At 48.6% G+C, this 284,015-nt stretch overlaps 3 protein-coding genes across 4 annotated transcripts; all 3 read right to left on the bottom strand.

The window, feature by feature from the left end:
* Nucleotides 1-12,087: 12,087 nt before the first annotated feature.
* On the bottom strand, nt 12,088-13,776 carry LOC125944446 (uncharacterized). The gene has a single exon (XM_049664947.1). It carries the CDS (start codon nt 13,774-13,776, stop codon nt 12,166-12,168), a length of 1,611 nt encoding a protein of 536 aa, XP_049520904.1. The 3' UTR covers nt 12,088-12,165.
* A 6,641-nt stretch (nt 13,777-20,417) lies between these two features.
* Nucleotides 20,418-21,562, bottom strand: LOC125944445 (uncharacterized). Its single transcript, XM_049664946.1, has one exon. The coding sequence runs from the start codon at nt 21,132-21,134 to the stop codon at nt 20,418-20,420; it is 717 nt and encodes a 238-aa protein (XP_049520903.1). The 5' UTR covers nt 21,135-21,562.
* Nucleotides 21,563-95,911: 74,349 nt separating this feature from the next.
* On the bottom strand, nt 95,912-232,267 carry LOC119446865 (uncharacterized). 2 transcript variants are annotated; one of them, XM_049664950.1, is made up of 2 exons: nt 232,246-232,267; nt 95,912-99,790 (listed from the first exon to the last, which is right to left on the bottom strand). In XM_049664950.1, the coding sequence occupies exon 2, from the start codon at nt 99,765-99,767 to the stop codon at nt 97,836-97,838; it is 1,932 nt and encodes a 643-aa protein (XP_049520907.1). In that variant the 5' UTR covers nt 99,768-99,790; nt 232,246-232,267; the 3' UTR covers nt 95,912-97,835. The 2 variants fall into 2 exon arrangements, with proteins under 2 accessions (XP_049520907.1, XP_037567369.1); XM_037711441.2 differs by lacking the exon at nt 232,246-232,267 and adding an exon at nt 156,595-156,693.
* Between the last annotated feature and the right edge of the window lie 51,748 nt (nt 232,268-284,015).

The raw sequence follows: 284,015 nt of genomic DNA, 5'->3' as shown, positions 1-284,015 counted from the left end.
GACCAACCGCAGGCCAGTCGGACCATATTTCGGCGTTTCACGGCCGATTTTTCACCTTAATTCCTGACGTGGAGGGCTTCGAGTAGGGAGCTGCCAACGTTACTGGACTTGCTTCAGTCGTAAAACTCTCCGCCCGTGCGCTTATACCGCCGCCACTCCTTGGGCAGCCGCCAGATGGCGGCGCCGTTCCATCGTGCGCCATGCATGCAGGCGCCTCGCCGCAGCTCGTGCGGAGCTTGCGCGTGTTTCACGCTCGCTGGCACACTTCTCCCTATAGTCCGAATTAGTGATACCATGCGAAATCGGTATCCACCTACAGCGATAACACATATCGGGCTAGTTGGTTCATACTGAAAGAACGGGAAACTGCACGATAGGAAGAACCGCATACGACGAAGCGCAGAAGCTGCGTTTTGAAGTGGCATGTGTTTCTTCCTGCCGCCTAAACCTTTCACGCAGTTTACTTTTCCCATACAGCAGCTTGGCACGTTTTCTCGCTATTTTTACTTGCTTAACACTTTGGTCTGGGGCAGTTATACGCCAGCTAGCGAGACCAAATTTGTTATCCACAAAAATAACAGCACAACTTTCTTGTAAACCATTGAAAGCTTTATTAAAGAACACCAAGGAAAAAACAACTGTATGCCCCTATATATAGCTAAGACTGTCACAAGGGACATAATCTAGACAAATGATTTGGGCCTACGTGGAAACAAACTCCACCTACAGCAGCTTGGCTCGTTTCCTCGCTGCCTTCACTTCAAGACTGGATCCCCGTCGCTGCTCCAGGAACCTTGCCTAAGAATGCATTTTTATGCAAGGTCTATGCATGCGCATGACTAAACAGAAATTAGCGTAGCTTGCACAAGTGGCGCAAAGAAACAGCGGAGCTGATCGGCACCTAGCTGGTCCTGACCTTATAGGGGTTATGCTTTTCCGGAATTTATTGATTATTGATCGATTACCTATTTATTGGCTATCGCAAGATATTGGCCATATATTTGGGCTAGGGTAAGCACTATCAAGTCATCTCCAGCATTTCCCTGAATTTATTGATTATTGATCGATTATAGATTAGCTATAGATTGGCTATCGCAAGGTATTGGCCACGTATTTGGGCTAGACTAAGCACTACCAAGTCATCCTAGCATTTTCCGGAATTTATTGTTTATTGATCAATTATCGATTAGCAATTGATTGGCTATCGCAAGGTGATGCGAGGCGCAGCTGTGCGCGGTGACGTCATCGCTAGGCGAGTTTTTGCAAACACTACGCGGGGAAGCAAAAAGCTTAAACAGCTCCGGTGTTAAAATTTAATGATGCGTGCACTCGGTTCCCGAAAGCGCAAGGGGCACCCAACACGGCTCAACGTATTCTCTGACAGCTCTTCTAAGATAGCCCAGAACAGGTCACCAAACATCTCTCTTCGTTTGCGCCCCCCCCTGGTTGGTTCGACAGATACGAGGGAAGGTTCGGGAACACTTTCGGCACCCTCGGCAAGTGTCCATTCGTCTCGTGGCACCATTGATAATATGCACAAACACTTTACGATGTCCTGCTCATGAAAGTGTAAATCACTCACCATGGATTTCGCAGAGAGTTCCCGGTCGGCACGAGGAATCGCTCTGTTCAACGCCGAGCGAAGTTTCGCACACAAGAAGTGGCGCGCCGAACTGTCGACATCGTTCGATAGCTGCTTGTTGCAGTCAGGATCGCAGCACGTTGGCATCATCTGCTAATATCGTTAACAAACGCGGCGAAGGCTACAGTTTCGCGGATGACATGCTTCCCGAAATCCGCCGTCAACAACCAACCACAGAATACACCAACGCTGCACCATGTGTTTCGTCAGGCCAGTTCGCGGCTAGTGGGGAAGTGACGCTGAGTGCGACGGCAGCGCCATGAAGGCGCGGGCGGGCGGCGGTTCCGCGCAACGCCGCCGGGTTTTTCAACTGAAGCTAGTCTAGTAACGTTGGGAGCAGCGGCGGTGCCGGCGGGCCTGCACTTCAAGATGGAGGAGGTAAGGACTCCGGTTGCGACACCGATGGCCGGAATTATATTCCGGAAAGATTCTACATCGAACCCACGATCAATTACGACGTCGCGACTGGAAGAAGAGATGGACTTCACTGCATCTCAGGTGGGTGATGCAACACCGCACCGTGTTTGCAGTAAGTCAGCGACGATAAACACCGATAAGGAAACCGCTGCCGTGGTCGGCGAAACGAAAGCAGAAGCCGGATGGGAGCGGATTCTATCCCTGAAGGAAAAGTCTCGCTCAAGAGCGACACTCCGTGCAAGGAAACGCACCGCCAACAAACCCAAGGCGCACCGCGGACGACCACGACGCAAACGTCTACCGCCGCTACGTGTAGGTGGTCATCAGGCCACACCAAGGCCTGCCAATCAAAAATGTCAACTGTGAAGTCAGACTCTGGCAAGAGCCGTCATGGAGGCTTGCCAGGATAGAACCACCAACAATTTCATTCTAAGAATCAAGCGGGGTGCCAACACCGCAGTGGTGTCCATCCCGAATCGGGATACTGCCAAGGTCATGCAGGCCATAAAATCCTTGAATATCTACGGACCACCGCAACCGGTCAATGCGTACGCTATGGCAGGAGAATACACGACGCGGGGAGTAATCCGCGGAATTGAACCCCACACCCCTTCTGATGTGCTGCGATCGAATCTACGTATTCGAACCTAGGCGCTAGAGTTGATCGATTCAAGAATGCTGGGTGACTCATAAAGTGCTTTGCTAAACTTCTACGGCAGCAGAGTGCACGCGTGCGCCCCCATATGCGAAATTGGGGGGTGATCACCCAACGCGTGATCGCACATGTCTAAGAATACACAATTATCAAATCTAAGAATACACAATTACCAATCACACAAAACCCGGAGTACAAGAGAATAGTCGAGTAAAACACAGTACTTCGAAACAATTTAGCCGAGCTACGAGCCGAGTTTGAAGCTTTAAAGCGCATGGTAAATAACGGAAAATCACAGCAACCCATAAAAATTGCGTACCACAGTTCCAAAGCACCGCAGGCACCACTGCAACATAGTACCGCCTCCAGCGCTCTATGGGTAACGTTGGAACAGTTAGCACAAAACGTACAGCTAATGTTCGCAGAGACACACAAACTCAAGCGAACGGTAGAGGATGCACAATTACCCGGATTACCCTCAAGTAGCCACCTATGGCGGGGCCCACCTATCCAGCATCAGATAATCACGCTTTGGCTGCAGAAAAGAGGCAAACCGAGAACAATTATTGCCAACATTTATAGTCCTGCCAGAGACAGAGAGAACAACTTTATTTAAAAATAGACCCCAGTCCGGGTTCTGCCAGAGAGAAACAGGCGGATTTCGAAAATGTGGTGGCCACCATGGTGCGGCTCGCTCACGGTACGTCGGGACAAATTAATATTGTTAGGAGCCCAACATTCAAACTGGGGCTGCAGCAGAGACAATCCCAAGGGCATCTTGTTAGCGGACGTCGTAGAGCGCTACGGACTTTTTCCAACTAACCCAACCGGATCTCCCCACGCGAATCGGGAACAGCGTGTCCAAGGACACCTCCCGCATCTCACGTTCATCAAAAACGAAAGTGCGACGCGATGGACGAACCTAGGTGAGAACCTCGGGAGTGATCACTATATTATAAGCATATCGGTTAATGCAGCCAAGATTCGAAGAGCTATTGGCAAGTCAAGGCTATCCGACTGGGCCAAATTCCATGAAAAAAAAAAAAAAAAAAACGATCGGAAGCATAATATACATGGGAGACTGGGCTGAGCGGATCAAAGTTATCCACGCTGGGGTCATGAAAACGATTGAAACGACAACGGAGGCTCTAGCCTTGGGCGGTCAGCACTTGCATCTCTGGGAAGCCCGTAGAGGCTTCACAAAAATGGAAAAGGCAGAAACTTAATCGCAAACTTAGGATTCGCATAGCCCAGCTGGCACAGGAAGCTAGCAAATACGCACGAAAGTTAAGCGACAGCAATTGGCGTCAGTTTAGCGATTTGCTTCGGGGCACGTTGACAACAAAGAAAACATGGCACATTCTTCGAAGTATCATCGAACCGGGAGGAACAAAAACACTCACGAACCGCACACTCAAGCTATTGGAAAATGAGTTTGAAGGCATAGAAGCCGACAAGATAGGAAAAAAAAATTAAACAGATATATGTAGGGTCGCTGTCAACCGGACAAATCCGTTTACGAAAGACAGGACCAACCGGAACTGGACGCCCCCATAACCTTTGAGGAGGTTTACGCAGCGGCACATTTCTTGAGGAAAAACACCTCCCCAGGGGTAGATCAGGTCACGAACGCAATGATTCGCAATCTAAGGGAAAACACGCTAAGGAGCTTGACCGAATCTTTAGCAACACGGTCTAGACAGAGGACGGCTCCCAAAGAATGGAAGGAAGCCAAAGTTATCCTCATTCCGAAACCGGGCAAGCCCTGTAAGATCAACAACCTTTGACCCATCTCCCTAAACTCATGCGCAGGGAAACTCTTTGAAAAGGTTGTACAGGTTCGGCTCTCGGACCACATAGAAGTAAGCAACATGTTCCCCTCCAAGATGTTGGGTCTCCTACCCCACATGTCGGCGCAGGACGTTTTTCTACTACTAAACTTCGAGGTGCTGCACCCCAGCAGGAGTCTCGGACGATAAATTTGTATTGACATTGGGTATCAGAAAGACCTTCGACACCATCTCCCACCACACTATTTTGGAGGGAGTGGAAGCGGTAAACTGCGGAGCACGAATTTATAACTACGTGCGCTCGTACCTCAGGGATCGCATGGCTACAATCGGACTAGCCTCCACGAAATCCGACACCTTAAGCTGTCCCGACAGAGGCACTCCTCAGGGAGCTATACTCTCTCTCTTGCTATTTAGTGTGGGGATGAGAAAGCTAACCCCGGAGCTAGATAAAGACCCGAATCTCGGCTGTGCGATATATGCCGATGACATCACGCTTTAGGCTCACCAGGGGTCCTACGGGGACAACCAATATACTCTTCAGAAGGCTATATTTCTTGACAGCGCTTTGAAAAATCCACTGGCTCCGGTGTTGTTCCGTTCTTCTGATGCTAGGCCATGAAGAAACAAGATCAGGTGGCTATAGTTCTGAACAATCGACTTCAGAGAAGTGGCCCTTAGCGTCCACCTCGTGGGACAAAACTTCTGCAAGTTTACGCTCTCATCATCATTTTATTGCGATAGCAATTCTATGGACACTTCAACCGGATTTCTGCCGTCGCCGTCAGGTTCCGTATAATGTCCAAGGGTGATAAAATCGTCGCCGCGCGCCGTATGCGCGAGTGAAAGCGCCCGTGGGACGCGCACTATCACGGAGAGCGAACGCACGGCGGAAAGCAAACGCGACCGTCGCGCGAAAGGCCGTGGGGGTATGGGAGGGAGGGAGGCGGGGCGACGCTGTGCTGCTTCACCAAATGCTTATCTTGCAACCGGGCGCAAGGGGAACTGGCCACTCAATCTCCCACGTGAAAGCAAGAAAGCGGGAAGGCAGCGCGGGAGGGAGGGGGGGGGGGCAGCTTATCCTCTGCCAACAAATTCTCCTCTGCACTTTGCGCGGCGGTGGCGGTCGCCCGCACCGTCTCTTATCTCCACAAGGCTCTGACCTTTGTATGCGATGTGCATTCGCCGCTCAGTTTCCGTTGAAGCGATAGACCGCGCGAACCTTCGCCCGCTGCGGCGGCTGCGCTTGCTGCCAGCGTTTTGACAGTCGTTGTCTGTTTTATGAAATGACCGGAACATATCTAGGCGCTTTGGGGAGCACATAACAAAGTTTATCATTTTTGATACCATGCCCCAGAAATCGCGACACATTTCCACTTTCTGATTCATGCCCTACAGCACCAGGATGTGCGCAAGACAGTGTACGTACAGTGCTCGCGGCTCCTCCTGTTTTATGAGAGCTTGCAGCTCAACTCGCTGTCCTCTCATATTTGCAGCGCCATCATAGCATTGCCCACGGCAATTGTCAATGCTAAGATTTAAACGGCAGAGGACGTCCTTTAGAAGGGCAAAAAAGACTGGCCGCTCTAGTGTCCGCAGTGTTATAAAATCCACAGCACAGCTCATGTGTTTTGAAGTTATTTTGGACAATACGAAAGCAGATCAACACTTGCTCCTTGGCAGATATGTCCCCTGTCTCATCCATGATTATGGCATCGTGTCCCGCTTCACGAACCTCATTTGTGAGTGATGGGAGAACACCATGAGCCAACATTTCCAACATTTCGTTTAAAATTTCGTAGAAGAGCTACCTGTACGTGGTTCGAGAAAGCCTTGATTGCAATTTGCTACGACGTACAACGCCTCTCTCTCAGGACAACTTTAAACCGACTGGACTCGAGACTGCTCTCTGAGTCAAAGATACTCGGACCGTGGCTACACCCGTCACTGGCACAAAAAGCGATGCGTGCATTAGTACAGTATTTGAAGTGCACTGGTTTAAGAGACCGCCTATAGTGTCCCTGTACATCGTCTCACGTGTACTCAGTACTCATTCTCTTTCTATTTTACTCTTTCTATTCCCCCTTTCCCTCACCCCTAGTGCAGGGTAGCAAACCGGACGCTCTTCTGGTTGACCTCCCTGCCTTTCTTCTCCTTGCTCTCTCTCTTGATTGCAATTCTGGAATGTCATTGGTGCGAAGTTCCAGAAGCTGCCTTAGATTACTCTCTGCGTCGTCATGACTACGTACTGCCTGGCATGCTAAGTACATGCAATGTCGCTATCAGCGTTTTCATTGCGTCTTTTTGCTTCCCAGTTACACAAGCAGTTGCTACATTCACAGCCGCGGTTCCGCTCATGGCCACACGGTGCGGATTCGAGGCCTCGATCATGACGCCTTATAAGAGCTTTTTTCCAATGAGAAAACCCATTTTGCAGAAACATCAAGCCAGAGTCCTTATCGCTGGATGTACTTGGTATAAAAATGTTCATCTCACAAGCAGCGCGACAAGTCTCACAAAATACTTTGTCCACTGACGCGTCACTCAGAAGCCATTTGTGCGCATGTGTCCACAAGCTGGTTGGTAATGCCGTCCCTGCTGTGCTTTAACGTTAAGGACTGGACCCTCACCAACAATTCGCACGCTTCCGGAGGCAGTGGTCACAGTGGCAGATGTATATGCCGATGCAGATGTATATGCATATGCAGATGTAGATGTATATGTAAGGCAAACCTCGGTAGGTTCAGAAGCGGACGTTGAAGGTCCCATACCAGGTGGATTGCGTGTCCTTTCGTCAGCCTCTGTGGGAGGTCTGTTCTTCTTGATGAGATATCTGGCCATCGTTTTAACGCGATAGCGTTTAGAGCCCCGTGTCGCAGAAAATCCTGCGTCAGCGTCGGCATTGCCGCCCGCGGCCGAGAAAGTCATCCCCAACCACGCAGGTCCTCCAAATATATTTTACCACTAAAGTTGCTCACACTTTATCTTGCATTCTTTACAATGTTATTCCTCGGAATTTTGAGAATGACAGCCCACAAACAATTGTCATGAAACAAAACACCGACAGCGCATGCGTTTTATGCTAAATCTTCTCAGGCTGAAATATTAAAGGTGCAAACAGTAAAAGAAGGCTGGCGCACGAAAGAGGCCGCGTTTCTACCAGAAAGTAATAGTAGTGATTTTATTGAAGAAGAAAGTGACCCTTATTTCTGCTGCCCAATAGGGAGCACGGCGCAGCGTCAATTTTCTACCAGAAAGCGCGCCTTCGTGCATAATGTTCACCGCCAGTGTTTCCCGGTAAACATTACGGTTACATAAGCTGCAGTTGCCGAGAAGTGCGAGAAACAGTCAAGGATCTTTGAATGCTATCGCGTTCCACTCTTGAAGACGAAGCTTAAGCGTCCTCCAAAAAAGACAGGGGTAATTGGAGATCGCAGGGAGAGGCCTTCGTCCTGCAGTGGACATAAAATATAGGCTGATGATGATGAAATTTTTTTCACGGTTTCTTAAAATACAATACCAGGAAGGTAGGGGGCGTAGCCAAAGGGGGGAGGGGGGTCGAGGGGTGCTGACCGGGCATCGCCGCCCCCCCCCCCCCCCCCCCTCCGAAATTTTTCCGGCCGGCGCCCTGCTCCCTTTTATGCCTGGCACGTCACCTATAGTCAAAGGCTCAAATCCTTCGAACGTGTGGCTTTTATTACCATGCGCGAGATATTGCTTGTATGATACAGCTGCTTGTGTGCATAATTCCGCGTCCGCATTTTTAAAGGAGAAACCTGTGCTACACGTCATGTACCTGCAGCGTTTTGATGTTGAGTGTGCAGAACAAGCTCGATTGACCTTACATTCGATGCTCATGTACGGACTTAGAATGCTTGTATGTACTAACTATTTGTTATTTTATTCATTGCGTTTTGGATAAAAACAACGAATTAAAACATATCAGTTTTGCAGTCTACGCTATTTTATTGAGGATATTATACGCTCTCATCATAATGCACACGTTGCTATGAAGCAAACAATCACGTGGGCCGCATAATCTGATGCCTGCACAAGGATTTATTCTTATTCTTCTTCTTTATGGGGTTGTACGTACAACCAGTTTATGATTATGAGGCACGCCGTAGTGGAGGGCTGTGGATTAATTTTTACCACCTGGGGTTCTTTAACGTGCACTACAACGCAAGCACACTGGCGTTTTTGCATTTCGCCTCCATCGAAATGCGGCAGCCGCGGTCGGGATTCGATCCCGTGATCTCGTGCTCAGCAGCGCAACGCCTTAGCTAAGTGAACCACCGCGGCGCGTAGCGCAAGGATTTGCATTACGCGGAAATGTGCATTTGTCTAGTTTACTACTACACCTGGCATTACACAATCATAATAAAGCCAAAATCATGAGAGACTCCTGAAATGTTTTTGGGGACCAACGAGCGTATGCAACCTTAGCCCCCTCCGAAAAAAATTCCTGGCTACGCGCCTGGTGACAGGAAGGTAAGACCACCAAGGAATGGAGTGCCAAAGCGTGTTCCGGGTTTAAGAGAAAAAAATTGGGGGCCAATCTACTTTATGAAGGTGGAAGCTGTCGTTGCGCTCCCGAATTCGCCCCCAATCCATGGTGCGAACGTGGTTTGACAGCAAAGCCACACGAGTGCACGAAACAAAACGCATTTGTTTGTAATTAGCAATTGATCATACTTCTTAGTTGTGTAGCTTAATAAAATTTGGAAGGGTTAGAGTTCTATCCTAGTAAATATACATGGGGCTGTCCATTTCCCTCCCGTAGAAGCCCATGTATTGACAGCAGATGAGAATTCCACAACTTTTACAACTTTATTGTGAACTATCTAATTAGGAAAAGTAAATGAAACTCGGCCTAATGATAGAGTTGTCTTAGCGGCCAATTGTCATATAATTTTCGGGGTATAGTTTCGATAAAACAAGAGCTACAGCCGTTTTCTGCAGAGCATTCGCGAAAAAGTTGGCTTTGCCGCAAGGCGTTTTATTGCGATAGCAATTATATGGACATTCCATGCGGATTTCTGCCGTCGGCGTCGTCGTTGCCGTCGCCGTGAGGTTCCGTGTAAAGTCCAACGGCGATCAAATCGTCGCCGCGCGCCGTATGTTGTATGTACGCGAGGGACGCGCGCTTTCACGGGAAGCAAGCGCACGGCGGAGAGCAAACGCGACTTCTTCCGTCGCGCGAAAGGCCGTGGGGGGACGGGAGGGAGGGAGGAGGGAGGGAGGGAGGGGAGGCGACGTTTAGATGCGGCACCAAATGCGTATTTATACAAAAACGTTGCGAGGCGATAAGGTAGTAAAGACTTCCGATGCTGCTCAACGAGTGTCCCGTTCTGATCTCGTCGAAAATCTCCGAGCCGCCCCCAGAGGCACCGGCAACAGTCACCAACGCCGCGCGCGTTCAGTGCAAAGGAGGGCAAAACGCCGACGGCGTCGACAACAGTTCTGAGCGTTGCTGGTGCTCCTGCATGTCCAAGTAGTGGCATTCCCACTACAGTGGGAATGCCACTGATCTTTGCATGGACAGCCCACTGTATGACCTAATTCTAGGAAACATCGAGGGAGTTCGCGCCCCAGACGATCCGAAACCTTTGGAAGAAGAGTCGAAGATTGAACCATCGACGACTGAAGAGCCACGCGGAAAAACATCAACTGCTGACGAGAACAACGCGGCACCTGTCTTCCAAACTCGAGCGAAGGCCCAGGCAAGACCTTTCCAGCTCCTTTCCACGCCCGATTCCGAAAATAAACCAACCGAGACTCATAACCACAATCCGAAACCCTATCATCGAAAAACCAAGGAGAGGAAATTCAAATTTAAAAACCGATGACGATTATGTGTGGTGCAAAGCGTTTTGATTGAGTGCACAGAATGTTTATTCATACATCATGAGCAAAGTGTTGATTTTTTTTGAAAACTACTCTATCACAGTTTTGTATACTTGCATTTTTGGTTAGCAGCGCGACGATCTACATGGAAACGAGAGAGAAGGGAAAGAGCGCTGAAATCCCTTCTCTCTCGTTTCCATGTAGATCGTCGCGCTGCTAACCAAAAATGCAACTTTACCAACACGCCCGTTCAGCCACCCTTGCGAACTTCATTTGTATACTTGTTGCACATGTTCTATTTTCATATGTCTGCCGTGTTACGCGAAATATTTGTTTTGTGTAGTACAAGGTAATTGTTACGCGAGGGATGTGTAAATTGTATAATTTGTGTTTGCTTGAATATTATTGCATAATATTCTTAAAGTGGGGGGCAGTGTCACAAAAGAGCGCGTAATCAAAGCGCGCGCCGCGTGTCACGCAAGCCAGTGAAAGAACACGCCAGCCCCACGGCAGCTTCAACAGAGGGGGAGAGCGCATACGGAAGGACGTTTTACATGGTGCGATCTTGCAGTGAGATTTTCGCACCGGAAGTGCGACCGTCGCATGCGACGAAAATCGCAGTCGCAGGGCCGATTCTGCGATTTTCGGCTGCGACCAACCGGTTGGTCGCAGCGTCGCAACGTCGAAGCAATCGCTGCGATTTTCCGTCGAAATTGCGCCGAGAGGTATTTCGCGGTCTGTTTTGGAAAATGGCGGCGGTCGCTCAACGCAACGTTTGTAGATACTTTTTTGTCTATAAATATTGGCTCAACAAGCCTCGAACAGTGCAACTAATTGAGTGGAGCCTTGGATTGCGCAATCGGTACGTAACATCAGCACCTACACGCGAACAGTGCAGATAAAAACTCGTAGGTCAGATTCGGTTCTGTGATTTCTATGCGTTTGTTGACACGCTACGTTGCTAATCTGGCGACGCTGTTTTTTAGGTTGGCTTCGGGTGCTGATAGTACGTACTTTTACGTGATTTTCCGTTATTCACACGCACTGCGAGTTGGTAAATACTACAGGTGTCCCTCACGGGAAGGCATGGCCTTCGGATGTCGTTCCAATTTTCTCGTTCTGGAGACAACTCGCGATATACGAAAACGCCACAGTTTTATCGCAGTATGCTTTTACGGACGGAACAATTTAAAGAATATGCAACTACGGGTTGCAACTACTAGTATGCAACTACTAGTATGTAGAGTTTAAGTTCACCAAAGTTATGTATGACTCTACATACTACAGTCAAATTTTCGTTGTGCGCGAGACAGAAAATATAGAGGATCGTACCTCATTCATAAGTTCAAGACATTGCAACCAATATGCATGAACGTTTCAAAGGGAGCTTTAGAATCTATTCGCTATGCTAAAGTGAAAAGCATAGGCAACAACACTTAGTTATTGTTCATTGAGTTGCTTAGTTTTTCTTTTTCTTTTTTTCGTTATTCGATTGTCAAGAATATTCCAACCTCCCATTGCTTTCACTCAATCCTTTCGTACTTGTATCGATATAAATACGCCCCCGCTTGCCTTTTTTTTTGTTTTTGTGCGCGCCAGAACACCATTCTTAAAGGCGAAGATTGACGTCACCGCTTTCGTCACGCCAGCCTTGGCAATGGAAATCATGCAGGTAGCACGACGTCGTCGAGTGCGTTGCTATATCTAGGTGGTGTTGGCGGAGCGCGCCGGCGGTGGTGGTGGTGAAAAACTTTTATTTCTCTAATAGAGAGAGTTTGGGGGCCACAGAGTGCCCCGCTACATGGTCGGCGACCCTAGTCCGGGACACCGCATGACGAGGCCCCGTCTTGCGCCCGTTTCACCAGAGCCCGTTGGGACTCCAGCGAGGAGCAGTTGAGGAGGGCAGTCTCCCATGCCTCTCGGGAAGGGGTAGGGGAAGGGGGGAGGTGGGGATTTTTAGTGCATGCCCACACCATGTGGAAGATATCACAGGTCTCCCCACAGTGCGGGCATCGCCCATCCGTGTTGGGATCGAAATGTTTGATGATTGCAGGACAGAGTAGAGTACCTGTCTGCAGGTGCCTTAAAGTTCGCTCCTCCGCCTTACTCAGCCCCTTTGCAGGAGTCGGGAAAAGGCGGTGGTTATCGCTATAATGTCTTATAATTTCCCTGAACCGCAGCAGCGGTAGGTTTGCCTCCGAGCTAGAAGAGCTAGGGTGAGGAGCCCGGTGGGTAAGCGCTCGGGCAGCCGCGTCAGCGGCCTCATTACCTCGTAAGCCCTGGTGGCCAGGAGCCCAAATAATACGTTTCGGTGTTGGGTCAATGGCAGCCCGTCTTAGAATTTGACTGGCTAGGGGGGAGATCTCCCCTGTCAAGTAATGATCACATGCTTTACGGGAGTCCGTGATGATGATTCTCGAATTGGGGTCCGCGGCAGCAAGTGCTATCGCTACTTCCTCAGCTCGCGCTGAATTTTGGGCTCGGAAGGAGAGCCCATCAACGTGCTTTTCCCGGTGAACGACGGCGGCCGTGTAAAATCCCGCGGGCGACGGCCCTGCTACGTCTACATAGTATACACCAGGTCGAGAACCGTGTTGTCTCTCAAGCGCCCGAGCCCGCGCTTGTCGTCTGCTTTCGTGCGTGTCGGTGTCCATGTTACGAGGGAGCGGAGAGACCCAGAGCATATGGCGCCACAGTTCTAGAATACGCTCCGCCTCCTTTGGAGTGCAAGCGTGTTGAATGTGTAAGCGGTTGAGCAGGCGGCGCCCGGGGGCTGTCTGCATGAGCCGCGTGTATTGGTTCACGAGGTGGGCCTCCCGCAACTCCTGGTAGGAGTTGAGCACCCCCGGCGCCTTGAGTTTTGCGTTAGAGGTAGTCACCGGGAGATCCAGGGCTCGCTTAGTTGCTTTGCGGATGATGGCATCTATTCGCTCGTCTTCTTGCTTAGTAGTGCGAAGGTATGGCACGGCGTAGAGGATCTGGCTAGTCACGAAGGCGTGGGCTAGCCGAAGTGCGTCGCTGCCTCGCAGACCACCCCGCTTGTTGGAAACACGGTGGATCATGCGCCCTACCTGTTCGCCTACTCTATTGAGTTTCGCAATAGTGGAGTCCGGTCGGAGTCTGTGGTGAATGAACAGACCTAGAATCCGGAGCTCATTCACCTCTCTGATAGGACCTCCCGACAGAGTGATGTGTATTGCTGACTTATCCTTTGGGTTCGCTCTGACATGCAGAAGCTCTGATTTGGCTGGAGCACATTGGAGCCCACAGTCGATGGCATACGCCTCGGCTGTGGAAGCGGCCCGCTGAAGGCGGTCCTCTATTTCCCCAAGGCTCCCCTCGGTGGTCCAGATTGTAATATCATCCGCATATACCGCGTGTTGAATGCATTCCACCCGGGCCCATTGGCTTGGGAGGCGCATCATAGCTATGTTGAACGGGTAAAGACAGGCAATATCTGCGCAAGCGCAGTCTCCCTAGCGAGCAAGTTTCGCTCCCATGGACGTCTGTAGCACAGTATGGCATCGTAATCTATAAATAAAGGCTTGTGGAGATAGCAGTGCTTTGCGTGATTACGTGCTAGTGAGGCGGCTTGGCTACAACAGCATCGCTGCCTTATTTTCAACCCTGCTAGCCTGTCCGGCGAAGTATTAGTTCTTGTTAAATTATATTCCGATCCGTGTTACTACTAGATTCGTAACACGAGGACAATTTCGACTATTACATGACCGCTCCTTTAACAGATGTGTCTGCGATAGTGACAATAAAACAGTTTACAAAATGAAATAAGGCGGCACATTCATCAAGGTCAATTTCACCCACAGGAAGTGACTTAATTCACGCAAAGGGCACTCTAATAAACTCTTCACTACTCCAGTCATTTATTTGCGCACCACGTTAAGTGGCTCACTTATATTGTGCGCCAATCAATCACGGAATCTGGACCATTGGTAGCGAGTATCTTTATATTTTGATCGCGTGTCAGCATTTGTTGGCGTAGATACTCTTTTCTTTTGCTCAGAGGGAATATACAATGATAATCAAGGGTAGGCTGTGTGAGCTGATTGCAAAAAAATAGTATGGAGAACATAGTAAATCTAAATAACAGGAAGAACACTTGGTTTATTTTTTTCCACAGAAAACAAAAGGAATCGAAATGTAGCTGTGTTTCGTCTTAAGCGGTTGGCATGTTCCGCTATCAATATCTCGCGAATGCGCCGTCCACGCGAAGCGCAGCTTGTAGCCGGCGTGATCAACGAAGTCCCTCCTCTCACCAAGGCGCCTCCACTCACGCGTTATGGCCCTGGCACCTCCCAGCTTGGACAAACTTTCCTTCATCGTGCCCCGCACGTTCTCCACATAACATTGAAGTGTGCACATTTCGGAGGCTAGTCAAGAACGAGTTCTTGAAGATCACAGCTCTGGCGGTGTGCACCGGGTTCAGCCCTTATTTTATTGCGATAGCAATTATATGGACACTTTAACTGGATTTCTGCCGTCGGCGTCGCCGTCGCCGTCGCCGTGAGGTTCCGTATAGATAAAAGCTTTGCCGCGCGCCGTATGCCCGAGCGGAAGCTTGCGGGGACGCGCACTATCACGGAGAGCGAACGCACTCAATCTCCCACGCGCAAGCAAGGAAGCGGGAAGCCAGCGCCAGAGGGAGCGGGGCGGGGCGGGGGGAGGCGCACTTCTACTCTGCCAACAACCGCGCTCGTCGCTCGCCCGCACCGTCTCTTATCTCCACACGGCTCTGACCTTTGTATGCGCTGTGCATTCGCCGCTCAGTTTCCGTTGAAGCGATAGACCGCACGTACCTTCGCCCGCTGCGGCGTATGCGCTTGCTGCCAGCGTTTTGACAGTCGTTGTCTGCAGTCATTCAGTGTGATTTATTCATGTTTGTTTGTGCGCGCTCACACCTTGATTGTTCATTCAGTTAGTAATAGTCGGGCCACATTTTCCAACGCACGCTACACATGCAATGCTGCCCGGATCGGCAGTGCAGGGCTACAGGTGTGTCCCTTCGCACACGCTGCCCACGGGAAGCGCTTCTCATCAACACCACCGTTTCACATGCGCCTTCTCGTGGTCATCGAGTCTCTCTTCATGTCGGTCTACTTACGCCGCAGCACACCTGCTTACTTAATCAGCTCATCTTTACTACAATTCATATTGCTACCAAAGCCGCTCACCTTACTTCGTATGACATTGCTGTGTTGCTATCGCATTCATTGCTTCGCCCTTAGGGCGAAACTGGGACATTTATTTATTTATTTATTTATTTATTTATTTATTTATTTATTTATTTATTTATTTACAGAGACCTTACAGGCCCCCGTAGGAGCATGACGTAAGGAGGGCATAAACAGGAACAGTACTATCATCATCATCATCATCATCAGCCTATATCTACGTCCACTGCAGGACGAAGGCCTCTCCCTGCGATCTCCAATGACCCCTGTCTTGCGCTAGCTGATTCCAAGTTGCGCCTGCGAATTTCCTAACTTCGTCACTCCACCTATATAGTTTTCTGCCGTCCTCGACTGCGCTTCCCTTCTCTTGGTATCCATTATGCAACCCTAAGGGTCCACCGGTTATCTATCCTACGCATTACATGGCCTGCCCAGCTGCACTTTTTCCGGTTAATATCAACTAGAATATCGGCTATCTCCGTGTTTTCTCTCATCCACACCTCTATTTTCCTGTCTCTTAACGTTACTCCTAAGATTTTTCGTTCCATCGCTCTTTGTGCGGTCCTTAACTTGTTCTTGAGCTGCTTTGTTAACCTCCAAGTTTCTGCCCCATATGTTAGCACCGGTAGAATGCAATGATTGTACACTTTTCCTTTCAACGACAGTGGTAAATTCGCAGTCAGGATTTGGTAATGCCTGCCGTATGCACTCCAGACCAATTTTATTTTTCTATAAATTTATTTCTAATGATCAGGGTCTCCTATGAGTAATTGACCTAGATAAACGTACTCTTTTACAGACTCTAGAGGCTGACTGGTGACCCTGAATTCTTGTTCACTTGCCAGGCTATTGAATATTATCTTTGTCTTGTGCATATTAATCCTCAACCCCACTCTTAAACTTTCTCGGTCAAGGTACTCAATCATATGCGTAATTCGTCCCCATTGTTGCTGAATAGGACAATTTCATCAGCAAACCCAAGGTTGCTGAGATATTCGCCGTTGATTTTCACTCCTAAGCCTTCCCAGTCTAAGAGCTTGAATACTTTTTCTAAGCATGCAGTGAATACAGTGACAATGCAGTGACACGTATACATGTTTATCTTTCACCGGTGGCCGCTTTCCATCGGCAAAATGTTAAACGTTATCGCTCGGCGCAGGACGCGCCTGTATCGGAAGTTTCTAGAACGTTATCGATGCTTCTTTCCGTTGCCTGTTTTCACCGACGCCTATGTTATCTGATTGTATGACCGACGCGAATTGTCTAGAACTTTCTGGAAGACACTCGGGCATCAGGGAATAATCTGGAACATTCGATGACTCATGTATAAAAGCCGACGCGTTTCGCCGCTGAGCAGATTTCGACGATCGCCGAATGTCTCCGCCGCTTTCGTTGTGCATCGAGCGTAGCTTGCTTTTGTGGGCACAGGTTCGCCCAATAAAGAATAAGTTTCGTCATACACAGTTTTACGACTGTTTACTTCAGTCACTACTACGTGACAATAGCATTGGAGAGATTGTGTCTCCTTGCCTGACCCCTTTCTTGATAGGTAACTTTCTACTTTTCTTGTGGAGAAACAAGGTTGCTGTGCAATCCTTGTAGATATTTGGCAATATATTCACGTATGCATCCTGTACTCCTTGGTTGCGTAATGCCTCTATGACTGCTGGTATCTCTACTGAATCAAATGCTTTTTTATAACTTAAGAAAGCGATATAGAGAGGTTGATTCTACTCCGCAGATTTCTCGATTACCTCATTTATGACATGGATATGATCCATCGTAGAATATCCTTTCCTGAAGCCAGCCTGTTATCTTAGTTGGCTAAAGTCAAGTGTTGCCCTGATTCTATTTGAAATTACATTGGTGAATATTTTATACAATAGTGAAAGCAAGCTAATGGGTCTATAATTCTTCAATTCTTTAACGTCTCCCTTCTTATGGATTACTATAATGTTGGCGTTCTTCCAGCTCTCTGGTACACTTGAAGTGTTGAGGCATTGCGTATAAAGGGCCGCAAGCTTTTCAAGTATGATATCTCCTCCATCTTTGATTAAATGGACTGTTATTCCATCTTCTCCAGCAGCTCTTCCCCTTGTCATGTCTTTCAAGGCCATCCTAACTTCATCGCTAGTTATAGAAGGAGCCTCTGTATCCTGTTCATCACTACTTCGAATGAAAGTAGCTTGGCTGCTCTGGGGATACAGCTCAGTATAGAATTCTTCCGCTGCTTTTACTATGTCATCTATATTGCTGATGATATTACCCTGCTTATCTTTCAGTGCATACATCTTGCCTTGTCCTATGCCAAGTTTCCTTCTCACTGATTTCATGCTGCGTCCATATTTTACTGCTTCCTCAATCTTTTACACGTTATAATTTCGGATATCCCTTACTTTCTTCTTGTTGATAAGTTTCGACAGTTCAGCGAATTCTATCTGATCTCTCGAGTTTGACACTTTCATGTTGTGTCATTTCTTTATTAGGTCCTTTGTTACTTGGGAGAGCTTACCTACTGGTTGCCTTGGTGCATTACCTCCCACTTCAATTGCTGCTTCTGAGGTCAGCCTAGTTACGGTTTCATTTATTGCCTCTATGTTGTCTTCATCTTCCTGTTCTAAAGCTGCATATTTGTTTGCGAGCACCAGCCTGAATTGGTCTGCTTTTACCCTTACTGCGTCTAGTTTGGCCTGTTTCTTTATGACTAACTTTATTCTTTCTCTCTTCAAATTGAGAGAAATCCTAGACCTCATTAGCTTATGGTCACTGCACTTTACCCTACCTAACGCTTCTACATCCTGCGCTATGCTGGGATCGGCAGAGGCTATGAAATGTATTTCATTCCTTGTTTTTCCAGTAGGGCTTTTCCAGGTCCACTTCCTGTTGCTGCGCTTCCTGAAGAAAATATTCAATATTGGGAGCCTATTCCTTTCCGCGAATTCTACCAACATCTCTCCTCTAGTGGCCAGATGCACGTTATAAGTCCACGAGATTCTTACCAGAAGCTGCTGCTGCCATAGTAGCGTCTTGTATTGCACATGTCTCCATACCCTTGTGCTTAAGGGCTCCGTTGGCGTACTTACAGCGATGTATTTTAGTCTGTAACCTTACAGTAATATATATTTTCTTAACAGAACATGTCATTTCTGATAGTTGTAATACATATAAACTTTACGCACTTTCCAGCGCATGTTTTAGGCCTCTATGCAGCCGTGTTTCATCCACCCCTCGTAATTCACAGTGCAAGTACCATTGACAAGCCAATATTATCGCCATGGCGCTCTTTGGCCACATCTGGCCCTTGCGCTAATAGGCACCACTAATTATCATCAATAAAGAACTACATAAATGAATATCAGGAACTTTAGTGTTTCGCAGAGCGACGACATATCCCATACGGGTCTTCTTTTTTTCTTTTATTGAGGTATCAATTATGTGGACACTCCAGGCGCCGTCGCCGTGAGGTTCCGTATAAAATCGAAGGACAGCGTCGCCGCATGCCGAATGTGCGAGTGAAAGCGTGCGAGTGGACGATGGTGGCTCAGTATGCAAGGCGGCGCGCCACACGCAGCAGCGAGCTTTGTATGCATATGAAATAGCGCCCCCCCCCCCCCCCCCCCCCCAGGAAACTTTTCGCTCTATTATAAGCGCCTGTGTCGTGCGCTTTTCTGTATCCCGCTATTGCGCTGTTTGCTCAAGTTCGTACCCGTAAGCCCAGCTAGGCATCATTTTGAATATGCAGTAATTATGCAGACGCGTGTACGAAACAAAACATTGATGCCTTAGCAAGCATTTAGCCAAAGCTGTTCATTTTTCATTATTTAAGTCTCGTTCACCAGACTCCCCGACTTTCTTAATAATTAAACAATGTATTTAAACACTGAAAATTCAAAAGCTAAAGTTTCTCTTTCTGCTTAAAAATAACCAGCTGCTCCTCAATCTTTGGTAATATTGTGAGCAAAATATTCATCCTTCATCTTCTTCACCTGTACATAATCATCATCACTGTGCGCGTCGTCTTCGTTCAGCGCGTGGCTCAGCCGAATAAAGGCGACGAGACAACAGCTGTGCTGCTGCCTTACAAAGTGGTGGAGATGGCAACATATCCAACCCCTGACACGATGACTGAGAAGTCATCAACACGCCACGTCATTAAACCTGTACTTCGCTAGGACAACCAATTTTAAATATTCCTTGTCTCCGCGCACAATAACCAAGCGGAATGAGTTACCCTTATCACTCTTTACTAGCGCAGAATGTATTGAGCGTACTGACGCCCGAGCATGCTGCACCGGACAATTCTATTTCTTCTGCTGTTTTAATTTTTCTTCCTCGGCGCTGTGTATTTGCTGTTGTTTTTTTTACAGTTTCTGTTGTTCTATTCGCGACTTGCATTTACCGCATAGCTATTGTTTCTTCTTGGCTATGTACCTATGTATAAGTTATTGTTCCATTTGTAGCCTTCAGTAGATCAGAATCGGCCCGTCTTTTTGTACCAATGGCCTTCCTGCACGGGCCCCTACAAGGCATGTAGTATTATCTAAATAACGAAATAAAAATAAATAAAATAAAATTATTCATTTTGATTTCGAGAGTACGAAATGTCAGCCTCTTCGATTAATGCAAATCAATACGTATATTTGCGTTACACACCCCAGGTGATCTTTAAAAAAAGTGTGTTTATAAAACACCCTATATCGACACCGTTGCTCCTGCAGATTGCGGCTCCTGCTACTGAGCTGTCTGTCCATCACAGGGAGTTCTCGAACTTTCGCACAAAGAGCCGTTCATGAAAGAAAGCGTCGAAACTATCAGACTACCACGCAAAATACATTCAGAAAGGCCACGATAAATTTGGTGCTGACGGGACAGGTATATCACCACGCCCGTCTTTTGCGATGCATGAGTAAAGTTAATGCCATCCATTGTTCAGCCTCCGAATGCGATTCAGTTGAACGCACGTTCCCGACACAGCTCCTTGCTACGCATCCGTGCAAGCTGTACGCGACCGACATGCCCAGAAGCGGATCCCTCAAGCTGAAGAAAAGCGCGCGAAACGAGTCCGTCATGCGACAAGCGGAGGCAGCATCGACCGACGAGCTACACGGGAAGGCGGTGGGCAAGGTGGCCATCATCTCTCCCAGCGACGGCGTGACGCAGGTCAAGACACTGGACGCGCTCAAGGTGTCCAGGGAGCTGCAGGCGGTCACGCCCGAAGGCATCACCAAAGTGCGCCTCAACCTTCGCCTCAACCTGCTGGCCGTGGACACCAGCGCCATCGAGGCGACCGCCAAGCTGCTCGCCCTGAAGACGCTGTGCGGGGTGCCCGTGCAGGTGCGCGAGCCCCACGGCTCGCACGGCACCGTGGGCGTCGTGTACGGCATCCCGCCGGGCGTCACCGAGAGGCAGCTGGCGGCGGCCATCCGCTCCCGGGCGCCCGTCGTGGCGGTGCGTATTCCTCGGCCTCCCCGCGGGCCCGCGGTGCTCACGTTCGCGACCTCCCAGCTGCCGCACTGCGTGCTCGTGGGGCTCGTCGAGCACCGAGTGCACCCGCACGTGGACCGGCCGCCGCGCTGCCGCCGCTGCGGCCGCATCGGCCACGTCCAAGTGGTCTGCTGCAGCCCGGCCACGTGCAGGCGATGCGGCGGTGCGCACGGCCGCGCACTCTGCCCGGCACCTCGGCCGGCCTGCGTCAACTGCGGCCAGGAGCACGACCCGTGCTCGAACACGTGTCCCAAGTGGAGGGAGGCCCTCCGAATCTCCAGGTACCGCAGCTTGAACAAGGTCGACTACGCGACGGCTAAGGCAGCTGTCGCGCGGCCGGCCCACATATTCCCCCCATTTGTGGCATTCGCGCGCCCGCCACCAAGTCACCGAGACGTGTACGTTCCCGACGACCCGCCACGAAAGGCCAGCGCTGAGCCAAGGGTCGCCCACACCGTCGACAAGCTCGTTCACGCACTGCTCTGGTTCTGCCAAAAGCTCCTCTAGATACTCCTTAATCGCGCAACACCACAACCAAGTCAGTAAAGTGTCCCGTATCTCATATTGTGCAGTGTGCCTTTCTCCGGTGACACAAACGTTGTCGCGCGGCGCAAGACGTGCCTGCATGATTTGGAATCTATTCGTATGTGATTACATCTGTTATGTATGGTCCCGCCAGGCCTTGTATAATCAGATAAGCAGTTTCTGGACGGCACCATTCGACGAATGATGCATAAAAGCGCTTGACCCGCAGATCAGATATGATCGCCGGCTGTGATTTGGGTGCCAGTTGATTTTGTGGGCTCAAGTTCGTGCAATGAAAAGTTGGTTTCATCATTCACAGTTGTTCTGCCGTGTTCTTCGCCGACGCTACTACATGACAACATTTAATTTCGTTGGTATGCATGTTCCCAAGTATAGCACTCTTTGTATTCTTACAGCGAATGGTACACTTGCGTTGTTGCTTGAATAACATTTTCTGATTATCTTCAAGCAAACTGTGTGCTACTCTTGTGCCTGCGTCATTCATGAGCTGTGATAAGTATTAAGCTGCGCTCTCAGCTTCGTACCTTGTTGCATTAAGTGAATGTGTTAGCTACTTCCGAAAATCGCAACACAACTTGAAGAAAACAAATGCAATATATATATATATATATATATATATATATATATATATATATATATATATATATATATATGGGGTTTATTGGTGTTTAATCCCAGTCACGTTAGGTCCAGCGCGAGGAAACCAGCGACACCGATCCTTTTGTCTTCCTCACTTCAGGAGCCATACGACCACAGCGATGCTTGTGCTATTTTCGTCATTACAATGGCCCCATGAGAGAAGACTAGCCATCCTGGCGACTCACGGTGGCGACACGATAGAAGGATCATAAAATTTGGAGGACGCTTAAGCTTCGCCTTTAAGAGTAGAACGCGATAGCGTTAACCGTTCCCGTTCGCATCGCAACGCGCGTCTGTAGGTCTGGTAGAAAGGCTGGAAAAGGGGTTTGTGTTTGAGTTTCCTCGTAGCAGAATTAGGTTTTCTCGTACATTCAAATTACAATCCGACGCCGATTGGCAAACAATCCGACGGCGAATCCGACGCCGAATGGTAAAGCCGTACTTTACCATTTTCCTGATGGATTTCACCACGTGGAGGGCCTGCGCGGTCGGGGTGGTTGAGAATGATTTTCTCCGTCACCCGCATCGCAGCTGACGCCGGTTGCCGACGCCGGATTTTCTGCGACAAGGGGCCCTTAACGCTATCGCGTTATTACGGTTTAAGCCGGCTGACGTGCACGGTCTCGCGATCACGACGCCGCAGATCGCCAGACATCGTCAGAGGTCCGACCACATAGTTCACAGCAGATCTACAGGCGACGATCCGGTAGGGTCCGTGGAGCCAGCAGCTTAAACCGGGAACGTGAGGCGAAATCCACAACCAAACGAGGGAGCCGACCCGGAAAGTGGTAGTGCTCAGGTCGGTGTCATGTCGATTCCGCTGGTGAGCTTGACCTTCCGTCGTAGAGGTACTGGTAAGTTGGCGGCATTCTTCAGCGTACCTGGCTACTTCTGATATGGTGCGATATTCAGAGGCGTCAGGTTGCTATGGCAATACTGTATCGAGCGTGCACGAGGGTTCTCGTCCATACAATAAAAAGAATGGTGAGAGAGAAGAAGACGAAGTGATAGGAGAACGCCGCTTTGCCTTCTGTGCTCCTGCAAATCAGTATTAGCCAGCCGTGTAAACTTCTTACGGCTTCGAGAACAACATCAGCTGCGATCACTGATACCGGTGAGCGGCGCGACGACACCAAGCGCTGACGTTCGACTGCCACCGTGGCGGAGGGCAGCAACGGAGATGTGCAAGCGTGGCAAGGGCCGCCATTACCGCAGCATGGCTTCGGAGCCGACGATCCTGTGAGCCAGCCTGGAGCCGCCAGGGTCTCCTACATTCGACCCCCGACACTCGTCTTGGATGCGACGAGGAAAGCTGAGAGCATGTCGGACGAAGCAAGCAGTGCGAAAAAGGTGAGAGTCGAAGATCAGAACGAGTACATGAATGAGAAAACATCGACGTACTCCCTTCGCGACGAAGAAGAAGAAGATATTGAGATTGAATGTGATGAGGAGGCAGATCCCTTCACTCTTGTGACATATAAGAAGAGAAGGTTCGAGGGTATTCCTGTGGTATTTCAACCAATTGAAGAACGAAAACGTTCTGGAGAGTAAACCCAAATGTTGTCGCCTCAGAAATCGTTACGCTAGCAAAGGAGAAAGTAAGCTCTTTCCGAGTGAACCAAGACGGAAGCTTCTCAGTGACTGTGAGTTCTCTCGCCTCAGCCAAGAGTTTGTTATCATGTGTGCAAGTAGCCGGCTTACTAGTGAAGCCATTTATTCCGGAGTCATACATACGAGATGTTGGCAAAATCAGACATGTCCCGCTACAATACACAGAAGAACAATTAACAGAATATTTAAGAGAGGCAGGAGTGACATCAGCTAGACGCCAGACCCGTTACATACGCCAAGAAGATGGCACTGTGGAATCGCGCCCAGTTAGAAGTGTGATTTTGCAATTCCGCAATGACCGACCAATTCCAGAGCGAGTGTATCTTGGCTTCACTAGTCATCCAGTCGAGGAATATCTGGGGCCAGCCAGGCGCTGCTATAACTGCCACAGATTTGGTCACTTAGCGAAAAACTGCAGAGGAACAAGGCGCTGCAAAATATGTGCAGAAGACCACGATCACAAAGACTGCAAATCTATAAGACAGCCTAAGTGTGCGAACTGCAACGGACCCCACACTGCATCAGTTTCGGGATGCCCGCAGAATAAAGCAGCAGCTCTTCAACATCAACACGACATCATCTATGGTCGCACCCAACAGCGTGGTGCACCGGAACCAAACAAGAATACGATGAAGCCAGCGCAACCACCTCGGCCACAAGTGCCTAAGCATCAGGACGCCTCTATGACATACGCGAAAGTCGCAAGGGGACCACAAAACCGAGGACAAAGTTTTGGGACATCACCAAGCCAACAGCAAGCTCGACACGAACCTCAGGAAGGACCTCGTCAAAAGAACAACCACGTGACTAACATACGACAGAATACCAGCACACCGCAACCAGTAAGTGTAACGAAACAGGCGACCCCCTCAGCGTCTATTGCTGAACTTGTCACTCCAATGTTGTTTTCTGCTTTAAAAGCCATACTTGTTGCGATTCCACAGGCAAATAACCTACCGGAGGTTAATGCCGTATTGTCGATGGAACAAGTGATATTACAAAACGCTACGTCAGCCACTGCGCAGACGGGGCATGAATAATTGTTATCAAAATGTCGCCATATTCCAATGGAATGCGAATAGTCTTCGCTCTAAGTGTGCGGATTTTAGAAAAGTGGTGGCTCAGTTCTCCTTTCCAGTGTTATGTATTACAGAGGCCGGTGTAGACAACGCTTTTCGGCTAGCTAACTACGTTGTTTATACATCCTCTCGATCTTCAGGATTGAGCAGAGCGATGATCTGTGTTCGAAGAGACCTGCCGTCAGCGCTATTAAGTGCTACAGCGTCAGACATCCCAGAATACGTAGCATGCGAAGTTCGGTTTGGCCGAGTAAATATCCCTATTGTCAGCGTTTATCAACAGCCTTCTACAAATATTTCATTTTCCACATTGACGGGCCTCTTTCAGAGATACACAAAAGATCTTGCGGAGATTTCAATGCATACCATGTCATGTGGGGAAGCGCCTACTGCGACCGTCGTGGAAATGAGCTAGAAAAGGCATTTCAGAAGAGTGGTCTGTACGTGTTTGTTGAATGACGGCTCAGTGACCTTCCTACGGGGTTTTAATTACTCCAGCTGCCTCGATCTCACGCTCTGCTCAAACGATATTGCATGTGGAGCAACATGGAGAACAGACATTGAAACAAGGGGTAGTGATCACTTTCCTATCCTAATACAGCATCCTAGACTACGATTTTTGACTTATCGGCGCTCTGCAAAAATAACAAATTGGCATGCATTTCGATATCACATTACAAGTCAAGCTGATGCTGTCAGTGATACAGACAGTCTATTATCGCTTATAAAAGACAAATTAAATCTTTGTTCAAAATTTGTTAAGATTTCTGATGGTTACGCTGGTGTAGACTCTGAATACGAGAGGCTCAGAGCTATACGCCGCAGAGCTGAGAGAAAATATCGACGCACAGGCCTTCTTGAAGATTACCGAGAATGCCAAAAGGTGTATGATCGTATGGATCGGCAGCTGGAGCGACTAGGTACAAAGCGCTGGCAGGAATTCTGCACTTCACTCACTCCCTTTACACCTGAATCAAAATTATGGAATGTTCTGCGCTCTTTAAGTGGACCAGTAACGCACCAACAGCCATTCAGAGCACTAGCTTTAGTCCAGAAAGTACCGGAAACAACTATAGCAAATGAGTTTTGTCAGCTTATTACTCGCCCAAGTGCAGCAGTAAACACATCTGAATACAGTAATTCTGTCGAAGAAGTCAAAGCATCGTTCAATTTTTCTATTAGAAGCGATCATCATGACCTAGATCAACCGTTTTCACTAGAAGAATTAAAGAACGCACTTGTATCGTGCCGCCAGAGGACAGCAGCTGGACCTGACGGGGTCACATATGCTGCCATGAAAAACCTGGGTCCTGTAGCCACAAATACTTTATTAAAATTACTGAATGATGCATGGATATCGGAATGTCTTCCTCCTTCTTGGAAAATTGCGCGAGTAGTTCCGATACTAAAACCGGGTAAAACTCCTTTATCGTTAGATTCTTTCCGCCCTGTAAGCCTGACAAGTTGCGTTTGTAAACTTATGGAAACGATTATTGATGCTAGGCTTCAATGGTGGACAGAATGCACCAACGCACTGCCCGAAATATGGCGGGCTTCCGCAGGCGCCGGTGTACGATGTATGCAATTTTAGATCTTGTTACATACGTAGATCACGAGAGGAGCTGTGGAAGAATCACCATTGCAGTGTTTCTAGACATAAAGCGTGCATTTGACACAGCCAGCCAGACTCACGTACTGCATGGGTTAATTCAGTTGGGCATAGTTGGCCGAACACTGAGATGGATTGCGGAGTTCTTAAGAGACAGGAAAATCTATATTGAAACTGTTGATGGCAAAAGCACAGAGCATAAAGTGAATCAAGGCGTTCCACAAGGTAGTGTACTCAGTCCATTTTTATTTAACTGTGCTATGGCTGAATTACCCCATATCTTGCCTACTACCTTGAATTATTCTCTATATGCAGACGACTTGTGCATATGGGCTTCTGACACGAGTACTCAAGCCGTTCAGCAAACGTTACAAGCTGGCCTAACAGTGATTAATGATTTCTTTAAAAGTAGAGGTATGATTATTTCACTTGAGAAAACTGCTGTACTTCCTTTTACAAGGAAATGCCTCAAGAGATTCCAACTTGTGCTAGACTCTCAGCGTTTGCAACTTGTGCGACAACACAAGTTCTTAGGTATTATTATAGACAGACGGCTATCATGGGCTCCCCAAATAAAAGCATTAGAGGAGAAAGTCAACTCCCTAATCAACATTGTTCGTCGATTTGTTGGAGTGAGATGGGGTAGTTCAACCTCTTCTTTATTACGCATTCACTCTGCGATCATTAGACAAAGAATAGCATACTCTGCTCCTGTACTACATGGAATATCCCGTAATCTAGAGGAAACCATTCAAAGATTAATGGCCAGAAGCCTTCGCATATGTCTTGGTGTTCCCCGTGCATCTGCCAGTGCTTTGGTAATTGCTGAGTCCCGCCAACCAACTTTTCATGCACTAAGATTTACGGAAACTTGTCGTCACTTTTTTCGTTTGGCAACACAACACGCTAATCATCCATTATGCCAAAACCTTCAAGGTAGAACCGATAAATTAACTTTATCACATCTTTACACTAACTACGTAGATCGCATTCACGTATATACCGATGGATCATGCTGGAAACAAAGCTCTACATCAGCGTTTTATATACGTACATACCAAGAGAAAAGATCTTATAAGCTTTGCCAATTTACAACGTCCACAACGGCAGAACTTTACGCAATACTTTCTGCTTTACGTTACATATGTCAGCATTCAGGACCTCTTCGCTGGGTAATTCTGAGTGATTCGCAAGCCTCATTGCTGAGCCTAAATGAAATCAGCTTAAGAAAAAGAAACAGCACATTGGCATATGAAATACAGAAGACATACGCCATAGCGAAAGATCTGCAACATGACATAACTTTCCAGTGGATTCCAAGTCACTGTGAAATCATAGGAAATGTAACGGCTGATCAAATAGCACGTGAGGCTCATCAAAAGAATGAATTATCACTAGTTCCTCTAGCAATGAGTGATGCGCGTTGTTTATTGAACAAACTATGCGGTAAATTGTCCAAGAAAACTTGGTTCATAAATGATGCGCAGAACTCTCGATTATATAATATTGATCCTGGAATAGAATTCAATATTCCGTTTAAAATTAACCGATCGGTTGAAACAACAGTACATAGGTTTCGGCTAGGCACTGCCTATACTAAAAGCTTCCTGTATAGGATAAGAAAAACTAATAGTGCTACATGCTCATGTGGAGAGGCTGAAGAAGACATAGAACACCTTCTTCTACGCTGTAAAAAACATGACGCTCCCCGTAAGCAGCTTTCAGAAAAACTACGTGGCTTGGATAGACGACCACTATCCATAGGAAAAATTTTGGGTCCATGGCCTACAGAAAAACTACAAAACATCGCTGCGCGCGCCTTGGTACAATTTTTGCAGGAATCAAAAATATCACAAGAATACTAAGTCAGATATTAGTTATTGCTGGCATTGTTATTATTAGCAGGCACTCTTGATTACACGTTAATTAATTTAATTATGGGGTTTTACGTGCCAAAACCAGTTCTGATTATGAAGCACGCCGTAGTGGGCGACTCCGGAAATTTGGACCACCTGGGGTTCTTTAACGTGCACCTAAATCTAAGTACACGGGTGTTTTCGCATTTCGCCCCCATCGAAATGCAGCCGTTTACTGTGTCTTCGTGTTCATGTGGCATCTGTGTCTGCGCACAAGACTGTTGTATTTAGAGCACGGCATTCAAGAGGGACCTAATTCGCAAGTGCCCAACATCATCTTTGTGAACTTCGTTTTGAGAACATTTATGCTTTGTGAACTCTTGTGTGTGAACACTTCAGTTTTGTGAGTATTTATGTTATGTGAACTCTTCTGTAGTGCGAACATTTATTTATATTTCAGTTAGGATTTTCTACGTGAACGTTCGTACATGTGGTTATTAGTCCAGTTTTGTGAGTTTTGACAACATTCCGAGGACAACTATCATGCAAGAGAAGAGGAGTAGCCGGCGCAACATATAGGCACCAACCTCTCCTTAAATACATTTAATTAAAAAAAAAGAATGGTGAGAAACCTGTGGTCGCTTGAGTCGCGGTATTGTAAGCGTAGGTGACAAAGGGGAGAACCATGTCCCACTTGGAGTGGTCCGTCGCGACGTATGCAGTGAGCATGTCGCCAAGAGTGCGATTGAAGCGCTCAGTTAATCGTTTGGTTTGAGGATGGTACGCGGTTGATGTACGGTGGACGACGTGGCACTCGGCAAGCAGGGCTTCAACCACTTAGGAAAGAAAGACACGTCCTCTGTCACTGAGGAGTTCTCGAGAAGCGCCATGTCGAAGCACGAAATTGCGCACCATGAAGAAAGCAACCTCGCGTATACTGTAGTGGCGGGGAGGGTGGCAGCATATCGGGTGTGATGGTCAACACCAACGATTGTCCACCGGCTTCCAGACGTAGTGCACGGGAGTGGGCCGTTAAGGTTAATGCCGACCCGATCGAAAGGCCGCGCAGGGCGATGTAGAGGCTGAAGAGCGCCGGTCGAGCGTTGCGCAGGAATCTTGCGTTGTTGGCATGCTTCGCAAGCACGGATATACTTTAGGACAAAGCTGTACATACCGCGCCAGTAGAAGCGTTGGCTCAACCTTGCGCAAGTTTTCAGCACGCCTGCGTGAGCACTCTGTGGGTCAGCATGAAAAGCAGCGCAGATGTCGGAGCGCATGTGACGAGGTATTACGAGACGCCACTTGCGACCATCCGGTATATAGTTGCGGCGGTAGAGCAGGCTGTCTCGCACGGTAAAATGAGAGGCTTGACGGCGGAGCGCGCGGGAGGGCGGATTGGCGGTGGAATCCGAGAGGAGGTCATAAATACCCATAAGGAACATAAATACCCCAGAAAGTGGATGGGAAAATGCCGCCGCGGTAGCTCAATGGTAAAAGCATCGCACGCGTAATGCGAAGACGTGCGATTGTTCCCTAAGTGCGGCAAGTTGTTTTTTCATCCACTTTAATTTCCAATAATTGATCATTTTTTATTTTTTATTTTATTCTGTTCAAAATACCTTACAGGCCCATTGAAAGGCATTGAGTAAGGGGGGCATTTCACTTAGTGAGTACAAGTAATTTCCCCTGCGTTGTCCTTGGTGTCTCTGTTTGTTGGCTTCCTATGATACGATTGTATATCTCACTCACGCACGCGTGAGTGAGAAGAACGATGACCGGTGAACGTGCTTGCGGTCCCGGGTGGAAAGAGAAGAGGACGACGTTGAGTTGATCAACCAGCTGACCGCTCTTGCGCTCACCTTCGCGACCTACAATAAACGGCCCCCTTCATCCGTAAGGGTGATAAACGGTCTCCTTCGCGCGTAACAGAGTGGTGGAGGTGCTGGGTACACGTCCTTTTTGGTTACAGCATTCAATCGGCGATAGTCGACGCAAAATCTCCAAGATCCATCTTTCTTTTTAACAAGAATCACTGGAGCTGCCCACGGACTCGCTGACTCTTGTATGACTCCTTTTTTCATCATTTCATGCACTTGATCGTTGATAATCTGGCGCTCTGATGGTGAAACGCGATATGGCTTTTGTCTAATCGGATTTGCTGAACCCGTGTTGATGGTATGGCGGGTTCGTGACGAGGGGATTGCAGGTATTTTGTCCTTCTGAGCAAAGTCGAGTACCGAGACGTGCTTCGAAAGCACACCCACTAACGTTCGGCGTTTACTCGTGCTGAGAGATTTATTTATCATGGACAAAAGGGCCGTTTCCGAACTGTGGCCATCAGGATTTTGCGGTACTTCTGTAAGTTCAGCCACAGATAAATACGCGTGTTCCCGGACGAAGGCTAATTTCAAGCCATCTGGTAGTATCACGGGCTCTGCAGAACAGTTTACGATCCACAAGCCAGCGCGTCCGCCTTCGATCGACACCACACAATGTGGAACCAACACATTCTTCTTCAGACAGTTCATGTGCATCGGTTCTACGGTAGCATCGAAGCTGTTAGAATCGGCGCCGCAACAGACAACGGGAACACAAACGGTAGATGATGCAGGTACGACCGTATCGCCACAAACACACAGTGTTGTTTCGTGATCTACAGGGTTTTCCAGGAGGGCTGACGTCATCCTACCACTTATGAATACCTTCCCTGTGCGGCAGTCAACAGTGGCACCACACTCCCGCAAGAAGTCCATGCCAAGAATAACATCATGGGTCGACCGAGGAATAATCACAAACTCTGTCGTAATAACATGGCCTCCCAAAAACACGTCAGCACTACACACACCAATAGGTCGCAACGGCTCGCCACTCACTCCACAGAACCTTGAAGCTTCGTCCCATCTGAACATGACCTTTCGCCCTAACACGTCTTTAAAAGAGACACTCATAACAGAAATTGTTGCGCCTGTGTCCACCAGAGCCATCACAGGCACATTATCCACAAAAACGCGCACTTTGTTTTTCAGCATCAACACAGGAGGTATTTCTGTCAGTAGCACATCTCCAGCGACCTCACCTCCATCGACCGCGCTAGCTAGTTTTCCGGTGACGAAGGGGACGTGGTGCGACGCAGTGGTGAGGGAGAACGGGAAGCACGAGGACGCGGTGGGGGCGTCAAACTCCTGTCAGATGCCGGGGAGCGATTCCGGGAGCTGCGCGGCCAATACTCGTCGCCAGACGATGTGTGTGATGGCCACGGGACACCATGGGGCCGTTCGGAGGGCCGTGAAAACTCTGAGGGCTGGCCATACCACGTGGTCATACGCTGGTTGCAAAACCGAGAGATATGACCCGGGACACCGCAAGAGTAACATACCGGGGGAGGTCGAAACCTTGGTTGTTCGTCGATGAACCGAACATTGTCATTTTCCCTTGTGTAGTGGGCTGGTTCATGGCGTGTGTCATGACGATACATCGGGCGTCGAGAAGGCGTGTGCTGAGCGCGTCGGTCATAGCGCGGAGTCGGAGAGCGTGTTGTCATCTGAGACTGTGGGGCCGCGCTGTACTCTACGGCCGCTGCGCTAACCATTGGTTGCCAAGGGGCCGAATGTGGCGCAGTCATAGCCTCACGCGACGTGTACATGTCATGGTGGTTAGCTGTTGGACGCGACATCTCTTCGCGGCGGGAAAGTTCCTCGCGGACAATCTGTCGGATGGTCGAAGGAAGGTCGAGGCAAGGGCTCGTGTCCACACTAGCAACCGTCGTAACGTTTGCCAACCGACCAAACTTTGGCGTAATCCGACGCATCTTCAGCGTTTCAAAGGTTCTGCAATGCCGAATGATGTCGGACACGGAACTTAGGCTTTCTTTACCGATGAGAAAATTGTACACGTCCTCAGCCACTCCCTTCAGCAAATGTCCTACTTTATCTTCTTCGGACATGCGGGCACTGACCACCTTGCACAGCTTTAAATCTTCCTCAATGTACGTGGTGCATGTCTCACCTGGTAGTTGTGCCCGTTGCGACAGTGTCTGTGCAGCACGCTTCTTTTTTGGCGACTGAGTCACCAAAACACGCCTTGAGCTCTTCAACAAAAAGTTCCCACGTCGTAAGCGTGTCCTCGTGGTTCTCGTACCACACGAGTGCGGTGTCGGTCAGGGAGAACACCACATTGGTGAGCTGAGCGGTTGAATTCCACCCGTTGGACTTGCTCAACCGTTTGTAATGGACGAGCCACTCGTCGGCATCTTCTCCCGCTTTTCCTCCGAATGTGGGTGGAACTCGGTAGTATTGCAGTGGACTGCTAGGCGCTGCCCTCGGAGCGGCTCCTTCTTCAGGCATGTCGAAGACGGTCACGGGAGATGGCGGAAGACCTGCAAGTCGACGGCTTCGACGAATCTGCAGCAGTGACGGTTCCGTTGTTGTGAGCGCGTACCCAGCACTTCCACCACTCTGTTACGCGCGAAGGAGACCGTTTATCACCCTTACGGATGAAGGGGGCCGTTTATTGTAGGTCGCGAAGGTGAGCGCAAGAGCGGTCAGCTGGTTGATCAACTCAACGTCGTCCTCTTCTCTTTCCACCCGGGACCGCAAGCACGTTCACCGGTCATCGTTCTTCTCACTCACGCGTGCGTGCAACAATATATATATATATATATATATATATATATATATATATATATATATATTGTGGGCGTTTATTACGCACGTCTTCTTCATCTGTATATTATTATCATCATCGGGTTTGCTGGTTCGCTCCTGAGTACTCGGGCCGAATAAACGTCGTGTCAACAGAGCCGTCATAAGTGGTGGAGGTAGCTCCTTCGATCCTCAGTCCTCTGCCCGCTCAGTCTACCCCCCTGGAGCTACGTTCTGGCCGCCGCTTGCGCCCACTGTCCGCTAGCATGTCTCAGGACGCACCACCCTCCACTTCTACCGTTCTGGCACCACCAGCGGCCACCAGCGTGACCCCCATCTCTTCGCTGGTCTTCGTGGGGAAGATGTGGAGGATTGGCTGGATGACTACGAGCGAGTAAGTTCCACTAATCGTTGGGACGACCCCCACAAGCTCCGCCACGTCTCCTTCTACCTGACGGGTGTGGCGAAGACATGGTTCTTCAACCACGAGATAGACTTTACTGACTGGGCTGCCTTCAAGCAGAAGCTCCGCCAAGTATTTGGTACATCGGCCGTTCGTTCTACCATCGCGAAGAAAACCCTCGATACTCGCCAACAGCAGCCAGGCGAGTCTTACACATCGTATATCGAGGATGTTATTGCGCTTTGCCGCCTTGTGAGTTCATCTATATCAGAGTCAGACAAAGTGCGCCACGTTCTGAAAGGCATTAGATCAGTCGCCTTCAACGCCCTTGCCATCAAGAACCCCGCTACAATTACTGACATCGTCACAACGTGTCAGCGCCTGGACGAACTTGAGTCTGTTCGCCTTCAGCCGGACGTTGGCGACTATTCTTCTACGGCGGACCCACATCTGCGTGTCATGATACGAGCTATAATACGCGAAGAATTACAATCTATGGGCTTGTCGTCACCGTCGGTGTGCCCCAGTGCGTCTTCTAGCACGGCCTTGCGTGACATCATCAGGGATGAACTGGCGTCCTTGACCTGCTCCACGCGCGTGCAACCCTCCGTCTCTCGTCCCCTACCAACGTACGCGGAAGTTGTTGCCACGCCTCCAGGCAACGCCAACTCCACGGTGCCGCTACACACGTACGCGTCGGTTGCTGCCGCGTCTCCAGTAAACATCTCGTCGATGCCGCCCGAGCTTTCATCGGCCCATTTGACTGCACTGACTTCCGGACCACCTGGCCCCCTGTACTATCCGCCATGACGTCCGTCACGTCCCACATGCTATTACTGCGGCTATCGCGGCCATATTTCACGTTTCTGCCGCAAGCGCCAGCAGGACGAGCGTCGGGGATACGACATCTCCGAAAGCAACTTTTCCCGTGGAGCCTCTGCCCAAAGCCGGCGTTTCTCTTCTCCGCCCGCATCGACTGAAGACCGCGGCACTTAGTGTTCAGCCAGACGCCGCTCCCCTTCGCCGTTCCGCCGCTCCAGGTCACCACTACGGCCCGTCTCTCTCAACCCTAACATTCGTCTGGAAAACTAAGCGATGCAGTTTTTGGAGGACAAACTGCATACGACACCAGGACTGAAATTCCTCCATCGCGCCCGTCCAATATGTTCTCAGTGTTTGTCCAAGGAGTGCCCGTCCATGCTTTGATGGACACAGGCGCGACGATTTCCGTTATTCACGCAGATTTATGCTCGTGTCTCAGGAAAGTCACAACGCCATACGATGAACCGACGCTAGTTGCAGCCCAAGGGGACGCTGTTCGACCTTCCGCTCTTTGTACTGCCCGTGTCGTGATTGATGACATTCGGCACCATATACAATTAGCTGTGCTGTCCCCGTGCGCTCATCAACTTATTTTAGGGTGGGATTTTCTGTCTTCTGCTTCCGCGGCTATTTGTTGTGGTCAACGCGTCGTGCATCTTACGGACACCGACTACTTACTTGGGGAAGACACGTACACGCCATTGCGCCTGATCGCTGCGGAAGATACTGAACTGCCTTACGGCCGAAAGCGAATTATTACCATTATGTTGACCGATATCGACCATGGTGACGTCTTGGTCTTGCCTCTTCCCGTTGTCTTCATAAAGGCATCGCTTTTGCACCAGGTGTAGTTCGATTTTACAATGTCTCGGCGCTTGTCACCGCCACGAACGTGACATCGGAGAAAATTCTCCTTCCGCAAAACACCACAGTGGCTTGCGCCAGGGCCTGTATGCGTCGTGCCCCTTGCAACTATGTCTTCCAAAGACCCTTCTACTTCTGCTACTTCTTCTCCCTCCGCACTTACTGCAGCCATCAGCAGTGACTTCGAAATGCGGCCGCCGTGCCCCGGCGACATCGTGCCCCGGTGTAAGAAGAGTTTGTTAACTGACTCCCATATCAGACATCCAGGAGCTACTGAACACGACGGTCACGCTACGAGAAGCTACATCGTCTCTAAAAAAAAAAATCGTCAAAGTGTGTTCCCCAGCGCAGGCATCCAAAACTTTTCAGCCACAGCGATCGTTCACGCGAAGGATGGTTCCTTGGCGTGAACGATCGATGCATGTAACACTTGCGTAGCCCTGTTTTCAATCATGCCCTGTTTCAATCCAACATGCCCTGTTTTCAATCAGAGGCATTCGAATAAGTAGCCTTATCTCGTCAGCACGATTGCGGCGCCGGTGGCGAGTGGTTCTAAGACCATATCGCGATGGCGGCGTCATCTCCCAACGCAACAACCCAACATGTAGATTTGACAGATGCCAAAATGCACAAAATGCAAATAGAAGATGCAGAGGGTGTGAGCCCCGCCCTTATCCGACGCGGATAAAAGCCGCGAGGGATTTAACGCGCTCACTCGATCGAGAAGGAACTCCCGCTGCGCTCAAACGATATGCCGACCGCAAAGAATGAAAGAATGAAGAGAACTGTAAGAATTTGTAATCTTGCTACGCCCACAGTAAAAACGGTCTGCTTCCTGGTGACAGTTACCAAACACCGGTGATAGTTACCAAACACAGCCACACCTGATGAAACATTTCAGCCTGACGAAGTAATGTTGAAATGTCAGGCGCGGCATAATAGCCATAACATCTCGAGTTGTGATGTTATATTAATTTTGGAGTGCGCTGACAGCTTGTTAACTGCGAGAGGGACACTGTGCATCCTTATTTATTACTTATTTATGACATACCCACGTACAGTGCCACAATACATTACAGGGGGGAGGATTAATACAAAAACAGTGATAAAACTTTGCAGGTATACCGACTAGCGAGAAATAAACACCGCTACAAACGTAGACACCACAAGAAATACCTCAGAAGAAGTCGCACTATACAAAATAAAAGACTTTGCAATTTCGAAAAACAAGGCAAACAATTTCGCAGAACTCATACGACGACCGTCGACGACAATACGATTAGCATTGAAACCATGTAGCGACCATATTGCTACAGTCACGTTTATTCAACCTCTGTAGAGGTCATTGTGAGACTGACGTCCCGGTATCGTCCCACTTCGCTGTGCCAACGAGCACGGCGCGGATTGACGACGACGAGACGACGATTCTTAAACGATCAACATGGTATAAGGAACACAGCGTGGCGACGACCAGTGTGTGATGACCAACGGATTGCGAAGCTGGACTGACGACGGTGGCATTGAGTGACGACAGCTTGATTACGATAGAATGGCGAAGGCAGTGAAACGGTGAAGGCGTTAACTACGACAGCCAATGCATCGACCGCATCACAACAATGGTATGACAATGATATGAGTGAGGATGACAATACGAGTACAATGGCGTGAGGAAAATGCATCGCGTGACAACGAAGCCATGACGAGAGTCCAATGACGAAGCTGCAGTGAGGACGGCGGTGTGAGAACGAATGAGGGACGACTGTATGACGACGATGGCGTCACGGCGAACACACGACGGAGTCGTGACGATGCCTCACTAGTCAAGTTTATTTCCAACACTGAGTCGGAGCTCCTCAGGCGAAAAGATGCCGCAGGCATCTTGAGAGTGCCCAAGGACCCAGCAGCGGGCATTTTACAATCATCCGAAACACTGTACATGCGTGTGTCAAATTTTAAACATGACGATATCACGTAATGCAAACCTGTTAGTGTACAAAAATAAGACGTACATAAAACACGTAACACACAGTCCTTGTAAACGCTTGCGCGAGGACAACAAAAATTATTTTATACATAAAATATCGTATGCATCGAGATGACAAAGTAAGTATGTTGGGGCTCGAGCGGTTAATATATGTTTAAAAGCATAGTTCGCACATGTTACTTGAATTTACATTCAGGCAGTTCGAAGTTAATACAAGTTAAAAATTTGTCCAGTATTGCTGGTATCTGGTATTGAAGAAGACATTCTCCGTAGACTGTCCGGAAAAAATGAACTGGTGCGGGTTGATTCCGGAGAGTGTATTTAAAGGGAGCTATCAAATGCATGCTGATAAAGCTTGTTTTTTTGTATAAACTAGTAGTTTATATGTATAAAGATCACGTGCACTAGTTATATCGTGATTTATGAACAGCTGATGAGTACGTAGTTCGCTAGGGTGCCCATAGATATTTTCAAATATTCTTTGAACCTTTTTCTGCAATACCTCGAGTCTGTTTATGTTTTGAACGGACGTTTTTGCCCATACTAGCGCGCAGTAAGGCAAGCGAGAGTAGAAGTGGGCGTAATATATATATATAGCCTTTTTGAGCCATAATGGCTCTAGGTTTGATAACCTGTACAGGCAGCCTACAGTTCTGCCTCATTCAGAGGCAAGTTTCACACATGGGTATTCCACGACATGTTGCCCTCGAACGAAACGCCTAGACATTACTGCGTGCGAACGCGCTCTAACGTGGTGCCCTGAAAGGAGAGTTTCAGGTTAATGTGCGGTTTGTTCGCAGAACTAAAAATAGCGTATTTTGTTTTATTTGTGTTTAATGCAAGTTTGTTTTCATGGAGGCACAGTTTCAGATGCCTTAAATAATTAGTTACAGCAATTTGGAGATGTTCATTGATTCAGCACTAAAAAAGGCAATCGTGTCATCTGCATACTTAACAAATTTTTCTGTGTAAGGGTTATTGCATATATAATTAATATAAAGTATACATAATAAAAGTCCTAAGATCGAACCTTGTGGAATGCCTTGCTTAAGTTCTGTTTCTGCTGATGTTTAGCTTCCGACTTTAACATATTATTACAGTCAATGTAGACACACCATCAACGAGGACTTTCACTTTGTTCTTCAACATAAACACAGGCGGAGGCATATCTTTCAGCAGAGAATCTCCAGCGACCTCACCTCCATTGGCCGCGCTCTCTAGTTTTCCGGCGGTGGTGATCTTGAACGACGCCGTGGTGAAGGAGACCGGTGCAATCGAGGAACAGGAGGTGGCGTCACGCTACGATCGGAGGCAGGTGAGCGGTTCCGTAAGCTTCCTTGCCAAAAGTTGCTGCTAGAAGGCGATTGCGACATAGGAGGCCATTGGGCGTTGGGGGCTGGGGCAGCAAGTTGATCGTACGGATACCTTTGGCGTTGAGGACAAAAACGGGATATATGGCCAAGGACGCCGCAGACGTAGCATGTCGGAAGCGGACGGCTTCTGCGGTAGTCTTCAGAGCTGTCAGACACGTCTGCACGCCTAGGACGCATGACTGGGTCGTAACGCGGAGCATTGCCAGTGGTGGGGCGTCCAGAGGAACGTGCGTAACGAGGGTGAGGTTCAAATCGGGTATCCGAAGAGTAGTGGCCTCTCGATGCCGGTGCGTGTCGGTACTCTGACACATTCGCGACGCTGACCGACGGTTGCCATCCATTCAAAGGTGGTGAAGTCGCCGGGGCTTGCGAAAAGGAGGCATCTGAGACATCAGGCAGGCGACGTGTCGTCTCGGTGTGTCTGTCTAGCTCTTCGCGGACGATCTGTCGTATGGTCGACGCCAAGTCAAATGAAGAGCTCATATCGATGCTGGCCACAGTGGTAACATTGGCCAATCGGCCAAACTTTGGCGTTATTCGGCGCATCTTCAGCGCCTCGAACGTACGGCAGTGCTTCATGACATCAGACACTGAAGCGAGACTGTCCTTGCCGATCAGAAAATTGTAGACATCCTCTGCTATGCCCTTGAGCAGGTGCCCGACCTTGTCTTCCTGTGACATTCTTGCGTTGGCTTGCTTGCACAATTTCAAGATCTCTTCAATGTAGGCAGTGCAAGTCTCCCCTGGTAGCTGTGCTCTCTGTGCCAAGGTATGCTCTGCGCGTTTCTTTTTTGCGTCCGAGTCGCCAAAGCATTCCTTTAGGTCATGAACGAAACGTTCCCACGTTGTTAATAATTCTTCGTGGTTCTCAAACCACATCAGGGCAGTGTCAGTGAGAGCGAAGATAACGTTGGTTAGTTGGTCGGTGGTGTTCCAGCCGTTCGACTTGCTTACCCGTTGGTAATGTCTGAGCCATTCTTCGACATCTTCACCTGCTCTCCCGGTGAAAACCCGAGGTTCTCGGTAGTAGCGCCACGTACCAGCAGGCATTGATCCCGGAGCGGCAGGTATCGGTCCCCGAGCGTCTCCTTCGTTGGTCATGTTAACAGGCGCAGGGGGTAGTCCGGCGAGGCGACGACTCCGGCGAAGAATAAATGGCTCCGGGTCCGTCGTTACTTCAAGTACCCAGCACCTTCCACCAAAAACTGTTACGACGCGCGACAAACGGTGTTTATTGAACAGGCCTCAGGGCGAGCCTCCGACGAGCCAGAAGAGTTCTCTTCTTCGTCTTCTCCGCTAACACAATGCAAATGTGCGGTGCAAATGTGCGGTGCCACCGTTGATTGCCGAACAGGGGAGATGTTTGTGAGTGGTGAAATTTCTTACGAGCTCATGCAGGATGCTCCAAACGAGGATGGCGCATTTCATGCCTGTGAGGACACTCTCGTGCCTGCTTTGTCAGCTGTGTGTGTGCCGGTGGGCTGCGCTACTACCACTCATCGGGCTTTCGACGCCACAGTAGAGCCGGCGTATTTACCGTGCATGAAGAAGAACATTTTTCTGCCACATTGTCTTGTGTCTGTTGCTCAGCGGCGCACCAAATTATGGATTGTCAACCCTTCAGGCGAAAACGCAGTGGTACCTGCTGGCATGAAGATTGCTTCCTTCAAAGAGCACAGATCGACGCCAGTCGCCGTGCTCACAGATGCTCCACATACACGAGTTGACATCTGCTCGGAAGACTCGAAGATTCTGCCAATGATCAGCAAGTCGATCAGCATGGACGAGCGCCGTACATTAGTGAACGGCCTGACTAAACACTTAAGCATCTTCGACTTCGCCCAGGGCGATAACGCGCCGTCCATTCCTGCGTCTCGAACCAAGCACAGAATTAACACGGGGTCGGCGCAGCCTGTTCGACAGAAACCCTATAGAGTGTCACCGTCAGAGCGCCAGGTTATCGACGAACAGGTTCACGAAATGCTACAGAAAGGAGTAATTCAGGAGTCATCTAGTCCGTGGGCTGCTCCAGTTATACTGGTGAAAGAGAAAGACGATACTTGGAGATTTTGTGTGGACTACCGCCGTCTCAATTCCATTACCAAGAAAGACGTTTACCCTCTCCCAAGGATTGATGACGCATTGGATTGCCTTCATTCAGCATCCTACTTTTCTTCTGTAGATTTGCGATCGGGTTACTCGCAAATCCCAATGCACCCGGCGGATAAAGAAAAAACGGCCTTTATAACCCCGGATGGCCTTTTTGAGTTCAACGTCATGCCGTTTGGGCTTTGCAATGCACCCGCGACTTTCGAAAGATTTATGGACACCATTCTTCGAGGCCTCAAATGGCATATTTGCATGTGTTACCTAGACGACGTTGTCATCTTTGGAAGCACTTTTGAAGAGCACAACAGGCGCCTGGAAGTCGTCTTAGACTGCATCGAAAACGCCGGCCTAGTGCTCAATTCTAAGAAATGTCACTTCGGTGAGCGGCAGACATTGGTGCTTGGCCATCTTGTAGACAAGGATGGTATCAGGCCTGATCCACAAAAGACAGCAGCTGTTGAAGCGTTTAAGCCTCCTCGGTCTGTTAAAGAGCTTCGTAGTTTCCTAGGCCTCTGCTCTTATTTCCGCCGATTTATACCTGCTTTTGCCGATGTCGCCTATCCCCTGACTTGTCTTCTGCATAAGGACGCCGTTTTTGAGTGGACTCACGAGTGCGACGCATCTTTTCGTCAACTGAAGTTCTTACTGACGACGGGTCCCATCCTTCGGCATTTCGACCCAGCTGCACCAACAGAGATCCACACCGATGCGAGTGGCGTGGGGGTCGGTGGAGTCCTCGTTCAGCGATTCGGCCGGAACGAGCATGTCATTGCTTATGCGAGTCGTACGTTAAGTAAGCCTGAACGCAATTACACCGTTACGGAGCAGGAATGCCTAGCGGTCATTTTTGCTGTGCAACGTTTTCGCTCGTACGTGTATGGACGCCCATTCACAATCGTCACAGATCATCATTCGTTGTGTTGGCTTGTCAATCTTCGTGATCCCTCTGGTCGACTCGCGCGCTGGGCTCTACGTCTTCAGGAGTACAACTTCACAGTTTCATATAAGAGTGGTCGCCGACACGCTGATGCTGACTGCTTTTCGCGAATGCCGCTAAACACCACTCTTTGTGATGCCGATAACTTTGATCACTTGATTGCTTCTTTGGCACCTGCATTCCCTGATAAAGAGACCTTCGAGAAGGAGCAGCGAGAAGACTTCAGCTTAGAGCCCCTTTTCAACGCGCATGACTCCACAACAAGCCGAGGATTTTGTGTTCGTGATGGCCTCCTCTACAAGAGGAATTTCGCAACCACTGGTGCCCGCTTCCTTCTTGTAGTTCCGGAGAAGCTACGCTCCTCTATTCTGCAGGTTATGCACGACGATCCTACCTCCGGACATCTCGGAGCAGCGCGTACATTTCATCGTGCCCAAGAACGGTTTTACTGGCCCCGAATGCGTCGGTCAACTGAAATGTATGTGGCCAGTTGCGCTCAGTGTCAGGCCCACAAACACCGAACTACGACGCCGGCCGGCCTCCTACAACCACTGACGCCTCCGAGCTCTCCTTTCGAGCAAGTCGGAATTGATCTCATGGGTCCCTTTCCCCGCTCATCGAAAGGGAACCGTTGGATCATCGTATGTGCCGACCATCTGACCCGGTACTGCGAGACGGCTGCTTTGCCATCTGCCACCGCCAGCCAAGTTTCCTTTTTCCTCCTGCATTCGATCATTCTCCGTCATGGCCCTCCTCGAGTAATCATCAGTGACCGCGGCCGCCAGTTTACTGCAGATGTCGTGGAAGAGCTTCTTCGATTATGCGCTTCCAGCTTTCGCCACTCGACACCGTATCACCCGCAAACAAATGGGCTGACCGAGCGTACCAACCGCACACTGGTGAACATGTTGTCCATGTACGTCGCATCGGACCATAAAAACTGGGACGACATTTTTCCATTCATTACATACGCTTTTAAAACAGCAAAGCACGAGACTACTGGCTACAGCCCGTTTTTCCTACTCTACGCTCGTCCGCCGCGTCACACACTGGACACCATATTTTCTTTCTCCACCCACGACGATCTCACCATCGCCGAGACTCTGTGTCTCGCTGAAGACGCTCGATGCTTGGCCCGCATACGTACTCTGGCTTCGCAAGAGCGGTCAAATGCACGGTACGATCGACAGGCACCATCGGGATGTCACCTATTCTCCAGGGGATCTAGTCTGGCTATGGTGTCCGGTGCGCAAACGTGGCCTGTGTCAGAAACTTCTTGCCAACTATACTGGCCCGTACGTTATTGTTGACCAAGTCAGTGAAGTGAATTATCGACTGGCGCGTCTCACCGCAACTGGACGGCGCTCCGCCAAGACTGAGGTTGTGCATGTCGCTCGTCTCAAGCCCTTCACACCGAGAACTTAGCTGACTTGCCCGGCGGGCTTCGTCTAGGAGGGGAGGAATATTACAGTCAATGTAGCCGCATTAGTAGAAGAGGAGGAGTGTTAGCGGAGAAGACGAAGAAGAGAACTCTTCTGGCTCGTCGGAGGCTCGCCCTGAGGCCTGTTCAATAAACACCGTTTGTCGCGCGTCGTAACAATATTGTTTCCTAGCGGATAAGTAATATTTAATAAGTTCAAGAGCAGCACCGCGTATTCCGTAGTCGATTAATTTTTGTTCTACAATATCATGTTTATGCTTTCAAAAGCCTTTCTCAAGAAACAATCCAGCTGTATATAGTCCTTTTTCGACATTGTTTAGTATCTCTTCTTTTACGTTTAATAGGGCTAATTCAGTGGACTTGCCTTTCTGGAATCCGTATTGAGCTCTGTTTATTATTTGATACGTTGTCAAACGAACAACTTCAATTGTTGTCACCAACAACAATTCAACAACAACAATTGTTGTCAACGAACAACAAATGTGAACAACTTGAGGCCGTATTCTGAAACGTTCGCCTAGGCGAAATTTCGCCTAGGCGAAATCAGCATGCGCGCTGATTGGCTGGTTGAGCAAAATTGAATGACGTCGGGCTCAACCACCCAATCAGCTCATCCAATTTTGCTAAAACAGCCAATCGGCGCACGCCGGAAAGCGAAAAAATAAATTTCGCCTAGGCGAACGTTTCAGAATACGGCCTCAAGTTGTTCACATTTGTTTTGCTACCGCCGCGGCTGCCGCTGCCGTTTTCGTCCAGATCCATCTCGTCTGCGTACGTTTGTCGGCGTGGTGGCGCTCATTATCGCATTATGTCGAGCGGTATGTTCATTCTTTGACCCACGTACCGTCATCAAAAGTGATCATTTTACGCAACTTCGAGTGTCATCTGCGACCTTCGGTAAATTCCTCGTTGGCGTTTCGTAATTCTCCGCACACGCGCGCGGTAGCGCTGAGTCACAGGTTGGTGCCTAGGCGTGAGAATATTTCTTTAACAGCTTTTATTTACAAGTTGTAATAACATTTCATCATTTCGTATTGTCGGCGCCTCCAGGACACCAAAGGAGCAACGGGAACACCACAGCTAAAACCCGGGCTGGCCCTTGTGTTGGGGCTCGCCAAAGCCTGCGCGTCCTACGTGAGACCTACGCTCCCAATCTATCGTCGCGACGAGAAAAGCACCCCGCGACTTCTGCAACATACCGTACACGTGCGAGGAGAATTATGGAGCGCCAACGAGGAATCTGCCTAAGTATTGTCTGCCGTGGAAGTGGAAGAAGAAATGGCTTTTATACTTCTACCTACTTGTTTTCTAGAAATGGACAATGACTAAACGGAAGACGCGGACACCTCGGAAACGGCGGTGGTGGGTTCGCCTGGCTTTGCAAAAGCGCGAGAAGTTGGGTCACGCCAAGGCTTCGTTGCCGCACCTCCGGTCGCGCGACGTTGAATACTATCGCGCGTATTGCTCACAGTACGTTTTAGTGCCACTCTTGTCGTAGAGCAAGGGCTGGTTCTTGATCGCGTCGATCAGCATTACAGCCTACACTTCTGGTGCCATGTTCAATTTTACGACCGCTTGTTTACATGCTAGTGTAGCTTGCAGTGAAGCAGAACGACTTTCCGCCGCGTTTCCGCTTCGCCATGGCGAAAAAATCGGCCCGAGACTAATTTGGCTCGCAGCCTGTTTTTCTGCCTGTTTTGCCGCCTAGGTGGGCGGATTTTTGCAAGATTTTGCCGCTTCCTACAGCTTCGAGACCAAGTGTGAACGTAGCCTAAGATCCTGCGCGAGCGCGGCCTAACCGGCATCTGAAGGGAAGCGGCGGAAATGTATACCGGAGATTTCGACCACCTGGGGTCTTTAACGTGCACCTAAATCTAAGTAAACGGGCCTCGAGCGTTTTCGCCATCATCTAAAATGCGGCTGCCGCATTTGTTGCTTCATTTGTTGCACATTTGTTGCTTCAGAATACGGCCGCCACATTCTCGCCCAAAACTTCACAGAGTGTCAAAGCCTTGACAAACACCGTGACAGTTTTTTCCATATGCAGACATGAGTCGCTGTAAATGACCAACCAAACGGAAGCGCCCAGGAATGAAATTGTGATAGTAGCACCGGTTTCATGAATTATGTCAGCGCGAAGCGACGAAAACAAAGGACGGGTAAGTGGGGGAGGGGGGGGGGTGCGGAAAAAATTTCGGGGGTGGGGGGGGGGGGTTTGAACCCCCCCAACCCTGGCTACGCCACTGGGGAACAGGCCCTCTCTCTCTATGTACCGCGATACTCGGTTATGTATGGCATGTTCCGCTGTCTTGCCCACGTACGAGGTTAGCGATATCGGCCGCATGTTCTCCGGCGCAACTGGTTTACCGGGTTTCGGTATTAGTATGATCGAGGCCTCTTTCCAGACCTCGGGTACTCGTCCCGTTTCCCACGCTCTGTTGATTTCTTCAGTGAGCTTCTCGACCGACTTCCGTCTAGGTTTCTCAACAGTTTGTTCGAGACCCCGTTCGGGCCCGTCGCTGAGCGTCCGTTGAGGCCTTGTAAGGCATCCCAAATTTCTGATTCCGTGAAGGGCGCGTCGAGTTCTTCAACCTCTGCGCCAGCGTATTGTGGATAGTCGCCGTCGCCCGACGGGCCCAGTGGCAAATACGTCTCCGCCAGCTCCTTTAGGAGCTCGCTCTCCGTTTTGCCCTGCTCCTTTTCCTTGTGTGAAATCCTATCGATTGCCAATCTCTGATTACCTTTGAATTGCCTGTCGTCTAACAGTTTCTTTAGGAGGTTCCATTTGCCTCCGGCTCTCATTTGTCCGTCTACCGACGCGCACACCTCGTTCCACTGTTGCTTGGAAAGCTCGATCGAGTGCGCTTCAATTTCCCTGTTTAGTGCAGCTATTTTCTTTCGCAGTCTGCGATTAAGTCTTTGCGTTTTCCACCTGGCCGTGATGGAATTCTTTGCCTCTAATAGATGTACCAATCTCGCGTCCATCCTTTCCACGTTCAGTTCGGTTTGGACGACCCTCGTCGCGGTGCTAACGTCCTCTTTCGAAAGAGGCTGTCTAGGTCCGCGTATTCGCTTGTGTCTTCCTTCCTTATTTTGCGGAAGGCGTCCCAGTCGGTGACCTTAAATTCTCTCGGTGGTGCCGCCCTGATGGGGATCGTCACCGCCAGTATGTAGTGGTCGCTGCCGAGGTGCTCGTGCAGGTTGCGCCACTCAGCCCCTCGCACGTTTTTGACGAAGGTCAGGTCGGGCGTCGTGTCCCGCGCCACCGACGTGCCTACTCGAGTCGGATAGCGGGGGTCCGTCACCAGCTCTAGCGAGCACTTAGTGACTGCCTCCAATAGCCGCTCTCCCTTGGGCATTGGCCTTGCGTAACCCCAGGCTTCGTGGGGCGCGTTAAAATCTCCAGCCACTATTAGTGGGGCCCCCGTGGCCATTGAGGTCGCCTTCGTTATTATCGATGCGAACGACTGTCTGTGGTGAGAGGGCGAGCTGTAGACGTTCAGTCGTGGCCTAGTGGTAGAACGCCCGCCTCGGCTGCGGGAGGCTGTGGGTTCGATTCTCACCGCCGCCGGGCACCCACTGGTTCAAAAGGGTACAAGCGTACCCCGGCCTGGCGTTCGGCTTCCTTCAGGGGTGATACGCATGGGAAAGGAGCCTGCGCCCTGAATTCCCGTCGAAACCAACGTGAGCACGGAAATCAAGTGGTGTCTGGGCCGCTCCCATGGTGGTCATTTCCCATGTGGCGCCCCAAGCACCTATTGAGGTGGGGGCACCTTCGGGTTGAGGTCAAACACCCCCTTCCAAGCGTGGTATGATTTCGGTTCGGTATGAGTTCAGTAAGCCTCCGCTTTCACGTTGCCTAATTTCAAATCTCCTTTCTGGAAAGAGCATTTGTTCGCGATCGCCACTCCGCGTTTACCCTGTTCGAATTTCGACGAGGCGACCCGGGCAGGGTCGCCTCGCTACCCAAAGTTTCTTGTAAGATTATGACGTGCGGTTTGTCCGCCTGTGAGGCAAGGAACTGCGGCAGCGGAGCCTTGCGCTTTTTGAAGCTAGCGCAATTCCACTGCCACACGACCAGCTCTCTAGTTGAGTTGTTCGCCATGATTGACACCTTGGATTTGTTTAGCACCTGCAGGTGCCATGTGTGCTTCGATACGTGTCACTCTTGCCGCGAGCGCTACCATGCTTTCCGCTAGTTGCTGGACCATTAGCTGCAAAGAGCTAATCGACGGTTGAATTCCCAATAGGATGCCACTGGACTCGGGTTCCGCCAGGTTTCCCTTCTCCGTCAGAGGAGGGGCCCTGCGTTTGGCCGAGCGAACCGACTGCTCCCCTTGCGGGGTCGGTGTATTTTGCGACACCTGCTGCTGCTGTTGTTCGACTAGCTGGGGAGTGGAACCTTGTTTCCGAAACGATTCGAAATCTACCCTCATTTGCTGAATCTCCGCCTTGAGGCGCGTGTTTTCTTCCGCAAGTTGAACTATTCTAGGGTCTTCCCTGTTATGCTTTGGCAATGCTACCTGCGTTACTTTTGGTTGTGGTTTCGGCTTTGGCTTTGGCTTGACCCGGTCCGCCCAGGTCGGCCCCTCTTGAATGCGTACTTGGAAGCGGGAGCGCCCCCTGGAGCGGGAGCGACCTCTCGATCGGCTGCGCTGTCGTCGTGTCGGCGTTGTCGAACGTCCCCGTCTGGGGGCGCTTGCCACGCTGGAATCTAGGGTGCCTAGGGTGCCTCGATGCCCAGCGCCGCCGTCCAGGGTGGAGACAACCCCGCTGGCGCCGCCATATTGAGTCACACGAGCTGAGACTCAGCTACGCTTGCGTTCATAAATAGTGTTACTCGCGGCGCACTTCCAAGTGCTTTGCCTTGATGAGGATTTTTTTATCGGTATCGCATCTGCACATCTTTATAACCAGTAGCCGTTAACTCGTCGAAGATCCAAGACGTAAATGTATGGCGCCGGGAACATGCCCCAAGTTGCCTAATTCAATTTACATTTAACATGCCGTGTGTCTGTTTGAAATACGCACTATGCTTTTTTTTTGCGCTTCGATGCTTGGTATATAAGGTTTGTGACCCCCTGTGTGTGGAAGTTTTTCTTTTTCGCTGTTGTATTTTGGTTTACACGTCACGCCTCCTTTACCGTAGCCAGCCACTCGCGCACGGCGGTTAGTTTCCCTTGCATTGCGCGTGCTCTTCGCGTTCGTTGCAATTATTTGACGATATCTACGGGCAATTTTCCTTTTTCCTTGCCCACAAAACTGTGTGCTGACAGGATTAAGCTGGTGTAAAAATAACTGCGATGTGAAAATAAGGTTTAGTTAGTGCTGTAGAGAAACATGTAACGTAACTTGTCTGTGTCAATCTTGCGTAGTACACACAAGAAACCAAACGATGCACAAAATACATTTACTTATAATGTCTAGTACAATCAATCATGAAAGAGATATGTACATGAAAAATTATATGTACTGTGTGGCGCCTGAAGGTTATGTTGAAAGACGAGATAAAAAAAAGAAATTCGCAAGGTAGGCTCGACACACAATTCGGGATAGTGAGAGTTTTTTAAAATTTATTCATTACATGGGGGGGGGGGGGGGGTTCAAGAGAGTACATCAACCTTATTACACACAATATAAATCGAAAACCAGAATGCAAACAAGAAAACGCAACCGCGGGTAATATTAATCAATATATCCAGCCAGAATACATCAGCTACCCTCGCATACGTCGCATCAGCCAAACACATCGATGGCGAGTACAGAACATTTTATAAATAACCATTAGAACACTGATAACTACATTGAAAAAATAAACAACACCGCATACATATCGCGTACAAAAACCTTAAATGAAACTAAGACAGTCAAATACAGATTAGCAATGTTTTTCACTTCGAAAATATAGTCCATGATGATGTAGGGCTGTTGACTTTAACAGACGGCGCCCATCCTGTCGATTTCCCTCGTACTGGTCCTCTTCAAAGCGTTTCTAAGTACAAGTAAAACAACAAAAGTGATTATTGATATGAAAAGTTGCCTTGTAAATACAGAGAACCCATTACAGTGCTTAAAAATAAATTTTCGCAGAAGTAATGCTGTATTACCTCGCTTCACACGTTTCGAAGAAATGCACAGGCTACAACAGACACCATGGCAGAAAGCGCCGAAACATTTTGGTCCCATGATGCCCCTTAACTCTACTACACCTGGGCATACCGTGCAGAGTTATTTAAAGACCGTCACAGCACCCACTACGATCGGGAATGAGCACGAATGGCCATCGGCTTACGAGCACCACGCTACAAAAATATTCGTATAAAAGAGCTATATATAACGTAACCTGAGATCGGCAAGATATCTGCTGAGAAATCAGAGAAAATCACAATGCTTCGCTTGCCACGTACACAACATCCGCTCTCCCCAGAAGATGCACTGCGTTCTTTAGTCCCAAATAATCAGTAGCGAAAAAAGAAACTGAGGAAAAAAAATAAACAAGAGACACACGATGTGTGCGTCCCGTGAAAAAGTAAAATAGATGGTTTACATGACGATTTGTAGCTAATGTAAGACTATTTCGCGTCGAAGCGTTTTCGTCAGTCCTTAAAATAAGGGTACTACTCGCATAGACTGCGCCGATCAAAACGGCAAAAGCCTATGCGACGCGCGCTCGCAAACCATAGGCTACTCAGACAGCATCGGTGCAGTGCTTAGTTCGTGAGCGAACGTAGGTACGTGAGCGAGGATCAGAGAATACTTTCTTATTTAAATGAAAAACACGATGCGATAGTCTAAACTTTCTTGAGACTTACCTCGCAAATGTAGGAGCTATCCGTTGCCTTCCAGTGATATCGCTTTACTTGGGCTTCCCATCTCTACCTTCGCTCTGGGTCCCGGGGGAAGCGTAAACAACGAAGCCCTTTACGCGTCGATCCGGTGCACTTGGGAATACAACAGCCCGTCATGTCGACTCGATGCACTTGACAAGCTTGTCATTCATGCGGCTGAACACTGTCCAGCAAGTAGAAGCGTCAGCGAAGCATCCGCGCGCACTGTGTCTCGAACTAAGCACCGGCACCAAGCAATCGCAACCGCTCGCTGTGATTCAAGATGGCGTCGTAGCGAGAAAGCGGCGGCGCGGGGGTGGTCAAAGGATGGCACCACCCTGAACGGCGGCGCTGGCATCGAGGCACCCTATGGAATCGCGTGATCTGCTCTCCAGCCGTTGCGGCTGACTTTGCAGCTGCGCTTTCTTCGCGTTTCTGCGTCGGCGCCTCCTGCGCCGCACGACGTAAGGGACTTGGTATCGTTGCTTGCACTTGTCGTCCGCCGTGGGGTGTGGCCCCCCGCAGAGGGCGCACTTGGGCGAGCACTGGTGGTCTTCGGCCGGGTCGCGTATTTCCAATTGCTAGTAGATACAGCGCTCGACCGCTGGCGCCACGCTGCGCCGCTCGCGCGTACCATGTTGGGCTGGTGGTGACTGGGCTGATGGTGACTAGCCTGCTATGGTGGTATTATAAACGCATCACTGTTTTGATGATCCAAATATAATCTCACTATCAGGGAGGGAGCAGTCTATCTGACTGGAGCAGTATTTTTTATTTGGGGTGTTGTTACGCTGCGCTCCGCAACGCCCCAACGACCGTCGCTTCGCGTCGGCGCCCGGCACCACGGCTGCCGCCGTGGCACCGGGGTTCAAGCGACCGCGCTCACAAACAGAGAGAAAAAAAAAAAGGAAAAGCGTGATACTAAGAAAAAAATTCTAGCCTGGGCGAAATTTGAACCCGCGTAACCACTCAGCCATACAGCCACGCTTCCAAGGGTTGCATTCATGCGAACCATATGATTGCGTTCGAGCGCCCTCGGCGAAAGAAACCACCTAGAAACGCGGTACGCGCGAGCGGCGCAGCGTGGCGCCAGCGGTCGAACGCTGTATCTATTAGCAACTGGAGTGTTGCGGCCGGGTCGTTGCCTCCACAGCAGTTTTTGAGTGTTAATATATTTTTAGCTCAGAGAACAGTGGATCAGAGAACAAACGGGGATAGCCGATATTCTAGTTGACATTAAGCGGAGCTGGGCAGGCCATGTAATGCGTAGGATGGATAACCGGTGGACCATTAGGGTTACAGAATGGATACCAAGAGAAGGGAAGTGCAGTCGAGGACGGCAGAAAGTCAGGTGGGATGATGAGGTTAGGAAATTTGCAGGCGCAAGTTGGAATACGCTAGCGCAAGACAGGGGTAATTGGAGATCGCAGGGAGAGGCCTTCGTCCTGCAGTGGACATAAAATATAGGCTGATGATGATGATGATATTTTTAGCTGAATCATTGTCATTTTTTCTTAGTCATGCCCATGATTATGACTTCTACCATCATCCTTTAGTATTTCCTTCACTTATTACCCACGCCAGAGCCCATTTCAGTGGCTTTTGAGTGTTAATCTTCTTTTGCTGAGTCATTGTCATTTTCGTTAAGTCATGGTCATGACTATAATTTTTACCATCATTTAGTGTTTCCTTCACTTAGTTCCCACGTCCGAACCCATTACAGTGGTTTTTGAGTGTTAATCTTTTTTCGCTGAATCATTGTCATTTTTGCTGAGTCATGGTCATGAGTATGACTTCTACCATTATTCTTTAGTGTTTCCTTCACTTAGTACCCATGTTCGAACCCATTCTAGTTGCCTACCAAGTTAACGTAACGACCATGAGAACACCGAGACGTAGGCGGCTGTTTCATGACGTACATGCCAGACATGTCATGACATTTATGTTATGGCCTATCATTTATGATCGTCATACACTCTTGTCATACTATGCCAATTTTGGTACCTACCAAGCCAACGAAACGACCATCAGAGCACCAAGACGTAGGCGGTTGTTTCATGACCTACATGACGCACATGTCATGATATTCATGTTATGACCTATCATTTATGTTCATCATATGCTCTTGCCATACCATGCCAGTTTTTGTACCTATCAAGTTAACCAACCGTCCATGAGAGTACCAAGACGTAGGCGGCTAGATAAATAGATAGATAGATAGATGTTTTGTTTTGCCTGCTTTATTGATTGGTTCTTTGTTTCCTTCTCCCCCCCGCTGTAATGCCTACGGGCGCTGTGGGTATTGTGATAAATAAATAAATAGATAGATAGATAGATAGATAGATAGATAGATAGATAGATAGATAGATAGATAGATAGATAGATAGATAGATAGATAGATAGATAGATACTGTCAAAGTGGCAAATTTTCGCCTAGAAATGCTTCGCATTCAAAAAATGCCGGGAGATCCCATGCCCTGTGGGAACCGATGTTATGCGAAGCAGTGTGCGGGGAGCCTGCCAAGTTAACGAAACGACCACGAGAGCACCAAGACGTAGGCGGCTCTTTCGTGACCTACATGACACGCATGTCATGACATTCATGTCATGAGTCCTCAGGAGTCAGTTTAGCTACACCTAAGAGGCCTTAGGGTGAAAGCCTTAGTTGTATACTCGTGACTATGACTTCTACCACCATCCTTTAGTGTTTCCTTCACTTAGTAGCGACGTCCGAACTCATTTCAGTGGTTTTTGAGTGTTAATCTTTTTTCGCTGAGTCATTGAAGTTTTTTCTGTGTCATGCTCATGACTATGGCTTCTACCACCATCCTTTAGTGTTTCCTTCGCTTTGTACCGACATCGGAACCCATTTCAGCGGTTTTTGAGTGTTAATCTTTTTTCGCTGAGTCATTGTCATTTTTGCTGAGTCATGCTCATGACTATAATTTCTACCATCATCCTGTAGTGTTTCCTTCAATTAGTACCCTCGTCCGAACCGATTTGAGTGGTTTTTGAGCGTTAATTTTTTTCGCAGGGTCATTGTCATCACCTAAGACTTGGAGATTGGCTCCAACCAAATAAGGAAATTTACTAGCCCGACGTCTCGGAACCAATTCGGCTCCCTCTTCAGCGGGTATTCTTCGGAGGTGGCGGTGTGCCGCTTTTAAAAGGTCTATCGTAAGAAAGGTGAGGAAGGTGGAGAGAGCGTAAGGTCACCGCCACCTCCGAAGAATACTCGCTGAAGAAGTAGCCGAATTGGTTCGGAAACGTCGGGCTAGTAAATTTCCTTATTTTGTTGGAGTCAATCTCTAAGTCTTAATCAATTTTCCCAACCAGACAGGTAATTCTGTCGAAATGTTTAGCTTCACTGTCATCACCTACATGACACGCATGTCATGACATTTATGCCATGTCTTATCACTTATGTTCGTCATACACTTCTGTCATACTATACCAATTTTGGTACCTACCAAGTTAACGAAACGATCATGAGAGCACCAAGACGTAGGCGGCTGTTTCATGACCTACATGACACACAGGTCATGATATTCATGTCATGACATATAATTTATGTTCGTCATATACTCTTGTCATAGTATGCCAATTTTGGTACATACCAAGTTAACGTACCTTGGTTCTCCACAAGAAAAGTAGAAAGTTACATCAAGAAAGGGGTCAGGCAAGGAGACACAATCTCTCCAATGCCACGGCCGCTCGATGAAAAACACACGGTGCGGCCTGCCGCGTGGAGCGGATACTGCGTGGCGCGCCTAGTGCTCCGGGCTGCCGCCGCGGCGCCACCATTAGGGGAGCCTCTGGGGAGACCGAAAGCGAGAGCGCCGGAATTATTGCGGCGTATTCGCGGCTTGACAGCGCAGCTGCTATGCGCTTGTTAGTTTTATTGCGATAGCAATTATATGGACACTTCAACCGGATTTCTGCCGTCGGCGTCGTCGTCGCCGTCGCCGTCGCCGTCGCCGTGACGTTCCGTATAGATAAAATCTTCGCCGCGCGCCGTATGCCCCAGCGGAAGCATGGGGGGACGCGCGCTATCACGGAGAGCGAACACACTCAATCTCCCACGCGCAAGCAAGGAAGCGGAAAGCCAGCGCCGGAGGGAGCAGGGGGGGGGGGGGGGGGGGCACTTCTCTGCCAACAACCGCGCTCGTCGCTCCGCACAGTCTCTTATCTCTCCCACGCGCAAGCCAGGAAGCGGGAAGCCAGCGCCGGAGGGAGCATGGGGGGGGGGGGGGGGGGGGCACTTCTACGCTTCCAACAACCGCGCTCGTCGTTCGTTCGACCGCACCGTCTCTTATCTCCACACGGCTCCGACCTTTATGCCGCTCAGTTTCCGTTGATAGAGCGCACGTACCTTCGCCCGCTGCGCGGGCGAAGGTACGTTGCGCTGCCAGCGTTTTGACAGTCGTTGGCTGCAGTCATTCAGTGTGATCTATTCATGTTTGTTTGTGCGCGCTCACACCACGCTTGTTCATTCAGTTAGTAATAGTCGGGCCACATTTTCCAACGCACGCTACACATGCAATGCTGCCCAGATCGGCAGTGCAGCACTACAGGTGTGTCCCTTCGCACGCGCTGCCCACGGGAAGCGCTTCTCATCAACACCACCGTTTCACACGCGCCTTCTCGTGGTCATCGAGTCTCTCTTCATGTCGGTCTACTTACGCCGCAGCACACCTGCTTACTTAATCAGCTCATGTTTACTACAATTCATATTGCTACCAAGGCCGCTCACCTTACTTCGTATGACATTGCTGTGTTGCTATCGCATTCATTGCTTCGCCCTTAGGGCGAAACTGTGACATTTTTTTAAAGGGTTACAATAAACTTGCTATAGCGTTAACTATATTGGTAATCGTCCTACCGAATGTGCGTCGGCGATGCTTCAACCTAAATATAGCAAGTGTTAGTTTTATCTGAAGTGGTTGCTCGTGCGAGTTGCGATTTTTCGCGTCATGTTTTCTCTCTTTTGTTGCCGTTGCGGTGTTCACCCTCGATAATGTATGTTTGTGCTACAGTTATTTTTACAACAGGAGAGTCGCTCATTGACAGGTGCGGTTGTATTTCCGGAATGATTGTTGCTCACACCTTAGAAACAAAAGCATTGTGAACATCAGGGGAGTCATAATTGCTTTATTGCACGTGCGTGAAAAAAGGATCACTGTGTTATTGGAATCACAGGCGCAGCACTTTCCTGGCCAGAGGTTTTTGAGCCAAGCGTACGAGACGCTCAACAGACATATTACCATTTCCTGCCCAGTTGGCAACAAGCGCTAGTAAGAGCTTTCTGATGAAAACTTTGCAGACTTCCATGGCGTGGTCGTCCGCCCAGCAAGTCAGCTCCCGGCACAGCAGCAGGTGTGGCAAAAGTGCAGACGATAGGAGGTCGCAAATCTTGCCACTTCGTCTCACGTCCGCTATCTTGATGACCTTGTCGATAAATATGCACATTAGCTTGCAAATTCCAATAATTTCCATCTTCGGGTATCTGAGGTTGCCGCGGTCAATATACTCTACTAGACCGTACAGTGCGTCGTTTGCCTGCTGAAGCTGCAGCTGAGCTTTGCAAGCCTTGCACTGAACCTCAGCCTCATTCACTTTTTCTTGAAGGGCCTGCAGTGCTCCTTTCCTACGAGCGATCTTCGCTTGGAAGCAGCGCGTTTTTTTTTTTTTTTTTTTTTGAGCTTCTTCTGTCAGTTTAACAAGGTCGAATGTAGTTTGACATAATGCATCTGAAAACGATGCAATTTCCACACACGTTTCATTCCCTAGTTCGGAGTTGTTGGGCGTCGTGGCTTCAGTGCTGTCACTTGACGAGCCGTTTTGGCAGGCCTGTCTTTTGAAGCAGCGTTGCCCGAGCACTCGGCACGCGACTGCGCATTATCGTATTCTATTTCCAAGCATGGCCGCTTCTTCCTCGGAGCAGGCGTGCTCCTCGTGCTCATGTAGCTTGGATAACCGGGGAACACTGTCGGCACAGCCGTTGGCAAAAGTATGCTCAACTTCTCGGTCTTCTTGTAGTCCTGCTCCGTAAAATGCAAGGCGCACACCAGGGACCTGTCATTCGGCTGCCATACTGTTCCCTTCCCGCCGGGTCCTTCACGGGAAATGTTTCGCAGCCATGCTGCCCTGCGTTACTGGGAAACTTGTGGTAGCGTATTTGCGGGTCCTTCGATGCATTCGTGGAACACAACGGCACACAACAGTTGCGCGGCATTTTGCCTAACGCATAAAATATCACACATGCGCAAACTGTCTTGAGTGACACTCGGTGCGAGCGATTCATGTGGAGAAAAACAACCACTATCTTGACCTACCCGCTGAACGCGCGCTCCTTCCCGCCCCCGCGTCGCGTGGAGCCCTCCCCTACTACTGGCGCCCTCCTAGCGAAATGCGGCGACAACTGTCAACTCCGCTTCCACGCTCTCGCCCATTGCCTGCGCAGCGACGCGGCAGGCCGCACCGTGTGTTTTTCATCGAGTGGCCGTGCCAATGCTATTCACTGCATGCTTAGAAGAAGTATTCAAGCTCTTAGACTGGGAAGGCTTAGGAGTGACGATCAACGGCGAATATCTCAGCAACCTTCGGTTTGCAGATGACATTGTCCTATTCAGCAACAATGGAGACGAATTACAGCAAATTATTGAGGACCTAATCGAGAAAGTGTAAGAATTGGGTTGAAGATGAATATGTAGAAGACAAAGATAATGTTCAATAGCCTGGCAAGGGAACAACAATTCAGGACAGCCAGTCAACCTCTAGAGTCTGTAAAGGAGTACGTTTATCTAGGTCAATTACTCACAGGGGACCCTGATCACGAGCAAGAAATTTACAGAAGAATAAAATTGGGTTGGAGTGCATACGGCAGGCATTGCCAAATCCTGACTGGGAGCTTACCACCGTCGTTGAAAGGAAAAGTGTACAATGATTGCATTCTACCGGTGCTAACATATGGGGCAGAAACTTGGAGGTTAACAAAGAAGCTCGAGAACAAGTTAAGGACCGCACAAAGAGCGATGGAACGAAAAATCTTAGGAGTAACGTTAAGAGACAGGAAGAGAGCGGTGTGGATCAGAGAACAAACGGGGGTAGACGATATTCTAGTTGACATTAAGCGGAAGAAATGGAGCTGGGCAGGCCATGTAATGCGTCGGATGGATAACCGGTGGACCATTAGGGTTACAGAATGGATACCAGGAGAAGGGAAGCGCAGTCGAGGACGGCAGAAAGTCAGGTGGGATGATGAGGTTAGGAAATTCGCAGGCGCAAGTTGGAATACGCTAGCGCAAGACAGGGGTAATTGGAGATCGCAGGGAGAGGCCTTCGTCCTGCAGTAGACGTAAGATATAGGCTGATGATGATGAAGTTAACGTAACGAACATGAGATCACAACCTCGTAGGTGGCTAGACAGACAGCCTGCCGGAACGCTGAGTGAGAGGCCAAATTTAGCTCCGACTGTGCCTTGCGTGGTGCATGTATGGCCGAGTAATGGCTTCTAACAGCGAAGCTGTTTAAGCCAGCCGTAATTTGTGGTTTGTGGTTCGTATCAAGAAACTATGAAGAAATAAAAGAAAATAAACTTTCTTGCCGAGGCGGGATTCGAGCCCGCGCACCCCCGGTCCCAAAGCGAGCTTCGTAACCACTAGGCTATACAGCCACTTTTTTGAAAATGGTATTTATTTCAATGAATGAAATGTTTGTACAGGAACTATTTACAATACTATGAGCACCAGGTGGATATAAGTAATCAAACGTCAACGAGCAGTCCATATGAAGGAAACGTCACACACAGCAACACCGTCCTTCATAGCAAAAACTTGTAAGGGGAAGTTAAACACCTAATCAAAAGTATGAAGTCGAGAGTATGACGGAAGCCTGTCTGGTCGGGATAATGCACACTTAAAAGGAAGGGATCGAGACACCGACCAAAAAAAGGTTGAAATATATTTAAAAATACTATAAGACCGAGACCGACCGAGCTGTCAAGCGCTTTTTTATTCCAAAAAGGAAACGCTCCAGCTCATGCGCGAAGAAGTAGAAGAACAGGGAAGGTGATGATGGCTATGTACAAATGAAAAGGACGAAGTACATTAATAGTGCTTACACTAACTCCCCCCCCTCATGGAAGCGGCCAGCCTGGCCGCAGATTAGAGATTATCTAAACGGGGAGTGAAGGGCTTCATCCGCGAGACGTGAACAATTTCGGCATTCCGGCGGCGCCGGTCAGTGACGGAGTGTACTGGGCGCACGAGATAGTTCACTGCAGATGTTTGCTGCACAACGGTGTATGGGCCAATATAGCATTGAAGGAACTTCTCACAGAGGCCTGGAGTTCGAGCTGGAGTCCAAAGCAGGACTTGGTCTCCAGGGTGAAAACGGAGGTCACGGCGTTTGTTGTCGCAGTGACGTTTGCGCTCAGCTTGGGTAGCTTCCGTGCTTTGCCGGGCGATTTGACGGCAATGTGCAACTCGGGCAGCAAAATCTTCTGGAAAGGACGCGTTAGGTGAAGAAGGTGCTAAAAAGAATTCTCTGTCAAATATGGTGGAAGGAGATCTTCCATATACAAGGAAGAAAGAGGCCGTAACCGGTAGTCCGTTGAATAGCAGTATTATAGGCGAATGTCACAAAAGGAAGAATTTTATCCCAGTTAGTGTGGTCAGGCCGGATGTACATGGAAATCATATCAGACAGCGTACGGTGGAAGCGCTCAGTGAGGCCATTGGTTTGCGGATGATAGGTAGAAGTAGATTTGTGCGCGGTATCAGTGGCCCGAAGAACTTCCTCGAGAACTTGGGAAATAAACGCCTTGCCACGGTCACTCAGAAGAACGCGAGCAGCCCCGTGGCGCAAGACGATGGAGCGCAAGAAAAAGTCAGCAACCTCAGACGCGGTACCGGCTCGCAGAGGGGCAGTCTCGGCATATCTGGTTAAATGGTCGACCGAAGTGACAATCCAACGGTGACCGGAGGGTGTCAAAGGCAAGGGACCATATAAACCAATGCCAACAAATTCAAAAGGTGCGTCCGGGCAAGGGAGAGGTTGTAGTAAACCGGCAGGAGGGGAAGTCGAGCGTTTTTGGTGCTGACTCGACACACAGGAGGCAATGTATTTGGCCACCGTTGTGGATAGGCCAGGCCAGAAGCAGCGGGTATTGATGCGGTCGTAAGTCTTGTGGAAGCCTAAGTGGCCAGCCGATGCTTCGTCGTGAAGTGCCTCTAATGCGCGCCGGCGAAGGCAGCGAGGTAGAACTGGGACCCACCGGTGACCTGTTGGGTGATAAACGTAGCGGTGTAGCATGCCACTTTGCAGGCGGAATTGTCGAAGTTGGCGTCGCAAGCGGCTGTTGGGTGGTTCGGCGAATACACTAAGGCGATCCATGAGAGTTCGACAGTAGGAGTCGGCCCGCTGAAGCAAGACGAGATCAGAGCGTGATGAAAGCGTAGCTAGGTCCAGGGGCGTTATCGAGAGCTGGTGTGGGGCAGGCGTAGCATCGGAACGACGTGGTGGGGAAGGCGCGTTACCGGGAGAGAGCGAGACAATGCGTCTGCATCATGATGACTTTTTCCAGACTTGTACGTTATTGTAAAGTCATATTCCTGCAAGCGGAGTATCCAGCGTCCTAAGCGTCCTGACATGTTTTTCATTGATGACAGCCAACACAGAGCATGATGGTCGGTGACGATGGTGAAGTGGCGGCCGTAAAGGTATGGGCGAAATTTCTGAATCGACCAGACGATAGCCAGGCACTCCTGCTCTGTAATGGTGTAGTTCCGCTCAGATGGAGAAAGTGTTCGGCTGGCATATGCGATGACTTGCTCTTTAGAGGCTGCATTACGTTGCAGAAGTACTGCGCCAATACCTTGTGCGCTTGCGTCAGTATGGAGTATGGTGGGGGCTCGATCATCGAAGTGGCGAAGCACTGGTCCGGAAGTAAGATGTTGCTTAAGAGCTTGAAAAGGCGACTCGCATTCGTTAGTCCATGTGAAAGAGGCACCGGTAACCACTAGCTTGTGTAGAGGAGCTGCTATGGCAGCAAAGAAACTTCCGCTCTACATGAAATGACGGCTGAAGCAGAATGTAGGAAGTCCCAACCCAAGATAAGTTCATGGATACACGTTGGAAGCATGATAAACTCAATGTGGTGGCGAATGCCGTCGATGAGAACACGAGCAGTACACTGTCCGTCAGGGTGAATGAATGCATTATTTTGCTTTGCAAAGCAATGAATGCAGCAAACAATACATTAACGTTTCGGCTCCCCCACGGGAGCCTTGTTCACAATGAAACATTGCCCAGAAGAGCTTGCACGCTGCTAATTTTCAAGCCAATCTACGCGCTCGGAAAAATGAGCAATGCCAGGAAAAAAAATTGGAAAGGCTGAAGCAGCGCCGCACAGCATGTTCGCCAGGCGCCCCCAAGAACGCGGTGTACAACCTGTCCTCATACAAGCCTGACGACTACGAGATGGCAGTTCTAAATCTCAACTTCAACATGGGACCTGCAACAGACACGAAAAAAAAATAATTTGCGCCGCTGAGCGTGCTGTCAATTTGGTCGATCAATCCCGCCGCGGGACGAGGCTCGCACACGCGTTGTAAACGTCTTGTCGAAGTTGCACGCCCAACCCGCGATGGACACCTTGTCGAAACAGGCCGTCAAGAGGCTGCAGGAGAACCCGGATATTGTCGTACTACCCGCCGATAAGGGGAACGCCACCGTCCTTCTAGACAGGAGCAAATACATCGAAAAAATGCGCTTGCTATTGAGTGATGTTCACACGTACGCCGACGTTGCAAGAGACCCGACACCCAGACTTCAGAGGGACCTGCAAAAACTGCCGGCCGACATATTCCGCATGGTTCCGCCGCAACACAAGCAGCTGTACGACAGATTACTCTGCCACAGCGGATAAGCTCCAGCTATATATGGCCTGCCGATGTTGTTCCCCTACGCCCCATAGTGGACTTCACACGTTCGCCGCTCCACAAGCTGTCAAATTTTCTTCATAGAATTATATCGCCACTGGTTGGCAAAAGTGCTACCCATATACGCAACACGTACGACTTCATTGAAAAGGTTAACGGGACAAGAGTCAACCTCGAAAAAGTTTTAGTTTCTTTTGACGTGGTATCACTGTTTACGAGCGTACCGATAGACATGGCCATGGATGTTTGCGTCGCCGCCCTCGACAAGGACCCGACGTTGCCTGACAGATCCTCCATCGAGGTGCATGATCTCGCTAGGCTACTAAAGTTTTGCCTTTCAAACACATACTGCACGTTCCGAAAATTAAAAAAAAAAACTTTTATCGGCAAGTCCACCAGGCGCGTAGCCAAGGGGGGGGGGGGGGGGGGAGCTGATCGGGCTTCAGCCCCCCCCCCCCCTCCCCCGAAATTTTTTTCGTGCTGGCATGCACACCGCCGACCAAAACTACCACCGACGCCGGCAATCACTCTGGATTTTGTCTACAATGTCTTTTTCACGCTCGAAAAGACATTTCGGCACGAACATTGCGAACTCGGGCTAGATTTCGTGACAATGCCCTTGCACCTGGAGTCACATAACGCAAGGAGTTCCATCCAAGCCCAAACTTTCAACGGCTTTTTGATAGCGAGCGGGCGCGTTGCGGCATCTCGCAGCGGCCGCGGAATATACGGAGCGCATGGATTTCAATTACGAAACTTTATGGGTATAAAGTTCTCAAACTTTTGACGCGAAAGGTGCGCTGACATTTCCAAAGGCATGCTTTAAAAGATTTTGAATTCTAGAACTTTATGGGGTTAATGTTCTTATAAACTTGGGCCAACATGCGGGCACTGGAGCCCTCCTGTCCAAGCCGTTCCAGAAATGGAGGCACGCGCTCGAAATCTTCCACACACACGAAAATACTAAATATCACCGGGACTGTCAGCTAGCAGCTGATACTTTTCTCCAAACATTTTCAGGAAGCGTGCCCAATGTGATTGATCAGCAGGACCAGGGCAGGCAAAGTAAAAAATGAGAAAACAGAAGAAAGTAAACGGTTTATTATTGAGAATTTTTTTTTTTTTTGCGGGCGACAAAATCTGGCTCTCCGTGGCCACAGGGACAGGGGCCCTATGAATTTAAGCAATGCCCCTGCTGAAAATACAGGCATTTTCAGAGTGCTTCTTCGCATGCGAGCTGATTGTGGAGATACATATCTGAAGAACCATTTGGAAAGTTGCCCCAGTAATGCCTCGTATTTAAGCCCAGACGCACAAAACCAAAATATAGAAATTTGTGGTGACATTATCAAAGAAAGCCTAGATTCAAAAGCAGGCTGCTTCTCCATACTTCCTGACGAAACGACGGACATCGCTGGAATTGAACAGCCTACTGTTTCTGCAAGGTACCTAAACAAGTATGTCAACGACATCAAGGGAGTGTTTTAGGTTTTAGCACCGGAATAGATGCCCATCTCTCATTGCGACAGCAGGTTCTATGTAAATGTGTAACTTCTAGTCACCCTTCCAGTGACCACTGCCAGCGCAGAGAGAATATTTTTTAGCAAGAGCTTACTAAAAGCTACTTCCGCTCTACAATGCCTATGGAACGCGTGGTTAGGCTGGCGCTTCTATACACCCACAGAGACGTCGGCATCAACGTGTCCGAAGTCATTGACCGCTTCGCTCAACTTTCCCGCCGAGAGAAGTTTGTCCTTTAGATAGCGAAGCAGCAAAAATCAATGCAAGTAAAAAGCACTGTTCTTTCAGGTTCGTAAGTTCTTAATTATGAAAACGTATGACCGTTCATTAGTTTTAAAAACCGCAGAAATTTTCGCCTTTTATTCTAGCAGTTGGCATCATGATCACAATTATCACGCGAATACAAAAATTACGAGAATACCAATAACCAATTTTGACCGACCTTGCTCATTGAAAGCCCGGCCCACACGGCGTTCGCCAAAAAAACACTCGGATATTGGGTAGTTCAACTTACCGCATCATCTGTAACCTTCGTTTGTCCTTTTCTTTCATTTTCAGCTACCTGCTTTTATTTCTTTTTTGAAACGAAGGAATACCCTCCTTTAATTTTGGGTGCAGAATAATTGTTGGCGTTGTGCAGGCAGTTAAATTACACATTTTCGTACTGATTTATGCATTATTCCTCTATTATTCTACCCACATGGCGCTGTCGCGACCGCTGCATGGCCCAAGTACATAACACAATTTCTGCGATCATAGTTATGTTCTTGCCTAGATCATCGGTATTTCTGTGCGCAAAGTTACTATCTGTGAATGAGCAACATGTTTATTTGTCTTATTTGACGCATTATATACACTGACGTTTGCTTAAATACGTAGATTTATTGAAGACTCATACGTATTTTTAAATATCTTATTGCGAGGTTTTGTGTATACAAGCAGTGAACTTTGTTTCCAGCGCCTCTTTTTTTTTTTGCCTTTAGCGAGTTGTATCTTCACGAGTTGTATATTCCATTCTATCTTCGCATTTCGAATATATATTTTGCAGAACTCCCACTTTTTATTTGTACGCACTGCTGCGAGTATTATCTCGGTGTAATTACAATACACGGCGAATTACAGCTGCTCCTGCGCAATCGATTGCAACGAGGGATAGCGTCATTGAGGTTTCTTCCTGGCCGTAGCATATGTAGAAAAATATAAACAAGGTTATTGAATGACAAAGATTCATCAAAATATTTGTCCTCAACTTATTCATTTCATGGCCTTTGCGTTTTTCATATAAGCTGCATGCACTGCTTTGCTGGTTTCGAACTGATATTGACCCTTTTCGCGGTGATCCCGTGGGCGCTGCCATATTTGATCACGTGGTGACGCGTCCATTGCTTGCCTCAACTGCCTCCATTGCCTCCTTGTTTACAATGGAAGTGCATGACGCCGGCGCGGCTTAGAAAACCTCTGTTTTCGGAGATATCGTAGACGGTGACTAGGTGGACGACACGAAGCTTTGAGCACAGCTTCAGAGAACATGCAAAAGCGCTTTCGGAGCTGATTAAGCTATGTCCAAACGGCGCAAGCAGTTTATATGGTGCTTCTTCTAAAAGCGGGGCTAAATATGCATTCCAAGCTTTCCGATTATAAATTCAGTCAGGATTAGTGTGTTTTGCTCTTTGTTCTTTATTCGGCAAATATTTTGAAGCAGTCTTGTCAGCTTCTGACTCAGTGAAGTTCCTCGGTGCGGCCACTATCTGATTATTTTCTGCCTAATCACTCGTGGGTGTGCTCAGTTCCGAATCCGATAGATTTGTTCTTGCTGCGCACAAGGCGTGAAACGTAGCTGTTTTCTACATTGTAATACCTTGTAGCAAACATATATTACAGCTAGTAACTTGCTTACTCTTGTAGACCGTCACGAAACATTCAGATTCGACCATTGGTGCGCCATAGGTGTAGTCCGTCATTTATTGTGTGTATACAGTGTGCATATATTCAACTGTGCGTCCATTCGCTTATTCTTGATACGTCGGCGATAGAGTGAGCGTAAGTTTTCCTGCCATTTGGACAGATGTGTATAGATAACGTGCGTGAAACTTACTATGACAGGAAGCGGCGCTACTCCCTTTGTCATTGTTTAACGAGTGGTACTCACTCTTGCCGACGTTCTGTTGATCAAGCCCTTTCTTTGAAGGTTAGCGATACAATGCTGGCGGATGAGCAAATTTATGTATCCTCGAGGAAATCCGTACATCACGAAGTGCCGCTAACACGTTCGGACAGTTGCAGAAGCGGTCCGTGAACTTCGCCACACAGATTCATTCTATTCCTTAACATGCCAGTCACTATTTTTGCAGCCAACTACTGCACACGTCTTCAATCCACACTATTCAATCTAGCATGATTGGAGCACAGTGTGTTAGCGAAAACTCAGTTGCATTTCCGACAGCTGATAGCACAGAAGCAAGGTAGAAGCGGTAATGGTTTCGTATTCGTGCGCGGTCGCTGAGGAGAGGTATGGCGCGCCGCCGCGAGCGCCGTCTCGTTTCTCTAAAACAAACTGCTCCGCGAAAAGGGTCAATAGTTGTAAAGTTCATGTGATGTTTTCTTTACTTATTAATTGGACAAAAAAAAAAACGCGGAAGCATTGATATCAGTTATTTCTGCCACAATTTTTGGAGCATACGAATATATTCTTTTATAAAAACATACATATTTTAATGGACAGTGCATATATATCGTTCAATAATTCGCTTGCAGCATCTAATATACAATGGAATTGGTAATGCAGTTATTATTCATCCACTTGATCCCTCGACAAATTCTATAAGGAGGAGGCCACGCTGCAACCTGAGCCTCCCCCGAACAAAATTTCTGGCTACGCCACTGAAGTCCACGGAGCGGCAATGGGGGCGTCGATTTCGGTCACAGTCGCTGACCTAACAATGGAGGCTATCGAAGCTAGGGCGCTGTCCTCGTTTACACCGACACCGAAGGTCTTCTTCAGGTACGTCGATGACTGTTTCAGTGTTTTGCAACGATAGAAACTTGACCTTTTCACGGCTCACCTGAACAGCATGAACACAGCAATTAAGTTCACCGTAGAAGAGGAATCTGAAGGCCAGCTGCCATTCTTGGACACCCTTGTGCAACGCGAAGGACAAAATTTATTGTTTAAAGTGTTAAGGAAGCAGACTCACACTGGTCGCTACCTCAACTACACATCGGTGCATCCTGCTTCGCAAAAGAGGTCTGTTGTCGGCTCTCTTCTTCGTCGGGCGAAAAATGTGTGCACTGCAGCGGAAAATTGCGTGGAGGAGAATGCATACTTGTGCGGCGTGAATTCACGGCTTGGGGTTACCCTGAGCACTTCATTGACTCCGTAGGGCGCCAGCAGGCTCGCGCAGTACCCACCCACCCTGGACGCCCCCCCGAAAAAAAAAAGAAAAAAAAAGGGACACCTTACGTCCCAGGCATAACTTGCACGAGTTGTGCACTCATATGACGTGCAGGCTGCGCACGTTCCCTCCCGGAAACTCGAGCACGAGCTCGTGCGTGACCCTTTCGAAAAGGACAAGTGCCCTGGCGTGGTGTACGTCATTCCGTGTGCGGACTGTCACTATGTCTACGTCGGAGAAACCGGCAACTTCCAGAAAAGACTTCAACAGCACAGGAATGACGTCCAAAAACGACACGTTGCGTCGAATGCCCTGGCCGAACACTGCGCAACTACGTCACACACGATTAACTGGGACAAATCTCGCGTGGTTGCCAGGGAACGAAATCATTCGGCGCGTCTGTATCTTTAATCCTTATAACCCCCCATAAACAAGGTCTAGAAATTAAATTTGAGGACACCATCAATTCTGGCAGGACATGAACCAAGTTAACCTGCATGAAAGCTCGTAATACCGGATGAGAGCTATCTCGAAAAAAGAAAAAGCGCGAGACTAACTGTCGCACATATAAATGCACCAACCCTAACCCGCCAGCACTCACTGGCCGAAAAATGTTGTCGCGTCTCATAGGTTCGAAACTGGAAGACCATATGAACGTTGAAAAAATCCTATGAAAACGTTGAATGTAAAGCCTTGCGCAGTGAAGAACCTGAAAGACATAGAAAACTTTGGTTGTCAAAAACATGTTGCTGGCTTCTGCTCTTACAAATATTGATAGACGGTGCGAGACTAATGTATTTGTGTAGCGCTGGAGGGCTGGAACGCCCTCTCTCCAGTAGTGTGCACTGAACTTGTAGGCATGCAGTGGAACTCCTAGATATTTCGGTGGCACGCAGGACCACTCAATGCCAGCATAATGGGATGGTGTAATGGCCCAATATCCAAACCATAGCCCTGACCTCTTAGTGCTGTTCATCCGCGCACCGGAAACAGAACCAAACTCTTCTATGATAGAAAGAGTTTTATCGATGCTGGGCTTGTCTTTGCAGAAGAATGCAATATCATCAGCGTATGCTAACACTTTTATCTCATTAGCAAAAACATTAAAACCACGAACACTGCTGCAGTTCAAAATGCTCAGTGTGGTTCTGAGTAAAGGGCAAAGAGGAGCGGGGACATAGGGCATCCTTGTTTCACGGAAGAACGGATGTGGACGGGATTTGAGAGGCTATCATTGACAACAAAGCTGGCTGTACAATGACTATAACAAAGTCGAACGCCATTAAGCACTGTGGATCCTACATTGGCGTGTTCTAGAAGAGAAAATAAAAATCGAATGCCGGACCCGATCAAATGCCTTTGCGAGATCGATCTGGAGCATTGCAAGTTGATCATAAGAAGTCGAACAGTACTCAAGAACTGTGCGAGCGACGTGTATGTTAGTCTGTATGGAACGGCCTTTGATACCACATGTTTGATGAGGACCAATAAAAATTGAAATCGCTACCTGCAACCGATTGGACAAAATTTTAGCAAAAATTTTGCAGTCAACGCTTGACAATGTAATCGGTCTATAACCATCAACAGAACGTAATTTTTCTCTGTCAGTACTTTTAGGTATTAACACTGTGTGGCTTTTCGTGAAAGACTGTGGTAATTCCTCTAGTTCAAGACTTGTTAGAAATATCTTCAGTAGAACAGGCGTAATAATTTACTTAAAGATTTTATAAAAGTCACCCGAAATGCCATCGGGACCGGGAGTTTTTGACATGGGTAACTGATCAATGGCAACCTCTACCTCCTGTTTAGTAAAGGGACCGCTAAAGACTGAACATTATTCATCAGTTAGAGAGGTTATTAAAGACGCAAAGTATTGTAGAAGCTCAATATTCTGATCTCCAGAAGCATCACTGAAGACCACCGAATAGAAGTCTTTGAATTGAGACACAATATCACTCGTGACAGTAACTAATGCGTCTCTCGAATACATGTCGATAATAACTTTCGCAGAAGCGTGGCGGCGTTCATCAATCAAAGCCTGACGGGTCGGCTTCTCAGAAAGCAAGGCGCGGCCAGACGTCACCGAACACGGGCGCCTCTATAGCGCACTGCCTCAAGCTTTTGCAAGTCACATTTGCAATGTCATCAGCGTACGTTCCAGGAGATTCACATTCAAGCTCATAAAGGCTATCAACAATTTCTTCTCTTCATACTTTTTGTAAAACGACTTAATAGAACCAAGTTCAATGGCGACTGATCTGATTTCTTGCTTAAACAGCTCCCATGCAGCGAATGGTGGCAAATCAAGAGAGAAGCAATTTTTCAGTGCTAAGCATACCTGATTAGTAAACATTTTATCACCAATTATAGATGAATTTAACTTCCAGAGTGCCCACTGAGGCCGGAAACTAGCACGAGTGTCTCCGCCTAGTCGCCTAATTACCCTACATTGGTCGGGGAAGGAAATAGGGTAAATTTTGCATAGAAGACTTCTAGAAATCAACGATGTCGAAACATATATACGATCTAGTCTAGAATATGAACTTCCTTGAGTGTACGTATATGAACAAGATATTTGCCCCGATGCTCCTATATCTAAGGCCCGCATTTTCAGCGGTGTTAAATAGCACTTCACTACTTTTATCCTTCTAGGTGTTACGTAATGAACGGTCATTCACGTCGCACACGCAATTGAAGTCTCCTAAGAGAATTACAGTACGGTCACAATCCAATAATGGAGCTAGATTTTCAAAAAAGGCAGTTCGTTTTGCGGAATCATTGAACGCATAAACGTTAACGATGCGTCATGGTACGCTACGTGACAAAATATCACAACATATCCACCCGCCTTCAGAGTCTACATTATAAGTGAATGCGGTATACGGAAGGGTCTTCCTCAAAAACAAAAAGCAACCTGCCGATAACCCAACTGCATGAGACACACAAACATTGTACTCGGACAAAAAGGGCTCTAATGCCCATGCAGTGTCTTCATCACTTTCTCGACTTTGTCTCCTGAAGGGCGACAAAGTCGAGTCGTTTGCTAGAGAACAGTCGGCGTAGGTGCAACTGCTTCTGGCGAGACCGAAGACACACACACACACACACACACACACACACACACACACACACACACACACACACACACACACACACACACACACACACACACACACACACACACACACACACACACACACACACACACACACACACACACACACACACACACACACACACACACACACACCACACACACACACACACACACACACACACACACACACACACACACACACACACACACACACACACACACACGCACGCACACACGCACGCACACACGCACGCACGCACGCACGCACGCACGCACGCACGCACGCACGCACACACACACGCGCGCGCGCGCGTTCGAGCGTCGTCGTCTTCGTCCAGAGCTGGCGCGTTCGCACGCTCGTGCTCTGCGAGGTGAAGCTGGCTATGCTCCGGAGAGAGAAAAAATGTCACAGTTTCGCCCTGAGGGCGAAGCAATGAATGCGATAGCAACACAGCAATGTCATACGAAGTAGGGTGAGCGGCTTTGGTAGCAATATGAATTGTAGTAAACATGAGCTGATTAAGTAAGCAGGTGTGCTGCGGCGTAAGTAGACCGACATGAAGAGAGACTCGATGATCACGAGAAGGCGCGTGTGAAACGGTGGTGTTGATGAGAAGCGCTTCCCGTAGGCAGCGCGTGCGAAGGGACACACCTGTAGCGCTGCACTGCCGACCCGGGCAGCATTGCATGAGTAGCGTGCGTTGGAAAATGTGGCCCGACTATTACTAACTGATTGAACAAGCGTGGTGTGAGCGCGCACAAACAAACATGAATAGATCACACTGAATGACTGCAGACAACGACTGTCAAAACGCTGGCAGCAAGCGCATACGCCGCAGCAACGGGCGAAGGTACGCGCGGTCTATCGCTTCAACGGAAACTGAGCGGCGAATGCACGGCGCATAAAGGTCAGAGGCGTGTGGAGATAAGCGACGGTGCGAGCTAGCGACGAGCACGGTTGTTGGCAGAGTAGAAGTGCGCCCACTCCCCCCCCCCCCCCCCCCCCCGCTCCCTCCGGCGCTGGCTTCCCGCTTCCTTGCTTGCGCGTGGGAGATTGAGTGCGTTCGCTCTCCGTGATAGCGCGCGTCCCCGCACGCTTCCGCTCGGACATACGGCGCGCGGCGAAGATTTTATCTATAGGGAACCTCACGGCGACGGCGACGCCGACGGCAGAAATCCGGTTGAAGTGTCCATATAATTGCTATCGCAATAAAAGAAAATGAGAGAGTGCTCTGGAGAGGATGCTCGGGAGAGAGACGCCGTCCGTACTTCTACGTGCTTCCCCGCGCGCCGAATGCTCGCGGTGTCCGTGATTTAGTCCGTGACTGCAGCAGAGGCCTCTGTCGGCGGCTCGGCCAAGCTCCCACCAGCTCAGGAGAGAGAAAATGAGAGTGCGCGCGTCGCGTGGTATGCTCGAGTGAGAGAAAATGAGAGAGAAACAAATTGTAGGACGCCATCCGCGCTTCCCCGCATTATTTCCTCTACACAGCGGTACGAAAGCAAGGCAAGTAGGTAGTGTGGTTGCAAATGTATAAGCGATAATAGTATTAGATGTTTTCGTTATATGTGGTGTTACCAAAGCGACCCCCCATGCCGACCGATCCGAAAGGCGTGTCACGTCAAAACGGGACGGCTCAACGTACAGACGTTTTGCATAATGCGAACAAGCCTGTGCGCACATTAGGCATCCGCCGCCACCACTAAGATCACCAGAGGGAACTCAGCCGCGATGGGAATGATTGTCAGTTGATGGATAATTTGTGTGGTCTGTGGCTTGATACGTTCTTGCGGCTTTGTCCATTACGCTTTATCTGCTTTCAGTGGTCTAAATTACAAAGCACTCAACTTTTTTTAATGAAGAAGGCTGCAGTGCATGGTTCCGCTTGTCTATGCGTCCGTGACGTAATGGTTTCATTATCGGGCTTCTGTACTGGAGGTTGCGAATCCTGCCATCGGAATATTTTAATAATGTTTAGTTAATTATTTATAACGCACTATTTTGTTGAAAATGATCAGTTTGCAAAGTGACGAAGGACGGAACTTTGTCAAATGCATGTACAAATCATTCTTCCCATGCTGGCTAACCCACGCTGCTTGCAGTTGGTTCGCTCCAGTGACTGCGTGAAACCCGCCGCCATCATTGACACGAGCGCACGACCCTCGTGGAACGGCCGGGCGCGCTCGGCTGCCGGTTTCATTAGGTTTGCTGCGGTATTCAGAGATGCACATTGCGTGTTCACCGCATAACGTAGCCCTGCGAACACAGGTCCCGCAACGTTGCTTGCTCCACGGAGGCAACGTTGACTGCTAGAAAGCGAAAGAGGCGACGGAGAGAGCCCTGGACTGCAGGTTTTGGCGAGCCTTACGTCATTCCGGATGCCGTTAGAGCAAACTACGCGAACAATAGGGAAGCGAATTAGCACGCGCGGCACGCTGTGCTGTGCTTCACGAAGCAATACCGCGCCGTCATGATCTTATATCACGGCCCAATTATGGCCACGCCAGCGCTCGACTGTTCGGCTGCATGCTTGTCGCGGCCACCGTTCTCGGCTCAACACACACAACTGCTGTTGCCAACCCGGCTCTAGGCGAGTAACACAGCTTATTAAGACAGCGTAGTGTAGCTCATTAGTGTGAACAACGTTGTACACATTCATTCAAATATACTGTGCGAATTTTGAATCGCTGTTCCACCGAATTGTTAGAATTAGTGTAATGTTCAGACGAACAAATCACACGGCCGCGAAACAGCTGAGTTCACAGGTGAAGCCGATGCATTGAACACGGTACTGGATTTTGTGCACTTATTTTATTTTTATTTTGTTCATAGCTCAAAGGCCCGATGGAATTACATGAGGTGTGGGTATTACGATGACAGTAAACATGATGCATCAATCGGTATCGTAATTAATTACCTCACGGGTGGGAACTGTACCCGTAGAAAAACTACTTGCATAGCGGCATGCAAAGGTGTCGGATTTATTTATTTATTTATTTATTTATTTATTTATTTATTTATTTATTTATTTATTTATTTATTTATTTATTTATTTATTTATTTATTTATTTATTTATTTATTTATTTATTTATTTATTTCATACATACTGCTAGCATCCATTTGGAGGCTCTTGCAGGACATGCGAAAATACATTGCATCGATATATGAATGACAAACTTATACATTTGTTAATATTGTAGTTTACAAGAAGACGTAGTTGAGCAATGCAATAAGAGGGTGTGACCTTCCTGATCCAGCCCTTAAAGGTTCATGAACAGAAATACAGAAGCATATGAACAACAAAAAGTACATGAAAACCAATCTGAAAGAAAATGCGGTGTCTGTAAGGGATAATTATAAATCAAGACGCATACACATAGACATATTTTTCCCGTATAGGAAGGGAATTGTCAGATGAGCAAATTATAATATCCCTAGGCAGTGAATTCCAATTTCTGATTTTCTGAGGAAAGAAAGAATACCTGAATGTGGTCAGTGTGGAACCTGTATTCAATTAAATGTTTAGGGTGTTTAGTTCTAGTGTTTCTCTGTTGAGAGAAAGATACGTATGTAACACTGTTTAATTGGCCCCCCATTAAGGAAGTGGAATAGAAACTTGAGGCGTATGAATTTGGCACGCTTGCAAATAGTAGGAAGGCAAGCTTTATCAAGGAGTTCTGTCAGCGAATCATTACGGTTGTACCTATTTTAAGTGAATCTGATGGCTTTTCTCTGTATTGCTTCTAGGCGTTTTATGCACTGTTTGGTATGGGGGAACCAACAGGTAATGCCATATTTTAGTATACAGAACGAACGAATGAGGTGCATCTTAGTGTCTGGTGAGGCAGATTTTAAAGAGCGTTTAAATGAACAAAGTGTTGAAAATGCCTTAGGAGATATGTGTGACACATGTTTGTCCCATTTCATATCAGATCATAGGACAATGACCAAGTATTTATAATCATCACTTATTTTTAATTTTTGCTGTTAGATCGTGTAGGTGAATTCTAGTGGGTCTTTTTTTTTCCGGCTTACTCTCATAAAAACAGTATTGTCTAAATTAATCTTCATTTGCCATGCCTGACACCAAGTTGCTATTTGCGCAAGCTAGTAATTTAGTGTTACTTGATCATTATGGTTCCTAATCTCCCTATATATTAATGCAATCATCTGCAAACATGCGCATCGTTGATTTCATGCGATCTGCCATGCCATTGATGTGTAGTAAAAAGAGAATTGGTGCTAAGACTGTTCCTTGTGGTACTCCGGATGAGACCTCTACCCAATCAGATTGCTGACTTTCGATTTCTACGTATAGTTGTCGACCTGCAAGATAAGCTTTTATCCAGTTTGTTATCCTGCCAGATTCAAGAATGTGTTGTAGTTTGCCCAGGAGTTTAGGATGGGATACCCGGTCGAAGGCCTTCGGTAGATCTAAAAATCACCCGCCGCGGTGGCTCAGTTAGCTAAGGCTGCTGAGCATGAGGTCGTGGAATCCAATCCCGGCCGCGGCGGCCGCATTTCGATGGAGGCGAAATGCAAAATCGCCCGTGTGCTTGCGTTGTATACTGCACGTTGAAGAACCCCAGGTGGTCATACGGAGCCCTCCACTACGGCGTGCCTCATAATCAGAACTGCTTTTGGCACGTAAAGCCCCAGAAGGAAGAAGTAGATCTAAAAATATATCAGTCTGCCCGCGGTTATCAGTTGTTAGAGCGAGATCATGCACAATTTGTATCAGTTGCGTAACTGTTGACAGGCCTTTTCTGAAACCATGTTGGTTTTCGCTAAGCAAGTTATTATCTTCCGCAAAGGGACGATGTGTTTTAGTGTGATGTGTTCGAGAATTTTGCATGATGTGCAAGTTAGCGAGATCGGTCTATAATTTGATGGGATTGTTGCGTTACCTGATTTGAGAATGGGGACAATATTTGCTATTTTCCAGTCTTTAGGCACTTCAGACGATTCTAGAGATTTTTTAAAGATAAGTGAGAGGTGTTTCGAGACCCATTCTGCGGGTCTCTTGAGGAAGGTATTTGGAATCCCATCTGGGCTGCAAGATTTTTTAATGTCGATGTTAAGCAGCAGTGAAAGTGTACCCGAATCCATTAGCTCTAGATCACCAAGTATATCGCCGGTTCACCTCGGCTGATGGCTTACTAATGGTGAAGTTCCGTTGTCTTGTGTAAACACAGATTTACAATACTTATTGAACTGATTTGCTCTTTGGAAAGCATCCTTAGGCGGCAAATTGCTTTGCTTATGCGTGTTCGCTCTAAAATATCTCCAAAATTTTTGAGGAGCCGTCTGGATGAAGTTGCTAAGTGTGGCGTTCATGTACGTATGTTTTGCTTGTTTGATCGCTGATCTCAACACATGTTTCAATTTCAATTTGCACATTTTCTCAAAGCAGCAGGGAATTGATGTCTTATTGTTAAGTTTCTTCAGCCTTGACATTTTACGTTTCATGTGTATTATATTCCTTGTAGTCCAAGGGTTTCTTTTGCGCACTTTCTTTTTTTTTTCATGGATACAAAAGTTTGATAAACAGTGCTGTACATATGTCTTAAATTTCGCTCATAATTCATCTAATGTCGCAGAACTATCAAGGAAAAGGCAAGAAAAATTGGGGCAGTGATATTCAAAAAGGTCAAGAATACTGACATCATCTGCGTTTTTCCAATCATATATTCGTGTGATCAATTTTTCTGAGCGAGCTGACGACGGCAGTGATAGACAACATTTGGTTGCCTTGTGGTCCGTCAATAATTTCTCATGATATGCTCTCTACAGGAATGTTTTCGCTGACAAACGTTATATCAATAATTGTGCTGCTCGACGATGTGACACGTGTTGGGTGCTGAATGATTTGCTTTTGAACCACTATTGAAGGCCTCGGTGCTGTCTATATCGACAACACAAGCATCGTACGATTCTCATTTTATACCTGGTGGATTGTAAGGACAACATTTTTCTCCCCTTGAAGGTGACGCTGCATGTAATCAGATAATATATGTAATGGCTCTGGGCCAGAATTAGCTGCTCTGTACATAAAGGGAATATACGCCGATCGTGATCCTACAAAACAACGCTTCTGCGCCGGTAATGTTAGGTAGGGGTGTGGTCTGCTGAATGTCGTCTTTTGCTAAAATCGCGACGCCACCGCCACGTGTACATCTATCCTAACGAACTATATAGCCTGGAGGGAATATATTGTGGGTCAAGAGACGTGATGACAGCTAAGTTTCACTAAAGGTTATGATATCAGGCTCATGTTCAAGAAAAAAGGCCTCAATTTCTACTGTCCTATTAACGATTCTCCTGGCGTTGATATTCAGAATAGTTATTTTTTTATTAACTTAGCAGGTTGCCGTTCGGTTATTCGAGGACACACTTTTTTTACTGGTATTTTCTCGCCTAATTCTTCATCCCAAGCAAGGAGTTCATTTACTTTCATCTTATCGCAAACGAGTCTGACCTTTTCATGCGTTTATTTATCAGATTTGCAACTATCCCAAAGTTTTTTTCTTATATTGCGTACCGCCAGATAAAAATCTTCGCTGACAGAGATTCTGGAACCCCTCAGTCTAAAACAGTTCTTAATTACCTTGACTTTGTCTCTGCAATCGAACAACTTGAAGATCACGGGGCGCGTTTTGTTAGCCTTCTTCCCTCCCACGCGTTGAATTCGCTCGACACCGGAAAACGTTACACCAAGCACATCTTTAATTAGTTTAGTGCTAACCTCGTGTTCTAGGCTTTCTGATGTTTCATCGTCCAGTTCGTTTAGCCCGTAAATAATTAGGTTAGACCGTCTGCTTCGGTTTTCCAGGTCATCAATTTGACGCGAAAAGAATTTCATGGTCTATTCCAGCTGCATGCACTTTTTCTGGATGGTTGACATACGACTTTTGAGCGCTCCTAAAAGACATAGTTTGCAGTGAATAACTGCTAACGACTCACTTGAACCCTTATTTTTGTTTCTGATAGCGGTGATGTCGCCAGCCATTTTTCTTATTTCAGCAGCAAGTCCTTGCATGCTGGGACCAAGGTTGCTCTCTACATCCCCTACCAGCAACAGCAGTTATCTTAAAGACACTATGCAGCTTCGAACACATTTGGGGATTTCAGTGCGAGAGACAGCACGAAGCCCGCATTGTGGCCAGAGACTGCAGCCCGCTCGAGCCTGTCCGTCACAATGTCGGCCGAAAACGGGCATCACCTGACAGCACAGTGTTGTCAGCATTATGCAAGTCTCCTGTACGAAAAGACGATGGGCACATATGCAGGCGGCAAGAATAGCTTACTCGGCGACTTATTCCACTGGAAGAACAAGCCAGCAAAAAAAGAACAAAGAGCAGGCTAGAAAAAGCAGAAGAAACGCGTGCAGTCACCATAATTTAAAAGAGTTGAATGTTGGGCTAGTTGGTATTTTGACATAAGAACCATCTTGAAATGCAGCGCAACGGGACGGCACAACAGAAAGGAAGACGAACACAGGCGCTAACTGATTTATTGAAGCCAGACCCACAGGTGTCCACAAGCTGCGCAGGCGCATCGTTACAATGGAAACCATCAAAAAAAGAGGAAAACCAGGCGCGAAAGGAATTCTGCATTGTATAGTGTAATCGATGTATCGCTTACACACTCTTGACCTGCTTTCCCGATAAAGAAAGCCTCTAACGTTTCACGAGCGGCTTTCTTCTTGCTTTTACCTAGGATTTTTACGCTATGGAAAAGTGGTTCACAAGTGGGACAGCTACTACAATGGTCAGCAAGATGCGTTTTCTCCTTATTAGATAGATTTCTTGCATGCTCCCTGAGTCGGTCATTGATGCATCGCCCCGTCTGGCCGATGTATACTTTACCGCAGGATAGTGGGATCTCGTACACGACATTGTTTCAGCCCCCAAGAAACTTGCTCAGCTAAGCCGTCGCACCACTTGTGCAGACAAAAATGTGGGCTGCAAAAAGAACCATGAAAAACGTCCTGTTAAGTGTGCCAACAATGTCGTGTACGAGATCCCCCTGTGTGTACGAGAAAAATATATTTGTTTCTAAATGTTTTATCATATTACCCCCTGTTCTCTTTGTATAGGTTGGTAAGTTCGTTGTAGGAAGTCACTACCTCTCCCATCGGGGGGTCCGGTTCCAAGGAGAGCGCGACCCGGTTTGTTAACCCTCGGGCCACTTTATGCGCTTCCTCGTTGCCGGGATTTCCCGAGTGAGTGGGGACCCAGACAAGATTGATTTTTGTTCTGTCTTCCTGATTGAAGTTTTTCAAGATCTTGGCTGTATTTAGTCCCACACTGCCCCTCATAAAGCTGAGAATAGCGCTCTTAGAGTCGCTCAGGACAGTACGGGCAGTTGGGTTCATGATGGCCAGCGCTATGACCACTTCTTCGGCCTCTTTGATTGATGCGGCTCTACTTGAGGCCACATTTACGATTCTCGATTTTCCGTCCACGGCACTCGGGGTGTTGTGTCCCTGGTTGGCGGCATCTACAAAGACCGCGGTTTTCGCGTAGTTTGTCTGCCCTGGCTTTTCTCCTGCCGTCGTGCCTGCCCGGCAGGGTGTTTTTGGGTATTGGCTTGATTAATAGGTAATGTCTGATTGCGGGAGATAGTGGTGCTCTGCCTCCCGTGGTGTATATGGGTTTAATGTTCAGTCTACTCAGGATGTGTAGTCCCGTCATCGTGTCTGATAGCCGTGTTATTTGTGCTGTTTTGTGTGCTTCGATCAGCTCCTCTAGGGTGTTGTGCATTCCGAGTTGGAGGAGCTTCTCGGTGCTGGTATAAACAGGCAGACCTAGTGCTGATATGTATGTTTGTCGAATTATAACTTCTATTTTAGCTTTGTCTGATTTCCTGAGATGATAATAGGGGAAGAAGTAGACTATGCGGCTGATTAGGAATGCCTGAATCAACCTACACAAGTCCATCTCCTTCATTCCTCTGTGTCTGTTGGCCACTCGCATGAGCAGTCCACAAATTTGTTTGGCGGTGTTCTGCAGTTTTGTGAGGGCCGCGGTATTCTGCGTGTTGTGTTGAATAAGCATGCCCAGCACTCTAATGGTCAGAACCGGTAGAACCGGGCCGCTTTCCAAGACAATTTTGATCGGTGCCTGCTGTTGGGTATCAGTGTCTGGCGTCTTTTTGGCTTTTTTTTTTTCTAATGATTAGGAGTTCGGATTTCGTGGGGGAGCATGTTAGCCCGTTGTGTCTGAAATTCCTCTTGTCCCTAAGTGCCTCTTGTCCCTAGAGTAAGCTTTTGATTACGTACTTCACTCAGTTGGATGGTTGCCGTTCTTTCTTTGAGAAAGTCGGAAATGTGGCGAAAGTTCTTTCGCCTACATTCAGCTGGGATAGGCCATTTAAGGTGGCCTGATGTGCTACATTATCAAATGCTTTACAGACTTCCAGGCCCAGTATGGTACGAGTGGCTCTTATTGGGCGTGGATCAAGAATGTCTTATTGCAGTTGAAGCATAATGTCTTGTGTTGATAGACACGCTCTGAAACGTATTAGCGTGTCAGGTAGTAGGTGTTCTGTCTCAATGTAATGGTTTATTCTGTTTAATATTACATGCTCCATGACCTTGCCTAAGCAGGAGGCGAGAGAAAATGGTCTAAGGTTTCCCGGTTCTAACCTCTTGCCTGGTTTCGGTATGAAGATGACCTTGGCATGTTTCCAGCTAGGTGGAACTTCTCCTTCGGTCCAGTGGGTGTTAAACAGTTTAGTGATTTCGCTGATCGAGCGATCATCTAAATTTCGGAGCATTTTATTTGTTATGCTGTCTTCCCCGGCAGCGGTAGTGGTTTTAATCTGGCTGAGGACGGCTCTAACTTCTGCTACGTCTATATCCCTATCTAAAGCTGGATTGCTTTCTCCTTCATATTTAGCTGGAGTGGGTATGTCCTTGTTGGTGTTGAAGTATTTGCTCTGCAGTTACTGTATTAGGTCATTCTCCTCCCCAGGATAAGACTGAATGAGTTTCTGCATGTTCTTACTTGTGATTTAATTGGTTTGTTCGGGGTCTACTAGATGTCTGAGTAGAAACCAAGAGTTCTTGTTAGCTAATTGACCATTGAGCCGGTCACACATTTGGTGCCAGTGTTCTCTGCTCAATTTCTGCGTGTATTTCTTTGTCGATTTGAGCTATCTTCCTACGTAAGCTCTTGTTGTTCTTTTGTGACATCCATCTCTTCTGGATACTTTCCCTAGCCTCCCACAAGTGTATAAGCCGTGAGTGAGGGGATGGGTGATCCTCCTTGATCTCGGCTTCGGTGGTGGCCTTTTTCGCGTCCTAAATTAGGTTTGATGTCCACTCTTCCAAGTTTGTGATTGCGATGTGTTCCCTCTCGTTTCTAATGTCACTAAAGGTGTCCCATTTAGTATGTTTCACTTTGAATTTTCCTTTCTTGATTTTACTCAGCGGAATTGTAGTGGCTATCGTGTAATGATCGCTGCCTGCATTAGTTTCTGTGTTTTCCCATTTGGCGAATTCTATGTTTTTGATGAATGTTAGGTCGGGCGATGTGTTTCGACAGACGCTGTTACCTACTCGGGTGGGGCGTTTTGGGTTTGTGAGGAGAGTTAAGCCAAGCTCTAGAGAGGTTGTCCATAGGCTGATCCCTTTCTTGTCACAAGACTGATAGCCCCATGCCGAGTGGTGAGCATTGAAGTCGCCTACTATAATTAGTGGCGAGCTTCTGGCATGTTTCTTTACAATAAGTCTGGAGGCAACTATGCCCCTGTTCTTTGGGGGGTGATGAGGCGTTTAGAATGTATAAGGTTGGATAAGCTTTCTTTCTGGGGAGGATTTCTACGAAGTTGTAGGATATATCCTCGATCCCGAGTTCTATCGTGTTTGCGGTGAGGTTTCTATGTATCATGAGTGCCGTGGAGGGATTACCGCCCTCCGTCACTTTCGCATTGAAGGTTGTGTAGCCAACAAGTTTGGCGTTTACGCCAGTTTCTTGAAGACCGATACGAAGACCAATTTGTTTATTGAAATCGAAATTTTGTTATGTAGTTTGCTGGGCCTTTCCCGAAACATTTCTTTGGGATTTTGCATTACGTGGATAAAATTGCAATGATGCGATAATTGCAAATCAAAGTCCTTGCTCTTTGTTTAAATATGGGAACAGTTTCTGCTTTCTTTTACTCTAATGCAAATATGCCACTCCTAAATAGGAGGTTAAGACTTGTAATTGTGACATATACTCGACGATGGCTCAAAACCATGGGGGAAACAAGCACCTGACTGCAGCTGCGTAGGTGAGGTATGATATGTGCACAGTGAGCTGCACGGAATGTCGTGCGAGGCCTTTCTGCCAGAAGAATGTCGAGATATGATGGGAAGGGGCATGATTCCGCACATGTGAGCGTATTGTCTGAAAAGCGTCGTGATTGTGTAGTCTTGGCCGATGGCGACAGTTTCCACCTTTGTCGGCGCTTTGCGGTAAGCTGATCTTAAGACCTTGGATACTCTATTATAAGCACTTGTGTTTTGTAATGTCGGAAACGGCGGTTCTTGATAGTGACGAATCGCGCACGGTTAGTCAAGACTGTTCCCGGCAGTTCTAATAGATCTGGGTGCAAGTTATGAAGAAAAAAAAGAAAAAAAAAGGTTTCGTAACCAGTGCCATGTTTGTTTACAGTTGAGGATTGCATACGGGCCTTAAAATGCTTCTTGGATTTCGGGAGAGGGTGCATTCGCAAATGTGCCGAATGGGAAAGAAAGCCTCAGTTTCACCCTAAGAGCGAAGCATCGATTGCGATAGCAAATTAGAGGACATCTATACAAAGTAAGGATAGTAGTTTTATCGGCTGCATAAACTTGGACACATTCGCTTACTAACTGAATTAACAGGCATGGTGTCAGCGCGCACAAGCAAATATGAACGCATCTCACTCGATGACCGCGGAAACTCGCTGTCAAAACGCTGGAGTGAGTCAGCGCAGCAGCGAGCGAATTGAGCTTCGTTCGCACCAACGCGATCTTAGCCGCGAAAACATCGGGAGAGCGGTCTCGCCGCAGACGGCTTTCAAGATACAGCAACTTGATTCGGGCGAGTTGGTTCATCTTGAACTTGAAGCAGCGCGAAGACAACGAGGACAAGAATCGAAAATCGTCCTGTTGTGTTTGTTTTCGATTGTTGTCCTCGTCTTCTTCGCGCTGCTTCAAGTTCAAGACCGCCCTCCCTATGTTTTACTCAAGGTACAGCTGCGCAGGCGGGCGCTCGCGGCTCACGCGCGCTGACAGCTTCGTGTGCTCCGTGTTCGCGCGGCTCATTTCGCGTTGAAGCGAGCGGCAGCACGCAAGTGAATTAGCTTGCTGCTGCGGGCGCTATCTCGAAAGCGATGGACGGACGGTTTCCCCCGTTGGATAAGCATAGAAATACCTACACATTTAAAGGAAATCGTTAAAGCTTGTCACGATCGCTGGAGGGACGGTCGACGGCGAAAAAAAGTCGCAGTTTCCCCCGAAAGGCGAAGCATCGATTGCGATAGCAAATTAGCAGAGAGATATATACGAAGCAAGCATAGTTGTTGATAGGGCCGTATAAAGTTGTAAACATTCGCTTACTAACTAAATAGACAAGCACGGTGTCACGCGCGCACAGGTAAACTCATCTCGCTCGATGACCGCGGAAACTCGCTGTGAAAACGCCGGAGTGAGAATGCGCGCCAGCAGCCGCGGGCAAATTGACCTTCGCGCTGTCTCTCGTCACGCTTCAACGCGTCCAAAGCACAGCGCATACGAAGCTACCGGTGCATGCACTTTGTCCCCATCGCAGATCGCTTTGAAGGTGCGGCGCCCGCGCGGTCACGCTGTGAGCTGCAGCCGACGGAGCAGAATGCACCCTCCCTCACTCTCCGTTGCCTCGCCACCGTGCCTCGTGCGCGAAATACCGCGCGCTTCCGGCCTGCCTTCCTCCGTCGCGTGCGCTACATTGAGCCGCGATTGCTGGCTCACCCTCGTACGCTTTCAGTCGCGTGTGTTTTCACTCGCGTGTGTTTGGCGTGTCGTGACGTCACACGCCAAGCACAGGCAGGCGACAAGAGCACACACACAGCGTACGATGCGCGGCGACGATTGCAGTTGGACTTTATACGGAACCTCACAGCGGCGGCGACCACGACGGCAGGCATGCGCTTGAAGTCTCCATATAATTGCTATCGCGATAAACGGAAAGTTGGCACATGATGAGAAGTGTTGCCCAATGAGAAATCGCCGCGGCAATGCGCCAGAAAAGAGGAAGCCAAAGAGCAAGAAGCTCATCAGTTCGAACGGGGACCAGCCCGAGAGAGCAGAGCTTCAAGGGCTCTGTGATTGGTGCCGAAGTTCGATACTGGGCTTCTTTCCATCTTCCACTTCTGGCTACCCGCGGGCTGCCAGAGCCAGCCTTCGTTTTTCCCTGGTTGCTCCGCCCACCGCATGACGCACTTCCGCGTTCGTTTTCCGCGATCGCGTTCGCTTGACTCAGGCTGCAGACGGTTCTGGCTACCCGCGGGCTGCCAGAACCAACCAGAATGATTTTGTTCTGGCTGTTCGCTACAAGTTCTCTGGCTAGCAGACGACAAAAGGAGGCGATGAGCGCTCGCCGCCATGTTTGTGGGGACTTCACGGATTGCAACGCGGGCGCTTGAGGACTTTTACCTCGCTCAGCCAACTGACTTGCGTCGAACGCTAGCGCGTGCTGCCCCGGCTGACGCGTTTTTGGACTTCGTCTCAGTGAGCGCTCGCGTACTCGTCGGCGCGGTGCGTGGACCGCTGATTGCATTACTTCTAGCAGTATTTTACTAGGGTTAAAAACCATCGTTCCGCCTTGTGAGGCGGTGCCATACGAGCGGCGGCGAACCATTTCAAGCTTTCTTGTGTGTGTGTGTGTCCCGTGAATGCTTCTTCCCGGTCTTGAACAGCGCGGTGCGCTCTCGATCATGCTTGCATGATATCTTCATTGTGTTCCGCGCAAGTTATCCGCGAAATTGTAGATGCTCATTCTCACACACTGCGGTGCCTTTTCGGTTCATCTTTCTCTGGTGGTATTCCTTTTCACATTGCTCGCGTATGTGCGGTGATATTCTCAAGGGCTGCAGAAGATAGCGCCAACCTTTCCCTTTTAAACAAACGACTTAGTAGCGGTGATATCTCTTTTTTCTGCAGTTAGCGAAGGCGTCGCAGCTAGCCCGTGTTCGCTCCGTCTCTCCGTCGTATCAGGGTCCTTCAATACTTTTAACACGAAAGTGTTTTATGCCGGGGTCCACCAAGACTTCACTGACGTATTTCCGTCACGGAAATACGTCATAGAACATAATACAAAGAAAGAAACCAGAAGAAAAAGTTCCACAAACATGCAAAATTTGGAAATCGAACCCACGACCTCTCGGTCCGCGACGATAGATCGCCGAGCGTTTAACCCATTGCGCCACAAACGCATTTGCAGAGAGCTACACAGACGCGCCTTATATATCTAACACTCCTCCGTGTACCCGCGCTCTTGCTCGGGGCGGTGCCGCCGCCTACGAGCAGAAAAGAGAAGTACTGCATTATGACACTAACGCGCACCGACAGTGAACGCCTCGGTGGTCTCAGCACTATGACGCCTCGATGCCAGCATTCGAAGGGACGCTGGCATCAAGAAGCACTACCAACGCCACTTAGGTGGCGTTCACCGTACTCAGCACAGCGGAGCGTGGCCTCCGCAATTAGCTCTGAAAATGTTTCTGAAGTTGATCGCGGAGGCTGCAATTACGACGCGCTGTACGCGCTGATTTGACTCGGTGACGATTCAGTTACGTGCTTTGTCTTGCGCGTTGTATTAGTGTGTCAGTTACGTGCTTCGTCTTTCGCGTTGTGCTAGCGTGTGCAGCGTAGTGCAGCTTCCATATGCACGACGGTTGCTCATGGTCATCGACGTTGGTAGTCGTGATGGAGGAGACGTGCCACCAGGCGTCAGCGTGGGTGCATCAACGCCTAAGGGCGCTTTAGCCACAAAACACCAATAGACATTATATATCAATGTGCAATAAACATTACACTACTTCTGTGAAGACACGTTTCACTTTCGTGTTCTATACCGATTCCTATATAAGAGGGATCAACCACATTTTTTTTTAGTATTGAAGGACCCTGGTCGTATGCTTGGGTAGCCGCTCGAAACCGATGCGTTCTAACTATATATATATATAGGCCACTGATGTTAAAGGAATGCACTGGTTGAAATGAGCAATGACCACACGTACATTAGCTTAATTATTGCTCTCATGATCGACCAATACTACTTTTTCGTGTGAAGCTTTTGGCTGGTCACAGGTGGCGTGCATTTTCATGCGCCAGCCGCAGCCCCAGCTCCTTCGGCAAAAGAGGTAAATTAGAAGGACCACCATCAGCCGGAACAAACTTTCTGAAATCGAATTCAAACATGTCGGCACGAAATTTCATGCGTATAAGACGTACTCGATATCCTGCTTTATTGTGTCTTGTCAAATGTTGCCCGTGGCCGACGTCCTCGAGCCATTACGTGCGATTTCGCGTCTTGGCGTAGGATGCGTCGCAGGCCGTTTGTTGCGCTGTGCAAAGTGAGGTGCCCTGCGCGCGTCCCACTCGCGCGATATCTCGCTGAAGTGATCCTGTTCCCGAATGCAACTATATATTTTCGAGCAGGCAACGCATAAATGGACCGCCTACGCCGAGCGTGCGCGCCGTCCACGCCGGTCACTGCCACGCTGGTAGCATCCCGCGACCAGCTGTCCGGGGTGGCGTGTCCAGGTGTTCGATTTTGCCAACTTCGGGCAGCTTTGGGCTGTCTCGTGATCCCAGCGCACATGACTTCCTATCAGGACCGGAATTAGCTGGCTGCCGTCTAGCTGCCAGCGGGCTGCCAGAACTCCGAAAATCGAAGAGGCCCGCTGTCGGGCTCTGGGCGCGAGCTCTCTGACCCGACCGCTGCTGATCTCGGAGTCACCTGGTCTTGGCACGGAGGGCTGGCCCGCGGCGCTCACTAGGGGCCGGAGACTTCACCTGAATCGGCCGCCTTTGGTTTTACCCGGAGGCTAAAGCGAGACGCCCGACCAGAAGTCTCTACCTGTGCTGGATCTAAAGAACACGTGCAACTGATCGTCGAGCCTTTCTCTTTCTTGCGAAATTCCCACCTTTGCCATCCTGCACTACTCGTGAAGGACTTCACTTTCTTTTGCATTCTTTTTGATGTGTGTAGGCTAGACGTCAAGTTCGTGTTATTGCTAGTTTGTTCTTCTCGTATGTATGCTTTTATATATGCCGCTTCCACATGCAGAACTGAACGTGTCCTTTCAGCCAACGGCTTCGTTTGTCTTTGCATCGAGGCTAGTCCTCAATGCACAATGCAACAATATTGTTGGGTCCCGGAAGATGTTTATCTGAATGAATATAAACTGAATTGAAATAAATTGAAATTGAAATGCCACATAAAAAACATCAAAGGGTCCTGCATAAAAATTTGAGTCTGCGACAAGTCTCTAAGCTACAATATTCTTATTGCGGGTGCTATTAGGTCATACCTATAAGCTCCAGAGTTCTATTTACACGCGTCAAAACGTCTCCTCTCAGTTAAAGAACACAAGGATAGGAGTGCCGCAGGGGAGTTTACTTGACCTCTTCAATATCTATGTTAATGACATTGTTAAAGGGTACCTGAAACGGTTCGGACAAATTTTGTAGGCGCGTAGGGTACTGCTACAGTAAAACAATCGCGTCACAATTTCGGTGAAGCGTCTCATATCAACAGAGCTACGGACAATTACAAGTTACCCTCCTCCCTATATAGCCATGCATTTCCTCCTCAACTCGTTCACCGAGTGATCGGGGCTAAGCTCCGCCTTCGCTGGCTCTACGTCATGTTGTGACGTTTTGTCGTCTACTTCCGGTTGTCTTGGAGCCAGCGCGCGAAGGCTCTTCAACCTCTCCGCTAGCAGCCCGGCCGTCGCTCCCCAGCGAGAGCGGTCAAGCAGCGTGCGTTGCGAGCGTTCTGTCGCAGCGCCGAGCGTGTCACCTTGTCTGGCGTTCTCCCCTGCTTTCCCGCCTTTAGCTTGGAGAGGAGACCCGAGAGAGGGTCTGCCCCGCTGCCATGTAGGTAGAGTGTGCTAGAATATGGTCGAGTGGGACGAGCGGCTGGGGCGGCGCATGCTTTGCAGTGAGGCGCCCGACCTGGAAAAATACTGGGGCGGCGCTGCGGTCGAAGTGGATTGGGCCGCATCAAGGTCGCGCCGTTGGAAACTGCTGGCGATACTGCTCGGCAGGGTCATTCGTACTACTTCGCGCGCTGGTATTTGCGTTCAGAGCGATCAAATGGGGTTCATAATTGCATATGACATGTATTTATGCCTTAAGAATAAATTGCTTTTCTTTCTTTTATTTATTTTCTATTATTTAGTACACTCTACATGTAGGACTCTTGTCTTGAGTCGCGCTCTCGCGCGCTAGCCCTTGTATTGTTCCATATGCCTTACCAACTGTAATAAATACGTCGACCTGCGTCGACGTTACTGCCTTCGTGTCAAGCCTTAAGCATCTCGCCCCAGCCTCGCCCTCACATTTGGCGCAGTCGACAAAGAATCTCGCCTCGCCGTTCGCTCCCGCCGTGCCGCCGCTCCCGCCAAGCCCGCCTAGTCGCCGCTATTGTCTACCTCGTTGCTCCCGCCAAGTAAGCGCCATGCCAGGATTGAATTGGGCCGAAGTCGACGCTGCCACCGTCGCATGCTTCAGCACGGAATTTCTGCAAACCGAGCTCATTCGCCGCGGAATCGACGCTGCCGGGTCAAGAGACGACCTGATTCAACGTTTGACAGCGTGCCTGGAGGAAGCTCGTGCAGCGATTCCGAAAGCACCGAGACCGGCCTCAGCGCCAGTTTCCTCGACCAGAGTGCAATTCCCTGCCTCGCCCCTTACTCCGACAGTTTGTCAAGCAATTCCAGGGGCAACCTCGCAAGTGTATGCGTCCGCCTCGTACGTCCCACCGCCACCGTGGTACTACCCAACGCCGCCGCTCGTTTGTAACGCCGCAGCCATGCCAGCGCATGAAGTTTTTTCGCCGCCGCAGGAACCGCAGCCTTTTGTAACAACACCCAGCTTTGTAACGGCTCCACGGTACCCCCAGCCACCATTTGGAGTGCCATTTTCGCCAATGTCGTCACCGCAGTAAACCGTGGCGTAAAGCTTTCCTGGACGCATTCGCCGACGAGCTGACTCTACTGCAATGGCAGCAGCAAATTATGTCCCATGTACAGTCCAGCTCTCAGTCACTTCGCGACTATGCCTATGCAAAGCTTCGAGTAATCGAGAAATGTCCAGCGCCCCTACGGAGCGTCAGAAGGTGGAATATCTCCTGCACGGCATTCAGTGCGCGGGAACCGCAACAAGCATAGCAGCGCAACGCCCATCGTCAGTAACCAGCTTCATAGATATATGCACCCACCTTGACAGGACAATGCAACATATGCAGACCGCAAGCAACCTGGCTGATCGTCCTGAGCAGACTCTTCGCAGTCAAAATAACGGGACTACGCCTTCCAGACAAGTCTCTTGTGCGTCATTAATGCCTTCAGTGGCACCTCCAACAGTCGGCAGTTTCAAGCACAGCCGTGTGCCCCCGTCCCGCCCTGCCAGTCTTCCACATAGCCGTCGCATAGCATATCTACCGCCTGCTAAGCAGGAAGCTCGGTACTAGGCTCTGTCACAGCGTTATGGTGTCCCTGCGTTTCGCCCAGGACAGTCATTAAGCGAAGCTGTTTGCTTCAAGTGTCACGAAAAAGGCCACCGAGCACCTAAGTGCCCAACAAAGCAAGAGACTGTCACACAGCAGCCAGCCACAGCTTTAACATCACTTCATGCAGCAGCACCTGCGCTGCACAAAAGCCCATTGGAAGACGTCCATGGCTCCCATATGGAGTGTTCATTCTTTACAGCTGACATTGCACTCTTGGGCTCCTACGACGCGTTCCCGGACACAGGGTCCAAGATAACTATAGTGACCAAGTCTGCAATCAAGAATCTTCCACTGATGCCCTGGACACGCGAGCCCCTAACCGTTGTTGGTGGATCAAGTGTGCATCCCAAAGGCACGGTCTGCCTGAAGATTACAGTGGGCTCCATAACAGCTCTAGTGGAATCCGCTGTGATCAGCAATAATGTCTTGCCAGTGATACTAGGTGAAGATTGGTTTCGTGCCAGCAATACAAGACTTGTGTTCGAGCCTCCAAATCCAACCGAAATCCACCATCTGGCCTCTGGTACAGTCATACAGGCGCACCAGAAGCTGTATCCACGTGCCTCATGCGCAGTAATTCTTCGGCAGTCTTTCCTAGCTCAATGTACTGAAGTGCCATGTTCAGGTGGTCTCCAAGAAGCACCTCTTCCAGGAATGGAGCCCCTTTGGAAGCCTTTGTGCAAAAGCCTGCCAGAACAAGCCACTGTTGCTCCAGAAGGTACAGTAGCCATAACAATTCATCCTGATCGTCCTCCCGCTTTTGTGGCAAAGGACTTATCAGAGATGCAGCAAGTAGCTCTGGCTATGGCCCTTTCAGATCATCATCTCACATTTGCTCGTGATGAGGATGACATCGGCCATTTCAAAGGTGTGGAACATTGCGTAGACTTAGTGCCCGATGCCGTGCCATACAGCAGAAGTCCATATGGATACTGTGCAGGTGACCGCAAGTTCCTCGATAAACAAACAGCGAAGCTCTTGCATCAAGGCATCATCCTGCCTGCCATTGGGGCATGGGCCGTTCCAGTGATTTTTGTGTCCAGAGGACTGAAAAAGCATCTGTGTGTCAACTACGTTCCACTTAACAAACTCACCGTCAATGTTGTACACCCTTTGCCCCATGATATGCAAGACGCCGCCGAAGCATCATGTTTTGCATGTCTGGACCTGAAATCTGCCTACTGGCAAGTCAGCCTGCGTCCTGCAAATTATGTCAACACAGCCTTCATCACACACAGTGGGACATACATGTGGACACGTATGCCCTTTGAACTCAAGCATGCTCCTTCACCATTTCAACGTGCCATGCAGCTCGTCCTGCAAGACCTTCAACCTCATATAAGGTCGAGTCTACTTGGATGACATCCTCGTGTTTGCGTCCACCTTTGAAGACTTCTCGCCCGGCGTCACGTAGCTCAGAAACTGCATCTGCTTTGTCGCGGAACGATCAGTGCCCAGTCAGACAGCGCAGACTGCCAACCCATCTTCATGACTATGAAGTAGACTTTTGCAAGTGCTGTGCTTGTGTCCCTTGCAATATCTTTAGAGTTTGTCATTGCCTGATTTTGGCTTTAATGCATGTAGAACATTTATTGCCTTGCCTCGTCTATTGCTATTTGCCTGTCATATGCCTCTGTTTTCCTGCCTCGCCATTCATGCCTAGTATTGCCATGCATTGCCTTTTGTCCATGTCTAGCGTTTTCTCCCATTTGCCTAGCCTTAGTTGACACTTGTAATCAAAGAGGACTTTGATCATAAAAGTGGGGCCGGATGTGAGGTGCCTCCGAGACTCCCACGTCCACTTCGTCAGCCGCCCGACAGATGGCAGCACCTGTCTGGCGTTCTCCCCTGCTTTCCCGCCTTTAGCTTGGAGAGGAGACCTGAGAGAGTCTGCCCCGCTGCCATGTAGGACTGTTGTCTTGAGTCGCGCTCTCGCGCGCTAGCCCTTGTACTGTTTCATATGCCTTACCAACTTTAATAAAGACGTCGACCTGCGTCGACGTTACTGCCTTCGTGTAGAGCCTCAAGCATCTCGCCCCAGCCTCGCCCTCACATTAGTGTAGTGATACATGTCCTTGTGCATTCTCTTTCTGTTACTTTCTTTTTATATAAACAAATTAACTGACATCTACACTATCACGAACAACATTTGTTCATCATAATATTGCAAAAATTATCAGTGACGCGCTCTGGGCAGCCAATCGGATAGCTGGCCCTGTGACGTGTTATGGTCAAATTGCGTCAATTGGTCACAAAACTCAGCCGATTGGCGTGCTGCGATCGGTAGCGATGTACCTTTTTAAAGCCTTATAATAAATTACACGCTTTACGTGGAGTGCTTAGATGCGTCAATTATTGATCAGAAGGACCTACTCTTAACGACTCAGTGCGTTTGTACAAAATCGTCAAAATCGTTTCAGGGTCCCTTTAATATTGGCCATGACACCAAATACATCATCTATGCTGATGAAACTAGACTACTGTCTTCCTCTCGTCTTGATTTATTAAGGGCTGCTAATGCAGTACTAGATAAACTTCATATGCTGCCCGTTAAAACGGTCTCATTATTAACACTGCTAAAGCTAAAGCCATAGTATTCCAAGCCAAGAACAAGAACGCCAAGCTGCCTGCCGACATCACACGTAATACGGATAAAATTGAACTAGTGAGCTCAGTAAAAAGCCTATAGGGATCATTTTTGACCACGATATGTCATGGAATAGCCACATGCTATCACTGGTCACCAAACTATCACAGATAGTTCAACTGGAATTTCTTCCCTTTGGCGCCTTCCACGCAATGTAAAACTGCTTATATATAACTCCCTCTTCATTAGTCATTTGAATTATTGCTGCCGTGTCTATGGTCACAAATATAGGCCGGTTATTTCATCCTTCAGAGAAAATTTATCCGTGTGATGTGTGATGTGCCATGGGTCTCCCCAAGCGAACCTCTATTCCAAGAACTCAAACATGCACAGTTTATATAATTACAGGTTTTTCCATGCATACATTAGGGAGTATAAAGTGAATAACTTTTATATCCGTTCGATAGCTAACCTTAAACAGAATATACACAATTATCAAACACGATCTGCAGAATATTGGCATGTACCTCACCCGCGCACTAATTCCGGAAAGCTGCTTATACGCTGCCTGTCCTACTCAACACACTGATCGCAGATGATATACTGATGTTTTACATTCTTCGTTAACTTTATTTCTGCTGCTAGCGCAGGCGTTATGCTGAATACTTTGTACTGGTTGTTCACAATATTAGCTTTGCTGTTTCATCTTTGTTATCAGCACATACCTTATGATTGATCTGAGTAACGTATTCTTTCCATACTGCTGATTTTGTGATATTATGTAACCTAAGTAACTTACTATGATATATTAGCTTTTTGCGTGTGTTTGTTTCTTCTTTTTTCCTTCTTTTTGTTTCGGCTTTATTGATCAATTATGGTGTTTTACGTGCCAAAACCAGTTCTGATTATGAGGCACGCCGTAGTGGGGGACTCCGGAAATTTGGACCACCTGGGGTTCTTTAACGTGCACCTAAATCTAAGTACACGGGTGTATATTTCGGCTTTATTGTTACTCATGTACTGTTGTTCCCCCTGCTGCGGCCTTAAAACGGGTTTTAGGAATTTGTCAAGCTGCTGTATATTCAAAGGTACGTTGTTTATGGTAAATAAAGCAATTACTTACTTTACTTTTACTCACTCACTCACTCACTCACTCACTCACTCACTCACTCACTCACTCACTCACTCACTCACTCACTCACTCACTCACTCACTCACTCACTCACTCACTCACTCACTCACTCACTCACTCACTCACTCACTCACTCACTCACTCACTCACTCACTCACTCACTCACTCACTCACTCACTCACTCACTCACTCACTCACTCACTCACTCACTCACTCACTCACTCACTCACTCAACTCACTCACTCACTCACTCAACTCACTCAACTCACTCACTCACTCTTTCAGGTTGAAGTTCTCGTGCGAAGCCGACTCGAAATGTTTCGGGTTTATGTCGTCGTTTATGCCAGCTGAAGACATACGCGAACAGCGACATGTTGGGGCAAGAAGCACATGGCAAGCTCTCGGCGCAGTGTTCATGGTTGTCACGTCATCAATGGCACGTTAGAGTTTCTTTCGGAGCCGGAGTTAAGCTGGCTGTGTCCTCAAACATTGGGTTTGTGGCGTAGGAATCGAGTTGTTGGCGTCAAGGTTGCCACCGTTGTGCCGGACACGGCAGCTGCGCCGAAACTCATTTTCTCGACTTAACTAAGCGCACGTCTTCTTGCCGTGGAAATTAACGCGCAGCGTGAAGAAGCTGACAGGCGTAAGTCGACTTCGTGCTAACTTACGTGACGCCGCGTCAACTGTGTGCCCAGCCAAGCTTAAAATTTAAACCATTTTCCGCAGCGTCAAAATGTGGCTGCAAGAAAATTTGTGGCTGCCAGAAAGAAGGCAGACACATTTGCAGTAAAATAAATGAACCACACTTGGGCCCTCAAAAATACTTACAACGCACGGCCGTCCTGTCCTCTTCCTTGTGTCTTATTGTTGCGTTTATATCTATCAACTATACACACGGCCGTATGCGCAACCTATCGGTGTCACTAACGTTTTTTCCCTTACCAAATTCGGCAAATTTATGAGAATATGCCAGCTCTTCGTAAGAACGTTTGCAAAATGACCACGAATGTCAGCCTATGGTAAACATTAAGGAATGTCTACTTATGATTACCTTTTCGTTCAGGAGCGGTATACGGTTGCTCGCTTTTCTACCGCTATATCGAATCGCCACGCGCTGCTCATTCAACTATACGTTGAATAAACGAGATTCGTTGTCGGAAACTAGTGCACCTGAAACACAACGATACTAAAAAACACATCACGAACACGCGTGTCTTTTCAGACTTGACAAGTTCTGCGCAAGAGCATCATTCACACATTTCACTCAAGAAGGCAGTACGGAAAATATATTCCCCCAAGAACATGTGCTTAATTGGAGCCGTAAACTTACGCAATTGTTGTTAATAAATTTTAAAATAAGTTTCTCGCGTTAAATTGTCTGCCAGTCGCTCTTAAATGGTCTTATTGAGAGTGCATTGTGGACTATTTGCGTCCGAGATTTAGTGACTGCAGGAACTTGCTTTCTGACCCCTACGGGAGCATAGACGAGCGCTAGACCGCTAGTGGCGACGCACGCCGACAGCTACCGTGGTGTAGCAGGCCTGGTGCAAACTCAACTTGTAACCACCATTGAGCCGGCACACTCTCAAGCTGAACAAATCGTTACAGATGGCGAAACACATTGACTGCGGCGCAGCTAACACAACATAATACCTAAATTGCAGAGCACTGTCCTCCAATGCTATTGAACCCGCATATTATTCCGATAGGAATTATAAGGACACTCCAGACGCATATCTGCCGTCGCTGTCGTCGTCGCCATCGCCGTGAGGTTTCATACAATGTCCAAGGGCGATAAAATCGTCTCCGCGCGCCGCATGCTGTATGTGCAAGTGAAAGCGTGCGAGGGTGAGCCGGTGATTGCGGCTCAATCTTGCGCTCGCAAGGGAGGGAAGCGGGAAGGAAGTGCGCCGTCTTCCAGTCGCGTGCAACGCTCTGGAGTTCTAGGCGCGCTCGCCCGCCTTGAACGCCACCTGCGGCGGGGACAGAGTCCGCCCTTCGCGACTTTGTTCGCGTTGATGGCAGCACGAAATTCGCCTGCGGCGGCTGACGCGCTTGCTCACTCGAGCGTTTTGACAGCAAATTTCCTCGGCAATCGAGTGAGATGTTTGCTTGTGCGCGCTTGACACCATGCTTGTTAATTTAGTTAGTATGCCTACGTTTACAAGTTTATACGGCCAATAAAACTACTATCCTTACTTCCTATTGGGTGCGACGACTTATGGAGTCGCCATCTGTCGGAAGCGCCTCGCTTGCGTAGAATGAGGGATAACGCGGCGCGCTCCTACTAGGTTTGGCTGTCTGCGCTCAATAAAAACACCACGCGGGAGCCTTACTGGCCATTTCTGGAAGTACTCTCCAAATGAGGGAAGTTCCTTACTTTCAAAGTAATAATATTGGGCAAACAGAAAAAAAATATTTATTAAATTATGGGGTTTTACGTGCCAAAACCACGATCTGATTATGAGGCACGCCGTAGTGGGGGACTCCGGAAATTTGGGCCACCAGAGGTTCTTTAACGTGCACCTAAAATCTAAGTACACGGGTGTTATCGCATTTCGGCCCTATCGAAATGCGGCCGCCGTGGCCGGGATTCGATCCCGCGACCTCGTGCTCAGCAGCCCAACACCATAGCCACTGAGCAACCACGGCGGGTGGTAAACAGAAAGCGCAGAATAGTTTACAGGCGCTATCTGTTTACCGAATACGTAGAGTGAACGCCCACTGCACGCGGTCGCCGTGATGGAGTCCCCCGAACCAGCTTCTTGCGTGAAAGGTAGGCAATCGCTGAGAGCAGACTATGTGAAATGTGTTCTTATAGTGTGCTGTCTGTATAAGCAAATGAATCATAACAGAATGAAGCCTCAATGCAGCGATCGCACGGGTTCTCGGTGACCGACTGCGCGTCTGCATGCATGTGCGCGCACAGCGTCGCGCTTTCGCTGCGAGCGCGTGAGGCCGCAGCATATGAACATTTGACAACAAGCAACCATTGTTGCGTCGACACTATCAGAACTGCCCAAAAACAATTTCGTTATAACTAGGGACTTCGGACGCTATATACGGCGACTCGTGAAGTGCCATCGTGACGATTCAATAATTTTTTCGTTCCTTTCAAACTCTTGGACGTTTCACTATTGTTATTTCTCAAGTTGCATCGCACTGTATGTTCATCGGACTTCTCAGCGAGAAATTTACCGCTGCTTCTTTTTTTAATCCAGTAAATCCATTGTTTGGTGCTAACACAAACATGAGCATATGCCATGCCTTTTTTTATGTGTTTCTTACCGCTTAATCAAACATCGCCACTTAATCAGAACCGTAGCGCAGGTGGGACTATCGTTTTCAGGTCGCTTCGCGCTTCCGAAGTAGACGACGCGGCAGCTGTGTCCATGAGATCCCTCATACCACGTCACGCCGACGCTGGCGCCAGCTTTTCCAGTGGTGGAGCTCGCCCCCAATTGCTGCCCACTATAATGTGCTGCAGACGAAACGGCTACTTTTTTTCCGCTAGAGGAGCCGTGAAGAGCACAATAAGCAACAGACTTTCTACGACATTTAACATAGAGTTTTCTCTTAGATTAACAAGAGCACACAGTTATTATTCCTAATTATATTGCCACTTAGTGCGTAGCCGAATTTTCTCGACTGGTGTTTCTAAATGTTGAACGACGAAGAACAGGACATAGTCAACACGCCAGCTGGAGACTTCGTGCCCATCAAGTAAAGCTGTTGTTTTGCCCCCGTGCGCGACAAACTGGTGGAGGTGCGGGTTAGGCCTATGCACCAAACCAAACCGCTCGGAGCCCCACGGTAATACCACAAATGAGGCAATGCAATGTGATATGGGTTGGGCCTCTTTTCAAGTCAGAGAAGCACAGAGCAAAATTAGTTTTGAAGAAATGCCGAGAAACATGGATGAAAATAAATGGGCGGCTAAAGAGCACAAGTATCTGTACCTGAAAAGCGTGGACACAGAATGGAGAAAGAGGTCAAGATAGTTGGCGACCAAATGAATTAAAAAAAGTGAATTGGATGCAAAGAATGGAAACAAAAAAGATCATGGAGATTTACAAGATTCAGAAGAAAGAAATTCGAAGGGAAAATGTGTACGATAAGACAAAGGGCAGTCCCTTGCTATTTGAGGCTCGAGCCAGTTGCATAAGAACCAAAACACACCGGAGCAAATATTCGGAACTAGATGAGGCATGTGTATGCTGCAGTAAAGACTCATTACATCCTAATGGAATGCGAAGGGATTCACCCAGGGAGAACCGTAGGTAACGTACAACTTCGAGAAGCGCTTGGGTTTTGAAGTGGAGGGAAACATCAACAGATCAGCCGCAGAGATAAGCAACAGACGATTAGAGTACTGGTGGAAAAAAAGCAGGGAAGTGATTGATACGACCTGATCTTTTAAAATCATAGGTAGCGGTACATGGTAGATAAAAAAAAAAACATAAGTGAGAGGTATAAAAAAATGCTAGATAACGAACATGCATAGTATATCTGATTAAATAAGTAGGCTAGGTAACGATTTGTCACCGCCCCGTTTCAAAGGGGATGCCATTAAATCATCATCATCAATGTCAGAATTTTGCAGGAGGACTTGTTGCTGGGCTGGTTGGTGTTTACTTAATTGTAGCAATTACAAAAAGACGCACGTGGTCACAGGTGCCAGCTATATAGTATTCGAAAGACAAGGAGATACAGCGCATAGGTTGTTCCCAACGCGCAGGCGCACCAGCCACCTCGGGCAGACTACAGAGGGCGATTAACAGAACTAGCAAGATCATTTCAAAGATCTGAGGACAGTATGGTTCACGTTGCAAAACAACAACAACAACAACAACAACAACAACAACAACAACAACAACAACAACAACAACAACAACAACAACAACAACAACAACAACAACAACAACAAGTCTGACTTCCACACGCGCTACTTTATTTAATGTAAAACTTTTCCCAATAGCTCACGTGCCGTTTTGCATTTGCTTCTGCGCAGGATTGTCACATCATCGAATGAGGCACACCAGCGAATGACGCAAGAGCCGGTGACCGCAGTGGCCAAAAAAGGCCGGAAGTCGTGCCTTAGAACGGCACGTGAGCAAAACGCGCTATAGTGCCGAGGGGCAGGTGATGTGCGCAGTATTGGATAGACTTCGCTATCGTCCACTATCAGAGCAGAAAGTCGTAGGCCAGTTTTCTTCAAATAACCGCGTGCAAAAGGTTCTACCTGCGCTGCTCAAGTTCCCGAGGGCCTCCATAACAGACATGTCGGCCATCGCTGGATTGTGTACAAGCGGTTCACTTCACTTGTGCTTCTCCCTATTAAAGCGAACATGTTTTAGTGGACGCTCCGGTTCTTCCCTGGTCGCTATTGCCGAATAGGCGCATGCCTCGCATCGCGTAGCATGCGAGACCACGTTCGTGCTACAACTTCTATAGCTTTCTATTAGGTCACGAACGCAGAAAAAAAAAAGAATGATAGTCAGCCCTGGCTTTCGCGTCGTATTGGCATAAACCTGACCCCATCCTTCGACAATCACCTTCGTCCTCGTCACGACACTGCGTCATCTCAGTGTGCATTCGCATGCGGTTTCGGCTTAGTTTGTGAACGATGTAGCGCGTAAACACAATTATGGCATAGCATTAAAGTTGTGGTCGCAACGGTGCGTAAACATTGCATGAGATGACAATATAGACAATTGTACGCATAGCATTTAGTTTTAAGGCACTTAATTGTAACCGCTTCAGGAAGGCTTCGATTCCAACAAGCGCGTTGAACCTGCAATATTTTTTTTCTCTTTCTAACTCCCTCACTCTTCGTTTCTTTCTTTTTTTGTCCCCTCCCCCCCGTCTATAGAGTAGCCAACCAGAACTGTTTCTCGTTAATCTTCCTGTCTTTCTACACATCCTTTCGTTCTCTCTTTTGGATTGCAGTTTTCTGCTATCGTGAAAAGAAATTATGATACTGTAGAGTTGAAATGTATACACCACACAAAATGAGTGGACAATGCCTTCTTCTATGTCGTTGGCGCAGTTGTAAAGCTGTAATAGCGTTTATAGCAACCTATTAAACATTATTGCGCATTGAACGCCACGAATGTGCTGTGCGCTATTTGCTACAATTTATTCGGAGATTCTCGTCGCTGTGAAATGTGAAGCCAGATTCGGCATCACGCAAGCGTGCTAATTATATCTGGGACAAATTTTCTTTCTCTCCCGGGGAAACAATTTAGCCATGGGACAAATACAGTGAGCGACTCACAGCTGGGTTACCTGCTGCAGGCCTCACACCATGGCTCTCGTAGAAACGCCGCTTCTGAAGTACTAAATACGATTGATGAGAGCTGACATGCACAGGAAACGACGCAACGATTGCCACTTTTAGAGCACCATTCACCACTCCAACTGTCGCGAATGGTTGAATAATTCCTGACTCTGTGCATGCGCCGAGAAATGCACATGAGTGTCGTATGTCATAACGCAGGCCTGTATCATCAAGCGGCGACAGCGCCTATCAGAGGTTGTTCTCGCCGAACGAATCAAGGGCGTGCACAGAAAGGGCCGCGGTCTCCACTGCATCCTCCATGGGTCACCTTTCTGTATCGAACCATTCTCGAGCGGCGGTGGTGCGCCTACTTGCAGTAGCAGTACTTCTCCCAGCGGCTACCGCGCGCGCAATGTGAGTGCGAGCTGTACCAGTCGAGCCGGTCGGCCTGCTGCACCAGGGAGAAGGTGGATGCCTTCCAGTCGACGGAGTGGCGCACAGTGGCCTCGAATAGCGCGCCGCCAGGCTCCGCGGAGAGCTTGACCCAGTAGTTGCTGTCCGTGGTGTTCCCGGCCGCGGCCGCGCCACGCGGGTAGAAGTGGATGGCGAGCACCGACTTGAGCGCCCACGGGGCACATTTGCCCTTCAGCTGTTGGCCGACGAGCATGTTGACGCTGGCGACCACGAAGCGCGCCACCTTCAGGGACAGCGGGTGGTTCACTGGAAACGCCTCGGTCTCCACGCACGCGCAGAACTGAGCCGGCACCGAAGCATCGGCGCAGGTCCTCGTCACGGGCAGCTCGTGCAAGAGGCTCTGGCCGTGCTTGGTCACCGTCCTTGGCATCCCGGATTCGAGAAGCTGCAGCAGCGTGGCGTGCATGTCGAAATGCGTCGCGAGCCGCCTCTGGTTCAACTCGAGTGCGGCAGCGAAGCGCGGGTTCTGCTGCAGGAACCAGGCCGGAAATACGAGGAACGCGTACGGCAAGCTGTCTTCGAACCGCCCGATGTACGTCTGCCGCAGCGATCCGAACCTGAGGCCGTGATCGCTCATGAAGGCGAGCACCGTGTTGTTGAGGATGCCGCTGTCGTGGAGCTTGCCCAGGGCGGCCCTCAGCGGGGCGTCGCAGTGGCCGGCCATGTTCAGGTGGTCGTGGGCCAGCTCGCTCATCCAGAAGTACGCGAAGAAGGGTCGCTTGTCGAGCGCCGTGAGCAGGCCCAGCATGTAGTCCAGGTAGAGCTCGAGTGGCGGCCTCGGTCCGAGGCAGTACGAGTTCTTCTTGAGTTTCGACTTGTCGATCGCCATTACTGCGTGGCGTGTGTAGTAGTCGGTGGGCGCGTGCTTCAATCCGTCGCCCACGTAACTGTAAAGGCCGTACTTGGGCTGTTCTTCGTGGAACACTGTGCGGTAGCCCTTTTTCGCGTACCGCTTCCACAAAAAGTCGAGCGCATCGAAGAACTTTCCTCCCGTCGCGTTCCTTGCTTCGTTCCCGCTCAGCCCGGTCAGGAGGGGCGTCTGGTTCGGATAAGAATTGAGGCCCACCTTGTTGTAGCCCGTCAGCTCGTAGCCCTTGAGCACAAAGCGCACGTAGTTGCCGGTCTCGTTCAAGTGCCGGTTGAAATTGAGCCGAGACACAGAGTCGAGCCCCAGGACGAGGATGTTGAGTCCACTCCCTTTGTCTCCGGCCTCGTGCCGTGCCTGTTCGCAGCGCTCTTCGACGTCCTTCTTGAGCAGCGGCAACAGCAGGTACTCCTCGTGGAACAGGCTGCCCCTGTAGCACTGGATGTGCACGAACTCGGCTCTCAGCGGTTCCCCAAAGACGAGGTCCACTTCGGGCTTGAAGAAGAACGCGTCGTCTGGCACGCGAACGGACTCGTTTCGGTATATCTCGATGTAAGTGCATCGTACGTCCTTCGGTTTGCACTTGAAGGTGGTCAGGAGCGATGGCTCGTCGATCACGGGCGTGGTCCCGTTGACGAGCCGAATGAACGATGGCTTGCCCTTGCAACTGTATCGACCCACTTTCTTGTAATATTTGCGTACGCTCTCGTCGAAAGGGTCAAAGTTTGGTATCTTGCAGCCGGGAGTGTCCACGATGTATCGCTCCCTCTTCGGCCCAGCCAGTGTAGGTACCGTGGTTGTACCGTCATCCGTGGGTCGTGGGACTGTCGGGCTCACCGAGCTGGCTCGAGTGGAATATGTGACATCGATCACGACTCGCTTATGGATGCAGTAGTAGCCGCCAAGGACAAGGAATCCCAGGAGCAAAGCTCGGACGGTAGGTCTTTCCGGTCTGATCATTTAACTGCGGCCACGCATGGGACCTGCACCAAAACACGCCTGTTCATTAGAAAAGAATGTACACCCGGGTCATCACTTATAACTAAAATCTACAAGCGCACAGTCGGTGCGCCATTCAGTGATAGCGTCACCTGCTCTACTGGCGAGGTTATGCGCATGCACCTGTTGTGCTGGTTATTAAGCATGGCCAGCGTGGAGAAGCAAACTGCGAGTTCACGGGTTGTTATAGCAGCCACATATACTGTACAGCCTTCCAGTGTTTCATCAAAGGTTGATGTCTGTACCAATGTCTGAAGAAAAATAAATTTGTCCGGCCTTAATATTGAAGATATAAACACATTCTTCGTAAACAGTTAATTTGCATTTAGTGTACTGACAAAAACAGAAACATAAGCATTCTAAAAAAATAGTATCACAGCCTAGATGCTTTAGTCACAATAAGAAAGACTGGACAGAAGAAGAAAGGCAGCCTTCGCCTCGGAACTCGTTCGCTGCGGCAGCAGCATTCTCCCGCATTATTTTCTCTTTCTTTCACTGCAGACTGGGCTCACCCACTGCGGCGGAATGCACAAGAAGCCAGCGGTTACAAGGGTTATTGCGATTATTGATGGGTGCGGTCGTAGAGTACATTGTGTTAAGTCTGGCAGACAGGCAAAGAACTTTATTCACTATAGTTCCTGAGAAGCCCTGCCCTAGGGCAGAGCTGCGGGCCGCTCCCACGTGGGGACGGGTAGGCCGAGCCTAGCCGCCGCATCGTGGGCTCTCTATAAGCCTGAAAAAAAATTATTTTAATATCTAATTATTAATCATACAATATTCGATACTAGAGAATGAAATGTGTTCAAAAATACGTTGCAACTTTTACCATCGTTCTTATGCAGACAACTTCCATTTTCTGTAGCATGGTAATCGCTTTTTGGGGAAGTAGAAATTAATGGACACACTTCCGCGCCCTCAAGCTCCCGGTGTCTAAGTTAGATTTATTTCGTCCAAATTTATAGCCTTCCGGAAGCTTATGTTACGCAGCTAATTTGCCAAATGCCTATGTATTTTAGTCGGACAAAATTGGTGCATCATGTTCCTTTTCTTTTCCCGCAGCAACTATTTCTTTTATTTTACATTCTCTAGTAGCTTGACCTGCAGGGACGGGCCCCACTGTATGTTGTACTTTATTCTTTGAGATTTGTCATCTCGCTCTTGCTTTCCTCCTTCCTCCCCTCCTTCCTATCTTTCCTTCTATGTTTCTCTCGTCCTTTCCGAAGAGTAGGCAGGCGTTGTGCCCCTTCTGGTGGCAGTTGCCAGCCTTGCTTCTCGCTTTCTCTTTCCTATGTATATGTTTTCAAATCAAATAATAATAATAATTCTTGTGTGTGTTCTTATGGTGAGGTTACTTTGTGGTCAGAGTCACCTGCTGCGTTGCGAGAAGTTTTGTAAAACAGTCATCTTTTCTGTTTCCATCATTCGTCGGGCAATCTCCGCATTACCTACCTGGCCGACGTATGGACAGCTCGGCATTTGAGATGGCTTTTAAATTTGAAGTTTCCTTACAGCATTGTCGAAATTTGGTGTTTTTGTAAATCAAGGTTTAAGCCGCTCGTTATGATGTAGTTGCTGTGCTAAAATCTTCTTGCTTTTAAGGCCCGATAAGTCATTTTGATGGCACCGGCTAGAGGTTAATCTACTTTGAAGCCAGAAGTTCTTCTCAGCTAATGCCACGAGCGAAATGAGGCAGTGCCAGATTTCAGTGAAAATCTCTTTTCTTCCCATGCAGCGCCGCTGTATCCGACACTTGGTGGCTGTAATTCATGTGAGCAATTATAAAAAAAAAAAAAAACCGGCAGATACCACGCCCTGTGGGAATCGATGTTATGCAAAGCCGAGGGCGGATAGCCTACCAAGTTAACGAAACGACCATGAGGGCACGAAGACGTAGGTGGCTCTATCATGACCTACGTGACACGCATGTCAAGACATTCATGTCATGAGTCCTCAGGAGTCCATTTAGCTACACCTAAGAGTCCTTAGGGCGAAAGCCTTAGTCATGCTCATGACTATGACTTCGACCATCAACCTTTAGTGTTTTCTTCGCTTAGTGCCCAAGTCCGAACCGATTCCAATGGTTTTTGAGTGTTAATCTTTTTTCGCTGAGTCATTGTCATTTTTGCTGAGTCATGCTCATGATTATTACTTCTACCAGCATCCTGTAGTGTTTCCTTCACTTAGTACCCACGTCCGAAACCATTTCAGTGGTTTTTGAGTGTTAACCTTTTTCGCTGAGTCATTGTCATTTTGCTGAGTCATGCTCATGACTATGACTTCTACCAGCCTCCTGTAGTGTTTCCTTTACTTAGTACCCACGTCCGAACCCATTTCAGCGGTTTTTGAGTGTTAATCTTTTTTTCGCTGAGTCATTGTCATTTTTGCTGAGTCAGGCTCATGACTATGATTTCTACCATCGTCCTTTAGTGTTTCCTTCACTTAGTGCCCACGTCCGAACCCATTCCAGTGGTTGTTGAATGTTAATCTTTTTTCGATGAGTCATTGTCATGACCTACATGACACGCATGCCATGATATTCATGTCATGACATATCATTTGTGTTCGTCATATACTCTTGTCATAGTACGTCAACTTTGGTACATACCAAGTTAACGAAACAACCATGAGAGCACAAAGTCGTAGGCCGCTAGATAGATAGATACGGTCAAAGTAGCAAATGTTCGCCAAGAAATGCTTCGCATTTAAAAAATCTGGCGTAAACGTTGCGACATCATTGTTGGTAGGGACGCAATCGATGCTTTCTTCGTGGTTTTCAACCAATCGCCTGATTCTGCACAATCATTTATTATTGCGATAGCAATTATATGGACACTTCAACCGGATATCTGCCGGCGGCGTCGCCGTCGCCGTCGCCGTGAGGTTCCGTAAAGATTCCAAGGGCGATAAAATCGTCTCCGCGCGCCGTATGCACGAGCGAAAGCGCGCGGGGGACGCGCGCGCTATCACGGAGGGCGAACTCCCCCCGCGCGCTATCACGGAGAGCGAACGCACGGCGGAAAGCAAACGTGACCGTCGCGCGAAAGGCCGTGGGGGTATGGGAGGGAGGGAGGCGGGGCGGCGCTGTGCTCCGGCACCAAAGGCGTATCTTGCCACTCAATTTCCCACGCGAAAGCAAGAAAGCGGGAAGGCAGCGCGGGAAGGAGGGGGGCAGCTTCTCCTCTGCCAACAACTTCTCTGCACAACTCCTCTGCACTTTGCCCTGCGTTGGCGGTCGCCCGCACCGTCTCTTATCTCCACACGGCTCTGACCTTTGTATGCGCTGTGCATTCGCCGCTCAGTTTCCGTTGAAGCGATAGACCGCGCGAGCCTTCGCCCGCTGTGGCGGCTGCGCTTGCTGCCAGCGTTCTGACAGTCGTTGTCTGCGGTTATTCAGTGTGATCTATTCATGTTTGCGTGTGCACGCTGACACCACGATTGTTAATTCAGTTAGTAAGCGAATGTGTCCAAGTTTATGCAGCCGATAAAACCACTATCCCTACTCCGAATAGCTCTCTACTAATTTGTTATCGCAATCGATGCTTCGACTTTCGGTCGAAACTGCGACATTTTTATTAAGGCGAAAGCCTTATATGTCTCATGGTGAGGTCTCTGTTTCAAAGCCGTTTCAAAACCGCGTCGTCGAAACGAAATGGTCCATTTAGAATAAGGGGCTATAATGTGCACAAAACCGCGATTAAGGGTGTAATAATGATTAAATAAGTAAACTGAATTGATAATGGATATACAGAGAGGTGAATGAGGTGAATTAAGAGTGAATTCATGGTTAATTAAAGGGGTTTAGTTGGGTGATAGGAGTCAAACGAAAGGTAATGATGAGATAGACTGAACTAAGACAATGAATAGTAAATGAGAGTGAACTAAGAGTGAATTAAGGTGTATTAAGTGGTGATAGGATGAATCCAGAGTGATGAAGACTAGCAATTTGGAGTAATAGAGCAAACCAAGTGTGATGGAAGCAAAACCGAGATGATAGAGTGAATGAAGGTGAAACAGGCACTGATAGGGTGAATCAAGAGTGAATCAAGTGTGAATGAGTGAATGAAGGGGTTATCGAGTGGGGGAGTGACTAGCAAAACCTGTATGTGAGATTTGAGGGTCCATGTCAGAGTGACTCAGTAAAGAAAAGTACTGAGTCACGGCTCGAGTTTGGTGAATCATAGGAAGGGTGACTTGCAAAAAAAACATGATTTTTTGTCAAAAATGACTAAATTTTGGTTTCATGGTGATGATGACTCAGCAAAAAAAGTGGTCATGATGTTATTGAGTTAGCGGCGCTCGGACTTTCGCCTTCAAGTTGTCTTAGTTGTAGCAAAGGGACCCCTCGTAATTATGGCGATATATCGTTAATATGGGCACTTGAAGCGAAGTTTCGTCGTCGCCGTGAGGTTCCGTATCAAGTCCAAGTGCGATAAGATCGCGGCCATAAACTGTAGGTGCAGGGCAAAGCCGAGAGCGGTGATTGCTTTTTCGCCCGCGCAAGGGAGAAATGCGGGGAGGATGCGCGCCAACCTTTCGCGCGCGCAGTCGGGGAGAGGTGTGCGTCCACACTCAGGCCGCGGCTGCGCATGGCGCGGCTGAGTGCGGCCGCACATCTTGGAGGCAATTCGTGGTGGGTTCGGAGGCTAGCCTACCATAGCTAGCTATCAGATGGCTTCGTGTCTAGTTTGGGTGGAAGCAGCACGCAGGGGCTCATCGCTGCTGCCGCTCTTCATCACGCCATGGAGCGTTCTGACAACGAGTGTCCGCGGTCATCGAGTGAGATGTGTTAATATTTGCCTGTGCGCGCGTGACACCATAATTGTTAATTTAGCTAGTAAGCGAGTATTTACAGCACTTCCTACAGCTGATAGAACTACTATCCTTACTTTGCATAACTGTCTAATAATTTGGTATCGCAATCGATGCTTCGCCGTCGGGCGCCACTGCGACATTTTCTTTAGTGAACTTTAATTTCTCTTTTATAGTTTGTCATTTCTACAATTTTTAGAATGAAAATATGCATATAATTTCTCCTATTCCCGAGTTGCCATTTGTTGGCTTCACATGGTTGTAGCTAACAAATTAACATGGCCCCTCATTCCCCTTATTCTCGTTCATTGCATAGCGAGGGTCTCTACTTCGATGCCTTCAGGTTGAGCATACCAGGGCTTATTGGTCAGCTGCTCGCTCCTAAAGTTCACGTACTTCGCGACGCCATCGGCCAAATGATGTTTTACACCTGCCAACAGGGCCTTGAGTTGAGTGGCACTGACTAACCCTGCTCAGGCAATATCTTCTACACGCCCGTAAATAACCAAGTAAGTGGGCGTGTGAATAGCCAGCGCAGTAGCGCAATTGGTAGTGTCATGCGGAGGCTGCGTGTTCGGTTTCCCACCGGCAGCAAGTTCTTGTTTCATATCCATCCATTTCCCTTTATCTTATAATCAACATACTGCAATTAAAATCTGCAAATATACAGGGTGTTTCAGCGAACACTTTCAAAATTTATTTAAGGTTGCCTGTGGCAGATAGCCCAATTCTAGTTAATGAGCTGGTCTACTCGAAGAGGCGGACATCACTTGCACAAAAAATTGAAATGCATAATCGACTGATTAACAAAATTTTGCTAATTAAGTTTTTACCTAATTACCTGATGGCCCATATTGCAATATACAAATTGTAACCGTGGAGTTCGCAAGGCGGATTCACTTAGAATTAATTGTCAGGATGACACCAGTTTCGAGATATTAATTCCCGAACTTTACGGAGAAATACATTGACGTTCGAGTTAATTTTGTGCTTCAATGCAAAAACCGATGTTTTGTTAAGAAACTAACTGGAACGCCAATGCACTTCTCCGCAAAGTTCGGGAATTAATATATCGAAACTGGTGTCATCCCGAGAATTCGTTCCAAGTGGATCCGCCTTGCGAACTCCACGGCTACAATTTGTAAATTGCAATATGGGCCATCAGGTAATTAGTTAAAAACTTAATTAGTGAATTTCTGTTAATTATTCGATTATGCATTTAAATTTCTTGTGCAAGTAATGTCCGCCTCATCGAGTAGACCAGCTCATGAACTAGAATTGTGCTATCTGCCACAGGCAACTATTAAATATTTTTGAAAGTGTTCGCTGAAACACCCTGTATTATTCTATGCTAGGCTTCAATATCTGGTGGCTCATATGGTTGTAAGCATATATATATATTGTAGCGAAGAGAGACGCTAGTGGGTCCAGCGCTTTGGCTCGCAACGGCGCTCGTGCTTGAAAGCTGTGGCTCGTTTGACTGTCGACGATGCGCTGCTCCGATCTCTAATAAACCCTGTACAATTGGTGGAGCGTGCTGCGCCCTCAAAACCTGCAACCTGGGACTTCGATCCCGCACCGTACCTTCGACCATGCCTGAAGAAGCCTCCCAACAAGTGCCTCCCCCTGCACCGGCACCGTGCTCTGGTGTGCCTCGCCACAGGGACCCTGCCATCTTCACAGGCGCTGATGACACCGACGTTGAGGATTGGCTAACGACCTACGAGCGGGTAAGCGCCCACAATAAATGGGACGAGACAGCTAAGCTCAGCAACGTGCTCTTCTACCTCGCCGGTGTGGCCAGCTTATGGTACAACAACCATATGAAACCGATTTTCGGACGTGGTCAGACTTCAACACATCTTTTGTGGATGTTTTTGGTCGCCCTGCTGTTTGTATGCTGCGCGCCGAACAGCGTTTGCGGGAACGAGCTCAGCAAGTCGGTGAATCATTCACAAGCTACATCGAAGACATCCTGGACTTATGCAGGAAAGTGAACGCGACCATGTCGGAGTCTGATAAGATCAGGAATGTTATGAAAGGCATAGAAGACGATGCCTTCAACATGCTGCTTGTCAAAAATCCTCGGACTGTGGCAGAGATCATTACACTGTGGCAAAGTTACGAGGAGCTACGCAGGCAGCAGTCATCGTCCCGTCGCCCTACATCGCGCGATGAACACCTCGCTGGCTTGACGGCCATTTCTGATCCGTCAGCGTAGATGGAAGAAATGAAGGCTTTCGTGCGCGAGGAAATTGCACGCCAGCTCTCCTTGATGGCCTTTGCACAACCGCCACCGATACAAGAGCCAACGTCAAGTTTTGAGCCCCCGCTCCGCCGCGCCATTGCGCACGAACTCAATGAGATTATGCCTGAGCGCCATCAACATGTTCCTGTGGCCGCACCTCTCCGCTACGCCGAGGTCGTCGCCAGGCCTTAACAGATCTCTCCTGCTGCACCACTCAGCTACGCTGAAGTCGTCGCCAGGCCCCACCCCTTCCCTCAAGGTGGGCTTCTCACTTACGCCGACGTCTTCACTGTGCCCCGACCACAGCCCGCCATGCCACCATATCACCAGCCGACCCGCGCAACGCGTCCTCCTACATGGACGGGGCCCAACACAGCGAATAGGTGGCGTACAGCTGACAACCGGCCTATCTGTTTTGCGTGCGGCTACGCAGGTCACGTCGCGCGCTACTGTAATCGCGTGCAGTTGCCTAGCGCTACAACATACGCGCCAAATCATATGGTCGGTTCTCCCCGCCCATATTACGACGACCCTTCGGCGTCGTCCCCTACGTTCCGCCCAACGTCCAATACCCGCCGCTCACCTTCCCCACACCCGCGCTCGCTATCACCGATGCGGCCTCGTCCCGCAGCTCGGGAAGAGGAAAACTAATCGTCGCAGTCCACGAGGCAAGGGCTGCGACGCGGGCGAAACGCGAAAGTCCTCAGGGTAGCCCGACGAATGTGATAGACGTGTTTGTTGATGGCGTTCACACATCTGCACTGGTGGACACCGGAGCCGCCGTATCAGTTATGGACGCCAAACTTTGTCGCTTGATTCGGAAAGTCACGATGCCCCTTACTGGACTGTCCCTCCGCACAGCCGGCGCACAGCGTATTCAGCCGTTAGCGGCGTGCACAGCTCGTGTTCTCATTGAGGACATTGTATACGCGATCGAATTTATCGTAATTTCGTCGTGCTCCCATGACGTTATCCTCGGCTGGGATTTTCTCTCCCGCCACAATGCCGTCATTGATTGCGCACGGGCCGAACTAGAACTGTCGCCGCACTCAGATTTGACGCTCGCCGACAACGCTTCACTTCCGAACAAACTCCTCGTCAGACAGGACACCACCGTTCCTCCCAACTCGTCAGTGGTTGTCTCTGTGTACTGCAGCAGCCTCTCCGACGCCGTCGCACTACGTTCTCCGTCTGGCCGCTTTTCCACCCGAAAAGGTCTACTGCTACCCTTTGCGACGGTGAACATCACACAGGGCTCTAGTGCTATATTTATTTGTAACCCGTTCTCGTACCCTGTGTTGCTACTCCAAGGAGAATGTCTGGGCACTGTCGAAGCTATCGCAGACGTACAAATTACGGACGTTCCCGAAGCCCGCTACAGTACACTCGGCTCGATTTCTACGTCTGGCTCATTGCCTATAGATGCGTTCGATTCTTCTGTTGCCAATGACCTTACACCGGGCCAGCGACCACAGGTTCTGTGCCTCCTACAAGAATTTCGTGCTTCTTTCGACATCGGGCAACCTTCCCTGGGCCGGACGTCAACTCTTACGCACCACATCGATACTGGCTCCCAATCGCCATTGTGGCAACGCCCATATCGTGTGTCGGCTACAGAACGTCGCGTGATTAATGAACAAGTGGCCGATATGCTCCGCCGCGAAGTGATTCGACCTTCCCACAGTCCATGGGCATCTCCCGTCGTCCTTGTTACGAAGAAAGACGGTTCTGTACGGTTCTGTGTGAACTATCGGCGCCTCAACAAGATCACTCGTAAGGACGTTTACCCGCTTCCGCGAATCGACGACGCTATTGACAGCCTACAAGGAGCAGAATTTTTTTCATCTCTCGATCTGCGCTCAGGGTATTGGCAAGTACCTATGGCAGATGAAGATCGACCGAAGACAGCCTTTGTCACGCCCGACGGCTTATACGAATTTAACGTCATGCCGTTTGGACTTTGTAATGCGCCAGCAACTTTTGAGCGTATGATGGATACCGTTCTGCGTGGCTTGAAATCGCACACGTGCTTGTGCTACCTTGATGACGTCGTTATTTTTGCTCCGGACTTCTCCACGCAACTTCAACGCCTCCGGCGTGTTTTGACGTGTTTGAGAAACGCCGGCCTACAACTGAATTTAAAGTGCCGATTTGCAGCGTGGCAGCTGACGATACTGGGTTACGTTTCCAAGGATGGAATTCTCCCCGATCCAGCCAAGCTTCGTGCCGTCGCCGAATTCCCTAAACCTGCGAAAGAACTGCGAAGTTTCGTAGGTTTATGTTCTTACTTCCGACGCTTCATTCAAACATTTCGCCGCCGTCATGTCACCTCTGACGAAGCTCCTTGGATGCAACGGGCCCCTTCATTCGTGGTCGTCAGAGTGCGAGGAAGCGTTCGCAAATCTCCGTCGTTTGCTGACGACTCCCCCAATTTTGCGCCACTACGATCCGACGGCCCCTACAGAGGTACACACAGATGCCAGCGGTATTGGCCTCGGCGCTGTCCTTGAAAACACAAACCTGGCTTTCCTGAATATGTCGTGGCCTATGCCAGTCGCACCCTTACGAAAGCCGAGACCAATTACACGGTCACGGAAAAAGAATGTCTGGCGATCATCTGGGCTCTTACTAAGTTCCGGCCTTATTTGTATGGCCGCCCATTTGATGTCGTCACCGACCACCACGCACTATGTTGGCTGTCATCGTTGAAGGATCTTTCCGGTCGTCTTGCCCGCTGGGCACTTCGCCTGCAGGACTACGATATCCGCGTGCTGTACCGCAACGGACGCCAACATTCTGATGCCGACGCCCTATGACGCTCTCCCTTGCCTGACGACAATACCTGCTGCTCACTATCCCAGCTAGCTATTTCTACAATCGACCTTGAGGCTATCGCTTCCGAGCAGCGCCAGGACCCGTGGATTGCCTCGATTATAGACTTGCTTGCTGACCCATCACCACAGTCAACCACTCGTACGTTGCGTAGTCAGGCTCGCCATTTCGCGGTTCGCGACAACCTGCTGCACCGACGCAGTTATGCCGCAGACGGCCGCCAGTGGTTGTTAGTAGTTCCTCGCATTCGGCGCTCCGAATTCTGCGCATCCTTTCACACCGATCCACAGTGCGCACACTCGGGAGTTTTCAAAACCTACCAGCGCCTTCGACAGCGCTACTACTGGCGGGGAATGTACAAGTACGTTCAACAGTTCGTTCGCTCTCGCCCCAGTTCTCGCCGGCTGGTCTGCAGCCTCTACCCTGCCCTACCCGGCCGTTCGGGCGCGTTGGAATTGATTTGTATGGGCCACTTCCCTTGACGTCGGCTGGTAACCGCTGGGCTATTGTGGCAGTAGATCACCTCACACGATACGCCGAAACCACCGCTCTCGCAGCAGATACAGCGCGCGATGTTGCCTCATTCCTGCTTCGCCGATTCGTCCTGCGGCATGGTCCACCCCAGGAATTGCTCAGTGATCGCGGACGTGTCTTCCTGTCTGAAGTGGTTGAAGCCATTCTTAAAGAGTGCCACGTTATTCATCGCACAACTACGGCGTACCACCCCCAAACCAATGACCTCACAGAACGCTTCAACCGCACGCTCAGCGACATGCTTTCAATGTACGTCGCCTCCGACCACACGAACTGGGACGCCATTCTGCCCTTCGTCACCTACGTGTACAACACCGCTACTCAGAGCACCACTGGCTTTTCGCCCTTTTTCTTACTATACGGTCGGCACCCGTCGCATACCATAGACACAATTTTACCTTACCGGCCGGATGCATCCGAGGGCTTACCTATTTCTGCCACAGCACGGCATGCTGAAGAATGCCGTGACCTCGCACGTGCCTTTACTTCCAACGACCAAGAGCGCCAGAAGAGCACTCGCGGCGACTCCACTTCCGCGGTCACCTTGCTTCCTGGCGCGCTTGTATGGCTCTCTGTCCCGTTCACCGCCCCTGGCCTCTCATCGAAACTACTCCCGAAGTATGAAGGCCCTTACCGCGTTGTCGAACGCGCATCTCCCGTGAATATTGTTATCGAACCAGTTCAACCGTCTTCGGACCAGCGCCGTCGTGGACGAGGCATTGTTCACGTCGACCGGCTCAAGCCATACTACGATCCTGTCATCCTGACGGGCTGTTAGGTCGCCGGACGGCTCCCTTATCACTCCCGGGGTAATTGTAGCGAAGAGAGACGCTAGTGGGTCCAGCTCTAGTCTGCCCAGACGGTAGTGGGTCCAGCGCTTTGGCTCGCAACGGCGCTCGTGCTTGAAAGCTGTGGCTCGTTTGACTGTCGACGCTGCGCTGCTCTGATCTCTAATAAACCCTTTACAATATATATAAAATGAACGAGAAGGAAGGAAACCGAGGGGCCTGATTATTATTAGCCAAATCATAAGAAGCCAAACAGAAATGACACCAAGGACACCATAGTGGACAGGGGCTCCGGAACCGGGCGGGGGGGGGGGGGGGGGGGGCAGTCGCCCCCTACAGGTTCTGAGCCAGTGGGGGCATGCCCCCACACTCAAAGGTGTTCCGACCCCCCCCCCCCCCCCCCTGTTCTCCCCTCCCACCACTCGTGAGGCTAGCGACTCCTTTGACTATATCAACGATTAAGGCCCAGTGTACATAAAGTACAGTACCATTTTCATTTGTAAATAATTAAGGAGCATACTGTGTTCCTTAGCACACCATTTTGCTAAGAAGGGTCCTGCCATTGTAGTTTTTTGTCAGCTACATGATGTATTTGATCTATGCATCGCCAAACTTGGAGAAGTGCTGAACATAGCAGGTGCTGCTGTACATGCACCTTCTTTATTTTTTGTTAAGCATAGCATATGCTTCTTGAAGCTGAAGCTTTAGAAAAGATGGCGTAAACGATGAATGCATGTATTACATTCTGTATACTATACATATTCATAGCATCGCAAGAAAATGAATGTAGGCGTAGTTTGTAAAGCACACGGGGCCTATGTGTATGCTAGAGGGGTGTGCTTGTTCTCGAAGCAGACACATTAATGGTTTTTTTAGCTGTATACGATAAAATATTTTTAGGGGCGAAGCACCTTAGGGCCGAGCCTTGTCCCTCCCTCGTCGTCGTTGTCGCCGTCCGTAGCTCTGGTTTGCATGGAGTCCGCTAGGGGCGCTGCGGTACACAAGGGCTATATAAGCGCTCGTTTCCGACGCGCGCTCTCTTTCTCTCTTCAGCCATGGATAATAACGGTCGTTTCTGCTAACGGCGCGCCCGCCATGGATGAAAAGGCGAGAGTGGCGGCTCAAATGCAAGCGGAGTCGAGGGCTCGCAAAGCTGCCGCAGTACGGGAACGCCGGCAAGCGGACCCGGAGCTGAGGGCTCCAGAACGCTTCCGGCGTCCGCTTCCCGCACTCTCGCCGCCTCTGGGTCCGCTTGCCGGCGTCGCCGTGCTGCTGCACTTAATGAAGGCAGTCTTAATGAAGGAAAAACGAAGTGCGCACCTAAATACTATATACGACCAATAAAGCAACATTGTAAATACTGTACACATGTGTTGGCACTCATTTGCATGTTCGAGTGGGCAATGTACGGAGGATTCACGGTTACCCGAATGATCCCCGGGTGCTTCGCCCACTCATCATCATTCGCTTCGTGGATATGCGGCGTTTTTTTTTTTTTTTTGCTGACAAGAACTTCAGAGACCGGTTGCAGGTAAACAAACTTTCGCCCGAAAGGCGAAGCATCGACTGCGATTGCGAACCAGTGGACAGCTATACGCTGTAAGGATAGTAGTTTTATCGGCCGTATAAACTTGTAAAGGTAGGCATACTAACTAAATTAACAAGCATGGTGTCACGCGCCCACAAGCAAACATGAAAGCATCTCACTCGATGGCTGCGGAAACGCGTTGTCAAAACGCTGTGCATATATATAGTGAGAAAGCGCGGCTGTAGCAGCGAAAGAATTGGCCTTCATCCCGCCGCTCGCATCAACGCGAACTAAGCCGCGAAAACACAGCGCAGAGAGGAAGGACACTGCGCCCGCCGCAGATGGCTTTCAAGTAGAGTGTACTAGACCATTGTCTAGTACACTCTACTGTCAAGATACAGCCACGCGCGGCGTAGTATGCGGCCTCCCCCCTCCCGACCGTCCCCCCGGAGCCTTGCAGCCCGGCGGGTGCGCGCGGTCTCTCGGGTGGCGTGGAGTAACTGCCCCCACCCCCCTTTTCATACCCTCCCTCGGGATCGTGGGTGGCGTGGAGTAACTGCCCCCCCCTTCATACCCTCCCTCGGGATCGTGGGTTGGCGCGGAGTAACTGCCCCCCCCCCCCCCTTCATACCCTCCCTCGGGATCGTTGCACGCGACTGGAAGACGGTGCGCTTCCTTCCCGCTTCCCGCCCTTGCGTGCGCGAGATTAATCCGCGATCCCCATGCTCACCCTCGCGCTTTCACTCGCACATACAGCATACAGCGCGCGGCTACGATCTTATTGCCCGTGGACTTTATACAGAACCTCACGGCGACGACGATGGCAGAAATGCGCCTGGAGTGTCCATATAATTTCTATCGCAATAATAACATAGCGAGCAGTTACAGCAAATGTAGATAGATAAAAAGCCATTTAGATATAACAACATTATTTAAACAGACACCTTATGCAGGATGTTATTACAAATTGCAAAATAGATGGGAGGAAAGAGAAAACAACAAAGACGATCTATATCCTCTGCCAAGTGAGATGAGTTCTGAAATGAAGGTAGGGCAACCCACATTGGGGAACCGACGTAGACCCCATCTCTTCAAAGGTCAGAAATTTCTAACGAAAATATCGCCGAGTAAATCGTACCACAGGGTTGTAATGTAAGAATCGACTGTCATTGGAGCAAATGCTACCAGTTTGTTGAATGTTTCAACTACCACTAAACCAAATGTTGAATGTTTTAGTCTTGCACGCCTGGATTCTTTCTGAAATATCACGTCTAGATCGGCATAAATAGTGTATTTTCATCACGCACACCTCTGAAAGCGACACTAAAGTGCGTCCCCGTTACTTGATGAAGTCATGCTATACATTTCAATAGCAAAAACACCTCCCAGCAAAGAATATTTCCCACTAAAATACTAATTTTGATACCAGAAAGTTATGCGGGCTTGCACAAAGTTTTGTTTGACTCTTCGCTGCAAGACATTTGTTTTTTATGAAGCTCCAAAAACCAAGAGGGAGGATATAAGTAAGGCAGGGCCGGTGTTAACCAGTCGATAGTGCGGTTGGCTACCCTACTCTAGGGGAAGGGAGAAAGGGAAGAGAAAGGAGGGAGAGAGAGAGAAGATAATAAAGGTCAGTGTAAGCCGGTTCCTGGAAAATCACGATTTAAATTACATTGCAGTCTTCCATCCTCTGCACAGCCCTTCGTCAGTGGTCGTTGATATACAGGGTGTTCATTTTTAAGTTTTACGGAATTATTAAAAATCGCCTGTGGCAGGTAGCATAATTCTTATCATTGAGCTGGGTTATTCGATGAGGCGGAAATTAGTAGCACGAAAAATCAAAATACGTATTAAACTAACGAACAAGAATTAACTAATTAAATTCTTAGTTACTTTACGGCGCATATTGCAATTTATGAATTGTAGCAGGTGAGCTTGCCAGGCGTATCCACTTGGACTGAAATGCCACAATGACACCAGTTTGGAGATGTGCGCCTTCAAACTCGCCGTGAAAATGCACTGTTGTTCCACTTACGTTTTTACCAAAATAGGCCCATGTACTTCGTCCCGCATTGTCAGAAATTATATATATATATATATATATATATATATATATATATATATATATATATATATATATATATATATATTACTAAGAGGTTTATTAGCAACGGATGCAGGTGAACGGGTAGCAGTCACAAGCGTTCGGCCAAGGAGGACAGCAACCACGAGCTCATGCCGGTGGCGATGCTGCTGAGGCACAGGTTACTCTTCTTCATTACAATCGCCCTCCGCCGAAAAAGGCGCCATCCTGGCGGCTTAAGGCGAGGACACTACTTTTGGGTCGTAGTACGGCTTAATGCGACAGACGTGGACAAGTTCGCGGCCGCGATTGCGCAGGTCTGTCGGTGGCTTGAGGGGCTCCACGAGGTAATTGACGGAAGACGTTTGCTCCAGAATTTCGCGACGAGTTTTGCGGAGTTGCTGGCTGTGGTAGCGGGTACCCGAAGCCAGACCAGAGAGCCAGGGAAAAATGTTGGTGCAGAACGGTCGGCAGGTCGACGGGATTGCTGCTGCCACTGGTCCTCGGTGGAAAAAGAGCGGGCAAGCTGGCGGCATTCCTCAGCATGTCGAGCTGCTTCAGACAGCGGAGTACTTTCGGACGCATCAGGTTTATATGAAAGAATTGTGTCGAACGTATTAGATGGTTCTCGTCCATGTAGGAGAAAGCACGGGAAAAATCCAGTAGCTGCTTGGGCCGCAGTATTGTACGCATACGTCACGAAAGGGAGAACTTGGTCCTAATTTGAATGATCAGAGGCGACGTACATTGATAGCATATCACCAAGAGTACGGTTGAAGCGTTCTGTCGTTCCGTTAGTTTGCGGATGGTACGCTGTACTTGTGCGGTGAATGATTCGGCATTCGTCGAGTAGTGCCTTCAAAGCATCGGCAAGAAAGGCTCGGCCTCTATCGCTCAGAAGTTCGCGAAGGGCACCGTGGCGCAGAAGGAAATTGTGTAACAGAAACGATGAGTCCCGGGCGGTGGCAGTCGGCAGAGCGGTGGTTTCAGCATAACGGGTCAACTGACCCACGGCAACAATAATCCAGCGGTTCCCTGCTGGAATGGATGGTAGCGGTCCGTATATGTCAATACCAACACGATCAAAAGGACGACTAGGGCAGGGAAGGGGTTGTGACGCGTAGACTTGTCCGGGAGGCAATTTTCGGCGTTGGCACTGAGTACAGGAGCGAATGAACTTTCGCACGTAGTTATCACTTTGGTGGACACCACGAGGAAACAATTGTTATCTTGTGTAAGAGATCTTGAGCAAGCTATTTATCACTTCTTGATTCCATAAAAACCAATCAGAATGCCGAGAAGTGTATTATTCCGAAAAAAAGTGGGACCTATATGTCCCACTGTCCAGTTAGGTCACTTTGATCAAGTGGGACTCATATGTCCCGCTGTCCACTTGAGGCAGTTCACATTTTTTTGTGAAATGGTGCGAAGGAAGTTGCACACAGCGGAACGTTGCATACAGTGGACATGTACTTCGTGCGGACTTCTTTTTTGCTAGTTGAGCACCAGCGGCACCGCCATCGTGTGCCTGTCACGTTAGGGTAGTGTTTCCGGAGAATCGATGCTTCCGGAGAACCGTCCGGAAGATTCTCCGAACGATGCTCATCATCACTGTTGTTAGAGTTCTCTGGCAAGCTCCGGAATATTTAAAGTGCTTCTTGAGAAGTGAGACGCTTCTTCTTATCTTTAGCAAAAGAAAGAAGCAATCAGTACGGACCAAACAGCCCGCACGCTATACGCTAAGCCTAACCTGGAACAGGTGAATCACACTGATTTTCGTAAAAGACGTTTCGTTTATATATGCATGCTAAACATCCCAAATTATTGCTGATAGTGTGTTTGTAAGTGGTTACTGTAGTGCAAGAAACACAAGATTTTCTCACCAGACATTTTTTTCTAGCTTGAAAGTAGCGCACAAAAACACAGAAAAACGGAAAAGCGGACATGAAAAAACAAAAACTGCTACTTGTCTTGTTGCGTGCTTCCACTTAGCGGAAACGCTATGAAAGTGCCTACAGAAAGTTGTGGTATACTCAATATATAGAGTTAGTGGCTTGTATGTGGTAGAGCGAGCTCTTTAAGGAGCAACAGCACCGAGAACGTGGAATGAAAAGTGGGACGTATATGTCCCGCTGTCCAACATGCCGCGCCAATACAATCGGAGGCGTAGTCGTGCGTAGGTAAGGTCACGGAGATGTCGGGGCCACTTGCGTCCATCAGAAAGGTAGTTACGACGATAAAGAAGGCCATCGCGAATGCAGAAGTGGGTAGCCTGGCGGCGAAGAGCGCGAGATGGTGAGGAGTTGGATGGATCGGAAAGGATGCTGATGAGAGCACTGATCCAGGGATCCTTGCGCTGCTCCGACGGCATGTTGTGCAGTGCATGTGATGTAAGTGCGTGCTCAAGGGCGGATAGGCAAGCGTTGTCAGCTGCGACTGGTGAGCGAGAAAGGGCGTCAGCGTCCGTTTGTTTGCGGCCAGAACGGTAAAGAACGCGGATGTCGTACTCCTGTAGCTTAAGGGCCCAGCGAGCAAGTCGGCCAGATGGGTCCTTGAGGGTGGACAGCCAACAAAGGGCGTGGTGGTCAGTGATGACGTCGAAAGTGTGACCATACAAATAAGGGCGTAATTTCCCAAGGGCCCAAAATAATGGCTAAACACTCTTTCTCTGTAACCGAGTAATTAGCCTCGGCTTTTGTCAGAGTTCGGCTCGCGTAGGCGACGACATATTCATCGACCCCCGCCTTCCGTTGCGCGAGTACGGCGCCGAGTCCGACGCCGCTGGCATCGGTGTGGACCTCGGTGGGGGCGGCAGGGTCGAAGTGGCGGAGGATAGGTGGCGAGGTTAGCAGGCGGCGTAATTTCGTGAAGGCGTCATTGCAGGCGGGCGACCAAGCTGAAAGTTCTTTGTCGCCGCTTAGAAGGTCTGTCAGGGGTGCACTTATGGATGCGAAATTTCGAATGAAACGTCGGAAATACGAGCATAAACCAACGAAACTTTGAAGCTCCTTTAACTTCTTCGGTTTTGGAAAGTCAGCGACGGGGCCGAGCTTGGCTGGATCCGGAAGAATGCCGTCTCGCGAGACAACGTGGCCAAAAATGGTGAGCTTTCGGGCACCAAAACGACATTTTTTAAGTTGAGCTGAAGTCCCGCGTCAGTGAGACATTTCAGAACGTGGTCGAGGCTGCTGAGATGTGTATGGAAATCGGCGAAAAAGACAACGACGTCGTCCAGGTAGCAGAGACATGTGTTCCATTTGAGGATGCGTAAAATATTATCCATCATCCTCTCAAAAGTGGCTGGAGCGTTACACAGGCCGAAAGGCATCACGGTAAATTCATATAATCCGTCAGGTGTCATAAATGCTGTTTTATGTCGATCAGATGGTGCCATAGGCACTTGCCAGTATCCGGAACGTAAATCCAGCGAAGAAAAGAACTCCGCTTCCTGCACACAGTCGAGGGCGTCGTCGATGCGCGTTAACGGGTAAACGTCCTTGCGCGTTATCTTGTTCAGACGTCGGTAGTCGACGCAGAACCGAATAGAGCCATCCTTTTTCTTAACAAGAACGACCAGTGACGCCCAGGGATTGTTTGAAGGCTGTACACCGCCGCGCTTGAGCAAGTCATCAACCTGGTCGTCAATTACACGGCGCTCCGAGGCGGTACCCGATAAGGGCGTGTCCGTAGAGGTGCATGACTGCCGGTATCTATCTGGTGAAAAACGGTTAATGTGCGACCCAAACCGGAAGCAGGGCTGTCAAAAGAAGCGCGGAACTTCTGCAGGGGAGTGAGCAGCTGGCTTCTTTGTGAAGATGACGTTTCATCGTCGATGGAGCGGTTGAAAGCGTCGAGGAGGGAATGATCAACCGCAGGGTCACAAGAAAGTGCGCTAAGGTCCGTAGGAGTAGAAGCGTCAAAGATGCAAAAGGTGTCGACCGGCTGAACAAGGCCTAGGCGTTCGCCATGAAATAAAGGTAAAGGGCACGCCGTGGGATTGTCGACGAGCATTTTCGTGGCGCCAGTGCGAAGAGTAAGGAGAGCAAAGGGCAGCGGAGAACATTTGCGGCGAATGAACACGTCAGAGGGCGTAAAGAGAACAGTGCCATCAAAAATAGCGGCGCACGACACAGGGACAAGAAGAGAAGAAAGAGCACAGAGGAACGGCCTTGTCTTCGGACACGAACAGTTTATCACTAGAAGGGTGGTTGTCCATTGTCTCAAAATCGTGAAGCGCAGAAAGTTCGAGTTCGGCGTGGCAACAGTCAATAATGGCGTTGTTATTTGCAATGAAGTCCCAGCCTAATATAATGTCATGGGAACACGAGGGCAGCACGACGAATTAGACGGTATACAGAAGTCCTTGAATGAAGACTCGAGCAGCACGCGCAGCGAGAGGCGTAATGTTTTGAGCGTTCGCGGTTAGAAGGGAGAGGTCGGATGAAGGCGTCAGAACTTTTCTTAGTATATGCGACAGAGTTTGGCGGAAATTACAGATACTGCGGCTCCTGTATTGACAAGTGCCAGGAAGGCGACTCCTTCGACATACACTTCAATTACGTTGGCTGGAGTGGGACGAGGACTTGAGCATTGCGACGTAGACGCAGTTCGTGCCTCGGGAACTGCGGCCATCAGTTTTCCTGCTCGGTGGGTCCAGCACGGCGACGCATCGGAGAAAGCGAGCGACGACGTGGAGATGGTGAGCGGCGGGTAGGCGCGGGTGAGCGATCAGGACAAAAGGAAGAGGTAGGAAGGCTGGAAGGCGAAGATGAAAATTGAGCGGGGAACGGTGGCGCTCGCCAGATGTTCGGGAAAGGAAGCATGCGACGACGGCAATGGCGCGCCACATGACCAGCACCACCACAAGCAAAACATATTGGACGGTCATCGAAGGTGCGCCATTGTTGGGGGTAAGCTCCGACTCGTGGCTGAGAAGTAGGAAAACGCTGTCGATCTGGTAAAGACATAGGAGGCGGCGAAAAGGTCGGTGGTCGATGCATGCGGCGAGAGCGTTTGCGGGCGAGGTCGGGCAACTGCTTCGGCATACGGGAGAGGTTCAGTGACTGGCGTCGGATCACGTGCTGGAGAAATGGCTTGTGAAACTTGCGCGGATGAAGTCGCGGATCGTAGGTGCCAAAGCAGTTGATGGTTCCGGGACGCAAAACATCAAAGATAGCTGGTGAGCGACCTCTGCACGAACAAATTCCTGAATCTTCAGAAACAGGGTAGCTTGGTCGTCGCTGACACCAAGGCTGGACACAGACTCAGCGGGCGCAGGGGGACGTCTGGTGTGAAGCCGTTGCCTGCGCAACTCGTCGTAACTCTGGCACAATTCGATCCCTTCGACAGCAGTGCGAGGACTCTTCGATGATAACATTTGAAATGCGTCGTCCTCAATACCCTTCATTATATGTTTGATCTTCTCCTCCTCTGACATCGACGCGTTCACCCGTTTGCAAAGGTCAACAATGTCCTCAATGTAGCTCGTGAAAGTCTCTCCGATCTCTCGCGATCGTGTACGCAAACGGTGTTCTGCACGGAGCTTTCTTACTGCTGGCCGACCGAAAACTTGGGTAAAGATGGTCGTGAAGACCAACCACGTAGTGAGGTCGCCCTCATGCTTTAGAAACCAGAGTTTCGCAACGTCCGAGAGATAGAATGCTACGGTTCTCAACTTGGTAGCATCGTCCAAATGGTTATGGGCACTCACTCGCTCGTATGAGGAGATCCAATCTTCAACGTCTTTTTCATCTGTGCCGGAGAATATAGGGGGATCTCGCAGACGCAAGGCGCCGGCAAAAACCAGGGTGGGCGGCGCCGTTGGAGGGGTTGTAGGAGTGCCGGTTGCGGCCTCGGGCATGATAGGAGGTAGAGTGCGACTCCAAAGTTCCATGGTGGTCGAAACCCAGCAGCCTCCACCACTTGCTAAGAAGTTTATTAGCAACGGATGCAGGCGAACGGGTTGCAGTCACAAGTGTTCGGCCAAGGACAGTAACCACGAGCTCATGCCGTTGGCGATGCTGCTGAGGCACAGGTTACTCTTCTTGTATTATTCTTGTATATTCTTGTATATGTTGTAATGGGGTTTATTGGCGACTCAGAAATGCGACCGTCTCAGTTGAGCGTCGGACACCGAGAGCGCGAGCCCGTCTTCGTCGGCGGGCCGATGATGATAGTGGGTCCACAGGGCGCGCCAGTCACACAGGGCGCCAGTCTTCTTCGCTACAATATATATATATATATATATATATATATATATATATATATATATATATATATATATACATTTACCGAACAGTTTCGGTAGGTCCACCGACCGAAACTGTTGGGTAACTAATAAACCTAAGATAACCGCAAAGTTGTGCTTCTGATTTTTCTATATATATATATATATATATATATATATATATATATATATGTAGAGAGAGAGAGAGAGAGAGAAGAGAGGTGAACTACACGATGCGACATGAGCCCCCAGACCTCGCCCCCACACGTCAGATATACTTCCGGAGCCCCTGATAAGGGAAATTATTTGTAGTTCTGAATTGACTTAACGGAATGATTGATAAATGGAAATGAAAGTGGGTGAAAAGACAACTGTCCGCAGGTCGGATACGAACCCACGTCTTCGCATTACGCGTGCGATGCCCTTACCAATCGAGCTATCGCGACGCCGTTTTCCCGTCCACCTTCAGGAGTATTTATGTCTGTCTACTGGAAGTAACCATGGGAGTGTTAGCCAGCGCCACCACTCCCGGCATGGCAGTGGATGTGGAACATTCTATCCGTTAATAATTTCCCCTATGCTGTCCTTGGTGTCATTGTTGGTTATATAATAAGAAGCTTTGCATCCATCCCGCTGCTTGTGGCTGTTGTAACCTTGTATATAGTAGTAATTTGTAAACACACGCTATTCTCGTAGCAACTGATTTGGTGCGGGGTAAGCCTTCCCTGCGTGCACGCTCCGTCAACCAAGCACAGAACTTCGGTGCGGTTGCCGTCTTGGTTGCTCCGCGATGACCAACGAAGCGACGACGGCGCAGAAGCCACAGTGATTATTTGCACCCACGTGACCAGGAAACATTTTGTGGCACGGATGACTTGGATGCCGAAAAGTGGATCGACATGCACGAGCGCGTCAGCGACCACGACAGGTGGGACCCCACGCAGATGTTAGCCAACGTGATAATCTACCTGAAAGGAACAGCATGTGTGTGTGGTACCAGACGCATGAAGAGAATCTGACAAGTTGGGAAGCCTGCAAGGCGTAGCTTCGTGAGTTGTGCGGCAGGCCACTTGGTCGTCAGCGGGGCGCTAGAAAGGAGCTGGGGTACCGCGTCTAAACGACCCCTGAATCGTACATTTCTTACATATAGGACGTGCTGGGCCTTTGTCAAAAACTTTACACGAAAATGACCGAATCTGACAGGATTTCTCACACTTTGAAGGGAATGGCAGACGACGCGTTTAATATGCTTGTCTTCAAGGACTGTACGACGTTCGACGCTATTGTTAAGAAATGTCAACGCTCTGAACAAGCAAAAGAGTGGCAGCATCACCCACCAGTTCCTTCGGCTGCGTAACATCGCCGCCACATCGTCATGCCAGGGCCCACCAATGTCTGCGCAGTCTATAGCGTCCGAAGATGTAACTGGCATTGTCCGCCGCGAACTAGAATCAATAGCCCCTACGGCCGTTCTTCCAGACATTCAGTCTGCCAACCTACCCAACGTGTCACTCATACAAGCAGTCGTCCGCCAGGAGCTCGCGAACCTGGGTTTATCATCCTCCATCCGTGCACCCGAACGTACTCCTTCCAATGCCACCCAGAACCAGGTCTATCCGCGCTATAGAGCCCCTGCTGACTGGACGACGGCAGATAACCTGTATATGCTTCAACTGCTCTAGCGTTGGGCACATTGCCCGTCACTGCCGCAGTCGCAAGTCGTCGCCTTCAAAGTGGAGCATCGTATCTTGGCGCCGACCAGAAGGCAGCACTCGACGTTTTTCTCCTCGCTCTGATCCACAGGCTGCCGCCGTTCCACACTCCAGGTTTACCCGTTCACCGTCACCACAAGGCCGTCGATCTCTATCGCCGCAAGCACGCCGGTCCTCGTCCCCTGCACGGCCTGGCACCTACGCTCCGGAAAACTAAGCGGTGAAGCACCCGGAGGTGATGCTGCATCAAGGAGTGGTATAAACATCTGTTAATTGTGCCTACGCGCGAAAGCTTCTGGACATTCAAGGGGACGACGTTATCGTTACGGCCCTCATAGACACCGGAACGCATATTTCAGCAATGAGCGCTGGCTGCTCTCCGTACTCAGCTCCGCTAGGTTACTAACGCGACAGCGTTAAGGGCCCCGTGTTGCAGAAAAATTGGAGGACGCTTAAGCTTCGCCTTTAAGAGTGTACCGCGATAGCGTTATCGGGCCCCGTTCGCATCGCATGTTTCTTTCAGTGGGCTTTACCGCAACACAGAACGTCCGAAAGCCAGCTTACAAAACCAAGCTTACACCGATCCCCTTAAAGTCGGCTTCACTCTTAAACAGAAATGAATTGCTGGGAAGACGTATTCTCAGGGGCAATATAAGTCGTCTTATATTAAAATGTGAAGGCCCTAGCACCTTCTTTATTATTTTATTAATTATTTTCTATTGCCCCGACGCGCGCGCGTGTCCAAAATGTATTAGGCAGGCGAAATCCCAATTTGACCTACGGAGGATGCGAGCGCTATCTGGATAGCATTTTCGCAAGTAAATTACCAGGCGCGTCGTGTTGGTATGGTAGAAATGCTGGTAAAACAGTTTGTGTTTGAGTTTCTTCGTAACAGAATTATTTTATTGCGATAGCAATTATATGGACACTCAAAAGCAGATTTCTGCCGTCGGCGTCGCCGTCGCCGTAGCCGTCGCCGTCGCCGTCGCCGTCGCCGTGAGGTTCCGTATGACGTCATTTGGAGAAGAAATCGTCGCCGCGCGCCGAACGCTGTATGTGCGAGTGAAAGGGCGCGAGGGGCGCGTCTTTCACGGGGAGTGAACGCACGGCGGAGAACAAACGCGCGTTCTGCGCCGTGCTCGCTTAAGGGCTGCAGAAGTAGGCGTCTCTTTTCTCCTTTACAATCACCATATATGTAGAGCAAACGCACCTTCTTCCGACGCGCGAGAAGCCGTGGGGGAGGGGGAGGGAAGGGAGGCGACGTTTAGCTGCGGCACCAAGTGCCTATTTATATCACAGGCTACGGCAACAGTCACCAACGCCGCACGCATTTTGAGCGAACGCGGGCAAAACGCCGATGGCGTCGACAACAGTTGTGCGTGTTGCCGATGCTGCTGCATGTCCAAGTTTATACAGCTGATAAAGCTAATATCATTACTCCGTATAGCTCTCTACAAGTTTGCTATCGCAATTGATGCTTCGCCTTTCAGGTGAAACTGCGACCACTTTTTTTCTCGTACATTCAAATTACAATCAGTTTTGCAACCGGTCTTGCAAACTGTATGTCTGGGGTCAATAAATAAAGAGCAAAAGAGTGAAGTGGGAAAAAAATAGGCGTGGCTTTGAAAAACCAATGAGGGGAAGTGGGCTGGGGGCAAGCCTCAGCAAAGTTCTGCAAAGCTAGGCGAAGAAGAGCGTGGTTTAGCAAAGCAGGATCAAAGCTAAGCAAGGTTTAATGGAGTTAAGCATTGGATGCCGCTTCATAAGCCGCTTAAGCCGCTTCTCTACGGCGTTCCGATTGAGCGGCTTCTTCTTCGGGAGTTCTAGCGATCGGTTTCGCCATTGCGCTACGTCGAGTAAGTCCAGGGCGAGAAAGAGGCCCGCCGATGTGAGAGTGCGCCTGTTACTAGGGAGCGATGACGTCATTACTAACATCATACCAAGTGCGCTCGGCGCGGCTGTGCATTGGCTCCGCTCCCGCTCGACTCCGCCCTGCTACCTTTTCCGCCGGTCCTCCCCTCCACTTGCCTTCCTCCCCCCTCGCCACACTCTCTTCCCTCTCTAGAGCTTTCCCTCTCGCTATACACTTGCCCCTCTCCCGACTTGGCTATGCTGTGAACATCGCTGCGCACGGACCAAGCACGACTTTAACAGCTCCGCTGCAAAAAAAAAAAAAAAAAAAAAAAAAAAGCAGAGAGTGAGAATGCAGCCAAGAAAGAATTGAGCATACAATGAAATCAGCGGCCAGGAAGAAAGGGTCACAAGTATTTCACGGGTGACCAAGACAGAGGAAGACCTTCATGTGTATAATTTAGGGGCCGCAATGCTGTCGTATGAGGATGCACTCGGTTATGAGGATCTGGGGATTATTTTTGCAATGACGTCAGCGAGCTCCAAATGGCATAGAAAACGCTAGAGCGAAAAAAATGGGATCCAGGCCATATGCCGCCCGCAAGTGACAGGAATTTTCATGTTATAGCCTGGGCAGCAAAACGTATTTCAAATGAAACTGAAAGACATGTCTGGCTAAGACAATTTCTTCAAGGAAAATATGCAGATGTTACAAATACATGCACACATTGTTGTCAGAATGATATGTAGAGCACAAGCGAGGACAGCAAAGCGTGTCCCTCCTTCAGCGCTAAGAGACCATATGGTCTAAGGTACGAGGACAGCACGACTCGTGGGGGCGTCTTGTATAAATGCGTTCAGCTTAACTATTAGAAACCACCACCGCAACATGTAGTAGCTGCCAGTGAACAGATTTCACCGGTCCCAAGCTATCTTATGTCCCCCAAGGACAGCCGGACAAATGACCTAAGTACGTGAAGCGACAATTTGTTTGTCGCGTGTTCCCTGCACTAAGGCAGGCTGACAAGTAACGTACTACATGAGGAAACCTTCAGGGTGGTCGCTGCGAAGGAAAGGGAGTTCCCCAATGACAACAGCAGCTTCCCCGACCCATGCACGTTTCCGCGTCGGTAACCGACACACCCAGCCATGACCCCCTGCTTAGCCAGGCTGTTTTTACCACATCGCATGACGGCGACCACGGCGCAGGGCAAAACGGCCGCACATTTCCGGGAAGCGTCCTTGTCCGGACGCCCGTGGTGGAGGTGGTAAACCGCCGCGAAAAGATCCGTGACGCTGGGACCTTTGCGTCGATGATTTCCAGTTGGCGCATGTGCGGTCACGCTGAATGACGTTACGTTCAAAGACGCCTGTGGCGGTAATCAGCCTCAGTCAAGTACTCCACGCAGGCTACTTTCGTCGCTCGGTTTCTCGATTTTTCCTCAACAGCAAAGCTTACCTGTAATTTCACGATAGCGCGGCCTCTGCGGACTCAGAACTCAGAGGTGCCGTGAAAACAGACGAAAGCCCTTGAGTGTGGAGGGATGTCGCGATGCCTGTGCCTGACGTGCGCTATCACGAAATACAAGTGGCAGTTCACGAAGCCCAATCCTGTATTTAGGCTTAGGCGACGTCATTATTTAGGCGACGTCACCACCGCCCCTTTTACACCCACACAGCCTCGTTGAGCTGCAGAAGACACCGTCGCAACGCACATCACTGCGTAATGTTTTTTTTTTCTTCTCCTTCGTGCCTTCATCCAAGGTGATTCACTTACACAGAGGTCGCAAGCGCGCGCGGTCACGCCCCAAGGGCTGCAGCTGAATCAACAGCAAAGTACCTTGATGTCTTCACGCTTTGCTGGTGTTTGCAGACAACAGCTGCACCTCCTCCTCTCCCTTTTGTTTGCGGGGATTCCTGCCGGACTCACTGAAATTTTTATCGCAGTTGCGGCGATGTGACTCTGCAGAGCACTACTACGAGAACAGCTCAAAATGCGCCTCAAATATACATTTTCATTAATAATAAAGCTAGCTTGACGAATTTATGCGCAACATCTAGTTTATGCCTCGATTGGGAAACGCGATTTAAAATTTTTTCATCATATCTGGCTATTTTCCTGTGCCCCCTGAAAGTGGGACACGTAGGGTCTCTTCTGCAAGGCTTGGGCTTGATAGCATGTCTAGGAAAGTCTTATAAGATAGCCTGTATTGCTCCTTATCAATAAATATTCGCAGATAAAGTCAACATTTATTTTCTATTAGTTTTATTTCGCACAGAAAACACTTCAATCTCGCCTATATTTATGGAAAACTTTGATGACTGGTTTCCGAAAATGCACTCGGCCAAGATTGCTGCGAAATAAAATGAACCCTAAATACTTGCACTTAAAACATCCTTGTGCATGTGCATGCAAAATTTGGTCAGGACTGAGTCATATTACGCACAATAATTTTTGAGCAGAAGTAAATGTCATGTTTTTCCTAAAAAGGAAACATACTTCTACTGGAAGCCATGTTTATTTTTCCTCTAACTTCCCCGTCCTTCTTCTTCGACGTTCTCCTCCTCATCGTCTAATGGTTAGATCGTTATATTCTCCCCGGCCTTGTTTACATCCCTCCTAGGATGGTAAGGTACCGCATTTCCAATCGTAGTCATTTCTGTTGCTCCGTTGCTTCTTTCATAGTAGATGGTTTTGCAGCTGAGCTGTGTATGGCTAAGATCCGAGGTTTCGTGGTTTCATTGATCCGAGGTTTCATTTGTGTGCAGAACTATCATCATCATCAATGGCTCGAGCGCCGTCGTCTTCTTCCACAACTGGATCCGTTGTGCAAAACTATCATCATCAGCAATGGCTCGAGCGCCGTCGTCTTCTTTCACAACTGGCTCCCTTGTGCAAAACTATCATCATCAGCAATGGCTCGAGCGCCGTCGTCTTCTTCCACAACTGGCTCCGTTGTGCAAAAGTATCATCATCAGCAATGGCTCGAGCGCCGTCGTCTTCTTCCACAACTGGCTCCCTTGTGCAAAACTATCATCATCAGCAATGGCTCAAGCGCCGTCGTCTTCTTTCACAACTGGCTCCGTTGTGCAAAACTATCATCATCAGCAATGGCTCGAGCGCCGTCGTCTTCTTCCACAACTGGCTCCGTTGTGCAAAACTATCGTCATCAGCAATGGCTCAAGCGCCGTCGTCTTCTTCCACAACTGGCTCCGTTGTGCAAAAATATCATCATCAGCAATGGCTCGAGCGCCGTCGTCTTCTTTCACAACTGGCTCCCTTGTGCAAAACTATCATCATCAGCAATGGCTCAAGCGCCGTCGTCTTCTTCCACAACTGGCTCCGTTGTGCAAAACTATCATCATCAGCAATGGCTCGAGCGCCGTCGTCTTCTTCCACAACTGGCTCCCTTGTGCAAAACTATCATCATCAGCAATGGCTCAAGCGCCGTCGTCTTCTTCCACAACTGGCTCCGTTGTGCAAAACTATCATCATCAGCAATGGCTCGAGTGCCGTCGTCTTCTTCCACAACTGGCTCCGTTGTGCAAAAATATCATCATCAGCAATGGCTCGAGCGCCGTCGTCTTCTTTCACAACTGGCTCCCTTGTGCAAAACTATCATCATCAGCAATGGCTCAAGCGCCGTCGTCTTCTTCCACAACTGGCTCCGTTGTGCAAAACTATCATCATCAGCAATGGCTCAAGCGCCGTCGTCTTCTTCCACAACTGGCTCCGTTGTGCAAAACTATCATCATCAGCAATGGCTCGAGCGCCGTCGTCTTCTTCCACAACTGGCTCCCTTGTGCAAAACTATCATCATCAGCAATGGCTCAAGCGCCGTCGTCTTCTTCCACAACTGGCTCCGTTGTGCAAAACTATCATCATCAGCAATGGCTCAAGCGCCGTCGTCTTCTTCCACAACTGGCTCCCTTGTGCAAAACTATCATCATCAGCAATGGCTCGAGCGCCGTCGTCTTCTTTCACAACTGGCTCCCGTTGTGCAAAACTATCATCATCAGCAATGGCTCAAGCGCCGTCGTCTTCTTCCACAACTGGCTCCGTTGTGCAAAACTATCATCATCAGCAATGGCTCGAGCGCCGTCGTCTTCTTCCACAACTGGCTCCGTTGTGCAAAACTATCATCATCAGCAATGGCTCAAGCGCCGTCGTCTTCTTCCACAACTGGCTCCGTTGTGCAAACTATCATCATCAGCAATGGCTCGAAGCGCCGTCGTCTTCTTCCACAACTGGCTCCGTTGTGCAAAACTATCATCATCAGCAATGGCTCGAGCGCCGTCGTCTTCTTCCACAACTGGCTCCCTTGTGCAAAACTATCATCATCAGCAATGGCTCAAGCGCCGTCGTCTTCTTCCACAACTGGCTCCGTTGTGCAAAACTATCATCATCAGCAATGGCTCGAGTGCCGTCTTCTTCTTCCACAACTGGCTCCGTTGTGCAAAACTATCGTCGTCAGCAATGGCTCGAGTGCCGTCGTCTTCTTCCACAACTGGCTCCGTTGTGCAAAACTATCGTCGTCAGCAATGGCTCGAGCGTCGTCGTCTTCTTCCACAGCTGGCTCGTTGGTGCTCATCATTCCAGCGTAGACTCACTTCTGTCGTCGTAATGGGGAGGCGCGTTTATGGGGCTATGGCTTCACGGCTTCACCAGCGGAATGCGGTTGTCTAACCAGTTTGTCTTCAATGTGCAGTTCTGCCTCAGCAAGCTGTGTCCCGCCAGCAATGGCGACACTTGATGGTTGAGGATCAACGGCACGGCGCTGAACTCGAACAAGACCGACCTACACGTTCCGGGCCTGCTGACTGGAATCATTCCCCGCAATCAGTTAAAGGCGACATCGGCGCATCTTAGTGCGCAGAACCAGCTGGCAGCGCCCCCCCCCCCCCCCTTCAGACCACCTATAAAGACCCTGGGCACGGCTTCACCAGCGGAATGTGGTTGTCTAACCTGTTTGTCTTCATTGTGCAGGTGAGCGGAAACTACGGTAGATGATTTCGCTCAAGTGGCCGCTTTTGGTTGGTGTTGCCGTGCCCACGGCTGTTTAGCATGGCGTTAGACAGCACAACGTTCCTTAATCAACTCTTATTATTTTCAGGAGACATTGAAACCAATCCTGGCCCAGGCCTTGAAGAAATTTGTAACCAACTGAAGGAGACTGCAAGCGACATTAAGGAAATAAAAGAAAAGTGGTTAGTACATATCGACAATAAACTTGACGCGCTGTTAGGGCTGGAAGTATAACTGGGACATTGCAAAGCGCAACTTCATTCTATGTCTAGGGCAATACAAACATTAGAAAAGAGAATAGACGACCTCGAAAATAAGAGCAGGAGATCTAACCTAATCGTCTATGGACTGCCGGAAACAAAAACTAAGACAAGTGAAACCCTCGAACAAGCTGTCAACAACGACTTCATACAAGATAAACTTAAGCTACAACCGATGGCGATTGACCGCATCCACCGGCTAGGTAGACCCGCTCCCAATAAGACCATACCAGTTGCACGGCCACCGGATTAAAAAAAAAAAATACACCATCTTCCCGTAGGGGAACGCTGAGTAGTATGCGAAGCAGTCATGGGGTCGACTCAATGTAGTTTTATCAGCTGTATAAACTTGAACATGCAGCAGCACCAGCAACGCTCAGAACTGTTGTCGACGCCGTCGAAGTTTTGCCCGCGTTCGCACCGAACGCGCGCAGCGTTGGTTACTGGGCCTCTTCGATTATCTGTCCCTGACAGTCCCGGACTGCCCGAGGCAGTGCTTTCAGCCAATGAGCGTTGAGTATGCAACTTCTCGGACAGTCCGGGACTGTCAGAGACGGATAATCGAAGAGGCCCACTCTTGCCGGTGCCTCTGGGGCGCCTACAGTCGGGCCTCTAACCTAAGCTGCTTCGCATTATCGCGCGCGGAGCCACAGGTGTTGCCATTCGTTGCGCAATCCGGAGAGGAGAGGAGGAATGCCGAGAGAAGAGGAGATGAGGAGAATGAGAGGACGAAGTGAATGATGATGAGTGGGCGAAGCACCTGGCGATCATTCGGGCAAAACGCCGGAAGCGGAACCGGAAGTGGAAGCGGAAGCCGGCTTTCGGAAGTGGACGCCGCACGGTGGGGGGAGGGAGGGACATAGCCCCGACCATAAGCTGCTTCGCATCTCAAAAAAAGTGCGGCCCGTTGCGTGGCACCGAAACGGCGTCTCGGGCCTAGTTCTCCTGGCGCCCGCTCTGGCGCCACTGCTCGGGTACAGCCGTTCACGGAGAAGCATTCCCACAGTCGCGTTTGACTCTAATCAGGCCGTAAATAACGGGTCTTATAGCTGCACATTACAGGTTAAATTAATTAAAGTCTTTATTAAAAGTGCTGATGTGAAAAGTCTGCCCTAGGAGTGCCAATCTTTTTTAGAGTGGGCCTCAATGCTCTCCATGAAGGCTGCTCGCTCGACTCACATGAAAGGAAAATAAGTGTTCTATTACTAATAATCGGGAGCGGGTTTACGTGTTTCTTCAAGACGACTTCAAAACGATGGATCGCGTTTATTTACAAGATTATGAATGGGGAGGTATCGCTCAGCGAAAACAGTCCACGGCGCCGCACTCGATCAGCCCAGCTTCGTTCTTCTGTTCAACCGAACTCCGCTCGCACGTTTCAATATTCTCTCTGCGTTGGTAGTGGCACGGCCACTAGGTAGGTAGGTAGTGGGCAGAATCTTCACCCCGTTTTTATAGGGGCAAGACTGCGGGCCGCTTCCATGTTGGGACGGGAAGACCAAGCCTCACCACCGCTTCGTGGGCCTTCTGGACAGCCCGCAGTTGATCAATCGATTTGTGGCTCTTTTTGCATAAAAGAAAGATGCAGCCTGCTGCGTCACGTCACCGCTAGTTGGCGAGCGCGTCTCGGCTGAGTGGACAGTTGCGGCCGCTGTTCTTCCTGGGCTCGAAAAAAAAAGTGTCCTGGGCTGCGCGTTTTTTTTTTTTTTTTTCATGTACGGCGGATAACCGGGAAACACAGTCGGGACCGCAGTCGGAAGCAAAAGCCTAGTCTTTGTGTTCCTTTTATAGTCATTGTCAGTAAAATGTAATGAACATACCAGCGACCTGTCGCTTGGCTCCCACTTGCTTCATTTCCCTGACGGCCCTTGGCGAGAAATATTCTTCAGCCACGCTTCCCGACGCTGTAGATGGCAGGGGAATTCGTGGTACTTCACAGTAGCGTCTCTTCTCGCGTTCTAGTTGCACAGCGGCACACAACAGCTTCGCGGCATCACACCGCTAGAAAAAACCGTCTGCCACACACGTGCGCACCAGAGAACCGTACATGAGGCAAGCTGCTCACATACACGATAACCCAAAAAAGCACACGAGAATGCGCACGAAAAAGCACATCAACACGTATAAATCGTGAGGCAACCACACTGTAGCACGAACCGGCGTCTGCCTTGCGTACCGTAGCAGTGGCGCCCTCACCAAAAAACAGCGGCCGCAACTATCAACCTAGCCGAGGCGCGCTCGCCCATTGACGGCGACGCGACGCAGCAGGCCGCACTTTTTTTTTTATCCATAGGCCGTGCCAGTTGTAGCGATACACATCGCCAGTGGCCAGGGCGCAGGAGAGAAGACGATGAAGAAGCGATGTCCGCTTAAGAATGCCGTAATAAACCGATAGAGTCACTATGTCTACGTAGAAACTTTACATTGGCTCAGTAGAGGTCTGGAACCTGCAGATGAAGATCAAATTGGACATCACGCGCCGTGAGGGGCAACGCGTCATCGTGCGCTTACAACCGGATGGTGAGAAAGACGTCGGGCTGCCGGAGGACACCACCACCCCGAGTCTTCTGGAGACGATTTCCCATCTAGCCGGAGCCTCTGTAGATGACCTCGTCTCTCAAGGTAGTGTAACTGTCAGCATGAATCTTGATGATTTGAATGCTTTGTTCGGAAGAGCCCCACCGGCAGGTGAAATGCAGACGCCAGCAAATTTCACTGATTCTAAGACGGAATGTACCATTCGCGCGTTATAAGAAATGCAGATGATACATATGGCACAGCAGCAGCAGCTCTTAGCACTTGTTATTTCAGATGCCAATGTGAAAGGGAAGCGCGAACACCTTTTTTGTGAAACCAGACTTGTTTGATGGCACTTCACCAGGCGTAGCTTTTAGGTTGGATTACTACGAACATGCTTGTAACAAAAACCAATGGACAACAGTAGAAGAACGCATACATAATATGAGACCTTGTCTCTGGGGGAACACACGGAAGTGGTTTGACTTACAAATAACATCGCATGCAAACACTTCTTGGACGGAATGGAGGAAATGCTTCTCGAGTGCTTTTCAGATGAATCCTGTAGAGCTCTGGAATAGTGCTATTGTCCACAAGCACAGAGGCACTAATATCGAAGAGTACGTTTTTGAAAAGTGGTGGTTGCTTCATACGGCTGACCCGACATTGGCGGGTTCTTCTGTCATCGCTCTTGATACACATGGTATGACCAGACATTATCAAAGACAGATTCAAGTGAGGTCGCTTACCACTATGAAAAAAGTGCTAATAGTACTGACGTATACTACATATCCGGAATACCGTGCGCCTGATAAGGAGATGTCGGTCGGTAGAGGCAATTACCATGACAAGAACACAGCCACATCATTGGGGGCAGCAGAGACGAGCACTGATTCATTGCATAGGTCGGCAGTGTGGGAGAATACTCACTCACGTTCACACTCACCTCCACTCACACTCACAGCACTCACTCGCACTCGCACTCACTTCCACTCACACTCACTGGCGCTCACTCGCACTCGCACTCACCTGCACTCACACTCACTGGCGCTCACTCGCACTCGCACTCACCTGCACTCACAATCACTGGCACTTACTCGCACTCACCTGTACTCACACTCACTGGCACTTACTCGCACTCGCACTCACCTGTACTCACACTCACTGGCACTTACTCGCACTTGCACTCACCTGCACTCACACTCACTGGCACTCACTCGCACTCGCACTCACCTGCACTCACACTCAGTGGCACTCACTCGCACTCGCACTCACCTGCACTCACACTCACTGGCACACACTCGCACTCGCACTCACCTGCACTCACACTCACTGCTACTCACTCACACTCGCTCTCACCTGCACTTACACTCACTGGCACTCACTCGCACTCACCTGCACTCACACTCACTTCCACTCACACTCACTCGCACTCACGCCTTCGAAATGAGTGCGAGTGAGTGTGGGTGAGTGCACTCATGAGTGCGCCGACCTATGACTGATTGTAACCAACACTGCAGCGTGACGCCCGATGTACAGGGTCAGGACTTGGATCAAGAGGTATGTACTGCTGATGAAACAGTATTTCTCACGAAGACAGGCATTTTGAGTGTCGAGATGCTAGTGGATGACCGCACTTTGTCAGTTCTAATTGATCCAGGCGCTTCTGCAAGTTTATTCAACGAGAGCCTAGTCGATGCTGAAAACATTGTGCGTGGGAAAAGAATCCGTGTCTGCGGCGACGATGGTTCTTGCCGAGAATATATTAGATGGGCGACAGCTTATCTGGAGTTTGAAGGAGAAAAATTAAATGTTCAAGCATTGGTGTTGCCCAAAGTCAATTTTGATTTTATCTTATCAAGACTTGATATGAAACGCATGAATATTAATATATTCTGGAATGATTTGGTCACCAAAGGAAGAGAATGTCATCAACTTCATATCGCCCAAAATACTTATCGTCCACAGAGGATGTACCTTTGAAGCATTGGCTCATATCTACAAACCACAACAGCCATTGAGGTACATTTCCTCTTACGCGATAGCACGACAGTCAAGAGAAAGACATATAGCCTCAGCCATGAAAAAAAAAAAAAAGGCCTCGTTAAAGCAGGAGCTTCAGGGAGGTGGGAATCATCAGGCCTTCTACTTCATGTTTCGCCTCGCCTATTACGATTGTTAAGAAAGAAAATGGGTCATTTCGCCTCTGCACAAATTATAGACTAGTAAACAAGCACACAGATCTCTTCCCATATCCAATGCTGAGAATTGATGAAATAACTGACGAGACAGGAGGACGGCAATGGTTTTCCGGCATTGACCTATGCAAGCGATATTATCAGGTACCACTAAGAGAGAATACCAAGAAATTTACAGCATTTGTTACCCCTTTCGACATATACAATCAATCAATCAATCAATCAATCAATCAATCAAATCTTTATTTCCAACGACAGTTGGGGGTCCCTTAGGCGAAAAGCGGTAATAACGCCACTTGAAAATGCCTAAGGGCCCACGTACATGACAGCGGTATTAAAATACACACTTTCAAAAACTAATTTACAATAAGAAAAAAAGATGCAGGTAAAAAAAATTAAAAAGGGGTTGTGCAAATACAACAGTGGAACAGTAGAACAAATGAGGATATATAAGTACACTCCATGACGATTGTGCATTGGAGCTGAAATATTCGGAGTTCATATGAACACATATAAAATGACGAAAACAATAAACGCGATATAAAGAGTAATGAAGCATTCTTGATAGTGTTCGAACAGTATATTATAAAAAAAGTTTAGACAAGAGTTAGAAAAAATTCACGCATTAGTTTTTTTGCAAACGTAGAAAAGTTGGCATCTTTCTCTCCAAATTTATTAAGTAGGAATGGCATTGTGAATCTAAGAGACTGCAAAAAATAGGTACAATAGTACAATACGAGTACAATAGACTGCCATTTGGATGGAAAAACTCCAGATCACGGTTTCCAAAGATGATGGACTATGTACCAAAGAACTTCATTGGAAAATTCTGTAATGTGTATGTGGACGACATAATTGTATACTCGAAAACAAGGGAAGATCATGAAGAGCATCTGGAAAAGGTCCTCGAAGCCCTCAGCACTGCTAGACTCAAGATCAACATTAAGAAAAGTGAATTCTTCTGCAGGAAAGTAGTATTCCTTGGAAGAGTATTTGATGGAAGAACCAAGGGGCACCAAAGAGGAGAGCGTTCAGCGCATCAAGAAGCTGGCAAGACTATATGGCATTCATTCAGTGCTCCTTGGACTCGCAGGCCACTGCCGCGCGTTTATAAAAGACTGTGCGAGAAAAAGTAAATGTCTCACTGCACTGACACAGAAAGGCATGTCGTTCGTATGGTCCGAAGAATGTGAGAATAGCTATCTGCAACTTGTAGAAGCCATTTCCCCCGATCCTGTGCTGACACTTCCAGACTTTGATTTGCCGTTTGAACTTTACACGGACGCTTCTCATTACGCTGCTGGAGCCATTCTTTATCAAAGAGATGAAAACTAACAACCTGGCGGGAACTCAAGGTCATCGGATACTATTCTTACACATTCACGAAGCCGCAAGAAAACTACACGACAACGGAAAAGGAAGCACTAGCGGTCGTCATGGACCTAAGATACTTCAGAAGTTCCCTGGAAGGCAAACACTTGAAGCTCTTCACCGATAACCAGGCTTTAACATATATCTTGGAGCTCGCACTGCCAAAGGGCAGAATAGCCCGCTGGGTGAGCGATATTCAACAATTCAGCTTCGACATAACACATAGACCAGGCCAGAGGCATCAGGACGCTGACGCATTATACCGACTCCACGTGCCGCAAGATCAGGTACCGAAATGTTAATTAATGAGGTAAAGGAAGATCAGGTAAAGGAAATGTTAATTTGATGGAACTCTGGAAGGGTACGCAAGAGATGGAGCTGCGCAAGGGGAAATTCTATGTTCCTGAAACAAAAGTGCCCACAGTCCTGAAGTTATATCACAACAGTCCACAATCAGGAGGACATGATGGATTTCGGAAGACCTACAACAAGCTCACCAAGAGGTTTACGTCTAAAACATGAAAGCAGATGTTGCCAATTACGTCAAGACGTGTCACGAGTGTCAAATGGTTAAATCAAAATACAAGCCTCGTGGGAACAGAATGGCACTGCCAGAATGCTCAACGATCCCATTCGAAGTTATTCATCTTGATTTTGCTGAGCTCAAGAAAAAAGGTGAAGGCGTTAGAAGAACTCAAGCTTTTCTGGTCGCCGTGGATGAGTGCACGCGCTTTGTTGCCACCAACGCTGGAAGCGAAGATGCGAACTGCGTCATATCTCTTCTTGAGAGGTACATCTTCAAGAACAATAAAGTAATTGTTGCGGACAATGGACCAGCGTTCAGAAGTAAGAAATTGCGTAATTGGGCTACTGAGAAAAACATCGCGATTCGCTACCCAGCACCATATCATTCTGAGGCTAATTCTCTCGCCGAGCCCATAATCCGGGACCTCAAAATGTTTATCAAGCTATATCCAGAGTTTAAGGGAGGCTGGAAGAACGCCTTGGAGGCAGCATTGTTGCACCACAACAGGTCCTACACCGCAGGCATTGGGTGCAGCCCGCACTTTGCTGCATTCGGCACTATTCTTTGGTTGCCGGCTGACCGAGAGCTGGGTTTAGTCGACAGGATTGATTTAAAGCAACATCCAAAAACCCAGCTGCAACAGAATTAGCGGATGACTATGAAGATGCACTTTGATCGTCGCCACAAAACAAAGGTGCCAGAGATCTACCCTGGATCCAAGATACTGGTGCAAAAAGGATTGGACTCAGACTCCATTCACTGGTCCGTACTTCGTTGTTAAAACAGCTAAGCACCAACGACTGTTGAGGACCATCTATTATAATGGATCAAGTGGTAGAATTAAAGAGGCATCTGTCAGAAATGTGCTATACCGTGTCATCGTCAGGGCAACGACAGCCGGCCGGGAGAGTGTAGCGATCCACACCACCAATGGCCAGGGCGCATGAGAGAAGAAGACGACGAAAAAGAGAAGCCCGCTCAAGAATTTCGCAATAAACCGATAGAGTCACTATGTCTACGTAGAAACTTTACGCCAGTTATCTTCAAACTTGTAGATTCGCGACAGAATTGGAAGCAATATTAAAGTATGGCAAGCATCTTAAGGGCACCATGCAGTTACGCTATCGGTGAAGATTTTTGTCGCAAAACTCGCGAAATCAGGAAGAAGCTTTGGGACAGTGCGAAACCAAACCGAGACAAAAAAAAAAAAAAAAAAGAAAGCGCTGTATTTCGATAAGCTGTTCATAAATGACCGCGAGTTTGTTTGGGATGGCGAGAAAGAAGAAAAGGTGCCACAAAACAAACCAAAAAACTACGAAATGCCAAGTCGTCCGAGCACTCGGAGCACCACACAGAACAAAAAATATTGCTAAACGTGAACGCCAGAAGTGTCGTGAACAAAGTGCAGCCACTTAAAGTCTTGCTGCTACTCTATCAATCAGACATTGTGGCAGTCACGGAAACCTGGCTTTCACCGGTTGTACTCGACCAGGAATTCACCCCCCCCCCCCCCCCCCTGACTACCCTGTCATACGACAGACCATCTCGTGGCGGAGCCGTGGCGTCGTTAATTCGACGTTATATTTCATATATATACTGCTGCCTCATGTATCGGACGCAGAGGCGGGTTTCTGCAAAATAACGTGCAATGGTACAAGGGTAGTGGCGGGTTGATTTTATCGTAGCCCATCCTCTGGTCCCCAATGCTTGGTTTCCACCCACGATTTTCTTCAGCAACATGTCCGTACCTCTGCAGTCATACTAATGGGGGATTTTAACCTTGCTGATATATATATATATATATATATATATATATATATATATATATATATATATATTGGAGTAGCATGCACCACACCTCGCAGGGTTCAGAGGCTTTTCTCGATTTAATGTTAAATTTCAACCTCCATCAAGTTGTTTCATACCCAACGCATGTTCAAGGAACAGCCACACGTATATTCGATCAAATACTTATTAGTAGTCATCTTAGCCTTATCAACGCTCAAGTTGACGTTGTACAAAATATTTCGGACCACAGAGTGTCCATCTTCCGGTTAACACTCGATCACAGCTTAAACTTTCAATCAATAGTAACTCGATAACTCGATCATGTTCCAAACTTAAGTAAAGCAGATGACGTCAGCGTACTAACTTATTCAGCTCGTGAATTTTACGAGCTCATGGAATTGAACTGTGATCCTGCCACAACTGTAAATGACCTCTGGCTACGATTCAAGCACATTGTTTATTACTGTATGAATAACTTTATTCCACTACGGCTTACACGGCCACAAAGAAATAAACCCTGGATAACAAGAGAAATTTACACGCAAAGCGAAAAGTTACACGACAACGCGATGCGGTAAATAAAAAGTGCTGCAGTGCGAATGTATCAAAACTAAGAACAGCCATGGCAAGATTCAAGACCAAAACAAAACAAGCAAAAGAACATTACTTCAAAGTAACGCTACCGTCATTCATTACTGGTAAGCCGCAGAGGATCTGGAAGCATTTCCGCCCTAGGAAAACAGGCAGTCCTGAACTAACATTAGAACAGAAAAGGGCAAAGTCTAATGTATACAACAACTTTGTCCACTCTGTCTTCACAAAAGGTAACGGAAAATCCTGCAGCTTATACGCCCCAATATTACGGGAATCAACCCAATAGATGTAAGTGACGAATGAATATTTAGCCTTTTGCCCGAACTAGACACAAAAAAATCTTCGGGGCCGGACGACGTCCTCAATCCTTTTCTTTAGCGACATGCAGAATGGTGCAGCAAATACCTTGGTTTGGTTTTCTGCAAATCTCTCGGTCGTATAAACACTTCCAGACGATTGGAAAAAAGCTAAAATAACACCAATTCCCAAATAGCGATGGCCCTTCAAACTTCAGACCAATATCGTCAACCAGCACGACGTGCAAAATATTGGAACATATATTCTTAAAACATTTAACCCTTTTCTCGGAGACGAACGGCATTTTGTCATCTAGCCAGCACGGGTTCCGTAGCAGATTTTCAAATTCCTCTGCAGCACGCACGGTGGAAGCCTTTGAAACGTTCCTTGCGCCACTGGTCCTTTGTCGTGCTGGTCGCGGACCCCTTGAGCGAAGGCCAGGGGCCTTCAAACCATAACGCAACTAACAGAGGTTGTTCATGATTTAACACTGTCTATTTAAACAACTGCGCGCAAACACATTTTACACTACTAGACTTTTCTAAGGCCTTTGATTCCGTATGTCACAACAAATTAATTGCAAAGCTCCGAAGTATTATTAGACATAAATTATTAACAGATTGGATTGAAGACTTTTTAACTGACCGTTCCCAATATGTCCTGTTTGAGCAGGTACCATCAGAAACCCTGCGTGTCACGTCCGGAGTACCACAAGGCTCTGTTCTGGGGCCTTTGTTATTTTTAATTTTTATTAATGATATCACAGCCAATATCTCTCTTCCAACATTCGGCTCTTCGTCGACGACTGCATTATTTACAAAGAAATGAACAGTCATCACACCTTGCACTAATTGATTGCTTAAAACATCTCTCGGACTGGTGCGACACGTGGCAAATGTCGATTAACCCGAAAAAACGAGAAAAAAAAACAGTATGTATAACGATAACCCGAAAGAAAGAAGCTATCAAATATGATTACAGCATTAAAGGCACTAGGCTTCAAAAAATGAATGAACAAAAATATTTAGGTGTCACGGTTGCCTCAAACCTCAGTTGGTATGCGCATATTTCTAATATTACTTCAGTTGCTCTGCTCAAGCTGTTTAATCTTCGCAGATGCCTCCGGCTTGCCCCTCAATCTACCAAGCTTTTAGGCTATACTACCTATGTTAGACCGGTATTAGAATACGCTAACAAAGTATGGTTTCCTTATGCAGTCACTAACATCAAAAATTCACAGGCCTGCGCGGCACACGCAGCACAGTCACAGAGTAAGCTGGTTGAGCGGCGCAAGAGTAGCTCCAATTTGGGCACCACGCACAACAGGGTCTACGCGGCAAAGTGTCTTCGCCTCGATTTTGATGAGAACGATCTGAACTGCCCGCCCGGCGTCGACGGCGTGCTGCGGCTTGTAATGCTCTCTGCATCGCAGTCTGCTGAGCCCAAAGATGCCTGGTTGTAGCCGCGCATGTAGCTCTACGATTCGCTTCTTCAGCAGCGGTTTGTACCTTGCGAGGAGACGTCATAACGTGTACCGAAGAGGTACCCAGAATACGTGGCGCACATCTAACATCGGGATAGCGTTGATTGCGCGCCTCGTCTGAATCGCATTTTGTCGTATGCGCCTACGCGCGCACCGGTTGCAGGCACTTTAGCTAGATGGAGCCACCACATTGGCAGAGGCTCGGGTCGTCTGCGCCTGCGCGCTTGCCTATAGGGAGCGTTTAAAGAGAATATTTCTGCTGCCTGATAGCAAGCGCTTGCGTGGCTCAGTGGAAAAGTATCCGACTCACGAAGCGGGCCTGGGTTCGGTCCCGGCGGAAAGCAGGTACTTTTTTTTTCGCATTTCCGGCGATAGCGGTTACGGCCCAACGCCGGCGGCGGCATCATCGCGAACCGAAACGGCTATTGGAATGAGCCCATAACATCTTACGCTGTAAAAACAAGAAATGTAGAGAGGAAGGCTGCAAGATTCATCTGCAACAAATATAAGCGCACTGACTATCCCACCAATATGTTAACACGCTCTGGCCTCCAAACACTGGCGATTAGAGCAAAACAATCGCGCCTGAAATTTATTTTTCAGCTACTTCACAACTATTATAAAATTGACGCATCATTGTACATCCGTCCGTCAGAATCCCGCGTAACCCGGCACAAACATTCACACACACTTAAAGAGTACATTTACTACAATGACACTTGGTCGCCCGCCTGCGATGACGCCTTCACGAAATTACGCCGCCTTCTAACCTCGCCACCTATCCTCCGCCACTTCGACCATGCGGCCCCCACCGAGGTCCACACCGATGCCAGCGGCGTCGGACTCGGCGCCGTACTCGTGCAACGGAAGGCGTGGTTCGATGAATATGTCGTCGCCTACGCGAGCCGAACTCTGACAAAAACCGAGGCTAATTACTCGGTTACAAATAAAGAGTGTTTAGCCATTATTTGGGCTCTTGGGAAATTCCGCCCTTATTTGTATGGTCACACTTTCGACGTCATCACTGACCACCACGCCCTTTGTTGGCTGTCCACCCTGAAGGACCCATCTGGCCGACTTGCTCGCTGGGCCCTTAAGCTACAGGAGTACGACATCCGCGTTCTTTACCGTTCTGGCCGCAAACAAACGGACGCTGACGCCCTTTCTCGCTCACCAGTCGCAGCTGACAACGCTTGCCTATCCGCCCTTGAGCACGCACTTACATCACATGCACTGCACAACATGCCGTCGGAGCAGCGCAAGGATCCCTGGATCAGTGCTCTCATCAGCATCCTTTCTTATCCATCCATCTCTTCACCATCTCGCGCTCTTCGCCGCCAGGCTACCCACTTCTGCATTCGCGATGGCCTTCTTTATCGTCGTAACTACCTTTCTGACGGACGCAAGTGGCTTCTTGTGATACCTCGACATCTCCGTGACCTTATCTGCGACGCTTTCCACGCAGACCCACAGTGCGCGCATGCCGGCCTCTTCAAGACCTACGCTCGACTACGCCTCCGATTTTATTGGCTCGGCATGTATAACTACGTGCGAAAGTTCGTTCGCTCCTGTACTCAGTGCCAACGCCGAAAATTACCTCCCTGACAAGTCTACCCGTCACAACCCCTTCCCTGCCCTAGTCGCCCCTTTGATCGTGTTGGTATTGACATATACGGACCGCTACCATCCACTCCAGCAGGGAACCGCTGGATTATTGTTGCCGTGGATCACTTGACCCGTTATACTGAAACCGCCGCTCTGCCGACTGCCACCGCCCGCGACGTTGCATCGTTTCTGTTACCCCATTTCGTTCTGCGCCACGGTGCCCCTCGCGAACTTCTGAGCTTAGAGAGGCCGAGCCTTTCTTACCGATGCTTTGAAGGCACTATTCGACGAATGCCGAATCATTCACCGCACAAGTACAGCGTACGATCCGCAAACTAACGGCATGACGAAACGCTTCAACCATACTCTTGGTGATATGCTATCAATGTACGTCGCCTCTGATCATTCAAATGGGGACCAAGTTCTCCCTTTCGTGACGTATGCGTACAATACTGCGGCCCAAGCAACTACTGGATTTTCCCCGTGCGTTCCCCGGCACCTCCACCACTTGCTAAGAGGTTTATCGGCAACAGATGCAGGCGAACGGGTAGCAGTCATAAGCGTTCGGCCAAGGACAGCAACCACGAGCTCATGCCGGCGGCGATGCTGCTGAGGCACAGGTTACTCTTCTTCATTACAAAACCTTTATTCTGAGCAAGCGCAGTCTGCGCCCTAGGTGGGTGGCCTCCTTGTTCCAGGCCATCTCCCGTGCCCGTTCGATAAGGCTGCGCTGTCTCTTCGGCTCCCGCGGTCTGCCAGCTTGGACTCCCACTGCTCTTCAGTTAGTGTGTCTATGTTGCCATGTTTTCTGACACATCCCCATACCATATGGCATAGGGTGTCTGGGACATCACGGTACGTGCAGAAGTATGAATTCTGGGTAGGCGGGATTCGGTGCAATAGAAAAATGTCACAGTTTCGCCCTAAGGGCGAAGCAATGAATGCGATAGCAACACAGCAATGTCATACGAAGTAAGGTGAGCGGCTTTGGTAGCAACAACACGCAGAACTGTTGTCGACGCCATCGGCGTTTTGCCCGCGTTAGCTCAAAATGCGTGCGGCGTTGGTGACTGTTGCCGGAGCCTCTGATATAAATAGGCACTTGGTGCCGCAGCTAAACGTCGCCTCCCTTCCCTCCCTCTCCCCCACGGCCTCTCGCGCGTCTGAAGAAGGCGCGTTTGTTCTACATATATGGTGATTGTAAAGGAGAAAAGAGACGCCTACTTCTGCAGCCCTTAAGCGAGCACGGCGCAGAACGCGCGTTTGTTCTCCGCCGTGCGTTCACTCCCCGTGAAAGACGCGCCCCTCGCGCCCTTTCACTCGCACATACAGCGTTCGGCGCGCGGCGACGATTTCATCTCCAAATGACGTCATACGGAACCTCACGGCGACGGCGACGGCGACGGCGACGCCGACGGCAGAAATCTGCTTTTGAGTGTCCATATAATTGCTATCGCAATAATACCGTGGACGTAGGGGTTGGTTTGCAGTTTCCTGAGGATTACTGCCTCTTCCCTAGTTAGGCTGGGGTGAGGTGGCGGGTAAGTTCTTCTGTAGAGCCTGTAGTGTTGCAGAATGTTGCTGTACTTTTTCGGGACTTCATTCGTTCTCGTTGGCGCGTGTTCAGAGAAAGCCCGGTGAACGTGAGCTCGGGCGGAGGCGTCGGCTGCCTCATTCCCCAGTAGGGACTCGTGCCCCGGGGTCCAAACGATGTATGTTTCTGGTCGGTTCTTTGCCGTTTTTGTGAGGATTTGCAGGGCTTGCCTGGAGATTCTCCCTTTCTGAAAATTCCGGCAAGATGCTTGTGAAAATGTGAGTATTATTGCTCCCTCCCCACAGGTTGAGATTGCCAAGGCTATTGCTGTTTCTTCTGCTGTATCTATTTCTCTTGTTAACGTGCTAGCGGCCGTTCTCTCTTTGCCCTTGTTGTCGACGACACGGGCCGGAGTTCCTGTATATGTCGCTACATCGGTGTATCGTGTGTCCGTATTTCGGCCATAGGTTCTTCAGAGAGTCTATATTCTGGCTTTTCTTCTTCCTTCATTGTGGGTTGGATGCATATTTCTTAGGATGGGGGCTACAGAGATGTACTGTCGAATTGTCTCTGCGATTGTCCTTTTCTCGTCGCGTAGTTGCATATATTCAGTGTATCCTAATCTTCTGAGTGTTTACCTTCCTGTTTCAGTAAGTTTGAGACGTTCGATTTGGTTAAATTTGTGCACTTCGACTATAGCTCCTCCCAGGTGTTGTGGAGGGCTAAGCGGAGTAGTCGCTGTGTGGAGGAGCATCCGGAGATCCCAATGGCAATCTTGAAGTCCTTCCGGATGAATTTGCACTTTTTTTTTCAGTTTTATCACTTTCATTGACACCATTAAAAACCAAATTGCAACAACTCTGGGTTTCCAGATTTTCGACTTTTGCCGTCAACGACTTGATCAATAGACGCTGTTCGTCACATTCGTTCTTGCATTCACTGACGGTTGTGCAAAGCTGATCGACGTTTGATTAGTATGCTTCCAGTGATGTAATGCGTCTGCTAAGGTCAGCTATGTTATGCTTATTCTCTGTCTGCGCTACCTCGATAGCCGTAAGTTCCGTCTTAATGTCTGCCTGGCCGTCAAGCAGCAGCTGTAGTTTTTCCTGAGTTGTGGGTCCCGTGTTAATTTCCACGTCTCCGCACAAAAAGAGCAAAAGAAAGTAGAACGCGTAACGTTGTAAAAAACGCCAATGACATTAGGCTGTCGCCTGAGTTTACGGCATTTTTCTACACAAGGCACTGCTTGGGGTGGAACCGGCAAAACAAATACCGCAACCAAATGAGACAGTTTTGTGTTACTAACCTGGAAGAACAGCAAAAACAGCGTGAGCGGCATCGTCGTTGATGTGCCGGTTCCACGCCCCAGCGACGCACTGCAGATGCCTCCCTTATGGAGCTCGGTGATAAGCTCGTAGCGCTGCTACTGTTCATAGATTGGTACGGAACATTGACCGAACCCAGTTGAACTGCACACAGTCGCGAAGTCCGCGTCCGTCCCGTTCCTCAGCGCGTCGGTTCCAAAGGCTGTCAAAGGTGAACTGTCGGCCAACCGATGAACGGTAAAAGCCTCACTACGGCAAAGGGGAAGCCTCAGGCTACCGCTGACCTGGAAGAGCGTGAGCGGCATCGTCGTTGCCGTGCCGGTTCCACGCCCCCAGATGTTGTGGTCGTTAGTGGCGCGTGTTTGTGCGCCGCTAAATATTTTCGTGCTTTCTTGTCCATGTTCTCGAAATGTATTCTTCCATGAGAAACTCAGTATTTCAATGCCACATACTTGCAAACCTTTCCGTGACTACTTTCACAATTCCAATGGGACTCAGCGACCTCAGATTCTGCGGTAGCCTAGTTTGTTTCATAAATCAAATAGTAATAAAAGCCTGCAGATCCCACGCACTGTGGGAATCGATGTTATGCGAAGCAGCGTGCGGGGGGCCTACCAAGTTAACGAAACGACCATGAGAGCACCAAGACATAGGCGGCTTTTTCATGACCTACATGACACGCATGCCATGACAATAATGTCATGAGTCCTCAGGAGTCCCTTTAGCTACACCTAAGAGACCTTCTAAAGCGAAAAAAAAAACCCAGCGAAAACCAAGACGCAGGACCAGAAGGAGGCAAACACACACACAGTCGCCGGACTGTGTGTGTGTTTGCCTCCTTCTGGTCCTGCGTCTTGGTTTTCGCTGGGGTTTTTTTTTTTCGCTTTAGAACATTAACCAACTAGCCCAGCAATTCACGCTTCTAAGAGACCTTAGGGCGAAAGCCTTAGTCATACTCGTGACTATGACTTCTACCACTATCATGAGTGAGTGGACAGCGTCAAAGCACTGCGTAGGAGCGTCTGCTCCAAACACCATCGAGTCGCCGACAAAGACGATGTTGGCGGGCGGTGGCACGAGCGACCGGACGAGGGAGAAAGAGAATCGACCAATCGGTGGTGGACACGAAACCACAGGCTGTGGTACGAGGAACGAGCAGAGAGAAGAAGAGACTGGGACGCTCGAAGGGAGATCGCTCGGAGACAGGGGTGCAAAGATCGCTGGTGTCGAGGTCGGTGTTGTCGGGGTCCAGACCCGAACCCGAGAGCCTCAACAGAACCAGCACGACCCCGGCTGTCCCTGGAGAGATCCGCCGAGCGTAAGGCTCGGTTATTCCTGCGGCAGCTGCTGCTGCCGGCGTTCGTGTTTCTGCTGGCGTTCCTGTTCCTGTTGCTGTTCCTGTTGGCGTTCCGGTTCATGTTGGCGTTCCTGTTCCTGCTGGCGTGCCTGTTCCTGTTGGCGTTCCTGTTGCTGTTCCTGAGCCGCCGTGCGGAGAGCAGAGGTCACCTGGGTGTGACCAGAGGCCTGGAACGACGCTGGTGAGAGGCGCCAGGGCGAAGCCCCGAGCCGAGAACCAGTACGTGCGCCGCTCAGCTGTAGCGGTCGGACTTGGTCGGTCTTCGACTCCGACAACCATGGACTCGGATGTCCGGGTTGGCTCTACCGTGCGTCCGCGTCCCTCGTATGCCACTGCCCGCCACGTCACTACTGCCGTCAACGCAAGTGCCAGTGCACGCCGTCAACACAAGTGCCCGAGTAAATAAGACTCGATGATTCTTGTTTCTTTGTTTTAGATTGAGACTCTTCTCGCGTGGACTAACGGGGTTAATTGTACTGTTGGTTTTTATGTACTTTCTGTGTGCTGTTTAGTGTTCTTTTCTTTTCCTCCTTTTTCTTGCTTTGAATATTAAGTTTGTTTTGAAAAAAAAATGGCTTCGTCTTTCCTGAACGGAGGCTCTGCCTCAGTTTAACAAATCATACCCGAGGAACCTGACATCCCAACCACCATCCTTTATTGTTTCCTTCACTTAGCATCCACGTCCGAACCCATTTCAGTGTTTTTGAGCGTTAATGTCTTTTCGCTGAGTCATTGTCATTTTTGCTCAGTCATGCTCATGGCTATGACTTCTACCACCATCCTTTAGTGTTTCCTTCACTTAGTACCGACGTCAGAACCCATTTCAGTGGTTTTTTTAGTGCTATAATTTTTTCGCTGATTCATTATCGCTGAGTCATGCTCATGCCATGACACGCATGTCATGACGTTTATGTCATGACCTATCACTTATGTTCGTCATACACTCCTGTCATATTATGCCAATTTTGGTACCTAACAAGTTAGCGAAACCACCATAAGAGCACCAAGACGTAGGCGGCTGTTTCATGACCTACATGACACGCATGTCATGATATTCATGTCATAAGTCCTTAGGAGTCCTTTTAGTTACCCCTAAGCGATCTTAAGGCGAAAGCCTTAGTCATGCTCATGACTATGACTTCGACCATCAACCTTTAGTCCTTCACTTAGTACCACATCCAAACTCATTCCATTGATTTTACAGCGTAAGCTGTTATGGGCTCATTCCAATAGCCGTTTCGGGTCGCGATGATGCCGCTGCCGGCGTCCGCCGCGTAACCGCCATCGCCGGAAACCCGGAAAAAGTACCCGATTCCCGCCGGGATCTAGCCCGCGCCCGCTGCGTGGGAGCCGGATACTCTAGCACTGAGCCACGCAAGCGCTTGTTATCGGGCCGCGGAAAACACCCTTAAGGCAAGCACGCAGGGCAGACGACTCGAGGCTCCGCCATTATGGTGGCGCCATCTAGCTAAGATGCCTGCAAACGCAGCGTCCGCAGGCGCAGACGACGATATGCGATTCAGACGAGGCGCGCAATCAACGCGCTCCCGAGCTGCCGAGCCTCCGCCAGTATGGTGGCGCCATCTAGTTAAGGTGCCTACAAAGGCGGCGAGCCCGACATGTAAGTTGCAGTTCTAAGGTAATTGGGCTCAGCAGACTGCTGTGCAGAGAGCATTACAAGCCGCAGCTCGCTGTCGACGCCGGGCGGACAGTTCAGATCGTTCTCGTGAAAACGAAGCGAACAGACTGCCGCAAAGACCCTGTTGTGCATGGTGCCCAAATTAGAGCTACTCTTGAGCCGCTGCACGAGCTTACGCTGTGACTGTGCTGCGTGTGCCGTGCAGGCCTGTGACTTTTCTGAGTGTTAATCTCTTTTTTCGCTGAGTCATTGTCATTGCTTCGTCATGCTCGTGACTATGGCCCGGATTCTTAAACACTCCTTTCCTTACTAAGGAAGTGTAAGGCGACAATTGTCAATTCTGGAACGTCGCTTACTAAGGGGCGGGCTTCCTTGGTGCTTCCTCGCGCTTAGGGAGCCGGCATGCTACCTTTATGCTTCCTAACCACGCTCCTCTACCTGAACGCATGCTTCTCCGCAGGACTTTGCACGCAGTACGCTCGGCTTGGATAGGTGCCGTGCGCAGCCAACGCCGCGGTAGCCAGCCGCCGTGTATTGACGACCAGTTTGGTTCCGCAGACTGTTTTCTGCCATTTCTTTTGCGATTCTGTTTTATTGCGAAAGCAATTATATGGACACTTCCACCGGATTTCTGCCGTCGGCGTCGCCGTCGCCGTCGTCGCCGTCGTCGCCGTGAGGTTCCGTATAGATAAAATCTTCGCCGCGCGCCGTATGCCCGAGCGGAAGCGTGCGGGGACGCACGCTGTCACGGAGAGCGAACGCACTCAATCTTCCACGCGCAAGCAAGGAAGCGGGAAGCGAGCGCTGGAGGGAGCAGGGGGAGGGGGGGGGGCGCATTTCTACTCTGCCAACAACCGCGCTCGTCGCTCGCTCGCACCGTCTCTTATCTCCACACGGCTCTGACCTTTATGCGCTGTGCATTCGCCGCTCAGTTTCCGTTGAAGCGATAGACCGCACGTACCTTCGCCCGCTGCGGCGTATATGCACTTGCTGCCAGCGTTTTGACAGTCGTTGTCTGCAGTCATTCAGTGTGATCTATTCATGTTTGTTTGTGCGCGCTCACACCACAGTTAGTAATAGTCGGGCCACATTTTCCAACGCACGCTACACATGCAATGCTGCCCGGATCGGCAGTGCAGCGCTACAGGTGTGTCCCTTCGCACGCGCTGCCCACGGGCAGCGCTTCTCATCAACACCACCGTTTCACACGCGCTGCCCACGGGCAGCGCTTCTCATCAACACCACCGTTTCACACGCGCCTTCTCGTGGTCATCGAGTCTCTCTTCATGTCGGTCTACTTACGCCGCAGCACACCTGCTTACTTAATCAGCTCATGTTTACTACAATTCATATTGCTACCAAAGCCGCTCACCTTACTTCTGTTAGATACGGACCCTTTCCCGGAATCACCCAAGTTTCCCCACCACCTTAAAAGGTCGTCGCGTTCCAATTATGGTGCACCGAGGCGCGTCAACCACGCTACCGGACCCGTCAGACAGGTTGGCGACTCCTACCTCACGCACCGCACGTCGAGCTATTGTCTCTCCCCCTGCTTGACTCTTCCCAAAAGTGGACCGGGAGGCTGGCACGGTTCCAGGAAGTCCTTGGTCGAGTGCAAAGCGGTTTTGCAGCTCTGGAGGGCCGTTCCGAGAACGTCCCGTCTCCTTCAGCCGAGCGCTTCCAGGCGAGGAGGCAAAACCGGAGGTAAATCAGCCATCGGACAATGAAGCCCTCGGAGCGTCCCCGTTGGCCGAATATGACGGCACTTGCACGGGCCAATACCAGGGGAGGAAAATGACGACACCTGAGCTGGCTCGACGATTGGCCAAAAATGACGGGACCCCGAGAGACCGAAGGGGTTAAAAAGAGCGACAACTCGAGGAGAAGAGAGCTCTTCTTGCCACGGCCGCAGCGTCCGATTTGCTGCCGGCCGTCGATCACTGTATGACTGTTCATTTTCACTGTAAATAATGTAAATAAATCCCTCCTGTTTCTCCCAAGTCCGCCTCAACGTCCCCCAACTCCCGCAACCAACGCCAACCAGAGATTCAATAACTGGTGGCAGCGATAGGGATGAACCTTCGACCGAAGAAGAATGAGCCTTCGACCAAAGGAGTCCTGAGAGCGAACAGCGAAGGAACTGGGAGCAACGAAGAAGTATGAGCCTTCAACCCAGGGATTCCCGCTGAACAACTCCGAACAACGACAGCGACGAACCTTCGACCAAAGTCCGGAGAAACTGGGAACATCGAAGAAGAATGAGCCTTCGACCCAGGGAGTCCCGAGGAACTGGGAACAGCAGACGGATGGATGAGATGGCGTGGTGCTGCATCCATGGGTGAGCGCGTGGTTTTTTCCTTTGATTCGCCAGACTTCAAATATTGTGTGTTTATTTTGATTGTTCTGGGAATCGGGCATTTGTAGCATATTTTGAGTTTGCACAAATTAAGGAAACAGTTCTAACCACCAGTCGGGGCAGCTACCATGGATCTCATTAGAAGGTTGACGAGGGAAGACTTGCTGTTGGTATGCGAGGATTTGGGAGTTGAGGCGGAAGAAACAATGGAAAGGCCAGCTATCGAAAATGCAATAATAGATAGTGGCTTTGATGATGAAAGCATTGAGATTGCTTGGGAGGTAGTACAGCGTGAGCGTCAAGAACGTGAGGAGGAACGTGAGCGCCAAGAACGTGAACGTCGAGAACGAGAGCTTGACAGTGAACGCGAGCGAGAACGGCAAGAGCACGAAAGGGTAATGGCAGCCTTGAACAAAAAGTTTCAAGCGTTGATCGAACAAAGACAACCGCAGCCAACAAAATCTGTAGGTAATGCGCAGCGAAAGTATGAGGAACTCGCTAGCAGATTTTCGTCAAAAGCCGAAGAGAAGAGTAGCTCATATGAGATTAGCAGCACGTTGATAAGTGAACAGAAAGTGTTATATGCTAACGATGCCTTAGTGGCAACAAAGGCCGTTGAAGGCCGTAGTAAGAGCGACGAGGTGCTGTGCCAACAGAGCACTGTAGAGACAGCGAGGCCAGCTGTGAATGAATTGGCACAGTCGCCGTGTGTGTACGTCGCAAGTCATGTTAACAAGGTCGTTAACGAAATAGTGAATGCTGCTGACCCGACAGTCACGAGCACCCATGTCGAGTCAGGACTGAGTGCCGTTGCGCAGTGCAGGATGGACGATGTAGTTGAGGGTAGACCGCAAGAGTGCGAGCTGAGTAGCTCAAGGTCAGACAACTGCATTGTTCAGGGATCAGGGAAGCTGTCAGCCAGTCTAGGTAGCCAAGAGAGGGATGATTTAGATAATCATTCAGACTGTGCGAGTGAGACAGCGATCGAGACCGCAGTATTGTGTGCCGATGCACAGCGGGAACTGGACAGTGTAGTAGCGCGCAGTTCGCAGGAGTGCGAGTTGCGTAGCTCGAGTAAAGCCTGCTGCATTGTTCCAGAGTCGGTCGAGCTGTCCACCAGTCAAGGCAAAGAGAGAGATGATTTAATGGATAATCACTCTGACTGTGCGGATGAGACAGTGATCCGGGCCGACGAGATGTGTAACGGCCAGCACGAGGCGCGAGCAGATGGCTCAGAAAAGAGCACTAGAAAAAGGCGCCGTAGAAAGAAGCGTTGTAAAAATCGGAATGCGGCAGAGAGTTTGACACAGCTTAAGAAAGTGAGTAGTGTCAAGCTAGTCAAACAGCATCAGCGGTGCGCAAATAAAAGAAAGGTGCGATCGCCGTTGACAACGTTTTGCATTCAAGCGCGTCCGGGCCACCGGAGAAAACGAGTCAGAGAAGCGTGTTCGGTGCGGAAAAAGGGCAAGGGGCAAGTAGTGTCCCAGTCATTCCGTCGATCTTTTCGGGGTGCAGCACGCATTCCAAGAAAGCGCAAGGTGGCAGGACGAGAGGAGGTTGTAAGAAGACGCGACGCGGTCAGACGAGGTCATGGCCGAAGCGTGTCGCTGGGACGCAAATTGACAGGGGACCGTGACGTCTATAAAGAGCTGATGGGCGGTCAGGCCTTTTGTTGTCCCTGGTTAGCTAGAATAGCTTTCAGCGCGCGACCACCTCGTGTACGGCTCAAAAAACGAGTTCGTCTTAAACAGTCGGAACGATAGACAAAAATAACGGTTCCGTAGAGGCAAACATTCTGTTTTGCCTGTTTATTTTTGAGCGTTGGACAAATTTCGCGACTTCAGTTAGAGTTTCTTTCAAAATGTAAGTTATGAGCTTTGTTTATATTTTAGTTTGAAAAGCTCCGTAGTTTGAAAGATGCGCTTTGAGTTAAGCGTTAGTTTCGCGAAATAATAATTCAATTAGTGTTTAGGCTTTTTTTTTTTGTGTGAGCCACCTGAAGCGTCTAGGTGATTTGTTAAAAGCCTATTGTAACGCGCGTTTGTGTTAGTTAACACTTTTGTTAGAAATGTTTTCCAAGTTACCTTTTCGGGTTAGGCGCGTTGACTTTCCGTATTGCATAATTTGCATGGAGAAGCGTTGGTACGATACCACTTAGCACATGTCCTGTGCGGACAGAAGGAACCAGAACTTTTGTGACTGGGTCGCTCGTGTGTGTTGAGGGCGGCAGTGTTCTGAGTTTTCTATTAAGCGTGCGTACGATTAGTTAAAGCAGAAGCGGTTTTTTGTAAAGGTTCTTGTGAGTGCGTAAATTACGCAACTTTAATTTTGTTGTTCACTTAAGATATGTCCTGCGTGGACGAAAGGAAGAAACCTGACTAAGCGTTAGAAAACGTCTGCTTGAGACGAAAGAAGGCATTAAGAATAGTGCCCGCAAAATTCGAGCGCTTTTAATTATGCATCCTTAGGTTGGCGAGGCCGTTCATTGGCATCAGTACGTGCGAAAAGTCGCCCATCGCGACAGTTTATGAACAGGCTGTTCGTGGAGTGAGGCCGCCTAAGATGTTCTGAAGCATTGGTTGTTCCGTTTCCTCACGATCCTTTTGCGACAATAGCATTCTGGGCTTGTCGGCATTCGGAGAGGTATGGAAAGCTGTTTAGAAAGGTGGTTGGGACTGCTGTATCAAAATTGGGGGAAAAAGAACGCAGGGTTGATTTTGATAGAGTAATAGCCTGGCGGGTCAAAGTTGAAGAGCCTGCGCTTGTACGTGGTGCAGCGCTATGTTGTTTCGTCTGTTTGACGTACGTTCTCCAGGACCCAGAATCCAGAAATTCGTCACACGGGGCTCGTCGCCAGTGGACTACAGGCTTCATCAGCGTTCTTCATTGCCAGTGAATTGAGTTCACCGGCCATTCCGAACTTCCGGGGCGAGGAGGAGCTGTTAGATACGGACCCTTTCCCGGAATCACCCAAGTTTCCCCACCACCTTAAAAGGTCGTCGCGTTCCAATTATGGTGCACCGAGGCGCGTCAACCACGCTACCGGACCCGTCAGACAGGTTGGCGACTCCTACCTCACGCACCGCACGTCGAGCTATTGTCTCTCCCCCTGCTTGACTCTTCCCAAAAGTGGACCGGGAGGCTGGCACGGTTCCAGGAAGTCCTTGGTCGAGTGCAAAGCGGTTTTGCAGCTCTGGAGGGCCGTTCCGAGAACGTCCCGTCTCCTTCAGCCGAGCGCTTCCAGGCGAGGAGGCAAAACCGGAGGTAAATCAGCCATCGGACAATGAAGCCCTCGGAGCGTCCCCGTTGGCCGAATATGACGGCACTTGCACGGGCCAATACCAGGGGAGGAAAATGACGACACCTGAGCTGGCTCGACGATTGGCCAAAAATGACGGGACCCCGAGAGACCGAAGGGGTTAAAAAGAGCGACAACTCGAGGAGAAGAGAGCTCTTCTTGCCACGGCCGCAGCGTCCGATTTGCTGCCGGCCGTCGATCACTGTATGACTGTTCATTTTCACTGTAAATAATGTAAATAAATCCCTCCTGTTTCTCCCAAGTCCGCCTCAACGTCCCCCAACTCCCGCAACCAACGCCTACCAGATCTAATAACTGGTGGCAGCGATAAGGATGAACCTTCGACCGAAGCAGAGATACAATACTTCGTATGACATTGCTGTGTTGCTATCGCATTCATTGCTTCGCCCTTTGGGCGAAACTGTGACATTTTGTCTGTGAAAAGCGAGCGGCGAGAATGACGGCCTTGCGATATTTATCCGAGGACGATAGCTTCGAAAGCTATACAAGGTTTCTTCGACGTGCAAATGAACTTCTTTACGGGACTGTGTACAAGCCTCCGCCGTTGACTCCAGTCCGGCATGTGATTGACAGGCAGTATCCACTGGAACACAACAACGAAGTGGAGTTTCTAGCCCGGTATCGTTTTTCCAAGCGAGCTGTTACAGCCATACTGGCGGAGCTGCAACTGCATTGTAACACTGACAACAAACAGAGGAACGCCGCCACCTGCTCTGTTGAAGGTCCTCATCGCACTGCGTTTTTACGGAACGGGTGCCATGCAAACTGTTGTAGGCGACCTTGTGTGTGTATCCCAACCCTTTATATGCCGATGCATTTGATATAAGACACAGCTGATATGCCTACGTCTGCATCCCAAGTACGTTCGGCTGCCGAACGCCAGTGAAGCGAGGTCAGTCATGACTAGGTTCTATGCCATTGGAGGATTCCCCGGGGTTACTGGGTGCATAGATTGTACTCATATACCCATTAAAAGCCCCGGCGTAGACGACGCAGAAGAGACGGAGGAAGAACGAGCCGCACGCCTCGAGAAGTGTCATAAGTACGAAGCGGCCAGGCGAGTGAATTCAGATGAGGATAGCACCCGAAACGTGTTCAAGTAACTGGACGACAACCCCTTATCCTCCCGCCTAACCGACCATCGGGCCGTCTTTGTGGCAATTTAGAAACAACAAGATGAAGACTTTCACAATAAATACGGTTCACTTTAAAAATGTCTAGTCTTTAATGTAACCCTAACTTAACGAGAGGTAACAACCTAACCTTAACATTCAGACGTACGAAGCTAAACGATAAAGATGTAACCATAGAGAGAACGAAGCTAAACAATAAGATTAACCGTACCTCTCGCTACACACATCCAGGCATAACTGAGTTAAGCCACAGCCAATTTTTCTTCCTCCGTGAAATAAGTTTTGCCCGGCATGGCAAACACACACACGCGCACGCACGAAACAAAACGCAGGCCAAAAAAAAAAAAAAAAAAAAAAAAAAAAAGAAAGCGACATCTGACCAACCGAACTGTCAGATGCTGCCAAAGTTGCTAGACTGAGCTTGCTTTCCTGCCATGTGCATCATTTTTGAGCTATTTTTATGTCATTAACGAAAGAAATAGCATTTATGGCCTGGTATAGAAGTATAAATGTAATTCTAACAGCGCCAGAAGTTTACTTTGGCAATTCATTACAAATATTTTGCATTTTTCGTAAGTTCTCTGGAGACCAGAGGCCTGTAACGTTCTACTTCTATTGGTGGGGCGCTCCTTCCGCAGGGAAAGTAAAAGGAAGCGTTTAGAATTCGCGATGGCCTTCTGAGGGCGCCTAACGTTTAGGTAGCATGAAGGACTCCTTGTGTAAGGTAGGGACACGGTCTAAGGTTAGCAGCATTTGTGAATCCGGGCCTATGACTTCTACCATCATCCTTTAGTGTTTCTTTCACTTAATACCCATATCCAAACTCATTTCTGTGGTTTCTGAGCGTTAGTCATTTTCGCTGAGTCGTTGTCATTTTTGCTTAGTCATGTTCATGACTATGACTTCTACCATCATCCTATTGTGATTCCTTCACTTAGTACCAACGTCAGAGCCCATTTCAGTGGCTTTTCGGTGTTAATATTCATTCGCTGAGTCATTGTCATTGTTGCTGAGTCATGGTCATGACTATGATTTCTACCCTCATTTAGTGTTTCCTTCACTTAGTGCCCACATCCGAACCCATTCCAGTGGTTTTTGAGTGTTAATCTTTTTTTCGCTGAATCATTGTCATTTTTGCTGAGTCATGGTGATGAGTACGACTTCTACCATTATTCTTTAGTGTTTCCATCACTTAATACCCATGTTCGAACCCATTCTATTTAAATGTCAAGTTACCGAAACGACCATACGAGCACCGTTACGTAGGCGGCTGTTTCATGACGTACATGACACACGTCATGACACTTATGTCAAGGCCTATCATTTATGATCGTCATACACTCTTGTCATACTATGCCAATTTTGGTACATACAAAGTTAACGAAACGACCGTGAGAGCACAAAGTCGTAGGCGGCTAGATAGATAGATAGATAGATAGATAGATAGATAGATAGATAGATAGATAGATAGATAGATAGATAGATAGATAGATAGATAGATAGATAGATAGATAGATAGATAGATAGATAGATAGATAGATAGATAGATAGATAGATAGATACTGTCAAAGTAGCAAATGCTCGCAAAGAAATGCTTCGCATTTAAAAACGTTTTTTGTCTTCCTGAATATCCAAGGATGACTCATTTACCCCGTGCATAACTAGTGTGCTCTAACGAAAACTGCGCTGTAAAAACACAGCTCAAAGTGACATCGCCAAATTGGTGCGACGACAAACACATGTAGACGCTGAAATGTATATTGCTGGTGGCATTTACATTTCAGTGATAGCCATCAGCGTAGGACACTCACCTAACTCGCCGCATTCAAAAGGAAGTCCTCGTCCTGACCTGTCAGAATTGCTGGATCTCTCCGTAGTCTCTATGGCGGACACGGGCTCTCGCGAGAGAGAAATGTCCAGAAAAGGTTGCCGTACTTGTGCACAAAAAAATGCTCATGTTGCGCATCCAGTGCGTCGCCTCACACATCCGGCCTGCTTAATCTGCCGCTTTTGTTTTCCCCTCATTAGACTGTTGAGTGGCGCTGCGGCTTCCGTTCGAGGACGAGCCGTGGCAGGAAATCCGCTACGCTGTGTTCCACATTTAGTTTATAGCTGCTCGCTGTTACAGACGACGCCAACAAAGTCAACGGTGTCTTACGGCGTTCATAAACTCTCACCCGTTTCACAAAACTCACAGTCTAAACCACCGGTCGACACCAATCGTAAAGCCAGACATGTGAAAGCAGAAAATTTTGCACCAGTAAAATTGTCAGGATGGATCTCTGCTCATGTCTTTTACATAAGCAGACTTCCAGTGGACTTGGTAGCACCGAACGAGCACGGATGCTGATCAACTGTTTTCTGATCGCACAGATCGCGCTGTCGAGGACCGAATTCGTCAACGCAGGGTCTGAGCATGCGCTGCATCAAGCCCATCTGCTGCTACCTCCAGCTGTCGGTCCTGCCGGCTTCATCGGACGAAACACGTCGCAAGAATCTGTACCACGTGCTCTCCACTGGGACCACCTGACCAGCGCGGTGACGTCGACGGAGACATCGTGGTACGGGGATAAAAAATTAAATTATGGGGATTTACGTGCCAAAACCAGTTCTGATTATGAGGCACGCCGTAGTGGGGGACTCCGGAAATTTTGACCACCTGGGGTTCTTTAACGTGCACCTAAATCTAAGTACACGGGTGTTTTCGCATTTCGCCCCCATCGAAATGCGGCCGCCGTGGCCGGGATTCGATCCCACGACCTCGTGCTCAGCAGCCCAACACCGTAGCCACTGAGCAACCACGGCGGGTGGTACTGGGATAAAAGCAGCAGCCCTTTCGACACACACTTCAGTGGACTTGGAAGCACAGAACGGATGCTGATCAATATTTTTCTGATCGCACAGGTTAGTGACAAACATTTAGTCTCTTCAGTTAGAGACAACGACGTAACATTGACGGTGCTACCAAGCCCACAATGATGTGTTGCTATTTTGCGAGATTGTATTAATGTTGTCTGCCTAATGTGAAACGTGGAACAAAATCCTGGCCCTGACTCTGATTCAGACGAATGCTCGCAGGGAGAACTAATGAAACGCATTATAAGAGAACAAGAATAAACGAACAAAACACTGAAACAACTGTCTTCAAATATCAAGCACGTGGATACAATAGTTGCAGATTTGCAGGAAAGAATGACAGTAATTGAGAACGAAAGAGGACTATGGCAAGAATGCGAAGACAAGATAGTACACTGCGAGGAATCTTGTAAATCTACAGTGACGCAAGTCGGATGTCTGGCATCGAAGGTGGATGATTTAGGAAATATAAGTCGGCGTAATAACCTAGTAACTGATGGATTAAGTGAGAGCTCTGATGAAGATGTTAAAACTCTTGAAGCAAAAGTGCGAGACGATATATTCAAGAAGATTCTAGGAATATAAATTATGTCAATAGAGTGAGTTCACAGAATCGGCACTAAGCAAAGCCAATGGAAATGCCTCTTTAATATCAGGCTATTTAATTTCGCCGAGAAAATCAAAACGTTATCGAGCTATCTCAAGCTGAAAAACACCCAGATTTCAATATCAGAGGATTTCTCGAAGAAAGTACGCGACACACGTCGTAAAATATGGCGTTCTGCAGTATGCGACAAGGCGAAAGGGGCCAAGGTATCGTTAGCATTCGATAAACTAAAACTACAACCAAGCTACTTTCATTCTAAGTAGTGATGAACAGGATACAGAGGCTCCTTCTAGAACTAGCGATGAAGTTAGAAGGACCTTGAAAGACATGACCAGGGGGAAAGCTGCTGGAGAAGATGGAATAACAATCGAGTTAATGAAAGATGGAAGAGATATCATGCTCGAAAAGCCTCCGGTACATTATACGCAATGCCTCATAACTTCAAGTGTACCAGAGAACTGGAAGAATGCCAACATTATACTAATAAATGAGACGGGAGACGTTAGAGCATTTAAATAATATAGGCCCATTAGCTTGCTTTAAGTACTGTATAAAATATTCACGACGACAGTAGCGCACCCAGGATCTCTCCCGGGGGGAGGGGGGGGGGGGGTTGAATTTCCGTGGTGGTGGTAGTGGTGGTGGGGGGGGGGGGGGGGAGCAAGCAGTTTCCATAATATGCACTGTTTTTGCTTTAGGCAGAGGAATCCAACACCACATGCAATGCCTAATAATTATAATATTAATGACACCCAGGATGATGACGATGTTTATTTCTTCAGCGTTTTACTCAAAGTAATTTAAGAGTGAATAAATAAATACAAGGCAGTGATAGAGTGTTTTTGTTAATCAGGAAAATTCGACGTCAAGCCACCTCCTGAATTCTAATACAATGAGAACAGAGCACTGAAGGTACACGTTGGACTGGTGGAGCTGGACGCGTGGGAGGGGGGGGGGGGGGTAGGTTTCAACCCCCGAAACGCCCCCCCCCCCCCCCCTTTCGGTGCGCCACTGCACCAAGGTAATTTCCAATAGAATCAGGGCAACACTGAACTTCAATCAACCGAGAGAACAGACTGGCTTCAGGAAGGGATATTCTACAATAGATCACATCCATGTCATCAATCAGGTAATCGTGAAATTTGCGGAGTACAATAAACCTCGCTATATGGCGTTCATAGATTATGAAAAGGCATTTGATTCAGTAGAGATACCAGCCGTCTTAAAGGCACTGCGTAATCAAGTATTTCAGGAGGCATACGTGAATATCTTGGAAAATATCAACAAAGATTCCACAGCTACACTGGTTCTCGGCAAGAAAAGTAGAAAGTTACCTATCAAGAGAGGTCTCAGGCAAAGAGACACAATCTCACCAATGCTATTCATCGCATGCTTAGAGAATGTATTCAAGATCTTAGACTGGGAAGGCTTAGAAGTGAGGATCAACGGCGAATATCTCGGCAATCTTCTGTTTACAGATGATATTGTCCTTTTCAGCAACAATGGGGACGAATTACAACAAATGACAGAAAACCTTAACCGAGAAAGCGTAAGAGTGGGGTTGAAGATTAATATGCATGAGACAAAGATAGTGTTCAATAGCCTGGCAAGGGAACAAGAATTCAGGATCACAAGTCAGCCACTAGAGCCTGTAAAGGAGCACGTTTATGTAGGTCAGTTACTCACAGGGGACCCTGATCATGGGACAGAAATTTACAGACTGTAGCGAAGAAGAGACGCTAGTGGGTTCAGCGCTACTGGATCAAAACGCTAGTGGGTCGAGCGCTCTTGATCGGCAAAGGCTCTCGTGCTTGACAGCTGTTATTGCGCTGACCGCTGGCGTTGCGCTGCTCCAAGCTCTGCCGAATAAACACCTTTAGAATTGGTGGATTGTGCTGGGTAACCTCAGTATATAATCCTTGAACTCCGATCCCGTACCCTACCATCTACCATGCCCCAAGACGCCTCCGAGCAAACGCCTCATGCCACACCCACTGCGTGTCCCGGGGTACCTCGTCACCGCGACCCTCCTATCTACACACTGCAGGAGCAGACGACACTGACGTGGACGAATGGCTCACGGCGTATGACAAGGTAAGCGCCCATAACAAGTGGGACGAAGCGGACAAACTGCGCCATGTTCTGTTCTACCTTGCTGGTGTGGCCAGCCTGTGGTATAACAACCATGAAGCAGAGTTCCAGACATGGTCCGAATTTAAGACTTCCTTCGCCGATGTATTTGGCCGCCCTGCCGTTCGCAAGATGCGTGCCGAGCAGCGTTTGCGAGAACGAGCTCAACAGCCAGGTGAAACATTCACCAGCTACATTGAAGATGTCCTCGACCTATGCCGGAAAGTCAATTCGACTATGGCGGAGTCGGATCGACTCCAAAACATACTGAGGCATTGAGGACGACGCCTTTAACATGTTGCTGGCCAAAAATCCTCGCTCTGTGGCCGAAATTATCCTGCTGTGCCAGAGCTATGAAGAACTCCGCAGGCAGCGATTACTTACCCGTCAATCTCTACGTGACGAACACCTCGCTGGTTTGGCTGCCATGTCCGACCAGACAGCTTTGCTCGCAGAAATGAAGGCGTTCGTCCGCGAGGAAGTTGCCTGGCAACTCTCGTTGATGGATTTTGCACAGCCCCAGCCGGTACACGCGCCAACGCCGAGTTTTGCGTCTCCGCTTCGCCGCGCCATAGCGCAAGAAATCAACGACGTTTTGCCTGAGTACCACCAGCACGTTCCGGCGGCTGCACCTCACAGCTACGCTGAAGTCATGGCCAGACCCCGACAGATACCGACGGCTGTACCACTCAGCTACGCGGAAGTCGTCACCAAGCCCCAACAACTCCCTGCCTCGACCACAACCTGCCATGCAATCACTTCACCAGCCGCCCCGTCCAACCCGTCCTCCCACATGGATGGGACCTGTCGCAGCGACTCGGTGGGGTACAGCGGACAATCGGCCGATATGTTTTGCGTGCGGCTACGCAGGCCACGTCGCACGCCACTGTAGTCGCGTGCAGTCGCCTAGCGCTACACCATATGCGCCAAGTCGTATATATATGGTGTATTCACCGCGCCCATATTACGATGATGAACCTCGCGCTGCGTCACCACCATTTCGCCGGTCTGCCACCATCCACCGCTCACCTTCTCCACGTCGACGCTCCCCATCACCAATGCGGCCTCGTCCCGAAGCTCGGGAAGAGGAAAACTAGTCGTCGCAGTCCATGAGGCAAGGGCTGCGATGCCGTCAAAACGCGAAAGTCCTCAACGTAGCCCGACCAATGTGATAGAAGTGTTAGTTGACGGTGTGCGCATATATGCCCTCGTAGACACCGGAGCCGCTGTATCAGTTATGGACGCAAAGCTTTGTCGCTTCCTTCGAAAGGTCACGACCCCCCTTGCAGGATTCTCCCTACGCACAGCAGCCGCACAGCGTATTGACCCGATAGCGGCGTGCACCGCTCGTGTTCTCATCGAGGACGTTGTATACGCCGTCGAATTTATTGTGATTTCATCGTGCTCCCACGAAGTTATCCTGGGGTGGGACTTCCTTGCCCGCCACAATGCCGTCATTCATTGCGCACGGGCCGAACTAGAACTGTCGCCGATGTCAGATATGACGCTTGCCGATAATGCTTCTTGTGTGAACAAACTACTCGTCAGGCACGACACCAACGTGCCTCCCAAATCGTCAGTGATTGTCGCTATGCATTGCAGCAGCCTCTCCGACGCCGTCGCACTACTTTCTCCATCCGGCCGCTTTTATAATCGAAAAGGTCTGCTGCTACCTTTTGCGACAGTGAACTTGAAACAGGGCTCTACTGATATTTTCGTCTGTAACCCCTTGTCATACCCTGTGATGCTGCTTCAAGGCCAATGTCTTGGCTATGTGGAAGCGATCGACGCCGTACAAATTACGGATGCTCCCGAAGACACGTCCTGCGCCAGTTACAGCATGCTCGGTTCTATCTCTACGTCCGACCCTTTACCCACAGTCACAGATGTGTTCGATTCATCTATTGCCAATGGTCTAACCCCAGCTCAGCGTTCTCAGCTCCTGCGCATCTTAGAAGAATTTCGTTCTTCTTTTGGTGTCGGGCAACCTTCCCTGGGCCGGACGTCTGCTGTCACGCACCGCTCTGCCGAATAAGCTCTGCCGAATAAACACCTTTAGAAGACGAATAAAATTGGGTTGGAGTGCATACGGCAGGTATTGCCAAATTGCTTACCAATGTCGTTGAAAAGAAAAGTGTACAATCATTGCATTCTACCGGTGCTAACATATGGGGCAGCAACTTGGAGGTTAACAAAGAAGCTCGTGAACAAGTTAAGGACCGCACAAAGCGATGGAATGAAAAATGTTAGGCCTAACGCTAAGTGCCAGGAAGAGAGCGGTTTGGATCAGAGAGCAAACGGGGATAGCCGATATTCTAGTTGACATTAAGAGGGGGAAAATGGAGCTGGGCAGGTCATGGAATGCGTAGGATAGATAACCGGTGGACCATTAGAGTTGCAGAATGGGTACCAAGAGAAAGGAAGCGCAGTCGAGGACGGCAGAAAACTAGGTGGGGTGATGAAGTTAGGAAATTTTCAGGCGCAAGTTGGAATACGCTAGCGCAAGACAGGGGTGATTCGAGATCGCAGGCAGAGGAGGCCTTCGTGCTGCAGTGGACATAAAAAATTGTCGCAGTTTCACCCGAAAGGTGAAGCATCAATTGCAATAGGATATTAGTAGAGAGCTCTACGGAGTAAGGAGAGTAGTTTTATCAGCTGTATAAACTTGGACATGCAGCAGCACCAGCAACGCGCAGAACTGTTGTCGACGCCTTCGGCGTTTTGCCCGCGTTCGCACCGAACGCGCGCGGCGTTAGTGACTGTTGCCGGTGCCTCTGGTGGTTGCTCGGAGGTTTTCGACGCGATCAGAACGGGACACTCGTCGAGCAGTGTCGGAAGTCTTTAGCACATTCTCGCCTCGCAACATTTTTTTGTAAATAGGCATTTGGTGCCGCAGCTAAACGTCGCCTCCCTTCCCTCCCTCCCGTCCCCCAAAGGCCTTTCGCGCGACGGAAGAAGTCGCGTTTGCGCTATATATATATATATATATATATATATATATATATATATATATATATATGGTGATTGAAAAAGAGGGAAGAGACGCTTAATTATGCAGTCCTTCATGGAGCACGGCGCAGAACGCACGTTTGCTCTCCACAGTGCGTTCGCTCCCCGTGAAAGCGCGCGTCCCTCGCGCCCTTTCACTCACACATACAGCATACGGTGTGCGTCGACGATTTCATCACCGTTGACGTCATACGGAACCTCAAGGTGACGGCGACGCCGACGGCAGTAATCCGCTTTGGAGTGTCTATATACGCAATAATTTAGGCTGATCATGATGATGATGAAACTAAAAAAATTGCAAAACCTTTATCTGGAGTGCAAGCAAGAGCACTGAAGAATTGAGCAATCAAAACCAATTACTTTCGCACACGCTGGCCCGGCATCTCGTGATAGCACGTGACAACAATGTACTAAATTTGTCAGAGTTTTGTCGCTGAATGCGTGCATTGTAGTCAATGAGTTCAACCTACCTGAAAACATAGTTGTAGCCCATTAACCACACGTCATAGTCATCATGGTCACCTGGCTTCGCGAAGGCGTCCAAGATTTCGAAGTGTTTCCAACTTCTTATCGGCTCATACGCAAACAGGGAATCGCGGGGGGGGGGGGGGGGGCGGAAGGGGTGTAGCTGTGGCATTTAAATCTAACATAAAATTAGCAGTTTTAAACAGCATACCTGACCATGAAAGCGTATGGTGTAAACTTACGTTTAATAGATAACAATTACACCATCTTCCCGTAGGGGAACCCCGAGTAGTATGCGAAGCAGCCGTAGGGTCGACTCAAGGTAGTTTTATCAGCTGTATAAACTTGGACATGCAGCAGCACCAGCAACGCGCAGAACTGTTGTCGACGCCGTCGGCGTTTTGCCCGCGTTCGCACCGAACGCGCGCGGCGTCGGTGACTGTTGCGATGCCTCTAGGGCGCCTACCGTCGCGCCTCTAACCTAAGCTGCTTCGCATTATCGCGCGCGGAGCCGCAGGTGTTGCCATTCGTTGCGCAATCCGGAGAGGAGCGTCGGAGAGGAGAGGAGGAATGCCGATAGGAGAGGAGATGAGGAGAATGACAGGAGAGGAGGGGGAGGAGGGAGGAGAGGAGATGAGACAAAGAGCGGGGAGGAGGATGCGCATGCGCAGTAGGGGTGTGGACGCCTCACGGCGGAGGGAGCGAGGGAGGGGGTGATATAGCCCCGACCATAATATGCTTCGCATCTAAAAGCATATTTCTGGGTGGTGTGTACCGACCTCCGAATGTGCCCCCTGAATGCACGATTACATTGCACAGCGCACTAACTCACATTCCAATATTACCATCACAGGTGATTTCACTTTAGCAGGAATCAATTGGACTAATCTTTCGCACAAAAGCTCTGACGCGAAAAGTGCTGAATCACAATTGCTTGTCATTTACTTTCTCTTTAGACCAGCTAGTTTCCGAACCGACTAGAATAGCTGGTCCGTCATGTTCTGTACTTGGTCTGATGTTCGTCAGCAGTCTATTTCAAAATAACATATTAAACATTGAAAATGGCATTTCTGACCATAAAATGATTGTATTCTCCTGCCCAATTTTAAGAAACCGTGTGCGCGTTAACCTATCGATTGCTGTTATCACGGGGTACTCAAGAAGGCCCCGTGTCGCAGAAAATTCGGCGTCGGCATTGGCGCCCACGGCCGAGAAACCACGCAGGCCCTCCAAATATATTTTACCACATAAGTTGCTCACACTTTGTCTTGCATTCTTTACAAAGTTATTCCTCGGAATTTTGAGAGTGACAACCCACAAACAATTGTCATGAAACAAAACACCGACAGCGCATACCTTTTATGTTAAATCTTCTCAGGTTGAAGTATTAAAGGTGCAAACAATAAAAGAAGGCTGGCCCACGAAAGAGGCCGCGTTTCTACCAGAAAGCGCGCCTTCGTGCATAGCGTTCCCCGCCAGCGTTTCCCGGTAAACACAACGGTTACATAAGCTGCAGTTGCCGGAAAGTGTGAGAAACAGTCAAGGATCTTTGAATGCTATCGCGTTCCACTCTTGAAGGCGAAGCTTAAGCGTCCTCCAAATTTTTGTTCACGGGCACAGGTTCCCCAGAATAAATTAGTTTTCACACAAACGGCTGTCGTAACTGTTGGTTACATATGTGGTGGAGGTGCTGGGTATGATTCCGAGCCCCACACACGCCAGGTAAGGTAGCCCGGATCCCCGAAGTTTGGAGCCAACGGAATTAACGCCTGTACACCAACGCACAAGTCGCCGCATACAAGGTGAGCCCCCCGAGTTTGGTCCTCTCGCCGATTCACCAAGGTCAGCGGCGGCAGTCAGCCTAGGTGCCAGTGCGAAGGCTACTCAAGCGACCCCTCCTCTCGTCGTCGTTGACTCACCCCGGACACCAGAATCCTTTCATGGAGACACATTCGAGGATGCCGAGGACTGGCTCGAAAACTTCGAGCGTGTCGACAGATGTAACGGTTGGGACGAAACAAAGAAACTACGGCATGTGTACTTCGCGCTGGAGGAACCTGCACGCACGTGGTTTCAAAACCACGAAGCGTCGTTATCACCGTGGAACGACTTTCGACGAGAGCTGCTTGCAACGTACCCGAGCACGGACCGCAGAGAGAGGGCAGAAGCCGCTCTTCAGGCGAGGAACCAGCGGAACAATGAAAGTGTGATCATGTACATTGAAGACATGTCCCACCTCTTCCGCCGAGCCGACCCAGACATGGCTGAGGAGAATAAATTGCGGCACCTAATGCGCGGTGTGAAACAGGAGCTCTTTGCCGGCCTGGTTCGTAATCCGCCCCGCACTGTAGCCAAATTTCGATCAGACGCGAAGACGATTAAGAAGACGCTCCAGCAGCGTGCGAGGCAGTACAACAGAGACGTAAGCGTCGCATCATTTGACGTTGGGTCAGGAGCCCTCGCCAACAACATGGACATCCTACGCGAAATGGTGAGGTCCGTCGTAAGCGAAGAGCTGCAGCAATTGCAGCTGGCCCAAAGCCCTTCTATGGTGTCCTCACTTGCCGATGTCATACGCGAAGAAGTCCGGCAAGTAATTTGTGAGCCAGAGCCTCAGGTACGGCCCCGCGCACAACCAGAGCGTCAGCCGCGGATATGGTACGCCGAAACGCACCGATATTGGACGAACCGCCGCAATACCCCAGGTACTTCCTCGCAATGTGCCACCCATGACAGAAGGAAGACCACGTAAAAGCGACGTATGGCGCCCTGCAGACCGGCGTCCCCTCTGCTACCACTGTGGAGAGGCTGGCCACCTATATCGGGGAATGCCAGTATCGCCGAGTAGGACTGCGTGGCTTCCTGTGAATGCGCCTTGCCCTCGAAACGGTGAGCGCCCTTATAAAATTGAAGCATTTTTATCTACGCGCCAAACTATTCGAAACCCCCCGCAACATGAACCTCGATCGGCAGCGCTTATGCGTTATAGGTCGCCCAGTCCGCGTCTATCTTACAATTCACCGAGGCGTCGCTCACCAAGTCCGCGACGGGAAAACTTAGAGCCAGCGACCTGTGGAGGCAAGGCCGCTGACGCCCAGAAAACCGAAGGCCCTCCATCGCCAATCCGTCAAGACGACGGCAGTGACGAAACGACGAACAAGTGCAGTGGTCACGCCGTTACTTCTGAGTTGCGCGTCATCATCCACGACTTCGAAGCGAAGTGACTGCGTTGATAGACACTGGTGCGGATTATTCAGTTATTAGCAGTGTATTCGCCAGAAAATTGAAAAAGGTATTGACCCATTGGACCGGATCTCCAATACGCACAGCTGGGGGATACTTAGTCGACCGCGTAGAAATGTGCACAGCAAAAATGAGAATTTGAAGCTTTCTATACGCCAGCAGCTTTATTGTTCAGTGTTCCCGTGATCTGATACTGGGCGTGGCCACTTCTTGCAAACGAATGGCGCAATTATCGACTTGCAAGAATCTCGCGTGTTGTTTTCTACAGAAAATGCTGCTGCCATTTGTGATACGGAACAGCCACATATTTCCTCTCTGCGTATTGTGGATGACCACGTCACGGCGCCGGCGCGGTGCAGTGTGACTGTCGTTGTAAAGAGCGACGTATTTCGTGACTGTATACGAGGGAGTTTAGAAGAACTTGCTGGGCGAGTTAGTGCATAGCTGTATCGGGAAGCGTTGCGCGTACAAACGGATTTGCGCTCTATCCGTTTACGTCTTTTTCCTGTGTTTGTCCGTTTGTACGCGCAACGCTTCCCGATACAGGTATACGAGGGACTTGCAGACGAAATATCGGGCTGCTACTGGAAAAGCAAATATGCGTGGCAAGAGACACAGTTCACCTGCGTAACGGATGTGCGGATCTCCTCTTGACTAACTTTGGCAATTAGGCACAGCACGTGGCGAAGGGAAAAGCCATAGTGTCTCTTAATGACTATGCACAACTTGCGGATGTGTCAACCCTCGATGCAGCATCGCCAGCTTCTGCCACTTTAGACAGTGTCCTTGCCTCTATCGACATTGACCGAGAGCTGTCATCACCACAAAGAGATAAGATTGTGAGGTTGGTCACAGAGTTTGCTGAATGCTTTTCGACTTCATAGAAAGTCCGTCGTACTCCCGTCGCAAAACACCGCATTGTGGTTGAAGAACCTGCACGACCATTGCGCCAACACCCGTACCGAGTGGCTCCAAAAGAAAGAGAAGCTATAAGAAGTCAAGGATAGGTAATGCTCAGGGACGATATAATACAGCCATCAGCGGGGTAGCCAGAAATTTTTTTCGGGGGGGGGGGGGGGGGACAAGCATCAGCTTTCCTCTATGTGACGTGATCGATAATAAATAGTGGTAGTTTGAGCAGACTCCATACATGTCTATCAAAGACATGGGACCTCCCCCGCCCCCTCACGTGCGCGTGTTTGTGAAGACAGTAAGCAAAAAGTAATGTCAGCGCAGTAAAATACAGTAGGTACGACAGGTACAGTGGGCGTTTGGAGCAACGGCCTCTCATCGCACCACTGAATGGGCCAGTCTTCGAAAACGCATCATTGAGACGACCCGCCAGATCGGAGAAGACATCGTTAATCGTCCTCGTCGGGGCGAAGTGGGTTTCACAAGTCAAGAACGGCTATACACGTGAAAATGCACGTGTGACCAGGCTATACCTGCTCACATAGCAATAGCTTGTTCGTTGCGTCTTTGCTCTAGAAAACTTAAACACGCGTGTGGGACGCCGTGTCGATGGAAGGACGCATCCCAACATGAAACATAACCACTGTTTATTAGCGTAGTAGCAGCGGCGGGGCGAGCATACCGCCGATGTGCTCGAACGGTTAGGGAAGGAAGAATCTTTCGAGCTTGGCAGCTTGGGTTTATAGTCACCGTCGGTGACGTAAGCCTCCGGTGACGCTGAGGTGGCGCTGTCCCTTATCGGAGGCGTGGTGCAGCATGCAGCCATGTCACGCCGGGCTAGCAAGTGGCGAGGCGGAGGCTGCGCCGGTTTGTGCGCAGTGTGTCGCCACACGCGCAAAAACGCGCAATGCCTTTTTATTGCGATAGCAATTATATGGACACTTCAATCGGATTTCTGCCGTCGCCGTCGTCGTCGCCATCGCCGTGAGGTTCCGTATAGATAAAATCTTCACCGCGCGCCGTATGCCCGAGCGGAAGCGTGCGGGGACGCGCGCTATCACGGAGAGCGAACGCACTCAATCTCCCACGCGCAAGCAACGAAGCGGGAAGCGAGCGCCGGAGGGAGCGGGGTGGGGGGGGGCACTTCTACTGTGCCAACAACCGCGCTCGTCGCTCGACCGCACGGTCTCTTATCTCTCCCACGCGCAAGCAAGGAAGCGGGCAGACAGCGCCGGAAGGAGCGGGGGGGGGGGGGGGGGGGGGGGCGCACTTTTCCTCTGCCAGCAACCGCGCTCGTCGCTCGCCGCACCGTCTCTTATCTCCACACGGCTCTGACCTTTATGCACGCTCAGTTTCCGTTGAAGCGATAGACCGCACGTACTTTCGCCCGCTGCTTGCTGCCAGCGTTTTGACAGTCGTTGTCTGCAGTCATTCAGTGTGATCTATTCATGTTTGTTTGTGCGCGCTCACACCACGCTTGTTCATTCAGTTAGTAATAGTCGGGCCACATTTTCCAACGCACGCTACACATGTAATGCTGCCCGGATCGGCAGTGCAGTGCTACAGGTGTGTCCCTTCGCACGCGCGCTGCCCACGGGAAGCGCTTCTCATCAACACCACCGTTTCACACGCGCCTTCTCGTGGTCATCGAGTCTCTCTTCATGTCGGTCTACTTACGCCGCAGCACACCTGCTTACTTAATCAGCTCATGTTTACTACAATTCATATTGCTACCAAAGCCGCTCACCTTACATCGTATGACATTGCTGTGTTGCTATCGCATTCATTGCTTCGCCCTTAGGGCGAAACTGTGACATTTTTTCGAAGCTTTCTTCGCCCTGCTCCCTGAAAGGAGAGTGTTGCATTTCCTGAGGCAAGGGCATAGGCCACTGTGTCTTCCGCTGTGTGCGAGCGTGCAGCCGTCATTTGCCTTTACGTCAACAGATTCAGAATTGTACAGAATATTTCACCGCACAGCATAGATATGGCATGTGTACGCAGTTTTAAGCAGTACGTTTCGCATTTCTGCTTCACTTATGTCGGCGCGAACAGGAAGCGGCCTCGTACCTAAGAGAATCTCGACCGATCGGTGCACTAGTGATGCAGGAATGAACTCCGGTCTTGTTCCGTGCATAGTGCACATAATCAATTTCTCAGGACGCGTCAACTCCGACGAGAACTGTCAGTGCATGCAACAAGGGTTTATTTACGATGTACTGCGCACAGCAGTAATCCATGCTTGTCGGCTGTCTGTTTCGTGCATTCTGTTGCGAGTCGGTGGAATTTCAATGCTGGCATCAACCCGTTCGTGTGTACATTACTGGTTTGGGATTCCACAACACAACAGCGACTACCAGCCTTCCGTAGGGGCGCAATCGCAAACAAGAGACGTTTCACGCGCAGACTACTGCGCGAACCCCTGAAGGGAAGCGGCGGAAATGTATACCCGCGAACCTTTCCACAAGGGGAGAAACGAAAGCTTGTGCTTAAGGCGAAACTTTACCAGCGGACATGTATAGTCGGTAATGTTCTCTTTTCTCGCATCCAGTGTCACCGCCCGAACTCTGCCGAGTGCGTCGCTTCCATGCAATGCGAAGTCGGCCCCTTGAACTACGCTGCCTACACGTACTGCTGGGTAGTTCGTGTTCTGTGTTCATCAGCCCTCTTTTATAAGAAAATCAAGTAAGAAAGTTAAGTGAAATTATTCCGGGATTGATATTTTTCGAACAGTCTTAAAAAACACCGCATATCCACGGGGTGAATGATGATGAGTGGGCGAAGCTCCGGAGGGAATCATCGGTAAACCGTGAATCTTCCGTGTAATTCGCCCAGTCTCGCCGCACTAAATCGAACGATTGACTTCCACCAATGAAACGCGCCATATGTGACGTCATTCCTATTTTATAACAGCGCCCTTCATTATAATTGCACCATCTCCCGCTTAAGGGGACGCTAGCACAAACGCGTTAGAAACGTGCAGTACTCTCTAGTAAGGGGGAGAGGCCACAGCGTCTTACGCAGCCGTTTACACATGCCGGAACGTGCACTGCGTTTGCCGACGCCATCACATGACTGCTGAGAGAGTATAACCCCCGTATTCATAAACGCTCCTCGACTTGAACTTGACTTGCCACCGCCTTGGGCAGCGCGTTCGAAACGCGTTGAAGGCGGTGGCAAGTCAAGTTCAAGTCGAGGAGCGTTTATGAATACGGGGGTAAAGCGGAGAGGCCACAGCGTCTTACACCAGCTTCTTACACGGGCCGTAACGCGCTAGCACAAACGCGTTAGAAACGCGCAGTCTTTCGTTAATGTTGGGTATTTATTGTCATCGTGGTGCATGTGTCCATGTGCGCTTCGTGGCTTAGTGGTTAGCGCTGCGCGTTCGGAAGCGAGGGGTCCCTGGTTCGATTCGGCGCTACGGACACAACTTTCTGAATTTTTTTTTTCATAAAAGTAGACGTGGCTACCTACTACGACGACGACGACTACTACTACTACTACAGAGGAGGGACAGACCCACACCCTAAGGAGCTTCACCCCTAAAACACAGTTCTTAATTGTGTATTGTTGGGTTTTAACGTCCCAAAGCCACGATATGATTATGAGAGACGCTGTAGTGGAGGGATCCGGAAATTTAGACCACTTCGGGTCTTTAACGTACGCCTAAATCTAAGTAAACGGGCCTCGAGAATTTTCGCCCCCATCTAAAATGCGGCCGCCGCATTTGTTGCTTCATTTGTTGCGCATTCTCGCCCAAAACCTCACAGAGTGCCAAAGCCTTGACAAACACCACGACACGTTTTTCCGTATGCAGACATGATTCACTGTAAATTACCAACCCAAATGGAAGCGCCCAGGAATGAAATTGTGATAGTAGCACCGGTTTATTGAATCATGTCAGCGCGATGTGACGAGAAAAAAGGGTGGGTAAGTGAGGGCGGGGGGTGTAGCGCAAAAAATCCCCCCTCCCCCTGGCTACGCCCCTGACAGCCATCCAATAGCCCGTGGGCATCTCCGGTAGTCCTGGTCAAAAAAATTGCCCGCCAATCCACCCTGTGAAGGTGGTTGGAAAGCGAAGCTTTTTACGCCACCCTCACGGTGAATGCGGCGCACTTGATATTTCACACACTACAACGTAACTTTAACCACGGCCTTTATTATTATTTACTTCACAACAATGTTCACTACTGCTTCATGATCGGTGTGATATACACTCAAATTTTCAGTTTTCACTGTAGTTACATTCTTTGCCAAGGTTAAATCAATGCACGTTCCGCGAATGCACGTTCTGCCGTATTTACTTTCCGTGGTCTACCCATAGAGGGGTAGTCTAGAAAATGAACCGAAGCAGTTACTAGGCTGGAAGGGTTTCGAATGACGTCAACCGTCTTTCAAGCAGCTGCATAAGCTTTGCAACAGCTGCAATCTAATCTTACGGACCGCGCCGAGCCTGTTTCCGTTGTTTGCCCGCAGCCCTTATCATCCATCATGTTGGCTCATCACTTTGAAGCTTGTTTTTGTGGTTGTTATTGCGAAAACGAGTGCTTAGTTGTACGCTGAATGCCTGAATTCAAGTAAGCTATACTGCTATACCTGCAATTGTTAGCGGTTCGTCGGAATCGTTTTTTGATTACAACGACGGACACGACAGAACCCTTGGCTGGTAGAGGTACAAAGCTTCGCTTTAAAAGAAGGATAACACCCTACGATTTCGTGTTGATTACAGGAAACTCAACCTCGCCACGAAGCGGGATGTTTATTCACTCCCACGCATCGACGGCACCTTGGACAAACTACGCAATGCTTACTTCTTCTTTTCTTTCGATCTCAAAAGCGGATACTGGCAGATAGAAGTGGACGAGCAAGATGGCGAAAACAGGCATTTGTGACACCGGATGGCCTATACGAGTTTAAGGTGCTTCCATTTGGTCTGTGTTCTGCGCCCGCCACCTTCCAGCGGATGATGGACACTGTTCTCTCAGGACTGAAATGGCAGTCGTGCCTCGTCTACCTTGGTGACGTGGTGGTCTTCTCCACTACATTCGAGCAGCACATGCAGCGACTGAGAGCAGTTCTGGATGCTATTCACACGGCGGGATTGACCATGAAACCCGAACAATGGCACTTCGGTTTTCGCGAGCTCCTCTTTCTCGGACACATTGTCAGTGTTGAAGGCGTCCACCCCGATCCTGAGAAGATCACTGCTGTAGAAATGTTTCCTAAGCCAAGAGACAAAAAAGCTATTAGACGGTTCCTGGGACTGTGCGCCTACTACAGGCGTTTCGTAAAAAAAATTTCTAAAATCGCCGAAACACTCACGCGGCTGACGAAAGAAGATGTCCCTTTCGTGTGGGAGAAAGAACAAGAAGACGCATTCTCTGAGCTACGACGGCGTTTGCAGAGTCCTCCTATACTTGTCCATTTTGGTGAAAATGCCGAAACAGATATCCACACCGACGAGAGTAACGTTGGTCTCAGAGCTATACTTATTTAGTGGCAGAATGGAGAAGAAAAAGTCATCGCGTACGCAAGTCGTACCTTATCAAAGCCAAGACAAATTACTCACCTACAGAAAAGGAATGCCTGGCGATTATATGGGCCATTAGTAAGTTCCGGCCATACTTATATGGCAGACCGTTTCGAGTCATCAGCAACCATCATTCATTGTGCTGGCTCGCGAACTTCAAGGACCCATCTGGAAGACTCGCTAGATCGAGTTTGCGTCTACAGGAGTATGACATCACGGTCGTTTACAAGTCTGGTCTCAAGCACAATGACGCTGATTGCTTATCACGCGGACCAATCGAATCTACGTCACCTGAATACGAGCAAGATTTCCCATTTCTTGGGGCTGTGAATACGATGGAAATGGGTCATCATCAGCGTACTGATCCGGAATTACTCCTGCTCAGCGAGTTCCTGGAGGGTCGACAAGTGAAAGTGCCTCGAGTTTTCGTCCGCGGATTGTGTTCGTATGTCTTCCGGAACAACGTCCTCTACAAACGAAACTTGGAGCACAGTGGTGAGACGTTTCTACTTCTCGTACCATCATCGCTGCGAGCTTAAATCTCAGAAGCTTGCCATGATGACCCTGCGGCTGGCCACTGCGGCATTAGTAGGACTCTGGTGAGAATCCGCCAGAAATATTACTGGCCGAAGTTGATGAATTCAGTGCAGCACTATGTCAAATCGTGCCGAGATTGTCAAAGACGCAAAACACCGCCACTAATACCAGCAGGTTTTCTGCAACCGATACAGCCACCAGCAGTGCCATTTGAACAAATAGGAGTGGATTTACTTGGACCATTTCCCGTTTCAACATCAGCAAAGCGGTGGATTGTGGCAGCAACCGATTATCTGTCCCGGTATGCTGAGACACCTTCTCTTACAAAAGGAACCGCCATTGCGCTCCACTGGAAATGTGCCGCTCTTCAATGGAATATTTTCGAATTTATCCGGTGCTGGGCGGAATCGATCCTGCGACATGTGTATTGAGACAATCTCGTCTAAATATATTTTCACTCAGGCGCCACGCGTGGACTTTACGGTGACGCCACCAGATGGCGCAGCGTGGTCAGAGCGAGCTGCATACGCGCTTCAGTGGCTACACTGCTTGAATCGCATTAAGGTCGACATTCGTCGTGAGATGTGTTTAATGCGCCGGAGAGACAGTGTCTACATATGGTCTAATGGGTAGCCCATCAGGCCGCTGCGCTGGGAGAACAGGGTTTCGGAGCAACTCTGGGTATGTTCACATATGTGCCGCTCTCCTCTTTCGCGCCGCCATGGGTCGGTGGAGATGTGACATTGAGTATATGGCACTGGGTAGGGAACCACTTTTCAACGAAACTCTCTGACGCCGACTTGGAGCAATGGCCACTCAGTTTGCGCTGGTCTTCAGTGAACCTCTTTGATGCCAACTTGGGTCACTGCGTATGTGCCAGTAGGTGTGTCGCTCTTCGGTGAACGTTCTTGACGCCAATTGGGTAACTAGATGTTTGCCACTAGGAATAAGCCACTCTACAATAACAAACATCCTTTAAAGTTATCCCATGTTGGGCGGAATCGCACCCACGTCACAGGGGTTCCTCAAGGACGGCAGACATACAGACAATGAACTTTATTCAGGTCCTGAGGAGCGACTCAGAAACCCCCTTACGGGGGAGGAGCCACCGCGGGCCTCTCCCACGTCGGGACGGGCAGGCGTGCCTGACCGCCGCGTCGCGGGCCCTCTGGACAGCCGGTAGCTGAGCGGCGAGGTCGGAGCTCTTGAGCGCCTCCACCCACTCTTCTTCCATGGTGAGATTATCGTGGTCCCGTAACGAGGGATACTGCAAGAGCATGTGTCCTAAAGTGCAGAAGGGATCGCCGCAATCCGGACAATCCGGCTCGAACGAGTCCGCATACATGCTGACCCTGGCTATGCTGGGATAATACCCGGTCTGCAGCATGCGAAGGGTGGAAGACTGAGGCCTGGAGAGCTTGGCGTGGGGCGGGGGATAGACCCTCCTGCCGAGCTGAGAGTGCTTTGAAATCTCGTTGAACGTGTGGAGCGAGTCCTTGTGAAGCCCCACGTCAGCGCCCTCGAGCGGCGTTTCCCCTGCGCGGTGGATGAGGTCGCGCGCGCGGGCGTGGGCCAGTTAGTTGGCGTTGGGAACGACGGGGGTGACCCGAGGCCCCATGTGGGCCGGGAACCAAGTGATGACGTGGGGGAGGGGGGGGGGGCGACGCTCCTGCAGCAACGCAGGGAGGCCACCTCCCTCGAGACCGAACCCGTGGCAAAAGCCCTGACCGCCTCCCGGGAATCCGTGTAGACCTGCGGCCTGCTCCCGTACCGAAGGGCGAGGGCCACGGCGATCTGTTCGGCCAGTGCCGGGGACGAGCCGCGCAACGCCGCGGCGTTGAGGAGGTTGCCCCTGTGATCTACCACGGCCGCTACGAATCGGTCGAACGAACCGTATTGGGCGGCGTCGACGAACGCTACCGATCGTGGTCGCCAGCGATGGATCCGAGAAGTGCGGCCGGCCTGGCCCTGCGTCTGCCTACATTATGTTGGGGGTGCACGTTGCGCGGGAGCGGCGAGACCGTGATGGCCTCCCGCGTCCCCGCGTCCCCGCGCACCGACTCTCCCTGACGGCAGTAGGATTGCATCCCAGCGCCTCCAAGATCCGCCTCCCCGCAGGCGAGGAAGAGAGCCTGACGACCTGGGCCGTCTGCTGTGCCTCGACAACCTCCACGAGAGTGTTGTGGACTCGCAGCTGCATGAGCTTCTCCGTGCTGGCGGCCATGGGGATGCCGAGCATCTTTTTGATGCTCTTGCGCATCAGCGCTTCGAGCTTTGCCCCCTCGTATCCGTGCCAGCGATGCACGGCGGCCACGTACGTCATGTGGCTCATTAGGAAGGCGTGGTACAACCTGAGGAGGTTGTCCTCCCCAGCCCTCCGCGACTGTAGAAGACCCTAGTGATGAGCCCGACCATGTTGTCCGTTTCGGTGGCGATACGAACGATCCTCTGTCCGTTTCTACCATTTGCCTCGGTGAGCATACCGAGTACGCGGATGACCTCCACCTTGGGAATGACCTGCCCGATGGCCGTGCGAATGGCGATGTCGACCTGCCCGAGAGGGACCTGCCCCTTGGGGATGGGCCCCCTCCTGGTCGGTCGATACAAAAGGAGTTCGGACTTGGACGGGGAGAGCCGGAGCCCCGTGCCCGCCAAGAAATCCTCCGTGCAGCTGAAGGCCGCCTGTAGTGATTCCTCGACTCTGCCTTCACTGCCGCCATGGCACCACACCGTGATGTCGTCGGCGTAAAGAGCGTGATTAACGCTGTCCACCTCGGAAAGACGAGCGGAGAGGCCGCGTATGGTGACGTTGAAGAGAAGCGGCGAGATGACCGACCCCTGAGGGGTGCCCCTTGCCCCCAGCTTGAAAGGATCAGACTTTACCTCGCCCACCTTGAGAGTGGCGCGCCTGCCCCGACGGAACGAACTGACGAAACCGTGAAACTTGGATCCTAGGTCCATGTCCGATACGGAAGTGAGGACGTGACTATGGGAAATGTTATCGAAGGCCTTCGCAAGTTCCAGCGCCAGGATACCCCTTACGTCTCTGGTGTCCCTATCGATGATCTCTTGTTTAATGGGTTTCATGACGTTCTGAGTTGACAGGGACATACGAAAGTCCAATATGTTGTAGGGGAAGAGTTCGCGTTCCTCAATGTACCTATATATACGGTTGTGAATGACGTGTTCCGCGACCTTTCCCACGCCCGAAGTGAGCGAGATTGGTCGCAGGTTGTGTAGGTCGGGGATCCGACCTGGCTTTGGAATTAGAACTACCGACGCGAGCTTCCAATCGTCCGGGACGTCACCCGAGTCCCACACGCCATTGATCTCTTCCGTTAACGTGGCGATGGCCTTTTCGTCCAGATTGCGAAGCAGCCTGTTCGAAATACCATCCGGCCCCGGGGCCGATCGGCCGTTCAGGGTAAAAAGCGCTTCCCTGATCTCGTTTTTAAAGAAAGGAGCGCCTAGGTGCTCCCGTATTCCGCGTTGCCCGAAGGGCCTGTGGGTAAGTATCTGTCGGCCAACGACCGGATAATGTCCTGCACCGTGGAGCCCTCCCGTTTGCATGGCTTCGTGCAAAACCCTATCCATAGCTAGTCTCTGGTCGGACTTGGAGGCCGATTCGTCTAGGAGCTGCTTCAGGAGGTTCCGCTTGCCTCCCGTGCGCATTTGCCCATCGACCGAATTACAAAACTCGTCCGACTGCTGCATAGCGAGCGCGCGACAGTGTTCCTCAATGGTGCGATTTAGTTCAGCTATCCTCTTACGGAGTCTACGATTGAGCCGTTACCCCTTCCACATGGCCAGGAGAGCAGCCTTGGCCTCGAGGAGGTGGGCAAGACGACTGTCCATCCTGTCCACATTGAGGTCCGTGCGGACCGTCTTGGTGGCGGACTCGACGTCCCTTTTCAATTGCGATAACCACTCTTTAAAGTCTATGAGATCCTCCGTCTTTCCCTTCCTGATTTTTCGTAAGAGGTCCCAATCCGCGACCCTAAATTGGGGGGGGGGGGGGGGGGGGCTGCTCGACACCTCGAAGGAGATAGCCAGGATGAAGTGATCGCTACCCAAGTTCTCGTGCAGGTTACTCCACGAGGTCGGTCCCACCCCCTTGACGAAGGCGAGGTCAGGCATGGAGTCCCTGGTGAACGAAGTGTCCGTTCTGGTGGGGAAGGCCGGGTCCGTTAAGAGCACGAGTGCGTGATCGGCGGTCGTTTGTCAGAGGTCGCTCCCCTTTGCGGCCGACGACGGGTAGCCCCGCTCGCGTTGCGGGGCGTTAAAGTCGCCCGCGACAAAGTCGCCCGCGACCACCAGCGGGGAACATGCCGTCAGCCCCGCGGCCTTCGTTACGATGGACGCGAAGTGGTGTCTTTGTTCCTTCGGGGAACTGTATATGTTGAGAATAAAGATATTGGATTTTAGCCAGGCGTTGGAAATGATTTCAGTTTGCGAATGCTCGACCTTGCTATGGTCCATGCGCATGGAGTGTACGACAAAAGAACATCGCTTGGACACGAAAAAGCAAATGCCGCTCCTGCCCGCGCCAAAGATGTAGTGAGACCTGTAACCCTGCAGCGATACTGTCGCCCTGAGAGTTTCCTGTAGTAAAATAACGTGCGGCTTACGCTCGCGTGAACGAACTAACTGCTGCAGGGCCGCCTTTTTCGGCAGGAACCCGGCGCAGTTGCCTTGCCAGATTAGGAATCCGTTATCCTGACCCGCCATGTTTGGAGCTTTTGCTTGGCCTTTCATATGGGGAACCGCGTCGAAAATCCTCCGCTTCTGAGGGTAGCCCATTTCTAACCAGCCCGAGTACCCGGGGGTTGACTCTCCGAGAGCGACCCTAGTTTTGAGTGTTGTCCATGCTCGTGGGAGCAGCCACCGCTTCTACTAAGGTCATGACTGAGCTTTGGAGGCTGTGCACCGAATCGCTAACCTCCTTCACGGAGTTCCTAATCTCGCTTTTGAATTCCTCGAGCTCCCCTTCCCCCTCAACTGGGTCCGCGAGGGTGCGTTTCGTGGCGGACCACGCCGGCTCCGGCGTTTCCGCGGGGAGCTTCCTGGGGGCCTGCGCGGGCGTTGCGGACGAACCTGACTTTCGAAAGGACTTGAACTCGAGCCTGGTCTGCTGCAACGTGGCTCTGAGCTGCGCGTTTTCCTGCACTAAGTGCGCGACTCTAGGATTGCTCTGCTCTGGCGGCGAACCCTTCGTTACCCTTAGAGGCTTCTGCTTAACTCGATCGGCCCAGGCGGTCTCCTGGATCCTGACTCTCGAGCGAGTGCCCCCTGGAGCTGGAGCGCACTCTGGACCGGCAGCGGCGGCCGGCTGGCGTGACGGAGCGTCCCCTCGAGCACGCTCTGGGCACGCTCGGATCACATGCTTGGCAGCTGGCCACCTGCCGCGCAGGTGTTTTCTCGGCGCGCTTTCGCTGCCTCCTCCTGCGACGGACGACGTAGGGCACTTGGAAGCGTTGTTTGCAGGTCTTGTCCGCCGTGAGATGAGGCCCCCCGCAGAGGGTGCACTTGGGCGAGCACTCGTGGTCTTCCGCGGGGGACGCGACTCCGCATCCCCTGCAAATCGTTTTCACCGGGGCCGGGCACACGTCGGCGCGGTGACCCAGCCTCCCGCAGGCGTAGCAAACGTCTGTCTGGCGTCTGTATAGCCTACAGCTTCGGCATGCTGGCGCCGCACATGACGTAGTTCGGCACTTTGAGTCCGTCGAAAAGGACAACGATCGTGGTGGTGTCCTTGATGCGTTTCACTTCCAGGGCCTCGGGGTTCCTTGGCTGGACGATCATGTGGCGCAGCTGGTTGTGGTCGAGGTCGACGCCCCGCACTATCCCCTTGCACGTGTTATCCGGCGCCGCCAGGTACGAGTTGACGTCGTATCGGGCGGACCCGACGAGTAAAGCTTGCACGCTCGCGTAAGCGCGGGCATTCTTCTCCGTCGGCGTTCTCACGAAAGATATATTTTGGACCATGTCGGGGCAGACGATGTCCCCCTCCGTTCCGTCCGGGGCGAGTTGAGCCGCCATGGCCAGGGCCTGTGTCACCTTGATCTGGATGATCCTCTTGACGTTCAGCCCACCTCTGGGGTGCACGATGATCTTAAAGTGCTCCCTCGGCAAGCAGGGGAGCCTCGAGGCCAGGGCGAGGCGTTTCTTGACGCCGCCGGAGCCAACGCATTAGCGAGCTGCGCCACAAATGCACTGGGTGTGTGCCGCTCTTCTGCGAACCGTTCGCCAACTTGGGTCACTGAGTCACTCTGTGTGCGGCAAGCGAGAATATAGCGTTCGCAGGCATCGGCGCGCCACGTCTCGGAGGCAACGTGCGGAATTGTCGGCAGCGCAACTAGATGGCGCAACGTGAGAGAAGTGCGAGGGTTTTCGCGTCAAGCGTTTCTCAGCCCCCGTTGCTGCATTTCGGAGTACAGGCTTCGAGACGGCGCCGCTAGATGCCGCCGAGTGTTGCTGAGTAACTACATCAACCTGCCGTACATCAAGTAGGCTAGGTGACTATTTGTCGCCGCCCTGTTTCAAAGGGGATGCCAATCATCATCATCATCATAACTCAAGCCATAGCCTCCTCGATAACTCTGTGCCTGTCAAACGGCGCTCGATCGTCCGTCGCTTTTCCCTCTCCCTATTGGTCGTTTCTACCGAGAGATGGCGCCACCAACGTAGACTAGCTCATGACTCCTGCCGTGTGCCCGCGTCTCCGTCTCTCCGTTACCTCCGCTGGGATCGCAAGTCGGGTGCATTGTTTTTGTCGAGTTTTCTCGTGCATTACGGTCAAACCTAGCAACGTTGGTACGGTCCACAAATTTTAAACTTTCTTGGGTGATCGTGGACCTGAGCTTAACGCTGAGCGACCGTGATTGCTAGATGCTTTTGACGTGCGATCACGTCAAAAAAAATGTCACAGTTTCGCCCTAAGGGCGAAGCAATGAATGCGATAGCAACACAGCAATGTCATACGAAGTAAGGTGAGCGGCTTTGGTAGCAATATGAATTGTAGTAAACATGAGCTGATTAAGTAAGGAGGTGTGCTGCGGCGTAAGTAGACCGACATGACGAGACACTCGATGACCACGAGAAGGCGCGTGTGAAACGGTGGTGTTGATGAGAAGCGCTTCCCGTGGGCAGCGCGTGCGAAGGGACACATCTGTAGCGCTGCACTGGCGATCCGGGCAGCATTGCATGTGTAGCGTGCGTTGGAAAATGTGGCCCGACTATTACTAACTGAATGAACAAGCGTGGTGTGAGCGCGCACAAACAAACATGAATAGATCACACTGAATGACTGCAGACAACGACCGTCAAAACTCTGGCAGCAAGCGGATACGCCGCAGCGGCGAACGTACGTGCGGTCTATCGCTTCAACGGAAACTGAGCACATAAAGGTCAGAGCCGTGTGGAGATAAGAGACGGTGCGAGCGAGCGACGATCGCGGTTGTTGGCAGCGTAGAAGTGCGCCCCCCCCCCCCCCCCCCCCCGCTCCCTCCGGCGCTGGCTTACCGCTTCCTTGCTTGCGCGTGGGAGAGATAAGAGACTGTGCGGACGAGCGACGAGCGCGGTTGTTGGCAGAGAAGTGCCCCCCCCCCCCCCTGCTCCTTCCCGCGCTGGCTTTGCGCTTCCTTGCTTGCGCGTGGGAGATTGAGTGCGTTCGCTCTCCGTGATAGCGCGCGTCCCCGCACGCTTCCGCTGGGGCATACGGCGCGCGGCGCAGATTTTATCTATACGGAACCTCACGGCGACGCCGACGGCGACGGCGACGGCGACGCCGACGGCAGAAATCCGGTTGAAGTGTCCATATAATTGCTATCGCAATAAAAAATTTCGAAGAGGCCTCGCTGGTTCACAGACATCATGTGCGGGTGAAGCACCATGAACTTCTTCACGTGGATACATGTAACTTCGAGCAACGCATATAATGACAAAGCATATAGTGACAGAAGCGCCCTCGGGATTTTGTATGTCTGAACTGTATGCATCTCGGTATTTTGTATGTCTGAGCTGCATGCATCGTTCAACAAAGCGTTTGCAATAAAATGTTTGCTCACATCTTGCTTATTCAAGGCATGCGGCGCTTTTTCTAGGTCCTTAAATACTTGTTTCTATTTTTCCTGGTCGCCAAGGCACACGGGCGTGGTAGAAAGTGCAAAGGTTTCTGGGTATGAATATTCACGTCGGCCACAACGCTCATCTGATGCAAAAGAACTTGGGGAAAGCTTGCCTGAAAGTCGTAAAAATAGTATGCTACTAACGTGCGCCTAAAGTCCCTAGATATTTTTTTGCTTTAAAATCTAGAGAATTTACGTGCGCCGAGGCCCGAAGGACGGCTCCCTATAAGAATGAAGGAAGAAGAAGAATATAAGAAGGACGGCTCACTATAGAGCAGCGTCGCAAGAAGTTTTTGACAAGATAGAGCTGTAAGAACGCTTGGCGACTTGCGTACTTTCTGCACTTTACTACGGTAACTAAGGGCGTATTAAACACAATGAACAAATTCGCGTTTTTTTTTTTCGTTTTTTTTTCGTTCTTTTTTTTTTTTTTTTTATTACGTGCGACGCGCGATCCGCTTTGACGTTACAGTTGCTGCAACCGCGCTCGCACTTTCACAGACTGTATGCGAGACACTACTACGGTGTTCTACAGCGCTATAAACAAGGCTCTGGTCACCCAGTTGATCGTTGTGCCACGATCGCAGCAATTAAAACAGTCGGCGTCGCGCCCGCCGCGCAGACGGGAGACGCGATGGCACTCTACGGCGGTGGCGCCCTCAGCGAAATGAGCGGCGGCAGTTTGCAACTCTGCCGACGGCGCCTCCCTATTGTTGTCTCGGCGTCTTGACAGGCACAGAGTTTATCGAGGAGGCTATGCTCAAGCAGGCTAGGTGACTATTTGTCACAGCCCCGTTACAAGGGGGATGCCAATAAATCACCAAAGAGGAGTTCCGCTGACGTAGACGCCTCGTACGTAACTCTTGCTCGGTGGCAATACGTTGTGTCACTATATCGATTAAATGCTAAACGCATTACCGTCGACAGTCATGGTGAGATAGGTTCTGCCGAATCAATAATGACGCTCACCACGATTACGTTACATAAAAGCGACTTGTTTAGCTGTATACGGCTAGCCGATTCGTCCGTATCTCGCCTGTACGCAGAAACTGTCATCATCAGCGATGACTCGAGCGTCGTCTTCCACAGCTGACTCGTTGGCGCTGCACGCGCTCGTGCCACTCCCCCCGCGTTCGTCGTCTTCTTCTATAGGTGGCTGCGTTGCCGCTCATCATTCCAGCGTAGAATTTCACTTCTGTCGTCGTAATGGGGAGGCCGCGTTTACGGAGGTATGAGCCATCGTTGCGTTACGTGACGGACAGAGTTAATTTTGAAGCACTTTAATTTTGAACAATCGCAAGCGGCAATGCAACAACGGCGGACTGCGGGCATACCGTCAGTGACGTCGTTTTCTCCGTCGCAGTGAGCGTGTGTATAACCTCATTAAGAAACACAAAGACGTAAGCAATAATTGAGAAAGACGTTAATGTACCGTCGGGAGTAACCCAGTGATAAACACCGGGGCCGCACGTTTTAACTTCGCTGATTAACCATCTGTACGAAGTGCTTGGGCAGTGATTTTATTTCTTATAATAAACTCAGTCAGCACCCCTTCTGTCTTGTGTGTCCTTTGTCCGCGTCTCTTTCGCTTCTGAGGTCTGACTCACCAACTAGTTTGAACCAAGATTATCATGTGTAGAAAAAGTCACGACTTAAATATGGCGGTGCTGCACTAAATCTTTCTTACTGCACCTTCGTTTGGTAATAGTTGGGGTACTCGATCCTGCCGATAGATGTCGAATTTGTCATGGTCTGAGGGAAGCAATGCCTGACTCGGAATTTAGTATTTTTTTAAGATTTAATTGTTCCCGCACGTCTTCCTTTAGATTACCTAAATAGTTTCAGAGCTCGAGGCAGTGCTCTGCCTTGAAAAGCATCCTTGGTGCATTCAAATATGGTTCGCTAACAAGTCGCTGCCAAAGTCCGCTGAGGAATCTTATCAGGGTAATTTACTGGCTATTTACGTCACTACATAGTCACCTAAATGTTTCTAAGGCTCAAAATAAAGTCGCCCTTAACGTGGATAAAAACTCGCAGAATTTTGCGACTTTCTCATCAAGTTGCCAACACTGGTAAAAATGTGCCTGAGTAATGCTGTGAAGAAGTCTTGCCGCCATTTGGTCAGCCTAAGTTTCGGGCAACACGCGAGACCTCGAGTGATTTCAGGTATCTAAACCAGCAGCGCAATGCAGACGAAGGAGGCACAGATGACGCAGAAGCTCCTCTGGGAGTTGTCTAAGCATGCGTAAGCATTGTGCCGCTTGCTCAACTCCACGCGGCCATTATCAATGTTACGAAACTTGATATCCGACCAGTACAAACGACAGCGCTGCTATGAACCACGATCAACCGTATTCCGACGGCGGCTGCGTATGGCATGGCCGTTTCCTGAAAGCGATCTGTGATGGGGAATGCTGATAGCTTCGTCGCCGCTCAGTTCGTGTTGAAGGCAGCACGAAGGTGAGTTCGCTCGCTGCTGCGGGCGCTTGAAAGCAATCGTCTTACGTGACGCATGGCTGGACGGAGAGAAGGTAAGCATAGAAATGCTTACGCATTTATAACGAAGACAAGCGCTGACCTTCTACTGAAATTCATTTTCAAGAAACACGTCTGCTTCTGCGCTGTTGAAGCAACATGGATCACCAACTAGCCCACTCCCACGCTTTGCTTCAGCATCCCATGGCTGTGGGAGCTTGAGTCACAAGAACGCACGTCCTCTGCGTCACCATACGCAGACAGACAGGAGTCATCGACTTTCGTGCCACCTCAAGAAAGTTGCACAACGCGGTAATAAAAGTGGGGTGTTTTAAGCTCCATACCAGTTAAGCGATCTTTGAAGGAAAATCACAACAGGGAGTACACAAAGAAAATTACATGACATCTGACCACCTCAACTGCCGCCAGTGGCGACGGACAACGAGGCAACAACACAGTTTTGTTTGGCATGGCATATTTGTCATTGGCACGTACGAGCAGAATTGTAGCTGCGACCGATATATGACTAGGCTTACAATAATCTTGAAATGTTCAGAGTGTTGTTCTTGGACAATGACCTTATTTCGGTTTGAAAACACCCCCAGTTTGATCATCGCTGACATGAAGAAATAGCTGCTGAAATTGAAAGAGATGCGGAGCATAATTTGACGTTTAGGACGTGTATCCTGTTGCGCACGATATTCTCATATCTGTTCCTTTTTAAGGTAGAGTCAAGGCTGCAAAGTTATTGATTTACGAGCAGGATGATGCAGCGACACTTGTCCCGATCACGACCTACTGAACTCCAGACCTGCACAGATCTCCCTGCTCCAGCACGCCTGGTCTAGTTCACCCCTTTTGCCGCTAGGGATAGAACGTACGAGCATAGTGGCGCTAGTTATAACCTGTTCGCTGTCGTCTGCTTCTGCGATCTGTTTCAGCGCTCGTGCCGCTATTTCGGCAGCCCCAGATCGTTTACATTGTTTGTAAATGCATAAATTCACGAAAATAAAAAAGAAAACAAAATTTGCGAATGATTGCTTCTCGTTTCAATCACGAGGTACAGTAGGAAGAGCGGTGCAAGAAAGGAAAACAACGAGTACAGCCGGCAGACGATAACATTTCCTCCCGTTGCCTTCGCAGTAGAGGAAAAAAATCAGATTACCAGAAGATTCATAAGATAAAATATAGTACAATGGAGTAATAAAGAAATACAATAAAGAACTTGATGTATTGATATAAACAAGGACATTTAAAAGAATCACGCAGACGATATGTATACGCAGACCACACACAAACTGCGTGAATCTGCAGACGCTGCAGAAGGCATGTAACTTCAGCCTTGGCTACATGCGGCTTGCTTGAGTTAAATACAGATGGAATAACGTAAACGATCACATTATGGTATACTGCTGTACGTGTGCCATCATGTAAATCAGAACAAAGCAAGGACTCTAGGATCAGTTTTCACAGTTTCATAAAAGCTTTGCGATGCATATTTGACGGGCCGATTAAACAAGTAAACAATCACTACATGAGTTAGTTTTTCTTTTGTGTGTGTGTGTGTGGAGCGGCGCGAAATTTCCGCATAATAGCAAACCTAGAAAGAATTCGTGTACTATTTTACGCGTTATTACATACCACTACAATGAGTACACTTAAACAATTTTGACATACTAGCTGTTTTCTTCGCAAGAAATTGTCACATATGCTAGCAGCCCGCTGCAGAAGAGCAGGCACACACATTCGAACGCCGCCCAGCCACCCGCCGAGTAGCAGACGAACAGGTTATAAAAGCGCCACCTATGGCCACCGGTTGAACGAAAGTGGACGCAAGCTGCTCCCATAGAAGCCGGACAGGTCTGTAGTTCCAGTTGGTCCCGATAATCGTTCTCTGCTTCGAGGTGCGCAATCAACCTCGAACACTCGGCGCTGCTTTCCAAGGGACACGTGCAAACGGAAACGCTACCTTCGCCGGCGTCAGGTTACGCGAGACGCCCGGCTGTCACGCCGGCGAGGTACTCTGTCGAGTTCTGCGCAGACCTCCAGCAAAAGTACGCCGACGTGGCAGTGCGAAACGAAGGTTCGGCGATGCCGCCTGTCTGCACTTGAAGCACCATACTGAGCGTGAATTATTGCTCGTAGTAAGGCGAGTTGAGGAAAAGAGCTGGCGTGACCACAAAAACAGGACATATTTCTTCAACAAGTCGGTAAGGGCCGCAATTAAAGGAAAACACTGTTTCGGCTGTGTTGTTGGCACCGCAGCGCCTGCCGAGGCAACCGAAGGCTTGCAGTGACGTGAGTGACATTTATGACGGCGCCTGCTCAGGCCCAAATGATTTCTTATTGGTAAATGTGCACTGCATTGTATTTTAAGAGCGTTAAGAAGTATTTAAAAAACATTTACTAACCCACAACGAGCCAAACACGAGAAAATATTTTGAAATCAATGACGGAACACTGACCTGCCACTGACAGCACGCAATTAAAAAAAATTATGTTTTACCTTCATTTTCTCTTCTAATACCACGAAATTTGCCAAGTTAGCGTTTTTAATGAATGTTTCACCAGGTTAAAACTAGTTTAGTGTTTCTCTTTAGGGTACCTTCAAAGAATTATCGCGACAACATTCCCGAGCGATAAATCGGTTATAGTATCGAGTACGCGCGATAATGTGTATCATTTAAGGTCCACAACGGTAGCTTCTAGATAAGGCGTAATTTCAGCGCTTAAATTTGTGAGCGTCTATCTAAATACACGAAAACAGAGAAATCGCCTGTCTCGGCAGCACCGTTTTTGATGAGGTTTGTTAAATTTAAACGAAAAAGTTAAAATATAATGACTGTAAGAAGTGAACTTGTCATTTAGGCCGTCCCATTTTTCCCAATTTCCGGAAATTGTTCGAACTTTCATAACCAAATAAAACTTCAGTACCAAGTTATAAGAACTTACTAACTCAGAAATAAATAGTAATATCACAATTCTGTAATCTTCACCTTAAGAGGGCTAAATTCAAGCACCGCTTCGGAAAGTGCAACTAGTTTATGAGTGGCACTCTTGCAAGCCCCTCGTAAACATTGTAACAAACATGCGTGGGCTAGAAATATTTTTATATCACATTGGTCCCCGTTAGATGATCTAACGGTTTGCAGAACTGTGATATCTGTTCCTGGCGCAGTGTTACTGATTTGTAAACTTGGTGCTTCAATGTATTGAAACTTGCATATTACCAGGACTCTTCTATGATTCCAGGTTCTAAATCAAAATTCCACTTCTAGAGTGCCTATAATTTTAACTTTCTCGCTCAAATGCATCAAATTTCATACAAATTGGTCGAGTGATTGTCTCATAAAGACATTTCCGTGTTTCACGTGTATTTGAATCGGGAAAACAGAGTGGGCCCGGAGCTGAAACTACGCTCGGGGAATATTTCTGTTTTTATACACATCCAAACACGCGAGCTACTATTTCAATACGTGACAAGCAACCAATTGTTTTTCCACTGCAGCAATTGTGATAAGACGTTGCATTTTTAAAGAAAAAAAAATTGCCCGCCAATCCATCCTGTGAAGGTGGTTGGAAAGCGAAGCTTTTTACGCCACCCTCACGGTGACTGCGGCGCACTTGATATTTTTTTTTTTTCGAGCGCTTTTTTTTTTCTTTCGAGCGCTTTCTTTCCGTGGTCCCTTACAAAAATTGTTCTTCTGCAGCACATTGTGCGTGTGTTCAAATTTGAGAATGATCAGACTACCTAACGCTGCAACTAGAAGAAGAATTATTTATAATTAAAAACGCACACTAAACTGCGAAAGAATTGCAGCAGAAGAAACAACGTTCTGATTCTGAAGCAGGTTCTGATTTGCCACAATCACAATTCTTTTTTTTTGTGCGCTTTTTTTCCTTGCATTTCCGTGGTCCCTTACAAAAACAGTTCGACGTATGTTGGGTCCGGCTGCCTGGCCTGACGCACACGTTCCGCTTCTCTAGCGGGATATGCTGGGTCCTGCTGCCTGGCATGACGCATACGTTCGGCATCTTGTGCGAGAGCTGCTGGGTTTTGCCTACGACGCTGTTGAGCGAGACGATTTTGTTCTTTCCGCCGAGCCTTATATTCACGCTCTTCTTCTGCCGTCTTTACTTTCCGTGGTCTACCCATAGTGGGGTAGTCTAGAAAATGAACCGAAGCAGTTACTAGGCTGGAAGGGTTTCGAATGACGTCAACCCTCTTTCTAAGCTTTGCAACAGCTGCAATCTAATCTTACGGACCGCGCCGAGCCTGTTTCCGTTGTTTGCCCGCAGCCCTTATCATCCATCATGTTGGCTCATCACTTTGAAGCTTGTTTTTGTGGTTTTTCTTGCGAAAACGAGTGCTTAGTTGTACGCTGAATGCCTGAATTCAAGTAAGCTATACTGCTATACCTGCAATTGTTAGCGGTTCGTCGGGATCGTTTTTTGATTACAACGACGGACACGACAGAACCCTTGGCTGGTAGAGGTACAAAGCTTCGCTTTAAAAATGGCCGTGGCTTAGAGCTAACCGTGGATATGCAAAGCGAAAGCTTGGTTTAGCCTGGTCAAGTCTTGGTTTCACTTGGTTAAGCTTTGATTAGCTTAACCAACGTTCCTGATCGCCCTTCCATGAGGACATTTTTTTTAATGCGACACTTTCTTTCTGAGAAAGTCATAAAAGTTTACTTTGTAGGTTCCTGCTAAAATTGGGTGTACCACAATTTTTTCCTTTCATTTATGGCAGTCTAAGTTCTTGTCGCAGTAAATGAGTTAGGTACCAGAGAAATCGCTTAAGTCTGTTTATCTTAATTTAGAATGCAGAAAGCATTTTCTTTCATTGAAAAATATGTGGGCACCGGACACTTAAATTCTATACAGGAGTACACGACAATGCGCACGCTTGCCAAGAATTTGTTAAACCATTACCATCTGTCCCTCAGAATGTTCAGATACCCGTGCCTCTTCAACGTTTCCTTTTTTCTTGTCGTCGAAGATCTGAATATTTTATAGACAACTTCTCAATATTTCCTGTCTGAGCTCGATGGGACCTATTTTTTCCTTAACGTTAGTAAATGTTCGACACTAATCTTCCCATTGCCAAATCCTGTTTTTTTTTTTTGTTATCGGCAGCAGCTTACTCCTCAAGTCACACATTTAAGTTTTTAGGAATTACTTACGACGGTACGCTTAATTACCAGCCGCAGTCGAGGCGGATGTATACAAAGGGGAACGTCCAAAGAGATTGTTGTGCCATCTGAGTCATAAGAATACTGCAACGCGTTGAGCTACGTTATTGATGACGTCTAAATTTTACGTTCGTCTGTTGTTTTTTCACGATGCGCAGGTTACATCCTACGCCCTCTATCCCTGCTGGAAAGGCAGGCATGGGTCCTCGCCTTGGTCGGCCGAGTTTTGTTGCTAATAGTGTGTTTTTATCTGGAGGTCCGACTTAATTCGCTAAATTCCAAATTTAATTGTGTTACTGTACGTAGCTTTCTGAAGTATATGACTCGGCGATCTTCCGTTCACAAAATATTTTCATCGCTATTGCAGGTGTTTTTTTGTAAGCGAAGCTGTTATTGGCTAGGTTCCCCAGGATCGTGTCCGCGTGAAGACAAAAACTGTCATCATCAGCATTGGCTTTGTCTCCATGTGCGTGATGGTTTGGCTCCACGTGCGTGGCGGTTTGCCGCCAGTTGTGCCTTAGCACAGGTGTCACAACGGATGATGGATGGCCCATTGTTATACTCCTCGCCACCGCCGATGCCTCTTTCACAAGAGTCGCGATACTCGGCGGCGGCACGTCCCACCAACCAGTGTGCCCCTTGGTCTCATGACGTAGAGATCGCGCTAGCACTGTTATCAGCAGTTGCCCTTTGGACTCGCTATGGGACGGACGCTCGTTTAACCACATCTTCCAGGATCCTGGCGCCAGGATCCTGATGATGCCGTGCAGTACGTGTGCCACGGTTATGAACACTGTGGCTCATACGGTAGTCTATGACGATGCGGCGGACTTCGCGCAGCAAAAGCACTACTTGGGCATCGCGCCGGGCGAAAACAAGACGCCGGTGTCCGCGCTCTTTGACGAACATGCCGATGACGCTCAATATAGTCAATAATGATAATAAGAATAGATAGCAATAGATTTAATCAAAGATGGAGGAGATATCATGCGTGAAAAGCTTGCGGCCCTTTATACGCAGTGCCTCACAACTTCAAGTGTACCAGAGAGCTGGAAGAACGCCAACATTATACTAATCCATGAGAAGGGAGACGTTAAAGAATTGAAGAATTATAGACCCATTAGCTTGCTTTCAGTATTGTATAAAATATTCACCAAGATAATTTCCAATAGAATCGGGGCAACACTTGACTTCAGCCAACCAAGAGAACAGGCTGGCTTCAGGAAGGGATATCTTACGATGGATCATATCCATGTCTTCAATCAGGTAATCGAGAAATCTGCGGAGTACAATCAACCTCTCTATATGGCTTTCATAGATTATGAAAAGGCATTTGATTCAGTAGACATACCAGCAGTCATAGAGGCATTACGTAACCAAGGAGTACAGGATGCATACGTCAATATAATGGCAAATATCTACAAGGATTGCACAGCAACCTTGGTTCTCCACAAAAACTCTAGAAAGTTACACCAAGAAAGGGGTCAGGCAAGGAGACACAATCTCTCCAATGCTATTCACTGCATGCTTAGAAGAGGTGTTCAAGCTCTTAGACTGAGAAGGCTTAGGAGCGATGACCAACGGCAAATATCTCAGCAATCTGCGGTTTGCAGATGACATTGTCCTAATCAGCAACAATGGGAACGAATTACAACAAATGGTCGAGGACCTTAACCGAGAAAGTGTAAGAGTGGGGTTGAAGAAGACAAAGATAATGTTCAATAACCTGGCAAGGGAACAAGAATTCAGGATCGCCAGTCAGCCTCTAGAGTCTGTAAAGGAGTACGTTTATCTAGGTCAATTTCTTACAGAGGACCTGATCATGAGAAAGAAATTTACAGAAGAATAAAATTGGGTTGGAGTGCATACGGCAGGCATTGCCAAATCCAGACGGGGAGCTTACCACTGTCGTTGAAAAGAAAAGTGTACAATCATTGCATTCGACCGGTGCTAACATATGGGGCAGAAACTTGGAGGTTAACAAAGAAGCTCGAGAACAAATTAAGGACCGCACAAAGAGCAATGGAACGAAAAATGTTAGGCCTAACGTTAGGAGACAGGAAGAGAGCGGTGTGTATCAGAGAACAAACGGGTATAGCCGATATTCTTGTTGTCATTAAGCGGAAGAAATGGAGCTGGGCAGGCCATGTAATGCGTAGGATGGATAACCGGTGGACCATTAGGGTTACAGAATGAATACTAAGAGAAGGAAAGCGCAGTCGAGGTCGGCAGAAAACCAGATGGGGTGATGAAGTTAGGAAATTTGCAGGCGCAAGTTGGAATATGTTAGCGCAAGACAGGGGTAATTGGAGATCGCAGGGAGAGGCCTTCGTCCTACAGTGGACATAAAAGACAGGCTGATGATGATGATGATAAATTCGCTATAGACATATTCACTATAGCAGGCCCACTACAGTCACAGCTTCGCTGGCTTCCATATTCACAGTAGTGGAAAGGCTCTGATCTTTTTTTTTTTTTTTTTTTCTTCCGTGTGTGTGTTTTTTTGCACTGCGCATTGGCGTCGGTAACAATAGCCACATATTATGTTGCCCTGTCGCTGATCTCAGAGCTTCAAGTCAGTATGTCGCGTTTAATTGGTCACAGTTCAAGTTCCACTCAAACTGGCTTGATTTGTTAGTACAGGGTGGTGGTCATATTTAAGTCTTACGGAATTTTTAAGAATCGTCTTTGGAAGATAGCGTAATTCTTGTCCTTGAGCTGGATTATTCGAAGAGGTGGACATTACGAGCACGAGAAATCAAAAGGACATAATCAGCTTAATAATGGAAATTCACTAATTACGTTGGCAGTTAATTACATCACGCCACATATTGCAATTTAGGAATTGTAGCCGGTGACTTCGCCAAGACGTATCTACTAGAAGTGAACCTCTTGGGTGACACCAGTTTCAAGATATTATTTCCCGGTGTGTGGGACGAAATACATAGGCATTCCAGTCACTTTTGTGCTTCAATACATAAAAGAGCGTTTTGTTCGAAAATAAGTCGAACAACGACGCATTTTACGGCGAGTTTGGTGGCTAATATCTCCAGGCAGGTGTCATTATGTAAATTTATTCCAACTGGATACGCCTTGCAAACTCACATTCTACAATTCGTAAATTGCCATATCTGCCATAAAGGAATTAATTAGGAAGTGAATTTTTTTAGCATGTTAAATATGTGTTTCGATTTCTCGCGCTACTAATGTCCACCTTTCTGAATAATGCAGCTTTATGTTATCTGCAACAGGCGATCTTAAAAAAATTCCGTAAAAGTTAAACATGATCACCTCGTATATTTCCAAACCACGCAAAATTCCTACCTGTGAGTAGGTATTTTTCGAGGTCTCCTTCAAAATAGCATGTCTTAATTGTCTGCTGTCACTGCTGTCAACGCCGAGGCTAACATTCCCAGCTTAACTGATGCCTTGCTTTCCGCTGTTTCGCTACGCCAAGTCTTTCTGGCGGCCTTTCCAGCGCCGTCAGAACGTTGGGTTTTCAGCGGTCTAAAATAGCACTTAATATCGATTCACTGTTTGCTCACATTTCCAACACTTTGTACGAGGCTCGCTTTGAACCCCCCCGAGTTTTCACTAATGAGTCCACTAACTCTGGCATCGCCGTCACTGCACGATGCGGCTTTCAATTCTGTTGCTGCATTTTCTTTTGTTACGAATTTTATTTCAATTAGGGGAGGCGACATAGACGCAAAGTTTTTATTTCTTCGGGGGGGGGGGGGGCGAGGGGGGGGCGACCAGCTTTCTGAAATCTACCCATATATATCGAAACAATCGAAAATTGTTAGCAAAGGGTATATATATATATATATATATATATATATATATATATATGCTTTGCTAACAATTTTCGATTTCTCGCTTTGTGGCGAGATCACTTATATCGACACTTCAAGCAACTTTTCGCTGTTGTCATCGCCGTGGTGTTCCGTATTAAATCTGAAAGTCCTATAAATGATCGACCCATACACTGTAGGTGCGGGAACAAGCCCGTAACAGTGATCCGAAACGGATGGCGGCTTGATGGGCGTTCTCTTTCCACGCGCTAAATAATCGGGTCAGTTGTAGGTCACGTAATCAAACGCGAATGGGAAGGAGAGCATGCGTCTTCTCTTCTAGCCCAGCAGTAGCTGTGAATGAATGTGCGCGGTTGACGCTTATGCAGCCCGTGTGCCGTATCTAATTGTTGGTAATCATTGGTGGGTGCAATGATAAAGGGCGAGCAGGGATGGCTGCTAACTTCATGCGCGCGGTCTTCCTTGCCGGGCTGTCATTCCGCGCCCCTGGTGTCGCAGAGTCAAGGGGCAGAGGTCATTGCAGATCACTGACAGAGGCCGTCTGTAGTGGACATAAAAATAGGCAGATAATGATGATGAATTTAATTTTCAGAGTTGCGGTGAATCGCGCGGCTGTACGAACCGTTCGTCTCCACTGCCGGCGTTCATCATAATGCTTGCGCTGTGAAAGCGACTGATCGAGGTCGTCCAGTGAGGTATTTAGAGGTTTACATGGTCCGTGCTTTCTATGCTTTCTATTTTAATTTTAGGTGAATGTTTACTACAATTTATAGGGCCACTATAACTAGCGTATAGACTCGTGTAAGGGCCGCACTTTTCTTTCGCGATTTTGATGGGCCTTTCATGGGACCGGGCCATTTGACCTCATTTTTCCAACTACGAGTATGAAATCCGCCGTAAACCTCCGCGATCGCCTTCTTTCGACATCCAGTGGCGACGCGCGAAATGATGCTGCGCGCGACAATTCGCTCTTGAGCCCGATCAGAAACAGCGCACGGAACGCGATTGCTTCTCGGTTGGATGTCTTATTATTTTTTTAATATTGGCTGTCAAGTTGGGGGTGCCGCCCCTACACGGGTGCGATCCTTACACGGATTTACTCGGTAAGAATGTTCCTTCAGGTAATCGTCTTCTACTTTGCTATCACGAATACTGCTTCACCTTCCCGGCCAAACTGCACTCCTTTTTTTTTTTTTTTTTTTTTTTTTTTTTTTTTTTTTTTTTTAGTACTTTGAGTCCAAGTATAAGCGCTGCTACTAGTATTCCGATTTCGGGTGAATCCGGCTTGGCGTCATTTCGGTTACTGAGTGAATTATATATACAAGATGTTTCAGCGAACACTTTCAAACATGTTCAAAGATTGCCCGTGGCAGATAGTACAAATCTAGTTCATGAATTGTAAAAGTACTGAAAGTTGGGCGAGTTGGTAGCTATTCATCTTGAAACTGCAGCACGCACACAAGAAACGAGGACAATAAGGCGAAGGCGATTTACCCAATTGTAAATTGCAACGGGGGTCATATCTTAATATGTTAAAAACCTAATTGGTGAATGTTTGTTAATTAGTCGATTATGCATTTCAATTTTTTGTGCAAGTAATGTCCGCCTCTTCGAGTAAGACCAGCTCATGCACTAGAATTGTGCTATCTGCCACAGACAACCTTTAAAAAGTTTTTGAAAGTGTTTGCTGAAACACTCCGTATTTATGGCCTCTGCATGCAAGAGGCGATGTTTCCATTCCTAATGCGTAAATGTTGTAAATAATTAGAAGAGCTTTTTTGGCTTTTTTGGGGCGCCAGTCATTAGCATTGCCTACTGGAAAGAGAATCAATATTGAGACGCATACCACTCACGTTCTTTTCATACACCGTTGATAGAAGACACTGCCGAAGGGGTCCCTGAAGTCTGCAGCTTTCTTTCACGGTCAAAAAAGCACGCAAAGTAATTTGAAGTGAGGTGAACATACATTAACATATTCATTCTCTAGGCATAGGCTATCTATTTAGTTGGCTACCTCCTTATCTTTAAAAGATTTAATGTTTTAAAAAAATGTTGAAGTGAGGAAACACGGATGAGGTAGCCGCTGGTGCTCTTAATGCGCTTGTCCTCTGTTGTCAGGATTTGCCGAAATAAAGCTAAAATATAAATTAAAAGCCGTGCACGTCCGCGCTAACATTGATGCCGTAAGCTTTTCGCCACAACAAAAGTGAAAAGGTAGAGGCAACACAAAAGAATCCTCAAATGATGTAGAACACAGAACTCCGGTAATGACACTTTAGGGGCGCGGGGGAGGGGGCTCTGCCCCCCTGGCAAAACTCCGGAGGGGGATCGAGCCCCCCCCTCCGCGTAGTCGGCGCCTCTGGGAAGCGAACCGCCAGTCCTGCTATCGTGCGATTATTCCTGAGACCTGCAATTTTCGTGGAATTATCATTCACAACAATGCGACGTGACATTACCAAACTCCACTGCAGCTGCGCCTAAATTATTTACCTTCATATATCGTCTCTTTCGCTGTCCCTAGTTTACGTAAGAAACTTCAGAAAAAAAATGATTTTTTTTTCCTGCCCCCCTCGTCTACTCCCTCTTCCGAATGTTCTTCGCATTTCCGGCCAGTTAAAAGGCTTAATTTTATCAACACCCAACCAAACGTAACTTGGTGCATGTCAGTTGAGTGGAGTGCCATCGACGGAATCATTATGGCAGCACATCATAACTCTAATAGTGCGCCCGGAAGGTTACACTATTTAGGGGTGCCGAACGTGGTGCAATTTTTCTTTTCTTTATAAACTGCGCTGTTACATTGTGACCTAATGTTTTTCTTTGAATGCTTGTTTCTATTTTCGCTGGTCCCCGTAGTGGGTAGCTTTCAAATAAAATTTTTGCCAAGAGGTCATTGCTTACTAAAGAATTTAAGAAAAAAAAAACGTCATTGGTTAACCCGTCTCCGTCCTTATCAATTGAACTTGGCCTGAGCGGCATACCTGCGGTTTCCCGAAGCATTTGTAAATAAATTTCCGTCGCTCTAGGGTGAATGTATAGAATTTCCTTGGTTGCCCTTTGTATCGTTAGTGACTTCATCTGGGCTCTGTTTCCCGTGAATCGGCGCACAGGCGAAACGACGACGGCTGCCATCCACGGAGTGTCCAACAGCTGCATCCGCCGCCACACTCGTGACTTAACGTCGCTGTAATAACCAGGGCGCCACTTGCTTGCCGTTTATTACATGACTGGGAAAACAAGACAGCGTCACGCACTCAAAGCAGACGACACCGAACCTCACGTCTTCGCAGGCACGCGAGGCCAATCTACGTTTTCGTTTATTCCGGCTCCGCTGTTGTGAGCGACATCGTGGAGTTGGAAAGAGTGGTGGAGATAAAAATTAACAGCAGGAAATAGTAATACGAAAGAGACAAGTTATGCACATTTAGCATACGATGTTGTGACAAGCAATTTACAAGTCGCTGGCTGTCCAGCATTGTTTCAAGTTCCGCAAAGCAGATAGACGATTGTGTTTGTGTAAAGCGAGAAATTGTGTGACTTACGCGTGCATTTGTGAGGACAGTAGCAGAGCGACGGCTACACCAGAGGATATCCCCCGAACTGTTGTACACCGCACAGGTGCTGCAATGTCTGTGCAGTGCACGCAACGCAATCAGGCGGATCCACGACATGCCACGAGAACGACGCTTTGTCGAGGGAGCCATGGCGATGAGCACAGACGAAATATCACTGAATGTCTGCGTTAAAGCGCTGCACGGGCCGGCTTTTGTGGCCCTGCCCAACAGTACCGTGCCCGGCTTCGCCTTCTTCTCACTACGCTAATGCGTTAATGTGTTATACGCACGATCGTCCGTAGAACGCTTCTCAGATAGCTTCACGGCGATATACTACAGCGAAGGCTTAGGGGACTCTACTTCCTTATACACCACTGGGCATATCACTTCACTCTTGAATACTGAAGAACCATTGTTATCTACAGCGCTAGAATATGAACGAATAAAATCCCCTACACCTTCGTTTTATTCGTTTAGAGGCGTTATATGAAGTTCCACCGCTGTGCTTGAAGAACCGAAGATGGCATCAATTTTATACTTAAAGATAATAAGAGCGATGCTATCGGGGACCAGTGCAGAAAGTTTGACATGCGCAGATTAATTACAGCCTATGTAGCAAATTACTTATACAATGGTCCCAGAGCTTTACAAACGTATTTAATGGTAGTGCGCCCAGTGTCCTGAAAGAACTCAATCTATCACAAAGTTAACATTTTAAGCTAATGGGGGATAATAGTAATGTGTGGACAAAACTTCAAAGCGTAATGTAGACACGGGCTTTGCGATAAGTCCCTTAAGCAAGTGCTTCAAAGAGTTGTACTACACGGCGTTATCCGCGCCGTTTCCTGTAAAATGAACAAAGCTTTTTTATTTGACCAACGCCTGCATTGCGATCGAGCCCGAACGCACAGCATTGCCCCACGAAAAACCCGAGGGGGTGGCCGAATTTCAGCGCCTAAAACCCCTTGATGTTGGAAAGTAGCGGCGCTCATTGATCTATGCCGCGACACCCTGGCCGGCGCTGTTAACGTCCTCTTTTTCTCCCCCTCTTTCGCGGAGCCAAAGCATCCGCCACACTGAATGGCTGCGGCGCGTGATACGACCCTGTCAGGTGACGCTGCCGTCACCAAAACGGCGCGAAACGTGCTTTCGCGCGCTTTTAGTTTCTCCCGCCCGCCATGCGCCTTCCAAGCGGTGGTCGCCCTGCCGCTCCGAACGTGCGTTTCCTAAGTTTTTCCGTCTTTCCCTAGGAATCTGGGCTTCATTCTCCGTGGAAATGAGTTGTTGCTGCGCGTTTCAATGCAGCAGCAGGTCAGAGCTAGCATTACTTTATATCCCCCGAGGAGAACGGAATGTCATGCGCCGGAGCAGTGGCTCCATATCATTGGGAGAAAGGATTTCGCCCCTTCTAAGCACGTCGTTCTTTGCGAGATCATTGTTTCAGCTTTCATTATATTAGTAGGCGAAGTTGCATGGAAATTTTAATGTCCTTTGCATAGCCGGACTCTTTGTTCAGTTCAATACAGAGCACCTATAATTGTGCATGTAGTTTTTCTCTTTTTTCAAAGTGAGTCGCTGAACTTTTTGATGACCCTTCGTGCCGTGATAAAGCTTTTTTGTATTTTCACGCGTGCTTTAGTTTTCAAGTGTATGAAATGTATAAGTTAATGCCTGTAACTCCTATTCTGTAATTGTGTATGTGTGCGCGCGTGTGTGTGTGCGTGCGTGTACATGTGTGCATGTGTGTGTGTGTGTGTGTGTGTGTGTGTGTGTGTGTGTGTGTGTGTGTGTGTGTGTGTGTGTGTGTGTGTGTGTGTGTGTGTGTGTGTGTGTGCGTGCGTGCGTGTGTGTGTGTGTGTGTGTGTGTGTGTGTGTGTGTGTGTGTGTGTGTGTGTGTGTGTGTGTGTGTGTGTGTGTGTGTGTGTGTGTGTGTGTGTGTGTGTGTGTGTGTGTGTGTGTGTGTGTGTGTGTGTGTGTGTGTGTGTGTGTGTGTGTGTGTGTGTGTGTGTGTGTGTGTGTGTGTGTGTGTGTGTGTGTGCATGTGTGTACGTGTGCGTGTGTGTGTGTGTGTGTGCGAGCCGAGGAGAAATACTTCGTAGTTAACGTGGCACATTTCTCGAACCACCTACCGGTCCGGTCCGCGACCTTCGGCGCCGCCTACAGTGCCGTCAGTTATGAAACACTGGTAGCGATTTTCATCGTGCGAAAAAGCGCGAATAAGAATTTTTTTGTTGAATTAAACCAAAGAATTATTCTCTTTCCTGCATATAGGCTTATGAACGTGAGTTGGTTAAGCGAAAGTAAAGATAAGTCAATTAACAACCGCTCAATGGTATATTGGCAGCCATCTTGGAGTAAATAGATGTCGCAAGAAAGCGAAGTTACGTATCTGGCATGTATTATTCGCGGACGCTCATAAAGTACAGAGCCACGCGCTTTTCATAATTTCACTGAACTCTGATTAACTTTACATCTTGAATGCTGTAAGTTAATTATCAATTGCTTATCTTAGAAGTTTACGTGTGAGCAATCAGCTTTTTCTTTCTTTCTTTTTTTTTTTTTTTTTAGAGACATAGGGTAGAGGTGATGGAATACAATTTCTCGTCGTTTCATCGTGACGGAACACAGGCGCGTGCGTTAAGTTCTATATTGCCTCTTTCACAAACACAGCACGCATTTTGCACAGTGGCATTGGTACAAAGGCTTTTGGCCCACTCAATTCGGCGAATTCACTTTAAATAAACTATCAAATTTCTTCTTGGTTATCGTCTTGGAGCTATTTTAAGAGCCACGATTATGATAGCAATTCTCGTGCATATTCTAGGCTGATTACATTATATGCGCTCAATACACCTCCGCATTACGGACAGCCTAAGTGGCGACGGAGAGGCAAACCGGTCAGCCACTCCTTAATACTGAATTTTTCGGAGCGCTTCCGCTTGTTTTTATCGAAGCGTCTTCAAAAAAAAAAAAAAAAAAAGAAAATTGTCACGCCGTTCTATCGGAAGCGTACTTTTGTCACGACAGTTTCCCAAGGGATAAATTCCCACATAACACTTCGGAGGGCCGAATAAACAAGCGCGCGCATTGATTCTAACGCGGCTGCAGCGAGCCACTGGAGGGGGTTCAGCGTGCCGTGCGCACCGTGCCAGCCCGGGTACGGGAGAAGTCCGAGGTCAATAGGTGGATAGCAAAATGACGATGTCGTCAGCTAGCGACTTCCGGTTCGCGGGTTAGCGCTTCTGTTGCTTCGTTCAGCCTTGTCAGCAGTTTCTACAGTGCGATTTCCCGCTGTTCGCGAAGAAAACACGCTTCAGCAACGTGATTATGGTTGGCTGCTCGGCATTAGGGTGCGCGAACTCTTCCGTAAAAGGAAAAAAAAAAGTGTTTCGTTTTCCGTGGAATGAAGCGCACAAATGGGCAGTTGCTGTCAAACGAGCGACCGTGAACGGCGAGCTGTGGGTACCGAACGTAGGAGCCAGAATATGTGAAGACCATTTCGTCACAGGCAAGTGTTTTGGCGAATAACTTCGTCGACTAACGTTCTAGTACAAATACCCCCTTTTTTAACAATCAGTTAAATACACTCAGTTGCACCCAGCAACGATCCTCAGCACATCGATTATGTGCCGTCTTCACTTCGGTACAACGAAAAGGCAACTGAGGCTGCACGAAAGAGCGAGGAGAGGTAACGTCAAAATAATTCGTGCACGCTTCAGATACTTAAATCAGTGCTTGCTCTCTGAAGGTATACACGACATGCGCCTCTTAAGAAAAAACTGGAGACTGCGAAGGCACAGCAGCCGACGACATGGCGCGCACTGGGCACCGCTGCAGACAAAACAGCGGACAAAGCGATCGACTGCACCGTTTGTTATGGGAAGCGTTACAAACAGCCACTTATTCGGTTGACTTACCACTTAGTAAAAACTACTTCTTAAGTTAACGTTTATTTGCGCTCGAAAAGCGTTTGCGCTTGATAAACGTTATATGACTATTTGACGCGAGACAAACACGTTAGGGAATGAAATGCCTGCCACCTAAAAATACACGAGTCTAAGCGCGCAAACATAAGTACGAAGGAGCACACCTACGTTTTGGAACTGCCCAGCGGTGGTTGCATCGTGGTTTTTCACCAAAGTTCCGCACTATATAAAAGTCGACAAAGCGCGTGAAGCATGGGCATCAATTAAGTGACGGCGGCATTGACGGCGTCGTCTGCTCGAACCGTAAGTTGTAGCAGAATACGCCGTACCCCACAATCCCTTGCGACAACCGAGATTTTGCTATCCACCTATTGGAGAGGAAAGCGCGCGCGGAGGAGAGTGTCGCTACTTTCAAGATCAAGGGACTTTGTCATGATGATGATTATTTAATGGCATCCCCTTTGAAACGGGGCTGCGACAAATAGTCACCTAGCTTGCTTTATTTAATCAGGTATACTATACATGTTCTTTATCTAGCATTTTTGTATACCTCTAGTTAATGCTTTTTCTTTTGTTTCCCCAAAATTTACCGTGTACCGCTACTTATGATTTTAAGAGATCAGCTCGTATCAATCTTTTCCCTGCTCACGGCGGCCGCATTTCGATGGGGGCGAAATGCGAAAACACCCGTGTACTTAGATTTAGGTGCACGTTAAAGAACCCCAGGTGGTCCAATTTACTGGAGTCCCCCACTACGGCGTGCCTCATAATTAGATCGTGGTTTTGGCATGTAAAATCCCATAATTTAATTATTTTTCTTTTCCCTGCTTTTTTTTTTCACCAGTACTCTAATCATCATCATCACCAGACTATATTTATGCCCACTGCAGGACGAAGGCCTCTCCCTGTGATCTCCAAGTACCCCTGTCTTGCGCTAGCATATTCTAACTTGCGCCTGCGAATTTCCTAACTTCATCACCCCACCTAGTTTTCTGCCGTCCTCGACTGCGCTTCCCTTCTCTTGGTATCCATTCTGTAACCCTAATGGTCCACCGGTTATCCATCCTACACATTACATAGCCTGCCCAGCTCCATTTATTCCGCTTAATGTCAACTAGAATATCGGCTATTCCCGTTTGTTCTCTGATCCACACCGCTCTCTTCCTGCCTCTTAACGTTACTCCTAAGATTTTTCGTTCCATCGCTCTTTGTGCGGTCCTTAACTTGAACTCGAGCTTCTTTGTTAACCTCCAAGTTTCTGCCCCATATGTTAGCACCGGTAGAATGCAATGATTGTACACTTTTCTTTTCAACGACAGTGGTAATCTCCCAGTCAGGATTTGGCAATGCCTGCCGTATGCACTCCAACCCAATTTATTCTTCTGTGAATTTCTTTCTCATGATCAGGGCCCCCTGTGAGTAATTGACCTAGATAAACGTACTCCTTTACAGACTCTAGAGGCTGACTGGCGATCCTTAATTCTTGTTCCCTTGCCAGACTATTGAACATAATCGTATCTTGCTTATTTCTACCGCGGCGCTTGTCAGCGCCGCGTCTCAGTCGCCACCTGCCGGCGATTATCAGAAGCGCCATCAGTGGCGGAGCCCCGCCGCAGGCGCCACGACCAGCACGCTGATCTAGCGCCGACTGACACGCGCATACCACGAACACATTTCACAGAGTCTGTGCGTGACGCCACCGAGTTCATGCGGAATGGGAGCCATGCTGCAAAGTTCGTAACAGCGCAACACGGACCTGTGTTTTTTTTTTTTTTTTCCTTCCGGTTGTCCGTGTCTTGTGTTAATGAAATTTACGATGAATCCAACTGGCCCAACTTGCCGTATTGATTGCGCCCGAGCTAACTTTAGCCAAGCTCTTCAACAACAACAACTAAAACAAATTAAAAAGACACGATTTTAACAACTATGGTGCTCGGTCGTCAGAGTTCATATAGGCTGTGCAGAAAGTTTAATTTTGCCTCAATTATGATTACTGTAAACATTGACTGAAAACTTGTTTTCGGGCCGATTTTACCAGGAATGTAGAAGGTTTCCACACTATCCTTGAAATAAGGCACCTTGTTTATATTTGGCAACAATAAGTGGCAGGTTGCGAATCATGTGTAGACAAAGCGCAAACTACGTGGTTTATTTAGGAACTTCGTCGTACATTGGCGTGTTCAAGTGCTCCGGACAATTGCTTTACGAACAATGCAGAAGTTAACCCGCTGTCCTGCAAGGATAATTTCTGCCACCGAGATCAAACTATATTAAAATGGGGACAACATTATGACCAATGTTTATGCGACGTTAAGTGCTGGTGAATAAATTACCAGCATTTGTAAAACAATATTTCAGCAAGTGCTCGAAAGCGTAATACGGCCGTTGTTCGCTATGTTTTCCAGGTTCCCGAAATAACGCTATTACACACCGAGTCCACAATTGATCAAAGTGCACGTTATGCGTAATGTGTGGCGAAGTGTTCTGTCTAACCACGAACTTTGCCAATAAACCCTCGTTTTCTGCCTATTTTCATGCGGTCGCCGAAATGGCGGCACGGTGCGTTGAGTCACTCTGCACAGCCAGTTCATGAAATTCAGCACTGCTGGTAGTGAAAGCAACCAATAGCCCAGCGGGATAAAGCCACACGCCGAAAATACGAAAACGCATTGGAGTAAGAATTTTCAATGCAGTGTCCGAGCGCGCGATCTTAATGCAGAGCGATCGCGATTGAATAGCAGGCGTTCCGGTGCTCTCCCTGCGAGACGGAACGAAAACATGCCAAGGGCAGCTGCTTCCCATCTCGGATTCAATGTCGCTCACTCGGCATTCTCGACCGCTGCTCGAATGCATCACCGACAAAACCAAAGCCGTGTAACGTTTGGTCGGATACCCATAGAAGCCCGTCGGGGAGGTTCCTGTAAAGGAAGTAAATTACTGGCTTTCAAGGGGAAATTCAGTACATTTTGGTCTGGGTGGTCCTCCTTGGGTGCTCTACTCTACTTTCATTAACTCTCATAGAAGCCCGTCGGGGAGGTTCCTGTAAAGGAAGTAAATTACTGGCTTTCAAGTCTTTCATAGAAGCCCGTCGGGGAGGTTCCTGTAAAGGAAGTAAATTACTGGCTTTCAAGGGGAAATTCAGTACATTTTGGTCTGGGTGGTCCTCCTTGGGTGCTCTATTCTACTTTCATTAACTCTACCTTAATTAAGGCACTCAAACCCACGACCTTTGGGGCCACTTAGAGCTAAATTTATTGTGGCACGGTTAATTAGGATGAAGTTAATTAAGGCACTCGAACCGGCGACCTTTGGTGGGAGCAAATAAGAGGAGGTAACAACTAATTCGAATGAGAATCTCAAGTAATTTAACGAACGTCTCGTGAGCGCGCAGGCTTTCGCCTTCGTACTTTTTACAGTATGCTAAAGTGACTGTGAAATTTTTGTTTGCACCTTTTGCATACAGTGTCCTGTCTCTGTATATTTAATTTTTCTCTCTTTCTCTCTCTCTCACTCTCTCTTTTGTTTTCAATTGACACTTTCAATCAGCCTGTACGTGGTTGCCAACTTTCCTGACCTCATTCTCTATTCGGTGCCCACGCTTTTGAGGTACAAATATTTGTGCACTGTACCCACCTATTTATTTTCACCCGTTTACGTCGATTGATGATTGATTATTTATTGGCATCCTCTTTGAAACGGGAAGGCGGCAAATAGTCACCTAGCCTGCTTGATTTAATCAGGTATACTATACATGTTCTTTATCTAGCATTTTTGTATACCTCTCATTATTTTTCTTTTTCAAAAATTTACCTTGTACCGCTGCCTATGATTTTAAGAGATCAGGTCGTATCCATCTTTTCCCTGCTTTTTTTCCACCAGTACTCTAATCGTCTCTTGCTGATCTCTACGGCTGATCTGTTGATGTTTCCTTCCACTTTAAACCCAAGTGCTTAAAAAAAAATTAAATTATGGGGTTTTACGTGCCAAAACCAGTTCTGATTATGAGGCACGCCGTAGTGGGGGACTCCGGAAATTTAGACCACCTGGGGTTCTTTAACGTGCACCTAAATGTAAGTACACGGGTGTTTTCGCATTTCGCCCCCATCGAAATGCGGCCGCCGTGGCCGGGATTCGATCCCGCGACCTCGTGCTCAGCAGCCCAACACCATACCCAAGTGCTTCTGGGAGTTGCACGTTACCTACGGTTCTTACTGGGTGGATCCCGTCGCATTCCATTAGGATGTGCTGAGTGGTCTCTGGATCTTTACTGCAGCATACACATGTCTCATCTAGTTCCGAATATTTGTTCCGATATGTTTTCGTCCTTAGGCAACCGGCTCGAGCCTCAAATAGCAAGGCACTGCCCTTTGTGTTATCGTACAGATTTTCCCTTCTAATTTATTTCTTCTCATTCTTGTAAATCTCCATTGTCCCTTTTGTTTCCATTCTTTGCATCCAATTCACGGTCTCTATTTCTCTCACTTTCTGTCTGATGACTCCCGGTTGTCTATTTACAGTTTCGATTATCCTGTACTTGGTTGCCAACTTCCTTGACCTCTTCCTACATTCTGTGTCCATGCTTTTCATGTAGAGATACGTGTGCACTTTAGCCACCCATTTGCCGAGGAATTGGAATGGCGCCCTCTCGCGAATGATGTCACAGCCAAGACGCCGTTTGCTCCGGCTCGCTCGCTCGTTTCGTGCGTACTAGGAACTAAGTACGAACGAGGCATGCTTCCTGAAAGGTGTTTCGGCTGATTTTTGCTTTTAACGCGATAGCGTAAATGGCCCCGTGTAGCAGAAAATTTGGTCGGCGTCCGCGGCCAAGAAAATCACCCCGACCACACAGGCCCTCCGCGTGGCGCAGAGGCGCTGGTGAAATAATTCAATTTCTCCAAGTAAAATGCTCCAGAAAAATCGTAAAGTACGACATAACCAGAACCTACAGGTATGATGGCGTCGGATTGTAATTTCAATATACGAGGAATTCTGTTACGCGGAAACTGAAATAGAAAGCCCTTTTCCGGCATTCATACAGCGGCGCGCCCCGCTTGCAAAACCACCGTCAGATGGCGCTCGGCTCCTCGCCGCCTTAGCCCCCTCCGCCTGATCTCGGATCCATCCTCCCCTCGTCTTCAATAAAGTTTATTTCCGCCTCCTCCGAGGCGAAGGTGCAGAAAAAAGGAAGCTACAGTGGCCGGGAAGCCTGACAAACAGTCAGGGATCTTTGCATGCTGTCGCGTCCCACTCCAGTGTTGCCACGTCGGACGAGGCGGCGTAGCCTAAAGTTAGTGAAATTGTAGCCTAAATATAGCCAAACACAAAAAGATAGCAAAATATTTCGTAGCCAAATATAGCCACTTTTTTATTTTGCACTTTCATTTGTATATAAATTTTCACATTAAACTAAGGCAATCCTTTTTGCACAACCCGTTCTAACCAAATGTCCTTGCCGCCGTGACGGCCGACATCACGCTTTCACACAGAACTTTTTGCATGCAGGAAGGAACTTTTTGGTTGGTCCACAGAAGCTATCAAGTTCTAGCGAATCGCTACAGAGCTAGGGCGAAATCATAGTGCTTCTATTTTTTGACACATAGAACTAAGTTGTTATTATTAGTTATATACAGTAATAATAACTACGAGCTCGGCTTTTTAGCTCACGTGAACGCAAAATATTGTTCAGCATCAGTGAGCTCTCACGTGACATCTGCCTACGGCGTAGAAAAGCTTCAGCGGTCTGCGACGGTTACGCGCCTACGGCTTCTTTTTTATGAGCGAAAATCAGTGTTTCGCGCTATGATATCTCGCGTTATTTGTCTCATCGTCCTATCTTGTTTTCTTGTTAATTAGCTTGGCCCGAGTTACCTGGGACACACTCTATATAGTTTCCATTTACAACAACCTGGCGGCCATCTTAGGTCTCTAGCACGCCAAGAACATGCGTTAAAAAGAAGTGAGAGACAACAGATGCCACTCGATGTCTCAATCGCTGTAAGCGAAGCTTTAAACGGTTCCTGCTCACGACGGCACTCCAGTGTAAGAAGCGCGCAGTCGTTTGCGGCGACGAGCATGTCCCGAACGCAACTCGCTCGAAATGGCAAAAGCCGCAACGGCTCACAAAAAGCAAAGGTAAACGACAAATTGATAACAGTGGTAATCCTGTGAAAACCGGTTACTGTCAGAAAGCGAACCATGTTGATATGCTAATAATTACTGCAGTTTTACGTGCCAAAACCACGATATGATTGGGAGGCATGACGCAGTGGGGGATCCCAAATTAATTTTGACCACCTGGGGTTCTTTAACGAGCACATAAATCTAAGTACACGGGTGTTCCAGCATTTCGCCTAGATCGAAATGCGGCCGCCGTGGCAGGGAATCTAACCCTCGTCCTCGGGCCAGCAGCGCGGCACCTCGCCTGCTAAGCTAACAAACTGGGTGATGTTCATGTGACGTGGCGCAATGATGGCATCGTGGCAAACATGTTTTGATATTAGGACAATAAGTACCTGCATCTGTCACGTTACTGGCCCACTTTGGGCTCGGGGTCTTGCTCCTATTCTTTTTATACTTTCTCGCATGCTTGGCCCACTACCCGCCATGGTTCGATTCTCCTCCCCGAGGAGGATTTAATCTTAAGTCTAACCTATGGAAATGAACCTCTAATGTAAGCACAAACAAAAAATCATCTCGCAGAGAAAGGAAAATGGCAGTAAATATTAGCGTGAGAAACGTGAAGCATGCAGGTCGAAAGCTGTGCCCGGCGCGATAGTTCACCAATAAGCCATGGCCATGGAGCGTGTCATCTACCCGTGTTTCTTGCATGTCAGCGCCACGATCACCCAACCCTATTTGTATTGCTCTCTGAGCATAGCGATGTTGGTACAGTGTACTGTGGAAAACCCTCTACTCCCAGGCTCGTCCCGATGTCCGGGGATCGGGTGACTCACGGTGTAGCGCGATGTAAGTTTAAGTACATCAAAGATCAAAGCCACCGGCTCAGACAGCGGCGCAGAGAATGGAGGGGGCGGGGAGGTGGAGGGCATTTCGCTCACGCACACACGCACAGGCGCGCTGCCTGCTCAGCCAGCTAAAACATAGCCGTCGAGATTTGTTTCTACTCGATCAGAGCCCCTCTGGAGCGTTGATTAGGGCGCCACTCATAGCCCAAACAAGGCCAAGTCGCAGATTTTCAGTAGCCCAAATATAGCCACATAGCCAACTCGTCCAAGCCGACGCCAATTTTTTTTTTCTGTAGCCCAATTCGGCTATATATAGCCAAACCTGGTAACACTGTTCCACTCATAAACCCGAAGCTTAAGCGTCCTCCAACTTTTTTCAACCCTGAAATGCAGTTTTAGGGGCGAAGCTCCTTAGGGTCTAGCCTTGTCCGTCCGGCATCGTCCGTGTTCACATCGACTGCCACGCTATCTGTCTGTCATGGATGAAACATTGCATGCAGCGGCACAACGTCTATACACGAGATGGTGCTGCTGTGTATGACGCGTTCCAGACCACACAATCTCTTTGTGCCATGGACGAATGACTAAGGCGCGGCATGCTGCGGCTCAGCGTCTACACTGACAGCAAGCTACTCCGGCGGCGAGGGCGCGGGAAGCATCGGCAAAGCGGCGAAAACGCCAAGCGGACCCGGATTTGAGGGCGCGGGAAGCGTGTTGGTGGTAAAAAACTTTTATTTTTCTAATAGAGACAGTTTGGGGGCCACAGAGTGCCCCGCTACATGGTCGGCGTCCCTAGTCCGGGACACCGCATGACGAGGCCCCGTCTTGCGCCCGTTTCACCTAAGCCCGTTGGGACTCCAGCGAGGAGCAGTTGAGGAGGGCAGTCTCCCATGCCTCTCGGGAAGGGGTAGGGGAAAGGGGGAGGTGGGGATTTTTAGTACATGCCCACACCATGTGGAAGATATCACAGGTCTCCCCACAGTGCGGGCACCGCCTATCCGTGTTGGGATCGAAATGTTTGATTATTGCAGGACAGAGTAGAGTACCTGTCTGCAGGCGCCTTAAAGTTCGCTCCTCCGCCTTACTCAGCCCCTTTGCAGGAGTCGGGAAAAGGCGGTGGTTATCGCTATAATGTCTTATAATTTCCCTGAACCGCAGCAGCGGTAGGTTTGCCTCCGAGCTAGAAGAGCTAGGGTGAGGAGCCCGGTGGGTAAGCGCTCGGGCAGCCGCGTCAGCGGCCTCATTACCTCTTAAGCCCTGGTGGCCAGGAGCCCAAATAATACGTTTCGGTGTTGGGTCAATGGCAGCCCGTCTTAGAATTTGACTGGCTAGGGGGGAGATCTCCCCTGTCAAGTAATGATCACATGCTTTACGGCAGTCCGTGATGATGATTCTCGAATTGGGGTCCGCGGCAGCAAGTGCTATCGCTCCTTCCTCAGCTCGCGCTGAATTTTGGGCTCGGAAGGAGAGCGCATCAACGTGCTTTTCCCGGTGAACGACGGCGGCCGTGTAACATCCCGCCGGCGACGGCCCTGCTACGTCTACATAGTATACACCAGGTCGGGAACCGTGTTGTCTCTCAAGCGTCCGAGCCCGCGCATGTCGTCTGCTTTCGTGCGTGTCGCTGTCCATGTTACGAGAGAGCGGAGAGACCCAGAGCATATGGCGCCACAGTTCTGGAATACGCTCCGCCTCCTTTGGAGTGCAAGCGTGTTGCATGTGTAAGCGGTTGAGCAGGCCGCGCCCGGGGGCTGTCTGCATGAGCCGCGTGTATTGGTTCACTAGGTGGGCCTCCCGCAACTCCTGGTAGGAGCTGAGCACCCCCAGCGCCTTGAGTTTTGCGGTAGAGGTAGTCACCGGGAGATCCAGGGCTCGCTTAGTTGCTTTGCGGATGATGGCGTCTATTGCGGCGGCTCGCCGGCAACGCCGACAGCAAGCTACCCCGGAGGCGAGAGCGAGGGAAGCGGCGGCTAAACGCCAGACGCTTTGTCTGCCGGAGACGGGAGGCGCCGATGCGCGGTTCAAGCGCGATTTCCTCGATGGCAGTTTCGGGCACAGCTGCAAGGTGTGTGATAGCCTGTGGTTCGGCAACGCGTTGACCAAACTCGGCAACATACGAAACGAACAGTCGCGAGTCAACGCCGTCGCAGTGCTGCAGCAAGAATTCTCCGGTGGTTATCACAGTGAGTACGTGGTTTGCTCGACGTGCAAAGATTCCTTGGTAGCCGGCAAGGTCCCTGCAATGCAGCCACATATCACACACCGCATATATATTGCCACATATCACACACCGCACTGCTTCGCCCCACTCATCATGATTCACTTCGTGGATATGCGGCGATTTTTTCATTTTTTTTTCTCGAAACCGCGGGACTTGTGAAAAATTAATGCTTAGATATTGAAAACTATATATGTAGCGTTAAAGGAGTCTGCTGATCTTGCAATGGAGAGGTGTGCTGTGCATGTCGATAAATTTTGTCTTAAAAAAAAAAGGCGTCCTAGTTCAGTGTGTAAAAATTTGTACGATATTTTCCTCAAGCGTGATGATTCCCTTTATTACTTAGTCACGGCAGACACTGCATATTACACGGTTACACGGCATAGCAATGTTATTGTATATGTGTGAACATTGTATAGCCGGATACTGCCTGCAAACCTTCCTTGGAGCTTGTATTAGTCTGATAAGTTGTTATAGTCAAATGTAAGCACTATAATAAGGGGTAAAATGAAGAGTAAGGCACGGATTCTCTCTGAAATAAGTTGCTACAGCTGTCCTTGTTCTCCGCAGCAGTTGCTCAGAAAAAGCGTTGTTCAAGACTCTTTGTACGACTGCGCATCATATACATAGATATAGTTTATACTTCACAAATATATGGACACAAATTGCCTTGAATAAAAGGTTTGTGGTAAAAAGGAAGGCCTTAGCTCTGGGCCAAGTCTGACTTTTTATTCAAATACATGTAAAATGCAGAAATACTTTCATGGGATAACCGCTAGAGCTATTCCAATAAGATCGGCAGCATTTGACAAAGTTCAACTGTACCAACTCTAGAGCGTAGTTTTGATTTAACACTGCATGTTTTTTTTTGACAAAAATCGACAGAACTGATCAGCTAAATAAAATTAGAAGCGCGAAGTTTAGAAATCCATTAAACCTGCACCAGGAATAGGTATAAGGGTTATGCAAATTGCATCTGTTGGAGATCTCAAGCGGACAAACTTTGTATGTGTTTACAGATTACATAAAATTGTTGAGTGTTTACGGGGATATTGCAACAGTCCTACTCACAAATTCGCGGTATATTTCAGAGTGAGGTATAATACATCACTTTGTACGCTTTAGATGTATTATTAGGTGCAATGTACAGAATTGTGATATCGTCTGTATTTTTTTTTATTGTTGAGTTAAAGTTGTAAACTTGTTACTTGAGTTCCGTCAAATTTTGCAATTTCAAATTACTTTAAGAGACATTGCTGGTATAAATTCACAGTTCAGTTCCCACAGTTACTGGTTTTAACGTTTTCTTTTAAACGCAATGAACCTCAATAAATCGGTTCAATGGTTGCCGGAAATTACGATTTGTTCGTTCTCATGCATTTAGATAGGAATTCCCGAGCTAAAGCTTCATTTTGAGCATGAAAGCCAAAATATGAAATGCGACGGAATTGTTTATATAATGCAGCAGTCGTGGTTCGACGATACCGCACACCCCTTTCACAACGGCACCAAACAGCCGTCGTTACGGCGAGGCATCTAGTGCTCGCCAAACCCATCCGTTCATTACAACTTCGACTCTAACGCACAACGTGGACAGAGCTACAGCGCCCGTCCGGGCCGCTGTATCTTGAAAGCCATCTGAGCCGGGGTCAGAGTCCGCCCTGCGCTGTGTTTTCGCGGCTTCGTTGACGTTGATGCGAGCGGCGGCACGAAGGTCAAAGCGCTCGCTGTTGCCACCACGTTACTCACTCCAGCGTTCTGACAGCGAGTTTCCGCGGTCATCGAGTGAGATGCGTTCATGTTTACTTGTGCGCGCGTGACACTATGCTTGTTAATTTAGTTAGTACGCCTATGTTTACAAGTTTACACGGCCGATAAAACTACCATTCTTACTTCGTATAGCTGTCCACTAGTTTGCTATCGCAATCGATGCTTCACCTTTCGGACGAAACTGCGATTTTTTTTTTCAGACATCCCGTCGTCTGCGCGATTTTGCCAGACAGACAGACAGACAAAGAACTTTTATTTTGGTCCTGAGAAGACGATGAGTGTCCCCGTTAGGGGGCGTCGTCTGCGAGCCGCACCCACGATGGAGCCGGGAGTTTGAGTCTCTCGGCGATCTCGCGGGCTCTCTGGACAGCCCTGAGCTGCTCTTCTTTGGCGGAGCTGGTGATGAGCCGGAGCCAGTTTTCTTCCGAAGAGGGAGACCCTGAGCCCCCGCGCAAATCTAGGCACTGCCAGAGCATGTGTTTAAGAGTGCACCTGGGATGTCCGCAGCGCGGACAGCCCGGATCGATGCCTTCTATAAATTTTGAATAAATAAATGGAGACCGATACGTCTCCGTCTGCAGCATTCGCAGGGTGATTGCCTGTGGTCTGTTTAGGTGTGGGTGTGGAAGCGGAAACTTCCGACGCCCCAGTTGACAGTGCTTGCAGACCTCGTTAAAAGTGAGGAGAGGGTCCCTTTGCCACTGCTCTCCCCCGGCCTCCGATTGCCCACTTCCGGCGCGGCGAGTGAGACCTCGCGCCTGGGAGTGTGCAAGTTCGTTGGCGTTGGGGACAGCTTCATGAGCATATGCACCCCTTGTATACCCTTTTTCGGATAGAGGTAGATACTTTATTGTCTACAGCAGATAACAGCTATAGCAAAGGTGGAAGACTGGACGTGTCGGTATAGCATACTAGATGTTGAATTGCGCAACATTTTGACTGGACACACCGAAGAGAAACACACACAACGGAGTGGTAGTAAATCTGGTCGCTAGCAGGTATAGCAGATCTGATTACAAAGTTTCTTACAATGTTTCTACTTGCTCGCAGCCACTGACTAGAGCTAGAAGCATTACACATAATTAAAAAAAAGTCATTCAGTCAAAAAATTCGCAGTTTCGCCCGAAAGGCGAAGCATCAAGTGCGATAGTTAATTAGTAGTGAGCTATACGGAGTCAGGATAGCAGTTTTATCGGCTGTATAAACTTGGACACATTCGCTTACTAACTTAATTAACAAGCATGGTGTCAGCGCGCACAAGCAAACATGAATAGATCACACTCGATGGCTGCAGACAACCGCTGTCAATACGCTGGAGTGAGCAAGCGCGCCAGCAGCAGCAGTGAGCGAAGGTTCGTGCGGTCTATCGCTTCAACGGAAACAAAGCGACGAAAGCACAGCGCATACAAAGGTAGGAGCCGTGTGCAGATCGCTTTTAAGATACGGTGTGCGCGACCGCCCCCAGCCGCGCAAAGCACAAGTACGCAGTTGCTGGCAGGGTAGAAGCCGCACCCCTCCCTCCCGCACTGCCTTCCCGCGTTCCTCCTTTCGCGTGCGAGATTGAGTCGCCAGTTCCCCTTGCGCCCGGTCGCAAGATATGCATTTGGTGCCGCAGCTAAACGTCGCCTCCCCTCCATCCCTTCCTCCCACGGCCTTTCGCACGGCAAAAGACGTCGCGTTCGCTCTCCGTGAAAGCGCGCGTTCCTCGCATGCTTTCACTGGTACATACAGTATACGGCGTGCGGCGAAGATTTTATTGCCCTTGGACTTTATACGGAACCTCACGGCGAAGGCGACGATGCCGGCGACGCCGACGGCATAAATCAGCTCGGAGTGTCCATATAATTGCTATCGCAATAAAAATTCACTTACGATTACGATACTCCCTAATGCGATATTTGAGCGCAGCTCGATACGTGTTTTCATTTCGCAATATATTTGCGGGCGCGGGCAATCTGTCTCGTGCGGCACGTTGCAAACGGAGCGAAGTGTGGCGCGACTCACTCGCTAATCGGAAGATCCCGAGAGGCAGCGGGCGAGTGACGCGTGGGCGCGATTCAGACCAGCCGCCGCAGACAGACCACCTCTCATGCAGCTCTGTGTTTTGAGGCGCTGGCCTAATGCTTTATCGATGGCGTCATCGGTGAACAGACGACACGCGCTACCCTGGCGATATCTCGGAGAGATCGTCGCCGCAAAAAGCCCCATACACACTAGCGGTAAAACGCACGCGGCGCGCCGCCGGCGTTAAAACGTAGCTACGGCAGAGCGGCCACACCTACTAGCGGCGAGCCGCTGAGGCAGTAGGTAAAGTAAATGCTTTATTTCCCATAAACAACATAGATATGTCCCCTGACAGCATGAAAATCTCGTCTCCTGTCTTTAGGTGCGAGATGTCGCGTGCTTTTTCCTTCGTCTGCTGACAAGTCAGCGCTGTGTTTACGTTCTTCGTCCTTCGTTTTAAGGCGAGTCGTGGCTTATGAAGATGACGACGTCATTCAGGATCAGAATGAGAAATAATTGGTACAAATACAGAAATATTGCGATCAGGGCCGGTCCGGATTGGATTTCTTGATCGCGATCAACAGTGGTCGCTGCGACACGCTCCAACGATCCGCATCGAGTTATTATCATCTGCTGATCGTCGGCAACTCTCAGAAGTGCTTAATGCCTTGGTTACAAATCCAGATTTGCAAAATATGCATAAATTTGGACATTTCAATTGTACAGCTTACTATTGCTGATAAAAAGGTTTTTAAACGTTCTTTATTGAGCTGCCCTTACTTTTCTGTTTTTAGCGTTTTCAGAATACTGCACTAGAGGGCGCAGAGGTCAGCCTGCGATCTCGGATCGCGATCGACCGGATCCCGCAAGATCGCGATCGCAAATGTCCCTGTAGCAACACTCGATCCATATCAAGCCGAATCCGGATCAGAAGTGTACGTATGATACCGGTATAACACTTGTTTCTTCAAGCTTTCGCGTTCGTGCCCCCTGTGTTTGGATATATATTCAAGTGTCTTCCAATTAAATACCTGTTGATAGTCAGCGCACGTGTTTGTATAGTGTCTCGATTTTTTTCGCAGGTTCCAAGAAGTCGAGCAATCACAGCCCTTTCACGCCGGGCAAGTGTCTTTAGAAAGCGAAATAAAGAATCCGATCAATGCAATAACTCGCGAAGCGGCTTGATCTGTGCAAGCCGCGACAGTGTTTTTGCCTGCAGGTACACTGTTCGTGGACGACATAACACTCAAAATGAAGCTCTGGGCGTAATGGTGTAATGTACGCGATATGAACATCGTGTACAAATATTACGTATGCATTATTGGTCAGACAAAGATTTCTGATGTTTGTGCTAGAACTCGACACTAAAAGGACTTTGTCCGCGAAACTAGCCTCAAAAGGCTACTAACTGGAAGCAGGCGGCCAACCCGAAGCGGCAAAACAAGTGCACAGTTACTCTGCTGAAAAAGCACAAAAATCATCTGCTTCTGTCGGTTTCATATCGTTGCATCATCGCTCCTAGCACGGCACACAATAAACAAGCCTCAACTACGGTAAAAATGTCGCAGTTTCGCCCGAAAGGCGAAGCATCAATTGCGATAGCAAATTAGTAGAGAGCTAGTCGGAGTAGGGATAGTAGTTTTATCTGCTGCACAAACTTGGACTCATTCGCTTACTAACTGAATTAACAAGCGTGGTGTCAACGCGCACAAGCAAACATGAATAGATCACACTCAATGCCCGCAGACAACGAGTGTCAAAACGCTGGCAGCAAGCGCAGCCGCCGCAGCGAGCGAAGGTTCGTGCGGTCTATCGCTTCAACGGAAACTGAGCTGCGAGTGCACAGCGCATACAAAGGTCAGAGCCGTGTGGAGATCGCTTTAGAGACGGTGTGGGCGACCGCCACAGCTGGGCAAAGTCCAAGTGCAGTTGTTGGCAGAGTAGAAGCTGCTCCCCCCCCCCCCCCTGCCTCCCGCGCTGCCTTCCCGCTTTCATGCTTTCGCGTGGGATATTAAGTGGCCAGTTCCCCTTGCGCCCGGTTGCAAGATGATGATGATGATGATAAGTGGTTCTTGAGGGAAAGTGAAAGGTTGGCGCTATCTTCTGCAGCCCTTGAGGGAGCACGGCTCAGCGCCAATTGCAAGATACGCATTTGGTGCCGCTGCACAGCGTCGCCCCGCTTCCCTCCCTCCCATTACCCCACGGCCTCTCGCGCGACGAAGGTCGCGTTTGCTTTCGGCCGTTCGTTCGCTCTCCGTGATAGCACGCGTCCCCCGCGCGCTTACACTCGCGCATACGGCGCGCGGCGACGATTTTATCGCCCTTGGACTTTATACGGAACCTCACGACGACCGCGACCCCAACGGCAGAAATCCGGTTGAAGTGTCCGTATAATTGCTATCGCAATAAAATCCATGCGCAAACACGCAACAACAATTTTAATGTCTCACCTCGCGTAATTCTATGGGCTAAAGCCCCTTGATAAATTATCAAGGGGCTTTACTATGGGCGAAACCGTCGCGCCCCGGAGCGAGCGGCCAAACTGCGAGGGCGAGCGACGAGAGAAAGGGCGAGGAGACCAACAAGAGGAGAGGCCGGGCGAATGTCGCTACCTTTATTCAGGGGGCTTACCCTGTAGGCAGCGCTCGCGGCTAGTAGCCGCCTATCATACCGCTACAGGCGTGTTGGCGGGAAATATCGAGCGCCGACCAATCGTTTGTGAGCAAGGCTCCCGTAGCCGGACCGAAACGTCTTTTGTTTTCAACGATTGGTCAGCGCTCGATATTTCCCGCCATGAGTTTTCCCGACCAGACGCATTTGCTTCAAATCAAGCGCATTCTAACCTCTACAGACGCATTCGCATCAAATCCTGGATTTCACTTTACAGACGTGTTGTTTAACGACTCCGCCCTCTGCGAAATTACATGAGCAACAGATACATAGATATTTTCATCGCAACAAATATACGTATTCAAGCCGATCGCTCCTTTTATAGAGCGAATGGCTTTCTAGGAGCGCTCGGCTATTCGCTTACACTGACAATCATCAATGATAGTTCCTACGTAACTTTTTGTTGCAGTGAGGATGTCTAGGGAGCGTTTTTGCTGTTTCGTTGACACAGCCGGTGACCTTATACATCAGTGCTATTCGGTGTTTTCATCGCCATGTCAGGTGATGATCCACATAGTTTCCGTGACATTGCGGGAGAAGTCGAGAAAAACCGCGTCGGCGGTTAGAAGCGTTGAACGGCACCACATGAAGCTGCACGCAAAGGCTGTGTAATCGACTGTTACCCTGTCACTGTATTAAACCTAGCATGCGGTGTAAATCATCGCACCCTATTTCTAGCCGAGTGACCGACGATAGGCTCGGCACCACGCACGCAGAGCTCCATGCGTCAGCGGTGTCTTGACGGGGGCGCAGCCGTTGGGAAATCACGGCGGTTAACGGCCGCCTTTGTTGTTCGGCTGCCAGGTCAACCAAACCGCACATCCGGGGCCGAAGCAAAGGGAGCCGCATCTACCCGTGCTCACTGTGTGTCAGTTGAGACCCACGCGCGCGAGAAATGTCCGCTGCGCTGGCAACAATCGCTTCCACAAGAGCTCCGTAAATCTCGCATTTTAAGCACGTCTTTCAAGTAATGGGAGCTGCGCAGACTTTTCAAAGACAGCTTTATAACGGCGGAGACGGGAACAAAAAGTTACGCACATTCAACGCACATCTTGCAATCTATGTGAAGCGAATCTTTAGTGAAGCGATCAATTAAATGCTATGCAACTAACAGTGATGGACATATAATTGTGTCTACTTTCATTGCATGCAACGTGAATGTCATGCAATGTTTATGTTTATCCAGCAAAAGGTCACAAGCGTAATCGCATGCAATATTTGTGTGTACACCGCTCAAAAGCTGCGTCGGCGTGTAAGCACCAAATTGGGCAAATGCATAGTCTGCGAAGCGATAGCCACAAGAACGACGCTTGTCGAGTGGTGCGTGCGCGAATAATCACGAATGCATTCCGTGCACATTCTGGCCAAGAGTGGCACGTACGTGTCCGACGGTTCAATCAAATAATTAATCAAAGAGTTGATTTATTATTTCATTCAGGGGTCGGTGTTATCTTTGCAGTACTACGGACCATAAGAACTATGGCCACTTAGCGCAAATGGACAAAAATAAGGGGAGGGAGGGACAAGGTGAGCCCTGTGTGTGCACAGGTTTTACGCAGCAACTTTCCATCATTATTACAGGTGTGATGACCGCGGTGAGCTTGTTGACATGAACCCGTTTGCTGGTACTTGCATTCGGGGCACATTTCGTGTGTAGGTGCATTCACAAGTATGTCCGCCGAGATACCGACCAAGCAGCCACGCCAATCGCGGCCAAACTTTAATAGCGTCGCGCATCTACGCTGCTCGCGGCGCATATGGCCCCTAGCGCGCACATCACTGCCAGAAACTGAACAAAAAAGGAAAGCGCGGCAGACGCATGTCGTGACCGCGAGCCGGTTCCGCCGTGACGACATCCCTCTCATGGACACATCCTTGACGGCTTGGCCCCGACTCTTCCTTCGATATGCGCCAGGCTCACGTTGGCCGCGTACAATCAACAGAAAGTTCACCATTGAAGCGCCTCCCGTATATCGAAAGTGGGCCCATTCCAAACGCTTGAGACCAATGGCGTACTGCTCTTAGTGACCCATGTTGATAAACGCATAGCTCGCGCATAGAGAAAGGCAAACCAAGAGCGCGTGGCACAAAATATCATTCTGGAATAAGGTGGCCGTAAGACGCGCTGCTCTGGGCTCTTCGAGCGCATTCTCCTTCACTGAACTTGATGCCTGGCCCACTGGACAACGAGAAAATCTCAGTTCATAACTTACTCAGATTATTTCACGTTGTGTACGTGTCATCTAATTGTGTATAATATTAGTTATGCAGGCAGTTGCATGTTCCCCTCAGAGCACGTGTATATATATATATATATATATATATATATACACCTTGTGGTTCTAAAAGCTGTAGCACTTGTTTAGAAGGAACCCACAATGCAACTGTTTTCGTGAGGTTAATCTGCATCGAGTTTGCTTTTTCGATCTTCCAAGAAAGCTCACCTACTTAGACAGCCTAAGTATGAAAAAAAAATGTGACTCCACTACACACTTGGTATGTAATTCATAGCGAAAGCATCGCAAGAGGAACGGCGACACAAGACAGATAAGTCACAGGACAGTTTTACATTGTGTTGGAATGCAAAGCGCGTTTTCAGAAGGACGGAGCTCGCGTGACTGCTACAAAGCTGCAGGCCCCGGCCACATCTACTTCGAATATGACTAATTAAACAACTTGTTCACCAAATTGAATAGCGCGCAAGCTGTTTCGCTTAGACTTTTACAGACCGGCACATATCCGTGTCTGGCCGTTCTGCACGAAGTTATATCGCGACGACGCCTGCCCGTCCTGCGGGCAGACCTCCACTCTAGCACACATGCTCTGGGAGTGCGGGTCGAGATACCCCAAGTTCAGCAAGGATGAGTGGGACTCGCTTCTGCGTAGCCCCGCTCTAGACAAGCAAATCCTGGCTGTCCAGCGTGCCCGGGCCGGTGGGCTAGACCTGCCGGTCCCGACGTGGGACTAGCCGGGTGCGCGACGAGTTCGCGTCCTCGCCGGACCTCTAATAAACGTTATTTCACTCACTCAAACAACTTGTTCCCAGTGTAATGACAACGACAACGTCGCTCCGGCCGCATGGCTCCTGAAGTGAGGAAGACGAAGGATCGGTGTTACTGCCTTCCTTGGCTGGACGTGACTGGGCTTCCAGCTAACTGACAGTAATCCCCGTAGCACCAGGAATAAAATGGGCGACTTTCATTTCATATTCAGCCTCTGACATCTTTACACGTAAACGAGAAATTGGAAACAACTGCGTCGGTTACTTTTGAAAACTTATCCTAATACAAGCCATAACAGATAAATTTGCATGATCGTTTTTATCAACTTAGCTGACACATACCCTTGCCTAAAGAAATATATTTTCTATCACCATCTAGAAGACGACTGAAAGCAATCAGCTAGCCTTGTGAGGCCAGAAGTGATCGACCGCAAGTCATCTCCGCCCGCCATTTACGTCGACTCTGGCTGAATGAGAGCGCACCTACAGAAACACGCATTCCCTTACTACCAGCACATTTCCATGCAGCACTTCTTTACAAACATCATTCTTTAAAAAAAAGGTTGTTGTAGTTACTACCTAGTTGTTACAACACTTGCTACTTTGCTGTAACTGCGGCAGTAGAGCACTGCGCAGGCTCGGGGCCGGGTAGGGCAGTTTTTTCACGGGCTAGGCAGGACATGTGCTTCTTGACCCAGGCCCGGGCCGGGCTCTGGCTTTTTTGACGCGGGCCCGGGCCGGGCTCGGATTTCTGGTGGTGAAAATCGGCCCGGGCAGTGCTCTATGTGGCAATCTCTGTTACTAATAAGTCTCAGCTACCAATTCCAAACGCAGTTAGCCCCGTCGGATACAAAGTTTCTAGCCTATAGCGCTTTTAACGGACCATAGAATATGCCATTGGGGTTCCGGTAAATGCGTTATAGCCAAAAATCATTTTATTTAGTGTTGCAAATCGCGTTTGGAATTGATAGCTGAGACTTATTAGTAACAGACTACCTCGTTTAATCAATAATGTCGCCAACTCCGCCATTACCAACCGCAGTTATACCAAGGTAGTAAGTGATGTAACAACCAGGTAGTACCTATACGACATTTTTTTAGAGCGCAGCTCTGAAGCCCAGACCACACGTAAGCTTGCAAACGCGTGCAAGCTCGCGTCCGCGCGCCCACGCATGCGCAGACGTTGCGGCACGGCTCGTACACGTCGAAACGCGGCGCGATCTCGGTGATCAGCTTCTCTCAGTTATCGCGCGCCTGGTTACGCAGCGACGGCGCGGTATATTCAACTCTCAGTTAAGCAGATTTATACGATGCAAGAAAGTGCTTTTTCTTCACATTTCGTGCTGATCTAAGAGCTCTAAAAATATAACAATTACGTTTATAGATATCGAAGCATTTTGAAACACTGTAAACAACGAAATACGAAGTGGCGTCTGCCAAGGCGTCAACCATGTGAGGCCAGTATTTGTGGATGCAAACCGCCATTCCTCGCTAGGCGCGGCAGGTGCAAGGCGCGTAGACACGAGCTTACGCGCGTCCGCAAGCGCACGTGTGGTCTGGGCTTTAGGCCCCCGTTCTTGCGTCGAGCGTCGGCGTTGCCGGCGTAACCGAGCGAACGAGCGCAACGGGTGAAAGCTAGAGCGAACGCGGAGCGCAGCGGGGGAGGAGGGTATGGCGTGAGAAGAAAAGCATAGTGTCTACGAGATGGCGCCAGAATAGCGCGCCGTCGTCTGTTCACCTTACTTCGGTCACTGCTTTTCACCGGCTAACAAATGTAAAACGTTATCCCTCGATGCACGACGCGCCTGCATGTATCACAAGTTTCTTGAATGGCATCGATAGTTCTATCCGTTGGCTGTTGTCGCCAAAGCTTTTTGTAATCTGATTGTATGCGCGACGCGAATTGTGTAGAATCTTCTGGAAGCCACGCGGGCACCACCGATTACGCTGGAACATTCGACGAGTCATGTATAAAAGCCGACGCGCTTGACCAGCCGATCAGATTTTCAACGATCGCCGACTCTGCTGCATGTCTCTCTCAAATGCTTTGCTTCATATGTCGCGTAATGAAAACACGTATAGAGTTCCGCTCAAATTTCGCTTTAGGGAGTATCGTAAGCGTCGGTGACGTTTTTTTTTTTTTTTTCTTTTTTTTTTAGCAACTGGCAATTTCAGTTCCCTGCAATCGTTTCTACATTTGACTCACTCACCTGTTTAAACCGCTGCCCGCAACTAAAGCTTTCCGCGGCTACTTTCACCAACGCATATCTCAATTTGCATGCAATACTTCTTGGTTGACGTTGCGTTATATTCCTCGTGATTCTTTCCCTTGCCCTGTTGAATGTTATCTCCGTGGCTCTTATAGTTCCTGCAGTACAGCTAGCTTTGGTTCGTAAAACACTCTCACAACTGCAAAAAGCACGCTTTGAACTGCGCTTGCATATCAACCATAACCTATCTCTTATTTACACCCCATGTAAACAGGAAGGCTTGTTTAGTTCACCGAGGATGCCACGTGAACCCACCACATGTCTAGAGGAAGGCATAAAATAGAAAAGAAAATACTACAAGGAGAAAACGAGTATTTAGCGATAAATTGCAATGATAATAATTAGGCCGTAAACGCTAAGCTTTCTACACTCGTCGACCCTGACATGGCCCCTTGTATGAATGTGAACTCAATGTCACGTTCGATTGTTCTAGGACACTGGGAAACATTGCGGATAACAGCGGTATAACGCTTTCGAGCACTTGCCTAAGGAATTGTTTGCAAAGCCCGTAATTATTTGACGCTCTTGAAACTTTATCCGCGCATCACTAACAATGTGCGTCTTATTCGCTCAAAATGTCAACTTAATGGCACGCTTGGTTATTTGAGGAAATTCGACAAACTTCCTACGTGGTACATAAAATACTATTCTAGCGCTCTCGAACGCTTGCATGACTAATTTTCCACAAAAGTTGCCGTTAACTTACACAGCTTAAACCGTGATCGTACTATCGACCAAAAAAGTTCACGGACCCCGGGATCTCAGAAAACGCTAAATATCCGAGCAGCCTTTAAAAGTAGCCAGTAAAACCGTACATCACAATGTTGTTCGCATACACCAGCAGAGGCTGGGAATGGGAATACCAGGCTGCGTTTTTAGGCTGCGGAGATACTCAGCTTTTTGTCAGATCCCTTGGTCCGCAACCTTTTTTGGTCGATAGTACATCACCCTCAACGTTTCCACAAAATAGAAACAACGTGCCTCGCACTTTTCACCTCCGGTAAAACCAACTGTGCGCCTTGCATAATGGTTGAAAATGGGCGGAAAGGGAGTGTTCACTAATTATTTCCAATGCTCATAATTAATACACACACTTCAAATTTCAGTGCAAATCACCTCAAGTCCCCCATTCTTTTCAAGTATGAAATTGCTGGCCTGTTTCATTATTTCAGGAGAGCGAGAATACATCGTAAGCGTTTCATATATTGCCTCAATACAAGCAGAAAAGGGGTGTTTAGCAATTTTTATTTAATCCCTAATCAACAAACCTACTTAAAAGTATGTCTCCTAGCAAGTCTAGCAAGCCTTATCATGCCCCTAATTTTCTCTAGACTCGGTCAATAATCTAGTTCTCCGCCGTCAAAAGATCGTGATAACATTTTCGAGGGCTTCTATACGCGCAGTCGCACGATGCAGCTACGCTGTAAAATAACTACGGGAGAGAAATTAAAACTGTCGTTGTTCTCTGCTTTGCAGGCCTTCTGTCTCTCGAGCGATTCTTTCTGCCTGCCATTTCTTCACTTCCACGGTGTTCCGGCCATGGGGAGTTTTATCGCTAAATTATTAGAAACAAAAGAAAAAGAAATACCAACAAACTACGACAGGTGTAGCTGCAAAATGGCTGAAACTGGCCAAGACCACGCGTTAACCTTATTTACGCTTGAAAAAAAACAAGACAAAAAATTCACCGACGATTACGATACTCCCTAAAGCGAAATTTGAGCGGAACTCTATACGTGTTTTCATTACGCGACATATGAAGCAAAGCATTTGAGAGAGACATGCAGCAGAGTCGGCGATCGTTGAAAATCTGATCGGCTGGTCAAGCGCGTCGGCTTTTATACATGACTCGTCGAATGTTCCAGCGTAATCGGTGGTGCCCGCGTGGCTTCCAGAAGATTCTACACAATTCGCGTCGCGCATACAATCAGATTACAAAAAGCTTTGGTGACAACAGCCAACGGATAGAACTATCGATGCCATTCAAGAAACTTGTGATACATGCAGGCGCGTCGTGCATCGAGGGATAACGTTTTACATTTGTTAGCCGGTGAAAAGCAGGGACCGAAGTAAGGTGAAGAAGTCATCGGTGAACAGACGACGGCATGCGACTCTGGTGCCACGTCGGTGATGTACAGAATGGCAATGCAAGTCATAAAATTAGAACTGTCCAAGTTGGCGGATAAAAATGACGTACTGGGGGAACTACAGAATGGGTACAGACCAGGCAGACGCTTAGAGGATAATGCGTTTGTACTAACTCAGTGCATAGAGATTTCAGTAGCGCAGAAAAGACCTTTATCGATAGCATTTCTAGGTATTAAAGGAGCATATGATAACGTAGACAGGGAATTCTTATGGGATATTCTTAAGCAGGAAGGCATAGATGACGATTTCGTGGTGCTGCTGAGGGAGATATGTAGAGACAACCGAGTACAAGTTGTACGGGATGGCCGAAAAGCTAATGAAATGGTGAGAATTCACCAAGGGTTGAAGCAAGGATGTCCTCTGTGTCCGTTGTTGTTCGCGCTTTATCTTAAGGGCATAGACAGACGACTGGAAAACAACGAATTAGGGTTTGATTTATCCTACATGCGTAATGGACAAATGGCGCAACAGAAGGTCCCTGGACTGATGTACGCAGACGACATTGTGCTACTAGCGGACAATAAAAAAGATTTACAGATACTTGCGAATATCTGTGGGAACGCAGCGACAAATCTAGGCCTTAAGTTTAGCACAGAGAAATCAGGGATTATGATCTTTAATGAACACACGAGTAACTTCGTGGTGTCAATTCAACAGCAAGTAATACCCATAGTGAAGCAATATAAGTACTTCGGCGTACACATAAACGAAGGAAAAAATTACTCAAGCAACCACCAAGATAATCTGAAAATAAAGGGGAAGCGGAATGCAGCAATAATGAAACGCAGAGCACTGTGGGGCCACAATAAATATGAGGTGGTGCGTGGAATCTGGAAAGGAGTAATGGTGCCACCGCTAACATTCGCAAATGCCATTATATGCTTAAAATCGGATATATTTGCGGGTTTGGAAGTTAACCAAAGATCAGTAGGCCGGTTGGCTTTGGGAGCACACGGTAAAACCACAAATGAGGCAGTACAGGGTGACATGGGTTGGGCCTCGATTGAAGTCAGAGAAGCATAGAGCAAAATTAGTTTTGAAGAAAGACTCAGGGACATGGATATTCATAAATGGGCGGCTAAAATGCACAATTACGTGTACCTGAAAAGCGTGGGCACAGAATGGAGAAAGAGGTCAAGAAAGTTGGCTATCAAATACAGGTTATTGAAACTGTAAATAGACAACCAGGAGTCATCAGAAAGAGAGAGAAGAACACATTCATTACATTAGAACATTAATCACTAAGTAATTCTCAAGTTTTGCAGCCAAATTTCCACGTGCGAAAATCTCCCGCGGTAGCGAATTCCAGTCTGTCATTGTTCTGGGTAAATAACTATATTTGTAAGCATTAGTGTGTGCAAATACGGGTGCTTATGAGTGATCGTGTTTACCACGGGTTTTCCTAGCTGTGGCTGGTCTGACGCAAGATGGAACATTTAGCGTGACTTTCCCCGAGCGAATTTTGTATAAAATCTTAAACGGCTAACCTTTCTACTTGTTTATAACAAAGGAATGTTATGTAATTGCATTAATGAAATAGGTGACTCACGATTTCGATACTTCCTAATATGAAACTTGCTGCTTTCCGTTGTACCTTTTCAAGGAGCAAAATATCCTTTTTTGCAAAAGGGTCCCATATGACTGCCGCCTATTCTAATTTAGATAGAACGAAAGCTTTATAAGCCAAATGTATTGTGCTAGATTGTGCGTTTTCTAGCTTCCTTTTTAAAAACAATAGTGCTTTAGTACAAATATCTGATATGTGCGGTGACAAATTAAGATTACTGCTAAGAGTAATACCTACATATTTATATTTATATCACTTGTACGATTGGACAATCACGAACGATGCAGGGAAACGTGACAGGATTCTTATTCTGCGTAATGCATAACAGAACAGCTTTTTTTTTTTTTTACAGCGAATCTGTTAAGGGCTAGGTTCCAGAAGATCGTGTCCGCGTGTAGAAAAGCCACGTGACCTAGCGGGAGAGGAGAGGAAAAGAAGAGCTCAACCCTGTGAGAATTTTGTGAGAGGGTGCAGATGAAAAGGTGAGCGGGAAGGAGGGGTTGACGTAAGTCACGGCGTGCAATAGGTGAGGCGTAAACTCGTAAAGGCTCATGGGAAACGTTGTCTGCTCGGCGCTTCCGGTTCAACCGCTGGCGGTTCCGGCGCGCGATCTCCCGTTCGCGGGGCCGGTCGCGCTTGCTCTCTGTGCACTTTCATCACAAGGTATCGCCCACGCTGCAAATATCTAGAGCCCGTGACGGTAGCATCGATGACTGACAATTATATCTGAGCATAGGCAGTCATTTAAAATATTTTTTTCCTAGCCGAATCGACCGAACATGTGAATTAGGTATGCGTGCTGTCACAGTCGCGGGCTTACTTGAATGACGAGTCGCACTTTCTTGTTCTCAAGTGAATTCTGTTCGGATCAACAATGTGAGCGATCTTGTAACATTTCAATCGTGAATGAGCTAGAGTGATTTGTGCTAGAGCCCGTCCTATACACTAACGTGTTTGCCTTTCGTAGTCCTTGATAAATCGCGTTGGGCAAGCGCCGCACAGCTAAGAACCTTGACTTTCCTTTAAAAAAAAAAAAAACCTTCCACACGTTTAGCTATTCGAACTTTTATACCACTGATAACGTAGATGCTTGGACAAGTTTGTATGACATACTATGAATTTTATATCATTTTACAGCTAACCTTTATAGGTTTTGCGACGTTTATCATGATTGTGTTGTTTTCTAAAATAACTTGCTGTCCACGTTACTGATAAAATTTCATGGAACATGCTTAATAACCACACGTTCACCATGCGGTCGGCATGGTTTAACGATGTTTTAAAGTAGTATCTCTTTCTGCAACCTCACCAAAACATTTGTTATAAAAGCCTAGAGAAATTTATAACACATTTTAATGCGATTAAAGCTGCAGTATACCCCTTATGTTTGGGACACTTTGTGATAGTTATGTAAGATATGGAACGTGAGGTATGCTAGAAGCGTTCGTCGACTGCAGTTCACTTCCGCGCACGTTTGAGTCTGTCTTTATTTGCTTTCAACGTCTCTTTATAAGTAATATTGCAGCTTTGTGATCGTTAGGATAGTGTTTCTCGTCTTGTGCACCTTTAACAAAATATACGAGAAGAATTACGGTCTACGCCTTTTAAATCCTCCCACTACACCTTGCTCATCTTGCATCGAGCATTAAATTAAGGTCGCTATACTATATATGCCAGGTATTCACTTAAATGTTGTTCCAAGACATTCGTACCAAGAAAAAGTTATGGATTGGAACCTCCTGCCCGCCTGTAACGCCTCCACTACTAAACCATGCATGTTTGATCAAATCAGCCTAGTGAAACTTAGATTTAATAAGTAAAAAAAATCATATCACTATTCCACTACTGTGCAGATGGAAGCTAGCGAAGCTGTGGTGAGTTCTGTCGTTGGCACGAACAGAATTCACTTGAGAACAAGAAAGTGCGATTCGTCATACCTAATAACGTATACCTAATTCACGTGTACAGTCGATTCGGCTAGAAAAAATATTTTAAAAACTGCCTATGCTCAGATATAATGGTCAGTCATCGACGCGACCGTCACGGGCTCTAGATATTTACAGCGAGGGCGATACCTTGTGATGAAAGTGCACAGAGAGCAAGCGCGACCGGCCCCGCGAACGGAGAATCGTGTGCCTGAACCGTCAGCGGTTGAACCGGAAGCGCTGAGCAGACGGCGTTTCCCATGAGCCTTTACGAGTTTACGCCTCACCTATACTCGCGTTGGAGGGGGAGAGCGTGAGGCGCGCCAACCAATGGCGGTGTACGAAAAAACTAGGTCAACGGAGGAGTGGGGTGTGAGAAGAGTTCGCGTTAGCGTTGGTTGTTTAAACGGAGCTTTGGCCAGTGACTCTTGTCTGGGAACGTCGTAGAAAAGCGTGAGGAACGCCGTCGACGCCGAGCGCGTTCTTTCAGAGCAGGTATAGCCACGTCTAAGTGTTAAAAATACCCCATTGTGCTACTCGGAGCCGGCACGGAAGCCTCTTTTCCAGAGTACGTAGCGAAGGGGTTGGTTTACCATTTTGTAGCCAAATTTAACATAGCAAATCCCCAATATAGCTAAACCCCAACCAGTGTTGCGGAGTTACCACTCCGGAATTGGAATGACTCCGGAACCATTCCACATTTTGGCGACCCCGGAATGGAATGGCGACAACGCTTGGAGGAATTTAATGGCAATGGAATTAAGCGCATTTTGCCCGGAATCGAATGACAATGGAATAATGTGTTTTGCGAAAATAGAGCGCTTTCTCATCTACGCGCAGTTTTTTGTCAAAATATACCGAAGAACCAACCAGCCCACGTTCAAACATTAGTAAGTCAGAGCCTCGAATTTAAGAATAAAGCAGTATTTTTAAGATGGCTTGGCTGATTACAAGTACGGTACATTTAGAAGCAACGCGCCTACCACAATTCTGTCCTGATGGACTGAGTTGCTCCGAAGTTTGTCTCGATTCTTCGCGTAACCGCGGCTCTATGCCGTGGGTATCCGTCGTGCGGAACTACGGCGGTGGCATACTCCCCTCCCTTACGCTTTGTGATTTTTTTTTTACCTCGGCGGCGCCTTCGCCCCGGCCGCCTGCTTCTCTGAGTTGTGATGCGTATTGACGCTGGCGCGATGCTTGTGTTCACTGCAAGCTTTCGCATACAAGCGTGCGCGCCGTCTTACCTCGTACCCCGCAACCCTTTTGCAATACTGTCCCCCCTGTCTAGACAACAGACGCCTTTGCCCGGAACTCTGTCGACAAAGGTCTCCAGGTCAGCGCAGCACACAGTCGCCCACGATGAACTGTGCGCCCTCTCCCTCCATACAGAGAGAGAGAATAAACTTTTGGAAGCATTTGTTCTGCAAGCCAGCCGAAGCACCCACGTAAGTGCGGCCACGGCGGCGCCTCCCCGAACGTTCGCTCTGCTCTAGGGAGTTCTGGGGAAGGACGGAGGGGAGGTCCGGGTGACGCCGCGCTGGCGGCAGAAGCCCAATGGTTCGTTTAGTAGTTCGCTCATACTGTGATTGCTAGACAGTGCTTCGAAGCATCCCCATCGGCTTTCTGTGCTACCACCCCCACCCTCCTTTCCAGCCTTTTATTGCAAATAAAAAGCGCTTCCATAAGGCACTGCCCCACTGGCTCCTGCGCCCAGCGGCTCACGCACGCAGTAAGTACGCCAACATGGCACATTGGAAACCATCTTTCGAGATTACCCGTGAAGAAAACAAACAAGCTGCACGTCGCAAGCTTTGCTCCGAATGCTGTAGTCGGAGTTTCATCTAAATTGATTCTGCACCTAAACAGAAAGCACGAACACGCAACAAGAGAAAGGGCTGGCAAGCCAACCGAAGATAACGCCAGGCCTTCATCGCTGGGTGCAGCTCTGTGCCTGTTCATCGAAAGGCTGCTCTTGACGACGCCATAATATAAGGTCTCCATGAACACTACTTTTCTCAGCATAGAAATACGCTACGTCGTCGTCTTAGCATTAACACATTTAAGCTAAAACAATATTAAAACATCACAAGCCGTTAAAACATGCTGACCATGCAAATACTATAGGTAGCGGGAGAATTGCCCCTGTGGGAATTACTAGGGTGGTTGTACTGTACCAGGTATGTCACCAAGGTACTTTCCCGCGACCTTGGTAACGTGTTTTGAGTATTTTGGCAGTTCTTAAAGCGTCTGGTGACATCTGATGACATCAGCTTTATGGTGCGTTCATCGGTAACTCGATAAAACTGTCAAGATGTCTTTCCTACGTTGAGGAATTACAGGAATGGAATTGAACTTTCTCGCCATTCTCGGAGTAGGAATGGGCTAAGTTTTTCATTACGAGGAATTGAAAGGAATGGAATCGCGTCAAGTTCTAATTCCCCGGAATGGAATGGGGGCGCGCCCATTCCACAACACTGACACCCAATCATAGCAAATCCCACCGGGGCTTCCGGCTTCGCTGGACTTCCTTTTTCACAGGGTGGAAAGGCTCTGAATTTTTTGTTCAAAATTCAGCATCATGTCCCCGATGGCCAGAAGAGCTGTCTGTAGTACGCGTACATACTAATCGGATGCAGACAATATTCCTCTGAACAAAACACAATCGTCGTCCGTGAATAGTTTACTGCTTGCATCCTGGGGTGCAACATCGACTAAGTAATTCACGTGGACGTGAAATAACAGCGGCCGTTTCCCTGGGGAACACCAGAAAGTTGACACGCTGGACTCAGTTTTTTAACAGCGAAGCTGTTTAAGCCAGCCGTAATTTGTGGTTTGCGGTTCGTATCAAGAAACTATCAAGAAATAAATGAAAATGAACTTTCTTGCCGAGGCGGTATTCGAGCCCACGTACCCATGGGCCCAAGGCGAGCGTCGTAACCACTAGACTATAGAGCCACGCTTGCGGAGCATGCATTTATGCGAACCATATGATTGCGTTCGAGCGTCGTCGTCTTCGTCCACAGCTGGCGCCTTCGCACACTCGTGCTCTGCGAGGTGAAGAGGTTTTGCGCGCTATGCTCGGGAGAGAGATACAAAAATGTCACAGTTTCGCCCTAAGGGCGAAGCAATGAGCGACACAGCAATGTCATACGAAGTAAGGTGAGCGGCTTTGGTAGCAATAAGAATTGTAGTAAACATGAGCTGATTAAGTAAGCAGGTGTGCTGCGGCGTAAGTAGACCGACATGAAGAGCGACTCGATGACCACGAGAAGGCGCGTGTGAAACGGTGGTGTTGATGAGAAGCGCTTCCCGTGGGCAGCGCGTGCGAAGAGACACACCTGTAGCGCTGCACTGCCGATCCGGGCAGCATTGCATGTGTAGCATGCGTTGGAAAATGTGACCCGACTATTACTAACTGAATGAACAAGCGTGGTGTGAGCGCCCACAAACAAACATGAATAGATCACACTGAATGACTGCAGACGACTGACAAAACGCTGGCAGCAAGCCCGTACGCTGCAGCGGGCGAAGGTACGTGCGGTCTATCGCTTCAACGGAAACTGAGCGGCGAATGCACGGCGCAGAAAGGTCAGAGCCGTGTGGAGATAAGCGACGGTGCGAGCGAGCGACGAGCGCGGTTGTTGGCAGAGTATAAGTGCCCCCCACCCCGCTCCCTCCGGCGCTGGCTTCCCGCTTCGTTGCTTGCGCGAGGGAGATTGACTGCGTTCGCTCTCCGTGATAGCGCGCGTCCCCGCACGCTTCCCAGAAGCTCAGGCATACGGCGCGCGGTGAAGATTTTATCTATACGGAACCTCACGGCGACGGCGACGACGACGGCGACGGCTACGGCGACGGCGACGCCGACGGCAGAAATCCGGTTGAAGTGTCCATATAATTGCTATCGCAATAAAATGAGAGCGAGAGAGAGAGATGCATTCAAGGAGCGGGTCTGCTGGAACGCGTTGTCGGCACGCGGTGGAACGCGGTGTCGGTGTTGGAAACTGCGCTATGCAACGCGCAGTGACGGCCGTAAGTCCAAGACGCCCGAAAAGAAATTATCATCATCATGAGTAATATGAAAAGTTCGCGCGCACTTCCGGAAAATGCTGGGCTACGATCGCCCAGCTTCGCTGTTTCAAGCGTTGCGCGGCAAAGTGCAAGGTTAAGCGTTCTTATATCAACAATCTGTGCTCGACTACAAAGGTAAGTACTTATCCACTGAAGAATGAACCTGGGTAGCCCTATTCGCTGGAGTTTATACAATAGTTTTCCATGGGAACTTTGTCAAATGCGCGCGATGTCCGCAAGGGGGTGCTGTCGAAACTCCAGCACTGGTTACCTATCGTCTTTTGCGTTTAGAAATGTACGATTGCTTCGAAACTAACGCTAATAAAGTCAGATAAAGCGCAGTAAACAAAGCCACAGGCACCAAGATCAGACCCATCCACGCGTGACCTATCCATTGCATATAGCTAGCCGCAGTTTCCTATATGCTCAAATTGCCAGAGGCAAGTGTACGTGACAAAGCGTGCACCTCCGCTCCATCCGAGGTGGGTGAACGAGCAAGCGAGAAAAGGCGACTCACCCGTGTCGGAAGCCGTCCGCGCACTCGCGGATCGAGGAGGCATCAACGGCGGCCGCGCGGCGGCGAACAGCGCCGCGAGCGGCAGCCCTCGTCGTCGTGAAGGGGCGGCGCTCAGCAGCGGCTGTGCGCGAATGTTTTCCCAATCCGCGCTCTTTCGTCGTCGGCAATGAGCGGTGACCCGCCCTCGCGTGCCGGGTATTACTCACGCACTGCTGCATACAGCGAAAAGTACAACGCTGCCATTCTGTATTCCTCGCAAATGGGAAACCATTTTCTTTGATTGATATGTATAGCAGAGGCTGGTGCCTTTATGGACGCCGGCTAATCCTCTTCGCAGCGCAAGCAAAACTAAAAGCACGAAAAGGCCGGCTTCTATTCTGCAATTACGCGAGCACTAGGATTACTCATTAAGACGTCGTTACGTGAGTCCTATAGCTAACAAATAGCGTGCTGCGTTTTTGTGTGCAATTTCTGATGTACGCAGGCCGGCATATTGCGTTGACGAAAAGAACCGCTGAGTAGGTGGGCTCTTTCCCTGGCCATTGTTGTTTCAGCGCACAATTGTTGACACATGGACGAACTCTAAATCGCGCAAACACGAGCGCTCAACTGCAACTGAAAATTTATTGATGAGCGAGAAGCCCCTATGTTCGGGCTTAAATACGATGCATGCGTGTCTAAAACGAATCAAAGTGACAAAATCCTAAGACGAAGCTCGGGGCCAACTCCGACTTCGTTATTCAAATGCATGTAAAACGCATAAATGCTTTTATGAGACAACCGCTGAACTGATTTCAATGAAAAGCCTTGCCTTTGAGACACAATGGCGAATTCTAGTGACTCTATATATATAGGAAGAATAATTTCGATTTAAGACCTCAAATGTATGCCAATATTGCTGTATACAGGTAAGTTTCTAAAAAATAGAAGCACGAAGTTTACAGATCCGTGACTCTGTACCTAAAACAGATATCGCAGTGCTGCCAACTGAATCTGTTACAACATTTTGATAGACAGATTACGCAAAATTGCTTAATAGATACTGATGGTTTAGCTGGTGATCCCTGATTTTAATAAAGCAGCACACTTGGGAAAAAAATCGGTCGCATAAACATGAATGATGAGGACGTACACAAGAACATGTTTCTTTTCAGCTATTGGTTTGTTGCTCAAAGATGTCCTTTCTTCATTGGCACTGTGGTGAGCGCGCTCGCTGTGGCAGCTGCATGGTGAGGAAAACAAGAACAAGAAACTTTCAAATAGGCCCATTCGCTCACGCTAGATTAGACAGGACGCAAGCAGTACACTACAGACAAAGGGATTCTTACAGAAACCCCAGACTAATGCACGCCAGACATGTACACTACAAACAGATGCGGCGAGGTTACCGCGCCTAATCACATGTTATGGGAGTGTCAGGGTTTAACAAACAATTCGGGCAGTGCCGACCACCGCCAGCCTCCGCTCGCGCTGGAAGACCGCACTGCTCAGCTCGAACCTGACAGCACAACTCTGGGCCGTCAAGCGAGCCGAGGAAGCCGCTTCGAGTCTCGGAACCGCGTCCGCGGCGGGTGCCCAGACCCACTAAAAAGACGCCGGACTCGAATCTGATTGATTTGAAAATAAAGTTTACGTTCTTCTTCAAATAGACGAACATGACCACCACCGTGTGCGCTCAAGATGGAATCAAATGCCCAGGTAGCGGCGCGCTTTTTATGAAAATGACGCAGAGGGGCAGCTTAAGCACATGTCCTCCACCTTATCAATTTCTATTGCTTATAAATTACGTTCCCTGCGCACAACCTTTGTTTTTACGAGTGCGCGTGAGCAGCCTCTGCAAAGGCCAATTTTCCCGAATTTTTAGCTGTGCATTCGTACCTGTAAGCCTCGTGTTACAAGCCTCATCTGGCCGATGTCACAGGAATGGAATAATCCGTACAAGGGGCATAGGGATTTCGGTGCTCGACTGGGCAGTAGCTTGCAGGCAATGAATGCACGTTCATCGTCTGCGTAACTTGCACTTACATACCTCTAATGAAAGAACAGAGTGTTTGCAATATAGACACGTTAGCACCATGTGCTGTGTAGCACAAGAAAGTAAGGAAACCTTTGCTAATGTTTCCCTCTTCCTACTTCGTTCGTTTAGCACACAGTGCTCCAAGCTGGCGTGACCAGTTTACTCGGAGACTTTTCTTCAGCTGCCACCGTCGTCGTTTCTCCTCTTCCATCAGAGATCGGACGCCGTAGACGTTTGCACTTGGACTTTATGTACACAATATATATGCATCGACACTTATTTACAGTGACTCTGACGTAACACTCGACATAGCCGATAGTGCATAACACCGCTCGTACGTACAGACCCTTCGTTTACACTGGAACCGGCGCCTTAATTCGGCAAGGCCGACAGTGCAGAGCACATTTCCTGCGTCCTGAACGCTCGCGAGGGGTCGGGAGCCCGGTTTTAACCCTTCGGTTGCTCCTCCCAAATCCCCTCTCTGCAAATCACGACCCCACAGTGACCTGATTGGATCAACTGGGCTGTCACTCACTTGTCACGACTTCTCTCACTCTCTCTTAGCGTTTCTCGGAACATTCAGAGAGAGAGAGAGAAAACATCAAACAAGAAATAAGCAAATAACGCACAAACAGTTCCACTTTGCGACATGTTAAAATATCCCGGCGCTTCCCCCAGAACACTGCCGGTGAAAGCAACACCCGAATCGTGCCTTAATTGGAAGTCACGCACTGCATGCAGTAAAGGGCACCGCACCGAAGCGCGCCCATCGATGCACAATGCCGTCCTGCGCGTGGTCCGTCTCCGGCGGGCCCATAAAACTGTCATCTCAAAGACGGACCGCGCCTCTGGTGCCAGCCCGTTGCTCAAGAGCCCGCGCGTCGGGTCACACGACCCTTCCCGCTCTGAAATGGCTTCTTTGCAACCGAGCAATGCTCATTGACACCGTAATGATGTTTTGCAGGTGGTCCGTCTTAGGTAGCGCGCGAGAGGGCAGCCGTTCGCGCTTCCGGTTGGGCTTCCGGGCCAAACAGCTCCCAACGCCACCCCTCCCCCGCGTCTTCAGACCGCGCGTTCACCATTTTACGACGCACTGGGCTGGGGACGCGGGTTCTCTGCGGCCGAAGAGCGCCTCCTGACCCACTAACTAAGCCCCCCGCTGGTTTTGTATTCTGCAAGGCCCCAAACGGTGACCTTCCACGTTTCTGGGGCGAAATTACTTTTGAGGGCCTCCCGTGTTTGTGAACATCATTTACGCATTTGTTGCCATTCTCTATTTTCGTAACCAACATAGTTCCTATATGGTGGAGCTTCGTGACGAATGCACAATACGTTCTGTGTAAATCTGCAATGTGGATGTGCACTATTATCATCCACACACTCCCTAAGTAGCCAAACAAATGCAGATAGCCCTATGAGCACTGTGAGACGGAACACAGAAATTTGCAGTTAAACAGCCACAGTGAATCAGCCTCTGTGCTGAACATAAAATTAGTCCAAGAGAAAAAAAAGGCGTAGTGGCAAATTGGGTACACATTTACATGTACCGTACAAATCCATATACCACGAGTAATCTTTCACTCGTTCTCGTATTGCTTACAATTGCACAAACCCAGTGGCGTACGTAGCAGGGGGGGAGGGGGGGCGGGGGGTTGCGCCGAAGCAGTAGCAACGCAGCAGCCGCCGCCAAGCCACGCGCACCGACGGGAACACTCCGCGCAGCCGCCGCGCCGAGCTACCGCAGCAGCTGGTAAACCGTTTCCCGCCACGCCGAAGCTACTGAAAATAGCTGGTACGTGTCGCCTAGCAACCATGTACGTCATAACTGACATAAACACACAGTGCGCATGCGCTTGGCCTCGGAGTTTGCCATAAAAGGGGCTGCGCCTAGTCGTGTCAACTTTCGCTAGATATCGAGCGGCTAGCCTCCAACGCGTTTGGCGTCGGCAAGCAATAGCGTTCTTGGCACTGTGCCAACCTTGGTTAGCCTGCCTGCGTTTGTGGCATGCCAGGAATGCTGTCGCTCGTAGGCGCCGACGCGTCCAGCGCTAGTCACGCGAAATGTCGCGAGATGCAAGGTACTATCTCCGAAAATGATTGCTCGAGAATACCTTCCCTACATGCGTAGTTATGTTAAAAGACGGGCAAGTGTGCACTGGGTCGTGCAAAGCTTAGGCACAGCGAAACTGTCGATCTTCAAATCTTACTGGCTGCTACTGCTAGGTATTAACTTGGTTGCTGCTAGGTCTTAACTTGGTTGATGCTATAGGTTCTAACTTGGTTACTGCTAGGTTCTGCAACTTGGTTGCTGCTAAGTTTGTAAGTAGGTTTTGCTTGACCTAGTATTTTGCTATCACTTCGCATTACTGGACTTGAAGATCGACAGTTTCGCTGTGCCTAAGCTTTGCACGACCCAGTGCAAACTTGTCCGTTCTTTCTTTTAAGCAGAAGCCTGTGCTACACGTCACGTACCTGGAGGGTTTTCATGTTGCAGGACGAGCTCGTTTGGCCTTACGTTCGATGCTGATGTACGGACCAAGAATGCTTGTTTGCACAAAATATTTGTTATGTTATTTATTGCGTTTTGGATAAAAACAATGAATTAAAGATATCTAAGTTTTACAGTCTACGTCATTTTATTGTGAAGAAACAAGCAGCTGTCTGCGAAGTGTGGCATGGAGAGTCCTGAGCATAGCCCTTTCCAATGTTACTCGCATTTGCAAACCGATGTGCGCGTCATTATATATATATATATATATATATATATATATATATATATATATATATGCCGATACGATTTGCATATCGGCGTCTGGAGCTACTCAGCCGCAAATACGTGCAAGAATGCAGCGAGCGGCGACCTCAGCGTTTCAATATCTGCTCAGCCAAGTTTTGCAACTGGCCACAGAGAAGTGTACTGCAAATGTGTTCACACAAAAAGAAAATTTGTATCGCCACCCAGTCAATTGCAATGTGTTCCCTACGTGACCCTCCAGAGCCCGATGACCCATCAAAGTCCAAGGTTTCTTTCTTTCTTTCTTCTTTTTTTTAACGTCGCTGGTTAAGAATTGTAAGAAGAGCAAACAAAGAGCAGCATCAAACTAAAATAAACCAGCCGAGCACATTGATTTAAATTGCCTACAGCTCGTAATGCAGCACGTTGCAAACGATAATCGAAATTTGAAATTGGAAATAGATGTACCGTACTGTAGCAGAAACCAGTAGTGCACCCAACGGCGGGAGAGGGGCGTAGTGTTGACGGTTGTAACCCTCCTCCTCCACCCCTTTTCCCGGAACTGACAACCGGGGTTCACCGAGGTAGCCGCAGTAGCCTGCATTTGCATTTTCAGGTCACCTTAAAGAAACAGTCGTGTTTAAATGTCACTTAAAGGAGAAGGTAAATGAGGTAAATTTGCGGCGCAGTTTGTCAAAAACACTAGAGAATCTTTCTAGTTGTGGTATATGCCGGCTTCATATGGCAAGTCCACAAGCTGGGGGAAGGCACGTGATAATTGTCATCCACCCGGCACGAAACACACGTGGACGACCACGAAGGCTGGGATTCGGCCCACGCGTCTGGTTTGGCCAGGTACGGGCATGTAGCATTACTAGCTTCTACTCTGCTAACAACCACGCTCGTCGCTCGCTAGCCCGCACAGTCTCTTATCTCCACAAGGCTCTGACCTTTATGCGCCGTGCATTCGCCGCTCAGTTTCCCTTGAAGCTATAGACCGCACGTACCTTCGCCCGCTGCGCATCGTATGCGCTCGCTGCCAGCGTTTTGACAGTCGTTGGCTGCAGTCATTCAGTGTGATCTATTCATGTTTGTTTGTGCGCGCTCACACCGCGCTTGTTCATTCAGTTAGTAATAGTCGGGCCACATTTTCCAACGCACGCTACACATGCAATGCTGCCCAGATCGGCAGTGCAGCACTACAGGTGTGTCTCTTCGCACGCGCTGCCCACGGTAAGCGCTTCTCATCAACACCACCGTTTCACACGCGCCTTCTCGTGGTCATCGAGTCTCTCTTCATGTCGGTCTACTTACGCCGCAGCACACCTGCTTACTTAATCAGATCATGTTTACTACAATTCATATTGCTACCAAAGCCGCTCACCTTACTTCGTATGACATTGCTGTGTTGCTATCGCATTCATTGCTTCGCCCTTAGGGCGAAATTGTGACATTTTTTCAACATTGGGGCGCATGAAAACCTACCTCATCAGCACGACAGGGGTGTTGAGATTGAATGGATTTAGCGTGGGAGCTTGGGCGTGTTGGTGAGTCATTGGAATAAAAGAACACAGTGCAAACTAGACAGGGACACGAAGAGCGACTGAATGGTCTATCGTTTGGTTTAGCGTTTGGAACGGTCTAGATTGAATGGTCTAGCGTTTTGAAACACGCTCACAGAATTTTATATCTGCGGACGAGATCTTGGATGAATTGGCAACAAAGCCACGGCGAATGGACTTCAAGTTGTATATCACGCCGCAATCAGTCGGGGTTGGCCGTTTATTGGAGTGGAGGCAATCGTTCTAATAAATAAATATTTCTTTATCTCTTGACATTGCCTTTTTTTCGTTGAGCATGCATATATATATATATATATATATATATATATATATATATATATATATATACTGTCACGGGACTATTCCTCAAGAGGAGCGTCAATGAAGAAGACGTCGTTGATCTAGCGCGCTCTCGCCCATATGGTTCAGCGCTTCATCGCATTGTAAATATATTGTAAATACGTTTCACTGTTGCGTCTGCCTCCCCGTAGCATCTTGGTGGAAGTGCTGGGGGTATAACGCAAGACGGAGCTCTGCAGCGGCCGCCAAGTCACCACGCTCGGCATGTCTACTGGCGGTGAAACTTCGGCTCCGGCGGCCGCCATGCCAGCCGTCATCTTGGCTCCACCCCGTGACCCTGGGACCTTTTCTGGCGCTGATGGCGAGGACGTCAACCAGTGGATTCGCCTCTATGAATGTGTCAGCGCACATTACAGGTGGGAACCGACCTTGATGCTGGCGAACGTCTTATTTTATCTGAAGGGAACTGCGAAGGCCTGGTTTGATAAACAACGAAGAGGCCATCACGAGCTGGAGCTTATGTAAGACTCAACTTCGGGAGTTGTTTGGCCAACCTGCAGGCTGCCAGCATGCCGCCAAAAAAGAACTTGCCTCGCATGCGCAGACGTCTACCGAGTCGTACCTGACGTACATTCAGGATGTGCTGGCCCTTTGCCGGAAAGTTGACGCCAACATGACAGAAGCGGATAAGGTCGCGCATGTGTTGAAAGGGATCGCGGACGATGCCTTTCAGCTGCTCGTGTTCAAAAACTCTTCAACAGTCACCGAGATTCTCACTGAATGCCGACGCTTCGAAGAAGCTAAAAGCCGACGTATTGCCCACCACTTCGCCCGCCTCCCGAACAAGGCAGCGACATCAACCTGTGAGGAAGTTCGTATGACGACTCAGCCTTCCACGTCGGAGACTATCACCCGAATCGTTCGACGCGAAATCGAAGCCGCATCGCCTGCACATTTCATGCGAGGGGAGCCCAATGATACCCAACCGACCATTTCACTGATACAATCCGTTGTTCGTCAAGAACTGGCAAACGTGGGCCTTCAAAACATCTGCTCTGTCAACCGTCCTGACCTTTACCCTTCCGCCGGCTTCAACCCTATCCAACGCCACTGTCCTACTCCGAATTATCGTGATCCGAATGCGTGGAGGACACCAGACGATAAGCCAATTTGCTTCCGATGCGGACGTGTTGGACACATTTCACGGTACTGCCGAAGTCCTTGGCCCTCGCCTACTCGACCAAGCTTCTCCAGCTTCCGCTATCCACCCCGAAGTCAACCCCAGGTACCATCCCAAGCTGAACCAGAAACATTTGCTGAGAACACTAGGAACACCGCCCAGTACAGCCGCTCGCCCTCACCGCGACGCCGACCTTCTCGTTCACCTCCACCACGCCGTTCCCCGTCCCCGTCCTACGCCCGGCGTTTTCCTTCGGAAAACTGACGGCTGCAGCTCCTGGAGGTGACGCTGCTGTAACGACCTGCCCTCAAATTCCTCTGTTGACGCTCCCTACCAATCAGAATCTGATCGACGTTGAAGTGGATGGCCTACCTGTTAAAGCTTTGATTGACACCGGCACCCAAATTTCTGTTATGAGCTCTCACCTCCGTCAGCAGTTGAAGAAAGTCATGACCCCTGCCCCATTACCTGTTGTACGTGTGGCCGACGGTGGTACGTCTCCCGTAGCTGGCCTCTGTACCGCACGTGTCAGTGTTGCCGGCCGTCAAACTTCTGTTTTGTTCACCGTCCTCGCCCGCTGTTCCAATGACGTCATCCTCGGTCTTGACTTTTTATCCGCCCACTCCGCCCTCATCGACTGTTCCGCTGGTGCGGTACACCTTGACCTACCAAGTGTAATTGATCAACCCGGACCGATCAAAAGCCGCCTCTGTTCTGCTGAGCACGTCCGTTTGCCGCCGCAAGCCGTGACTTGTGTTGTTATGACGCCGTCCCCACCAGTACCTGACGGTGACTATGTGCTCGCTCCCATCACTGCCGTTCTGTTGACGCACAGTGTTGGCATTCCTCACACTGTTATAACTGTACGGGACAATCTTACTTGTCTTCCTGTGGTGAATTTCGGACTGCGCTCACAAGTGCTCCCACAGGGCATTTCCCTCGCTATGCTGACGCCCTCCTACGAGTACGTTATCTCGGCCTTGTCTCCACCTGATGTTGCTCACTCGTGCACCGCTGATATCCCGTCTGCTTCACGAGATCAATCTCCTACCGACCTGAACAAAATGATCGCTCCAGACCTTTCGCCCCACCAAGCTGACGATCTCCTTCGCCTCCTCTCCTCTTATCGCGACGTCTTTGACCTTTGTGACCGTCCGCTGGGCCAAACCTGCGCTGTCAAGCACCGCATAAACACTGGCGATGCCCATCCAATCCACCGACGACCATATCGGGTATCTCCAGCTAAGCGCCACATCATTCAAAAGGAGGTCGACAAGATGCTCGCCAAAGATATAATCGAGCCTTCCTGCAGCCCTTGGGCTTCTCCTGTTGTTCTGGTTAAAAAGAAAGACAACAGTTGGAGGTTTTGCGTGGACTACAGGCATCTTAACAAGATCACCAAAAAAGACGTGTACCCGCTCCCACGTATAGATGACGCCCTGGATTGCCTTCATGGCGCCAAGTATTTTTCTTCAATCGACCTTCGTTCAGGGTACTGGCAGATAGCCGTCGATGACATGGACCGTGAGAAGACCGCTTTTGTTACCCCGGACAGCCTTTACCAGTTTAAAGTCATGCCCTTCGGCTTATGCAACGCCCCGGCCACCTTCGAACGCATGATGGACACTCTCTTACACGGTTTTAAATGGTCCATTTGCCTGTGTTATCTTGATGACGTCATTGTATTTTCACCGACATTTGCAACGCATCTCGACCGACTTTCCTCTATTCTTTCTGTGTTTCGCGAAGCCGGTCTGCAACTTAATTCATCTAAGTGCCACTTCGGACGTCAGCAACTTATCATGCTGGGTCATCTCGTCGACTCCACCGGTGTTCGCCCCGACCCTGACAAAGTTCGAGCCGTGCAGAAGTTCCCCGTTCCAACTTGCACAAAGGAAGTTCGTAGCTTTCTAGGCCTATGCTCCTACTTCCGTCGTTGTCACAAAAGAGCGCGTAATCCAAGCGCGCGCCGCGTGTCACGCAAGCCAGCGAAAGAACACGCCGGCCCCGCGGCAACTTCAACAGAGGCGGACAGCGCATACGCCTCAAACAGCAACGCTAACAGCGGCGCCTAAACGTCTGGAAGAGACTCGACGGAGCGACGTTAACCGGAGAGAGAGAGAGAGAAAGAGGACACGCGCGCGCCGAGACACCTTCTCACCCGGCGAGTCGAGAGCGATAACTACAGCGTGTACGCGCGCGTCAACAGCATGAGTCATCATCACCCCAGACGGCGGTCGAAGGTACGAGAAATGACTCGGAGCTTCCCCAAGCTTTGGCCATGCTACGAGATCACGACACTGACAAGAATGTTCGAGAACGCCTGTGGAAGCTATATAACCGCCGTGCGAGAATCGTTTAGTGGAATTCAGGAATCCAGGAATCCAGGAATTCAGGAGTTCAGTCCGCACCGGTGAAGTGATGTAACGTGAAGACCGAGCGTCTGCGGAAGAAGGGGATTCCCCGGCAAGCTAGTCGACGAGTTCATCGAGCGTCTGCATTTCCGGAAGAAGTTCTTTCTTCGAGATTTGCCCCCAAGTTATGCCGAGATCGTCTGACTTCCAAGACCAACACTGGTGAATACGATTGGACACTTAGTGTTCCTTTTTATTTTGTGTTTTACGTGTTGGACTCTCAGTGCTTGTCGTTATTTTGTTGTGTTTGTTAATACCCATCTGATTTGTATTGTGTTGTGTCTAGCCTAAGTGTGCAAGTGTGTGTGTAACTGCCTTGTGTGAAGAATATATTTTGTTGTGTTTTGACAACTCTGGGCTCTGACTCGGTCTTTGGACAGCAACCGGCGTTCGCTGGCGCACCAGAGGGCCCACTATTAATTGTCCTTGCTTTCGTGGGATTATTTTCGGAAGCTGATAAGTCGGCTTTGGAATTTAGTCCGGCGTCTGCGCCTCGTTCACCGGGGTCTGTGACAGTCGTTTTGTCAAGCATTTCGCGGAAATCGCACGCCCTCTCACAGACTTACTGAAGAAAGGCGTCTCGTTTTATTGGGGCGCTGCACAGGCTACCGCCTTCTCTACCCTCATCACGTCGCTCACTACACCACCTGTCCTGGCTCATTTCGACTGCTCCGCTCCAACAGAACTCCGCACCGATGCCAGCGGCCACGGAATCGGTGCTGTTTTGGTCCAGTATCAGAATGGGCATGCCCGTGTTATCGCATATGCCAGCCGCCTCCTTTCCCCAGCCGAACAGAACTACTCTATCACGGAACGGGAATGTCTTGCTCTCGTTTGGGCGGTGGGCAAATTCCGCCCCTACTTACATGGCCGGCATTTCACCGTCACTACCGACCACCACGCACTTTGCTGGCTATCGTCCCTTAAAGATCCCACAGGGCGTCTTGGTCGCTGGGCACTGCGGCTCCAAGAGTACACTTACTCTGTTTATTATAAATCTGGCCGATTGCACAGGGACGCTGACTGTTTGTCCCGCAATCCCGTGGATCCCCCTGAACCATCCGATGAGACGCCTGTCTGTGTACTCTCGCTCTCCGCTTTCGGCCACATCCGGGATGAACAGCTGCGTGATCCCATCTTACGTGAGCTTATTCAGAAGCTGGATTCCGCAGCACCCGATCCGTCTCTTCGTGCTTAAAGATGGCACGTTATATCGCTACAACGTCCTTCCGGAGGGACGCGATCTGTTGCTCGTCATTCCTACGCATCTGCGCTTGAGCGTTCTCGACCAGCTCCATGACGCCCCGACCGCTGGTCACCTTGGAGTTTCCCGGACCTACGACCGCGTTCGGCGTCGCTTCTTCTGGCCCGGTCTTTACCGCTCCGTTCGTCGCTACGTTGCTGCTTGCGAACCCTGCCAACGCCGAAAGAAACCACGAATGCCTCCTGCTGGCCTCCTTCAGCTCCTTGACGTCCCGTCTGAGCCTTTTTTCCGAGTTGGCCTTGACCTCCTCGGTTCTTTCCCTGCCTCTACTTCTGGAAACAGATGGATTGCCGTTGCTACGGACCACGCCACCCGATACGCAATTACACGCGCCCTCCCTACCAGTTGTGCTACGGACGTCACTGATTTCCTGCTCCACGATATCATCTTGCATCACGGAGCCCCTTGTCAACTCCTCACCGACCGTGGCCGCTACTTTCTCTCCAGAGTTATCGATGACTTGCTCCGCTCCTGCGCGACAAAACACAAATTTACGACGGCTTACCACCCGCAAACCAACGGCTTGACCGAACGCTTCAACCGGACGCTAACTGACATGCTTTCTATGTATGTCGCTTCTGACCATCAAGACTGGGACGTTGCGTTGCCCTTCGTTACGTTTGCCTACAATTCTTCCCGTCATGATACCGCTGGTTTTTCACCCTTTTATCTTCTGTTTGGCCGCGACCCCAAGTTACCTTTTGACACGATCATCCCCGATGCCGTCCATTTCCCCACTGACTACGCCCGCGATGCCATTTCCAAAGCAGACGAGGCACGCCAAATAGCTCGCCATCGCCTTACTACATCGCAAGGACACCAGAAGCACCGCTATGACTCCCGTCATCGCGACGTTATCTACACTCCGGGTGCCCTTGTGCTTTTATGGACTCCAAATCGGCGTGTTGGGCTCTCCGAAAAATTGCTTTCTCGGTACTCCGGACCCTACCGTGTCTTAAGGCGTGTAACCGACCTCACTTACGAGATTGGCCCTCTCGCGTCGTCCTCTCCCTCCGTCTCGTCCCCTACTGACGTTGTCCACGTGTCCCGCCTTAAACCCTACCACTCGCCCACACCACAGCAAGCACCGTGACGGTGCTTCAGCGGCCGGGGCTCATGTCACGGGACTATTCCTCAAGAGGAGCGTCAATGAAGAAGACGTTGTTGATCTCGCCCATATGGTTCAGCGCTTCATCGCATTGTAAATATATTGTAAATACGTTTTACTGTTGCGTCTGCCTCCCCGTAACAATACGTATGTTATACTCGTATATATGGTTACGAGGCATTGCGTACGAGCATGCCGTTAAAGGACTACGCGAAGAGACAGAAGACGGGACATGCCGCGTGAGATGCTGCCTGGTCTCTCCGTTTGGTGCGCGCATGTAGACTTGGAAAGCCGTATCCACCTTGCTCGGAATAGAAAAGAATTAAGTGACTTTTGACGTGGCGAAAGCTTATGACAGTGTCGAGTACCCACTGGACAGATTACAGTCCTTCCTACAATTTCCCGAGATATATAACGACATGGATTTTTGCATTTCTAAGAAACAGAAAATTTTATTGTTTTCAAAACGGCTTTTCTTCAAGAAAGTTCGATCAGACAAGAGGGGTGCCCCAGGGGGCTGTTCTGTCTCCTGTACTATTTAACCTGTTGATGAGTTCAATTCCACTGAGCCGGGAAGTTCATCTCTATGTCTATGCAGACGACATCGCATTTTTCGCGACAGCAAGAGACATCAATTCCCTTTACCTGTCCTTGCAAACGTACCTATGTATTCTAGAGACGTGGCTTCACACTCTTCACCTGTCACTAAACGTAAACAAAAGTGCAGTCCTTGTCTTTCCGCTTTCTGGGCCGATACAATTATCATTAGTATATGATCAGAGAACCATTCCACAAGTAGAGTCGCTTAAGTACCTGGGCATCACATGTGATGAGAAATTTAACTGGCGTTCTCACATAGCAAATATTGCAACGAAGGGGACACGAGCTGTAGGTTTATTACGTAGAATCAGTAACGGGCGTTCTGGTATGCGAAGTGACACATTAATTATCATCTACCGTATGTATGTACGACTGATTCTAGAATTTGGATGTGTTTTGTTTTCCGGAAGTGCAAAATATCAAATGAGACCACTTGTTCTTTTAGAGAGAGAAGCTCTTCGAATATGTTTAGGTCTGCCTAAATTCGTCGCTAATAATGTGTTATACCAGGAAGCGCGCTTACCTTCTCTTCACACGAGATTCCGCATGCTTACGGTTCAAACCTACTTAAGGACTTACGAATCTCCTCTTAGACGTACAGAATATATATTTATTAGTGAACCAAATTCATTTTTTGAGAACACGTGGCCACGGTTACATACCCCACAGGTTGTATTCGTGCACCTTTAAATGTTCGCATTAGGGAAATCATTCCGTTTGATAGGTCCACGTTGTCCCTTAAAATAGAATTTGCGGATATTTTCCCCAATAACGCAAAACTGCTGCCACCAACATATTTGAATGCCCTTTTGCAAGACTATTTGGCCCATTTCCCAATAAATGTAATAGCGACTGATGCTCCCTCGTGTGAAGAGAAGGCAGGCGTGGGAATATACTCACCATCCCTCGAATGGTCTTTTTCACTTCGCCTGCCAGATTACACATCAGTTTTTCAGGCCGAACTTTTGGCAATAGTTCTTTCATTGCGAAAGTTACCGCTACATGTTACAAAAATTGTTATTGTCACAGATTCCCTTTCTGTGTGCAGCGCGCTTAACGCATCTACAAATTTGACAGCTTTAAACACATTTTATACTTTAGCTCCACCCCACTTAAAGTTAGTTCATTTAGAATGGGTACCAGGCCACCGAGACATCCAATTTAATGAAATAGCTGATTCTTCAGCAGGAGCTTCTTTAAAAGGTCCGACGATATCTGTGCTGCCGGCAACTGCGTATATCACTGCAACCAGATATAGGCAGTTTTCTTTGACTGAAGACAAGAAAAGCCTCGCATTAGCAAAATCTACAGACTTTATACATCTAAATTATTCTTGGAACCGACAGTGGTGTCCGAACCGTCAATTCGAAGTAACATTTACAAGAGTGCGTTGCCGTATTGCACAACAAAAATTTTACTTGCACAGATGTGGTCTGGCGGCATCCCCATTATGCTACCTCTGTAATGCACCAGAACATATCGATCACCTTTTATTATCGTGTCGGCGGTTTTCTTATCATCGACAACGATGTTTGGAAATCCCACTTCGTAATCCAGGACTGCCGTTAAGCAGTTCAGTTGTACTCTCACTTGGAGCCACGGTGTTAGGATATAGCCACGGAAATGTTTGCCGAGCCATTTATAATTTTCTATGTGACACCAAAAGATTGCCTTATCAATATTTTCCCATTTTCCATGATTGATTTATTTATCCTTCAATAAATTATATTTAGCAAATTCAAAAAGTAAAGTCACAATATCACAATTATAATATTATTATTATTCAAAATTTACGCCTATCCTTTACTGTATTTAATTTATTATTAAATTAATATTACTATTCCTATCCAGTCAAGGCTGACTAACTTAGTATAGACGACTTAATTCTTTTATTATCGCTTTATTTCTCATCTTCAATTATTCATTAATTCTCATTTTTATTACTTATTTATTTATAAATTAATTTATTTTAAATAAGTAATTATACAGGGTGTCCCAGCTATCACGCAGCACGATTTTAAAAAAGAGGAACAGCGTTACGCGAAGCAAACCTAGTGCGTATTGTTTCCAGTACAGTGGAGTAGCCGCCAGTAATATTTTCGTTACTGAGATTTCATTAGATAATTGTAATTAATTATCTAACTCGAGAAGTACCGTCCTAATTATCAAAGTGTCAATGAGAAAATTGTAGAGCAACATGAAGAACTCCTGATACAGCTTTCTGTTGCTTAATACGTGCTACATAAATGTGTTTGTCCGAGTGTGCAAGAAGCCCGCGAATACACACAGAATTGCCGCGCGACTGGCCGCTCGAGGCACTTCGCGTGTATTCGCGGGCTTCTTTCACGCTCGGAAAGACACATTTATGTAGCACGTATTGAGCAACAGAAAGCTGTATGGGGAGTTTTTCGTGTTGCTCTACAACCTCCTCATTGACACTTTGCTAATTAGTGAGTTAGATAATTAATTACAATTACCTAATTAAATCTCAGTAACGAAAATATTACTTGCGGCTACTCCACTGTACTGGAAACAATACGCACTAGGTTTCCTTCGCGTAACGCCGGTCCTCTTTTTTAAAATCGTGCTGTGTGATAGCTGGGACACCATATATACACACATATCGTGATTTCATGCAAAATCTGCAGAACCACCTCCAGACAAATATCCTTGGATATCCCAACAACTGAATCTAACCTCAGGAAAATACACTTACTACAAAAAAAGATCATACGTATCACAGCAAACGTGCCATATCACAATCACAGTGAGCACCTCTTTAAACACTTCAACATACCCACAATCTATTCCCTATACAACCGCTCTCTCCTTCGTATATAGCACACAAACTCTGAAAACAGCATATTTAATGAAATTCTGCTGTCATGGAGAATATTGGTCTATACCCCCTTCAAGAACAAACTATGGCTTGCAAATGACAAAAAATAAATTATCCAGGCTGCTTATTTCATTTCATGAAGCCGGCATTGACATCATTAACATAACACGGTCAGAACATGTTGTCACTTATCCGAACCTTCTCCTAATGAAATAATCAAGCGTAATTTCTTTTTCACCTGTATTCACATATGCGCATTGTTAAATGTTTGTAATGATATAATTTTTGCTCATCCTATTCTTTCTTTTAATCATTCCAATATTAATCTAGGACCATTTCTTTTCACCTTTAATTACGCATTGTCAAGCGTGCGCAATTTTCACTTGTATTTATGTATTGCCAAGTGTATGTAATGCGGTGGATGTGCACGATCTGCATTGTTTCTACATGTCATTGTCTAATTTCCTTGTTCTCCAATTATTAATTATCTTCAATTTATTGTACTTTAACAATTATATGTAATGTTAATGCATTGGGCGACTCACTGCCACCATGTAAGGGCACCTCAAGCTGCCTCACTGCAGCTTTTATCTTAGCCGCCGTCATTGTGATTTTAGCAATGGAAACAAATATAGAAAGACAAATATTCTTAGGTTCACTAATGGTAGAAACTGACCAGCTTCTATGGCGGTAACGGCATCTATACGGAGCGTTACATATCCGCAATAGAACGTAATAAAATCTAGTCACAAAAGATGTACCAAAGTTAGTCATGTTCAAAATAATATCACCTCGTCATCGTGTCCCTAAACAAAGTTAAAACATCGTGCCTACGTGCCCTCAAACAGTGAAATACTATCACATCATTACGGACAAACCGTGACGTGTTCTGCGTAACCTGTGCCGATTAAGTACTGGAATGCTTCGCACCACGTCGGTTCCAAACGTGCGTGAAATTTGCGTAATTTTGAGCACTTGTTTTTTGCCCTCCAAGCAAGTGTCGTCCAATCACGTCCTACTTTGCTAACAACGCTGCCACTTGTTTCGTTGGCCTCGTGGTTTGCGCCGCCTTTGGATGATGCAGAAAGCGACGGAGGACGCCGCCTCGGGCGATGACGTCAGTCGGGCCTCAATCACGCCGCGCGGCTTTCTTCGGCAAGCCCATTCAGTCATGGGCTGCGCAACTGACAGGGAAGACAGCGATCCGCCGCGACCTTTCATTTCTTACGAACGCGTCCCCCAAACCGGACTTGCACCATCCGTCGCAAGCGTCGGCGCGCGCCGGTGCTGGCGGAAGATTCGGCGCTGACCGCACGGAGCTTGTACGAAGCCGCTGTTGCTCAAAGACTTGAGTTATTCTACCGCGTTGGCACATTAGGAACGTCAATTAACGTGCGTGTTGGAAGCCGGTCCCGTGCATCTGTATACAGGTTCTTTTTTTATTTCTTTTTCATTTTAGACATTATAGATTTTTTTATAAAATGACTATAGGCGCAGCGAACGTTGCCTTTTTGCAGAGTAGTTGCTAGGCGAGGTGGGCATACTTTGCCGCTCATAATGAGCTTCCAAAAACTAAATAACAAAAATTATACGCTCCGCACATAAATGAAAACACAATTAAACTAAACACCAACGCGCTCCGCGCGGGCCACGCGCTTCCGTGTTCACGCTTTCTTTCTGAACCAAGAGCGACGCAGCCGGTGCTCCGTCGCTGCTAAGAGCTCATTCACACTGCGTGGGCCGACACGACGACAGCGGCAGTTTGCAGGACGCTGTCGTGTCGGCCTCGTGTGAATGAGCCTTACACGAGGTGCCCGAGCTGAGGCTCAGCCGAGAGGACCCCGTCGTTCAGAATCAAATTCTTCGCCATCGCCAATTCAAAACACCCAAACAGCTGCGCTCAAAATTCGCCTTAGCAAGTATCGTATAAACGTCGGGGAACGTTGTTTTTTTTTATCCTCGCTTTCAAATAAAACAGAGGAGAGATGAAAATATCGCAGGGGGAGCATCATCGCGCAGTGCGGTCAAACCGGACGGTGGTCATCACTGGGCGACGCACAGTTCTGTTTCGGCTACGCAATCCGCATTTCCTTTAACGCCGATCCTGTCACAAAGGTCAGTTGTCGGCGATGCGCAGCTTTTCATGTTTCCTCCAATATGGTGTAAGAAACTAAATTATGGGATCTTAAGTGCCAGAACCATGATCTGATCATGAGGTCCGGGGGCCGCCGTAGTGAGGGACTCCTGATTAATTTTGACCACCTGGGGTTCTTTACCGCGCACCTAAATCACGGGCGCTTTTGCATTTCGCCCCCATGGAAATGCGGCTTCCATGCCTGTATGATGTACATTCACAAGAATTTAGGGTTCTGTATTGTAAGGTTGCACACGGTAAAGGGGCAAGGAGTGTATTAGTTTATGTGATATTAGAAATATGCAGAAACTAAATACGGCTTATGTATTTCACCTATCAAGAAAGGGGTCAAGCAAGGAGACACAATCTCTCCAATGCGATTCACTGCATGCTTAGAAGACGTATTCAAGCTCTTAGACTGGGAAGGCTTAGGAGTGAGGATCAACGGCCAATATCTCAGCAACCTTCGGTTTGCAGATGACATTGTCCTATTCAGCAACAACGGGGACGAATTACAGCAAATGATTGAGGACCTTAATCGAGAAAGTGTAAGAATTGGGTTGAAGATGAATATGCAGAAGACAAAGATAATGTTCAATAGCACGGCAAGGGAACAAGAATTCAGGATCGCCAGTCAGCCTCTAGAGTCTGTAAAGGAATATGTTTATCTAGGTCAATTACTCACAGGGGACCCTAATCATGAGAAAGAAATTTACAGAAGAATAAAATTGGGTTGGAGTGCATACGGCAGGCATTACCAAATCCTGACTGGGAGCTTACCACTGTCGTTGAAAAGAAAAGTGTACAATCATTGCATTCGACCGGTGCTAACATATGGGGCAGAAACTTGGAGGTTAACACAGAAGCTCGAGAACAAGTTAAGGACCGCACAAAGAGCGATGGAACGAAAAATGTAAAGACTAACGTTAAGAGACAGGAAGAGTGCGGTGTGGATCAGAGAACAAACGGGGATAGCCGATATTCTAGTTGACATTAAGCGGAAGAAATGGAGCTGGGCAGGCCATGTAATGTGTAGGTATGGATAACCGGTGGACCATTAGGATTACAGAATGGATACCAAGAGAAGGGAAGCGCAGTCGAGGACGGCAGACAACTAGGTGGGGTGATGAAGTCAGGAAATTTGCAGGCGCAAGTTGGAATCAGCTAGCGCAAGACAGGGGTAATTGGAGATCACAGGGAGACGCCTTCGTCCTGCAGTGGACATAAATATATAGGCTGATGATGATGATTTTACCAGAGCCTTTCGAATCATGAAGAGAAGGCTGGAAATAGAAATCGCTACATCGTCACCGGCGGTGGCCACCGAAGAAGCCAGAACGCTTTGTTCCATGTCGGCTGTCTTACCACCCAAACTAACAAAAACGAGTGACCACGTGAACGCACGAAGCCAAACACGTGTTTCTTTTAATGTACAATTTGTCCTGTGTTTTTGAACTGTTAACCACGACAGGTTGCTCTTTCCCCTCACTGTATCTCGCAATCACTATCGCCACTATAAGCATGCCAAGTAACATCTCAGGAGCGTTGTACAATCCGTTCAAAGCTGAGCTATAAAAAATTATGGTATATAGGAGCCAAATTGCATTGAATGCTGGGGTTTTACGACCTCACAAACCACGATTTTTATGAGGCACGCTGTAGTGTGGGGACTCCGGATTAATTTTGACCACCATCGGACACGGGAGTTGTTGCATTTGACCCCCATCGAAATGCGGTCGGGCTTCCATCCGGCGACCTCGTGCAGCGCAACACCATGTGCAACTGACCAAGTGCTGGAAAAGCTACATTTAAATTGTGTGCGTTTGCGACATTTCTCAAAATGTGTGACATGCCATGACAATATGACATGCACAGGCAATTTGGTTGGCCACGTCGTTCCCCGTTCCAATTTTTGAAGAAAAGCGTCACTAAGAGACGAAATACGAGATGCTGGAAAACCTTCTTACTTTAATCTATCAACTTCGCTGGGCACACTAGACTATATCTGGTGATCACGCGAGTTTCATAAAAGCCACCTGAATGAATGTAGAGGCTATGACATGTACATTATATCAGCTTTGAGTGTCGAAAGGTAGAACACTATTCTTTGATCTCATGCTGTATCTCCAGCACATGTGGTCACCTGATGAAAAAAAAAATCTAAGTATGGAGAAACAGAATACAGTTATTGTAAACCTCAGCCCCTGGGAAAGGTTAGTGTACTCGTCCCAGCGGGAGCGAAAAGAAAACGTCTGCTCTCCGTGAGGTTTGGGACCCCCCGAGTCTGGTTTATTCCAAAAAGCAAAGCACGTTGCGGAAAAGAAAGAAGTGTTCGCTGCGTATCTCCCGCGGGATACGCGGAGGCGCGTTGGCAGAGTGCGGCCCGAGCGCCGCCGGCGCACGAATGCACAAAAACACGCGAGCAAGCTCCAACGGAGTGCGCTGCAACCTGTGGGCTGCAAGTAGCGGCGACCGTCACAAAATCTGCTACAGCATCGTCAAGGCTGTACCATCGACATATCGTCGGCCTACCTATGAATAATTTGCCAGTTACTTGTGAAATTACATGGCGAGTAAACTGCCAAAATAACTGTGCCTAAAATTTTGCATGGACACAGAATGGAGAAAGAGGTCGAGAAAGTTTAGTGCCAAGTACAGGGTAATTGAAGGCGTAAATAGTATCACGTTGCAGTGACGGTGAAAAAAAAAAGAAAAACAGTAGCGAGAACGGTGAATCACGAAACTAACTCTTTATCGGGCGAGCTTGTGCCCATAAAACGAGGTTACACTAAAAACACAACGATAGCGGCGTGCCCAGTCGGCGATCGTCGAAAACCTGATCAGCGGTCAAGCAAGTAGGCTTTTATACACGACTCGTCGAAGGTCGCAGCGTAATCGCTGGTACCCTTCCAGAATGTACTACACAGTTCGCGTGGCGCATATTATCAGATCACGCAAGGTTCGGTGACAACAGAAAAGAGATAGAACTACCGACAACATTCGAGAAACTTTCGATACGTGCAGGTGCGTTCCGCGCCAAGCGATTATGTTTAACATTTGTTAGCCGGTGAAACGCCGTCACCGGAGAAAGGTAAACAAGTACACGTGTCAATATACAAACAGGAGTAACATAAAAGAAAGTGAGAGAAACAAAGACACGAAATTGGATGCAAGAGATGGAAAAAAATAAATATATAAATAAACGGCCGCGCAGATTTACAAGAATTGCAAGAAAGAAATTAGAAAGGACACTAATACCAGTGCCTTGCAATTTCAGGCCCGAACTGGTTGCCTCAGGACAAATTTCGGCAGCAGCCATCTCACGCTGAGAGTCGAGGGTACCGGACACAGCGTATTGCCACCGTCGAATCGAGTTGTGCATAAGAGTGCAGCGGAACTCCTCTTTTAAATGCGAAGCATTTCTTGGCGAACATTTGCTACTTTGACCGTATTGCATCTGACAATCATTGCATTCTACCGGTTCTAACATATGGGGCAGAAACTTGGAGGTTAACAAAGAAGCTCGAGAACAAGTGAAGGACCGCACAAAGAGCGACGGAACGAAAAAAATGTCGCAGTTTCGCCCGAAAGGTGAAGCATCGATTGCGATAGCAAATTAGTAGAGCGCTATTCAGAGTAGGGATATAAGTTTTATCGGCTGCATAAACTTGGACACATTGGCTTACTAACTGAATTAACAATCGTGGTGTCAACGCGCACAAGCAAACATGAATAGATCACACTGAATGACCGCAGCCAACGACTGTCAAAACGCTGGCAGCAAGCGCAAGCTCGCGCGGTCTATCGCTTCAACGGAAACTGAGCGGCAAATGCACAGCCCATACAAAGGTCAGAGCCGTGCGGAGATAAGAGACGGTGCGGGCGACCGCCGGGCAGAGAAGTTGTTGGCAGAGGAGAAGCTGCCCTCCCCCCCTCCCTCTTTCTTCCCGTTTCTTGCTTTCACGTGGGAGATTGAGTGGTAAGATACGCCTTTGGCGCCGGAGCACAGCGCCGCCCCGCCTCCCTCCCTCCCATACCCCAACGGCCTTTCCCGGGACGGTCGCGTTTGCTTTCCGCCGTGCGTTCACCCTCCGTGATAGCGCGCGTCCCCCGCGCGCTTTCGCTCGCGCATACGGCGCGCGGCGACGATTTTATCGCCCTTGGAATCTATACGGAACCTCACGGCGACGGCGACGGCGACGCCGACGGCAGAAATCAGGTTGAAGTGTCCATATAATTGCTATCGCAATAAAATGTTAGGCATAACGTTAAGAGACAGGAAGAGAGCGGTGTGGATAAGAGAACAAACGGGGATAGCCGATATTCTAGTTGACATTAAGCGGAAGAAATGGAGCTGGGCAGGCCATGTAATGCGTAGGATGGATAACCGGTGGACAGAATGGATACCAAGAGAAGGGAAGCGCAGTCGCGGTCGGCAGAAAACCAGATGGGATGATGAAGTTAGGAAATTTGCAGGCGCAAGTTGGAATACGCTAGCGCAAGACAGGGGTAATTGGAGATCGCAGGGAGAGGCCTTCGTCCTGCAGTGTACATAAATATAGGCTGCTGCTGCTGCTGCTGCTGCTGCTGCTGCTGCTGCTGCTGCTGCTGATGATGATGATGATGATGATGATGATGATGATCCGTCCGTCCGTCCGTCCGTCCGTCCGTCCGTCCGTCCGTCCGTCCGTCCGTCCGTCCGTCCGTCCGTCCGTCCGTCCGTCCGTCCGTCCGTCCGTCCGTCTGTCCGTCCGTCTGTCTGTCTGTCTGTCTGTCTGTCTGTCTGTCTGTCTGTCTGTCTGTCTGTCTGTCTGTCTGTCTGTCTGTCTGTCTGTCTGTCTGTCTGTCTGTCTGTCTGTCTGTCTGTCTGTCTGTCTGTCTGTCTGTCTGTCTGTCTGTCTGTCTGTCTGTCTGTCTGTCTGTCTGTCTGTCTGTCTGTCTGTCTGTCTGTCTGTCTGTCTGTCTGTCTGTTGTCTGTCTGTCTGTCTGTCTGTCTGTCTGTCTGTCTGTCTGTCTGTCTGTCTGTCTGTCTGTCTGTCTGTCTGTCTGTCTGTCTGTCTGTCTGTCTGTCTGTCTGTCTGTCTGTCTGTCTGTCTGTCTGTCTGTCTGTCTGTCTGTCTGTCTGTCTGTCTGTCTGTCTGTCTGTCTGTCTGTCTGTCTGTCTGTCTGTCTGTCTGTCTGTCTGTCTGTCTGTCTGTCTGTCTGTCTGTCTGTCTGTCTAGCCGCCTACGACTTTGTGCTCTCATGTGCTCTCATGGTCGTTTTGTTAATTTGGTATGTACCAAAATTGACATACTATTACAAGAGTATATGACGAACATAAATGATATGTCATGACATTATTATCATTGCATGCATGTCATGTACATGTAGGTCATGAAACAGCCGCCAACGTCTGCTTTCATGGTCATTTCGTTAACTTGGTAGGTACCAAAATTGATATATTATGACAGGAGTGTATGACGAACATAAGTGATAGGTCATGACAAAAATGTCATGACATGCGTGTCATTTAGGTCATGACAATGACGCAGCGAAAAAGTTTAACACCCAAAACCACTCAATTGGGTTTGTACGTGGGTACTAAGTGAAGGAAACACTAAAGGACGATGGTAGAAATCATAGTCATGAGCATGACTCAGCAAAAATGACCATGACTCAGCGAAAAAATATTAACACTCAAAAACCACTGGAATGGGTTCGGACGTGGGCAATAAGTGAAGGGAACACTATAGGATGTTGGTAGAAGTCATAGTCACGAGTATGACTAAGGCTTTCGCCCTAAGGTCTCTTAGATGTAGCTAAAGGGACTCCTGAGGACTCATGACACGAATGTCGTGACATGCGTGTCATGTAAGTCTTGAAAGAGCCGCCTACGTCTTGGCGCTGCTCTCATGGTCGTTTCGTTAACTTGGTAGGCTTACCGCACACTGCTTCGCATAACATCGATTCCCACAGGGCGTGTGATCTGCCGGATTTTTTAAGCTTCCCTAGACAGTGTTGTGATAGTAGGCCGACAACGACACGACCGTGGATGGTGGAAGTGCGACGAGAATTCGTGCCGAGTTTGAACGATGCCGCCGAACCCAACCTGCCGGCCCGCTGAGTTCCGCCGATCTCAATGGGATCGTCTGCTAAAGCATCCAACCGAATCACAATTCCCGCAACGCCTGTGCTTGTTGTATGTATATTTTCTTGTGCTCGAAACGAATGGAAACATGCTTTCCAAGTCCGAAGTCTGGATAATCAGCACTCGTCTACCGCCGATGTTGTTTACATTACGCGTAGGTCTAGCGCATCCATCGAGTTCGTAAGCGGCGGTGAACGCGCCCAGCTGAGACACTCTGCCGAAGGAAATTAATTTTCAGTTCCGTTTTTGCGCTGCTGTGATTTGGCACTCCTGACTTGCGCTGCTGTGATATGCCACTCCTGACTTCGTGTGGTGTGGTGAATGAACCGTGTGGAACTTCGGGTGGTGAACCGCGTCGTGTTTCGTGTGTAAATTCTGTGGTCTCAGGTGACTCAAGTTTAACGGGCGAGCTCTGTGCTGTTTCCAGCGGCAAAGATAACTTGCGAAAGTGAAAGACACTAGTAGCCGAACAATGGGAAGTACATCTTCAGCCATGCCGTCCGTTTCAGCTGAGAGTGCGCTCTTCGATTCGGCATGTGAAATCTAGTTCAGTACAAGTTCACAGTACTCCTTCACTCACTTCTGTCAAGTACAGGCGTCTTATGTGCTAGTTGGGGATCAGTCACCCGTGCAGCACTCGAGAACGCTGACGCACTGAAGGAAACGTGACATGGTTCTGTCATGTTTGAGTTTGTGTATCCTTGTACTTGAGCACTGCAAAAATAAATGATCTGTTTGCAATATGTGCACCGTGTGCAATGCATAGGAGGACCTGCACCATACAAGACTTATGTATGCAGCTGCGTATACCAGGATGGCTTCGATGCCTGCTAGAGAAGCAGCACGTACTGAGTCAATGAAACTGTAATTGGATTTTGACATCTTTTTTTTTTTTTTTTTTTGCTTATGGAAAGAGCAGATGGTGTAAGTGTATTGCAGGGAAGGGGAAAAGCTGCCTTCAGTGCTTTACGCAGTCGGTATGCTTAAGCTGGCCAAATCTCTTCAGCTTGCACTAAAATGCATCTCTGTGTGATACTACAAACTGTAGTCGGGAAAAAGATTAACTCAAAGCCACGTTCCTAATGCATCTTCGCGGAATGTGTTTAATTAGCACGTTAACACTTGCACTGCAACATTATGCTGGTACACAGCATGTGCGCTTGAAATAAATACGTTTTGTAAAAGTGGACGACTGGGCCCACAATAACAAACTTTGTGTTAGCACTGGAAAAGGCGCTGCCATGAGTATCTATCAGGCACCGCCCGACCTACTTCCTCGGAGGCACCCGTATGAAGACCGTTCCCACCCTGGGTGTAATATTCAGCCCTTCTCTCGACTTTTCCGCACAAGCCACTAGGCTCATCGCATTCTGGGGTTTGTCTCTCCCTTCCTTGTGGACCTGAGGTAGAGCACTGCACGGGGCGAATTTTTCAGCCCGGCCCATTTTTACGTTGGGCTGCCCGCCCGAGCCCGACCAAAAGGTTTATGGCGAGACCCAGGCCAGGCCAGGGCCCAGAAATAATCAACGTTATCCACCCGGCCCGCCACCCCTTTACCTTAGGCCCGAGCCCGGCCCGGCCCGGCTCGAAAACCGGCCCGAACCCGGCGCGAGACCGGGAAAGACAACCGAGCGGCTTTGAAAAAAATTAAATAAAGAACACAATGAAAGGAATTTATTCTTAAGGCATAAATACATGTCATTTGCAAATATGAACACCATTTGAGCGGTCTGAACGCAAATACCAGCGTGCAAAGTAGTACGAATGACCCTGCCGAGCAGTATCGCCAGCAATTTCCAACGGCGCGACCTTGATGCGGCCCAATCCACTTCTATCACAGCGCCGCCAAAGTATTTTTCCACGTCGGGCGCCTCACTGCAAAGCATGCGCCGTCCCAGCCGCTAGTCCCACTCAACCGTATTCTAGTACACTCTAGCCGAAGCGCAGCCACGACCGGTCGTGAGCGCAGCGCATGGATGGAGTAAATGGAGAAAGAACGCTTCTCGTTCCTCCGTGGTGCAGCGTACTGCGCTGCTGCTTGGCGACCAGTTGAGAACATGCGTGCAATCATGGATGGACGCAGTGCCATATTTCAGCCGCGTGACGAATTATCTTACCAGTCAACGTTTTACCAATTCGCCTTTGAAGAATCAGCAAGTCGCGAACACGCTTACACCGCGCTAAAAGCATTAATTACATTGATTTAGGTAAGGAATACAATGGCATCCTTTTGGTTGAGGCAACTTCGGCCTTTCTCGACTTTTACATTCTGTTCAAACAGCGCAAAATACGACGGAAGAAGAAAAGGAAAGTACACAGGAGTAGCGTGCCCTGGCGTTCGGAAGCGTTCGCTGCGGCTCCTGTCACTTAGCCCGGTTTTGGGTGATATTAGGCTTTACTAATCTTATTTATTGAGCTCTCACTTACCCTAACATCAGCTTCATCCTAGGATGATGTCCAAAAACTCCCCCGGCGGTGGTTTTTCCCCTTGGACGGCCTCTACTCCAACGGATGAATTACCTCTAGATTTGTTCATCCGCAGGGGTGTGAGCAGCATCCCGGTGGCTCTGGTTCCTTCAAATGGAGGCTCTATACGTTTGACCAACCCACAGGCGATCCAGAAAGCTCTGCATGCTGCTACCTTTTCATACCAGACCATCAGGGAAGTGAGGCAGTTCGGCCGCGGAGGTATCGTGCGTCGATCGCCAGACCAGACCTGTGTTGCGGATTTTCTTAAGTGTTCATCTTTCGCGTCATTACTGGTGAGTGCTTACATCCCTGCTCATCTCGCCTGCACTAAGGGAATAGTCAGAGGTGTCGATGCTGATCTTTCTCCCGCTGAAACACTAGAGAGATTGTCTGGTACTGGAGTAATTGCTGTTTACCGATGCACTCGAGTGGTAGACAATAAGCGGGTCCCAACAGAATTGGTTTTGCTGGAACTTCCTGCCCATCAGAACTAAAGGTGTGGCCCCTTGTGTTCAGAGTTGAACCCCTGGCATCGCGTCTGCTTCAATGCCGTAATCGCTGGCGATACGGCCATAGTATGGCAGGGTCAAGACAACGTTGTTGCGTATGTGGGGAAGAACACGCTCAAAGTGATTGTAGCGCCCAAGAAGAGCGATGCTGTCTCTGTGATGGAAATCATCCAGCCGATTATTCTGACTGTTCTGTTAGGGTTCAAGAATTACAGGTGATTGAAATAATAGACCGACGACGCTGCTCTAGGATGGAGGCAATAAACATTGTGAAAGAAAGGGAATCTGGCTATGTGGGGATTATAGGCAGACAAAATCTTACCACGGACCTATCACTTACTGCAACTATAGTTATAGAGGCCGCTGTGGAAAAGGCAGTTACAAAAGCTATGGAACGGTTGGCAATGAGCCTGGATGAATGTATCTCACAGGCCATCTCTAGTCATTTGGCTCATTTGATGCAAACTACCTGCCCATGCTCCTGTGACAACGCAAACAGTTGATCCTGAGCGCTAGTCATAAAAGCTCAGATACCAATCCTTCCAATGATGATATTGAACCTTCAACTTCTTCTTCCACGGACCCTACAACTGGTAATCTGATTAACACAGATGTGGAGATGGCAGAGGTAGAACAAAATACTCGAGCATATAAAAGAACCATGTCTTCTATCAATGAAGACTCTTCCCCCGGTCCTCACTCAAAAGCTAAGAAAAGTCAGTACAGTGCTGTGCTAAAGCAAAGCATTCTACAGAAGGCAGTTTCGGCTGCTGCACTTTCCAAAACATAGGATCGCTAAAAGTGCTTCAGTGGAACTGCCGCTCTTTATATTCTGCTTCAGTAGATTTATCATGTCTAACTTCTCAACTTAATCCTGATTTTATTATGTTACAAGAAGCGTGGCTAAATCCTGCGAAATCTTTTCAAATAAAATTCTACAGATAATTTCGTTTACACCGTCCTACAAGAGGTGGCGGATTAATTACATTTATTTCATCTAAAATTAGCCATAATGCTCAAATTTTATGTCACCTTTCTACTCCATAGTGTGAAATCCTAGCGATAGAGCTAGTTCTTCCAGGATGTTGTCCCTTTACGGTAGTTAATGCATATTTTCCATCTGGCGTACAGGACATTAGCACACTGGATAGTGTTATTAATTATTGTGGACGTGACATTCTAATCGCAGGTGATTTCAATTCTCACCATATCTCATGGGGTTTAAGAACAGATTTGTGCGGCACCCGATTATGGAACTGTTCGTTGGACAATCGGCTAACGTGTGTAAACTCCGGCTCTATTACGTTTGTGCGAGGTCGATCTTACTCTTCAATAGATCTTACATTTTGTGGCCCGAGTCTCTCCGTAACTTAATGGTCGACTATTGAGTGTTCGACAAGCAGTGATCACCTTCCAATAGTATTTGAAGTTGCCCGTCCTGTAACATTTATGAGTGACCAGGTTCGAACTTTCATAAACTACAACATTTTTTAAAAATGCTTACGAAATGTTCTTTCATCTCTGACTGATGCGCCTACAGAACAAAAAACCACGATTATCTGTTCCGCTTTGGAAAGCTCTCGAAAAAAGGCTCAATTTGAGATTAGATTGAATAAAAGAAATTCTTACAGCCCTTGGTGGAATGACGAATGCACTCGAGACTACAGAAAGAGAAAAGCTGCTTGGAAAAAATTATTAGATAACTAGAGCCCCCAAAATTGGAGTGACTATAAATTTTTTCGAGCAGTCTTTAAACATACAGTTTCTAAAGCCAAAGATGAATACGACTGTGCGCATTTTGATTTCTTGTCTAACAATAAAAATAAGCGTGCATTGTTCCGTTTTCTCCGCAGTAGAAAAGTTCTTCCGCTTTAATATAATATTGACTCTATAATCTTAAGTAGCGATGAAATAAAACAATCACTAGAAGAAATCGCGAAGGGATTAGAGATTAGATTTTCTTCCATATTGACAAGTTGTTCTCGCTTACGAAGGGTATCAGATGATTTTACAGAAATCTCTATGTTAGAATTGTCTGAAATTGTGGAGCGGCTTCCAGATTCATCTCCCGGCGTGGATGGGGTAACATCTGCTATGATCAGAATTTTATTTACGGAAGCTTCTGATTACCTTTTAGCTGTTGTGAATTACTCAATTCGGTTTTAATGGATTACGTCTGCGTGAAAAATCGCTAAAGTCATCCCAATTCTTAAAAATCATGGGAAAGGATATGCAATAGATAACATTAGACCAATTGCGCTAACTTCAAGTTTGGTTAAATTAATTGAAAGAATTCTATATGCCCGTATGATTAAATTTACACAGAACAAAGACTTGCTTAGCCCCTGTCAAATTGGATTCCGACCATCATGTTCCATTTGGCATGCTCACGTGGACTTAGAAAGTAGAATAAAATTAGCACGGCGACAGAGGCAAATAGGTGCTCTCGTGACATTAGACATTTGCAAAGCATACGACAGCGTAGAACACTTAATTGTATTAGATATATTGCGAAATCTAGAGATTTCAAACTGGATTGATGAATTTTTAAAAGGAAGAACATTTTACTGCTCTCTAAGAGGATTTTCCTCGAGTATATATATAATCAATCACGTGGTGTTCCTCAAGGAGCTGTCACTTCCCCATGACTTTTTAACATTCTGATGTGTTCCATTCCTCTTTATCAAGATGCACAAACATACGTATACGCAGATGACGTTGCTTTCTTCGCATCAGACAGTGATATCCACTCTCTATATTATCGACTACAAAACTACCTCTACGCCATAGAAACCTGGTTAAACAAAATTCGCCTTTCCCTTAACGTTAGAAAATGCTCGATATTGATTTTCCCTCTTAACAATCCCGTTAACATATCGCTATCCTATCGCCTCGAGACTATACCTCAAGTGGAGTCTGTGAAATATTTAGGTGTTCCCTCAGCTGGCTCGGCCATATTCACCATATAGTTGAAAAAGGAGTGAGAGCCGTTGGTATGCTACGTAAGCTGTGAAACAGTCGGTCCGGAATGCGGAGAGATCCACTTTTAATGGTATATAAAATGTATGTGTGGCCCATTTTAGAATTTGGATGTGTATTATTTTCTGGTGCGCCAGCTTATAAATTACGTCCCTTTGCTCTGCTTGAGCGGGAATCCCTACGACTGTGTTGTGGATTACCGAAATGTGTTGCCAATAACTTGCTACACCAAGAAGTCAGGTTGCCCTCAATATTGTGTAGATTTCGTTTACTGACGGTGCAAACAGCCTTAAAATTGTATGAATCCCGTATTACAAGATTAGAATACATATTCATTTCCCAGCCTGCACTATTCTTCGGAGTACACTGGCCTCGTTTTCATACACCACTGGTGGTCTTCGTACAAACATTAATCAATCCCTTAAATGTACGTATCTTGGAGGTGCCGCCTATTTGTGATGTGCGAGATAACCTACAAATCATATATGATGACATCTACCCAAACAAAGCAAAACTTCTATCTTATAATATATTAAACGGCCTATTACAAAACCATTTATTGAGTTTATAAGTACATTGCGACAGACGCCTCACAGTGTGAAGAAAAATCTGGAATTGGCATTTTCTCCCCTGCTCTAGATTGGTCATTCGCAATCAGGATTCCGGACTTCTTTTCCGTATTTCTGGCTGAATTTCTAGCTGTAGTTCTAGCCCTACGCAAACTAAATTCATCAATATCGGCGGTAGTAATAATAACAGATTCTTTATCTTTATGTTCCTCGCTCACAGCAAATAGTGTCACTAACCTTTTACGTACATTTCATTTTCTAGTGCCTGCCCACATAAATTTAATTAGATTGCTTTGGGTGCCTGGACATAAAGGATTAGTCATGAACGAAATGGCTGACAGTTTCGCGAGAGCGGCCCTCATGTATTACGATTACTTCCTACAATACCTTACCTAACGACTACTAGATTCAGGAGATATTGAATTATTCAAGACTTTTTGAACCCAGCTGTAGCTAATTTCTCAGAATATCGACACCTCCTATTCCCTTGGCTAAAAAATTCCTTTCACACCAGAAAAACTGAAGTCATCTTTACCCGATTACGTTGTCGGGTACCAATATTAAACTTCTATCGTCACAGGGCTGGTCAGGTGCCCTCCCCTCTGTGCCCATTCTGTGGAGAAGATAAAACAATAGATCATTTTTTTCATATTCTGCCACCGTTTTTCTTTTTTAAGGAAAAAATATTCTATAATCAAGATTTACACAGCTTGGTGTATAGCTTTTCTATTCTAAATATCCTTACTTTAGGAGCCTCCTCTCTTGGAAAGTGCCACAGGGATATTTGCTCAGCCGTGGAGGAACTTATAAGTGCTTCAAATAGATTTTCTTGAACGCTTAAAAATTTTATTTCTGTTCATTTTCTCCAGTTAGCTTTATTAAATTTAGTATTAAAAAAGGTTGCCTAATTCCACCAGTGGGTATGCGCCATCAGATAAGGCACACCATACCATAGCACTGCTAGCTTCCAGTTGCGCGGGGACAAGATGTTTTTCAGAGTCGATACGCGCGAGGATAACTCGCTGCACGTTACATGCACACCACCAGAAAGACCGAGTCCAGCCCGGGCCCGCGTCAAAATACCCGAACCCGGGCGCGGTTCGAAAAGCACATGCCGTGGCCGAGCCCGTGAAAGAATTGCCCTACCCGGCCCACGGGCTTTCGGGTAAGCACGAGCCCGTGCAGTGCTCTAACCTGAGGTTTTCAGAGCACACTTCTCTCGTACCACCACAGCTTGAGTACTGCTCATCAGTATAGTCCCCTCGCTGACAACTTGAGCTTGTTCAGCGCCGGGCAACGCGCACCCTCCCATCTTTTCGATCGTCGCAAGCTCATGCCAGCCTACGAGGGTCGCCTCAAGTGGCGCACTAGTCTGTCTACTTTGCAGCGTGCTGTGTGGCTCTCCGGAAACACTCATCTCACTTCTTCAGTCCGTCTGAACAAGCCGTCAGGACAGCCGGAGCCCCATCACGCTTGTACAGTCCAACACCGCAACTCCATGCTCATATTTGGCATACAGAGCTTTCTCTCCACCCCCCTGACCATTAGGACTCTGCTTCCTTGCGACCGTACTGAACCGGCACTACTGTGCATTGTGCACCGTCGACTTCCCAGTTCTTGCCCTGTGTTTGTGCGTGCGTGCGTGCGTGCGTGCGTGCGTGTGTGTGTGTGTGTGTGTGTGTGTGTGTGTGTGTGTGTGTGTGTGTGTGTGTGTGTGTGTGTGTGTGTGTGTGTGTGTGTGTGTGTGTGTGTGTGTGTGTGTGTGTGTGCGTGTGTGTGTGCGTGTGCGTGTGTGTGTGTGTGTGTGTGTGTGTGTCTTCTACACCCTGCAAATTCCAGCTCTAGATGGCTATCAGACGCTCTACCGTACGGGCGTCAGCATTATTTTTTTAGCCTTGCGAGCTGTCTAGAGTGCCATGTTAACTCAGATTATTATTATTATTATTATTATTATTATTATTATTATTATTATTATTATTATTATTATTATTATTATTATTATTATTATTATTATTATTATTATCACTACAACCACATTGAATATGTTCAAGCCAGCATGACACGTACGTAATTCAAAATATTGCTTGAGCTTCGTGCGTTGTCATTCTTCTAAAGGGCACTGAAAGAGACGCCAGAAGACCCAAGTCCAGACACACTACAAACTTACTACGATATACTGCAGCACTACCGCCTTTCGAGAAGAACGATGCCGCCACCCCACCCATCCCTCACCAGAGCTGAAGCCACGACCTGGAGGCAACTCCAGACCAACACCTATCCTCACCTCACGCTCCTTCACGCGATGTACCCCACCCTTTATCAGCCCCTTTGTCCTTTCTGTACCGAGCGAGCTACCCTCTATCACAGCACATGGGCATGCCAAAATATCCCCAATAACTCCCCAAATCGAAGCGCAACATACGAGCAGTGGGAGATGGTGCTGACCAGCTCGGCACTGGAGGATCAGCGAAAGCTTATCGCCAGAGCCGAAAGTGCTGCCACCGCCGCTGGGGCCCTGGACTGAAGGCTCCACCCACCACGGAGATCGACGCTTCTCCGTGCCTCATCAAAATAAAGTTTTGTCTCTCTCTCTCTCTCTAAAGAGAACGCCGAAGAGGTGTCTTCTTGATGAAAATGGTGATGTTGTCTTGAACACTGCTGATGCCTTTGCAGAACATTTCTGTTGTGTCTGTGGTGTAAAGGATGCTTCAAGTAGCCTTCAGCCTGGCACACGCTATCAGTCAATGAAAACCTTGTTTTCAAGTATATGAAGCGCTTCAAACCTTCCCTTTCTTGTGGTGCTGATGACATTCCTCTCACACTGCTCGTATGGAAGCGTCCCTGTTCTCCCAAGCATCTTCCATAGTTCCCTAAAGTCTAGCATATTTTCTAGCACTTGGAAGGTAGCATGGATATTTCCCGAGCACAAATCGGCTGCTAGGAGTGCAGTTACTAACTACCAGCCTATATCCATCTTCTGCAATGAGTCAAAGTGTTTGAATCGGTGTTGCATTCCCTGCTTTCGATTAGTTCTAAGAACAATTTAATAGATGAACGGCATGACTTTGTATGCAGACGACTTAAAGCTATTTAAGACTGTCAACAGTGTTCACGACTGCATTGACCTCAAAAAAGACATTTTCTCACTCTCACACTGGTGCAGTACTCTTATATGCTTCCAAAACTATGGTATTAAGTTATACGCGCAAAACACACCATGTACAATTTTCATACACCCTTTGGGATGCTCCACTGCCCAGGGTTGATGAAATCAAAAATCTTGGTGTATGCTTTGACAAAACACTAAGCTTCTGTTCACACGATAAATATGCACAACGTGCCCTTCCCACTCTGGACATTGTATGTCGTATATTGCATGATTTCCACTCACCTGTTCGGTTTCTGAAATCGTATTCTGCTGTGTCCCTTCCACTGCTAGAGTATGTGTCTGTAGAATGAGGTGCAACGTGCAAATCTAATTCTGACCTCACTGAGCGCGTCCAGACTGATAACTGTCTTCAAGCACCACTTTTGCCATTCTGGCGACAATAGTCCAGCCCTCTCAAATATACCCGCACCTCTAGACTCCCTTAAACCTCACCCCTTCGATTAAGAAATTTGTTACTCACTCACTCACTCACTCACTCACTCACTCACTCACTCACTCACTCACTCACTCACTCACTCACTCACTCACTCACTCACTCACTCACTCACTCACTCACTCACTCACTCACTCACTCACTCAAGACTTATTATATCAGACCTTTTCGTTCCTGTATAAGGTGGTCCATGGCATAATACGTTCCCCAAAGCTGTGCAATTTTTTGTGCTGCAACAGTATATACCAGGTAACATTCCGCATTCTCTGCCTAGCCTTGTTCCATTGAAGACTGTCCTATATAAGGCTCGACTCCAAAAAACATAATAAGAATTGTGCCTGTATTGATAAGAGTTCCTTTCCTGTGCATTGTATATATGAGCAGATAATCATGTTGTATGATTAACTGCAGTTTAGGCTTCTTTGTTTCCTTTTTTCTCTATTTGTGTCTCTATCTCGCATTGTTTTGTCTACCACATTTCTGTTCTCTGAACATTTTGTCTCGCATATTGCTTTTTAAGTACGAAGGCCCTCTAGCTGTTCCTAGGCGCTATAATAAACATTTGATTATTATTATTATTATTATTATTATTATTATTATTATTATTATTATTATTATTATTATTATTATTATTATTATTATTATTATTATTATTATTATTATTATTATTATTAGGTATGGTTCTGTATGCAGACTATCGAGGGAATTCAAGTCTCCTACACCGTTCCGCAAATTATACACAACCATCTGTCTTCCTCAACTCGAATATGCGTCGGTCGTCTGGAATGGCTCTTCTAGATCCAACAGTGACATTATAGATCGTGTCCAGAAAAAGTTTCTAAGCATATATAATCACCGCTTTGCAAACCTGGACATTCCACCCTGTACTAGCACTGTTGGATTGTTGTCATTGCCCTCACTTCGCGACCGACGTAATCGCGCTGACCTCCTTTTTCTCTTTAAACTCCTTCACGGTAACCTCACGTGTCCCGAACTGCTCAGCTGTGTCATGTTCCGTATCCCACGCAAGATCACCAGAGAACATAGACCTTTTCATGTTCCTGCCTGTCATCACGAACACTCAACTGTCCACAGAATACAGAATCTTTATAACGCTTACTTTCGTGAACTTGATATCTTTCATAACTCCTTGTCATCGTTCTTTTCCGAGCTTTGCCTTGGGTTATAATTTCATGCATTGTTCAAGTGCCCTTCTCCTCCTTTTTCTTTTGTATTTACTTTTCGCTTTGTTGTCGGTACTCTCTTCTTTTCACAATTTTTATTTTTATTCATTTATTTTTTAATGATTTTTCCCTGAGTGTTTTGTTTTTGGTTTGTAATGTATGCGTGCGCCAGCACTCAGACCTTAGGGTTGTTCCTGGGCACGTTAAATAAACATGATTATTATTATTATTATTATTATTATTATTATTATTATTATTATTATTATTATTATTATTATTATTATTATTATTATTATTATTATTATTATTATTATTATTATTGTAGTATGACATTTATTTTTTAAATATGTGCTGGTATATTATTTCAGTTCAGTAGCGTTTGTGCAATATTATAGTGTGATAATTTTTTAAAGCATCAATTAAGTGTAATAAAGCGCTATTTACCTGATCATATGCTTTGTGCTATTAATTTCTTCTGAGGTTTAATAACGGTTGGCTACCATGTCTAGTGTTGTGCAATAAAATAATATGGCACAGCATTTATTACATGCATCACAGAACAAATTTAATGTCTTTCTCAATCAAAACATCATTGTAGGCTGAAAACAATAAACAAACTGGCATTTCTTTTTTTTAGTGACTTGAAGTGTATAAATTGTGAAAATAACCTGTTTATATATATATATATATATATATATATATATATATATATATATATATATATTATAAAGTCGCTTGAAAGCGATCTGCGACGCGGCGCGGGCTGTCGCGCGCACCGTATGTTGAAAGCGATCTCCAGAATGCTCTGACCTTTGTATGCGCTGTGCTTTCGCCGCTCTGTTTCCGTGAACCTTCTGCGGCGGCCGCGCTCGTTCGCGCCAGCGTTTTGACAGTGGTTGTCTGCGGTCATCGAGTGTGATCTATTCATGCTTGCTTGTGCACGCTGACACCACGCTTGTTAATTCAGTTAGTAAGCGAATGTGGCCAAGTTTATGAAGCCGATAAAACTACTATCCCTACTCCGTATAGCTGCCTACTATAATTTGCTATCGCAATTGATGCTTCGCATTTCGGGCGAAACTGCTAATTTTTTTTTCGTTCCATCGCTCTTTGTGCGGCCCTTAACTTGTTCTCGCGAGCTTCTTTGTTAACCTCCAAGTTTCTGCCCCATATCTTAGCACCGGTAGAATGCAATGATTGTACACTTTTCTTTTCAACGACAGGGGTAAGCTTCCAGTCAGGATTTGGCAATGCCGACCGTATGGACTCCAGCCCAATTTCATTCTTCTGTAAATTTCCTTCTCGTGATCAGGGTCCCCTGTGAGTAATTGACCTAGATAAACGTACTCCTTTACAGACTCTAGAGGCTGACTGGCGATCCTGAATTCTTGTTCCCTTGCCAGGCTACTCAACATTATCTTTGTCTTCTGCATATTAATCATCAACTCCACTATTACACTTTTTCGGTTAAAGCCCTCAATCATTTGTTGTAATTCGTCCTCATAATTGCTGAACAGGTCAATGTCATCTGCAAACAGAATGTTGCTGAGATATTCGCCGTTGATCCTCACTCCTAAGCCTTCTCAGTCTAAGAGCTTAAATACTTTTACTAAGTATGCGGTGAATAGCATTAGAGAGATTGTGTCGCCTTGCCTGACCCCTTTCTTGACAGATAACTTTCTACTTTTCTTGTGGAGAACCAAGGTAGCTGCGTAATCTTTGTAGATTCTTGCCAAGATATTCACGTATGCCTCCTGTATTTCTTGATTACGCAGTGCCTCTATGACTGCTGGTATCTCTACTGAATTAAATGCCTTTTAATCTATGAAAGCCATATAGAGGGGTTTATTGTACTCCGCAGATTTCTCGATTACCTGATTGATGACATGGATGTGATCCATTGTAGAATATCCCTTCCTGAAGCCAGTCTGTTCTTTTGGTTTATTGACGTCAAGTGTTGCCCTGATTCTATTGGAAATTATCTTGGTGACTATTTTATACAATACTGAAAGCAAGCTAATGGGCCAATAATTCTTCAATTTTCTGACGTCTCCCTTCTTATAGATTAGTATAATGTTGGCATTCTTCCAGTTAGCGATGAAGTTAGAAGGGCCTTGCAAGACATGACCCGGGGAAAATCGGCTGGATAAGATGGAATAACAGTCGACTTAGTAACAGTCGATATTGATAGCAAATATCATGCTTTAAAACTTGCGGCCCTTTATACGCAATGCCTCACGACTTCAAGTGTACCACACGAAAATAGGCCAGTATAAACCCTCCTCCCCCTCCCCGAAAAGTATTCCTGGCTACGGCCCTGACTCAGCCCGACTCCGCTGGCTGAGAAATAGAGGAACATCATCGATAGCGTTGCGCGCGCCACAGGTATCCGCTTGCGTGACGCAAGCGCCGGCGCTGCCATCTCTCGTTCACTTCGCTGCTTACTCGAACCGCGTGAGGAAACTGCAAGGCGCCGCCTTGCGTACATTTCTTTTTATAAATTAAGAAACCGCCGCTGTCATGACCTGTGTTGATGCGAAAAGGTATTAATCTTGATTACAGTACAAAGGCAGCAGTGAAAAGTGCAAAACATGGCAGAAGGTTTGTGATGTTCAACCAATATTGTTTCAAATAAACGTGTTTTTAATAAAAATGATGGCCGAAGACACAAACACCACCCGAGAACGATGCAAATGCTATGAGCACGCGTTATGAACAAAATACTGTCTTTTTTGGTTAGCAGCGCGGCGATCTGCATGGAAACGAGAGAGAAGGGACAGGAAAGAGCGATGTGCAATTTTATTGCGCACATAACCAAGGTTTAAATACCACGCTAAGGTACAGTAGAAAGAACAGAAAGGTGGCACGTGTTCAGGACTCAGCTTCCAACAAACAATATGCAAATCATGTGGTTAAATATTGCACTTCTTTATCGCACAGTGACAATGAAGGGGCACTGACACAGCGCTCCCCAGATTTGTGAATTTCAAGCGCTTCAATGATTTCTCTAGTATGTTTGTTTTTATTGCGACTGATAATTTGTGTGCTATCGAACAACGGATTGCAACCGCGGTCTCTGCTATGAATACCGAGATGACCTGAAACGGAGTTGAAAACATGATTATTGTGCTCCTTTAATCGTTCATTGAGACAGCGTCCCGTCTGACCAATGTATTCGCGGCCGCAGGAAAGGGGAATGTTGTAAACAACACCTACAGCGCACGTGAGAAAGCGGTTATGATGGTTAGTTCTGCAGCAGTTTTTTCTTTCTTTAGGATTACAGTTCACCTGCCTGCATAAGCGTGACAGCTTATGAGGTGCCGAAAACACAACATCGACGCCAGCACGCCGGCCAACTTTCTTGAGATTATGGGACAAGGTGGGGATGACGGTGACTCTGTTCCTGGGAGTGGCAGAATCGGGGTGACTAGCTTTTTCTTGCTTTTGCAAGCTTCCGGCTACTGACGTCAGCAGACTGCCCGGGTAGCCCAATTGCTCAAGTCTCCGGGCCTGTTTCCCGAAACTGGTTTCCATTAAGTGGTGACATGACTTTGAAAGGGAATTGGTGAAGCATAGGCTAACGATTCCCCGTTTGATGAGCTTGGAATGCGCTGAGCTAAAAGGTAAAAGAGCTTTGCTAGCTCTGGGTTACAGCATAGCTGGTTGTTCCTAAAACTGAGTCTAAGATCTAAAAACCTAATCGAGTCGGCAACAGGCAGATCATGGGTTAAAACAAATTGGTGAAGACATTCTTCAAACAATGATAAGGCATCGCGGCAGCTAGTTTCGGCAGTGTCGGCGTCAGTATCTAAAAGGACTAGAAATTCATCTACAAACCTAAAAACTTTTTCCACGAAAGACGGAAGGCGTTTGGAAAGTGCACGGTATTGAGTGGCTAGAAAGATGTCACTCAGCACGGGCGCTATGCATGAACCGATGCAAACTCCGTCTCTTTGTAGGTACGTCTTCCCGTTCCAAGTGGCGAACGTCGACTTTGTAGTGGACAGTGCGCTTGGCGTCCGCAGAACGAGAAGAAGAAGAAGAAGCTCGACATCATGGCCGCAACATCAGCGTAGTTGCCCCCGACGAATAAATGGTTACTTGTTCCGAGTCTTCTGTTCCCACAAGTTGGTGACCCGGACGTGATCCCGCATCGCAACTATTCGTCCGCCGCTTCTCTTCGACGCCATGGAATCGAACTCCCAAGACAATGCCACACCTTCCATCGCTACAATCAAGCTTCCCGAGTTCTGGCCCGCAGATAGTGAGCTCTGGTTTGTCCACATCGAAGCGCAGTTCCGCCGTCACCACATCGCATCGCAGACGGCCAAGTACGACTATGTTGTGAGTGCGCTCAGCCAGACCACCACAACTTTGATCCGCGACGTTTTGCTCACTCCCCCACCCGACAACCCCTACGACATCCTCAAACGGGAGTTACTTCGACGCACGACTGACTCCGAGTCACGACGTATTCAACAGCTTCTATCATCGGAGGAACTTGGCGACCGAAAGCCGACCGAACTGCTTCGGCACATGACCCTGCTACTCGGAGGCAATTCATCTTCAACGGACTCAAAAATCGTCCGCGAGCTCTTCCTGCAGCGTCTACCGAATCAGGTACGGATGATTTTATGTGCCTCCCCTGCGGCAACCTCAATTGAAGACTTAGCAACAACGGCAGACCAGATCATGGATGCTTCCCATCCTTTCGTATCTGCCATCGACCGTTGTCAGGCGCCCGTCTCGAGTCCGTTACAATTGGAGCAGCGCTTTGACGAACTCAGCTCCTCAAACGCACAGCTTGCCTCGCAAGTGCATCAACTAACTACTGAGCTAGCTACTTTGCGTTTCTCTGTGGGTAGATACCGGTCACGTCATCGCACGCCCAACCAAAGCAACTCCCGCTATTCCACTGCCGCTATTTGTTGGTACCACGCCCGATACGGCACACGTGCACGTCAGTGCCGTCCACCATGTAACTTTTCGGGAAACGGTCGGGCCAGTCACTGATGACGGCAAGTGCCACCGGCCCTACGTCAAGCCGTCTTTTCTATGTCACCGACCGCGTAACCAAAGTTCGCTACCTTGTAGACACTGGCGCAGAAATTAGTGTGCTTCCGCCTACCTTTCACGACCGAAGACGACATCGCCACGACACGTCCTTTCTCACTGCGGTCAACGGCTCTAATATTAGAACGTATGGCCAGAAATCAGTGACTCTTCATCTCGGACTGCAGCGTCCCTTTCGATGGCTATTCACCGTCGCCGACGTCCGTGGCCCCATCATCGGTGCCGATTTTTTGTGGAAGTTCAACTTGGTTGTCGATCTACGCCTATGCCGCCTGCTGGACTCCACGACAAACCTGTCGGTACAAGGCATCACCACAACTGCACCGCCCTTGCGTCTCCTACAAGCACACACCCAGGTATCGACACCTTGGTCCACCATCCTACAAGAATTTCCAGAATTATTTCAACCCCCCTCCCCTGATCGCCCAATCCTGCACAAGGTCACGCACCACATTGTCACGAAAGGACCACCAGTATATGCCCGACCCCGCCGCTTAGCATCTGAACGCCTGAAAATTGCAAAGCAGAAATTCGATCACATGCTCGAGTTGGGTTTCGTTCGGCCTTCTGCTTGGGCGTCCGCTTTACACATGGTTCCAAAGAAGACAGGTGATTGGAGGCCATGCGGAGATTACCGCGCGTTAAACAAGTGACGATTCCCGACCGCTATCCTATTCCTCACATTCACGACTTCACCGCTTCGCTTCACGGTTGCTGCATATTCAGCAAAGTGGATCTAGTTAAAGCTTACCATCAGATTCCTGTGGAGCCTTCCGACATTCCTAAAACCGCAATCATCACACCATTCGGCATGTTTGAATACCTCCGCATGCCCTTCGGTCTCAGAAATGCTGCTCAAACATTTCAGCGGTTCGTTGACCAAGTGCTACGTGGGCTGACTTGTTGTTTCGTCTATTTAGACGACATTCTCGTTTTCAGCCGATCTGCTGCGGAACATGAATCGGACCTGCGTAAGGTCTTCGAACGTCTCCGTCAATACGGCCTCGTTATCAACGTCTCGAAGAGCGAGTTTGGCGTCGATTCCCTCGATTTCCTCGGGCATCGAATTGATCAACGTGGCATCCAGCCCGTCTCACTCCGCGTTCAAGTCATTAAAGATTACCCGCAACCGTCGACCACAAAGAAATTGCGGCAATTTCTGGGCCTCATCAATTACTACCGGCGTTTCATTCCTCGTTGTGCATCCATCTTGCAGCCGCTGCACAGTCTGCTCTCAAAAAAGCCCCAAGCAAACACGCCTCTACTATGGACGAGTTCTGCCGAAAGTGCTTTTGCCACTGCCAAAAATGATCTCGCTTCCGCCACTCTTCTAGCACACCCGAAGCCAGATGCGCCAATTTCCGTTATGGTGGACGCCTCCGACATAGCTGTTGGCGCTGTTCTTCAACAGCTGGTTGACAATGCTTGGCAACCCATACATTTCTTCTCGAGGAAGCTGACAGTACAAGAAACTCGCTACAGCACTTTCGGCCGCGAACTCCTGGCAATCTACCTCGCAGTTCGCCACTTCCGTCATAACCTCGAAGGTCGCCGGTTCTTTATTCTCACCGACCACAAGCCACTGATTTATGCTATTACTTCCAACAGTTCCTCACACACGCCACGTGAAATTCGCCAGCTTGCCTATATTGCCGAGTTCACTACCGACATTCGACATATCAGTGGTGCCAACAATTCCGTTGCTGACGCCCTGTCACGGATTCACATCAACGCAACTCAAGTCGCTCGTTCCGGCATTGACTTCATGCGCCTAGCTACTGCTCAGCGCAATGACCCCGAACTTCCGACACTCCGAACTGCGAACAACTCCCTGCGCTTCGAAGTGGTCTTACTACCTGGCTGCGACTATACCGTCATTTGCGACGTGTCTACAAGTAGGCCACGACCGTATGTCCCACAAGAATTCCGACGACAGGTCTTCGACGCCCTACACTCCTTATCGCACCCAGGAGTGCGAGCTACGCAACGTCTTGTCACCTCCCGCTACCTTTGGCCCCGTATGAATGCTGATGTCCGTTGCTGGGCGCGGTCGTGTATCCAATGCCAGCGTGCCAAGGTCAACAGATACACCATGAGCGCGCCGGGTCATTTTCCACCACCAGACGTTCGTTTTGGCCATGTTCACGTCGACATTGTGGGTCCGCTACCACCGTCCGCGAACCAACGTTACATACTCACATGTATCGACAGATTTACCCGCTGGCCGGAAGCAACGCCGCTAAGCAACATCGCTGCAGAATCTGTTGCACAGGCTCTTGTGCACACCTGGATCGCTCGTTATGGCGTCCCACACACCATAACGACAGACCGAGGGAGACAATTCGAATCGTCCCTCTTTCGGGCTCTCTCCCGCCTTCTAGGCGTAACACACATACGAACTACGGCTTACCACCCCAGTTCCAACGGCATGGTGGAACGCTTCCACCGTCAACTGAAGGCATCACTGCGTGCGCAGGACTCAACAATTCCATGGACAGAGTGCCTGCCTCTGGTTCTACTAGGTCTTCGCACCGCGGTGAAAGAAGACACACAGTGTTCATCCGCAGAGCTGGTTTTCGGCACGACACTTCGCGTACCCGGCGAGTTCTTTGCCTCGGAACCGACATCAGCTGAGCTACACTCTTACGCCGACCGCCTGCGAACCACTATGGCTACTGTCGTACCACCACCGCTTCGTCAGGATTGCAAGACCGTGTATATAAGCCCTGCATTACTTCATACTAGCCATGTCTTCATCCGCCACGATGCCACTCGCACTCCGCTGCAAGCACCTTACGACGGTCCTTTTAAAGTCCTGAAGCGCGATCCTAAGTACTTCGCTCTCCTTGTTAACGGACGCGAAGAGACGATATCTATAGACCGTTTGAAGCCAGCTCACATGGAGGCTGGCAACACCATCTGAAGCAGATAAACCGCTCGACGGCAATGCCTTCATCGCTAGGGGGGGAGCCATGTAGTGGACAGTGCGCTTGGCGTCCGCAGAACGAGAAGAAGAAGAAGAAGCTCGACATCATGGCCGCAACATCAGCGTAGTTGCCCCCGACGAATAAATGGTTACTTGTTCCGAGTCTTCTGTTCCCACAACTTCAAGTACGTATCTAAAAGCTCCAGAAATCCCCCTATGGTGATACCAGTGGCGTTCTGGAAGGCTACGCTGCCAAACTTGTCAATGCAATCGGAGACAGCGACGAGCACCGCGTCATGGGGCAACGAATAATAAAGATCCTTAATGTCAATAGAAAAGGCGTATAACGCTCGGCCGTGATGATTTTTCAGAAATTCTATGGTCTGTCCAGATCCGGTCACCCTAAAAGGATCATCAATTGTGAGGCATTTCAAATGTGTCTGCAAAAACTTCGCAAGTGACTGCTGCCAGGTGTCCGCCTCTGACACACGTAAAGACCAGTCCACCTTGTGAGTTTTAACAGAGAAAAACATTTCTAGGCCCAAGTTCACACTGTATTTTAGTGATGAGGCTAATTTGGGTAGATTTAGTTTCTCGCAAAGTTTTTGTGCTCTTTTTCTAACGACGGAGAGCACCGCATCATCACGACATGAAAAGGACGCATCAATAGCCTCTTTAGCTTTGCGCATGAAGGTAGTCTTAGGCATGACGGAAACTCCCCCTTCTTTGTCGGAAGTGAGCAGAGATAGGGAGTTGCTTCGCAAAAACTGTGCAGTGCTTCTCAGGGGGAGTTTACATCGGGGCTTATTGCATTTTAAGAGGGCGTCATCGCCTTCTGAGGTGCACCTGTTCACTTCGGACTCTGGGGCGCGACACGACACTTGCCTGACAAGCGTCAATAGTTCCGGGGCACTCTTACTTGGCTGGACGGTGTTCCATGTAGATCGTCGCGCTGCTAGCCAAAAATGCAACTTTACCAACACGCCCGTTCAGCCACCCTGGCAAAATATTGTCATGGCCCCAAATGACAGGGGAAAATGCGGCGATACGTATGCCTCTCGGCCGCCATTGGATATGGCCGCTCATTACCATAATTCGCGCGGCTCGTCGCACCCCAAATTATGGCGGAAAATCTCCGCAATGGAGGCACAACGCAACGTCACGCAACGTCAAATTGACGTCTACGAATCGGTGCTTTCTGTGAAACACCTCACGGGATATTCCTTCAGCCAGTCAACATGCTGACATAGCGGCTATCTTGGAACACCACCACATATTCGCGAAATTGCAGATGCACTGCACGGGCTTCTGCACGCCACCGCTCACTTCCTTTTTGAAGCGCTGAAGTCGCAATATAGCTGCCAAGAACATGAAAAAATGCAGTGCCACTCCACTATAGTGAAATGGCACTGAATTACAGCAATATATATATATATATATATATATATATATATATATATATAATAACCTTTAAGAATTTTTGAAAGTGTTCGCTGAAACACCTTGTATATATATATATATATATATATATATATATATATATATATATATATATATATATACAGGGTGTTTCAGCGAATACTTTCAAAAATTCTTATAGGTTACCTGTGGCAGATAGCACAATTTCCGTTCATGAGCTGGTCTACTCGAAGAGGCGGACATTACTTGCACAAGAGATTGAATTGAATAATTACCAATAATTCAATAATGAAGTTTTTACCTAATTACCTCATGGCCCATATTGCAATATACAAATTGTAGCCGTGGAGTTCGCAAGGCGATCCCACTTGGAAAGAATTCTCGGGATGACATCAGTTTCGACATATTAATTATCGAACTTTGTGGAGAAATGAATTGGCCTTCCAGTTAGTATCTTACCAAAAGGTCACTTTATGCATTCAAGCACAAAATTAACTGGAACGCCAATGCATTTCTCCGCAAAGTTCGGGAATTAATATCTCGAAACTGGTGTCATATCGAGAATTAATTCCAAGTGGATCCGCCTTGCGAACTCCCCGGCTACAATTTGTAAATTGCAATATCGGCCATCGGGTAACTAGTTAAAAACTTAATTAGTGAGTTATTGTTAATGATTCGATTATGATTTTCGATTTCTTGTGCAAGTAATGTCCGCCTCTTCGAGTAGACGAGCTCATTAACTAGAATTGGGCTATCTGCCGCAGACAACCTTAAATAAATTTTGAAAGTGTTTGCTGAAACACCCTATATATACATGTGTGTGTGTGTGTGTGAAGGTGGGTGACCAGCGGAGCTGTATATATGGTGATAAAGTATATTGATTTAATTAAAGACACGTACCGCATGACTTGACATTTTCTACCGTCTTTATTATTTTGTCACTAAGGTGACTGACTATAGCATTTCCCGCCTCGCGCTATTCCGGGTCCTGACACGCGACACGCAAACGCTTCGCTAAGTTCGTGGCCATCGTCCGTGCTACGCACTTCTGTTGTCGACGTCTTCACGGGCACGCTGTTCTTCCTCCGGTGTGAGAATACGTGACGGACCAGAACCGTCGACCGACTCGGCGTTAGCAGCCTTCCCACCGCGCCGTCGTTCTTCGCATGCTGTTCTTCCTCGGTCCGCACAATACGCGGCCTACCAATCACATGCACGTACGGATCGAACGCAACTGACATAACGTGCCTATGCAATGCGTGACGTCACCAGCCAAAGAGATACACCCATTGGCTATTTTCACTTTTTTGCACAACGGAGCCAATTGTGGAAGAAGACGACGCTCGAGCCATTGCTGATGATGATAGTTTTTGGTCTACGCGCTCTGTCTACGCCCGCAGCGATCCGCTCCGCTGGAAACTGGCTTATAACAGCCCCGCTATTAGTCCGTAACATGTGCAGCGTCACGTTTCGTCATTTTAATGAAAACGCAAAGAGAAACTTCCGTTTCCCGGCACAAATTTCTTGACTCTTGAACGTGAACTTGGCGTCAACTTTCTTGGCATGAACCCTTGACAGCCAATCAAAGCGTCAACATGGCGAATAATGGCGGCCGCTCAGCCGCCATGCGTGTTAAGAATATAGCCCCTAATGAGCGCAAATCATATTTAATGGCATGAAAGCCGAGCGGGTATCGCGCTTTGGTTATCATTTCATCTGGTGGCTTCACTGATGAACCGCATTTCGTTGATATGTGCAAGACACTGTGCAAAAGCTTGGCTATAACTTATTGCTGAGAATAGAAAACAGCGCCACTCTTACAGCGATAAACGATTAAGATCCTAAGATACGTGTAGCGGGAACGTCCATTCCAATGCCGCCAGCAGTCCCCTCGTGTGCACGCGCGGAAAGGGCGGTATACTCTTTCCTGGGACAGTCTCGTTTTGCGCGTGCTTTGTGTGTCCTCCTCTAAGGGAACTAATAGCAGCTGTTGGGGTGCAATAATGGGCCTTCCTGCACGACGGACGGATGTCGTGCACACGCTGCCATGCAACTACCTCGTAAACGCAGGCCGATTACACTCCCTGCATCCGAGTACGGATTTGATTCGAAGCGGCAACGCGGATATCTGCCAGAAAAAATAGGTAGGTAGGCCAGGGCGTGCAGGTAAGACTCGGTCAAGAGGTACTATTGCTTCGGCCATAAAGTTCCCGGAGCGCAGTTCGGCGGGACTTGAGCCATACGCCTTCCTCGTGTAGGCTTGACCCACACCAAGAGAAAGAAAAAGAAGGAATCAAGTGCGAGCCTTACAAGAGTGAATACGTTACTTGTAGAATGTACAAAAAAGAAAACATCAAACCAAACAAATCATCTCAAGTCTAGAAATAACGGTCATTGTTCGTCATTGTGTGGTATTTCCGATATTTACGTCGACTTACATGATGTGATTATTATTATTATTATTATTATTATTATTATTATTATTATTATTATTATTATTATTATTATTATTATTATTTGATTGGGAAACACTTACACAGGCAAGGGAAAGCGAGGAGCAAGTCTGGCAACCGCCACGGGAAGGGGCACAACGCCTGACTACTCTTCAGAAAGGAGGAGACAGAAACATGGAAGATAGGAAGAAGGGGAGGAAAGAGCCAGATAACAAATCTCGGAGAATAAAGTAGAACACACAGTACAGGTCATACACAATAGGGCCGGTCACTGCAGATCACAATACTGAAAAACGTTAAATAGAAGAAAAGTTACAAACGTGAACTTAAGTTAGTTAATTTCAGAAAAGTAAGGAGAGCGCGATGAGCCTGATCGCGTCGAGACGCACAACCATCATCATCATCATCATCATCATCATCATCATCATCATCATCATCGGCCTATATTTATGTCCACTGCAGGATGAAGGCCTCTCCATGCGATCTCCAATTACCCCTGTCTTGCGCTAGCGTATTCCAACTTGCGCCTGCGAATTTCCTAACTTCATCATCCCACCTGGTTTTCTGCCATTCTCGACTGCGCTTCCCTTCTCTTGGTATCCATTCTGTAACTCTAATGGTCCATCGGTTATCGATCCTAAGCATTACATGGCCTGCCCAGCTCCATTTCTACCGCTTAATGTCAACTAGAATGTCGTCTATTCCCGTTTGTTCTCTGATCCACACCGCTCTCTTCCTGCCTCTTAACGTTACTCCTAAGATTTTTCGTTCCATCGCTCTTTGTGCGGTCCTTAACTTGAACTCGAGCTTCTTTGTTAACCTCCAAGTTTCTGCCCCATATGTTAGCACCGGTAGAATGCAATGATTGTACACTTTTCTTTTCAACGACAGTGGTAAGCTCCCGGTCAGGATTTGGCAATGCCTGCCGTATGCACTCCAACCCAATTTTATTCTTCTGTAAATTTCTTTCTCATGATCAGGGTCCCTTGTGAGTAATTGACCTAGATAAACGTATTCCTTTACAGACTCTAGAGGCTGACTGGCGATCCTGCATTCTTGTTCCCTTGCCAGGCTATTGAACATTATCTTTGTCTTCTGCATATTCATCTTTAACCCAATTCTTACGCTTTCTCGATTAAGGTCCTCAATCATTTGTTGTAATTCGTCTCCATTGTTGCTGAATAGGACAATGTCATCTGCAAACCGAAGGTTGCTGAGATATTCGCCGTCGATCCTCACTCCTAAGCCTTCCCAGTCTAAGAGCTTGAATACTTCTTCTAAGCATGCAGTGCATAGCATTGGAGAGATTGTGTCTCCTTGCCTGACCCCTTTCTTGATAGGTAACTTTCTACTTTTCTTATGGAGAACCAAAGTAGCTGTGGAATCCTTGTAGATATTTGCTAAGATATTCACGTACGCCTCCTGTACTCCTTGATTGCGCAATGCTTCTATGACTGCTGGTATCTCTACTGAATCAAATGCCTTTTAGAATCTACGAAAGCCGTATGGAGAGGTTGATTGTACTCCGCAGATTTCTCGATTACCTGATTGATGACATGGATATGATCCATTGTAGAGTATCCCTTCCTGAAGCCAGCCTGTTCTCTTGGTTGGCTGAAGTCAAGTGTTACCCTGATTCTATTGGAAATTATCTTGGTGAATATTTTATACAATACTGAAAGCAAGCTAATGGGTCTGTAATTCTTCAATTCTTTAACGTCTCCCTTCTTATGGATAAGTATAATGTTAGCGTTCTTCCAGCTCTCTGGTACACTTGAAGTTGTGAGGCATTTCGCATAAAGGGCCGCAAGCTTTTCAAGCATGATATCTCCTCCATCTTTGATTAAATCTACTGTTATTCCATCTTCTCCAGCCGCTTTTCCCCTGGTCATGTCTTTCACGCACAACCACTGGGGTACAAACATTCGTCTAGTGTGGTACACCGCAGGCCAAGGCAGCGCAGTCCCTCACTAGTGACATGCGCTGCGCACTGAAAGCGGGACACTCCAATATCGGGTGCTGAAGTGTCTCGCAGCAATCGCAAGACGTGCACGATGGACTGGCCACACGCCCTTGTCTGTATAAACGCTCGCACACGTTCACACAGCCAACCCTTCAGCAGTTGCGCTCTAGCGCGACGAGGAGAGCCTCGACCACGAACACGGGGCCGGAACGTTTCATTTGCGACGCGCTGGTCTGGATGCTGCTTGAGTAGGTGGCGACGAATCAGCAGACGGAGTGTCATCAAACTTTCACAAAATTTCAGGGCAAGCACAGTCGTTATGAGTGCAAGTTGAAGCCAGCCGATCAGCCTTTTCATTTCCGGCGATCCCTACGTGTGAAGGTATCCATTGGGCAACGAGTCAGTAATGCTGCGCACAACTGGGCAATCAATATGATTGCGTTGTAATCTGCTAAGTGCAGTGCGGAAGTCCGTAAAGATGACAATCTTCAATGTGGTAACCTCCTCTTGCACGTGTTTCAGTACAACATTATTTGCTGCTAGCTCAGCAGTTGTTGACGAGGCTGGATGGGGTGTACGAAATATACGTCGTACTTTAGTCGAAGGGCAGAAAAAAGCTGCAGAGGCGCCTTGACCATCGCTGTGTACAGATGCATCTGTGAATATTTGAAGATAATCTGGAAATATTTCGAACATGTGCGACTGAGCCAATTGGAATATTGCCGAAACAGGCATATCAAACATTTTGCGTATTTCAGAGATTGTAAGATAAATGGGGAATACGTGTTCGATGTCTTTCGGAGGCGGAGGCGTAAATGAAGCAGCATCTTCAGAACTGCAGCAATAGTCATAAATATTGCCGCCATTTTTCCCATGCGAGAAAACGTGCGGTGAATTAGTCAATGCATCAAGGAGCGATTGACCAATCGATGCGCGGTGCAGACGCTCGATCTAATACCGAACTATCTGGTCTGCTTGCAACCTCAGGTGTAACTGATGTGCTTCAGTGAGTAATGCAATGGATTGCGCCTCACAAGGTAACCCATGCATAAATCGGAGGGCAACGCAATGATCTAGTTTCAGTTGGGCCATCAAATGAGGCGCCACGTTCAGGACAGGTAACGCATAAATCATGCCTGAGAGTACAGATGACTGATATACCTGTACAGCCATCGTTTGGTCGCAACCGGCCTCCCAAGCAATCAAGGTGGTCACATACTTGAGGAGGGATTCCGATTTGCGCCGTACAAATTTAACGGCAGGACGCCCGGAGATGCCGTTATCGATCACCACGCCCAAATAACTGTGTTGTCACCCCAAGCTTATCGACATCTCTCCAAGGTACAGTCGGCTCATGGTTCGAGGAGCGTGTCGTTTAGGGTGATATGCTATTGCCGCCGACATAGCAGGCGACATGTGCAGCCCAAATTCACCAAAGTACTTTGAAGTCGCATTCAGGTGCGACCACGGTGCGAAGCGCCGCTTGTTCACTGCGCACTATCATCTGCAAGCCTGCAGGCACACGGCTTCGATGCGCGGTGTTTAAACAGAAGATGTCTTGCGGGACCCCGGGATTCACGCACTTCCGTCCGGTGCTCCAAGAGAAAACCGCGCACAAAGCGGAGAAGACGACCACGCGGTCGCAAGAGCGAACGCCTAGCCGAGCTTGCTGTGTGATCGGGAAGGCACACGCCGCCGTCACAAAGATCAAAACTACAACCGTACAGGCACTTAGTATGCTTCGGAGGGTGTCTAACAGAAACTGAGGCCTTGAAGAGGACGATGTCATGCGCTTGGTACGCGCGTTCGTCGTGTCGCGGGTTACCTACTCCGCCCCGTATCTCCAGCTGACGAAGGCGATACGGGAGGAGTGCTCGCTTCCTATTGAACACGTACAAGGGAGACGGCCGCAGGCTCCTGGAAGACCTGAAGGCGAAGTACCTAAAGACAGAGAAGGGCCAGTCCCCGGTGCCCCAGAGGTATGAAGGACCCGACAACGCGAAGAACTGGACCGGCCGTTTACCATGACGGAACTGTGGACAGCGATAGATGAAAGTAACAAGAGAAGTGCACCCGGCAGGGACGCCATAACTTACAAACTACTCGGTAACATGAGCGGGGCAGCGGCCCGCGGCCTCCTAGAGCACATCAACGAAGCCTGGAAGAACTCGCGGTTGCCGAAGGAATGGAAGGACGCCGAGGTCCGCTTCATTCCAAAGCCCGGCAAGGCCCTCATGATAGACAACATGCGGCCAATCTCCCTCACGTCCTGCGTGGGGAAGGTGATGGAGCGCATGGTCCTTCGCCGGCTGCAGAAGCACCTCGAAGAAACGGATCAGATG

The sequence above is a fragment of the Dermacentor silvarum genome, chromosome 3, assembly GCF_013339745.2.
Source record: "Dermacentor silvarum isolate Dsil-2018 chromosome 3, BIME_Dsil_1.4, whole genome shotgun sequence".
Lineage (NCBI taxonomy): Eukaryota > Metazoa > Arthropoda > Arachnida > Ixodida > Ixodidae > Dermacentor > Dermacentor silvarum.
Note: the sequence above shows the minus strand (reverse complement) of the source record. Positions and strands in the feature narration are given on the sequence as shown.

What these genes read in the sequence shown, in the direction of transcription:
- LOC125944445 (XM_049664946.1), bottom strand. Translation starts at nt 21,134, where the DNA reads ATGCGGCCGCAGCGGCGGCAGCGCGGCGGCCGGTCCACGTGCGGGTGC.
- LOC119446865 (XM_049664950.1), bottom strand. Translation starts at nt 99,767, where the DNA reads ATGATCAGACCGGAAAGACCTACCGTCCGAGCTTTGCTCCTGGGATTC.
- LOC125944446 (XM_049664947.1), bottom strand. Translation starts at nt 13,776, where the DNA reads ATGATGCGCCTCCCAAGCCAATGGGCCCGGGTGGAATGCATTCAACAC.